Raw genomic sequence first — 286,229 nt, 5'->3', positions numbered from 1 at the left:
GAAGAAGGTAAGGAAGTAAAGTGCCTAGGGTCAGCTCCTGCACATCCTGACTGAGGGCCTCCTTCAGTTTTGTGCCCTGGGCACCTGCTCTGGTCCCAGCCCATTCATCTTCAACAGAAGGCCCGTGTTAATTGCCTTCATGACACAGTCTGAGATTTTTTTGGATCCCAGGGATCTCAGAGGAGCCCATGCAGAGGAGCTGCGAAGGCCACAGAACTGGAGATCCAGTTTGTGCATCAGTACATGCAGGGCCTGGGCTCTCAGGCTGGGAGAGGTGACTACATGACAGAAGCACTGCCGGAAGCAGCACTCTGCCCTCATGGAGCCTGCAGTGTCCTGCGAAGGTGAAGATAAATGTTGGGCCAACACTGTCTAATAGAAGTATGACACAGGTTGCAAATGTGAGCTTCGTGGGGCTGGGGTTGTGGCTTAGTGGCAGAGCGCTTGCCTTGCACACATGAGGCACTGGGTTCGATTCTCAGCACCACATAAAAATAAACAAAATAAAGATATTGTGTCCATGTATAACTAAAAATTAAAAAAAAATGTGAGCTGCGTATTTAGTTTAACGTTTCTAAAAGTCTTATGAAAAAATAAAAGAAAGGGCTAGGGGTATATGGCTCAGTGATAGAACATGTACATAGCATGCATGAGGCCCTGGGTTCAATCCTCAGGAGAGAGAGAGAGAGAGAGAGAGAGAGAGAGAAACGAGGGAGGAAGGGAGGGAAGAGGAGAGGAAGATAATTTTAATAAAATACTAACAAATAAATATTTTCTTTAACCCAATGCATCCAAAATAAGATTGCCTTAATGAGTCAATACAAACATGTGCTACTTTTACATTTATTTTTTTGTTTTTCTTTGAAAAGCCAGGGTGCATTGTGTACATACAACTTATCTCCATCTGTGCCAGCCACACTTCAGATGGTCATTAACCACATGTGGCTAATGGCTAGTGTATTGGAAAGTGCAGGTCGAGACAGTGTGGCTTCATTTCAAGGGAAGACAAAACCAAATGGGATGTACCATGGTGCAGAGGGTTTGGGGGCTGGGGAAGGGGTGAGAGATTCCTTCTCAGAGAGCTTTTCAGTCTGGTTGGACTTCTATTCCCAGCAGGTTGAAGGCAATCTGGATGAGGGGAAGTTTCCCAGGTTGTGGTCCCGGCCTGCAATTCTAGAATCCTTCTGTTTGCAAGGCCTCCCCAGCTGCTGTGTCACTTGAGAGGCAGTGTGATGTCGGGAGGTGACCATGGAACTGGAATCAGGCCATGAGGTTCCAGCTGGGTTTTGCTATCTGTGTGATGTGGGCTGGTCTCCCGGAGCCTCAGTTTTCCTGTGGGCAAATGAGCAGACAGATGGGGGATTCACAGTTCATTGGCTGTCAAGGGCACAGAAGGGAACTACTCAATATTCCCATTCCCAGTGATTCCCATTCTGTTCCTAAAACCCTGAGGACCCATGGAATGGAGGAGATGAATGGGGATGATTCAGGGGGTCAGGCACACTCAAGGAGATCCCTGTGGGGCTGTAGAAGAGCGGACTTCTAGGTCAGCACTCTGGCAGGACCCACAAAGTTGACACCTGCCCCTCCACACTGGTCTGCCACATCAGTACAATGAGCCTCCAATGCACCAGATCCTCAAAGGACCATCACTCAGCTGCCCATGTTCTGGGGCAAAAGGTCCTTTCCTGACACACAAATGGATTGGTTTCTGAGGACATCTCTTAGCCCACTGCCTCTCTAATTGAACAGATTCATTGAAAAATGCAAGTACAACTTTGTCTTCAGGAAGCTTATGATCTAACCTGGAGACTGATAAACAGTCAACACACCCAGAGGGCGGGGGCCAGGGCTCCGAGGTTGATAAAGACAAGAGAGTGGAAAGTCTGCGACAGGCTGCATGGTCAGGAAGGCTGCTTCAAGAGCCAGGATCAGAGCCAGCTAGGAAGAGGGGACAGATCATGTCAGGAGCCAGCAAAAGTCCACAGGTGTGAGGGCACCTAGTGTATTGGACAATCCAAGTGGGATTTGTGACTTGAGCCCATGGTCTGGTGGGGTAGGAGAATAGAAACTTTGCGTTTGGGAGAGAAAGTGAGCTGGTTCATGAAAAATGGAATTCCAAGACAGGAAGCAATAGCAGGCTGACACTGATGGTTCCCAAGCAGGAAACTGGGGACAGGCATATGGTGGGATTTGAGGCAGTGGAATCTGAAAGCAGGTGGACAAAGAAACAAAAACCAGAGGCAAGAAACTGTCAGGATCTCCAGACAATGACTGTGTCAGTAACTAACACCCAAATCATGTGCAGATCCCTTTCATTCCCTCTCTTATTTAATTCTCTTTTTATTCATTGAAATACATAGAGTGGGTATAATTGTCCCTATCTTACAGAAAAAGAAACTGAAGTTTCAAGGAATGAATTGATTTGTGCAAAGGACCCAAGTTGGAGAATTCAACTTGGGCTCTGTGTGTCAACATCCAGGACTCTTTCTACTCCCTCTTAAGTTAACTATCCAGAAAAATGGAGATCCAAAAGGAGGAGACAGAAATGGTGAACACAGGCTCCCTGGAGCAGAGGCGAATTAGGACTCCCTCAGACCAGCAGCCAGAGAGGCCTTCACACTTCAGTGCTGCTCTGCCCAGGCTGTAAGGCCGGGAGACCTGAGTTTCAGGGTCTGTAATTTTGGGTCCTTTACTTAGCCCCTCTAAGGTTCAGTTTTAGCCTCTATACATTAAGATACCTGCACACAAAGGGCTTATGAGGAATGAATGAGATTACTATCCTTTAGAACCTAGAGAGACAATTCTCAGTCAGTCTCTCAAGTCTGAACTAAGCCAACACGTTGACCAGGGGACCACTCGTCCCCTTCATCAGTCTCCAGCCTCACACCACCTCTGCCTCCTCAGACTTCCTCTTTTTCCAAGAACTTCACATGTGTGCCCTGCTCCAGGTGGCTCCAAAGAGCAGGGGGCTCTGAAAGCATTTGTCCCATCTGGGGAGAGTGCTCTAGAAGCTACTGAGCCCCTCAAATGCCTAATGACATGGGAATCGTTTAGCAAGAGAAAAAGCCAGACCTTTGCCCTGGCCCCGCTCACAGGTGATGGGGTTAATTGGGAATTCTCTTCCCTTGCTCAGGGCTGCTGGTAGGGGTCCAGCTTCCCCAATGACCTGGGGACACGCTAGTCAGTGATAAGTGGGGCTTTCCAGCCCCTTTTATGCTGTTTACAATACACTGGCTTTCCTTAGACAACTCAACCCTCCTCCCCCTGCCTTGCTCCCGGCTGTTACAGCTACATGAGACAATTTGCTGATGGACTCTTCACAGAGGGCGGCTTTCTTGGAGACCCTTTCCCACCTCGGCAGCACCTGGGGCAACATCCCCTCCACCTGGTGGGTCCTGGAAGGGGCCACAAGATGCTGTTTCCCAGCTCATTGCAATCTCCGCTTTCAAAACTATCATCCTTTCTGTCGGCTCAGCTTTAATCTAAGGGAGGGAAACCCAACCCTGAGGTGGCAGCAGTGTTTCTCAGGCTTTGGTGGGCGGTGACCAGGGCTGTTGTTGCTGTCCAAAGCAGAAACGATCCAGAGGTGTCCTATTTATCTGTGACAAGGCCCTTTCAGGGTCTGAAAGACAGGATGATAGAACAGCTACCTGGAGGGTAGGATGATACTGCAGCCTGGTGCTTGTCTCCTTCTACCACTAACCAGCTTGGTCAGTCCTGGCAAACAAGTTTATTTCTCTGAAGCTGAGCCGTCCTGTCTAGGTGACCAGCATGGAGATGCTGGTCCTGCCTCCCGCTAGGTGGCTGCAAGCACAGAAGCTTACTGTGAAAGTATTCAAAGAGGAGGCGTTTCGTTAAACATTCTGCACCCATTTCAAGTGATGATTCATCAAGCCAGATTGACTCCACTACTGGGGGCAGTTTTTAAATCACCTAAAACTTTCAAATAATTCTGGGTTCCCAGAATGCCAAGCCCAGAGAGTACCCAGGAGAAGGAATTCATTCCTAAGAGCCCAGAGACACATTTCTGTCAGTCTCTCGGGGTAAACTGGGTCAACCTTTGACCAGGAGACTACCCTCCTCTGCAACTGCCCACCTCGTGCCACCTCTGCCTCCCTCAGACCCCCTCTCCTTCCAAGCGTGTCACATAGAATCCACTTCAGGGCAACAGATATTCATTTCATTCCTACACACCAGGTCCTGAGCTGTGTAGGAATGAAAGACACGTTTCCTGCCCTCAGGAGGGTGGACAGAGTTGGGAGGCCTGTAATGAGTGGCAGGGGCAAGGGGAGACGGGGAGGGGAAAGTTCTACTCAGAATGGGTGTCGAAGGCACTCCCCAAGGAGGGGAATTGAGACTGGAAGAGCTAAGACTTGAAGAACCAATGGGAATTGGTTAGGCCTGAGGCACAGGGAAGGGTGTGTAAAGCACAGGGAACAGTGTATGCAAAAGCCAGAAGATAAGAAGGCCCTGGTGAGTAGATATGCAGCTGCTCTAGTTAGCATGGGTGGGAGGGGAGGATGACCAGGGATGAGGCCAGTCTGCTGAGATAAGGAGGTCTCACTGTACTCTAGAGGCACTAGGGAGCTATGGGAAGGCTTACCATGTATGAGACATCAAATTGTGTTTTAGCCCTGGGCAACTCTGAAGAGGATTCATGGGAAGTGGAGGGAGACCTGAGGAACAATGAGGGCTTCTCAACCAGCTTTATGGTTTAGTAGGGGAAGCAAGAAGTAATTCAGAGGGGCTGGGGATGTGGCTCAAGCGGTAGCGCGCTCGCCTGGCATGCGTGCGGCCCGGGTTTGATCCTCAGCACCACATACAAACAAAGATGTTGTGTCCGCCGAAAACTAACTAAGTAACTAACTAAATAAATAAATATTTTTTAAAAAGTTAAAAAAAAAAGAAGTAATTCAGAGCAGGCACCAATTATGCAAGGTGGCACATGTACACTGGAACAGGCGGGATGTCTCTAGGGGCAATGGCTCAGGAGAAAACAGGATCACTCTGTTTTCTGTATTGGTCAAGCAGGTCACAAATCCAGCTCAGATTTCAAGGGAATGGAACTGAACTCTGTCTCTCAGTGGGAGCAGTAGAAAAGAATATGAAACCATATTTTATAGCACTATTTTTCCTGAGACCTAGACAGGCAAGGTCACTGACCCACATCCTACCCCACTACTCAGGGGACCTCATACTTTGGAGTGCTAATGTTGAAAAATTTCCAAGTCCTTCAGTGGTTGGGAGAATCCTGGTCTGTTTCTCTGGTCTGTTTCTCTTCAAGGTACTCTTTGACCTGCCACAGCATCTATGGGGTTGACCAGATGCCTTGAAGAGCTTCAGGGTTCAAGCCTATCAGGTTGTCCAGGGCAAGCTGACAAGCAGATTGCTTGTGCTGGACAGCACAGTGCTTCTTCTGTGGCACTGCACAATATTAGCCATTAGAAAGGTACTGACTTGTTAAATATGGGTGATTCCCATTCACCTTGGATACAGGAGTTCAGGAATGGGTTGCTACCAGTCTGCCATCGACCCTTGGGGTTGAATCATCTGCCTGGGTCAATGCCATGGTTCTCACCAGTCTGGGTTATGACCACAGTGCTGCCTCTGGTCTAGAGCATGCCAGAAGAGTGAGAGTGGCAGCGTCCTTTAACCTGTGAAGAGCCCCGACCTCCACCCCACCCTCTCTTCGGGCTTTGCAACCGTGTGTCAGGCAGTCTTCCAGGGAATGCCACGCCTTTTTTTTTTCCATTTGAGATTGGAAATCTGTAATGCCTGAAGCTTTTCCAATCAATGTTGTCTCTTTTCTCTGGTCAATGTCGTGACCTCACAAGCTACTGGGTTAATCTCAAGCTGTGTTAGGTGTGGGTCAGACATTCTTTAGCTCCATCCATGGTCTGTAGCCCATCTCCACTCCCACAGACAACTGGATTCAGTGTCAGGAGTGCAGTCAACAGTGGAAAAGATCACATTCTAGGAATACAGTCCTTAGGCCTAAAGAATTCAAGAGAAGACATATTTGGATGATACATTGCTGTACATTTACAGTATACAACAACACAGTGTACACTTACAATGAGTTGTTACTCATGGTTTCCTTCATACTCTAAACAAATCTTGCCATTTAGTGTCATCATTGATGAGGCATGGTAACAAACTTAGAGTCACTGAAAGCCAGTCTCCATGGGCAGAATGAAGGATGATGAAACATCATGAGTCTCAATGTAATTAGCACTGAATAGATGACAAGAGGAAATGGAGGGACAAGAAGAGCTATACAGACAAAATGAGCAGGTTCTGAAGAGCCATGGCACTGTGAATAAAAACAGCATTGTTCGCTTTTTCTCATGGTAGCCAGAACCAGCCAGCAAGAGCATGCTTGACAACATGAATGTGAAGAGAGCGTGCCTTCACCCACACAGGGAGCCAGGGTTCATGAACATTGTAAAGGGATCTTCACATGCACTTATTGGACAATAAACAAATATGGAAGTACCTCTCCTCTGTCAAGTATTCTCAATCTTCATTGATAAATCACTGTTCTTATATGAGTCCATGAATTTTGTAACACAGTTTTAAATCAAATTGCTTATATAGACAGGGTCCATAAACATTTTGCCTGGGGCTTGACAAACCCTAACAATCCTGCTAAGACAGATAGATAGATAGACAGACAGACAGACAGACATTTCCCAGAGGATCCTTTACCAATGAAGTACTAACAAATAATCCTTCAGTCAATCTCCCTCCTCCTGCCCATTAGACTGCAGATGGAGTGATCCGTGTAAAATGCAAATTTGCTCAAGTGACTCTCAAGATTGAAATCCTCCAAAGGCTCCTTGCCACCTACAAAATGAAGTCCAAGCTCCTTAGACTGACTTGATCACAGTCTATCTTTCTGGTCTCATCTTTGCCATTTTGTGCATTATATTAGTAACATCAAACTTACCTGTAGTTTCTCTGTGCACCATGATCTCCTCACTGGGTTTAGCTTTCAAGACTCAGTTCAGGTATCAGTCATCTTTCAAGTCCTCTGAATTCCCAAACTAGGCTAAGTATCCCCTCTCAATCACCCCATAGTTCCCAATTACCCCTGATTCACACTCACCACAGAGCATTCTAATTATCTGTATAGAAATTTCCCTTCTACGATTCCTCAGAAAACTTGGAATGGAACCACCATTTGATCCAGTTATCCTACTCCTCAGTATATACCCAATAAAATCAGCATACTACAGTGATGCAGCCACATCAATGTTTACAACAGTTAATTCACAATAGCTAAGCTATGGAACCAACCTAGGTGCCCTTCAACAGATGAATGGATAAAGAAAATGTGGCATATATACACAATGGAATATTACTCAGCCATAAAACAGAGTACCTTTATGACTTTTGTCAGTAAATGGATGGATCTGGAGATTATCATGCTAAGTGAAATAAGCCACCCCCCCCCACACACAAAAAAAAGGCCAAATGTTCTCTTTGATATGTGGATGCTAACACACAATAAGGTGGGGGGAGAGAAGAATTTAGAAGTTCAGTGGAATGGATAAAAGGGAATAAAGGAAAGGGGGATGGGAATAAGAAAGACAGTAGAACGAGTAAGACATAACTTTCCTATGTTCATATATGAATACGTGACCAATGAAACACCACATCATGTGCAACCACAAGAATGGGATCCTAATTGGAATAATTTATACTCCATATATGTATAATATGTCAAAATACACTCTACTGGCCTGTATAACTAAAAAGAACAAAGAAAAAAAAAAGAAAGTAATTTCCCTTCCAGTATATTAAACTTTTGCAGAAAGATAGTATCTTACATATCTTTGTGTCCCAGCCCTTGCATTATTCCTGATACATAGTATGAGCTCAATTAATATATGATTTATGGGAAAACATCACTAGACTAAGTCAGGTGGGCTCTGGTGAGCCTCAAAAACAGTTCTGGGAGAATAAAGGAGAGGTTGGAGGGCAAGTCATTATAGAGAATGTCAGCATAATAAATCAACTGTCCCAGTGGTTTACCATAAAAGAAAAATAAGAAATGAGACACAAGAATGCAAGATAGAGGGATGGAATTTCCTTCTATTTCTATTTGCATATGCACATGTAAAAGCCTGGGAAGCCATAAGGAGGCTTCTGTTCTTCAATTTTCTTATCTGCCTTATTCACCTCACAGGGATGCTGTGGAGCCCAAAGGAAATAAGAAATGGGCATAAAAGTACTTTGAGAGCTCGGCATAGTGGTACATGCCTGTAATTTCAGCTACTTGGGAGGCTAAGGCATGAGGATGGCAAGTTCAAGGCAAGCCCTGGCAGTTAGCATGACCCTGTCTCAAAAAAAAAAAAATTAGGTGTGAGGGGCAGGGGATGTAGTTCAATGGTAGAGTGCTTGCCTGGCATGCCAGGAGCCCTGTGTTCAATCCCCAGCACTACAAAAATAAATAAAACAAGTCTTTGAGAAATTTAAAACTTCTATCTAACCTCTGATAGCTTCCAGCTATCTATAGTATCAAAATCTACAAATGAAAATCTAAGCCTTACATTTGTGTTCCCCCGTGATCTAGCTCTGAACTTCCTTCTAATACTATTCTTGCTCCAAGCCCCATGAGCCCAGCCACAGGAGGTCCAAATTCTTTCCTCATATGCCTTTACTCAAGTTATTCCTTCACTCTTAAATGCCCTCCCTTTCATCTCTACCAAGGCAATACAAGAAACAGTGGTTAGTAAAGGCAAGACACTGTTGATTCTTGAAGGCCTATTCATATGGCAATTAGTCTATGATCCATGAACTTTTCTTGCTCTTCCCCATGGAAATGGTACTTCAATCAAAAGTAGCATATATTCTACTTGATAATTGATCTGGAGTGTACGTCTAGCCCTCTAAATGGACTTATGAGAGGTATGAGACAGTTGAGGACTGCTGCTTTGTGTTCTTATCCCCAATATCTGTGCAGGGTACATAGTAGATGCTCAGTGAATACAAGTGGAGAAGCTAATGTTAAGCAAATAAACAACAAGGGTGGACAGTCTCTTGGGACACAAAACTGGGAGGGATCCAGGATATGGGAGAATAGAAACATCAACTTGTCAAAGGAAGAGGAACATCTCCTCCTTTGGGAGGATCTGCAGATAAAGCCTGGGAGGATGAAAACGCTATGGGTCTACGTGGAAAGACAGAAATGTACAAGCCCATCCAAGTCTCAACTCCAATGCCAACCTCTTCAAGTCTCCTGAATCTCCCACCGAACACAACCCTAGCTCAGCCAATTTTCTTGGGCTTTCTCCGGATTTTCTACCTTTTAGAATGTTTATTCGTATACATAGCTTATCTCCTTTCCTAGACGGCGACCTCTCTGAGGGCCGGAGGAACTCGGATTTTCCCCGTTACCACCCATGACACCAGATAATGCGGGTTCCATTCAATGCGGGTTTATTGGTTGGAAAAATGGGAAGGGGAGGAGGGAGATGGGCGTGCGACTGAGCGGACAAATTCAATACAGGGGAAGAATTAGCCAGAGAACCCGGTGAAGATCCGCAATCGCAGGGTCAGAGAAGACAAGCCGAAAACCGCAGTCAAGAGCCGCGTCTGCAGCTTTGCTTTGAGGACCTCACACCAGGACCTCACTCCGCGGCTGTCCTTTTCAAAACCTGACTCAATCCTGCAGCTGGACCTTGGCAAAAACCTTCACCCCCTCGGCCCCGACGTGAGGCCGAGCCTCTAGCTACATGTGTTCTTTCCTCCCTTGCGGTTGTTTCTCGTTCTCCTCCATCCCAAAACCTCAGTCAGTAAGGCGCGATCAAGGGCGCCCTAACGAGAGGGGAGAGGCGGGGTGGGTCCTGCGACCGGAAACAGGAAGCCGGAAGCCGGATGGGAAGTTTTGAGGACGTGTTCTGAGAAAGCCAGAGCCCGGGCCGGCGGGGCCGGCGACATGGAGCCACTGTACCAACAAACGCACAAGTGAGGGCAGCGTCGGGGAGCGGGCGGAGGCTAGGCCAGGCGAGGCCGGCCCCTGGGGCTGGGGTCTCGGGCGGACACCCGTGTACAGGCCGAGCCCTTCCGCCGGGAACGCTCGGAAGTTCTCAACCCCTGGCGGGATGCCCGCTCAGTCTGGGGCTCCGGAGACGTTGGGCCGAAGGGCCTCTGGGGTCTGCAAGCTGTGACTGCCTGTCGAGTGGACTGGGCGAAGGGGTAGTGGCACTTGCAGGTCGTAGTACTTCCTCCAGCACCTGGCAACTCGGTGCTTCGGGTTGGTAGAGTTCGGGGGAGAACGGAGCAGACGCGGCTCCTCGCCCCTAGGAGTTCACTAAACCGTGGGGAAGGCGAAGAGTCAGGGGAATAATGAAAAGTTATTTTTATTCTGATTTTGATATCTGCCAAAGATTATGTTTTTTAATACAAAGAAATTACCATACAGGTAGCATTCACAGTGTTTGTCAGTCATATCTGATTACAGCTTACCTTTAAGAAATATAATTGACTTAGTTTCTCATAACTAAAATTCCTCGGTGTGTCCTTTAGTCATATTGCCCTGCATTGTTGGAAGTAGTTGAGTATGGTGATGTGGAACCATACCTATCCTATTTAAAAAAATATATTTTTAGTTTTCTTTTGTAAAATATACATAACAAAATTTCCCATGTTAACTCTTTTTAAGCATATGATTCTGTGATATTAAGTACAGAATTATACCACCACTATACATTTCCAGAACTTTTTCACCAACCTAAACAGAAACTCAGTACCTACTAAGTAGTAACTCCCTATTCCTCCTATCCAGAGCCTCAAGTAAATTTGATTCTATTTTCTGAAGTGAAATCATACAATTTCTCTCTCTCTCTCTCTCTCTCTCTCTGGGGGGGGGGGTGGCCTGGCTTATTTCTGGTGGCATGTTTTCCAAGGTTCAATATTGTAGCATGTATCAGAATTTCATTCCTTTTTGTGACTGAATAATATTTCATTATATGTTAGGGAGGGCATTTTGTTGTCTGTTTATCCATTGATGGACACTCCACCTTTGGCTATTGAGAATGATGCTATTTTTGTCCATTTTCAATTTTTTGAGATGTATACCTATACCTATCCCATTTTAAGAACTTTCAGATTTATGCTATCATTTTGATGTAGTGGAAACACTTAAAATCACACTTGCTAGGCCTGGAAATGAAATAAAATTCACTAAGGAGAATTCACAACAAGCTTAAGCATTAGGAATAAGAGGATGATGATTCTCTTGCTCTTCATGCTTTGTGTGTGTGCTCACTCACTCGCTCTCACTTTTAGTGTACTGGGAATTAAACTCAGGGGTATTCTTTTTTTAATATATATTTTTATTTGTTATACATGACAGTGCATTTTGACACATATATGAATGTAATATGGCTTCTCATTTGTCTGGTTGTACATTACGTAGAGTTACACAGTTTATGTAATCATGTATGCACATAGGGTAATAATGTCTGATTCATTCTACTATCTTTCTGACCCCCATGCCCCCTTCCCTCACTCTTCTCTGTCTAGTCCAAGATATCTCTATCTTTACCCCCCATTATGAATTAGCATCTGCATATCAGAGAAAACATCCGGCCTTTGGTTTTTTGAGATTGGCTTATTTCACTTAGCATAATATTCTTCAGTTCCAACCATTTACCAGCAAGTGCCATAATTTCATTCTTCTTCAAGAGAATTCTTATCACTGAGCCATCAGTCCTTTTTATTTTTTATTTTGTGACAAGTGCTAAGTTGCCCAGGCTGTGCTCAGCTTCCAAGTAGCTGAGATTACAGGAGTGCACCACTGCGCCTGGCTAGCCCTTTATTTTCTAAGTTTATGGGTTTCTTGCACTTTACTTTGGCAATGAAATGTTTGATTTGGGTGGAGGAAAATACAGAAACTACCTTGTAATGACAGAATTTGCATTTGCCCTGGGGAACCTTATTCTTAAATAAAAATTGTAGGAAGGAACTTTAAAAAATTACCCTGTGAGTCATTTAGAAAAGCAATAAAACAGCTGGGCTGAGTGGCAGCACATGCCTATGATCCCAGCAACTCTCGGGGCTGAGGCAGGAGGATTGCAGATTCTAGGCCAGGATATAGTTCAGTGGCAAAGTTCCCCTTGGCTGAATCTCCAGCACCAAAAAAAAAAAAAAAAGGAATGAAACAAAATTATGTTTGTGTTACTAAGAAAGGGCAAATCTTTTACAGTAGCAAGTTTCAGTGGGCTTTACAGTGCTTTAAAGTTAATAATATGCTAGTTGCTGAATTGACACAATAGTAACAAGATTAATTTTTCTGGAACTTTGAACCCCATTTGTGATTTATCTCTTGTCATGTGCATAAAAGTACATTTGAATTAAATCAGCACTTTATCTTGAAAACTGAACTACCTGAACAATGAATGAATGAAAAAAAGAGATTAAAAAACAATAAATATTGTACACTTAAATAATATTTCATAAAGGCTAACTTTATATAGGGCTAGTGGCTGGGTTTTTGAGATTCCAGTGGTTGTAACAGTGCCCATGTTTGTCCCCTGTGTAGTTCAGATCATCCTCCTGTAGGTCTGAGGCATGAGAAGCTCTGATCAAATAAGTTTTCAAAGTGATTTTTAAAAAAAAATCTTTATTTTAGACATTGATGGCCCTTCATTTTATTCATTTATTTTAATACAGTGCTGAGAATGGAACCCAGTGCCTCACGCATATAGGCAAGTGCTCTACCACTGAGTCACAACCCCAGCCCCTTCTAAGTGATTTTGATGAGAACCTGGGTTTAAGAATTTTTACATATCTCAAAAGCATTTTTTTTTCTTTTCAAATTTGCATTCTCATGATGTAAAGACAGTAGATGGAGTTGTGGAATTAAAAATGACTAGGTGGTTCCCATTACTTTAAGTAAAATAAAATAAAAAACGCGTTACGCAAGGCTGTGTATATTGTATAGCATTTTCATATTGCGTTGGGTTCTATAATCCTTTGGATAATCATTACTATTAGTATCCCTACTTTATAGTTGAGACTGAGACACCTAGAAAATAAATGACTTGTGTCCCTGAGCTTGTACATAGTGAAACTAGACCTTTAACCCAGATCCTTTAACTCCGGAACCCTGTTTCCTGCTGGTATTGGTGGGAGGCAGCGTGCTTGCAAAGTGGCTCTGTGTGGTGGATCTTCTTGTGGAAGACTGGTTTCATTTAAAACCCTTCCTACATCCTTTGTAAACCTTTTTATTTTTTTTTTTTTTAAAGCAGCAACAGTGCCCTTTGCTTACTTTCTTCTAGGTCTTTGCTTGGTTATTATTATCACCCAAGCCTGTTGTGGACCCCATGCTAAACAGGGCTAAAACTTCTTTTTTCTCATATCTACCCTCTCGGGTCATACTTAAGTGTCATCTATTCTTTATCAGCTATGCATGTATTATCTGAATTCCCAGTTTAGTTTAAAACAGATTTTCCACTTATCATATTGTAGTTCCCACCATGCCTGTCGGACTTGTGTTATTATTTTGTTGTTGTTGTTTTGCATTTATTTCTTAGCATGGAATGAATCTAGAGATTGGAATCATGTAGGCTGATCTTCTCTAATTCATTCAAAGCAATTAGAAACTAAATGGGAGAAGTAGTAATTTTTTTGCAAATTTTTAAAGTTTATCCTTTTAGCTTACAAAACCAAAGTTAGTAAAAATATGTTTTTGAGGTATTATTAACATCTCTCCTGCTGTCTTATACAATCTAAGACATAAAAGGGATTGGCACAATTTTCCACTCCAACTCTGACTTTGGTCTAAAAGACCTTTGTAAGACAGTCCATGTAATCTATGTTTAAATATGAAGTGACCCACCATGTAATCCCGGTGACTCAGGATGTTAAGGCAGGAGAATTGCAAGTTCAAAGCTAGCAACTCATGAGACCTGTCTCAAGATAAAAATAAAAGGGGCTGGGGGATGTGGTTCATTGGTTAAGTGCCTCCGGGTTTAATCCCTGGTACAAAAATGTGTGTGTGTACACATACATATATATGGAGTGATCTCTCCCTGCCTTTTTTTTTTTTTTTTGGTACCAGGAATTGAACTCAGGGGGACTTGACCATTGAGTCAAATCCCCAGCCCTATTTTGTATTTTTTATTTAGAGACATAGACAGTGTCTCACTGAGTTGCTTAGCACCTCACTGTTGCTGAGGCTGGCTTTGTACTTGCGATCCTCCTGCCTCAGCCTCCTAAGCCACTGGGGTTACAGGGGTGCATCACCACGCCCGGCCCTCTTTTCTTTTCTTGAAGAGAGTTCATAAGTGTTCTGTGTTCTTGGTTTTTTTTTCCTATGAAGCTGAAATCTGTTGTCTTGAAAACATGGGCCTTTTGGTTCTGGGTCTCCCTGAAGAAGCATCAACAGGGAGCAAGCCCATTTCTCCCCTCTTGTGTCAATATTTGAAGAACACCAGCACCCCATTTTAGTGAGTTTTTCTTTCTTTTCCCAGAGACTTGGTATCATGAGCTCTTTGGACCATCCTTTGACTTCTAAACCCTGGTCATCCTCCTCATTGTCTATTGGGGAAAACCTTTAACAGATGACTCCCAGAATTGAATGCCAGTCTATATTTGTTCACTTAAAAAAAAATTAAAGGCAAAGTTGTTTTTTTTTTCCTTGACACATTTTCATTATACTGTTAAGCCTAAATGAAAATGTTAGTATTTTTTTTGTCATAGAACATTCTGTATGTGAACTCATAATCATAAGTTGATTTTTTTTTTTAAATGAACAAAAAAAAAAACCGAAGGCAGGGGCTGGGTTTGTGGCTCAGTGGTAGAGTGCTCACCTAGCATGACGAGGCACTGAGTTCAATCCTCAGCACCACATAAAAATGAAATAAAGATATTGTGTCCACCTAAAACTTAAGAATAAATATTTAAAACAAACAAACAAACTCTAAGGCAGCCCATGATGAACACTAGAAATCTTCCCTAGTATCCCTTGTTCCCTTGTGTGTCATTGTTTGGCCTGTTGTGAATCCCTCAATCTGTAGTATCATCAAGAAATATTTATCGTAAGATATTAGAAACTGCCATTTCCTCTTAAAATCAACACAAATTTGTTGTAGCCTTCTCAATGTATCATTCCTTTCTCACTGTAGACAAATCTGTGGTTTCATTTCCTAATTGCCCATGGACCGTTGTGCATGGTCTGTTTAATGTGTGAATGAATGAATGATCCTCATTAACCATTGACTTAACATTTGAAAAAACTTCTATTTATGAAATATTTCAAACAAAGATAGAGAATAACAAAACTCATATGTCAGGACTCATTAATACCTGTGTTTTGCTGACAATACATGTCTAGCCTCATTCCACCTAGGGATTCTACAGGGAAATGTCAATTGTGTTGCCTTTTGTCTTACCCATATGGGTTTGAGTTTTTTCAAGTGTCAGGTTTTTCTTGCAAATTTAATTCTGATGTATGTTTTTGTAGAATAATTATTGCTTGTTTCTAAAATATATTTTCAAATGCTGTTATTTGTACTTGAGTTTGTCTTAAATCCATTTTCCTTTTTTTAATGGAGTTTAGAAAAAATAAGCCTAATCATTTTGTTTGGGAAAAAAAAAAGGTGCTTTACATTATTGATTTAGAGACAGAAGTTAAATTAAAAGCTCCACACCTGTTGTTCCTCAGCCCTAAAGATAGCCACCCTCTTATCCATTATTTTATTCTTCCTATATTTGTATCCACAAGCAATATTACTGTTTGATGTGTTTTTTAGTTTAATTTTAATTTTTTAAAAAAGATACTGATGTATTAGAGTTTAATATTGTCTTTTCTTAAAGACTTATTGTATGTGTTAATATGCATAGGTCTCTTTTGTTTAAACTGCTTGTATAGTTTAATTAAACTGCCGAATTACTAATTTCCTTTTTTGATGAACACTTGGATTGTAACTCTTTTTTTTTTTTTTTTTTGCTATAAAAGTCCACAGTCTTTTATCTGAAATCCTTAGGAACAAACCACTTTGGAATTCAAGTGTGTTGCAGCTTTTAGGAAAGAAATGTGGTACATGTACCCTATATCATGTAACATCCCAAACATCAGGGCACCACAGGATACATGAAAAACTGCTGTAAAATTTCACACTTTGTGGAATAAACAAAGACCATAGATTCATGTCTGATCATTTTTCACCACTGAATTAATTTGCTACAGACTTATAAAAAATTAGGAATTTGAGAACATTTTGAATTTTAGAATTATTCATGGTGGGTTATGGGCCTGGATGAACAGCTGTTGCAAATGCCTCCTCATTGTATGCCAGATCTCTCTGGCATCGGACATATTGCTAGAGGTGGAATGTGAGGTCATAGAGTAGATGTCTACTGATTCTACTAGATGTTGTCAGAAAGCCATGAAAGTGTTCTACCAGTTCATAATCCTACCAGCCATGTATGAGAGTTCTAGTTCCCCACATCCATGTCAGTAGTATGTTCTCACACTTTAAACTACTTGTCAGTCTGAGGGGAGCATTGTTTTTGACATGTTTTCCTGCGTTACTAGTAATGTCTAGCATCTCTTCATAGAGTTATTGGCCATATGGCTTTCCTTTTCTTTCATTTACCCTTTGTCTATTAAAAAATTTCTTTGTTTGACTTTTCCTGTTAATTTGGAGCAATTCTTTGTATAGTCTGGACATTGATTCTTTGTTATCTTCTGCAGCTATCTTCCAGTCTGCTGTCTTTTAATTTTTTGGGGGGGGGGTACTAAAGAGTGACTGGGATGCCACTGAGCCACATCCCTAGTCCTTTTTGTCCTTTTTATTTTTTAAAATTTTGAAACAGGGTCTCACTAGGTTGTTAGGGTCTCGTTAAATTGCTGAAGCTGGCCTTGAACATATTATCATCCTCTTGCCTTAGCCTCCTGAGCCACTGGGATTATAGGTGTGCACCATCATGCCTGGCCTTTAAATTGTTGTTTGTGGTGCTTTTGGTATAAAGAAGTTGTTTCATTTTAATGTCAAAATTTCCAGTCTTCTCCTTTGAGGTGATTTTTGGGTTTTGTCATAATATTAAAAATCCTTCTTTAACCTGAGGCATTTATATATGCCTGTATTTTCTTCAGAAAGTTTGAAAGCCTTGCTTTTTATATTTAGGTGTTAAGCCACCTTGAGTTTTTGTGTGTGTTTCATAAAGTGTCTTTTTTTCTATATGGATAATAAATTGAGTTTTCAGCATGTACTGTAGTCCATTATTTTTCAACTGATTTATGTCACCAACTTCCCAAATACGTGGGACCATTTCCTCTTAGGGCAAGGTTAGGGTTTGTCTATCTTTGTCCATATGACCCTGCACTGCTACTATATTTTAATTATTATGGCTCTATAATAAGTATCTTTGGGTGAGTACCAGGGATTGAACTCAGGGGCACTTGACCACTGAGCCACATCCCCAGCCCTAGTTTGTATTTTATTTAGAGACAGGGTCTCACTGAGTTGCGTAACGCCTTGCCTTTGAACTCATGATCCTCTTGCCTCAGAGCCCCGAGGATTACAGGTGTTCACCATGTTGCCCGGCTATAATAGGTCTTAATAACAGGAGTGATACTCCACATGTCTTCAGAGTCATCTTGGCTGGTTTTTGCTCCCGCACCAGTTTTTGTATTTTTATGTTGCTGTTCCTGTTGATAATGCTGTCAACTTTCTGATTTGCTTTATTAAATTTACCTGCCTACATCCAGGCCTTCAGTAAAGTCCTAATTCTGCTGTCTTCTGTTGCCGTTCTCTTAGTTACCCTGATCCAGATGTTCCACGTGGTGATTCCACATGGTCAAACTGCATTTCTGTATCAGCCTCCATACCTCCACATCCCCTCATTCCAAAATATCCTGGACTTACCTTACTGAAGCAGCTGTCTGGTTGCAGACTCTAGTAGTGATTTCTAGCTGCAGTCTTGCCTGGGAACACTCTGGAAGTTCTTAGACAGGTGGCCTAGCTTCTGGTGTCCTGAGTTATATTTAGAAGCCACAAGGAGGCCCCAGAAAAACTGGAGGCAAGCTTAAACCAAAGTTGAGCTCCTGGCTGACTGTCATTGGTAAATTTAGGGTAACAGTCAATTGTTCTCACCATGAAGGAAGATTAGTGACCTTTTCCTTCAGGCCTGGGGATGAGGCCCTTTTCACTTGGGCTTCAATATGAAGAGACTGTAAGCTCCAGGAGGTGGCTATGGGGGCTAGCATAAGTAATATTTCAGGGACTGATGATGGGGGACTACTAAGAAGTGTTCTGAGGGTGACCTTGGCCAAGTTCTGAAAAGCCTCCAGAGTGCTCTGGTGCCTGGTATCTGGGATCCTGTTGCATTTCCAAATCAGATGGCAGTCTCTTCCTATTGCCAGGGACGAATGTTTACCAAACAGGAGATTCTGTCTTTCAGGCCTTTCTGCACGGTTTCCTCATCCTTCTCTCCGACCAACTCTCCTTCAAGTAGGCCACCCTGCTAGTGACCCACACAGCATGCCATGTGTGCATTTTGGCATATCATTTTCTTAATATCTCCCTTCACTAAATCATGTCTTTCTTTAAAATGCTGCTCTGAACTCTTTCATTCACAAAAGTTCCCAGCTTACACTTTCTCAGCCTCAGCCCTTCTATTTGCTTTTGCTTTACACCACTGTGCAAAGCTCCTCAACTTTCTGTTTGTTTACATTTATGTGTGTTGGTTTTCTTGTAAATCTTCTCAGAGCTTTTTCATGTCTATCTGGCCTGTCATTCCTAATTACAGTGTTTCTCAAGGACAGGGATTCTATCTCTCTTGCCCTTTGACTCTTGTTAGTACACACCAGCGCTCAGCACATTAGGTCATAGAGCAGATAGTGGGATTGGTTGGATCTCTGAGTTTATCACTTGCTGTGTGACCTCGAACAAGTTACATAACCTTTCTGGTTTCAGTCATCTTATTTATAAAATGAGGACAATGATTGTACTTTCTTCACAGGGTTATTGACTTAGCAGTGTGTCTTGGATACAGTATGCACTCACTAAATGCTGCCTATCAGTATTATTAATATTAGTGTTTGGCTATTAGAAACATGTGGCCCAAAGCATCACATACAAATTTTTCAGTTCAGCAGTGCTGTCAGTTTAAATCAGTTACGTGTTGGCATCAGAAAAATTGTCTTTCCTCACTGAAGTGCTGTTGATTATTCCTGTCTCACTCATTTCCTCCCTCTTCCTTTGATAGGCAGGTCCACGAGATCCAGTCTCACATGGGACGCCTGGAGACGGCAGACAAGCAGTCTCTGCACTGTGAGTAATTAACTACGGAGACCAGAGTCCTTTCTCTGATGACACGGTGCTAATGGGCTGGGTTTCCTGACTGCTTCTGCCTCAGGGCTTAATGATTCAGTGTGGAATGAATTTTGTTGTTAGGGTAGACAAAAAAACCCTATGGCAAAGTCACTGATTTCCTTGATTGTACCCTTTGGAATCCCACAAGTCTTATCCCCCATTACCCCTCCACTCAACCTGACATGGCCCTATGGGAATGGAAGTTCTTTCCCCCCATCTGTCTTAATCTAATTACCTAGTCCTTAGAGGAATGCACTCCTTAAAAATTCAGAGATGTTTAACTGGGATTGGCCATTTCTTCTAAGCTGAGAACTCTGGCTTTTTAGGAGGATTATTCAGAAACGAATAGCAATATTAATTAGTTTAGTTCCCACACCGTGGTTTCCTTTGAGAAACTTGCTGGGTTTTGTTATTTGGCTTTATTCTGTTCCAAGAAAGGGCCCCTTTTCTGGGTCAACATGCAGACACTTCTGCAGAAGCTCCTGTCACCCCACTGCCTGGCTCTTGCCATGCCATTTCTCTGTCTCTGTCCACAGCTCGGAGCACCTTTTCTCTCTGTGCCCCACAGCATCTTAATTTCAACTGTTCGTGTTTGCTGCATTTGCAAAGACCCAGGAAGGGGCAGTCAGTGCCCCTGCTGACGCTTCTTGGTGGGGCAAGGAGCCTGTACTTTTTTTGTGTGTGTGCATAATTCAGTTTCTGTCCACTGGACTTTGTTTGCCTTCCCAGCAATCTCATTGTTACATGATTAGAAATGGAAAAGAGGTCATTTTGACTGTCTTTATCAAAAGGGATAAGGAAAATAACTGTATTTTTCAAATCTTTTTACCTCTGGATTCTTTCCTAGGCCTTTCCTGTTGATATTTGATCTATTTTGGGGGCTTCGGTATAGCTCAGCCCACCCATTCTTACAGAAAGCCTTAAGGGAACTCTTCTCCTTATGTTTCCATACTAATCTTCTCTTTCCTTTGTGCCTTTTTTTAACTTTATTACTGTAAAATTGGCATTCTTTTTACTAGGTATTTTTTATATCTGAGACCTATCTCAAAGGAAAAGAGACCTACATAAGAAAACTTAGCTTAAAATATTTATTTGAACAACCTTTTAATGTTTTATTTTCTAAAAGTATATCTCTATAGATCTACCTTTAGCTTTTAAAAAATTGTCATTGTTATGGCATTAACAGGTGTGTGTGTGTGTGTGTGTGTGTGTGTGTGTGTGTTTGAGTGTGTTTGAAACAACGCTTTTAGCATATCTTGGATTTTCTTTCATTATTCATTTGTGTATACATTCTTCTCCTTTTGAAATACATTATTAGTTTATTGGATATGGGGAAAATATGTTTGGTTTATCATTCTAATTTAAATTCACTATCTTTTCCAGCATTTATTCTTTTTTTTCTCTTTTGTGCAGTAGTAGAAAATGAAATCCAAGCAAGCATAGACCAGATATTCAGCCATCTAGAACGTCTGGAGATTTTGTCCAGCAAGGAACCCCCTAACAAAAGACAGAATGCCAAACTGTAAGTGCTGACCTTTGACACTGCCCTTATCCCCAGGCTACCAGGGAAGGCCTTCCTTCCAGGGAGGTGGTAGAATATTCTGAAAATACATGAACATGTTGAAAAACTAAGTGCAAAGATAAATTCCCCCAACAGGCACAGTTCTTGAGTGTTATCCCCTCATAGTCAAAGCCTGTGAGGTCTCTTGTAAGGTCTCTTGAAATATAGTACCTATTTGGTGGTGTTTTGGAATTTTGCCTCCAGTTCTGTTTTCTGACCAGACCTCTAACCACTTCAAGCCTGATATTGTCAGGGAGTTTGGCTCTGCTCTTTGATTCCCACTGGGTTCTTGTTTGAAATGAAATCATGCTCTTACTTCAATCAGTCTTTTTTATAATGAAATACTGATCTAACGTTTGATACTCCACCATGAAATTAAAATGAAACCACCCTCAACGCCTTCACCCAGCCCCTGCTTGCTCCTTAAACTTTTATGAAACTTCATTGATGCTTTGCCTCAAAGATGCCCTTGGGCTTCTTCCAGGAGAGCGATATAATCCATAGAAGGTCAGGAAGGGGTCATCAAACCTGCTTCCTGTCACCTGTTCCCTATCATGCATCCAGAATCAGAAACCAGCAGATGAATCTTGTGTGTGAGCACCCACTTTAACCTCAAGCCTCTTCTTTACTTTCAACATCATTGGTTCACATCACATTTCAGGGGGTGGTGTAGGGAAAAGTAAGGAAATGTCCTCTGTCCTGAATACAAGGCCTGGCTGCCTCAAATTGTGCTGCACTGGGTTCCTGGAATTTAATCTCTCTCTTCATTGATTCCAGTCGAGTTGACCAGTTAAAGTATGATGTCCAGCACCTGCAGACTGCTCTCCGAAACTTCCAGCACCGACGCTATGCCAGGGAGCAGCAGGAGAGACAGCGAGAGGAGCTTCTGTCTCGTACCTTCACCACTAATGTAAGCCGAGGGGGTCGGCAGGTGCTCAACAGATTGTTGGGGCTGAGCTCAGGTCGCTGAGCTTTATCTTTGTAGGAGGACATCTAAAACAGACTGACATGGAGGAGACCAACTGGAAATGACAGGGGACTTTGTGTATTGCCACTGATACTAAATCTAGACTGGAATTTCTTTTTTTCCAATCAGAAACCTGAAGAGGAAGCAGTTAAATTGAGGGATGGGCAGAGGTGAAAATTACCTGGTTCAGCTGTCCAGTGCACAGAGGTGAAAGTTCACATGGTCTAAATGTTTTTGTCATCAGATAGAGACAGATGATTAGAACTTAGGCCACTGGTAGAAAAGGCAGCATTTCAAAGCTGCCTCCAGGCAGTTGCTGTTATGCTGTGTATGTGTGTGGTTCCAGTGTCAGATGCATTAAAATGTTTTTGCCTGTAGTCGGAACAGCAATTTAGAGGAATTTGTTAACAGATGTTTAGTGTTGGATGGACTGCTTGGCTTGAGTCTGAAAATGGCCTGATGGTTTGCATATTTCATTTCTTAGACACCGTTGTCCCTGTCCTTTAGTCTTGATAGGATCAGTCCCTGCACATGTTTGCAGAACATACTGGCCTTTTCTGTGACCTGCATAACATGTTTCACCAAATGAGGTGGGTCTGGGGTTTTTATATTTTGTTCCTTATTAGAGAGGTTTATTTTCTATAGAGGTGTCAGCTTCCTTAGCCTGTTACTAGAATCCACATCATTTCCCGCTTTTCAGATATTAAACTCTTACTGCTCCATCCATGCATTGCAGGAAATTTCCTTCAGTGCATCAGAATGTGCCTCCACAGGTGTTATTTCTCCAGGATAAGCAGTCAGGTCAGAATGACCAACAGTTCAAAAATGTAGTGCTCTATATAGACACACTAAATGTTGTTGTGTGGGCTTTTGATAGTTATGGTCTTGCATCAGGCATATTTTAGGCTAGGGATATCTCTCAGGGTTATTTTGTTACTTACCAGCCTGATGTGACTGTGCATACAGTAGGCCCTTAGTAAACATTGACTTGCCAAATGAAACTTCTTCTTGGTCACATTGCCATCTGGAGCTATAATACATGTGCCTGGGAGATAATGACCTATCAGTGATACTTTTCTGGTAGGAAGGTAAGAAAGATTTGCACATAAAAGGCATTCAATAAATTCTTATCAAATAAATGAAGAGAAGTCTGTCATTGATTTTTTTTTTTTTTTTTTTTTTTTTTTTTGGTGGGGGCCAGTACTGGGGATTGAACCCTAGTGCACTTTACCACTGAACTATGTCCCCAGCCCTTTGTTTCTTATTTATTTATTTATTTATTTATTTGTTTGTTTATTTTGAGACAGTCTCAGTAAGTTGCTGAGGCTGGCCTCAAACTTGCAATCCTCCTGCCTCAGCGTCTTGACCTGCTGGGATTATAGGTATGTGCCACTGCACCCAGCTTATTGATATTTTTTTCCAAACACTAGAGTCCTTTGACCCAGAGCATTAGCTCTGTGTAGAACACTAAGGTGCTGAGAGCTAACTGTGAGAAAATTAATAAAATGATTCCTTCAGCTGTGCCACTCCTAGAGGAGTTATTGAAAATTTGCATGTGAGAGATGATTCTGAACTTGTGGAGCAGAGAAAAGAAGGCTTAATCTCTGTACCATCAGGAACTGAGGTGTAGATTGTCAAAACAGCATTGCTTGGCAGGAGTTTGGGCAAGTCAGAAGTTGGGAAGGAGAAGAGAACATTGTCACATGGTGATGACTTGCTTCTGTACACAGACCACTTTTAGGGTGAAATGAGAGCCATGAGGATTGATCATGGTCTCTCTTCTGTGTGTGTGGTTGAGAGAGAGCAGGCCTTGCATTTAGTACCAGGATTCCTGTCATACTGGCTTCTTACCAGCTGTATGATCTTGGACGAGTTATTCTTCTTTCTGCAGTTTGTTTCTTCATCTGTGAAATGAGGATAATAATGCACAGAATGAGGATAGAGTGAGTTTACAGTAATGAGTCTGTATAGTAAGAAAGCTCTTGATCAGTACAGGTTGAGCATCCTTAATCTGAAAATCCAAAATTGGAAATGCTGCAAAACCTAAAGAAGCATTTTGGATTTAGGATCACTCACCTGCTACAATACTCAACCTGTATTCTTTTTTTTTTTTCCCCCCGCCTCTCTCCATTTTTTAGCATTTTTCTTGCCTACTTTGGAGTGTATTCCCATCCTGAACACCATTAGCCTTCAATAAAAAGCATAGGCTCTTTGATCCTTAGTCTCAATCTAATTGGAGGGATAAGCTATAGATAAAACAGCTGAAGAACAAAAGCAAACATTTAATGCTGCATTAAGGGGAAGCCAAGTCAGGGACTTTTGGAACACCTTTCTTAGTAGTCATAGAAAGCTTTTACAAGAAATGTAATGAGATCTTGAAGGAATAGGTTTTCCTAAGAAATAATACAGAGGCAGAAATCAGCAATAATTGGGTAACAGAAGAGTGACCTTCACCACTAATGTAAGCTGAGGAAACGAGCTTGTTCTTCTTTGTAAACGGAGGCCTCCCACACTTTGCTTTTTCTTCCCCGTTGGGTTCTCTGATTCTTGCATCATTCCCTCTGGCTGTTCTGGCTTGGCCTTGGCTGCAAGGCAGAACACTCGGAAGCAGTGGGACCCCTGGAGCTGACTAGCAAGCATAGTTAATCAAGTGCCTGCATTTCTTTCACAGGACTCTGCCACCACCATACCAATGGACGAATCACTGCAGTTTAACTCCTCCCTCCACAACATTCACCACGGCATGGATGACCTCATTGGAGGCGGGCACAGTATTCTGGAGGGACTGAGGGCCCAGAGACTGACCTTGAAGGTGGGGTCCCTCCTGGAGAACAGGGAGAAGGCCTTTTGTTTTGGCCTCATCCAACAGTTTGAAACTGTTTACATTTTGATTATGTGTCCCCAAATTGTGATATTGTAACAGCAAGGGTTTTCCTTGAGTTTTTGATTCTTCCTGTTGGAGTTGGATTTCTATAAGCACCAGAGTAACCAAATTCCTGAGCCGTAAAGTGGCCTCTCTTGGTATCCAGGTCTTTCCCCATCTATTGAACCTACATGGAATTGACTGCTACAACAGGGGGACCAGTAATAGGCTGAGAAGATCTGATATAGAATCTGCTCTGCTCAAATGAAGATAAAGCTGCACCCTAGCTGGCTTTCCCTTAGGATCTCAATTGTGCACTGCCTTACTGCAGTCCTGAATTCCCATGGGTGGGTCTTTGGGTTGCATAAAACTGCAGTAGATAGTTTCACAGTAGATCACTTCTAAGCTTCTAGAGCACTTAGTGAGGATTCTCAGTGACTCTTCATTCTCATTAGCTGTAGGGATTCCTAGAAGCCCTGTCCCGTTGGCATTAAGATTCTGACCCCCTGGGAGTGGTTTACAGGAACATGACACAGACTCTGTGTCATGCCCTTTTCCTGTGTCAGCCCTGATGGCTGATGGGGTGTGGGCTTTGCCTGTTATCAGGATGTGGCCCCTGTAATGAAGAACTCCCATCCACTGAGCTGTGAGAAACTGTCACTCAAAAGTATGAGCTTTATCTTAGTTTTTGTTGGACCACATGGAGCCTGTCAGCTCTGCAGGACTCTATACATTTCTGAACAGCCCCCTCCATCCTTACCAGGGAGAGGGTCAGGTGAGCCAGAGACATTCCTCCCCACCCCCCTTGCTGACAGTTGCAGCAATTTCAGTACTAATTTAACCAGGTACTTGTTGGTGAGCCTACTCTTTCTATAAAGAACTGCTGCTCTCTTTTCCATACCTCAGCTGAAGAGTAGAGCCCTTTTAGGACAAGACTCCATGTCACACTAATGGAAGAGTCAGTGGGGGGTAGAGCTTTATTATTAAAGCAAAGGTTAGCTTCCTTGAAGTCTTGTGGCACTGAGGAGCCCACCCACCTTCTGCCACCTGCAGTGATGAAGTGCTGGGGAACCTATCTAGGCGTTGGGGGTTGCACCTCAAAGTTTCTAGCTCACTTTGCTCTGCACACCTAGTCTGTACCTGTCTTTTGCCTCTTGATTCCTTCCACCTGCCTCTGTCAGGGACTTTTCTGCCTAAATCATTTGAAAGCAACGCTGGAAAGAACATGAAGGAATTGGGCTGAAGCACCCTAATGATTAAGGCCAGTTCGTGTTTGAAAATACTTATTTTTTTTTTTGAAAGGTACAGTTACTTTTAGGTGATTTTAGAAATTTGATTCTTGAACCTCACATTGATTAGTCTGCACTTCAGCACTCAGCAGGCTCTTCAGTAAGAAGCTCGTTTTCACTGTCACCTTTCATGTCTTCTCTAGTAGCAAACAAGTTTAACCTGAGTCTGTGCACATTCTCCATCTCTATTTTTTTTGTTTTTTAAATATTTTGCAGTGCTGGGGATGGAATCCTGGACCTTAAACACTAGGCAGGTGCTCTGCCCTGAGCCTCACCCCAGCCCTGGAGATCTCTTCACAAGGCTGGTTAATCCTTGTGTGGGCAGAATGTCGGCTCTGAATTTCTGTCAATGATGCCTCCTGTTCCTCTTTCTTCCTTGGCCTTTTCTCTTAGTCTCTTATGAATGTGTGTTCATTTAAGAAAGTAGATGGCGCAAGCCTGTAATTCTAGCAGCTCAAGAGGCTGAGGCAGGAGGATCACAAGTTCAAAGCCAGCCTCAGCAACTTAGTGAGGCCCTAAGCAACTTAGCGAGATCCTGTCTCAGTATAAAAAAGGGTTGGTGATGTGGCTCAGTGATTGAGCACCCCGGGGTTTAATCCCTGGTACTAAAAAAAAAAAGTGGGAGCCACAATGGCACATACCTGTAATCTCATCTGCTAGTACTAGAGTCTGAGACAGGAGAATTGTTAGTTCAAGGCCAGCCTCTGCAACTTAGACCTTCCTTGTCTCGAAAAATAAAAAGGACTAGGGATGTAGCACAGTGGTAGAGCACTCCTAGGTTTGATCCCTAGTACCAGGAAGGGAAAAAAGAAAAAATGGATGTGGGTAAGTCATATCCATCTGTCCAAGTATAATGAGTGACTTGTGAATATAAGTAACTTGGGGTCTGCCTCTGCATTCATTTATATTTGTTATACCTAGGAGAAATATTTTTAAAAATATTTAAAAAACAAATTCATAAATGTTCTTAAAAATTAGAAAGCAGAAAGAAAGGTAGGCTGGATGGTTTGGGCTGTTGATTTAGGAATAAAATATCCTTTTGTTTTAGTGGCAACATTTATATAAGGGGGTTTTGGTCTTTGTGTTGGTGTCTGCTGCATTTCCATCTTTTCCCACTTCATACCCTCATAAATGTGGACATTGACCCACACATTATACTCAGTAGAATCCCTGAAGATTCTGCTCTACACAGTGGGCAGATTAGTATCAAGGATTATTGGAGGTAGGGAGCCAAGGGAGAGTTTTTCAATGTGGTCTCTAAAATATATATTGAGTTTTAAATTTAAAAATACATATATTTAAATTTGAAAATACTTATATTTTTTGAAAGATATAATAGTTATTGAAGTGTAGTTTATATTGTGAGGCATACAGAGCTTATTTGTATAGTTCAGTGCATTTTGACAAAAGCATCATGCTCGTACTCCTATCAAGTTACAGACTGTTTTTATCACCCCTGAAAGATCCCTTTGCCCCTCCTAGTCAAACTATCCCAGGCAACCACCATTCTGATTTATTTCACCTGTAATTAGTTTTGCCTGTTACTGAATTCATATAACCATTCATACTACTATTTTATGTGTGCTACCCTCTGATATTTTTGAGGTTGGTTCATGTAGTTACATGTTTGGTTATGGGTGGCAACTAGATACCTTTTATTGCTGAACAGTATTCCACTGTGCAGATAAAATGTGATTTGTGTAACCATCCTGTGGGTGATGGGTACTTGAATTGTTTCCAGTTTTTAGATATCTTCCTGTGATATGTATGATGTGTGTGTGTGTATGTTTGTATGTTAGGGAGAGATACATATAAATGACAATTTGTTATGTAGTCAGTTGTCTCATCACCATTTGTGATATAGACGTTTCTTTCCCTTTATGTTGCTTTGGTACCTGGATTAAAAATCATTTGACCTGGGCAACCCCTATAGGGCTCCCTCTTGCCCCTGTGGGAATTCGGTTTTTATTCATACTTAAGGAATTCTACTCCTTTCACTCTGGTAAAAACAAAAACAATTGACTATAGGAGAGTGAGTCTATTTTGGTGGATTTTTTTTTTATAGAGCATGACCAAGAAAACCCATTGGTAAAGCCCCAGCACGTGATAACCATCACCCACCATTGGCACAGTGAATCAGTCTTTGTTTTCTATCTCTTCTTGTCTGCTGCAGGGGACTCAGAAAAAGATCCTTGATATTGCCAACATGCTGGGCTTATCTAACACGGTGATGCGACTCATTGAGAAGAGGGCTTTCCAGGACAAGTACTTCATGATCGGCGGGATGCTGCTCACCTGTGTAGTCATGTTCCTCGTGGTGCAGTACCTGACTTGAGCTGGCCACACCCAGTGGCTGGACATTGTTCCCACTGCGAGACTGTGTGATTGTGAGTGTGTGCACGTAAGAGAGAGAAGGGCCTAGAGGCCACCTTTTGAAATGTATGCCTGACTTAACTGTGAAGACCACTTAGGAGTAATTGTGATCAAACTGCTCTTTTTTCTGTGACATCTTGGGGAGTTAGTGCCACCAAGATGCGTGGTATGTAGAAAGTGAAAGAAGTTCTGATTCTCTCACCCTCATTCTCACTGGGGAAGGGAAGGGATGGCTTTGTCCACATGACTGTGTGCACCTGGAGAAGGCTTCTGCAGTGAGCCTCATGCACAGGACTATTCACACTGTTCACACCTTGTCATCAGCAGCCTTTGAGGCTCCTGATAAATAGGCTGGAGCATGAGCAGAAAGGAGAGGGAAGAGGCCTTTTCCTGCACCTGTTATAGTGGATCCGTTTACAAACTCTTGTTCCTGCCACCCTCCCCCAGCAACTGACATGTAGATGACTAACTGCTAACACTCATCATCCTTTCCTGGAAGCAGCTACCTAGGAGAAGCAGAGACATTAAAGGTATTGCTGATAAGGGTAAGCTTTTCCATACTATGGTTGCTGGGCGTTTGTCCTTCCTGAAGGAAGGCCAGTGTTCCTGGGAGTGTTCAGTCTGGAGACTGAAGACCCGAGTCACCAATTTTTTTTTTCCAAGTATTAGAATGGTTAGCTCTCTTAAAACTCAGAGACTGCAGCTGGGCACCTATGCCCAGGCTTTGATGGGCCTTTGCGTCTTAAGAAGGTGGCAATGAGCAAAGGTTAGTTATTTGTCAGTTACAGTCTCATCTCTAGTTCTAACATCTCTTAATTCTTTGGCTCTCTTCTCTTCCTTGAAATACATTAGCACCTGCCTAGCCAGGGTAGGTCACTCTGGAGATGTCTCTGATTATATGTTCTTGTGAGACTTTCCAGGAACCAGAAACTTTCCCTTCCCAGCCCTGGATTAAGGCTGTAACAATACCTGGAGTATTGTGGAATTCATTATAAAGCCAGTCTGTTTTGAAGTCTATCTAATGTGATAAATTTCTGAAAGTACCAGAAAGACCTGGTGAGTGTAGTTGTTCATCTGTCAGAGAACAACTGTCCTACCAACCCTAAGGCTTAGCCTCATGGCGAGGCAACATAACACTCAGAATTCCCCGGAACTAGAAACCTGGTCAGTATTAACTCCACCCTTGATCATTCTACTTACACTTTGTCTTTGTTCCTTGTAGCTTGAACTGTCTTGTGCCTCTTTTCCCTCCTACTGTGTATGGTCTCTTCCCTCCCTTACTCACCTGTTTCAGTAGCAATACTGGTCTCTTCAGGCATATGTATTTGTGGCGTAACTCCCCCTTTGGTGAATTTTCTTAATTGTCACAGATTTTTAACATGAATTTTCTGGGTACTAATTTCAGACTTCTGATCAGAAGAGACATCCATTACCCCTCCCTACCCCTCTGGGCTAAACAGGGATCCTAGATTTCCAGGAAAGAGGAATCTGACCCCTTCTGAAAAGGATTAACAGCCCTGCAGAGCAAAAACAGTGACCTGAAGCAGGGACAGTGGGGCTGCAGCATCTTCAACCTGCTTTTGGGAGGCATTTTGAAATCTTCACCATGCTCAGAACAGAGCTCTTGAGGGTCCATAAAATGGATTATTAGGCTGCAGAGACCTGTCTTGTCTCCTGGGCACCTGAGGATTCTGCCAGACAGTACACTTTGGAGGAAGGTATGCAAGTTGCAACTGAGCCATTTGGACTTGAACTCTGGGAGACAGACACCTCCAACCCCCGGCCCTGTTGGCTGGTAGGGCATCTTTTTGTAGTGAATACCAGTTTCCACACCTGCCTTTATAGTGATTCCTGGCCTTGATAAACCTTCATGCCTCACCTTTGCAGCAGGTTCTCCCTACTTGGGAATAAAAGTTGTGGAGGTGGTGTGTGAGTCTTTACTGCCTGGGGTTGGGAATGGTGTTCTGTGTCTGGTGATTCGGGGGCACTGAGAGGGCTATTGTCACAGAACTACCATCCTTCCCACTTCGTGTCCAGTGCCCTACTGAGCAAGAAGTGCGTGGCCTGAGTGCAGGAAAGGGTCCCAGTCTAGGGGACCCTAGACTCCTCCCCAGTTTAGGGGAGGAGCGCCCTCTAGTGGGGGTCAGGGTGAATTCTTAGGTGGAGCTAGCTAGAAACTCCAAAAGGCGGCCTTAGCCACCTGGTGCAGCAGTTAGGCTGCCTGCTGGGGTTTGCAGCAGGTGAGTTGCCAGGAGGAACTTTGAATACCCTTATTACATGGATGTTTATTCCAGGTCTGGCCACTTTAAGAAAAGCCAGATTCAAGATCAAATTAATACAGTAGTCCTGGTTTTATAGAAAATTTCATGCTGGATTTTTCACTAAAGCCACTTTCCCTATTGAATGTAAGTGAATTTGATTTGCAAGTTTGAATTTCCACTCTGTTTTTGAAATATCAGCTGAATAAAGTTGAGATTTATTTTATTTAGAAAATCATACTTTGTAAAATAATTTGACATTGTTATCACTAATAACCTTTTTTATGGTTCCAGGACAGTTTCTTAAACACTGTTCCATGGCCTAGGACTGGGCTGGCTGGCTCAGAAGCAGTTGGGGAACTTTTTTTTTTAAAGTACAGATTCCTGGGGCCTATTCCAGACCTGAATTAGAACATTTTTTAAGTCTCTGAGGTCATTCTTACATGTGTATTTTGGAACCACTGTCTTGCAGGAGGCTTTTGTCTTAATCAAAGGTGATAGCATTTGAAAGTGTAAACTCAGAATACATGTGTGAAGGAGCTGTGGGGTGGAGTTTGGTGGTAGTGCACCTGACTAGCATGAGTGAAGCCCAGCACCAAAGAATACATGTGTGAAGAGCAAGACCCATCAAGTCCAAGAATAAAGTTATTTATAGCCTCCTTTATTCCAGAAGAGAGTTGAAACAGGAAATAACTCAGGCTGGGAATGTAGCTTAGTGGAGTAATCCGCAGGACTGCTGGGGCAAATGTTGAACAAGAATACGGAAAAAAAACAGTGGAAAAAAAAAATGTGGATCACAAGTCAAATCAGTGGAATGTCGGTACAGAGAAAACCTCAAATGCAAGTTGAAAATCCTTCAGATGCACTGGGGAATCCCTCTTGGGACTCTGAGCCTTGGCAGAACAGCACAATTCTTTACTGACTGGTGGGATGGGGGTGTCACCTGTTCTCAGGGAAAACCGGGAGCCATACTGCTACTGGCTTCCGCTGAATTCCCCATAGTCCCTACTGGAAGTCAGGCAAAGTTTTTTTCCCCTGCCTCCCCATTAATTTTCACAAACTCTAAGATACGTCCTGCTACTCATATGTGCAAGCAAGAGGGCTGAATTTTAGTGACTTTCTAAGGGCCATGCAGAGTGGTGACTCCTTGTCTGGCTGTCCCACATCTCCCAAGGTCTGCATCAGCTTGCCTACCACACTTCTTGGAGACGCTCAGCTGGGGTGTAGGAATCAACCACAAGTGTGTGGGGACTGAGGTGGCCTGCTGACACTATGTGCAGGTCAAGCATTTGTTGCAGACCATTTAGACTTCACATAGCAAATTCTTTGTTCTAGAACATTTTCCCAGTGGAAGGGGAAAGTGATTTGGGGGAACTTCTGAAGTGGGGGGTGAAAGCTGTACCTGCACTTTGCCACCAGAGGGTGGCATAGCCCTTCTAATGGCTGGTCTGTTGGAGTCCTCAGGTACACTGACGGATTTGGATCCAACTTTTTAGATCCAGCTTTTCTTGCTGAGCAGTGGCTTTGGGCTACTCTTGGAGCTCTCAAGAGAACAGCCAAAAATGGCCTCCAAAACCCCAGCGAGGTTTCATTTCCAGAACTCCCTTTTCAGTCGTTCCTTGGTTTGTGGACACTGCAAATGTGGGAAATGTTTCTCAAGGTGTGGTGGTCATTCCTCCCTGCCTTTCTGTGTCCTTTCATTTTGTGTGGTGCATGGGAAAAGAAGGAAATGGACCTCTGCAACACTTCCTCCCCACCTCATCCTTTTGTCCCTCTACCATCTGGCTGTACATTGGGTTCCCCTCAGGAGCTTTTAGAAATTGCCATGTGAGGGCATTTTACCTTGACCCCTTCTGATTAACTGGCCCAGAGTGGAGCCTGGGCATTGTGTGCTGCCCAAGTGATTGTAATGTGCAGGCATGACCTAGAGCAGAAAAGAATTTCAACCCAAGAGCAGGCCATCCCTGTGAGTTTCCCTCTGTCTACACTGGTGTGGTAGCCTTTTGTCATTGTGACCAAAATACTGACAGGAAAAACTTGGAGGAGGAAAGATTAATTTTGGCTCATGGTTTCAGGGGATTCAGTTCGTGATCTGCCAGCTCCATTGTTTTCAGCCTGAGGTGAGGCAGAACATCATGGCAGAGGGCATGGTGGAGGAAAGCTACTCAGTTTCCGGTACCCAGGAAGCAGAAGATAAGCTTTTCCAGGGCATGGATCCTACTTCCTAGTGGTCCATCCACCTATCAATGGGATAATTCACTGAGGAGGTCAGAGCCCTCAAGATCCAGTTATTGTGTGAATGCCCCACCTCTGAACCTTGCTTCGTGGGGCACTAAGGTTTCAACACATGAGCTTTGTGTGTGTGGTGTGTGTGTGTGGGGGGGGGGTCAGATCCAAAAGATAATGATGGGGAATCACTGTCCAAGGCTAGCTGGAGGGGAGAATGGAGACCTAATTCTCTCAGCTGGTTTGGGGAGAAGCCAAATTTATCTTGGCCAGTGGGTGCCCCTCATTTTCTAAGGCTGCTCTGTCTAAAGCAAAGCACCACAGTGTGACAGGCCAGCCCTTCCTTGCCCTCCAGGGAACCTCCCAGCCTTCCCCACCATATCCTGCCTTACTCCATGCTCCCCAATTGCTTGATCTTGGAACATGTCATGCTTTTCTGCATAGCTGCATTTTTGCACAAGATGTTTCCTTTGTCACATGTCAAGGACACTCCACAACCCCATGTCACCTCCACGAAATCCCTCCCCCAACCTCTAGCCTTGCCATTTCCTGGAGAATGATAGTTGTTTCTCCCGCAGGGACCCTTGTGTATCCCCTACTTTGTGCACATAGTAGGTGGTCAGGAACATGGGGTAAATGGCCTTTGGGAGGGTGCTTGAGTTCAGCCTTTGTGGGTAACAGAAATGGATGCGAAGGTCCAGTGAAGTTGTTGTAATCGGACTCAGAGGAAGCCAGATAATTCAATGCCCCTCGCGTTCAAAGACTCAACAACAGCAATGGCTAAAGTAAAAGGGGGAGACCCCAGGAGGGAAAGTCAACCAGGATTGGAGAGAGGCAGGAGAGAGACCATCTTGTCTGAGATCTAAAGTGGAAAGGCCTGAATCCTGGGAACCCCTCAGTCAGGAGTAAACAGGATGGCTGGATCATGCTAGGTAAGTGTCATAACTAATAAGTCATGATTAATGCAGGGTGCCCAGAGGGAGGGGACTGGCCTCAGAAGCTAACTCCTAACTCAGTCATTCCTTTGGTGTGATCTCACAGCCCCTCCTTACAGGTGCCTGTGACATGAGGCTCCTCCTGGAGAGTTGGTGGAGGCTGAGCAGGCCCAAGTAGGCAGTCCTCCAACCTTGAAAGAGGGCCATAGCACTAGGCAGGGTGTTTGCCTTTGTGTGTTCAATGCTTTCTTGCCCTGCTCCCAGAGCTCTGCATGCCCAACACTGTGTGAGCTGCTCCCTGCAAACCTGCCCTCTGCAGTCTGCAGTGAGCACAGAGTGAGGCAGCACTGCAAGCCCCAAACCCAGAAGACAGCCCTACCAGCTGCAGCCACGTGGCACACATCCCTCTCAGTCTCAGCTTCCTCCTCTTAGAATGGAGCAACCTGTCCCACATCCCTTTCCAGGTGGGCCTGGCTCAAATGACCTAGTGTTTGCAGCAGACTCCAGAGGTCTGAAGAGGTGATTCTCAGCTATGGCTGCTTCCTGGCATTACCTAGAGTTAAAAAAATTGACTTTGGTCTCACCCCAAGAGATGCTGGGCTACTTGGTCTGGGACCTGGGCTTCAAGACTTTTTTTTTTTTTTTTTTAACTTTCCAAGGAATCTCTTGCTCTAAATGCCTTCTAGGTGTGAGGGACTATTTTTCCTGTCCAGCTGGAGAGTTGATCCCTGTTCATATGAAACAAAGTAATGTGCTCCATCTCTACAGTTGAGGGACAATGGCTCAGAGCAACTGTCATGGTAGGAACATTGACTAGGAAGGGCTTTTCCAGTGACAGGCGCTGGCTGTGTTCAAAGGAAAGGAAGAGTGGGAGAAGCTGAGAAGAAGGGGTGAGGTGGAGAAGAAGCTCTTGTCAGCCTCTAGCTGCTGAAGGCGGTGAAATAGGGCTTATGCCATCTGCCCATCATCTCCATGGCTCGCAGCTTCCTGGAACTAGCTCAGAGCCCATGGAAGAAATCGTTGCTGCTCAGAGGCCCAAGAAACCTGAAATGGAGCTAAATGATAACTCATCAGAGTTATAGGCCTGAGTTATGCAGAAGGAAAGAAATTTCTCTCCTTGTTCTCTTTTCTGATCAGGGCAATGGTTGCCACTTGGACAAAGCCCACCCACTGGCTCTGCTTATCTCCTGGCACCTTTCTGCACCCTCTGCTAAGAATTTCCTGTGCCCAGGCTATGTTCAGGGACTCAGGCAAGGGGTCAGGGAAGGGAGACTTCTGTGGGAGGGCAGAGTAATCACCACTCACCAGGGACCTCTGCAGATTATTGAGAATATCAAGATAAAATGCTGGAAATGAAGCCCTGGTTGCTCCCAGGTGCTGTCCAAATTCCTGTTGCTATATGCATGGAGTGAGTGTCAATTCAGTGTCCATGGTGATTCCTTTCAGGAAACCATTTCTTTTTTCCCGCTTGTGGCAGAAGGCAGCCTCTTTTACCTCAGCTTGGGGATCCTGGAAGGTCCTTCACAGGCAGCCCCAGGAGCTGAATTCCAGAATGGGAGATGAATTCCAGAATGGGAGCTGTAGCCATCTCCTTGGATGAAAAGATACTTTGGAATAAATATGTTAAGTTCACCCATTTGGAGGGAACTGCACTTGATTAATGATGAGGGAGGCCTGGAATATTCACTTAAGGAAAAAGTTTACAGCTTTTTTTTTTTTAATTGTAGATGGACACAATACCTTTATATTATCCATTTATTTTTATGTGGTTCTGAGGATCAAACTCTGCCTCATACGTATAGGCAAGCGCTATACCATTGAGCTACAACCCCAATTACAAGCAATTGGGGCAGCAATTAGGTGCCAGGCAAGTGGGATAGATACTGGAGGTTTTAGTTCAGAGGGAAGAAACTCATCCAGGGCGGCAAGAGTGAGCAAGGAGGCTTCCTGGAGGGGAGGCTGGAGCAGGCTAGAGGGCAGAATGGACCCATGTTCCTGGGGAGTTTGGGGAGGGGAGCTGGATTGAGGAGAGGAGTGGGAGCTCAGTTCTTGGTAGGCTGGGTTTGGGATGAACTGTGCAGAGTAGGGAGTATTAGAGGGGAGTTGTAGAAGTGGGAGAAGGAAGGCTGGGAAGCCCTGGGGTAAATGCAGTGGAGGAATCCTTAGGTACCATCCTAGAACCAGAAGGGAAGAATCCTGACTCTTGCCCTGCATTCCTTGGCCCCAGGAGAGCAGCCTCTTCTTTAGTGTAAACTTGCAAGAAAGAGGATGAACTGGGGTTCTACCAGTCTCCCCCAGGAGCACCCACTGACCCAGACTCTCCCCTTCCAGACTGGTGAAGTCCCGCTGGTCAGAGGCATGAGGGGGCAGAGGCTGGCACTGCAGGGTAAGCTGAGAACTCCCCGCAGTTCACTTTCATGATGTTGACATGCTGGTGAGACCTAGTGGAGAAGCTGTCAATCTGGTGTGAAGTGTGGACAAGCTCTGCTCTCCTGGGAAGACCTGACTACCAAGGACCTTGGACATCGTCTTTTGCAATACAGCATAGTGAGATGGGAGTGGTGGGATGGTGTTTGAAATGGGGAGAGCTGATAATGGCTTAGAATCCTGGTGTTAGCAACTCAACCTTGGGCTTCATCACCCAAACCTCAGTGTCCTGCCTATATAATGGGGGATAATAATAACTACTTCATAATGCTGGTTCACGTGTCTGTATTTGAGTCAATGGGAGTGATTTTTGTAAGAGGGAAGAAGAGCTTAAATGATCTTAGTGTGACAATCAGCTCTGCCCCTTCTGTTCATGGAAACTTGAGCAAGTTACATCATATCTTACCTTCTGGGGATCCACAATGACCAGGTCACAAGGTGGCTATGGCCAAGCACTATAAAGTGCTTGCAGCACAGCTTGGGACATGAAAGGTATGGTAACTAAAGTTTGATGGTTGTTGTTAATTAGCATTGCATAAGACCTGGGTCTGATCCTTCTTATTCAGCTGGTATGATTTTTAGTCAAGGATCTGATATCCCCAAAGATACTTTGTACTCAAAGAAAGTATTGCAAGTGTCTGCCAGTTAGGCTTTATTTGTTAAGAGCTTTAAGAATGTTGTTGACATGATATTGACTTGCATTGCAAGCTCACTTTACTACTTGCTAGTATTCACCCACTCTCTTTTTCTCTCAGCCTCAGTGTCCTTGTGTATGAAATGGGGATGCTCAAATGGCCTACTTGGCTGAACTGTTGTGAAGGCAAAAACAATCAAATGTATAAACCAATGAGGATGCTCTGGGCTGCAAGTATCAGAAATCCCAATTCCAACACTTAGGCATTAAGAATTTGTGGAACTGGGGCAGCTTATAGGGTTGCTTGATTCAAGACTCAGTGATGTCATTAAAGGCAGGCCTGGGGCCCACCTAGCTTCCCTGCAATGGTGATTTAGGGGCTGGACTGGAATTGTCATCTCACAAATTTCATTTGTCCTTTCATTTTAGGAATGCCATTGAGCATGCACGAGGTAACAGTCAAAGGGTTGGGCCTTGAGGTACAAACATGATTCAACAAGACCCCATGCACATTAGTGACCTATTGTTGTGTGACAAATCACCCTCTCACACTGACACTTCAAACAATAATAGAGGAGCAGGATTTGGGCTATGATAATGCATTTCTGCTCTTTGACTTCTGGGTCCTCAGCTAGAATATTCTGAGGCTGTTGGAGGAGAATCATCTTAAGGCCATGTCCAGTACTTGATATCTCTGAGCCCTGGAATACCTGCACATGCATGGCTTCTCCACGTGGCCAGGGCTTCTTTACAGCACAGTGGTTGTATCCCAAGGGAAGAACCAGATGGGATTTATATCCTTTTTTTTTTTTTTTAAATTATCAAGCCTTAGAAGTTACAGGGCGCATTCTGCCATATCCCTTGGGTGGTGGCAGTTACAAGCTTCCAGCCACCTTTTTCTCAGTGGGAAATAGAAGAGCAGGTGGGATGGGCTGAACACATAGGTACAGCTGTCTTTGGGCAGTTTAATCTGGCACACTCCCCCAAAGAATCAACACTTCTGCCTGGGAACATGAATATAATTAGCCCAGAACAATAACATGCACAAACTCCATCATCATAGGTACAAGGTGCTTTTGGGAGTGGGACTCAGGCTGAAGCTTGGGGCTGAATCTCAGATGAATCAGACTTGACCAGAGTTGCTAAGGGCTAAGCAGGGGGACTATCTGAGCAGAGGGAAATCACTGGAAAGTGCTGGAGGATTCTGTGGTGGGAGCTCAGGTCCAGCCAGGGCCAGACGTGAGGTGCCTGAGAGTGAGCTCATTACTTTCTGTCCTCCTTTATTTCCAATCCTTCTGCACACAGAAGGCACTTAATAAATATTGATTGAAACTGGAGTGAGCAGCAAGTGTTGAAGAGAGAAAGCCGAATCCCAGAGGGATGCAGGGCAGCCTCCTGAAGGGGGCATGGGATAAAGACAAGCCAGAAATCACTTTCTTATTGTGGGGACTTGAGTCTTTTTTTCTTAGTTTTCTAATATTTTTCAATGCTTCTGAGAGTCCACAGGCGCTGGTGGCAGCCCCTGAGCCACGTCTCTTTCTTTTCCCTGGCCCCCAGCAGGATTCTTGAGTCCTCACCCCTCCCTCTTGGCCCCCAGCCCATGCTCTCTTCTGCCTCTTGTAGGGTGGGGAGGAGGCTGCTGGCTGAGGAGGCACCAGAGGGAGAGCGACAGAGCCTGCCAGAACAGCAAGGAAGGAAAAGAAGAGAGGAGGAGCTGAGAGGGCAGAGTGAATAGAATCATTGAGTACGTGCTGGGCGCCAGAGTAAAGCCCATACTGAAAATTACTTTTCCCCTCATGCTTGTCCCAGGGAAAGAGCCAATTCAAATAGTACCTATTGGAAATGGAAGAGTAATGCCAACAGGCAGCTTCTTGCACCCATCTCTGGGAACAACTGGGGACCTCTGTGTGCTTCAGGAACCTCCATGTATGATCACAGACATCCTGAGCTTGGGGGGCCAGATGTCCCCAAGCAGGATGGGGGCTGCCCCAGCATCTTGCATACTAAGTGGTACAGCCTGAGATGGGCCTGGACTGGTCTCTGAAGGACTCTGTGCTCTGATGGGTACAGTGGGCTGAGCCATGGTACTAACGAGATCAAATGGTCCAGTTCCAAATCCAAGAACAGAGAAGCAACAGGACTTGAAGCAATCTTAGGGACCACTAAGCCTGACTTTTCAGGGAAGGTGACTTGCCAAGGGCCATATAGCTAGTTGAGGATGACAGATCTGGAATCAGAGTGGAGGTCTCCTATGCCCATCCTGGTGCTCCTGCTGCTTTACTCTGCTGCCAGGGATATTTTTGCCTTAGGACATTACACCATCCCAGCCCAAGTCTGGGTCCCCAGCCCAGAGGCAGTCCTACAACCTGATACTGTATCATATTTCTGCCCACACACAGCTAACTCAGGGTGATAGGAGCCACCTGAAAACCAAGGTTTTCCTGGTTTGAGGGCATCACCCCAGATCCCTCAGATATTGACATAAACTGGCAGTCACACTGCCAGGCTGTGATGTCCCTAGGAGGAGGCAGACAGAGGTGGACAGAGCCCACACACTGGCTGGAACAAAGGGTTCCAGAGGTGCCTGCTGGCGGCTCACAGTGAAGCCAGGTGGTGGGTGGCATTCTCCCCACAGTTATCCATTAGGCCATGTCTCATCCACCCATAGTCAGTTTCCATGACAACAGCAAGCTCCTTACCCATCGAGTTCATCCTTATAGATTCCCACCCCAGCTGCCTGAGCCCAGGCTCCTCGCCCAGCTGCTGCATCAGCCCATCAGCTCTGGATTGCAGGTTTAGCAGTGAACTGTCAAGTTGCCAGATAGAGCCTCCCGGGAAGTGCCTGGTAACTGACTAGCCCTTGAAAACAACCACATAATCACTTCTTAATTGGATTAGAAGTGACTCTCTGCTCCCCTTTTAGAGCTCCCTCCCTCCTCTCCTCAGAGCTCAGCATTGGAGAGCCCCTTTCCTTTCTGCCCAACCTCCCAGGCCAAGAAAATGCTACAGGGCTGCTGCTCCAAAGCCAATTACTAATCCCAGGGAAGTCTCTAGTCTGGGGGGACCTGGGGACCCACAGGGAGGAAAAATAGCCCCGCGTGGGAACACTGTCTCTCAGCCAGCCCTGCTCCTGGATCTGCCTGCTGCTTTTCCCTCTGGATTTTGGCCTCCCTGTCCCTCCTCTCTAGACACCACCTCCTTCACAGCCCAGCTCCAAATTCACTCCCACCAGGAAGTCTTCCTTTCTGAACATTCTTCTCTGTATCTTCTCGGAGTGGCTATATTTGGTTCCTAACACAACTTGGTATATGTTGCGTCAGAGAAGGGGGAGATCCCTAAAGCTATTTATTTTCTGAAGCTAATTTTTTTGGGGTATGTTTTCTTTCTTTGCAGGAAAATTCTTGTAGTGAACATATGTTGTTTATCTGCCCAACATCTCCTCTTTGGACTACAAACCCTTCTGCTGGTGACATTATATAATGTCTCTTTCCCATGGAAAACTTATTCCATGGGATTTAGGTGGGGCTGCCTCCTCCAACAGGGGTAAGTACCTAAAGCAGGCCCGGCCAGAGGACTGGTCAATTTGTAGGCCATGGTGGTTGGTTCCTGGATGACCCCATGACCATGCAGAGCCAATCAGAATCTTCCCTGATATTCCTGTACACTCTGCTAGTTCCCTGACCAATATTCATCCTGCCTCCCCACCCCCAGTCCTGATTCTCATGAACAAAGACAGTTGGAGATATTTGCCTTTTCACACTGTCTTACAGCTAGGGGTTGTCATGGCACTTGGTTCTGGTCAATAAGACATGGGAGGAAGTTGCTGGGAGAGATGATGGGAAACGGTTTCAAAAGGAACAGACGCAGCAGCTGCCAGGGCTGCTTTTGACCGAATTCTGACTAATCACTACCTCTAAAATCAAGACATCTTAACGTGGAGGCTGTTATTCCAGCCATATGGAGAGGAAAGCCCACCAAGAGACAGAGCCAGTGAAGCAGAGAAAGAGAGATGACAGTATCAGTAAAGTCCCTGCATTGAGCCATACCTGCAACCTTAGAACATCCCAGTTTGGGGAGTTGATAAATCCTTTTCCGACTAAGTAGGTTTGTATTGGATTTCTGTCTCTCTTCTGTGAAATATCCTTGAAACTGCTCTGTTTCTATTCTCTGCCCTCCTAAGCTGTCCCACATGAGATGCTGCACGCAAAGGTGACACACCATAAATATTAATGCAAATGATTTGGAACTCCCCAAATTCTTATTTCAGTAAGACTCGGATAAAAGCTTGAAAAGACTTAATATCCAAATTAGAATCAATTAGAAACAAACTTATTAATTCTCAATATAGGTCTCAGGCTAAGAACACCTCTGAGGCAATGCCTGGCCTGGAATCCCTTCTTTTCACCCTCTCAAGGAAGCCTTCCAAACCAGGCATCAATACCATCATCCTGGCTACCTTTGTGATCACTCTTTTTTTTTTTAAACAGTAGATCAAATTATAGTTGACTTTATGCATCATTTGAGCATACCAGTGTGTGTTTCATCTCTCCTACCCTGCCTCCAATTCCCACCAGATGACTAATGACCTCTCTAGAACAGGGGCTGGGTCTCTACCATCAGACTAGGAACTCCCTGAAGGTGGAGGTTCTAACTCCCCAATAGGACTGAGGATTCAGATGCTACCTTTCCCCACATCAGACTAGGAACTGAACAATCTAGAATCATCTCCCCATGCCTCATGGAGCCTCATTGGCAATATAAGAAAATATGGAGTCTGAATTACTACTCTGGAGAGATGGAGAATGGGAAGGAGGGTTCATTCTAACCTTCAGGGGAAAACTGATCAAGGGCCCATAAGCTTAGTCCAGGATCACAATCTGTTATTTTAAAAGCTCTTGAAATAGTCTAACTTGGAACCTGCCTCCTCCAGAGTAGCAACATAAACAGAAATCCTCTCATATGGCCAGAATTCTGCCCTACAACTCGTTTTTCTTGTTCTTGGTTACTGTCCTTTGACTAATGAATCCCTTTATTGGGAAGCTTGTTAAATTTGAGTAGACACACATGGAGGGGGTGGCCAGCCATGTGTTCACTGTAGCACGGCTCCCATTGGCTGGGAGTAGCCTGCGTAGCTGACAGGCCAGTGGGAGAGAATGCCACCATTCTGCCCTCCTCAACACTCTGCCCTGGCTGTGGGTCTCCTGCCCCTGTTCAAAAATTAAAACCTTTTTAACAACAGCTGCACCTTGAGCACTCATAGAGAAACAATGCTAATGTAGGGTTTTGAAGAAGGGGATGTATCCCCAAAACAGTCAAGGAAAGCCCCATAGGAAGGATGAAATAGTCTGTGTGGAGGCAGCAGGTGTGAGGAGGCCAGGCTGCCCACCCAGAGCAGAGTTGGGGCCACAGAGTTCACAGAACAAAGGTGAGGCTGGTTTGCTTGTGGGAGAACAGGGAACTGATGGAAGGCTTTGAACGCAGGTTTAATCTGTATTTGGTGGAAAAATCAATGGGGAGACCAGCCAGATCTTGGACAAGAGGGAGACAAGATAAAAATAGTGCTAATGATCCAGACATCTGCACGTGGGAGGATGAGCACCCAGGGAGAAGGAGGCGAGGCGCTCACCCAGGATGCTGCGACAGGGATCAGCGTGCACGGTATGATTTTGCAAGTGGGAGGAATTGGTATTGATTGAGCAACTCCTCAACTCTAGACAAGACTCCATCTCTTAAAGAAAGGCGGCTGGAGCTCTGGCTTAGAAATCCCACCCCAAGAGGCTGAGGGCTCCAGGAGTCCAGCTGCTGCTTTGGGATCCGTTGCTGCCAAATGTCATCACACATAACCCTTGGTTAGCAGGGTCCTCAGCTGTCCAGGACTTTCTTTCCATTGGCAGTGACCAACCAGGGGGCCTTGGAGCAGAAGAGAGTGGGGAGCAGGCTGCCGAGAGGCTTTGTCTCAGGTTAGCCAAGTTGAAAGACAAGGAAGAGAAGTGGAGAATCTTTAGTCTCCACATTTTTCTGGGCATACAGATCCCAGACCAAATAAGGAGAAAGATGGGATGCATTTGCACAATAACTCAAGACAGGGTCTCCATAGCAACAATTACCCAAAAATCCACTCCCGACAGTCGCAACAGCAGGAGCTAGCAAAGAAGACTGGGGGTGGGAGACGTGCGTGGGGGCTCAGAGAATGGCTTCCTTTTATTCTTGAACTGAAGGAAGTGCTGATGGCAGGAACCAAGCATCCCAGAGCCTTCTAAGCCAAGAGCCTTCAGCAGCAGAATCTGAAGAGAGCCTTAAAGATGAGCGACTCAAGGCCTGGGCATGGGACACTGGCATTGTGCTCTCAGGCATATGATTAGGGATCATCAGGGAATCATCCCTCCCACCACCCACCTTGTGGAAAAGACTTCTCCATGGTCTCCAGAGGGTTTGGGGCAGGCTGGGCATGGACCTGGCTTCCAGAGAAGTCAAAGACTTAGGGGCAGTTTGAATCAGCCTGAAGACAGGGCACAGCCCAGAAATGGCTCAAACACAACATGGGATGGGAGACTTGAGTTCCAGCATACTCTTCCCCACCCCCCAAACTTGCTGTAGAACTCCTGTTTCCCCACCACGCAATGTATAACCTAAGCCCAAGAACTGTCACCCGGTGGAGTGAACAGTATGAGATGGGAAATGCTGTTGGCAAAGTCAAGTCCAACACAAGGACAAGAGTTGTTCCTGTGGCCTTGCAGAGAAGCCTGAGAAAGTAAGCCACACCCAAGTCTCTCCTCAACAGGTAGGGACATTCCCTAGGTTGGCAGAGAGCCATTGGAAGGAATGCATTGGGGACCTAGAGTGCCAGAGAGGTATCAAGAGAGGGGGGTTGGTGGGTGGGGGTAACTTAGCAGCGTAAGTGTCTTCTGTTCCTCCCAGCAGACAGATGGAGGGCTGGCAGAGTAAGCTTGAAGCAGGCAGGGAAATGTGTAACTTCCAGTTTTTATTTTATTTTTTTTAAAGAAGTTTGACTTAAAAAGGAAAAAACATTTTGGAGAAACCTAAATCCAACCTGCCCCACCCCCTACACACACTTTTCCATTTTTCTCCTTGTCTGGTGCTTAGGAGTCTCTGGCTATTTTTCAGCTTCTGGAGCTCAGGTTAATGTCTCTAGGGAAAAAAGCAAATTTTTTTTTTCATCTTAATTTTAGGGATGAAGAAAGAAAAGGCAGTTTGACTTTCTCTTTAGAACAGAAAAAAAAAAGGCTCTACTAGGTCTCACCTACACTTGAGAAGCCCAGGTTTTTGGAAGAAAGCAACTCTCAAGAGCTTATGAATATTATGAATATTCTCTAGTCATGTGATTGTCCCCCACTGCATGAGGCAGAGGACACCCAAGACTACCTACCAACTCCCCTAGAGAGTGACACCCTTATTCTGAGTTATGGTGGAAGGCATTAAGCTAGAGCATGTCTTGAGTTATTTTTGCTGTTCCAGGGTCTCTCCTTTGCTCTCCCTTCCTCCACCCCAAAATGTATCCCCCCTTTGGATTTTTTCTCCCTTACCATAGAGAGTCCTCTCATTCCCAAAGGTCCTCAGTGGTCATTCTTTCCACCACTAGAGCTGAATTTCTTTCCCTTCTTACTGGACTGAGCAGGAAAAAACAGATCAAGAAAAAGGCTACCTGAGGAAAGCTGGCTGCGGGCAGGGCCTCCCAGGATGCTCCAGGTCTGGTCCTCAACACTAGAGTCAGCTGGACTAGGACACTTAAACGTGACTCTCAGGACTGACTCCTGCTGACCAAACTAAGTGATGAGCATCCGGAATGCCACTTCCTAAACCATGCACATACCAAAAGATTTGTACCCAAAAAACATACCCAAAGAACTCTCGAAGCTCAATAGCAAGAAAACAAGCAACCCGTGTGTGTGTGTGTGTGTGTGTGTGTGTGTGTGTGTGTGTGTGTACCGGGGATTGAACTCAGAGGCACTGAACCGCTGAGCCACATCCCCAGCCCTATTTTGAATTTTATTTAGAGACAGGGTCTCACTGAGTTGCTTAGTGCCTCACTTTTGCTGAAGCTGAATTTGAACTCGATCCTCCTACCTCAGCCTCCTGAACCGCTGGGATTACAGGCATGTGCCACCATACCTGGCACAACCCGACTTTAAAAATGAGCAAAAAGCACTTCACCAAAGAAAATATAAAGATAGAAAATAAAAGCACAAGAAGATGTTCAACATCATCATTCATTAGGGAAAAAGCATCTTCAGCCCACAACGAGACACCACTACACATATACTAGAAAGTCACACATATAAGACGAACAAATATAATGCAAAATACTGACAATAGCTGGGCCCAGTGGCACATGCCTGTAATCCCAGTGGCTCAGGAGACTGAGACAGGAGGATTGCAAGTTCAAAGCCAGCTTCAGCAACTCAGTGCGGTGGTCCTAAACAACCTAGCGAAACCCTGTCTCAATATAAAAAATTAAAAGGACTGGGGATGTGACTCAGTGGTTAAGTGCCTGTGGGTTCAATCCCCAGTACAAAAACAAAAACAAAACACCAACAATACCAAGTGCTGATGAGGATGCAAAGCAAGCAGAACATTCAGACCTTGCTGGTGGGAGTGCGAAATGGAACAGCCACTAGAGAAAACAGTTTAGCAATTTCTTACACAGTAGGCACATACTTCCTGTATGACCCAGCAATCTCATTTCTAGGTATTTACCCAAGAGAAATGGAAACTTCTGTTCACGCATACATTAAGAGAAACATGCATGAATATTTATGTTGGCTTTATTCACAGTCACGAAAAACTGGATACACCCAAATATCCTCGAACTAGAGATAGATAAAAATGAAAATTTTAATTTAAAAACCCGTGATACAGCTGGGTGAGGTGGCATGCACCTGTAATACCAGTACTTGGGAGGCTGAGGCAAGAGGATCACTTAAGTCCACGAGTTTTGAGACTAGCCTGGGAAATATAACAAGAACCCCCAAACAAAACAAAACATCCATTCAATGGAATATTACTCCTCAGCAATACAAAGGAACTACTGATAAATGAAATGACATTGGATGTGTTAAGCTAAGTCAAGGTGACATTGTATGATTCCATTTATTTGACATTTAGGAAAAGAAATATCATAGAGACAGAGAACAGATCAGTGGTCATCGGGGGTCAAGGGAAAGAGAGAAGGTGTGATCCCAAAGTGGCAGCAGGAGGGTGTCTTTGAAGGTAGAACTGTTCTGTGTCTTGATTGTGTTAGTGGTCTCACAACCCTAAGCATTTGTCAAAACTCATAGTATTGTACTCCCAAAAAGATAATTTTCCTATAAATTTTAAATAAAAATGAAAAAACACAACAAACATATGCCACTTTAGAGGCAGTTTAAAAAAAACAAAGTGGAAATGAAAATATTAGAGAGTCATCAGAATTTAAACATTTACAATCCTAATTTTGGCCAGGATGAAGGAAGAGATATTGATAAATTTTATACTTCTTTTTTTTGTATCAAGGATGCTCTTTAAAATGGAAGGTTAACTGCTAGAAAAAACAGATATAAAATGCTTAGCTTCTAAACCAGTAGAAGCCATAAGATGAAGAAGAAAATAAGCAAATAAGCCTAGCAAGGTGGCACAAACCTGTAATCTCAGCAATTTGGGAGGCTGATGCAGTAGGATCGCAAGTTAGGCCAGCCTCAGTAACTTAGTAAGGCCCTGTTTCAAAACAGAAATAAAAAATAAAAAAGGGGTTTGGGATGTTAGCACAGTGGTAGAACACCCCTAGATTTAATCCCCAGTCTCTCTCTCTCTCTCTCTCTCTCTCTCTCTCTCTCTCTCTCTCTCTCTCTCTCTCTCTGTCTCTTTCTCACACACACATACACACACACACACACACACACACACACACGTGGTTAAAAAGACACTAAACAAGATAGTGGAAATGAATCCAAATATACTTTTAATCACAATAATGAAATAGATGAAACACACCAATAAAGACTATTTTTTGAGAAACTTACAAGGAGAATTGATTGAAGACAACAGACACAAAGAAAATAGTAACACAAATAAAATTGGCATAGAAATATTACTATCCAAAAATGTGCAGTCTTTATTTAATACCTCCTGTTTGCAGAGCCCTGTCATGGGCCTGTGAGGGTGATATGGAACAAACATGACTCTTATCCTAAGGGACTACAGTTAGAATGTTAACTACATGATACTAAATTATTTAGTCAACAAATATTTGTTTGATAACTGTGCAAGCCAGCAAAAGATGGTTTCTAAAAGAGCGAAAAGGAGTGGCTCCTACCTGGAATTCCAACAATAGAAATATTTATTAACCCTTGTAGTAGTTGGTTTCTTTATGAAACATGCCTTCCTGTATTCATGCCCCCATATAGTTTCCTGCTTTGAATCTGGGCTGGACTGGTGACTCATTTAATAAATAGGATTTGGCAGAAGAGAAATTCCAATTCTGGGCCAATTATGAAGGCCCAGAAACTTCTGCTTTTGCAAATTGGTGAATAAATCTGCCATGTATTAAGTACAATTATATACTCCTGGGGATGTCGTGGGACTACAAAGAGAGGAAAGGTATCTGATCTAGCCATCCCAGGTGAGTTCAGCCTTCCAGCAATCCTTGCCAAAGTGCCAGCCTTGGACATTGTACCAGTTGACCCCCAGGCAGTGGCAACTCCAGTGACATCATATGCAGCAGAACTGCCTGCCAAGCCCAGTCAAACCTGCAGAATCATGAGAGATAATAAAACGGTTTTCATTTTAAATGGGAAAGTTTGGAAGGTGTTTGTTATGCAGCTATACAGAATAAAAACAATCATTTTCAATGTCTGTTAGACACTGTGCTTGCTAATTTTTTCCATTAATGCTTGGTTATTTAATGCTTTCAACTTAGAGATATGTGTAACTAACTCCCACCTTACCAATAGGGAAACTGAGACTTGGAAAGATGGTCACACAACTACTAAGGAATAGAAGCAGGGTTTGAATCAAGAGCTTCTTGACCATGTTCTACACACATACAACCACTGCATTATGTGGCCAGGTGAGGGTGTCAAGGGGTGAAAGAATATTTCAGAGCAAATCACATTGCCTGTGTCCCTCCTACCATGACTTCCCTTTACGGTTTCCTCTGTTTCTTTTTTTTTTAAATACTTTTATTTTATTTATTTAATTTTTCATGGGGTGCTGATGATGGAACCCAGTGCCTCACACCTGCCAGGCAAGTGCTCTGCCACTGAGCTACAGCCCCAGCCCCTCCCCTCTTTCTTTTTTTCATCCTGTGCTACTAAGGAGGGAAGTGAATTCTGGAAACGTGATCAGATTAGTAGGTGGATGACATAGTTGGGGATTTTATTATAGTTTTAACACATTTAACAACAAGCACTAATTACTCTCAGTGTTTGGTAGTCGTTTGAGAACATGTAAATGCTACATCTGCTCACTGCCTCTTTTTCCTTCCAGACAAAAGAACACATGTTCCTGACAAGGTGTACTTGTTTCCACCTGAAGTCACCTGAGCTTCGAGATAGATGGGGGAAGAGCTGAATTTTTAGGGCACTCTTCTCCCCCATGGCCCAGGAAAGTCTTCAGGACTTTTCTGGATGCATCAGGTGTTAGAGATCATCTATTCCCCACCTCATTTTCACAGATGAGAAAACAAAGAACCACAGAGAGGTATGGTTTCATCAAAAAACCCAGACAGTTTTGATCAGTCATGTTAGGACATATCTTCAGAAGTCTCCTCTAGTCCTCTCTGAACTCTAAGGCCTGTGGATTCTCCTCTCCAGTTTAAAATAGGTTCCTGGGATTTGGCTTAGAGTGCTGAGAACAACCTGGATTTGTCAAGAGCAGAACATGGCAGAGGGGCTCAACCTTTGGACATTCAGCACCATGGACAGCCCAACAATCCTACTACAGAGGCAGTGGGAGGTGGGAGGCTGGTTGCTCAGCAAATCAGAGTATTGGAATAATCCCAGAGACCATCTAGTCCTGTCTCCTCAGTTTTCATGAGAGGAAGCCCAGGGAAAGAGACACATCTTGGGCAAGGTCACACAGCAAGTAGTGGAGAGCCAAAGATGGGAACTGGGAACCTACGTCTTAGTGGCACAGAGCTTGAGTCAAGTTCTCCAGAATCAAAATCTCCTCCTCTTAGAAATGACAAGGAAGAAAATAGAAGACAAGAAAACAAGAGAAATAAAAGAAACAGAAAGAGCACCTGGCCCTGATGGGAAGGTCTGTGATTTGATCTCTAATTGCCAATTCTTGACAAGATCTTCCTACTTCTCCAAGGTGATGTGGCCTTTCAGCTACAATTTAGTTACCGTGGCAACCTTATTCCAGGTTTCATCTCCATGGCAATTCATTAGAGTTTTTCACCCTCTGGTATGTGCACACGTGGCTGTCCATATGTACATCCCCCAAATTTAATATAAAATCATGTTTTTGAAGTGAAGTATCTCATTATCTAGGTCTGTACCCAGGAGCATAACAAGGCACATTCTAGAATGGACAGGGCCCAGGGCATGGAAAAAGGTTCTGCATTGTTATTGCAAACCTCTCCTAATTATTACAGCTCAACGCATCGTAAGCTTACCATGGGCACAAATAATTTCTCCCTTCCCGTGATCTCCCTAGCTCCCTGTTCCATGGCAAAGGCTCTTTGTTGATTGTGCCAGTGACAGGTGCCAGGGCAAAGAGACAGAAAGCTGGTCCTTCAGACTACAACCTCAGCTGCACCCCAGGGGTGCCCCTCCTGCTTCTCTTATCCACTACATCCCACTTTGGGGCACCCTTGGAGCTGGCAGGCTAGGTGGCAAGGATGTCCATAAAGAAGATAGCCACTGTTCGAATATTGGTTCCACCACCTCCCGTCACGGGCTTCAATTTCCTCTATTTCAAGTAAGCAAGCTACTCGGGGACACCTCTGACCCCAACAGGCCCCATCCCCCAGCAGGGCCACGGATGCTTTCCTGTGCCAGAAATGCTGTCAGAAGTGTCAGCCTCCCCTGCTTTGGGCTATTACCAGGCTCTGTCCTGATGACGAGAAGCTTAGTTTGGCAGTTGTTGATGGCAAACAATTCCATTCTATGAAAAGGAGAGTAAATAATGCCTTAAAATGGAATTGTTTATGGGACAAAAATTAGTTAAAGAGACTTGGTGGCAAATGATTGCGAAAGAGAAAGATGGGCCCTATTCTATGAGGTCTTCCAGGTTTGACCTAAGAACTTGAGCTTGTGGGTATGAGGCCTGGCCTCCTTTCCCAATATAAGAAAGATACTTGTTACCTTTCCTAACCCTTTCGCATGCTCGCTTGGCCAGCTCTTTCTCTAACCCCACCCCTGCCCCAAGCACCCTAGTGATTGCACATAGCAGAAGCAGACACATGGGGAGCAGATTCTAAGCTGCCATCGTCTGGCTGTAACTGACCTCTCTGAGCTTCCATGGTCTCATCTAAGAACCCCGATATACAGGGTTGCTGTGAGAATTAAATAACGAGCAGCTGTAAAGTGTAGGTCTCAAGGTGAAAGTCAGTAAATACTGGTTGCTCCCCACCTTGCCCCCTCCTCATCTCTCCCATCACTTCTGTTAAATGGTTACAGCTTCCATCCTGGAGCATGAAGATGCTTTCTGCAAAAATGATCCCAAGACCACAGGGGCAGAGAAGCTGGGACACGAGGACTCCTGTTACCACGAGTCATAAGCTAAGCTTTTTCATCAGAGTTCATCTGTAAGGCAGGAGCACGTGCTAGAGCCGTTCCACTCACCTGGAGAGAGGCTCAAAGACCTGGAGACAACATAATACCCAATAATAGGGGATCAGTTAGTTAAAGTATGATATGTGCACAAAAGAAAAGTGTACATCCCTTAAAATGATGGTGTATGTGGCTCTTAGTTTCTGACATGAAACTTCATCACCATTTATTATCAAGTGAAAAAATAATCTCACAATATATGTTCAAAACAGAACATATACTATAACATTTTTTGGAGAAAAATAATCTCAATTTTAACTCTTATCAATCCCTAAACATATGAAAAGATAAATGCCACAGGATTCATGGCGATTCTTCCTCAGTTGAAAGATTGTGGCTTTTTGCCTGTTTTTCTTTCTTTGTTACTATAAGGATTAATAATTTTAAAAGCAAAACTACTCTGAGGATGACCTCTGTGGTTTTTGCAGTCTTCTCTGAGCTGGCATTCAATGACCTGGCACATCATGGCTCTCTCTCATGCTGGATTAGGGACTCTGTGATTGAACATCTCATATTTCTCTGGCCTAACGAACTACATCCTTTTCTGACCTTGAAACTCACATGGATAGAGACAGAAATGCATCTATCCTTTAAAACATTTTTTCCACTTAATTCATTGCATTATCAAAAGCTTTTATCAAGCTTTTATAAAAACTGTTCTTGTTCTGCTGCCTGGTTAGGTTTTGGGGGTGGGGGACTCTCAGCAGCCACAGCCATGCACCCTCTGTGTGAACTTGGCTTGGACAAGCCAGTGGGAAAGTAAGCAGCATAGTGATATAAGCCCTCTATCATTCCCGTTCCAGAGCACATCTTGCTGGCGGGGTACATCAGACCCTAGAAGTACACCCCTGACTCAGACGACGTGACATGGAAGACTTAAACTGGTCTCTGAGGGGCTGGGGATGTGGCTCAAGCAGTATCGCGCTTGCCTGGCATGCGTGCGGCCTGGGTTCGCTCCTCAGCCCCACATACAAAGATGTTGTGTCCGCCGAAAACTAAAAAATTAAAAAATAAATATTAAAAAAAAAAAAAACTGGTCTCTGAGATGGATGGAACCAGCTACCCTCAACCCAGCCCTAGTGCCTGGGGCTTCAGCAGCTGCAGGCTGGGATTAGTTTCTTGCTCACCCCACACAGTACCCAGCCCACAACAGAACTGAAGTTGACACTGGATAAACTTGGGCAATTCCATTAAACTGAAACTGCTTCCTCTTCTATAAAAGGAAACTAGGAGAATATCTGCTCCTCTTATTAACTCCCTAACTACATGACCTCAGGCAAACTTTTTGGGCCTCAGTTTCCTTATCTATAAAATGGAGGTAGTAATACAACTCTCTTCATGGGATGGGAGCTCTGTTTGGCATATTGGGTATTCAACACATTATTTCCACTCTGCTTATTAAAGTGCTTTAAAACTACAAAATGCCTTGCAAATATGAATTACTCTTTTTCTATCCAGGGATCCCATTTCAGAGAACCAACTCTATTTTATTGGCTGAGAGTTTGTGTAATACACAAAACTAACAATAATCATAATTATCTTTAGTGGGTGTCTATGAAATGCCAGGCCCTATGCCTATTTTACACATCTATCATGGGAGCTATAGACCTTATTGCTCCCATTTCGTAGATGAGGAAACTGAGGCACAGAGAGGTTGAGCTTTTTCCAAATCATGGAGCTAGGAGGTAGAACAGACAGGATTTAACAGACAAAAGTCCAAGGCTTCTCTCCTGAATCCAGGACCCTCTGAAATTTGGCCCCTGCATTCTGGGCAGGCCTCTTAGGAAGGGCTTTGTTACCTAAAGATTGAGAGTGGGAGGGGGGATTCTTGAGATGAGGCCCCCTCCTCCATTCTTCACAGCACCCAAGTCTCAGGATTCTGATCCAGTGTGGCCCTTCTCTGAAGCTGTGTGCCTTTTGTTTTCCTCTCTTTCATAACTCAGTGTTCCCACCCCTGCCTGAAGTTCAGGTAGGCAGCTCAGCACATGCCGCAGGCCTTTAGGGCTCCGGGAAAACAAAAAAGGACTACTTGTGTGATCCCTCACTCTCCACCCCTCTCCAGGACCTTGCTCCTTCTTGAGGTATGAGCACTGCCCTTGTGTGCCTGCACGCATGAGCACACACCCATGCACATGTCCACTAGTGGACATCACATGATGGGGGGTGTCAAACACACATGGTACTGTACAGATGTCTTCACTGTGTTTTTTAATTTTTCCTGTATAGGAAATTTAACTCTTGAATCACCCCCACTCCTGCCTCCGTCCCCAGCCACATTTACTAGAAGACCATTTTATGAGAGGAAAGATCTGGTAGTGTTCATTCTAACGTGTCAGGCAGAAAAGAGAAGCCCTTATTCCTCATGAAACTCATTTTCCAGTCTTTGGGGCTATACATGACTGCCTGAAGCTGTCTGAGTGGCGTTCTCCAGGTCAGGTCACTGGGTGGCCAGGCTTCAGGCACCTGTACTACTTGGAGCCAGGTGTCCCAGTTGCCTAAATCATCAAGGGTTGCACCCTCCATCAGGTTGGCTACCTGTGAGTCACACCAAATCATCATGGAACATTCTTTTACCGGGAGGATTTGTCTCAGATACTTAACAAGGAGTGTTTGGCCCCTGGCCTCACTGGCCTGCCCTGGCCCACTGAATAAACCTGTAAGCCCGAGATTGGGACAACAGGACAAAGGGGAAAGAAATGCTCCACAATATTGATAATTCTGATGGCAGGAGCCACAAAAATTCCAGGTCCTTTAGTCAATGACTGTCTATGCTTTTGTTGAGATACTTCCCCTACCACCTCCTCCCTTAGGAGGAGACAGGAGAAGGTTCCCTATGCTTCTTGTCCCAAAGCCAGTGAAGGCGTCAGCCATCTTCTTTCTCATTCTTCATTTCCATTCCTGGCAAAAGAGGAGTGTGGAAGAAATCCATCAGAGCCTTCCCTGCCCAAATCTCCCCAAGTACAGGGGTTCTGAGTGGGGCCAGCACTGGGCCAAGGGGATATGCAGAGGCCCCAAAGTCCCTCTAGTCTCCCCAATTTCAGCTGCCCCCCCCCAGACCAAACACTTGCAGATCACAGAACTGTCTGTCCCCTCCTCTTGACCAGTGAACACCAAAGTTCTTACTGCTTAATACAGATCTTAGAGAAGCTGGCATCTCCAGGAGGCACTGGGTTTGGGGGTCAGCTGGGGCATCTCATAATGGGTGGTTCTAAATCCTCCAAAGAGGACTGCAGTTGGAGGCCATTTTCTCATTTTAAATATGATAGGTCCCCTTCCCCCTCCGGGAAGCAACAAGGAGTCTTCTTTGAGGGCAACTCATCTACCCTCCATAAGGGTGTAGGCAAAACAAGACCTTAGATGGGGATTTGGGTCTTACTAAAATTTTAAGTAGCTCTAGTTTCCCCACTCTCTCACCCGCGCAAGTGAATTCTATTTTTTCATTCTCCAAATATCCTGTTTTCCTCTTTTGGGACTCAGTTCACTGATCCCCTCCCCACATCCAGTCTCACGGAAGAGACTCAGATTTCCAAAGATTTAATTAATCGCACCAACTGTCAGGCCCCCCAAAAGGACCCGCCTCCGCTGTCGTTGTAGAAAACAGTTCCTTTATCCTTTCGTGGCTCAGTCTCCGGTGTGGAGCCCTGAATTTGCTCGCACCGCACCCCAGGAAGCCCTCAAAGGAGCTATATTTTTTCTGGACGGGCTTAAAGGGCTCCCCACTAGGGTACAAGCCTCCCTCCACCCCGCACATTCCAACCCCCAACACACACCCACAGGCGCCAGTGGGAAGTCGCAGGATGTACGACGGCTGGGGTTTTATTACAAAAATTTCTTTTCAAATGCAAAATCAGACCAACAAGCTCGGAGACTCCCATTCTTCAACCTTTCTCCTGCGCCGCCCGTGTCATGTCCCCAATTAACACGCACAAAACTCCCACGCGAGCGACCTCAGCCCCACACTGCATCCCACACTCAAGTCCACCCAGCCCCGAACTTCTTAAAAAAAAAAAAAAAAAAAAAAAAAAAAGTCTGTTAAGAAACCTTATCCCCCCGCTGAAGCGCACAGGACCGTGCAGGGCGTGGAAGTCCCTTTCCGCGCCGCCGCCGCGAGTCCCGCGGTGTCCAAGCACTGGTGCCCGGGGGCATGTCGCTGTCCGGGCGCTGCTGCGGCGGCCGAGCGGAGAGGGGGACGGGGGTCCGGGTCTCCCTTTTCGCAGTAGCTCTGTCGAAGGCGGCAGGCGTGGTGCTCAGTACAGCCCCAGGATGGCGGCGCCCACGTCCTTGGAGGGCCGGCGCTCTTGCACCAGAAAGTTGATCATGCTCTCGGACTTGATGAGCAGGTTGCAGCCCAGGAAGAAAACGCCGAAGACCACGGTGAGCGACAGCACGCATACCACAGCGATCTGCGCCACGCGCGACACCCACAGGCTGCGTTCGTCTGGAGCCAGTCCCGCCGGGACCCCGTCGCTGGCGGCCAGCGGCGCGCCCCCGGAGCAGCAGTCTAGCCACGTGCCCAGCCCGTGACTGCGGTTCCCCAGGGCCGCCCCGGCGCCGCTGCCCACTCCGCCCACCTCATCCAAGCTGGTGTGGTTCAGGAAAGTCGCGTTCATCGCGGCGCTGCGCCCGGGGTCTTGGCGCGCGGTCCGGGGTGCACCAGGAGGCTGGCTCTGTTCGCGCTCTCCGGGACGCTCTGGCGCGGGGTGGGGGAGGAAGAGGCTGCCCACGCGATGGCACCCTCTGGGGCTGCCTACCGCTGGGCACCGGGCAGGAAGCGGCACAGGGAGGGAGCAACAGGCGGCGCGGGAGCGGGAGCGGGAGCCGGAGAACCGAGAGCGTAGCGGTGGTCGGTGGAGCTCCCAGCGGCCCGGCCGCCCCTCCCCTCCAACGGCCCCACCCCGCCCCGCCCCGCCGGGCGTCTAGAGGGCGGGAATCCAGGCGAGGGCTCAGCCTCCGGAGTCCCACCACTGCCGGGGGCTGGGGTCCCGCGGCAGTCCCCAGTGCTAGGGCCAGCGAAGGTTGACCGCCTTTGGGCTAGAATATCTCCCCAAGGTGCTTATTCCAGGATTTGGTGCTCTTAGCGGTCAGGTTCTTCTGGAGTCTGCCCTAAATCTCGTCTTATCTTTTTCTTTAAACCAGGGTAGGCCTCCGGCAGTTCCGCATCGCCTCTGCGGGAACCTCCCAGCTTTTCCCGGGACTGAAGACTGAAGGAGTGTTGCATTGAGGAGTGTACCCTGCCTCCTTTCCTACATCTCCCCTACCTGCCCCATTTAATTTTTTTAATTAAAAATAAGCTACTGGAGTTTTTCCTTTTACAAAAACGTAGTCATTGTAGACCGGTCATAAGGCATGGATGAGCAAAATGAAAAAAAAATCTAAAACCTTATAATCTTACCATCCAACAAGGGTTGGTACAAACTCTTCAGGCCTTTTCTATTGTGCGGGTCAGTATACATATATTCGAAGGGTGTGGGGGGGTACAGTATTGGTGCATACTGTTTGGTGCAGCAGGTATCTGGCCTTTTGGCCAGTTGGATTTTTTTCTTAGAGAAATGCTAGGCTATATCCTTTGCCCATCTCACTGCTGAGGACAGATCCTGACCTTTAGGTACCCTGAAGTCTGGCTCCCTGCTGCAAAGAAATGGAGCAGGGAAGGGTGACTAGGGTATGGTAAGGGGACAACCTACTCCAGTGAGTCATGAGGAGCTGAACGTGATGGCTGGTCTTTGTTTTATTAAGTACCTATTATATGGTCAGTACACTAAATACATTACCTCGCTGGATGCTTGAACCAGCATTTGAGTTTCAGCTGGACTGTTCCCTTGACATGAGGAATCAGGGGCTAGGGTTGTTTAGTTGACTTACCCAGGACCACATAGCCAGGTAAACCTCAGCTCTCTCCTGTTCCAAAGCTACACTCTTAATTATTGCTGTTCCCCTTTCTTCCATTGTCCCTGAACTGATTTCTCTAGATACCTGGTGATCGGGGGAAGGGAGAGGTGTTGTCTTTGACCTGGAGCAGGAAGGGAGAGAGAACTTGGGTTTATGGGAGTAATAAGACTAGCCACAGAGAACAAGCCGAGGCAATTTAATCAGAGCTTGCTGAGAGTCTCTTGTAAGAGAGTCAGCCATTGTCACTTGTGTTTTGCAGAGACTCAAAGGCCGGTGGATAAGTGGGAAGCTTTATAATAGGAAAAAAGGGACAGCTTCAGGCATGCCCTGGTTAGGGCCTGTTGGCATGGGGAAGCTGTAGGGGGACTCCCTAGAAGAGGGGCATCCATGACATTGGTTAGGGGAACATACTTGCTTTCTCCAATTTATGCTAATTTTGGAATTAGGGACAAAATTAGGCAAGCTGTCCGTGATTGACCAAGTTCGAGCCATTTGGGACTAGTAGCTGTTTGGCTTCCCAGACTTTTATTGCAGGTTCCTGGTCCATGCTCTGTTTTCACATGTGGTCTGGTCACTGTTTATAGACTTGGTGTCTCATGCTCCTCCACATCAGGAGTGGGCACCCTGCCTGGCTTGAACCCAGCCACCTGCTCCCCGTCCAGTGCTCCCTCCTTCTACTGCTCCCTTCTGCCGTTTCTGGAACCACCGGTCCCAGCAGGTGTGGTTGCAGTTTGACGTATACTAACTCTTCACTCTTACAATTTCCCTGAAAGGCAAGTGTGTGTTAGTTGTTGACTGCTGCGGCTCAGATTTCCCCAAACCAAGCAAACGCTTACCCTCGCTCATAGTTTCTGGGGCCAGGAAGCTGAAAGCAGTTTAGTTGGGGGCTCTGGCTCAGGATCCCTCATGGGGCTGTGGTCAAGGTGTTGACCAGGTCCATAGTCATCTGAAGACTTGGCTGGTGATGAGGATGGGTTTTTGAGATCACTCCCTTGCTGGGTGTTGGCAGTAGGCCTCCGTGACTAGTTGGCCATTGGCAGAGGGAAACCTAGGTCTTTGTCATTGTACTTCTTCATGGTGTTACTTCAGTGTCCCCATCACATGGCAGCTGCCTTGCCTCAGAAACACTCTTTTCACTTTCCTTCTCTTCCTTCTCCTCCTCCTCTTCCTTCTTCTCCTTCCTCCCCTCCCCTCCCCCCTCCCTCTCCCCTTCCCCTCCTTCTTTCTCCTTCTCCTTCTTCTTCTCCAGTACTGGGGACTGAATTCAGAGGCACTCTATCACTGATCCACATCCCCAGCCCTTCCTTTACTTTCTATTTTAATATAGGGTCTCACTAAGTTGCCAAGACTGGCCTTGAACTTGCTATCCTTTTTCCTCAGCAACATCCCCCACCTCCGTATCACTTTTTTTAAACTTTATTTTATTTATTTATTTCAATGTGGTGCTGAGAATCGAACCCAGGGCCTCACACGTGCTAGGCAAGGGCTCTACTGCTGACCTACAACCCCTGCCCTCCCCGACCCCATGTCACTCTTGAAGAATGTGCTAGAATGTGAGGAAAGGAGAGGGACAGAACAATAAGGCTGCAGAATGAAATATGTTAGCTGTAGTTGTTATTTAATCTTTATAGAAAGCCTTGTAAAAAGAAATCCTCAGTCCCATTTGACAGTCAAGAAAAATGGAGACTCAGAAAGGAAAAAATTCTTGCCCGAAGTCACAGAGAGCCAGTAAAGGGCACAGCCAGGATTTAAACCATCAGATATCTTACAACCAAGCCCAAACTCTTCAGTGCTTGGTGTGTGGGGGTAGGTATATGTGTGGGGGGAGTACTTCATGGTTAGGGAAATACTAGAAGCCCCTGAGGCCAGGGGTGGGGGGGGTCTCAGGAACCCAATGAAACGTCTGATAACTGGGTTGCCTCTCCTTCTCTAGAGACAAGAAAACAGGTGCCTCTGGGCTCAGCTGCCACCCACACGGGACTATTTTTACCCTCTACCTTAGTGACAGTCTGCATCCCCAGGCTCTGGAAGGGCCATCTGGGCAGTCTGACTCCCCGGGAGGGCCTGCCACCCAGAGGCTGTACGCCCTGCTGTCTCTGCAGCTGTTTCTAAATGAACCTTTAGCCCTGTGGCATGGCTGGGCCATCAGGGTCAACATGACATCTCCCTGTCCCAGAACCAGAGGTTGGTAAAACCTCCCTAATTAGTACCAATGGCTGGATGGACCTATGGAAACTAAAAAGTCTTCATCCACAGCTTTAAAAAGAAATACTCTTTGTGTGTGTGGTATTAAAGATTGAACTCAGGACTTCACACATGCTAGGTAAATGCTCTATCTCTGAACTACATCCCCAACCCACCTGACTTTTTAAAAATTTGAAACAGAGTCTTGCAAAGTTACCAAGGCTGACCTTGAATTTGTGATCCTCCTCCCTCGGCCCCTGAATAGCTGGGGTTGCAGGTGTGTGCCACTGCACCTGGCTCATTCACAGATATTTGAAATTTTGTTCACATTTTAAACAAGGTTAATAAAGTGCTATTTTCATGAGCCCTTTTAATGAAGAGGTAAGAATGATTTTACTTGCGTGTTCCACAGTAACTCCCTCCACTCATTAGAAAAATGTAAATGGACATTCATCTTATGACAGTGTGCCGCAGGGATGCCCCAGAGCCCTTGAACAGAATTTACTTTGTGAAGTGGTTTCCAACAACTCCCCTTGGTTCCTGTTTATGCTGCTCATTTTTTGGCAAGCTCTTCCTGGAACAGGCAAAGGTTGCCTTCTGCCCAGTTCCTGTCCAAATGGTCTCACGTTTCACATTGGCAGAGGGGGAGTTAATGACATTTTACTGCATCTGGTTACAGAATTAAAATAAACACAAGTTGCCCTGTTCAGCCTTTGCCCCCAGTGAGATTGCCACTGAGGGCTCGGCCAGGCTTTGTGTTCGGAGAGTGAGTGGAAGGCAGAGGGAGGCCGCCAGGCTAATTGTGCCCTTTGACCTTATCCAAATTGGCAGGAGAAATGCGTGTGAGGGGATCTCTTCGGGAGAGGAAAGAGGACAATGCAGGTTAAGTACCACAGAGTGGGAAGCAGAGACAAGTATCACAGGTATAGTGGGACTTCATACCCCAACCTCCTGCCACCTGTCTGATGTGTGTTTTAGAGGATATTTGGATTTCAGTGAGCTGGGATCTATTTCTTCCTCTACCCCTAGTTGGGCCATGTGATCTTGGACAGGTCAACCGTCCATTAATCAAGGGAACTTGATCAGAAAATCTTCAGTAAGACATAATTTCTCCCAAACAGATCAATGGGCCAAATGGGCCATAGTCTGCCTTCCCCAACTCCATGCACAGGAAACCATGAGGCAGAGTCCTCTCCTGGTCTGTCCCTAAAGTTCTACATGGGTCTCATTACCCCAAATGAGGAGGTTGGCCACTCTTTGCGCTCCCCAAGCTGTGCTTCTTGGATCAGAAGTTCTGTGAAGCCCACAATAGAGGAGACAATGGCCTAGATAGGTTTCTTTACTGCAGGACCCTCAGGATGTTTGTATGTGGATATGTCTCATGAAGTCCCTATGGGAGATACAGGATGATACAGGAGATACTCAGGCTTTGATGATGGAACTTTTTCTTTTTTTTTTTTTTTTTTTTTTTTTTTTTTTTAAAGAGAGAGTGAGAAAGGAGAGAGAGAGAGAGAGAGAATGAGAGAGAATTTTTTTTAATATTTATTTTTTAGTTCTCGGCAGACACAACATCTTTGTTGGTATGTGGTGCTGAGGATCGAACCCGGGCCGCACGCATGCCAGGCGAGCGCGCCACCGCTGAGCCACATCTCCAGCCCTGGAACTTTTTCTTTCCCTAACACCAACTGATATTTTGTGCCACTATTCACCACTCAGCACAATTTGGGAAATCTCCTATAGTTTCCCTTAAGCCTCAGTTTCCTTCCCTGTAGAACAGGTACCTGCCTCCTAGAAGTGTTGGAAAGGTTAAATCAGGTAAAGTCTGGAAACAGGCCTGGAGCAGCGCCTGGCACAGAGTAAGTGCTCAATAAATGCTGGTAGCGCTTATTTATAACACGATCCTTTCCTTTCCAGCTCTGACATTCTGGGCTTCCAACTGCAGTGTGTAATTAAACTCCAGAGCATCTGGCTTCCCAAGTTGAAAGAACAAGCTTGGAGGAATGAAAAAGGAAGAGAAAGATCCTTCTGGGTTGCCCATTTGTGCATCAGCCTCATTGCCAGCCGTCACACCAGGGGGATGCAGCAAGATGCAGCCCCTGAGAGCAGGGCTCAGGCCAGCAGGTGCTTCCCAGCAGGGTTCAGACACTGTGGGGAGTATTTGAGACTGTGGAGGGGTGAGAGGTCAAGTCAGTACTGCTTTATGGTTACTGTGATTTGGATATGGTCTGAGTGTCCCTAAAGGTCCACGTTTTAAAGGTTTGATCTCAGTGTGGTGGTGCTGGGAGGTGTTTGAACCTTTAAGAGGTGGGGCCTAGTGGGGGTCCTTGGGCTAGTGGAGGCTTACCCTCAGAAGGTATTAACAGTTCCGTGAGATGGTGGCAGTCCACCTGATCTTGAATTTTAAACCTCCAACACTAGGAGCTAAGTAAATTTATTTACTTGTAAGTTAACCTGCCTCATGTATTTCATTATAGTAACACAAAGCTGACTGATACAATGGTCAAACAATAGATCATGTCCTGGACACAATGATCCTGGCCACTTTCAAGTACATGTGACAGATTGGGGAGCAGTGCCAGGGAGAACTAAATTGGAAAAGGTGAAATCGAACACTGTGTTATGTGAGAAGCAAGACAGTATAGCTCACATATTGTGTGATGCTATTTATATAAAATATCTAGAATAGGTAAATTATATTCAAAGAGACAGACTGCAGATTGGTAGATGCCAGGGGTTGGGGAGAGAGGTATATGCAGCGTACCTCTTCATAGGACATTTCCTTTTGGAGGGATGAGGTGTTTTGGAACTAGCTGAAAGTAGTGGTTGTACAACACTGTGAATATACTAGTTGCCATTAACTTATTCACTTTAAAATAGTTAATTTTATGTTATATGAACTTTTGTGGCTGTAGCACAGTAGCTTGCACACTGAAACCACCTGGGGAGTTTTAAAATCCCAAAACCCAGCCCCACCCTTGATTAATTAAACTTGACTCTGGGAACAATATTTTTAAAGTTTCCCTGGGAGGATCTAATGTAGAGTCACTGTGGTAGATAAATATTCAATGACATAGAAAGATGTCTGCTATATACTACTATAAAGTGAAGAAAAGCAATTATCTAAGTGTGTACTATATCACTTCTTGTGGTAAATTTCTCATGCATGTCATACACAGACTCACACATACGAACAATAAATGCAGAAGCAATGACAGTGGTCAGTTTTGTCAGCTGAGACTATGAGAAATTTGGAATTTATTTCTTTTTGCTTATCTGTATATTCTATTCTTTTTTTTTTTTTTTGGTACTGAGAGTTGAATCCAGTGGTGCTTAACCACTGAGCCACATCTCCAGCCCTTTTTTTATGTTTTGAGACAGGCTCTAAGTTACTTAGGGCCTCTCTAAGTTGCTGAGGCTGGCCTCCAATTTGTGATCCTCCTGTCTTAGCCTCCAAAGCCACTGGGGTTACAGGCATGCGTCCCTTGCAGTGCTATCCTATTATTTATATTTTTGTAATTTTGAGATGGGATCTCACGGTATTGCTCCAGCTGGTCCAACCTCAAGTGATCCTCCCGTTTCAGACTCCCGAGTAGCTGAGACTCCAGGTGGGTGCCACTGTGCTCATCTTAAATTATTTTATAGCAAAGGAAAAAAGGCAGCTGTCACCAGCCACTTCACTGCCTCCTGGGAAAAGACGGTCTTGTCCCTGACTCATCATCCTAGGGATGCTTTCCACAGCGTCAAGTAGCTATTGGCCTCTGAGTCTGTGCCTGTCCTTGACAATGAAGCAGACCAACCCTGCTGACACTTCTTCCTGAGCTGATGCTGTGCTTAGTTAGCTACAGAATGCGCGCTAGGGCTGCAGGAGCGGGTTCTGTGAACAGCTGTGCCCCTGGCTAGGCGGCAGCTCCTCCCTTGCTGCATTTGTTGGGAGTCCCATGGCCTCATCCTGCCCAAGTCCAAGCCCCAGGACCTAGGACAGCAGGGATGGAGAGAGCGGCAGCTTCCCCTGTTGACCTCTGCCTTGACTCATACTTGGAGTCCCTGGAGGTATGTTCTCTGAGCTTCAGTGTCAGACTCTTGATTTGGGGGTAGGTTCATGGTTGTGTGAAATGAAAACATTTCCCATCCTCCCAACTTGCAGTCAAATGTGGCCATGTGACTCAGTTCCAGCCAATAAAATGTAAGTGGAGTAGTTTGTATAATTCTGGAAATTGCCCTAGAGCAAGAAGAGTGTTCTTCTCCTTCTGCGATTCCTTCTTCAACCTGGAATATGTCACAGCAAGGCTGAGTTCCAGCAGCCACATTATACCGTGGAATAGAATCATGTCTGTGCGTGGCCGAGCAACAAGATAGAGTGGCTAATGTTCTCTCTGTTGTTTCCTTTGGTAGCCTGTTGGCTCGAGATTGACTCTTGGGATGAAGAAAGAAATGTGCATTAGCCTGTTTAAGTCAGTGATAACTGGGATTTTCCATTCCTTTCAACCCAGCTCAATTCTAACAAACACACAGGGCTTCTGACTTGATCCTTGGACCTGAGTCCTGCAGTGGTCACCTGCCCAATGTGAGGCTAAGGAGCCTGGCTTCCTCCATTCCGACACTAGGGTCTGAGCCTGCCCCAGCTCAGTGTAGACCTTGCCACCTTCTGGTGTCCTTCACCCCGCTACCTGTCACCTTGCAGGACTTTGTGTTATTGAGCTTGCCCCTTGCCAGGGTGGATCGCAGGCCTGGATCTGGTTCCTGGAGTCCCTGCCCTTCCTACTCATCCCTATACCCTTGGCTCCTGTCCTGGCTCTGGCAGGTTGGCTGATCTTTGGACATCCAGGGCAGGGTTCATGCCTGTGGTATCTTCCCTAGCTCGTGGTGTGGGAGCAGCCTGTTCCTGACGTCCAGAAACATTGACGTCATCATTAATTACTCATTCCAACATGTATTCATCAAGTGTCTATTGTAGTCACTGGGGACATACAGGAAATAAGAACGGGATGAATGGTAGGCTTGGTGCAGAACTTCCAGCACAAGCTGTAGGACAAGAGTGTCAGGCACAGCCACCAAATATGGGAGCTGTTCACGGGGAATTGGGGGGAGTTTCCTTTAAGGATGTGCCCATGATCCTTTTGTGATGTCACCAAAGGAAGCCACTAGCCATATGCCTTCTGGAGAACACACCTACCCTGAACGAGTGTAGCCAAAATTAAAATCTTCATCTGATCAGGCCTCTAGATGCAACTAACAATTGCCAAGAAATGCAAAAGAGAGAAATATGTGAAGCCACACATTTGCAATCCTCAAAATCCATATGGCAGATAATCAACAAGATACGTGATGTGGCTACTTCAATAATACATTGTAGGTGGCACTTACCTGTAATCCCAGCATCTCCAGAGGCTAAGGCAGGAGGATCCTCAGCAATGGCAAGGTACTTAGCAGCTTAGTGAGACCCTGTCTCTATATAAAATGCAAAATAGGGCTGGGGGTGTGGCTCAGTGATTGAGTGCTCCTGAATTGAATCCCCAGTACCCCAAAATAACTAAATAAATAACACATTGTAAGGAAAAAGAGAAAGATGAAAGAGAAATTTGTGGATTAAAAGAGTTTTAAGGTACAATCAACCAATCATAATGTGTGCTTCTTATTTGGATCTTCATTTAATCAATCTATAAAAAAAAAAAAAAAAAAAAAAAAAAAAAAAAAAAAAAAGCTCTTTGGCAAAAAAAAACAAAACAAAAACAAAAAAAAACCACTGACCGAATATGTGATAAAGTTGCCCACGGTGGGGGCCTTTGCCAACTCCCTTCCTTGCCCAGGCCTTGGTCTTCCCATCTATGAAAGGAAGAAAGGGTCTGTGAGGATGTCTTTTTATTCTGGCCTCCTTTTTACTTTGTCTTCCCACTTGAGCCCAGGAGCCTTAATTTGGTGGCTAGTGGGAATAAAATGGGTCCCAATCAGTGTCTAGTGGGAATAAAATGGCCCAGAGAGGGCATGGTGGGCACCAGTCCAGGGCCCTTGGCTTTGGCAGAATCCAGACTAGGAGGGGACACTTTCCTGGGGCACTTGGCCTGGAGCATCAAACTGCATGATCTCAGGGGGACTGTTCCAAAGTTGAGGAAGGAAGGGAGAGAATCTGCTGGAGGACTCACCCACCCATGGACTATGGGCCAGTTAACAGCTCACCAGGATGCTCAAATTTGTTCTTATACCCAAGGGCTTCCAGTGCATTCCCTGGGCCTGCATCCTAGCCTGGTCTGGTCTTATTAGGTTAAGCTGCTTAACAATATCACTACATAACTGCATGTCACCTGTCCCTTAACTCCTTGTTGCTGGCCTCGGCCCACCTGCCCTTCAATTATTATCACTGTTAAAGTATCAACCTTAGCATGGAACCTCACACATTGTAAATGCTCAACACAAACAGGTGCAAGGGGGTGGAAAGGGGAACCTCCTTCCTGGACCATCACAGGCTCTTAACCTTCTCTTGAAGCATTACAGGCTTTATCTTCAGAAGGCTAAACTAGAACATCCACCATCTGCAACCAACACCAACCAGTTTAACACACGAACCAAAGAACTGAGAAGGACCATTCCATTTAAATGTGTACTATATTGTAGTAGCTAAGCTGACAAATCAGTGTAAAACCTGGATTCAAATTCTCCTGAAGCCTCCGCTCTGTTTGAGTGAGTTACTTAACCTCCGTGCAGCTTATTTGACAAGAGCACTGTGAAGGTGAAAAGACTCCCTGTGTCCAGCACTGGTGTTCAGTGTTAGCAAGTGCTTTCATTGGAAGGCTTCCATTGCCGATCTGCCATCATCTCCCCTGCCCCCACTAAATTTTCTCTCCTTTCTCCTTCCCTTCTAAAAATGAATTTTAGATTGCAGCATCTGATCCTGGAAATTGCCCTGCTTCACAGTCGTGGGTTTCAGGTCAACTGAGGAGTCTTGCCAAAGGCACCTGGAGAATCACAACCCCCTGGTGCCATCTCCAACTGCTCCCTGCTGGGCCCTGTGGGTAACAGACCCAGGACTATGACGGCTACCCCACTGGAGCACAGGGAGGTCTCCTGGTGCTGAGGGATCAATATGGTGGAATCAGGACCAAAGAGACGATGGTTCAAATTCCAGCTCTACTAAGAGTAAAGGGGGTATTTAACATCCACCTCCGAAGTTAGGGAGCCCAGAGGAACGAATTTTGAAATTTGAAGCCCTGCAGCCCCTGCTTCCTGTACAAGGACCACTTCTGCCCTCTAGCAGTCTCTCAGTGAATTGCACAGCAGATAGGGCAGGGGGAGGAGCTTGTTCCCACTTCTCAATCTACCTGATGCTGGGTTCTCAACTCTGCCCAACCCTTAACTTCCTTTTCACAAGATTCATTTTGTGTAACAATACTAATTTTTAAATATTTTAAGTACCTTTTCTGAGGTGTTGATATACAGTAAACTGCATAACTTACAGAGTACAATTTGATAACTTGGGACATATAGACATGCCTGGAATTATTATCAAAATCAAGATAGTGAACATATCCATTTCTTCCCAAGTTTCCTTTTGCTCCTTGATGACCCCCTCCTTTCCCTTCCTACTTCCCCAATTCCCAAGTACCTACAGCTCTGCTCTGTATTATAGATCAGTTTACACATTCTAGTTTTGTTCAAATGGAATCATATAGATTGTGTTAGCTTTTTCTGACAAGAACAAGTACCTGAGACATGAATGAAGTATCATTTTCTAATAGTGCTGAGATTATCATTTCTGCATGTTTTTGTGCTCCTATTCATGATTTGAAGGTACTAAAAAAATTAGTATAATTTTGCCTCAGTTGTAAACGTAAGCTGAGGAAAACTTTGTAACATTAAATACATTACACATTATTCTTCTTTTTCCCTTTCCCTTTTTGGTACTGAGGATTGAACCCAGAGGTGCTTTCCCACTGAGCTACATCACCAGCTTTTTTTTCATTTTTTGAGATAGGGTCTCACTAAGTTGCTGAGGCTGGTCTCGAACTCGTGATCCTCCTGCCTCAGCCTTCCGAGTTGCTGGGATTACAGGCATGCCTGCTGTGCCCGGCTTATGGAATAGTTTTAATATTGATGAATTACATATATCTTCATTTTATTGCTTATCCCAACACAGTCAGCTCATAAAAGAGCACTCAGACATGTGCAATAAAAACTAAATCCATGCTGGGGGGTATAGCTCAGTGCAGAGCACTTTCCTAGCACATGTGAAGCACTAGGTTCGATCCTCAGCACTGCATAAAAATAAATAAAATGAAGTTATTAAAAAAAAACCTAAATCCAGTCATCTGACATTTTGCTAACTATGTCATTTGCAAACACAGCTTGATACACAATTACAATTTGTATCCTTTTAAAGATCCCTTCAGAATCCATCAGGGTATGAACACCGAATATATTTTATTTATTGGTCCCTTAGTTTGATGTATAACTTGTAAATATTTAGACAGATGGCCTGGGGCCTGCATTTGTCCTTTTACCCCAGGCTGCACATCCAGAATTGATCTTTGTGTGCCAGCTTGGATTTTCCACTTCTCTGAAGGTATAGGACTCCACCCAGGGCTCATGTATGTCACAGATGCTGGGCCTTGGGGTGGGGTGGGGCCCTCTGGTCCCTCTTCAAGTGCTGACGTCATCACCCCCAAGATTTTAAGCAGCAGAGAGGCCTGACAGCAGGTAGCCTGGGCCCTATGAGTTGTCCCTCTTGATAGGGGATCTAATTTTACAAGGATAAATTTATCTGGGTCATCTGAGGCACCTGCAGAATTCTGACCATAAACAGTACCTCATAAAATGATACCCATCTTCCCCAGGGTTCTGCCTCCGCCTTGCTTCCCCTGACTTCCTACCCCAGGATAAAGGGGCTGCTGCCCTGCTGAGAAGGGAAGTGAGTGTTACAGTCTAGGGGTGCTGAGTCCATTGTCTCCACTCAGCAAAGAACTGAAGAACAGGACACCGAGATAGCAAGCGAGCAGCAGGTTTATTGCAAAAGTGACCATAAGGGACTTCTCCAGAGAAGGGGTCCCGGAACTAGGAGTCTGGTGGGGAAGTTTTGGCCTATTCTTTTTATGGTCTCTGGAATTTCCTCCTTTCCATATCCCTTCCATGTTCATACTCTCCTCACTATTACTGATTGGTGCCGTCTCTGTCCACACATCTATTTTCTTTCTTTTTTTTTTTTTGATCCCCCCCCCCCCTTAGGGACACAAGTACAGAAATATCTGTCTGCTTGGGTCCCCAGCTTGTGTCCACAAGCAGTTAGTTGACCAGGAAGTTTTTGTTTTATTTATTTATTTTTGGTACTGGGGATTGAACCCAGGGTGCTTAACCACCAAGCCACATCCCCAGCCCTTTTTTATATTTTATTTAAAGACAGTGTCTCCCCGAGTTGCTAAGTGCCTCACTAATCTGCTGAGGTCCTTTTGCCTTTTGCCCCAGGCTGCACAACAGAAATGATCTTTTTGGCTTTGAACTCGCCATCCTCCTACCTGAGCCTCCCGAGTTGCTGGGATCACAGGCATGCGGGAAGTTGACCTCATTAGAAGACCCTCTCCATGCTCTTTTGTTTTGGCCCTGACCCTGGCTTCCTCACTCACCATCTTGCCCTGGCTGCCTTTGCCCTTCTCCCTATGGGGAGCACTAGGAAGATGGCCACTGAGAAGCCCACGTTACTCTACATAAATCCTAACATTCTGTCTCTGAGGTTGAGTGGCCATTAGTGACAAAACTCTCTCAGCTTGGGCTGGGGATGTGGCTCAAGCGGTAGCGCGCTCGCCTGGCATGCGTCCCGCCCAGGTTCGATCCTCAGCACCACAAACAAACAAAGATGTTGTGTCCGCCAAATAAATAAATAAATATTAAAAAAAAGAAAAACTCAGCTTTTCTTTCTGAGAGTTTTTTTTTTTTTTGCTACAGTTGGAGAAAATTCTCAGACTTCCTTGGTAACTGACACTGAGAGATGTTGTGACCTTCATGGAGAGGTGATATATTGTTAGTTCACCATCTCATAGATGGTTAACCTGATAACCGGCGGTAATAGGCAGGTCTCCTTTGGTGGCATGTGACAGAAACCCAATTCAAACTTGTTTATGAAAAAAAGAGATATTTATTGAATATTAGAGCTATTTATTGAATCTCAGAGCTGCAGAAAAGGAAGGGTGTGTTTGAATTCTAGAAAGGATGGACTCCGAGTCTGGGCCAGATGCTATTGTCTCTTCATGGAGGCTTAGCCTCTGATGTAGGCTGTATCCACAGGAATTAAAACTACCAGCCTTTATCCCTGCACCCTAAGGCTTCCTTTGAGAAGCTGAGCTGCACGTAGTTTCAATTCAAAATATGTGGATTCACAGACCATTTTTTTCACCCCAAGGAGGCAGGATCCTATGACTGGTAGCTCCCACCAAAAACACCTGTGGCGAAAGGGGTTTCCCCCGTGTGGTCCTATTCCCAGAAAGGATGGGAGGCAGAAGGATGGAGCCCTGTGTGGCCCAGCAGGCTCCCACACACTTGTCACCTCTCCTCCCAGGCCCATCTGCCATTTCCACCTGAAGCTTGGTCAGTTTGCGTGTCTCGAACCAGCGTATTTCCAGGGCAATTATGATGTCACAGAACCTGAGTTCCAGAAGGCTGGAGTTGCCATCGCTCCTGACTTCTTTAGAACAAGGAGGGGCATTAGCCAGGGGGTGCTCGAGTGTGCTTGGTGAGGAAGAGGTTCCTGCTCCAAACCGCCTTGTTCTCTAGATTTCACAGAAAGCCCTGGGCAGAGACTGGGACCCGAGGTCAGAGAGGGGCGGGAAAGAGGTAAGCTTCGAAGGGGTGGGTGGGAACCCGCGTTCTAGGACCACTGTCTTCTCTGAGAGAACCCAGAGGGAACTTCATGGGTAGACCTGGAGCCCCCTTCTTCCCAGGCTCAAAGAGTGGGGTCTCTGAGGGAAGCTTCTGAGTCAGGGTGGGGAGGGTGGCGAGGGACATTCTTAAACTAAGCGACGATTTGTTATTTGCCTGAAATTCTAATTTAACTGGACATTGTGTCATTTTATTGGCTAAATCGGCAACTCTGGGGTGAGGGCTGTGAGAGAAGTAAAAGAATTGTCTCCAGGCTCGGGCGAATCCAGTTTGTCATCAAGCTTCCTGCCTCTCAAACTCAGCACCTGCTGATAATTCTTGCTCAAACCAATCTATGATGGCTACAAAATGTTAATGGGTACAGGGCTTCATTTTGGGTTGATAAAGATGTCCTGAAATTGATTGTGATAATAGTTTCATATGTCTGGAATTGAATTGTATACTTTTGATAAATTATCTATTGAATTGTACACTTTCAATAAATTAATTATCCATTGTGCCTTATAGCTCAATGAAGCTGATATAAAAACACCGTTCAAGGTTTGGCCAGCCAATGGCCCTTTGAGCTAGCCCTTAAGTCTATCTGACATGCCTCAATCCATATTTTGAGCACTTCCTTACTTGTTCAGTTCAAGACATTCCAGAATTATCTCATACCCTTTCCTGCTCTAGCTTAGGAATTGCCATACTCCTAGGAATCCTGGGCTCATTTTGTGGGAAATGTGAAACCAAGACCTGGGCATTTATTATTTTATTTAATCATCATGTCTTCCCTATTAAGTAAGTATTAACATATCTTCATTTTATAAGTGAAATTAACTGTATTGCCAAAGTCACACAGCAACCCAGCCTTTGAGAGCAGGTGGTGTGAATCCAAAGCCCTTTCACCAGTGTGAGTCTGGTTATTTGAACAACCATATCACTCTGACTTGCTTTAAGTTACCACATTGGAGTGGAAACAAAAGGGTCGAACCTTCAACCAGCCCACCCCACATAAGGCAGAGTATGTGTCTAAGGGTGAGGGGTGGGGGAGGAACTCACCATCCAGTGTCCTAACTCTTTTCTTTTTATGGACCCTAATATCTTTATTTTTTAATGTGCTGCTAAGAATTGAACCCAGTGCCTCACACATGCTAGGCAAGCGCTCTACCACTGAGCCACCACCCCAGCCCCAGTGTCCTACCTAACTCTTATTCTGAAAGGACATGCTCAAATAGACATGCACAAATGCCAGTGAAGCATAGTTTTCATCAATCTCCCTCCTGGCCGCAGGACCCAAATGTGGTTGGTACCTAAGTGTCCAGTACAGGATGACCTACAAAGGAAATCAGATTGGCCATGGTTTTTAACTGTCAAAGCTGAGAAATGGGTACATGGAGGATTATTAGAGTCTCTTTTTGTAAATCTTTAAATTAAAATATATTTATAAAACAATAGATGAAAGGAAAGAGACTGGGAATAGAGAGTGAGCAAGGAAATTTATTCTCTCCAGATTCTCCAGGTTCTAAAGTGAAAACCAGCAAGAAGTCTGTGAGACAAGACCTGTGGGCCCTACTGGGCACCCTTTCCCCTCTGAGGATGACCAGGGTGCTGCGCATCACTGTGGCCTGCTGCCTCCTTGTCATAAATCAGGCCACTCGAATGCATCGCTGTGAGTTGGCCAGGGTGCTGTACAAGAATGAATTGGATGGATATGAGGGTTACTCCTTGAATGACTGTAAGTGCCATGCTTTTTAGCCATCTTTCTTTCTTTCCCATTCTTCTTTTCAAAGCCAGGAAGCTTTTCCCAGCATTTCACATTCATGCAAAAATTATTAATTGAACACTTATTATATATCAATAACTGTTTCAGAGTCTAGGGATACAAACAAATCCGCTTCCCTACACACACACACACACACACACACACACACACACTTTTACATCTGGTAGTGATAAATGCATGAAGAAGAATAAAGCAGCAGGGTGTGTGACAGGTGACACTGACTGTTCTGGATGGAGAACTTAAGGAAAGACTCTCTGAGGAAGTGACATTGAGCAGTGCTTAATGAAATGGAAAATCTGATCAACCAAATGCCAGAGGAAGAAAATTCCAGACACAGGAAATGGCTGGTGCAAAGGTTTCATGTCCCTGTGTGGCAGGGACATCTCCCTTTTGGTCTGGGATTTGTGCAACTGTCTTGCAACACTTTCTCTTTTTACATTGCTTTGTGGTTTTTTAGGTACATATTATCATTCTTATACTAAAATTTCCTTGAAAGCAACATCTATAGTTGACCCAGTTAATTTCCCTTGTTAGGCTTTGCATATTTCCTGACACACAGTAGATACTCAAGAAATCAGAAAGCACGGGTGTATGGTAGGGAAAATGAATGGCTGGTTATATTGATGGGTGGCTGGAGGGACCAAAGAATAAGATGAGATGCCCATGATCATTTCCAGCCCTCCAGTTCCATCTAGCCTCCCAGATCTTGTTCCTTTCCTCCAAATCCTTGTCCTCCTTTCTATGCCATCTCTCTCCCACTCAGCTAGGTCCTCCCTAAATCCTGATTCTCTTCTCCCCATCCTAAGGGATTTGCCTGGCTTTTGTGGAAAGCAAGTTCAACGTCTCAAAGATAAATGAAAATGCAGATGGCAGCACTGACTATGGCATCTTCCAGATCAACAGCCACTACTGGTGCAACAATTATCAGAGTCACTCAGAAAACTATTGCCACGTGGACTGTGAAGGTTTGGCCTGGGTCCCAGGGTGGGAGGGACGAGAGAGGAGACCAGGCTGTACTCACAGGACTTCTCTTCCCACCCACAGCCTAGGCACGTCCTTAGAGAGTTCTAAGAGTCAGGAAATCCCTTTACTGAGCAGAGGCTTGGTTTACTGGCCCTGTTACCCATCCAGTCAAAGGATTCTACAGATCCTGAAGCAGCCAAAGTTGGTTGTACTTTACATGCTTACCTCATTCTATCGAAATTTCCATGCCAGTTTTCCATTCAAAACTGTTTGTGATTCCCACTTTACAAATGAGGAAGCTGAGGACCAAAGGGAGAACTGAACCTGAGGTGATGGGATGCTTATTATCCCATCGACTTGTGAAGCTGAGGCAGGAGGATGGCTTGAGCTCAGGAGTTTGAGGCCAGCCTGGAGTGACATAGTGAGACATCATCTTGAGACATCATCTCTGAAAGAAGAATGGCATTGAATGCAACTTGTGGCTTGAAGGCTCAAGTCTAACCCTTCAGTAGTATGCAGGGATACTAGTCTGACCAAAGGCCAAGTGTAAACTCCTCACCTCAGAGGTGATCCAGGAGATGTGACAAGGCCCAGGACTCTGCCCCTTACCTCCTCCTTGTTACTCTAATATTTCTGGAATCTCCACCTAAAGAAATATTAGGTTCTAAGAAATAAGAGTTTCCCTCATTAGACAGGATTTTACCTTGATTCTGGGCTGCCTCTTTTGGTATTTCTTTTCCCTGGAAACCCTGAAAACTTTGGGGGAACCACCATCTACCCTGACTAGGAAGAATGGTAATGGACAGGCCCAAATAGTGGCCCTCCTGCTTCTCCTGCCCACAGCACCAGCTACGCCCAATCTCTAGTAGTCATTATAAGAGCGTCTAAAAGAACCCTGGGAGGGAGTTCTAATCTGGATGAGTTCAAGCCCAGGTGGCAGATCCTGTGCAAGGAAGGCCAGAATCTGCATCCGTCTTTGTGATTGTCCTCTGTACTCTTAACAAATGTTCTCTTTCCCCCTGACAGATCTGCTGGAACCGGACCTTATCTCGAGCATCAACTGTGCAAAAAAGATTATATCTGGACAAAGGGGGATGAGGAACTGGTGAGGAGAGAATAATGGGCAGGACCCCAAGAAGGAGGAGTGGCAGAGAAAGAGGCCATGGGAGAGGCTCCTGGGGGCACTTTCTTGTAGAAGTCTAGAAAAATGTGGGATAGTGATCTGGCTTGGAAATCTGAGAAGACTTGGGTTTGGTCCATTCTCTGATATTATACTAAACAAAACTATTTTGATTGCAGTAACAGAAAACAACTTGAGCTAGCTGAGGGAAATTTATTCTGATAGGAGAAGGTGTCTCACTGAGCCCACTGAAAGGGTGCAAGCTAGACCTCTGAAAGAGAATGCAATTAGGACTGGAAACTGCCAGAAGCTTTCCATGGCAGGTTTCTGTGTCTGTTGGTGCATTCACTTCACTAATCTCTATGTAGACCTGCTTCCTCTGCCCCCATCCACAAGCCTATCAAAGTTCCAAGTTTATGAGCTGAAGTCATAAGCAATTAGGAGGAGTGGCTAGGCTCAGTCCTAGTCCAAGTTCTACGACAGAGAATCTGATTGGTTCAGTTTGGACCATGGATGCTCTTCCTTGGTCCAATCAGCTACAGGCATAGGTAGATTTAAGCAATACAACATAGCTTCCAACAGGTAGGAGCTGCTCAGTTGGGTAGACATCCTGAAAGCTTCCAGCTCCTCAATGGTAGACGTTCACTAACCTTTTCTGTGCTTCAAACTGGGCATGTAAATGGTTGCCCCTGCAAGGTTTCTGAGTTCCTTACAGACTCAAACACCTTAAAAAATGAGACATTGATGAGTATCCAGGCTGATCCTTTCTGAAAGAGTCAATGGTTGCACGTGGGATTTTCTTTTCTTTTTCTTTTCTTTTTTTCTTCCTTTTCAAGTAATTCTTAGTCTTATAAAACAGTACTGTCCATTTTTGGAGGGAGATGAGGATTTGAAAATATAGAAGCATTCTGAATGAGGAAAGAGGGAAAGGACAAGAGAGGAGGGAAATTCAAAGGAAGAATTAAAGAAGCCTGGAAAACAAGCTAGAGAGCAAGTAATGAAGAGAATTCTTGCTGTTGCTCTGCAGGGAGACTCACCAGGAACTGGGACAGGTGAACTGCTGCTAAGTGGGAAGCAGAACCTATTTATTTTTTTTCTCCACAGGTTAGAATGGAGGTTGCACTGTGCAGGCCGGCCTCTCTCCTACTGGATGACAGGATGCCACCTGAGATGAGACAGGGTGCAGGCACTCTGTGGAGTCATTCCAAAATTCCTGTCCTTATTCTGGATTCCTTCACTTCTTCCTCTTTTCTCCACTTTATTTTCTTCCCTTCCCACTCACAAATAAAATGAAGAAACCCAGGGATAAATGATTTTCTTAGACTTCCTCCGTGCACCCACCCAGGCCCAGTATCCTTGCTCCTGACTTTGATTTGCAAATCAAAAGGATGACTTCTAGAGTTTTTAAAATGTACTAAGGTTTTCCCTGGGCAAGAAATATGTTAGTTTATTTATATTCACACACACACACACACACACACACACACACACACACACACATTTGGGTTCTTACTACAGTAGGAGTGTACCAGATTCTGGAAGAAGGTATTGTCCTTTGGGTGTTCATAATTGAGGCAGAGAAGCAGAAATATCCACAAACTTACAATGGACAATGGAGTGGGTAATAAAATCTACAATTATTGGTTTAAAAGAGTACCAAGATTTGTGTAATTCCCCCAAGACAACTATTTTTGAAGTAAAAGAGGAAGCTTAGAGGTAGGTAATGGGTGGGCTAAGGCTGTGGTATTTGAGGTGGAAAAAGTAGTGGCAGACCACAGAAATAGTGCCAGCTACCAATGATTTTTGGTTGCTTTGGCAGAATGAGTTAGAATCTAGATGATTAAAGAAAAAAGTTTTTCTGGATAGGATCCAATTTGCTTGGAGGGGGTTGACATGGAGTTGAGCCTATTTAGGGACAAGGCAAAGACACAGAAGAATGTCCTGCACATAGGCACCATCAGTAGTGTCGGACCAAACTGGAGTGTTATGGGGTCCTAAAGCCTGTACCTCTGATCCCTAACTGCATCATATATAAGACAAAAGAGTTGATTATTCAATGGTTTCCAGACCAGAAAAGTGTTAAAAAAAAAACCTAAAATAAAGGTTTTCAACTTTTAATGTTAATGCTTAAGTATTAAAATAACTATCTTCTCTATTTCAGCATCTCTTCCTTAAATATTTTTAACATCAAAATTGTAGGGAGGTCATACATGTAGGAAAATGAAATATACTTTATTACAAAATTTCAGAATGACATGTTTTCCTTTTCTGATTTTACTGAGGATAGGTGAAAACATCACAGACCAGCACAGATCTGAGAAGTGTTATTTAAAAACCACAGGAGACCTGTTCTATAGAGTCTTATCTGGTAGCATAACTGCAGCCAAGATATCTTCCTTTTCCCTATCTCCACTTTATGAATACTGTTCTTATTCCCAAGAAATAGAAACTTTGCCCAAGATAAAACCTACCAGCCTGGAGACATGCTGGTCTCTCCCTGTTCTCTCATTGAGAGATAGGAGACAACTTACTGGCCCTTGAGATGGGGACATACTGGTTTCCCTGTTCTCTCCTTGAGAAGATAAAGGAACATGCTGGTTTTCCTGTCACCCCTCTGATAGGAAAACTGCCTGTCTCTGTTCCCAAGAAATAAATTTGCCTTCCATAAGATAAGGGGATGCTTAGTATGTAAGTCAAAACTAAACCCTCCCCTAATGTGCAGCCATGATTCCAGCCTATAAAAGGTGAGATTCAAATGGTGCTTGCTGCTCTCCCTTGCTTGCTGCTGCGGTCCCTCTCTCTAGGCTCCTGACAATAAACTCCCTTCTTATCCCAGGTGTGTGTGAGATTAGTCCCATGCCACTTTTCTTTTACTATGACATTGTAGGATTAAAAAGTGCTTTAGGAGCCAAGCATGGTGGCACACGCTTGTAATCCCAATGGCTCAGGAGGCTGAGGCAGGAGGATTGTAAGTTCAAAGCCAGCCTCAGCAAAAGCAAGGCTCTAAGCAACTCAGTAAATAAATAAAATACAAAATAGGACTGGGAATGTAGCTCAGTGGTTGAGTGCCCCTGAATTCAATCCCTGGTACCCAAAAAGAAAAAAATTGCCTTAGGACCAAATTTCTACTACTACAACATGTAGCCAATTTTGACACCTAGAACACCACTTGTCAGGCACAATATGTTCCAGTGTTGGTGCCCTATTTAGACCCACTCTGATTCCAAATTTATTTTTCCTTCTTATTCTGTTACCCAGTTTCTCACATCATTTCAATATCCACAAGTGTACATATGCCACCAGAATCACCAGGGCAACCTGGGAATTTAAGAATTTCACACTAGACTATTAACAGGTTAGTCAGCTTTACTTTGACTTGCATATTTAAAACTCCCCAAAATATTCTTAAAGGATCACATTTCTAGAGGTCATTTCTCACAAGCTCAGTAGGTACTGCTAACTACCTAGTGAGGTAAGACCACAACCCAGATTAAAACCCTAGGATACAACTTGTTTTTTGATTTTGGCCACCTGACTAGAAGGCATTACTCACCCTTGAGCGCCCTACATTTTTGTTGTCCCAGGTTTCCTTGACTAAGGTAACATTAGTCAACCCTGAAGAGTTGTTTTGAACCCATGTTCTTTTGTTTTAAAGAACAAGTACAGGACAAACTCAGGTTAACAAACACATTAAATGATCCCACTATGGGAATAAGAAATTAAAATCGTGAACCTTCAACCGAATCAGAATAAGAGAACAATAAAGACTTTCCAATGAAAGTTTAGTTCCTCATCAGGCCCCTGGTGGTTTATCATGAGCTGATCCAGAGGATGTACACTCGCCTGGAGCCCTTGCTCATGCAGCTGGACTACAGCATGAAGGCGGAAGCTGATGCCCTGCATCACAAACATGACAAGAGGAAGCGGCAAGGGAAGAACGCACCCCCAGGAGGTGATGAGCCACTGGCAGAAACAGAGAGTGAAAGCGAGGCAGAGCTGGCTGGCTTCTCCCCAGTGGTGGATGTAAAGAAAACAGCACTGGCCTTGGCCATTACAGATTCAGAGCTGTCAGATGAGGAGGCCTCTATCTTGGAGAGTGGTGGCTTCTCTGTATCACGGGCCACAACTCCACAGTTGACAGATGTCTCTGAAGACTTGGATCAGCAGAGCCTGCCGAGTGAGCCAGAGGAGGCCCTGAGCCGGGAGCTGGGGGAAGGAGAGGAGGCAGAGCTGGCCCCTCCTGAAGATCTGCTAGGCACCCCACCAGCTCCCTTAAGGCAAGCCCTGGACTTGGAGGAAGGGGAGGAAGATGTAGCAGCCAAGGAAACCTTGCTTCAGCTGTCATCCCCTCTTCACTTTGTGAACACGCACTTCAATGGGGCAGGGTCCCCCCAGGATGAAATGAAGTGCTCCCCTGGAGGACCAGTGGAGACGCTGAGCCCAGAGGCAGTGAGTGGTGACCTCACAGCTCCGCCCAGCACCCTGTCACCCCCACTTTGCCTTGTTGAAAGTGACCCAGTCCCCTTCCCTTCCCCCTCCATGCTCCCTCCTCTTCCCCAGGACTCACCCCAACCCCTGTCTGCCCCTGAGGAAGAGGAGGCACTTGCCACTGAGGACTTTGAATTGCTGGATCAGGGGGAGTTGGAGCAACTGAATGCAGAGCTGGGCTTGGGGCCAGAGATACACCCAGAGCCCCCTGATGCTCCACCCCCTCCTCCCTTGGGGCCAGATACCCATTCTTTGGTACAGTCAGACCAAGAGGCACAGGCCATGGTAGAGCCATGAGCCATGGGGAAAGAGCTGCAGGCACAGTGGGCTTCCTGGCTTGAGGTGTTCCTCTTTTCTCCTTTCCCTACCACTCTAGGGTGGGGCAGTGTGTGGGGAAGCTGGCTATCAGTTGGTAGTCAGCCTACCTTCTGCCTGCCTGCCTGCTGTCCTAGGCTTGGTGCAGCACCTGTGTCTGGGACGGATTTTAAGTCTGTAAATAATTTTTCATTTGGGTTAGTGGATGTGAACAGGGCTAGGGAAGTCCTTCCCACAGCCTGCACTTGCCTCCCTGCCTCATTTCTATTTTCATTCCACTATGTCCCAAGCCCTGGTGGTCTAGCCCTTTTTTCCTCCTATCCTCAGGGACCTGTGCTGCTGTGCCCTCATGTCCTACTTGGTTGTTTAGTTCAGGCACTTTATGATTTTTCTCTCTTGTCCTGCATTCCCCTCAGCTTTGTTTCCTTGCTGTGTCCTGTCCTTAGCAGTGCAATCCTTTGACATCTCCTTCCCACAGGTACTGGCCAAGCTTTAGTGTGGCTCCTAGTCTGGGAGGTAAAGAGTAATCCTGGAGTGATGGGAAAGGCCAGTAGTTCTGCATTTAGGTTGCTGCAGTCTCTAAAAGCTCCACTGTACCCTTGCCCTAGTTCAGCCTTTTCATGATGCAGGAGAGCAGGGTCCCACAGCACGGGTGTCAGTGCTGGGTGGTAAGCATGTGCTCTTGTCTTATTGAGACAAGAGGCTTCCTTGCTGTCCTAGGGAGGAAGAAGGAAACCTGCTCCTCTGGGCCATGGATGGGACCCCATTGGGGTCAGGAGGTAGATAGTAACATCTGTGCAGGTGTCATTTGGAAAAATAAAGTGTTGATTGGCTAGAAAAAAAATAGTATAAAAAATCCCTAGACAGAGACCCTCATCACGTTAGCCAGACCCTGTCTCAAAAAGGGCTGAGGATGTGGCTCAGTTGTTAAGCCGATCTGATTTCGATCCCTGGTACAAAAAAAAAAAAAAAAAAAAAAAAAAAAATCCAACAGTACTCTCTTTAGGACCCTTCCCATGCTGTGGGAGAGCTTTCCTTGCTTGCTTCTAGTAAATTTACTACTGAATTCCCACCCTCTGTCCTCTGCGTACTTCAGGTGCACAAGACAAGAACCTTTCAGCATTCACACAACTCTGTGTTCCAATAAGTACCTTAGTCTGCTCCACAAGTAAAGATGAAACTAGCTGCTATAAAGATGTCCTATACTTGATCTTGTAAGCCCATTCTTAGGGATCTACCCTAAAAATACACTCGAATAGGCTGGGGATGTAGCTCATGATAAAGAGTCTGCTTACTCTGCGTAAGGCTACTTGGTTTCGAACCCCAGCATCTCAAAAACAACAACAAAAAATTATATATATATATATATATATATATATATATATATATATATATATATATTTTTTTTTTTTTTTTTTTTTTTTTTTTTTTTTTTTTTTTTGAAGAGAAGCACTAAAGTCTTCGAAGGGCATCGGGAACGTGAGGCTGGAATCAATCCACTGAGACTGCCCGCGCTGGAAGAGGCTGGGGAGCGGACGACTAGGATCCCGCCCACATCCGGCCACGCCCCCTGCACGCTCCCCCTTTTAAAAATATCGCGGGCATGCCTTGCGCAGGCGCAGAACTGTTTGAGCCTAAGCTGCGCAGGCGCAGTGACAGTAGGATGGCGGAGATGGTTCCTTTCACGGTTCCCACTGAGAGTGACAAAACCCTGTTGGTGTGGGAGCTGAGCTCTGGACCCACGGCCGAGGCCTTGCATGTGAGCTGGGGCCAGGGTAGAGGGAGGAATGGAACAAGCCGTTCACCCGCTGACTGGGAGCTTCAGCCCCTCACCCGCCTCGGAGCCCTGCTGAGGTGCTGTTAGCTCTAGACGGGACCCCAGCCGCCCATTAACCCCAGCAGATTTTACCGCGACCCAGAGAAGTACCTCTTAACAACCATTACCTGTTGCCTTGTATTGCTTCTCAAATAAATGTTGCCTCGTTGGTGAAGGGTGAAGTGTTTTGAGTTGCACAGGTCGTGTAGAAGGGCTTGGAGCACCGGGAGGGGGGCGGGGGGACACGCAGTTTTGTTTTCGGGGCGTGAGAGTTGATGCACTTAACTTGGCGTGGGGCCACCCCACAGTATTCTCTGTTCACAGTATTCTCCCGGTTTGGCCTTCTATATTCAGTCCGGGTCTTCCCAAACGCAGCAGTGGCCCGCCCTGGTTTCTATGCCGTCATTAAGTTTTATTCAGCAAGGGATGCCAAAAGAGCCCAGGTAGCATGCGACAGGAAACTGCTTTTTCAGAAATCTCCATTGAGGGTGAGTTCAAATGTGGAATTCCTAGCTCCAGCAGAATGAAGTGTAGAATTCAATAATAGGGTAGCATTTTTGCAGCATTCTTATCTTTTAGTTCCAGGTTTTGGTTTTGTTTCTGTTTTTTTGTTTGTTTGTTTTTAGATGAAGAAACTCAAATTCAGGACAGTTAAGTGACTTGCTTAAGATTCATGACAATAACCATGCAAGCTGGAGGTCAAACGCAAACTTACTGTTATAAAATTTCATGTCATTTTATGTGTCCCTGTATGAAACTTTTCCATCAGAGAAGGTCTGCTTATATTTACTTTTGGGTGGATTTAAAATGTGTGAGCTTGACAAACTGTTGTCAGTTGTAACATAAAGGGGATGCGTTTTCATCATAACTTTCAAACTACTCATCAGAATTCACTTCATTTCCCAGAAGATGGGCAAAACTTTCTTTAGTGCATTGTAGAAACCTTATTCCATGTTAGTGTGTCAACCATTTTGCTTTTCTAGAGTCTCAGGTCAATATCTCATTATACTTTAATTCAACCACCTTTCCTTTTTCTGGGACCATTTCAGTTCCTGATTGGCTACTTGATCTGACTGCTTGCTACTGACCTTACTGCCTATTCTTGTTCATATTGCTTGTTGATTTAAACTTGATTGAGTCTGAGAAACTCCACTCAGTAGGAACTCTTGGTATCCTTCCTTCACTTCTGTACCCTATTCAACACCCTCTTCAATCCTGAAATTACTTCCTGTGATTGAAATGCTCACCTGTCAGACTTTTAAATTTGGCGGCTGTGATCTTGTCCTTAAATACCTGCTTCTAACTTGTGACCATATTTCATAACTACCCAGTACAGATGGTACTGGAAAGATCATGAAACAGTTACTTGGTATAATTTTGTGAATAATGTGTTTTACTGTTCTTTGGACATTGAGACCATCTCATAAGCTTTGGAGAATTTCACAATGTAAAGCCCATCACTGATGGAATGGTGAAAGAAGTGTTCAATAAGTCAATGTATAGTTGGCAGAAGGCATTCATATTAGATTTATTTATTTACTTAACAGAAAGCCTTAGCACCCCCCCACCCCATTGTTATCTAGTTTAATTACAAATGTTCATTAGTGTTTTGGCAAGTAAACATAGGTACTATTTTTTTTTTTTTGCCTTTTATAAATACAGAAAAGAGAATAATGTTTTAAAATAAAATCAAGGAAAGGCTTAAGGCCATCAAGAGTGGTTTTTCTCAAGTGGCATGAAGGAAAATGATTGCCAGCAAGAACTGTGGCAAGGTTATCCAAGATGTCAGTAGTGTGTTCTATCCAGGAGCTTAGAGCCCTTCAAAGCTTCCTGGTTCAAAAAAAAGCTCCCTTCAGAGCTTTTCCTGTTCAGAAAAGTACCACTGTGACTCTAAATAGAGGCCAGCCTCCCCTGCAGCACTGAAATATAAAAATTAGCCTTCATTTGTCCTTCCCAAAAGGCAGCTTCAGTTGAAGAAAGAAATTTTATTTTTCTTAACTTACTAATTCTTTCATTCAGTTAGTCAGCAGACCAACACTTTTCTATTAAATGCCAATAACTGTTTGGTTTTGGGAATGAGAAAAGAATCAGATCTTGGTCCCTTTGGTACTTAAGGAACTTGTAGACTAGTGATACAATATGCATAAACAAATCAATAAAGAATGATACTTTCAGGCTAGGGTTGTAGTGGCAGAGTGGCAGAGTGCTTGCCTAGCATGTGTGAGGCACTGGGTTCTATCCTTAGCACCACATAAAAAATAATAAATGAATAAATAAAAATAATTTAAAAAGAATAATACTTTCACTTTATTTATATTGTTAAAATTTTATGAATATATTCATATTCTGACTCTCTTCAAAATGAAATAGACATTCAAGAAATGTGAGAATCTAAGAAATGCAATGTAAGAAATCCACAGTTACATATAAAAAATTTAGAGAGCTAACACTTAGGAGGTATTTACATTCTCGGAGAAGATTGTTAATACAGCTGAACCATTAATCATTTTAGTGGCCTGTAACATTCATAGAGGAATGTGTAGTCTCACCTCTAATATGGGTTTGTAACTTGGTGAGCGCAGTTCATCTAAACTGCTTTTTAAGTCATATTCTCAAGCAGGAGCTACATTATAGGTAGACAAATAATTTATTTTTCCATATTTTTATTGGTGCAAAATAAAATTTCTTTGCTCTCTCACAATTCTGTATTTTTTCTCCAGGACTCCCTTAGTTGATTTCATTATCACTTATCACCACCAGAGGTCAGAGGAACCTTCCAATTAATCAGGGGTCCTGAAAATGATGAAGCAAAGTACTGTGGCTTAGAAATAATAAAATAACATTTGTTTAGGGCTTATTAGTAATGCAATACTTAAAATGTTTCTTCTACCCCATTTAATCTTTTTTTAACTCTTTTTTTAATATTTATTTTTTGAGGTATAGATGGACACAACACAGTGCCTTTATTTTTATGTGGTGCTGAGAATCAAACCCAGGTCCTGCCCATGCTAGGCGAGCACTCTATTGCTGAGCCACAATCCCAGCCCTTTTTTTAAACTCTTTTTTCAGTTGTAGATGGACATTTTATTTATTTATTTGTTTGTTTTTGTTTGTTTGTTTATTTATATGTAGTGCTGAGGATCAAACCCAGTGCCTCACACATGCTATGCAAGTGCTCTATCACTGAGTCACAGTTCCAACCCCTCTTTCTATCCCATTTAATTTTAACAATCACTCTATGAATTCAGTATCAATGAATGTCGGGTGTATCCAAGATAAAATCTCTGGCAGGTTATGATATTTGTGCATCTCTTTTATGACTTTAGGTTCGTCTTGGCACCAGACATAAGGTAGTTCAACATCAAGCCTTTGCCCTAAACAGTTCACAATGCCAAAAACTGGCAAATTACTACTTTGGTTTCAATGGATGGTCAAAAAGGATCATTAAGGTAAACTCTGTAGACTTTCTTTGAGTACACTCTTCTTTCAACATTATAATCCTAGACTCTAAAAGAAGGATTGAACTGTATTGTAGAGGGAGATGTGAGAGGCTACCTACCACTGAAGGTGAGTGGATATATTTGAATCGGCCCACAACATAGAATTAATAATAATTTCCAGGCATGGTGGTGCACACCTGTAATCCCAGCAGTTCAGGAAGCTGAGGCAGAAGGATTGCAAGTTCAAAGCTAGTCTCAGACACTAAGCAATTCGGCAAGATCCTGTCTCAAAATAAAAAATCAAATGGTTTGGGGATGTAGCTTAGTAACTAAGTGCCCCAGTTCAATCCCTAGTACCAGATAAACAAATAATAATGATAATCACCTTAATCATCTGAATGGTGTTGTCTGTAGTTTTCTCCAGTGTCTGTGTATTGTTTAATAAAAAATGCTTTCCTATATCTATATCCTATATCTAGTAATTTAGATCCAAATCTTACCTGATTTTGAAGCTGTGGGATATCTCAGTCTGTGATTATTGGAGTTTAGTTTTATTTCTGTATGTTAAAATGGGGAGGGAGTGGGGCTTAGCATGTACCTCAGTGGTAGAGCACTTGCCTAGCATGTGTGAGGCCCAGCGCTGGGAAAAAAAGAAAAGTAAAAAATCCTAGAAAGGCATTTTAATTCAAATCCTAATAGCTTCAGGAGCTTTCTGACCTGGAAGAAAGGGAAAATGATGCTCTGGAGTCACCAATGGAGAAGCGAAGCCTGAAGTTCTTCTGTGCTTTAGAGGTGGTGTTGCCATCCTGTGCATGCAGGAGTCCGGGAGTAGGCATTGTGGAGGAACCTTTGGATCAGCAGGAGGAAGGTCTGTTCTCAGTTGGGGAAGGGAAAGAGAAGGGTCTTTCTTCTTTCTAAAGCTCACTTTTTAGCTACCCATCAAGTCCTTCACTTGCTAAGCTACTAAAAATCCTAGGAAGAATTTTTGTGCCTTACAATACAGTTTTTCACCTTGGGCAATACCTAACAGAACCTTAAAATTTAAAATTTGAGACTGACCTCCTGCCAAGAAGCTTAGGAAGAGGAAAGAGATAATGTTTTTCCAGTTTTGAGTTGAGAACTTGCTTTATGCTAAAATAGTTCTTCAACTATAGATTTCTTGTGGTCTTCACTTACCTCAGCTAATTCTAGATAAGATTTTCATATACTTATATAAATATTCAGTCCTTTTACTACTCATGAAGGGTCTTGAGCAGAAAAAGAATCAAAGATACCTAGAAAGGATACTGCAGTTTACAACTGAGTTTTTCTAGAATCTGTGACACTCAGGCTTAGGGTTTTAACTCAGAGGCAAGGCTGTTAGTGGAGCTGAGTAGGCTGCTGTGGCTGAACACAGGTAGGAACCAGGCCCTGCATTTCCACCAAATCTTTCTCAGGGTGTAATTCCGGTCCTGATGCATTGGAGGCTAGGGTCTTTAGGAGTGTAACTTCCAGTTGTCCATTTAAAATCTGAGTGATGTGAGACTTATGTCAACTTCCTGGCGTGGATATCCCTTCTAGCACATCAAGAACTTCCATATTAGATTGGGGCAGTGAAAATGGACCCTATCAGGATGCACCTACAACAGCCATTCAACAAAACCCATGTGGTATGCTGCTTTTAATTGCAAGGATAATGATCTCAGAATTGTGGATGTATTTTTTTTATATATTTTTTTAGTTGTAGATGGACACAATATCTTTATTGTATTGTTTATTTTTATGTGGTGCCAGGGATCGAACTCAGTGCCTCACACGTGCTAGGCAAATGCTCTACCACAACTCTCTACCACCGTGCCTAACTTGTATCTTAGATTTTTAAAGTAATTTAGGTTTTATAGTCAGATAGATTTTAGGTATTTAATATCTCTAAATTGCAATCTCATTATTGTAAAATAGGGCTAGTAATTCTGCCTACCTTATGGGGGATATTGTAAGAATAAATGAGATTATAAATATCATTCATACACATATTTTAAATCCATTTGTTGGGCTGGGGATGTGGCTCAAGCGGTAGCGCGCTTGCTTGGCATGCGTGCGGCCCAGGTTCGATCCTCAGCACCACATACAAACAAAGTTGTTGTGTCTGCCAAGAATTAAAAAAAAAAAAAAAAGAATTGATTTAAATAAAAAAAAAATAAATCCATTTGTTTTGGTTGGATTTAGGACCATTATCATTCCTTATGAAAAGAAAGAAGGCCCAGAAGCTTGCTGTTCAGAAGGCTTTATCAGATGCATTCCAGAAACTGTTCATTGTAGTTTTAGGTAAGACTTCTTTGTCTTTGAAGTACTTCAGTTTCAATGAGCAAATAAACTCATTTTGAAAGTTAATTGGATGAAAATGTGATATCTAAAACCTTCCATATAATGCTTTCATTCACTAAATTCTTTCATAGCAATGGTCTCAAATTTGTCCTGTGATATTTGTGAGAAAAATGACTGCAAATATTATTGTCCCCAGTTTATGAATGTAGAACAACTTGCCTAAGGTCATGCAGAAAGTATTTGATCCAAGTCTTCCTTCTCATTTGCTTGCCTGTCATACAGAATAGTGACTGTAAGTTTTGGACACCTGGGTTTGAGTCCTAACTTAGGTTTTTTGTTTTGTTTTGTTTTGTTTGGTGGGGGGATACCAGGGATTGAACCCAGGGGCACTCGGCCACTGAGCCACATCCCCAATCCTTTTTGTATTTTATTTAGAGACAGGATCTCACTGAGTTGCTTAGGGCCTTACAAAGTTGCTGAGGCTGGCTTTGGACTTGAGATCCTCCTGCCTCAGCCTCCCTAGCTGCTGGGATTACAGGTGTATACCACCGTGCCTAGCTTGTATCTTAGATTTTTAAAGTAATTTAGGTTTTATAGTCAGACAGATTTTAGGTATTTAATATCTCTAAATTGCAATCTCATTATTGTAAAATAGGGCTAGTAATTCTGCCTACCTAATGGGGGATATTGTAAGAATAAATGAGATTATAAATGTAAAAAGTTCAGAACTATGCTTACATGATAAGCAAACATAATATGTTCACTATCATTGTTATCATTTTCTTTCTGAGTAAACAGATAAATAAACTCTGCTGAATTAAGAATTCAGTTCAGTTTTTACTTATGGCATTGACATATTGGGTAAATATGACTCTTTTTTTTTTTTTGAGAGTGAGAGAGAGAGAGAGAATTTTTAATATTTATTTTTTAGTTCTCGGCGGACACAACATCTTTGTTGGTATGTGGTGCTGAGAATCGAACCCGGGCCACACGCATGCCAGGCGAGTGCGCTACCGCTTGAGCCACATCCCCAGCCCCTAAATATGACTCTTATATAATAATTAGCTGCTTTCATGTGAGCCTTCAAAGAAGCAGGTTTTGAATGACATCACGCTCCCACTCGAGTTCTCCTGTGATGTGTATGTTACAGGCCACATTCAAAAAAAATGGGATGATTAGCAGAATTTCCAAACACAACTGTTCTCCTAGTTCATGGGCTTACAAGCTTAGAAACTGAGAAATCCTAATTAAGTTATTAGATACCCTTATTTGCTTGTAAGAGGTAGCCCTGATTGGTCTCAGCCTTCCAATCTGGGCAGCCCTTCCGGATTCATGAGCTAGAATTTCCAACGGTCAACTCTTGAGTAACAATCTTGAAGAACTAAGGAACTAAGCTTATATGAACTCAAAACTCTTTAGATCAAAAGCTTTATGCTTTGAAGGAAAACTGTATTGTCTATAAGGTAAGTAGACCAGTTTCTGCCAATAAAAGGTGCTAGTACTTTCTCCAAAAATTTGCTCATTGTTTCTGGTGGAATTTTGGTTCTCAGGGAGTAGGAAATTGCTCCTTCTTCTAATATGAAGTGTCTTCTAGGCCAGGGATCTACACTTGGGTTTGAACTTACTTTGACCTCTTCCTTATGCTTACTGAACCATTTGTACATTTTTGTTTACGAATATTTCCTATGTCATTATTTCTTAGTTCCTATCTCTAAGATCACAGCATTCTTTTAACCAAACATTGTTGATACTTCATTATGTATTTTTAAACAAATAGTTATGTTAAGACTGATGCGTAGGTGAGGACATTTCTAAGAAATGCTCTTATTTTCTTTCAGAAATCAAAGGCATGTCTCATTAGGGTGCTACCATTGTGTGCAGTAAGTTTTAGAATAAGAAAAATTCTGAATTAATTCTTGTAACTTTATTTCAGAGAGTGGTAAAATAGCTGTGGTATACAGACCCAGTGAAGAGATCAGAGTTGCCAGAAATGAAGAAGAACTACATGATATAATTCAAGTATGTGAAGATGAAAGCTCAGGGGTTCCATAGTCAGTATAGCCATGATTGAAAACAACCAGTGGGCTGGGTACAGGCTGCTGTAATCCCAGCAGCTTGGGAGGCTGAGGCAGGAGGATCACGATTTCAAAACCAGCCTCAGCAACTTAGCAAGGCCTTAAGCAACTCAGCAAGACCCTGTCTCAAAAGAAAAGAATTAAAAAAAAAAAAAAAAAAAGGGCTAGGTGGCCTGGTGTTATAGCTCAGTGGTAGACCACTTTCCTAGCATGTGTAAGGCACTGGGTTTGTTTCTCAGCACCACATATAAGTAAATAAAATAAAGATTCACTGACAGCTAAAAATATTTTTTTTAAAAAAAGGGCTGAGAATATGGCTCAGTGGTTGAGCGCCCTGGTACCATAAAGAAAAGAAAAGAAACCAGTGTTATTGAAAGACTTCAGCATTTCATCATGTATCATTCTTAGAAAAATGAAACTCTAAAACTGCTTTTGATTGTAGGGGATTTATGGACTTCCTGACCCATTGTTTGAAGTTTAGAGAGTAGAATTGAGACCTTTCAAGGGACTACTGTAGTTATAGACTCAAAAGAGGAGCTAGGCTCCCTTTCCAGAGTTAGAGAAAGTGATCTGCTTGTCTTTTTAGATTTTCCTTCAAGTAGGATCCCAGAGATTTGGCAACAGAGTAACTACAGCCTTAGCTTTGATTGTGTTGTAGCTTTGAGAACTATTTATGCCTCTAAAATGTGTGTTACCTAAATCTCAACATCTCCTTATACTCAAGTAGAATATTTTGCTGAAGAACCTTTCTGTAAATCAATTATATGAAAGCCCTTAACTAGGGAGTAAGTTGCCAAAGTAATTTCTAGATTAGGCATTATTTACTATGTATAAGATATTTGGGGGAGGCACAAAAATATGTTTTATGCGGGGGGCGGGGGGATTAATTTGGAGATTTTCAATTATATGACTCTCTTCAAAAATGTGGGGTGTTTTATTTTGAAAAGGCAGAGGAAGTGGGTTGCATTCTGAAACAGTATTTTAAGTTATTTCCATGTAAAAGTTTTAGTTCAATTTAAATAAAACCAGTTAAGGAAACTTAACTTTAAGAAGTCTCACTTCCTGTGAAATGTGAAAGGAAGTAAGTCCACACTGACTGTAGAAATCCCATTATAAGAGCAGATCCACCCCTTAAGGAGGTGACTTTGAAAACCATTACTATGTGCTCAGCCATATGCAAGGCACTGGGAATAAGAAGATGACACATCTTTATGCACTAGAGTTGTGTCAGGTAATAAGTAATAAAACAGATTACTATAAGGGCTCTGAAAAAAAAGTCATTTGGGTTCTAGTCTTAGTAGTGTTTCAAGAAAACTGTTTAAGTTGCAGGCTTTAACATCCTGCCTTCTCTAGATATGTGCACATGAGTCACCTCTAAAAAAGTGGTGTTGTGACGCCTACGTGAGCCAAGGTGGGAAGGAGATGTTTTCCCATGCCAGTGTAAAGGGCTGTCCACACGGATTCACACCCCCTTTCTCAGACTGAATTGCCCACTGCCTAAAACCCCTCCTACAGAAATTTCGGAGTCATTGTTGATTTCAGTGGTAGCCCCAGCCTAACAGAGTGATGAATTAATTATCAAACATGAAATAGGATATAGAGAGTTTACAGCAAATGGCAACATTTTGGAATAAATAACCTTAATGTGTAGTCTGCCTGTTAACCTAACTGGCCCTCGTTTTACAGGTCACTTGCTTCTCTTGGAAGCAGTATAGCCAAGGGGAGGAAGAATATCTCTCGGATTTCAGCCTGGAAGAGGAAGAATTCAGGCCGCCAGAACTGGACTAGCACTACTGAATATCCCGAGAGGCTCAGTCCTGTGACTTCCTTGGGAATCTCTGCCGCCCCCCACCCAATGGGCTGCTAGAGTCCCGGGGCCACCCACATCTAGGGCCCAGATCCTGCTTCGATGTAGGGGAGGGGCCTGTGGGAGTCGATTGTGGCCCCTGCCGGGGGAAGGGAAGCTTGGGTTGGTTGATTGTGGGAAAAGGCTCCCTGTCTGAGCGAGCCTAATAAAGGTTGAGCCTAATAAAGGTTGCGTAAACAAAGGTGTCGTAAATAAAGGGCGGGGCGGGGCCAAGCGGTTTCCCAGGCGCCAGCGTCAAGAGACTGCCATAACGGTTAGGCTCCCACAGACGCGGCCCCGCGCCCCATTGGCCTGGGTCGCTGTGCCCCGGAACCTCCGCGTGTCATGTCCGTGCTGCGCCTCTGGGCACCACGGCTTCTCCTCACGTGGCAACCATTGTTGCTGCTGGTCCAGGCAGCTCAGCTTCTGGACCCACTGCAGCTGACCTCTGAGCACCCAGGGCCTATCAAGCCCTGGTCTCTGCACTCCTCTGAACTCCCACCCTTATCGCCCCATGCACTTACACCCCCGGCAGACCCGGGAGGCTTTGATGACCTGGGGTCCTCTGCTCGCTCCCAGATGTTGGACTCGCCACAGAAGTTAACTGACAGTTTGCTTCCATTCTTGGGCAGGGATTCACCTGGAGAGCCGCCCCCAGAAGTAGATCAGTTTGCTGTTCCACGTCAGGATCTGCATCAAGACAAACTAATTCGGCAAGAGAGGCTCCCAGAATTGGTTCCAATGCTAGATGGGGATCAGAATCAGGTCCTAGCTCTACCTTCTCTACTCAAAAGTAAGATTCATACTGTCAATCTAGATCAGTCTACAGATCACCAGTCATTTGAAGTACTTGTTCCACCTCTAGATAGCCAGAGTTCAAAAGCAGCAAAGTTTATTGTTTCACCACTGAATCTGAAGAAGGATGTAGCTCAGCATCCGAGATTTGCTAAAGTTGTTGGTGGAACTCCAAAGCAATTTGCAAAACTTCAGCTTCAAAAAAACTTGCAGGATGATTATGTATATCCAAGTACAGATGTAGCTTATTCTGGCAACCTACCTGCGGAATCCCAGGAGAACTCAGATGAGTCTCCAGAAACTCCTGACCAGGTTGAACCTTCTCTGGAGGCCCAAGAGACTCCTGAGGAGCTCCAGTCCTCTTCGTCCCAGCAAGAAGTTCCTGAGGACCAGGAGGCTCTAGGAGGTGAAGCATCAATGCATCATAAACTTTCATCCCTAAGAAGTGACACTCAGCCAGTTGTCACAAGTAAACCTGCAGATCTGGTTACCGTAACTCCGCAGGCAGATAAAGAGATTCACCTTCCTTCAGGCCAGGAGCAGGCCCCAACCCAGCCTTCAGAGGGTCTTGAAGTAGTAGAACCTTCATCAACCCAACAGGAGGCTCCAGCTCAGACTTCAGAGCTCTCTGAACCCTCTTTAGCTGAGCAAGAGACTCCAGTTCAAGCTCCCAAGTCCCCTATGGAGAATATAGCTGAAACTCTACCAACTCTACCTGTAGTTCCATCTCTAGGTCAGGATCAAGTTCATTATTATAACTTGCCCAGTGTTACAGGTAGGCCTGCAGACGTGGAAATTACCATAACTTCGGAACCTACCAAGGAGGCCGAATCTTCTCTAGCCCAGCAGGAGGCCCCAATTCAGCCAGAGGCCTCTGTTCAGGAGGCCCCAGTTCAGCCAGAGGCCCCAGTTCAGCCAGAGGCCCCAGTTCAGGAGGCCCCAGTTCAGCCAGAGGCTCCAGTTCAGGAGGCCCCAGTTCAGGAGGCCCCAGTTCAGCCTCCAGAGTATGCTGAGGAGGTAGAACCTTCTCTAACCCAGCAAGAGACCCCAGCTCAGCCTCCGGGCCCTCCTGTGGAGAATGAACCTTCTCTCAGTGAGCAAGAGACCCCAACTCAGCCTTCTGAGTCTCCTGGGGAGGACCAGTCTTCTGAAAGCCAGCTGGAAGTACCAGTGCAACCTCTAGACTTGCCCAGTGTGACTGGTAAACCTGCAGATGTACTAATTACTATAACACCTGAACCCACTACAGAGGTGGGAACTTCTGTGATCAATGGTGAGGCTATAGTTCCTCCCTCAATTCCAACTAATGAGTTAGGACCTTCTGCATCCCAGCCTGAAGCCCCAACTGTGCCTCCAGAGCTCCCTAACGATGTAGGTCAACCTCCAGAAGGTGAGGATGTGACAGGTTCTTCTCTAGGTTCTGATCAAGCTGAGTCTCCAACTCCAGAATTGAATAATGAGGTTGAAACTTCAGCGCAACAGGAGACCCTAGATGAGTCCTCAGTGTCCCCTGAGCAGTTGGAACCTCAGCCAAGCCCCCCTCTAGAGGAGGAACAACCTCCAATTGATCAAGAGGTCCCCAGTCAGCTTGAAGAGCTGCCTGAGGAATCTTTATCAAGTCAGCAGGAGAGCTCATCTCTGCCCTCAACGCCCCCCGTGAGTGTTGAACTTCCACCAGTCCAGGAAACACTCCCAACTAAACCTCCAGAATCCACATTTGTCTCGACTATTGCTTCATTCAGTGATTCCATGTCATTTTCACCTCAAGATCTAGAAGTAATATTCAGAAGTGGGTCTTCATATTTGCCTAAAACCACAGTTCAACATGTGGCTCTGATGGTTACTGTACCTTCAGAAGCCACTAAAGAAGTTGAGCAAGTTACATTTTATCCAACCCAGTCTAATGCCCCTTCCCAGTCTCCAGGATTCCCTGAAAACTTTGGATTTTCTTCAGCCCAACAAGCAACCACAACTCAGATGGAAACTTCAACTCAGGTCCTAAGTCAGAATAAAGCTCAGGATTTAACATCACCCAGTGTTACATTTCAACCTTTGGACCTGGAACTCACCTCAACTCCAAAACCCACTAAACATTCTACAACTGAGAAGAAGCCTGTAGCTCTTCCATTATTCCCTATGGCTGTTGGAACGTACCATATATCTCTTCCAACGGTCCCTGTATTTGTTTTTCCAACCATGAAGGAAACTTCAACTTTGCTTCCAACGTATCAAGAAGGAATAATTCCAACACAAGAAACTTCAACTCAGCCACAGGTCCTAACTGAGAATCAAGTTCATTTTTCAACAGTACCCAGCTTTACATTTAAACCTGTGGAAGTGGAACTCCCCATAACTCCAGAGCCCAATGTGGTGGCTGAACATCCTCTACAGCCCCACCATGTGGAAATCCACATAACTCCAGGGCCCAATGTGGTGGCTGAACATCCTCTACAGCCCCACCACGTGGAAATCCCTATAACTCCAGAGCCCAATGTGGTGGTTGAACATCCTCTACAGCCCCACCACGTGGAAATCCCCATAACTCCAGAGCCCAATGTGGTGGTTGAACATCCTCTACAGCCCCACCACGTGGAAATCCCCATAACTCCAGAGTCCAATGTGGTGGTTGAACATCCTACAGCTTTTCCTCTACAGCCCCACTACGTGGAAATCCCCATAACTCCAGAGCCCAATGTGGGGGTTGAACAACCTACAGCTCCTCCAAAGCCCCACTATGTGGAACTCCCCATAACTCCAGAGCCTAATGTGGTGGTTGAACATCCTACAGCTCCTCCAAAGCCCCAGGATGTGGAAATCACCATAACTCCAGAGCCCAATGTGGGGGTTGAACAACCTACAACTTTACCTCCAAAGCCCCAGGACGTGGAACTCACTATAACTCCAGAGCCCAATGTGGGGGTTGAAAATCCTACAGCTTTTCCTCCAAAGCCCCACGACGTGGAACTCACCATAACTCCAGAGCCCAATGTGGGGGTTGAACAACCTACAACTTTACCTCCAAAGCTCCAGGACGTGGAACTCACCATAACTCCAGAGCCCAATGTGGGGGTTGAACAACCTACAGCTTTACCTCCAAAGCTCCAGGACGTGGAACTCACCATAACTCCAGAGCCCAATGTGGGGGTTGAACAACCTACAGCTTTTCCTCCAAAGCCCCACGACGTGGAACTCACCATAACTCCAGAGCCCAATGTGGGGATTGAACAACCTACAGCTTTTCCTCCAAAGCTCCAGGACGTGGAACTCACCATAACTCCAGAGCCCAATGTCAAGGTTGAACATCCTACAGCTCCTCCAAAGCCCCACGATGTGGAAATCACCATAACTCCAGAGCCCAATGTGGGAGTTAAACATCCTACAGCTCCTCCAAATCCCCATGATGTGGAACTCACCATAACTCCAGAGCCCAATGTGGGAGTTGAACAACCTACAGCTTTTCCTCCAAAGCCCCATTACGTGGAACTCCCCATAACTCCAGAGCCCAATGTGGGGGTTGAACATCCTACAGCTCCTCCAAAGCCCCACGATGTGGAAATCACCATAACTCCAGAGCCCAATGTGGGGGTTGAAAATCCTACAGCTTTTCCTCCAAAGCCCCACTACGTGGAACTCCCCATAACTCCAAAGCCCAATGTGGGGGTTGAACATCCTACAGCTCCTCCAAAGCCCCACGATGTGGAAATCACCATAACTCCAGAGCCCAATGTGGGGGTTGAAAATCCTACAGCTTTTCCTCCAAAGCCCCACTACGAGGAACTCCCCATAACTCCAGAGCCCAATGTGGAGGTTGAACATCCTACAGCTCCTCCAAAGCCCCACGATGTGGAAATCACCATAACTCCAGAGCCCAATGTGGGGGTTGAACATCCTACAGCTTTTCCTCCAAAGCCCCACGACGTGGAACTCACCATAACTCCAAAGCCCAATGTGGGCGTTGTACATCCTACAGCTTTTCCTCCAAAGCCCCACGACGTGGAAATCACCATAACTCCAGAGCCCAATGTCAAGGTTGAACATCCTACAGCTTTTCCTCCAAAGCCCCACGACGTGGAAATCACCATAACTCCAGAGCCCAATGTCAAGGTTGAACATTCTACAGCTTTTCCTCTAAATCCCCATGAGGTAACACTTCTACGTCCTCACCAGGGGACTACAAATCCTCCTCCAAAACCCCCAGAGACAACATTTCCACATCTAGATCTGGAAACTACAAATCTTCCTCCAGAGCCCCCTGATGTGACATTTCCACATCCATACCAAGAGACTACAAATCCTCAAATCAACCACGAGGAAACTTCGGTCATGCCTCAAAATTTTGAAGTGGAAATTACCATAACTTCAAAACCCAACATTGATGTTGCGTCTTCTCAAACCTTGCCGGGGAAGCCAATTCAGCTTCCAGAGCCATATAAAGAGATTATAGCGAAACCTCCTGTATATTATGAGATTACACTTCCAACAATAAGTACAGCTCTGGTGTCGGAGTCATCTAGTGTTGGAGTTCAACCTCCAGACGTGACAATTACCCTGACTGCACTACCCAGTGTGGCAACTGAAAGTTCTACAACTCCTACAACTCTTTCAACAACTGAAACAACTTCACAGCAAACAAATATGACTGAATTCACAATTCCACAAGTGGAGCCAGACCAAACCACAACTCATTTCCCCGAAATTTATGCCACAGAAAAGGAAGAAAATGTCACCAAGAACACTAATATATGTGAGCTCTGTACCTGCCAAGATGAGACACTGTTGTGTGTTGGTCTCGCCCCAATGCAGAAACTCCACCGAGTGCCTGTGCTAGAGCCCTACAGCTACAATGGCACCTTCACAGTCTTGTAAGAATCACCTTTCCTCATTTGTGCTCTGCATTCTGCCTACCCTTTTCCTTAAGCGTCTCCTGGGCCTTTCTCATCTCCCCAACCCACATTGATTGACTTTTTGCTTTTAGTTTTTGCTTGTCAACTTCTCCATATCCTCTTTTTCCTTCTTACTGTTGTGCCCTTTCTCCAGTCTTTCACTTGTGATCATCCTTTATTTTCTTACCCATTTTTATTTAGCCCCATCATATCATTGCTTAAGCTTTACCATTTTGTTCCATCTGCTTTACAACTCATCTCATTAATGATGATACAACCAAGTGGTTAAGAGTAGATTCTAGAATAAGACTTTGAACCCAGATCTTTCATTTATTAGCGTTGTGACCTTGGGCAAAAAAGCTCTATGTCTCAGTTTCCTTATTTGGAAAATGGGGATTATGATAATTACCGGTTCATAGGATTGTTGTGAAATTTAGATGAGAGAGTGCATGTAATACTCATGTCGGTGCCTATCATATATGAATACTAGCTGTTAATATTATTATTCAGTCCCTCAATTATGTCCAGAATTCATCTTAGCCTTGGCTTTCATATAACATCCATTTTGTGCCCAACTGAGGGCTAAGTACTATGGGAGCCACAGAAATATGACATTGTTTACAGAACACAAAAATGATAGGAAGAAGACTAAAAATGGAGATGATATACAATTAAGTACTAAAAGAGGATGCAGACCACATGTGCTGTAATTCTTCAGAATCTTTCATTACTGAAGTATGGATGTTGGGAAAGCTGTACAGATAGGCTTAAATGTTACCTGGTGCTTGAAAGTGGCTATAATTTTAAAGAAAAAAACGGGAAATATATCTACACAAAGGAATGGCTGCAAGAATGACCAGGATTTGGTAGACTAGTAGGCCTACAAAGTATTGGGTTAGAATCAATGAAAGGTAATATGAAAAATCCTAATATCAACTATAGATGTTTGAAAGTTACACAGTGAGAAATGAAGAGCCACTGAAAGTTTTCAAGCAAGAGATAAAAATAACTAAAACAGGAAGATAATTTTATAATCCATTTTTAGAGTGATCTAGAAGAGAAAGCTTAATTCAATGGGGCCACCTAGAAAACTTTAGCAAAATCTGTGAGTAAAGCAAGAAGGAGCTTAATCAGAGTGGTTGTGATAGAGTAGAAAGAAAATCCTGGGAGCGCAAGGGGAAGTGGGGGAAGGAGGATGGAATGGGAATGGGAAAAACAATAGAATGAATCAGATATAACATTCCTATGTTCATATATGAATACACAGGTAGTGTAACTCCATGTCACGTACAACCACAAGAATGGGAAGTTATACTCCATGTGTGTATGATATGTCAAAATACATTCTACTGCCATAACTAAAAAGGACAAATAAAAGAACAAAAAAATCAAATTCCATCAATTTATTCTGTTTGATAACAAATAAAAATGTCAGGTTTTAAAAGTAAGATATTAAAAATATTTTAGGGTATGACTTTAGTCTGTTAAAAGGAAAAAAAAATCCTGGGAGCTTTAGAAGAATAACAAATGCTTTAATGATTGACTAAAAGATTTAGGGGATGAGGTGTACAGAAAAGAGAAAAATAAAATATGGCTCCACGAGTTTTGTCCTGGATAAAAAATGAGAATGCTGGTGATGTAGCAGGTGGAAAACAACACCAGGAAGGAAAGCCAGTTGGAGAGAAATGAGTTCACTCTTAGCCGTTTCTTAGTGGGGAACATAAAGCCCTCAGAAGGCTTCTGGTTGAGTGGAAATGTCCACTAGGCCTTTGTCCACTAGATGAGCAGGCTTATCCTCCAACCTCAAACGCCAAGAAAAAGTCTAGGTAAAGATGTATAAACAGAAAAGTTATTGCTAAGGGATAAGGACAGAGTTTAAAAAAAAAAGTTGAAGGTATCTGCAGAGTTGAAACTGAACATAATTTAACAGCTTCTTTAAACATGTCATTCATAGATACATTCTCACTTTTTTTAAAAAAAAAAGTCAACAGAAGTATATTGGATCAAAGTGAAAATCTATACCTCTATCCTTTTTCATCCCTTGTCCATGCCCTACCACCCATAAGATGACCCCTGTTACATATTGGTGTGTGTCTTTCTTTCTGCTTTCTCTTTCTATGCATAATTTTCCCCGATGAAGTTTAAAAAAGAAAAAAACACTGTGATTCATGCTTGTTTTCTATGCAACATGTTCAAGAGATCTTTCCACATCAGCACACAATTAGAATCACATCCGTGATTTCTAATTGTCCTTATCCTCCTAATACCTGGAGATATTTCAACAGAGGGCACTTAGGCAAAGCTTTGGTGTCACTTGCAATGTGTTTCTTAATTCATATTTGTTAATATGGTAAATTCTTGCCCATTTTTCTGTTGAAATTCGACAGATAGGAAGTTAAACTTCTGCTTTATCATTTGTGCCAGTGGCTCACATTATTATCTTATTGGGAAACCGGGAAGCTGATAGTTCTGAAAATTAGAAAGCTGGGTTTTTGTTTCGTTTGTTTTTTCTATATTTGAATGTTCTCCATGAGTTTTCCATGATTGTTTTACTTTTTCTGTTCATTTTTTCCCTACTTATTCAAAAGTATAAACTGTTTCTTCACAGGAATTTCCAAGGAAACGTTATTTCTTACATTGAAGAAAACATATGGAAATCCTACCGTTGGGTAGAGAAACTGTGAGTATATTCTCTCCAAACATGAATACAAAAAAAAAAATGCATTGTAAGATCCTTCTTAGTCTAGAATGTTGAGGTCAATACTGTTAGAAAAAGGTTTTTCCCTCCATAAATCAATTCAGCCTGTATTGAGTGAAATTTGGTAGTTATTTTAAAAATTAAATTTCATGGGGACTGGGTTTGTAGCTTAGTAGTAAGTAGAGTAATTGCCTAGCATGAGCGAGGACCTGGATTCCATCCCCAGGACCACAGCAAAAAAATAAATAAATAAATAAAAATTCAATTTCGTGGACCCTCTTTGAAGTAAGTAAAAAACAATTTAAATTTATTTTCCATTTTGTAAGTAATACATAATTACATTCTTAATGAGTAAATATGAAATAACAGGTAGTGAGACCATCCCTGTGCTCTAACCCTCCACCCCTGAGGAAACCACTACTCTTGAGTTTGGTATATATACCCTTCTGGATCTTTCCCCATGCATTTGCCTACACACATATTTACATATAGCAAAATAGGTTTGTTGCATGGTTTTATTATCTTTTTTTTTTACATAAATGGTAACATTCATGCAACTTGACTCTTTCACTTCATCATATGTCAGGTTTCTTTTTAGTACACAGAACCTACCCTATTCATTTGAATTCATGCATAATATTCCATAGTATGAACATATCATGATTTATTTAAAAATAATTCCCTTACTGATGGATGTTTAGAGTGTATATGGTTTTCCTGTTTACATGCATAATGTCAATAAACATACTTCTTTGTGAACATGGGCATATAATTCTATAGAATAGAAATGAGATTTTGGGGGGTGAAGACTATTGTAGATACGAAATTTTAGCTACCCGCAAAAAGGCTATGCCACCTTATACTCCTGGCAAGAGAATATGACAACATTCATTTTCTCATACTTTTTTACCACTGGATATTCTCCATCTTTGTGCTGAATTTTGGTCCAGAAATAACCTTTTCATCTTTCAGAATTCTCAGTGAAAATTCCCTGACTGAATTACACAAAGATTCCTTTGAAGGCCTGCTATCCCTCCAGTATTTGTAAGTTAGTTAATCATATTTATCTGTGAATTATGGGTTATCTAATGAATAAGGGGTTCATATTAGATATCTGTAAAATCTCTTCCAGCAATTAAATTCTGTGATTGTGTAAGTTTGTATAGATTTTAACCCATCTCCAGAATTAAATACCTTCTAAGCATTTTTAGTTTTAAAAATTATATAGACAAGATACGGATGGGAAAAAAAACTCCACTTACAGTAGAAAAGTGGTAATAAGATCAGAGCAATTACTAACACTCATATGAACTTTGTTTTGTAAGTGTTTACATGTATTTATATCTAGTTTACAGCCCATGGATCAAAACCAATCCACAGTCAATTTTTATACAGCTCATTAACTAAGAATTATTTTTACATTTTTAAAATGCTGTAAAATAAATAGGAAAGAATATGTAGCAGAGATCGTATGTCGCCTGCAAAATCTAAAATATTTACTATCTGGCCTTTGCAAATAAGGTTTTAAAAAGTTGGATTAGTAGAACAGCGGGAATTAAAGTTAACCTCAGTTTGGTGCCTACAGGAGAGAAAAAAAATAGGCCACCTATATTCATTTGAATGCCATTAATTAGAATGTTTTAACAATTAAACTGAATTAAATTAATGCGTAAAGACTAAATAACTAGCCAGCATGATGGCCAGTATGATGGCGCACACCTGTAATCCCAGTGGCTCAGGAGGATGAGACAGGAGGATTGCAAGTTCAAAGCCAACGTCATCAAGGGCAAGGTGCTAAGCAACTCAGTGAGACCTTGTCTCTAAATAAAATACAAAATAGGGCTGGGGGTGTGGCTTAGTGGTTGAGTGCCCCTGAGTTCAATCCCTGGAACAACAAAAAAAGACTAAATAACTAAGTAAGTAAATTGCATAATAATATTTTGAAGACTACTAAGCTACTGAAGAACATACCAGTATTAAGGATTTCAATGCAGGAATTGACATACCTTCATTAAAAATAGATATTTGCCAAACACAGAAGTATAAAGAAGGTCAAGTGTCATATGTTTTCTCTCATGTGGGGACACTAGAGAGGAAAAAAGAAAAGAAAGATGGGGGTGAGGCTCATGAAAATCAAAAGGAGATCAGTAGAAAAAAGGAAAAGGAACCAAGGGGTGAGAAGAAGGGAGAGAAGGGGGAAGTGCTGGGGAATGATATTGACCAAAGTTTATTGTTACATTGTGTGCATGTATGAATATGTAGCAACAAATCCCAGCATTATGTACAACTATAATACACCAATAAAAAATGTGAAAAAGTTGGGCATGGTGGTACATGCCTGTAATTCCAGCAGTTCAGGAGCCCGAGGCAGGAGGATTGCAAGTTCAAGGACAGCCTCAGTAATTTAGCAAGGCTCTAATCAACTTAGTGAGACCCAATCTCAAAATAAAAAATTAAAAGGGCTGGGGATATGGCTCAGTTTTAAAGTGTCCCTGGGTTCAATCTCAGTATCCCCCTCCAGAAAATAGATATTTGAAATGATGGTTAAATGGTGTAGTTTGAAACGTTTACACTAAGTAAGCAGATCAGAAATGCCTATAACTTTTCATTAATCACAAAATTAAAATCTCTCTATTATTATTGTCAAGGAGGGAACACTTACATAGTATTTTTATCTGGTTAAAGATAATTTAGGTTCTTTGCTGTGATAGCTTGATTTTTATCCTTTGTCTGTGGTATCTAGATATGTGTGGGTCATTAACCCTATTAAGCTAACTAATGATGTTTTTAGTAAATATATTCTTTTTTCAGATGTAGAAGGCTTAAAAGAAGTGAGTATAAAGAGCTTCACATGATACTAAAAGTAGTCCTTTGAATTATCAAACCTCCTAGGCCCTCAGGAACAACTGCTTTTGTATTGGTGGTTTTAGTCACTTTTGCCTCAAACAAACGTGGTTTGGAGAAAACAAATGAGATAACTGCTTAATGGAGTAGACTTTTCATTATTTCTACTATGTAAGACTTTGTTAGCTAATTATTTCATGTTAGCATATATATTTGCATTTATTTCAAAAAAAACACTAATCAATAAAAAAGAGCTCAAAAGAATATGCCAAATACTGTTCCCTAGTATTGGAAGGACAAAGATGAGTAAGACAGGTTCCTCTTCTTTAGGAACTTAGGGGCTCACAGAGGAGACAAGGCTAAGCTCAAACCATGATTCAGCAAGTACCCAGTGGATGACAAAGTGCTAAAGAGGTGCAGCAGAAGGGCCAGCTGTGAAGTCACAAACTGCATTCCTTTTTAACTAGTCATTTTTGTCCCCCTCCTCACTCCCTAGATATTCATTTATTTTATAAATATTTTAGTTTCTCAAATACTTGTGTCAGTTTTAAACCTGGAGGGCAACACAGATGAGCAAGACCCAGTGCAGGCTTTCAAAGAGTTTGTATCAGAAGAAATGGGATACAAAAACAATTGAATTGAAAACAAATAGATATGGGCACTAAGAGGTATAAATTGTGTCTACAGCACAAAAGAGGAGAAAAGATTTCCAATTGGTTTAAGGAAAATGTTCCCACGGCAGTGCTGTTTCAACAGGACCTCGAAGGGCCTCACTGGGAATCATCAGATAGGCATCTTAGGGAAAATATACAAAGCTTACAAAGGGAGAATGGGAGAAAGGCAAAACCCAGAAATGTGTTTGAGGAGTGCCATGGGCACCTGTAGGGCACAAGAGGGAGAATGGAACCCAACCTTCTAGGACTTTGAGTGCCAAGCAAAGGAGCCGTGGTGGGGAACCATCTGCAGTGCTCTAAAACAACCTTGAGTCTCAGATTCACCTGGAGGACTTTGTAGAACTTGGTTCTGGATACCACCCTCATAGTTACTGATTCAGTCATTCTGGAGTAGGGCTGAGAATTTTGCATTCTTCAAAAGTTCCCAGGTAATACTGGTCTTTAAGAACCAATTCTAGACAGCCTAACTGGTGACTGAGTTCAGGATTGATTAGAAAGGGAGAGCCTAGAGTTGGAGACACCAGACATGACAGTTCTACCCATCCAGGTGAAAAGTGAGGAACAAGCTGAAATCTGTGGAAGTAAGAGAGTCAACTCTAATCAGAATGGTGTTTTCAAATAAAAATCCAGTTCCATGTTGTTTTTCATTGTCCCAGCACTATACAACTGAAGCAGGTACTTCATGGAGTATTAAGATATGAAACCAAAATGAGTTTCCATTAGTATGATAGAAAGTACAACTCTGAATTAGTTCAAATACATGTATTAATTAGAGGAGTAACTGTCTTTCAAATGATTTGAAAGGTATCTTTTTCTTCTAGTATTAAACTGGGTTAGAAAAATAGAATAAAGGACTAGGGGTATAGCTCAGTGTTAAAGTGCTTGTTTAGCATGCACAAGGCCCTGGGTTCAATCCCCTGTACCACACACACACACACACACACACACACACACGCACGTGTGAAAGAAAAACCAAATTAAGCCAGGAACATGAGAATATTCCCTTTAATTTTAAAAATTACATGCAGAAATTAATACTTATAGCTCATAATCTTGAACTTGATAAAACTGTAAAAGGTCACATAATAATTATCCTACTGTCAGGAAAGACTATCTCAAAACCTGTCAAGATATAAAGTTGTATATTTTACTTATGAAAGTGAGACTCAAGAGAAGAGTGGGCAGGGTTAAAAACTCTAAAAAATTAAAATATAAGTCCAAAGGTTTAGAATTTAAACAAAAACTAGGTATCCAATATTATCAATTCTAGATTCTATTTATTCATACTAATTAGATAGCTAATATCTAATCAAGGCAATATTTTCCTTTTACTTTTCCTAGAGATTTATCCTGCAATAAAATACAATCTATCGAAAGACGTACATTTGAACCACTACCTTTTTTGCAATTTATGTAAGTTAACTTGATGATATTTGAAATTTTATAAACCCCCTTGATACTCATTTGAAATTATGATTAAAAATTTATTAGTAAAAAGTTACTAAAGTTATATAGCAAATCTTTTTAGTATCTAGCAAAGATAAGTATGAGAATTATTATACATGGATTGAAATGAGTCATTACAGAGCAGTGGTTCAATTAGTGTGATTTTATACCCAGGTGACATTTTGGCATCTAATGGCCAGACACCAGGGATGCTGCTAAACATCTACAATATACAGGACAAAACTCCACAACAAGAATTTTCCAGCCCAAAATGTCAATAGCATTGAAGTTCTGAAGCCCTGTGTTAGAGAAGTATTTTTTGAGCATTCACTGTTTTATAGCTAAGGCTCTGCATGTATAAACGCAGAAATATAAGTCATAAGTCGGGATCTTCCACAGCAAGATTTCTTTAGTGTGTGGAAAAAGTATTGAGGTTACATTTCATCATATATAAGTTAGAATCACTGCCAAATGATAAATGTTCTGAAAGAATATCTTTTTTCTTCTCCTTCTTCTTTGGCTTTCTTTTTTGTAGAAACCTTGGTTGCAATTTACTCACAGAACTGGGCTTTGGAACATTTCAGGCATGGCATGGACTGCAGTTTTTACACAAGTTGTAAGTGAAATAGAAGATACACGCATGTACAAAAAAATCCCCCAAAACTATGTGTTAAAAACGTTATACAGTTATTGGTTAGCTTGATGTAAGCCCTGTCTTATTCTGAGAAGTATGTCTTTAAGATCCATTCATTCTTTTCAAATGAGGAAACTAAGGCACAGAGAAGCCAAGAGACTTGTAATTTATATAGGACATGCTCTGCTTTCCCTAGCACTGATCTCTGGCATAGATAATAGAAAGCATCATGCAAGCAACACCCAAATTAGCATTGCCATGGTAGTCTCAGTGATGATGCTCTGACATGTGAATTGTCCTTGAATTTCATTTTTGAGTTTAACTCTGATTCAATCTCACATTTAGAGTCCCTAACTGCTTAAATATATGCAACAGGGCTACAAAGAATGAAGTTTAGCATAAAGCCCTCCAGGGAGCACAGATGCAGGTGCTTTCTCAATGGAAAGCACAAACGAATTGGCTCAGGGGACCTCTCTCCCCAATCACCCAGAGCATTATTTTTCTAAAAATACCTGCCTCTGAAGTCATGAATTGTATGTAGGCAGTAAGAATCTTTGAGGTGTGAGAAAGATGATGTTTATGATATAGTGTAAAAAACATTTGTAAAGAAAATACATTGCTCTGACCTAATTACATATACTATCTTTCCTGACTACCCTTAACAAGAAGTATGGGTTTTATTTCCTTTCAGCTCAAAAGGAAATTTTGTTTTTACTTATTTATTTGATTTGTTTTGGTTTTCAGTGCTGGGGATGGAACCCAGGGCCTTGGGCATTCTAGCCAAGCACTCTGGCACTGAGCAACATATACCCCTAACCCCTGAAAGGGATTTAAGACTCAAGGTGAAAGTTCTCCCCTCAACTCAATTTTGGAAAAAATTGTTCACCTGTCTCGTGGGTCAGAAATCCAGGTTCACATGGTTCATTTTGGGTTCCATGAAGGGATGGTTATGGTATGCCTGGAGCTGGATTAACTTTTCCTTCAGATGCTCATTTATTGCAGCCACCTCCTCCCCCTCATCAATTTGCTGAAGCCTAAATTGTGGAAAGAATATGGAGAGTCTACTTTTCAAACAAAGCAGGGATGGATGGTGGGTCAGAAAAGACTCATAATGGAGGAGGCACCAACTTATCTCTAGTTTCTGTGTTCATCAGAACAGAAAAAGGCATTTGCTTCATGATGAGAACTCAGAGCCAACTGGCAATGGACGTTAACACTCATATCATGCAATGCGAATGGAGCTCTGCCTCTCAGACTAATTCATAGTTGCTTTCATAGATTGGCACATTGAGCCAGACAAGGTGCACAGCTGTGGTCCCAGCCATTTGGGAGGCTAAGACAGGAGTTCAAGGCCAATCTGGGCAACATAGTAAGACCTGTCTCTTAAAAAAGAAGAAAAGAGCTGGGCACAGTGACACACGCCTATAATCCCAGCAGCTAGGAGGCTGAGGCAGGTGGATTATGCATTTAAAGCCAGCCTCAGCAAGTTAGCAAAGTCCCTAAGTAACTCAGTGAGACCTTGTCTCTAAATAAAATACAAAAAAGAGCTGGGGGGTGTGGCTCAGTGGTTAAGTGCCCCTGAGTTCAATCCCCAGTACCAAAAAGAGAGAGAGGGGGAAAAAAAAAAGATTGGCGCAATGGTCACGATCCACCAAGTGTGTATTGGGAGCTGAGCACTTTTGTTTTGGGTAAAATTTTTCTAATAGATAAAGCCATTTTGCTTCAGGAAACACTTGCCATAGTGAGAGATAAGCCTCTTAAATTTCTTTCCAAAGGCAACTTGCCAAGGGAAGATGCCGGTAATTTTATGATCAATATGAATGTACTGGGGTGTTTATAAGTTAAAAGACCAATTTTCCCTGAACTATAAAAGTTTGTTCAGAGGTCTCAGCTGATGTAGATATATCATGAATTGAATGGAACCTAAGCTCTGGGTCTCCTCCCTTGCACAGGTCTCTTCTAAGGTTCTGATTGGGGCCCTCGCAATTTCTTTTTCTTTTTCCTTTCCTTTTTTGTTTTTTTTTGTTGGTCCTGGGGATTGAACTCAGGGGCCCTCAACTACTGAGCCACATCCCCAGCCCTATTTTGTAGTTTATTTAGAGACAGGGTCTCACTGAGTTGTGTAGTGCCTCTCCATTGCCAAGGCTGGCTTTGAACCTGCGATCTTCCTCGTTCAGCCTCTCAAGCCACTGAGATTACAGGAGTGTGACACCATGCCCGGCCCTCCCAATTTCTATATACCTAAATTTTGCATGTTTTTATCAGAGGTAATTTCCCAAATTAGATAAGTTTCAGGCCCCACAAAGTCTGGATTCACCTCTGGGTTCCATGTAATACAACCTGGTAAATCTCTCGAATAAGGCCTTTCTATTATTGACAAACACTGATGCAACAACTTAGCAGTATGTTAGACTATTTTGAACCTGAAAAAAGATGTGCCAAGAGCTTATTAGTAAAGTACCACTGTTTAAATGGTAGTAATAATCATATCTATTCCAGATGAAATCAGAAATGAAACATATTATATGGAAAAGTAGTACTGGTTGATAATCCTAAATGTTAAGTTTACTTTTTTCCCCCCTGACTTTAAAGTGCTTCTCCTTCATTCACCTACACAGGTCCAGACTGATGGCTTATTTTTTAAAAATTCTTTTAGTTACTTCATTGGTTCTAACAATACAAGCTCCATGAGTTTAGAAACTGAAGGATTCTACAAGGTAGAAAGGCAGGCTCTATTCAGATAGAGCATATTCACATGCTGACTTATCTATGACACATCAATATTGTGCCAAGAACATAAGCACAAAGAACGAATAAGAGGGAAATCCAAGATTTATCCCTGTTATTTATTCCACTACTGAGAATATCCATGAAGTAGGTGTGCCACACTATAAAGGCAAATTGAGCTGCGGTCCCAGAAATGCCCTATTGCTCCCCCATAGTCCACTAGCACCAGTTTCCTAAGGACAGCTGTAGAGACACAAAAGTTTGCATGCTTCAGGGTACGGTCATCACTTTTTGGTTTATACTGGAATCCTGGCAGCTTCTTTCAGATTCAGAGAGGCATAAAGATTAAAGATGAAAAAAGAGCTCAGTTCTGTCCTTTGGGGTGAGTTAGATTGGTTTAATTTGTAATGGTTCAAAAGTTTTGAGAGTCTCATATCCAGTAACTATTATACCTTTCTTCTCCCAGTTGCATCTTATTCTTCCCACCTGGGAAACAGGCATCTTCTCTTCTCTCCTCTTGGAACCTTAGTAATTCTTCCTCTGCCCATTACATTTATTTAATGCCTAATTTACTAGTTGTTTATTATGTTCCAGGCTATATTAAGTATTTATGCAAATGAGATGACATACCGAAAAGCCTTAGAATAGTGCTTGGCACATGATAAGTATTCAAAACATGTTATCTTATTTTCCCAAGAGCTCTTGCAATGTTGATGTTATTATTCCCCATTTTTCAGATGAAAAAGTTGAAATTCAGAAATCTTGCCTAGGTTCACACTGTTAGTAAGTGGCAAAATCACAAACTTTACAAATAATTTTCCATGCAGCATTTGTTTCCTCGTAATAAAAGCTGACTGATAACAATTTGGCTGTTTGTGCATTGTATCTTGAAGTTGGCTTCTGACTTGCGTAGGACTTTTGGAGCAGAGAGCTCTGTTTCCCTTTGAGAATTCTGTACTTCTAGAGCTATGGCCATACCACCTCTGGGCATCCCCAGGGTTCCTGTTCATTGGCCAGTGCATATTTGACATCATCACAGCCTTCTCTGGGCCCAGCCCATCCTAGATGCCTTAACATGTTCTTTCATTTAATCCTCAGACTGCCTGGTGTGAGGAAAATGCTACTAATAAGGCTCACAGATGTTTGTGACTCAAGTCACTTCAGTAGAAAGTGACAGAGTCAGAATTCAAACCCAGGTCTGCCTGATTCCAGGGTCCTTGCCGCTTCTTCTGTTCCTCACTGCCAGGGAGTCTTCTTCAAGGCTCTTCTCAGCACTTTCAGATACAGGCTTGCCATTTCAGATTCCTTTAGACTTTGCCTTTAGAAAGGACTGACATGGTGCAGTCGGAGGTCTTGTATTGAGGAGCTTCATGTGGGGAGTCATTTTCTTATGGCTCATGGACCTATGTAGATGAATAAAGGAAAGGGGTTACTCCATCCCCAAGTACTTCAAACATGCTGGAACAGGGTGAGGGCTACTCTGCTTATTTCTTTGACTACCTTCCTCAAAGGAACCAGTTTCCCTGCCTGCCTTGTGATTCTAGCATAGATAGATAGTGTTGGAGTTTGTCCTATTTTAAGTTTGTTTTGACTGCCTGCTTTGGACATATTTTCAGCTAAAGCTGTTAGGATTTCAGTACATTCAAGACAGTGATGACGCTTCAGTCCTCAATTCTTCTCTGTCTCCTCAGTTAATAGAAAGGAAACGTAGCCCATCTGTCTGGACCTGTATAGAAGAATTTGGAGAAAAAAAAAATAACAGGTAAGAAATATTCCCTTATTTTGTGAGCTTACCTTTATTCTGTCCCATTGTTCCTACAGCAAAAGGCTTGAGCAAACATATTTGAGTTCTCCTTTTCCAATAAGGTATATTTTTAAAATCACTTAAAAATGTACTTCTCAAGCTGGGCATAGTGATGCACATCTGTAATACCAGTTACTTGGGAGGAGCCTACAGCAGGAGAATCACAAGTTCAAGGCCAGCCTTAGCAACTTAGTGAGACCCTATCTCAAAATAAAATTAAAAGGGCTAGAAGCCGAGTGCAGGGGTGCATGCCTGTAATCCTAACAGCCCAGGAGGCTGAGGCAGGAGGATTGCAAGTTCAAAGCCAGCCTCAACAATTTAGTGAGGCTGTAAGCAACTGAGCAAGATCCTGTCTCAAAAATTAAAAGGGCTGGATGTGTAGTTTAGTGGTTAAGCACCCCTGGGTTCAATTCCTGGTTCCAAAAAAAAAAAAAAAAAAAAAAGTGGTGGCAGGGACAGGATGGAGATGTGGCTTAGTGGTAGAACACTCCTGGGTTCGATCCCCGGTAACACAAAACAAACATACAAACAGGCAATGCATCTCAAACTTTGCCTCTGAGACAGTCTTTAAGGCAAAAAAAAAAAAAAAAAATTAGCTACTGGTACTCCCACAAAGGTATCAAAAAGGCAATGGATGAGGAGTCAGTGCACTTTAGTTTATCTATAAAATCAGGGAATTGAGGGAGAAATGGAAATGATCTCTAGTGAAGTGTCCACTCTGAATCTACAAATGTTCATATGTTTGGTTCATGAAAAAGAGTCACTATAGCGTGTTCCAGCTTCCCCCTCACTCTCTCCATTGCACAGGCACAACCTTAATGAAGAAAATGATGCTCTAATACAGGAGGAAAAAAATAGGATAATCTAGACTGTGGCCTCATGTTTTAATTTCACTAGGGACAAATGCAAAGACCCCAGTATTAGTCGTAGAAGGGCTGCCTGTTGAGAGGAAATGCTGAGATGAAGGGCACAAAGCCATGTGTGAACTGCTAAAAAAGAGAAGCACTGAAGAACTGAGATCATTTTAAAGGAAAGATAATAACAAACTTTGCTACATTCTTCTGGCTACATATTGCTTTACAGTCATTCTTAAAGGCTAGTGGAAAGGGAGCTTACTTTTACAGAACACACCAGCCACCTTACAGGTTTTAATGCCCCAACTCATGGCAGAGAATGTTTAAAGCCCAAGTTTGGGAACAAAACTGTGTCATTCAAATTTTTTTGTCTTCATAACATCACAACTAGTGTTATAAATTGGGCAAGTTAATGAGACTGAAAAATATCTGGAAAAATGCACTAGGCAAGAATAAGCTATGTGGCTGCTGGCTTCACCAGTTAGTCACTTTGACCTTAGTCATGGAAGAGTATGAAATGTCACTCCTCTTTATTCCATCTACTGACATGATTAGGCTTATAGCAGTTGGTGTTCTATACATTAAAATATGGTTCTTTTCCCTCCTCTTGCTTACTACAGGCTGTGTTCTTACATTAACTGTACAGAAAGAGGGAGCAGAATAAACCGACCCCATGTACATTTCAATCCAGGCCCTGTGCCTGCTCTGTCTTGTGAATGGGGAAACATGGAAATAAGAAAATTGATATAACACACATACCACAAAAAAGCAACATTACAAAGCACAATTCAGGATATTCAGTGCATTCATAAGGTTGTGCAACAATCGCCATTATCTGCCTGAACGTTTCCATCACTCCAAAAGGAAACATGGTTCCAGTTAGTTATCACTTTCTCTTTCTTTCTCCCCACAGTCCCTGGCATTCACTACTTTCTGTCCTTCTGGATTTGCCTATACTGGACATTTCACATAGACAAGTTATATTGTAATGGCCTTTTATATCTGGCTTTCACATGGTTTATTGTTTCCTAGGTTCACCCTTGAAACAGTTATCAGTACTTTCTTTTTTTTTTTTTGAGAGAGAGAGAGAGAGAGAGAGAATTTTTTAATATTTATTTTTTAGTTCTTGGCAGACACAACATCTTTGTTTGTATGTGGTGCTAAGGATCGAACCCGGGTCGCATGCATGCCAGGCGAGCGCACCACAGCTTGAGCCACATCCCCAGCCCAGTTATCAGTACTTTCTACAGCTGAATAATATCCCATTGTATAGATGTACCATTATATCAATTCATCTAAACATTAATTGGGATGATTCTACTTTGAGGCTATTATGAATAATGCCAGTTTTTGTGTAGACACATGTTTTTAATTCTAGGGTGCATACCTAGGAAGGGAATTCTGGGTGCATACCTAGGAAGGGAATTGGTGGGTCATGTGGTAACTATAGTTAACTTTTTTGAGGAATTCCCAGACCGTTTTCCACAGTGGCTTCACCATTTTACATTCCCAGCTACAAAGTATGAGGGTTCAAGTTTCTCTGTATTTTTGTCAACACTTGTTATTATCTTATTTTTATTTAAAGCCTTAGATTAAGGAACAATGCTTAACCAGTCTTTCTCTTCATAACATTATGAGTATAAAGTAGTATCTTGTGGTTTTAATTTGCATTTTCCTAATAACTTGAGAAACTGAGCATTCTCTTCATGAGCATGTTGGCCTTTACATATCTTATTTGAAGAGATGTTTATTCATGACTTTCCCCATTTTAAAATTGAGTTGTTTTTTTTTCGGAGTTATAAGAGTTCTTTATACATTTTGGGTATTCTGTGTATTATCAGCTATATGATCTATAAATATTTTATCCCCTTCTATAAGTTGTCATTTCACCTTCTTAATAGTGTCCTTCAAAGCATAAAAGTTTTAAATTTTGATACAATCTAATTTACCTAATTTTTCCATTGGTTATTTATACTTTTGGTGTCATACCTGAGAAACTTTTACCTAAAACAAGGTCGTGAGCATTTACTCCTATATTTTATCTTAAGAGCTTTTTGTTGTTATTGTTGTTGTTTTGGGGTACTGGGGATTGAGCTCAGGGGCACTCAACCACCTATCACCCCCCAGCCCTATTTTGAATTTTTTTTTAGAGACAGGGTCTCACTGAATTGCTTAGCACCCCGCTTTTGCTGAGGCTGGCTTTGAACTCATGATCCTCCTGCTTCAGCCTCCTGAGCCATTGGGATTACAGGGTGCACCACCGCACCCAGCTGGGCTATTTTTCAAAGCTATCACTGAGCTAGAGAGTGAGGAATGGAAGAACAACACAAATCTCACTGTTCTTATAGAAATTCAGCTGTTTTTCTGGAATAAATGCTTCTTAATTTGCCGTAAGCCTTTGATTAAATTTCCAGAACACTGGAAAAAGTGATTTTGACCATTTTGCCATTTTGTTGTTGTTGTTGCCTTTGTGGAGGGATGTATTTTCAGATATCCTTACTCCACCAATTTTCACTGATGTCACCTATAAAAAGGTTTTAAATCTCTACAGTCTCAGTTCTGTGGGCTAATTATTTAATCATGGAAAATAATTAGGGAAAAGAAGTAAAAGTATAATTCTCATAAACTTTTCCAGATGAGCAGATGAAGTTTACCAAGGCATTTCTGAATTTAGTTCTCTCAAAGCTAAGGTTAAAGTAACATCTGTCTTCTGTCTTAACCGCCCCCCCTTTTTTTTTTCTTTATATGGGCTTTGGGGTCAGAAATGAGTTCAAATTCCAGCTTTGCTTCTTACTAAGTTTGGTGGCCCTAGGACAAGTTATATAACCTCTCTGTGCCTCAGTTTCTTCATTTGTAAAATGGGGTAATGATAACATTTACCACATAAGCTTATTATGAGGATTAAATATGAAATGCTGATCATAGATGCCTGGCAGCCTAATAGATGTTAGCTGCAATAATTATTCTTAAAAACTATAAGTAAATAGCAGAAAGATCAATAGAGTAGAAGGGAGAAAACAGGGGGAAGGAGAAGAGGGGGAACAGGGAGTACTAGGGACCGAATTAGAGCAAATTATATTACATGCTTTTATAATTATGTTAAACTGATTCCTAAAATGTTATGAATAATTATAAAGAAACAACTAAAAAAATGTTCTAGCCAGGTTCAGTAAGACATTCCTAGAAACTCCAGTAGCTCAGGAGTCTGAGGCAAGAGGATCACAAGTTCAAAGCCAGCCTTAGCAACTTAGTGAGGCTGTATCTCAAAACATAAAAAGGGCTAGAGATATGGCTCAGTGGTTAAGTTCCCCTGGGTACTATTTCTGGTGACCCCCTAAAAAAGTGTTCTGTAGGAATACACTAATGATTCTTGAGTAGAGTTAAGCTAAAGTCAGTTTTTCTTTTTCTTTTTTCCTATTTCTTTTGTCTTTTTGTTTTCTGTTTGCTTGCTTTAATGAATTGAAGAAATATCTTTCAGTATTTTAAAGTAAACATTTGCATAAAAAATAAATTTACACTGGGAAGCTGAGGCAAGAGGATTGCAAGTTTGAGGCAAGCTTCAGCAGTTTCAAGGCCAGCCTGGGCAACTTATCAAGACCCTGTCTCAAAATAAAAAATAAGAAGAGCTGGGTATATAGCTCACTAGTAGAGTACCCCTAGTTCAATCCTGCATACAAAAAAAAAAAGTTTATTTCTGGTATTGTGGCACATTCCTATAGTCCCAGCTACTCCAGAGGCTATGGCAGGAGAATCACTTGAGCCCAGGAGTTCAAGGCCATCCTGAGCAACATAGTGAGATCCCATCTCAAAAAGAGGGAATTTTGGGCTGGAGATGTGGCTCAGCGGTAGCGCGCTCGCCTGGCATGCGTGCGGCCCAGGTTCGATCCTCAGCACCACATACCAACAAAGATGTTGTGTCCGCCGAGAACTAAAAAATAAATATTAAAAAATTCTCTCTCTCTCTCTCTCTCCTCTCTCACTCTCTCTTAAAAAAAAAAGAGAGAGAGAATTTATTCATTTTATTTACATGTAAACATAATGTTATTTATTTATTCAACAAACATTTATTAATACCTAGAAAATTTGCGGCACTATACCCGGCACAGGAATGACAATGATAGTAACATGAGATCCCTGCCCTCTCCCTGCCAGGAGACTGACAAGTCAGCAGGTGATTACATGCTATGGGAAAAGGCTCTGAAGTGATAGAAAAATACCAGTGACAGTAGGTGCTGGGAGCATGACTTCTACCAGTTCCATTGCTTAAAACTTTATCCTCTTTCCTTTGACTTCCAAGCCAAGGAATTGGTTCTATATTTTTTCTTAACTAAGTGAATTAGACCACGAAATGTTTTAAATTTCTAAAAATGAAAGACAAACACCTTGAACTATGGAAGGCACTAAAAATACTGTTTCCTATAGGGCAAGGGCTTCCTACTAGTATAGTTACTTCTAGGGTTTTTGACCTGAAAATTCTTTGCCATATTTTTTTCTTTGTGTTCACTTTTTTCCCCTCCTTTTTTCTTTTTCTTTCTCTTTTCCACTTTATCTTCTAGAGAGCTGGACAATTCCCAAATAAAAAAGTGCCTTATAAAATTCTAAGGGTGATTTATATATAAAGACAAAATATTTTTTAAACATATAAGTTCTTTATTAAAAAGTAGTCTCATGCATGTTGAAAATATAATTTTAATTCCATTGCATGTTTCAGAATTCTCAGTCGTAATCCTCTGACAACTGTTGAAGATTCATATCTTTTTAAATTGCCAGCATTAAAATATCTGTAAGTATTACAACAATTTTAAACTCAAGATATGATTTCTGCTCTTCTTGTTTACTTCATCAAAGGGTTAAGTATTTTGTATTAATACTAAAAAGTCATCATTTTAATTTTAATTAGTTACTGGAGAAAAATGTTATGGTAAAGAAGAGTTAAGGAAGGATATATCATGGGGCAAGACAGCCATCAGAAGAAGGCAGCCATATTAAAGAACACTTACAGATATGGAACATGTAAACACATGTAAGAATATATTATTTATCCCAGAAAGCAAATAGGAATACATGTATATTATTTTTAAAAAAGAAAAAAAGAGGGGCTTGGGTTGTAGCTCAGTGGTAGAGCGCTTGCCTTGCATGCGTGAGGCACTGGGTTCAATCCTCGACACAACATAAAAATATATAAATTAAGATATTGTGTCCATCTATATCTAAAAAAAAGAAAGAAATGATGCAATATGAAAATAAGAAGTAAGATGATGGTTTAAAAAAGAAGTAAGTTCTATTTTTCAATGCCAAGATCATTATTTGATGGTGCAAATAGTAAACTTACGTATCTTCAATAAGAGCTTTATGGAATTATCTTCTATGTGAAATAAACTCTTAAAGCAGCTTGTTTTATGAGAAGCCAAAATAGAAGTTATCACATGTCCTTGAAATATTTTTTCAAGTATAGAATATTTATTGGGGTTCATCATGAATATCTTGGCTTTCTCTTTTAGAGACATGGGAACAACTCAAGTATCGCTTTCAACAATTGAGAATATCCTCCTGATGACTCTTGAATTGGAAAAACTGTAAGTTATTTTTTTTCTTAGATTTATTTTACTTGATTATTTTAGGTCTCTTTTCATATCTTGAATTTAAAATTATTTTAATACATTATTTTTCTTAACTTTATGAGGTATAATTTTCATGTAATAAAATTCACACTGTAAGCGTACAGTTTGATGTATAGTAATATAGTTACCACCACCTGATGATATAGAACATTTGTCATCCCCAAAATAGCCCCTTACATCGCTTTGCATTCATCCACTCCTCCCACCACCAGCCCCTACAAACCACCAAATCTTTTATCTTTCCCTATAGTTTAAAATTTTCCAGAATGTCTTATAAATAAAATCACCTAGTAGTAGATTTTTAGCTTCTTTCACTTAGCATAATTCTTAGCATATCTACTATCAGAATAGAAGAGTTGCAGTTTCTCCATGTCTTCATCTAATCCTTGTTTCAAATTATTCCTTGTTTCAAGGAATAATATTTTTTTAGCCTTTCTACTAGTAGGAATGTAGTGGTATCTCATTGTGGTTTTAATTTGCATTTCTTTAATAGCTGATGATATTTAATATCTATTTTTATGCACATTTCTTCTCTTTATGCTTTTACATGTCAAAGTGTCCAGATTTGGCCAATGTGATCTCTATTGTTGTTTAACCACACAATGTGAGTTAAACTAAGCTATTGTTTATGCCCAGAATAATGTCTACCATTTACCACTCTCAAACGGAATTGAGATATGGACTCCAGTAGTTGGAGACTTATTCAGATCCTTCTTAGAATTCTATCTTTCTGTGCACTCCTAACCCAGAGCAAGATTTTAAGTTGAAAGGAGATGTTTTTACTGTCACCCAATTCTAATTTCTTTTTTATTTAGGCCTTCTATACCCACTGCCATGCTTTCCTTTCTGGTTGGCATCTCCCTCCTCCTTCCTATATATTTACAGTATTCAAGAGCCACATGCCAGGCACCATGGCACATGCCTATAATCCTGTCTGCTCAGGAGGCTGAGGCAAGAGGATCATGTGTTCAAAGCCAGCCTCAGCAACTTAGCAAGGTCCTAAGCAATTTAGTAAGACCCTGTCTCAAAAAATAAAAAGGGCTGAGAACACGGCTCAGTGGTTAAGCACTTTTGGATCCAATCCCTGGTACAAAAATAATAATTAAAAAAACAGTTTACCATTGGTTTCTATCCAACTTGTCCAGGCTATATGTATCAAGAACTCCTTTCTACACTGTCCTGTGGTAGCCTTGGACTGTTCTTCTACTACTCAAGTATCTCCTTTTCCATTAACTTAATCCTCTGTGTTTCTATTTATAGGATCTTACCTAGCCATTTGGCCTGCTGCCTCTGCCAGTTTAAAAATAATATTGAAGTTGTCTGCAAGACAGTGAAGCTGCGATGTGACAGTGCATGTCGGACAAACAATACACGTTGCCGTGAGTCTGAATTGCCTGATGAGAAATGTCTTAACTTTTATTTGTTTTGTTATTCAACTTTTAACTGGTGATCATAGGTTTTTCAAACTAATGATGAAACTGCTTTATTTTTATTTATTTATCTAGAATTCAACTCCCTAAATTTCTGGATTGCTCTCTTGCTCAAAGTGAGGTTTTCAGCTATAATTTAATAATATAGCTATTCCATATGCCTAAGGATGGAAGAGAAAGGAATAGAAGGGAGAAGGAATAATATTAATGGCCACACATGGTGTCCTGTGCTTTCTGCTTGGTACTTTGTCTTCCAGTGATAACTTATTCATATAGTACAATGCAGTTAGTAAACTGTTTTTTTATACACTAGGTCTCAAGTGTCCTCTGCCTTATAGGGCAGGCATCAATCTATTTTGATCTGTTTGTGCAACTTTATAAAAGAGAATAAATATTTTATTTGAAGTCTAGGAGTTTCTGATTCTATAATAAGAAATTGCACCTAGACCATCCAACTCTGAACTTCTCTTAATCTCAACTTTTCTATCCTCAGGTAATTCATGTGTTTTCAAATGTTTTTCTGTGTATTAGGTTTATTAGCACTAATCTCATGACTTTCAAAATGTGGTTGCTTTCATATCCAAATAGCTCAAATATAGGTCTCTACCAGTGATCTTGGGCAAATTATAACTAATAGTACTTTGCTACTTAATACATGCATATAACTTATTTTTCAAAATGATTTTTCACTAGTTACATTATTTCCTTTTTCCCCAGAGGTGAGCAGAACAAGTATTTTTCATCTCCATTTACAGATAAGGATAACAAGATGGGAGGTGTCAAGTGCTATATCCTTGAACCCAGGTCTTCTGTACCCAATTCTAACCCACATTCCTCTTTTGTCTCCAGCCTTACCTCCTCTTTGACTCTCACCACACAAAAAATACTTTTAGTTCTCCTGGGAAAGAAACCAGCTATTGCTGGGTATGGTGGACTGCAATCCCAGTGGCTTGGGAGGCTGAGGCAGGAGGATTGTAAGTTCAAAGCCAGCCTCAGTAACTTAGTGAGGCCCTAAGCAATTTTGTGAGACCATGTCTCAAAATAAAAAAATAAAAAAGACCTGGGGGTGTGGCTCAATGGTTAAGTGCCCCTGGGTTCAAATCCCAGGTACCAAAAAAAGGAAAAATGAAAAATCCAGCTACACATTGGTACACTTGACCTCATGTAGTTAGAAGCTTTGGATGATTCCCAGAGCTAGAATTGCTAGTTTTCACATCTAATATGAAAATAGGGAAGGCTTCTGACAAAAATAGCTTTTCCATTACTGTACTTCAGAACCTCAAGTATTGTTTATCCAGAAAATGCTGTTATTCTGTAGATTTATTGCACATTCAGCATAGGCATAGAACCAGGCAAATTAAAAAATCTTTTAACTCACATCCCAGATCCCTGCCTTAATTTAGGGAAAGAACCAGTATGGATATGGTGGGGTGTGTTTTTTTTTGTTTTTTTTTTGTTTGTTTGTTTGGTTTTTTTTTCTGTGTAGAGGCATCTGTTATGGAGCCTAAGATGTATGGGGAACAGGGGCCAGGTGAAGGAACTGGGTGAGTAGGTGTAAAGGACATGTTCAGATGAGGGGAGGATGTGTTAACAGAAAGAGCGGAGCCTGTGCTTTAGCATCTTGGTTCTTATTCTCCTTGGAAGAATGTCCTTTGTCATGATCATCTGTGATGGTGGCAGGAACATGACACACTGAAGAGGTGGATAGAGGAAGCCTTCTGCCCCCTCTGTATCTGAGCGGGGACAGCATGGGGTATGTAAATGTAAGGAGACACAGCTGATCTGTAGAGAATCTCTCAGAGCCCATGAATATTTCTCTTCTAGTCTTGGGCTTTTATTGAGTATTGGGCAATTGGCTGTCCTAAACAGAGTTCTTATATACAGTGTGGAATATTCTGAGTTAAGTAGCACTTTGTCAAAAAAGATGTCTTTTTTTCCTTTGTGTTGTTGCCATTTCATAGGTTTAATTATGAAACTATTTTTCTTTCTTCCAAATGACACTTAAATGTTTGGCTGGAATGTATGGCTGTGGACTGACAAAAAGCTGTCCATCAGTCTTCTGTTATCAAAAGTAGTCTCTTCTTTTTTGACAGTTCAAGATGCATCTGTAGGGAATGCAGAAGGATCATTCATGAAGGTGTTACAGGCCCGGAAGAAGAACACTAGCACTGAGCTTTCTATTGAGCCTGAAAAGCCAGCTTCAGATAAAAATGGTGTCACCTTTTCGGGATTCTTAAATGAACAGCTAGACTTCAATGATGAAAGTGATGTTATAAGTGCATTAAATTACATATTGCCATATTTCTCAGAGGGAAATCTAGAAGATGTAGAGTCAACATTATTACCATTCATTAAACTACTTTTTTCAAACGTACAAGATGGAGGTAATGCCATGGAATATTTGAAGAACAATACAAATAACTCCTCTCTTTCAACTGCATCCAACAATTCAACTTATAAAAACAAATTAAAGAAGCTTTATTTTCTGGAAAATTTGTTAGATGCAGAAATTCAGGAAAAAATTGATGAGGTGAAAAAAAAAGAAAAAACTGCCATGCTTATGCAATCTAGGCTTTTAGGTCCCAAATTTAAACGCCAAATCTTTCAAAAGAAATTGGAAACTGCCCAACCACAGGAAAACAGCCTAGCAGAGATTGAGAGTAGAAAGAAAAGGCTGCGGAGTGTGAACAGAGTCATCAAGGGGCCAAAGGGCATACGGAAAAGACACTTCAAAGAAATAAGAAAACAGAGTATGGGAAGGAAACAGAGTTCCCAGGCACTTGCGGAGAATGTTGCCCAAGAAGGCAGGCTCAGGAGACCAATCCCAAGGGAACTAGAGCAGCTTCACAAGGTGCGGAGGCCCAGGAAGTTAGTGGGAAACTCCCTCCTGGACGCTTCATTTACAAATGAACATAAGGCAGCAGTCTCTTCTTTTTTGAAACAATACTCCTTGGGCAAATCTCCCACCTCCGCCATTTCAAAATTACAGCCTAAGATTAGAAAGAAAACAAAAGATTTAACCTACCCCCTTTTTGTTTTAGAAGATGCAAATGCTCGAGTTAAAAGCATGAAGGCTGATAAACCAGTCATACATTCCAAAAAAACTCACAGCTTTCATAAAACTTACCCTCTTGCAGCCCACAGAATACCCAAGGCCAAAGTGAGTCGAAAGTTCAGAAAGGATAATTTGCACAATAGACTGATGCTTGCAAAGAGGCCCCCATTCTCTGCAATAAGGAGCCTCATAAATTCCCCCCCACGAGGGGCCTTTTCATCTTTAGGAGACCTGAATTCTCAGGAGAATCCTTCCTCAGGATTATATGCTCTTTCAGAACCTATAGAAAGTGTTCCTGCAGAAAACAATACTGCAAAAATTCCTTCTGAAAAAACTATTTTTGAAGCAAACATTACTGTGTTGGATGAACCCACCTCTGAAAATGCAACCTATGAAAACGCTGCTGCAGAGGCTGTAGATTCTGCTGTGACTCCTTTCAACATAATGCCAACTGTTCAACAAACCAATGAGACACAATGGGAATACCTCAACGCGAACACTGACTCACAACCCAAGCCTGAAGACTTATCCAACCCATTGACGGCATCCCCAGGTGATCAGTTTGAAATTCAGCTAAACCAGCAACTTCGGTCTCTCATCCCCAACAATGATGTGAGAAGGCTCATTTCTCATGTTATTCGGACTTTGAAATTGGACTGCTCTGAGCCCTATGTGCAACTGGCCTGTGCCAAGCTCATCTCCAGAACAGGCCTCCTGATGAAGCTTCTCAGTGAGCAGCAAGAAATCAAGGTGTCCAAGGCCGAATGGGATACGGACCAGTGGAAAACTGAGAACTATATCAATGAGAGCACAGAAGCCCAGGGTGATAACAAAGAGCATGAGGAGACAAGTGAGGTGAGGGCAACTATTGAACAAGAAGCCCAGACTTTTTCATCATTTAGGTTATACAATTGAAGCATTCGCAGGAAGACCAGGGGCTTCTAGTCCACATCTTGTCTTGGCCACATAACTTTGCCCAAGACAGTGATCCCTGTTTTGTTCCATTAGAGAATAAAGTGGACTTAACACACAAGATAAACAAATAATAGGAAAAAAATGTGTGATAATAAGATGTAACATATTAAATTTGGTGTGTTCTTTAAGAAACTGCAAGCTATTCACCTGGAAGAATGGAAATTTTGAATAGTTAACTTTCATCCTTTCCAGTCTCTTTTTTACTTAATAAAAATTATTCTTTTTCTTTCTTTTAGCTCACAAAAGGAGTCCCGGGATATGGTTATAACAACAAACTCATCTTGGCAATATCTGTGACTGTAGTGGTGATGATTTTGATTATAATTTTCTGTCTGATTGAGGTAAGGACAACAATCAATTCAGGTTTCCAGAATACATCTTATCATTGTAATAGATTTAGAACATATACCCTGAAAATCAAAGCTCCTTCCCCACCTACTACTTGACATTTCTCTTCAGTCACTAACACTGAGTTATGCTTTGTTCTTTTATTGAAAAATATATTCTAGGGATTTTTATTTATTTTACTTTTTGGTACCAGGGATTGAACCCAGGGGTGTTTGAACATTGAGCCACATCTCCAGCCCTTTTTTGTATTTTACTTAGAGACAGGGTCTCACTGAGTTGCTAAGTACCTCGATAAATTGATGAGGCTGGCTTTGAACTCGCAATCCTTTTGCCTCAGCCTCCCAAGCAGCTGGGATTATAAGTGTGCTTCACAGTGCCCAGCCCCAGAGACTTTTAAAGGAACTTCATTTCCAGGGAATCTTTGAGAAATTGAAACCAAGAGAACAAGCTATAATTTCTTAAGAAATTAAGACTAATGTGGCCAGAGATGTCATCGTAGCAAAATTTGTCCAACCCAAAACCATGTCCACAATTTGTTACTCTCATTTTTGTAAAGTTTTGATGTACTCTCATTCTACCACTGATTTCTTTCCTTATTACTGAAATGACAAGAGATGACTTCACTCTCAAGCAGCAGTCATTACCCTGGGGTAAAAGGAGAGGGCTAAAAGATAAAAGCACTATATGTAGACTCAGTGTTTGCTTACATGATGGTTTATTACTTTTCTCAATAGGCAGATTTAGAATATTAAGAGTCATTTAATAAGCTGACAATCTTGATTCTACCCTCCCAATTCAACCACCCAACTTAGCTAGTTTGCCTTTTCTACTATAATAGCAGTCCTCCATTCCAGCCAGAGCAGCCTCTCCATATACCCGTCACACCATGCTCATTCCTTGCCTATCTAAAATTCCCTTACTTTGCCATGTCTGTGGAAGTTTTATGAATCTGTCAAAAACCAACTCAAGTTCATCTTTCTTCACAAAGCCTTCTCTGAATACCCCAGTTCTCCTGGACCTATGCCAACTATGAGATTTGTCTCCATTTCTTGAGGTGATTGTGAAGCTTTGTCCCTCCCTTCAGAATTTAAATTTTTGGTAAACAATTTTTTAAAAGATGGCTATAGGAGAGAGAAACACCAACATCTCTGTTCCATTAATGGAGTGGAACAGAGATATATAAGGATCAGATGGCTCAGACTTGAATAGAAACCTGACTGAGTATATTACATATCTACAGAAAAATAGGTCCAGGCCAGGAGTGATGGCACACACCTATACTGCCAGTGACTTAGGAGTCTGAAGCAGGGAAATTGAGGCCAGTCTGGGCAACTTAGCAAGACCCTTTCTCAAAATAAAAAAATGAAAGGGCTGAATAGCTAGAGTAGGCTGGGTTCAATCCCCAGTACCAAAAAAGGAAGAAAAATATGTCTACAGGAGAGCTGGTCAGTAGTAAAAGCACAGAAAAGACAAGAAAGAAACTGGTTTGAGGGCTGGGGTTGTGGCTCAGTGGTAGTGTCTTCACCTAGCATGCGTGAGGCACTGGGTTCGAACCTCAGCACCACATAAAAATAAAGACAATAAAGTCCATCAATAATAAAAAATATTAAAAAAAAAAAAAGAAACTGGTTTGAGTAGTGCCCATCCTAACATTTTGCGAGAGTAGCAATGGATCCCTGGGCAGGTGTGGAGTCAGTTTCACTGGCCGGACAACCCCTGGCCAGGAGAGGAGATGAATGGATCTATCCACCTTAGCCCTTTTGTTCTAATTCTATTCTCACCAAGTAGCTTTCCAGTTGGGCTTAAGTATGCCTCAGAGGCCTCTCTACAGAGAAGCAATTCCCTTGTGGTGTAGACAGATGTTCTGTTTGTGGAGCAGAAGTATTTCTTACTATCAGGTCATTTTCTGGCAATCTGTGTTGGGGTCAGTCCTGTAGCATCTATAAGGTGAGACTTCTCGGAAGAAAAGAAGTAAGTTCTCTCTCAGTGAAGACAAAGTCAAATTTCTGAGCCTAAGGGGTGCTTACACATGGGGTCAGTTTGCAAAAAGCCTCTGGGAAGATTATCACTGGCCATTGCACAGATGGTATGATCTGCATCTCTGGGTGGCATGTGACCTTTCTTGGAATTTCTGTAAAATTTTATACTGATTTAAATGTGTTTATACAGCTGGGTATCGTGGGGCATGGCTATAATCCAGTGACTCAGGAGGCCAAGGCAGGAGGATCACAAGTTCAAAGCTTGCCTCAGTTAATTTAGTGAGGCCCTAAGCAACTTAGTGAGACTATGTCTCAAAATAAAACATAAAAAGGGCTTGGAGTATGGCCAGTGATTAAATGCACCTGGGGTCTATCCCTGTCCCAAAACAAATTTGTATGTACAATTCAATCTTATATTCGTGTTTATTTATATTTTTATTATTTCCTCTCCCCACTTAGATGATGAGCTCTAGGAAGACAAGGGAGGATGTAGTAGTAGATACTACTATAGTGGACAATATGGTGTTCAAAAGAAAAGAGATGAGATATTATGTCAATTCCACAATGAGGAATCATGTAATCCAGTATCTGAAGTAGCATACAGAGTCTAAGCAATAGACTCAAGTGATCCTAATACGTTTGCATATATTTATATGCATGCATGTTATGTGTTAAGAATCAAACCCAGGGCCTTGGGTATGCTTTGCCACTAAGCTACACTCTCAGCCCCTGAGACTTTTTAAATGTCATTTTTAATATTCAAATCACTGGGGGGCTGGGATTGTGGCTCAGCGGTAGAGCGCGATAGCAGGGCTAGCACAGACAGGACCAGTTCGATCCTCAGCACCACATAAAAATAAAGGCATTGTGTTTTGTTCATCTACACCTTAAAAATAAATATAAAAAAATTCAAATCACTGGGGAAAAATGAATTAATAGTAATAGAAGCCTAATGAAGGAGCAAGTAATAAAAGATGCCTACTTTTCTCCTTAAACATATTTCAGTAAATGTTAAAAAAAAGAAAGAAATCATGATAGTAGTAGAAGAAAATAGAAGCAATATATATATTTTTTATAACCTGATGGAAAAGAGCTTTCTAAGTCTGATAGCACAGGCAGAAACCTTTAGCAGTCTTTAGCAGATGTGACCATCCTATCTCTGATGCCCATTAGCAAATAGTATGTATGGATGTGAAGCATATAGAACAAACAGTTTCCACATGTTATTTTATTTAATCCTCACAAAAATCCTGTAGGAGAATATTATAAACCCTCTTTTACAAATGAAGGAGATCAACTGACCTCGGTGGCTAACCAAGAGCAAAATTCCAATTCCTATTACAAAGCCTGTTCCCCTCCTTAAGAGACAAAAATACTGGGAAATATTTGAAATGTTGAAATACAAAGAAAACCATTGCAAACCATTGTAAGGACTAACATGGATTTATAAAACTTTTTTTATACTAAATATGTTAGTCCTTAAGAAAATAAATCCATAAGAAAAAAAGACAAGGGGGAGGGCTGTGAAGAGTAGGTGTGTTTCTAGTCAAGCCACCCACCTCTGTCACCAGCACTGCCTTGTGGCCATGGATGAGCTATTGTTATACCGAGAGGTCTCTGTTACCTCATGGAATAAAGGTGATTTCAGATACTTTCTTCTAGTGCTTTTCTAACATTGCATTTTTATTTATATTTTTAATCCTTCTGGAATTTGTGTTTTGTTTTAGTATGGTTGGAATAGGGAATTTTCCCCCCTACATGAATACCCAGTTGTTTCAAAACTATTTTATTTTATTCTTAATATTTTTTTGGTTGTCAATGGACCTTTATTTATTTATTTGTTTATATGTGTTGCTGAGAATCTAACACAGTGCCTCACACATGCCAGGCAAGTGCTCTACCACTGAGCCATCACCCCAGCCCTTAAAACTATTTTAATTAATGGTTGATTCTTTCTTCACTTATGTAAAATACCATCTTTATCTGGACTCTTTTTTCCCATTGATCCAGGTGTCTTTTTCTATACCAGTACTAGCATCACACCACTTAATTCCAGTTGCTTTATAACATATTTCAAGCTATATATTTGGTAGGGCAAGCTCCTGCTCTCCCGATCATTTCGTACATTTCATTACTATTCTTATATATTTTCTCTGCCAAAAGAAAAACAAAACAAAAACAAAAACAAACAAAAAAACTGTCTTTGAATTTGAATAGGACTAAATTGAATTTGAAAATGAATTTGCGAATTAACATCTTTACAACATTCTGGGAACATGTAATCTCATGCCACATATTCATTTCTTCTTAATGTGCCTCAAAAGAATTCTAGGGCATTTATTTATTTATTTATTTATTTATTTATTTATTTATTGTGGTGCTAGGGATTGAACGCAGGGGCACTCCACCACTGAGCTGCACTCCCAGTCTTTTTTTATTTTTATTTTTTAAAAGGAAGCATTTCCTTCCATATTTTATTTTTACGCGGTAAACCAAGTGCCTCACGCATGGTAGGCAAGTGCTCTACCACTGAGCTACAATAAAAAAAAAAATTTAAAAATATTTTTCATTTATTTTAAGACAGGGTATTTCAAAGTTACCCAGGCTGGCCTTAAACTTGATCTTCTTGCCTTAATATCTTGGACTGCTGGGAATATAAGTGTGTGCCACCACACCCAGATGAATTTTAGTATTTTCACTACATAGATTTTTTTAATTGGATCTTTTTAGTTATACATGACAGTAGAATCCATTTTGATATATAGTTTCTGTTCCTTTCCCCATTTATGCCCCCATTTATTTTTCATACTACATTGATTAAGACCTCCTCAATGAGGTTGAACAGCAGCAATAACAGGCATCCTACTCTTATTCTTGATTTTAAAACGACACTGTTGTTTAAAGTTCTGGCAGACATGTTTATCAAGTTAAGTAGTTCTTTCTTTTTCTACTGTTAAGTGTTTTTATTAGGAATTATCTGTTGAATTTTATCTAAAACAGTCAATAAAATATATTAAGTGCCAGCTGCATGCAAGACCCTAAGCCTAGGTACTATGGAAGAGTCAGAGAACCATTAAAAGGATAGAATTCCTGCCCTCAGAAAAGTTATTATCTCACTGGGTAGATAAGACAAAATAAATAAAAGGAATGAATAGAGACTTGGAGATTAGTGGTCATTGTGATACTTATGACTGTATTTTCTTCCAAAACAGATTTATTCCCATAAAACAGCATCACAAGATGATGAAGAAAAGTCCTCAAGGTAAATATGAACCCGGCAGTATTTAAATGAGAATTTTATTTTATTTTTAATATTTATTTTTTAGTTGGACACAGTATCTCTATTTTTATGTGGTGCTGAGGATCGAACCCAGGGCCTCGCACATGCTAGGCGAGCGCTCTACCGCTGAGCCACAACCCCAGCCCCTAAATGAGAATTTTAGAACTCATCTATTTCAATCTTAACAGTGAGGAAACTGCTAAAGGCAGGAAGAATACTTCCTCTCATGTCTCCCCTGGCTCCAGGAAAACTAGTTCCCCGGCCTGCTGAGGTCAAAGGCACTAGCAGGGATGCATCTGCTGTTACCAGTCCTTAAGGAAAGAAGAGTGGAGGGCAAGAGGTTTGGGCTGTGCCTGCTCCCACTGTTCACGTGCATCACACTCAGCTGGAGCCCTTCTTTGAGGCTTTCAGGGACAGGGAAGGCATTGGGTCATTAGTGTGCTGTGCTATTCCCCTTCCAGGCTGGCAGAAGTAGAAGTGGAATGTATGAGTCCTTTCTCCAGGTGGTAGGAAAACTTTACCTTCTTGCCTTACTGGTCACCTTCTCACCCCCACTCTCTATTCCTTTTACCTAGATTTCATAGAATTTTAACAGGGAGCTTAGAAAGAGTAGTTTGTCTCTTCTTTTTATAATAAGAAATGGAGAATAAGAAAGGGAAAATATCTTACCCTGTGGTCACAGTGTCAGAAAATGGTTCCTTTCCAGCTAGGTACTTCTCCATTAATTATACCCACACTTGGGCTGTGAGCAACATTTGATATTGTGAATTAGTAGACACATTTCAATGTAAACATCAGCAGTGTTTGAAACAATGCACAGGTTTTTTTTTTCCTATTGTTTTTTGTTATGTATATGTCTAAACTGATTTTACAACTCAATCATAAGTGACAGCCTGCAATATGGAAATCAGTGAGCTAGACAACTTTACTAATTGGACTTTGATGTAATTCAACTTGTAGGATAAAGCAGCTAGGAAATAGAATCACCTTCTCCCTCAAGAGCCACCCTGCTCCCCACCCCAAAATGATGATACATGTGAGATTTAAGTCCAAAGAGGACTGATGTGAAAGGCTCTGGAGAGAGTAAAACACTTCAGCCCAGTATGGTTGTGTACTGTACAAGGTACTTAGCCAAGAGGGTAAGCAGAGTTGCTAATCCTGCCTATGCTCATGTGGCTCTTTGGGAACATACATAGAGAGTTCTGGTAGCCCAGCATGCAGGGAATTGTTTTTAGGATCCCAGGTCTAGCATGATTTTGCTCATTGTGCTTATGAACTAAGGTACTGGCTTTGTCCTAAAAAGACCAAAGGTGCACATTACAAAAAGACATGAAAAATGGCATCCATCACTAATTGTCTTGTGCATGTGTTTCCCCCCAGGAGCTTTTTCGGGTTTCTGTGTAGGAGAAGCTCAACGGAAAGTGAAAATCAGGTAAATTTGAAGAGGACCCAGTGCTGTGGCCAGGGAAGGCAGCGGGAAGCAGAATTAATGTTCCCCTTTCTGTTTTCCAGGAGGGCTTTTTCTGGTTAAGGCGGCCACTTTGGCTTAGGGATATGTACAGACCTCTCAATGCCACACGTAAGAAAAACATGGCACAGAAGCTACATGACAAGGACTCCTCTGATGAGGATGAGATTTTCAATAAGGATGCTGGGTAAGTGACTGGGGGTGATATAAAATTCTCAAATGAAGAGGTAAGGAAAAGCTTAATTGCTCCTTTCAAGAGTAACAACCTTGGCTTTGTTCTTCTCCCAGGGATGAAGCCCCATCACAGACCTCTGCTCCTCCTGAGGGTGGTGAAGAGGGCGGAGTGTAAATCTGTCTTGCCTCAAGCGACTGGCAAATTTTATTTTCTAATATTGGCTTCTCATCAGTGCTTGTAAAATACTTATTTTTCTCATATTAAAAGGTACAAAATTCACAACCAATCCTAGCCATGTGGTAAAAAGTACCATGTAAGTAGTTAAATATGTGTGTATAAACAACAAGGGCAACAAGGGCATAGGCAAGAAGAGCTGTTCTAGAGCTAGAATCCTCTATGGCAGCCATGCTTCTGTAAGAGGCAGTGTGTGTGCAGAGTTGGAAAGAGCTTCTAGGCCTCATGCCCCAGTGTAAATAATCATCTTCAGAGGGCAGAAAACACATCATCTTCAAGGAGTGTGGATTTCTAAATAAAATACCAGTTGTTCTGGTGCACTCTTTCTGGTTCAAGAACCAATCGTTTGAAACATAGTTGACCTCATGCCCATGAAGATCTTCCACCTTCCGGCCACTCTCATCAGGTATTGGGGTTGCCAGAATATTTGAATCATTGAACTTGCTGCACTGTGGGGCCAAGCTGTGCTTTTCATCCCAAGCCTTCAAATCATGTGCAAATATATACCCTGTCTTCGTAGGGGATTCTCCACCCTTTAAAAGCTGGTAGAAAATTAATATTGGTTTATTGGTTTTTCATTTTTAAAATGTTGACCCTTGGACATCTAGCAGGATGGGATAAAGAACATGCGAGAGCAGTAATTTCCCTAGATTTTCCTCCTTGAGCTTTTATTTTGGAAAACATGTATAGAGCTACTTCTCCATTCATATGGACTGCATCAGCCTCTCCTGACCCCACTTAGGGTCACATGTGTACTCAGCTCCCTTCAACTCCATCCAACCCCAAACCTACCCACTTCCTGCCTCATCCAGCACCATCCACAACTACAGGATTACAAGTGATAATTTGCAAAAGATGCAAGCATTCCTCCACTCCCATCTGTAACAACAAAGTTGGTAATAAATCACATTTAGTGATACCTGTGTTGAGAATCAAGTTTGAATCCTGTTCCCCCAGTGTTGAAGATTGAACACCCAAGAAACTCCAAGGCAAGCACAAAAAGTTTTATTTAAAGGATAGAACAGAGAGAGAGGGACAGGGGCTTCTCTGCAGAGGTGGGGGTCCAAGTTGGTGCCTGTTAGCACAAAAAGACCAGGCCGGAAGCAAACTTAAGGGATCATCTCAGCCTTTTATTCAAGAACAAAGTTTCATGCAGGAATAGGCTATGTAGGAATGGGCAACAGGGTCTCTGAGGGACCCACTTTCCTGGTGGAAAAATGAGCCACTGACCAAAGGAGGAGTTTGGGCTTATATAGGCTTATAGAGGTGATTTAATGAGAGTGTCAGTTTGGGCACTCAAGAATTTGGGTTTTTGCAATGGGGATTGGGTCAGTGGCCAGCACCTGGAGAGGATTTATCTTGGAAGAGATTCAAGCTATAAATGTATGGCTTTTTTTTCCACTCCCCTTTCCCAGGCCACACAATCTTCGGGTTTTGATTTTCCATATCTAACAGTGTCCAAGAGAGTGGCAGTGTGCTGCCCTTTTACACATTCCAGGTTTCCTTCTCATACCCCCCTTCCTCCCCTTATCTTGCCTATATGGCCAGAATTTGGGAAAGGAGCCTTCCAGGGGTACAGGCAGGAAGCGGGATGTCGCAGGGTGGGGAGCATTCATTGACAGCTCTTTGCAGGGAGGATCCTTGGCAATAGGTTGGAGGAAAGGTAGGTATTAGTATTTTATTTCCTCTTGAATGAGCCCCCATTTTCCCAACCCAATCATTTATCACCTGCACTGCCTGTTCTTTTGCTTCCCCCCTTCAACCAATCCCCCCTCTGAGAATGGAGCCCTTTCTGCAATAAGGGGAAATGGTTGATGACTGCTCTGACTGCTGCAGGCTGAGAGGGGTGACGGGGGTTTCGGAAGCAACAGATTTTATTTATTTATTTATTTGAATTTTAAAATATTTATTTTGTAGTTTTCGGCGGACACAACATCTTTGTATGTGGTGCTGAGGATCGAACCCGGGCTGCACGCATGCCAGGCGGGCGCGCTACCGCTTGAGCCACATCCCCAGCCCGAAGCAACAGATTTTAAAGTCATGGAGAGGTAGATGCTTCTGTGAGAAAAAGATGAGTACTGGAATAAGATTAATACGAAAAAAATGTCACAGCCTCTGGAAGATGTCAATGAATATCATAATGCTGATAGAAATCAGTAATCTCTCACCAGGAGGTGTAAGATCTAAGAAGTTGATCTTATAACAAGGCCAGTGAGGGACATGACCTCTATTTGGGAATGTAAATCTTTAAGGATATTAGTTACATTGCCAGAGTTAAAGAATGGAAACTCAACACTTAGTTTTTATAATGTCATGGATGCCCCATAAGATGTAGTTTTCTAATTATGTAGTTTTCTGATTTTTATGTTTAGTAGAGATCCAGTTATTTCTGTCACTTAAGGCTAGATAATCATACTAGCAAACAGATCAGGCTTACTTGTGTAGAAAGTTAGAAAGATTTGTAGCCTTAAATTGACTAATTTTTTAAAAAATATTTTTAGTTGTAGATGGACACAATGCCTTTATGTTGTTTGTTTTTTTTTTAATGTGGTGCTGAGAATCAAACCAAGTGCTTCACACATGCTAGGCAAGTGCCCTACCATTGACTCACAACCCCTGCCCTTAAATTGACTATTGACTAAAAAACTTCCGACTCTGATAATCTCTTTTGATAATTATTAGGTACTCCTGTCTAAGAATCCCTCTTTTGTAGCCTCCAGTCTTACTTACTCTTGGTGGGGCTAACACAAATGTACATCTTAGGTTAAAATAACTATTGTCTTTCCTTTTAAATGCCTGGATATGGCTGTGCTTTTGTTATAACTGTTTTAGCTGGTCAAATTGACTTTGTTCTTATCTATTGTTATGAGTCAGCTGAAGGCTGGGGTTGTAGCTCAGTGATAGAACGCTTGCCTAGCTGGGTTTGATCCTAAGCACCACATAAAGATAAATGAATAAAGTTTTTTTTTCTTTTTTTTTTTTTCTAAATATTTATTTATTTTAGTTCTCGGCAGACACAACATCTTTGTTGGTGTGTGGTGCTGAGGCTCGAACCCAGGCCGCACGCATGTCAGGCGAGCGCGCTACCGCCTGAGCCACATCCCCAGCCACCTAAAGTTTTTTTTTCTTTAAAAAAAAAAAAAAAAGAGTTAGCTGAGTTCCCTCAGGGGGTGTTGCTCTTGGGGACTTGACAGCAGCCTCTTAGTTCCTTTAGTGCTATCTACCACAATGGGTGAGGGTCTTGTTGACCATAGGGCTTCCCTTGGAAGCATCATGGATATCTCCTCTACAATGACCCTTCTCTTTGCAGCATGTGCATTGGTTGGCTTTCTGTTCTCCAGGGTCTCATTAATCCCTCTGATCAGGATGTCATGTGACCCAAAGTCTCAAAAGCCCTTAGAGAAGTCCCCTTATTCCCTGTGTTCAAGCTGACCTCACAGGGCAAGAGCCAAATATCAGCTCTTTTCTTTCCTGGCCCTTTTACTTCCTTAACTTTAGTCTCTAAGCTTTGATCTTAAACATCCCAGCAAGCTAGTTTCACTAGTCTTAAAGTAAAAGTACTGGGTTTTAACTTGAATATCTATACCTTTACAATTATTTACCCCTTATATTTAATTGGGATCAGTATTAGTACTGGAAGTTAGCCTTATATCCTGTCTATCCTGTAGGTGATGGCCTATTCTCTCAAATTAACTCAGGTTGTTATATTAGAAATTATACTTTTGTAAGGCACTAGCAGATAACAATTATAAAGTTTGTATTTTCCTTAAAATACAAAATGAAATTAGCAAGAGTAAAAACATATTTAGTTTGTATAATAGCTATGAACTAAGAAACATAGTTTTTGTAAAACATAATTTTTATAATCCCAAACCTTTTCTTTAAACTTTAGTTTGAAGAATACCAGTTTGGTAAAATGTTCTTCTAAACCTTATATCTAAAAGATTTGTATACTTGGAAGATTTGAATACATTTAGTATACAAAGAGGCCAGTAACAGCACCACAATTACATTGATGTTCTTATATTAACTAAGTTTAGCTTTTAAAGAAAAATTCAGAATCTGTAATGTAGTATAATACTCTAAAATAACAGTTGTTGTTTAACCAGAGTTGTATAAACCCTAATTCCTTTAAGACTAATTCCTCTAAATAATAAAACTTAACAGACATAAGAAATTATCTTGATAAGAACAGATTAATGTTTTAATATTTGACCTTAGGGGAAAACCTTGAATAACTTTAACTGATTGTGCTGCTTATATATATAACTAAGTTTTACACTAACTTTCTGAAATTTGCCCTCTATAAACCTTTTGCAACTTACTTAGACATTTTACAACTTTTTACTTTACTATCCAGAACCATTTCTTTTTCCTTCAAATTTCATATTAAAACATATATCTATTTCCTAGTTGTTGACCCCTTCTTAAAATTCATTCTGAAACAACCCTTATAAAAATTTTTTAATTTAGATAAATTATTTTAATAAGATGAAATACTTTTATGTTCTTATAGTGCTTTAATTGAAACCCAACTGAAACCTCTTATACTGTTTGTGTACAAATTAACACTTGCTAGAACCTTAACTCTTAGTAACCTTGTTTTTAGTGAAGACACAGAAACAAAGCAATCCATTTTCCATTTACCAATTTATGAAAACACATTTAATGTTTAAATATATTACCTTATAGAATTTAAGAAGTCAAGAGTACTTGATTTTGATTTTGATTTTTTTTTTTTTTTTTTTTTGGTACCAGGGATTGAACTCAGGGGTACTGAGCCACATCCCCAGCCCTATTTTGTATTATATTTAGAAACAGGGTCTCAACTAAGTTGCTTAGTGCCTCAATTTTGCTGAGGCTGGCCTTGAACTCAAAATTTTCCTGCCTCAGCCTTCTGAGTTGCTGGAATTACAGGCATATGCCAATGTACCTAGCTTAATTTTATATTTAGCCGTTGTTGTTTTAGCACTTTAACTTTGTAAATTTATCAGATGTCTCTAACAAACACATTTATAAAGATTAATCCCATTGATGTTAAATCTAATTTACTCATTTCTAACTGTAAAAACCAATATTAGACAAGTATAGTGAATGTACTATCCATCTCTTCCTTGTTGAAGAAAAATCCTAAAAGCAATGGACGTTACGTTGTAGACAGAAACTAACACTCTGTTAATTATCTGACCTCCTAGAAAAACTTGTGAGTTAGCAATTTTACTGGTAGTGCTGGGAACTGAACCCACAGCCTTGTATATGCAATGCAAATGCTCTACCAACTAAGCTATATCCCAAGCCCCATGAGTTAGCAATTTTAAAGACATCTTTATTCTCATCCATTTTTAAATTGAGCCCTTTTTTTTAAGTCACATGAACTAAAAAGATATTTGGATCCAATTTTCTTCTAAATGTTGATTTAGTGCTCATTTATCTATATGCCAATGTACATGATATGTATGATATGTACATGGACATAAGCACACATATTGTAGGCACAATACAATACACAGGTGTGCACACATACATAAAACAGACAGGAAACAAAGATCTTATAGCTGTTTGGAGGTAGATCTCCACAGGTAGGAGGCAACGCAGCAGATATTTATTAAAAACTCTATTAGATTTGACCTGTTAGAAATTAAAATAGAGCCTGTCAGACTTTTACATTATGATTTAAACATAGGGTAGGCCTAGACACTTGAAAATATTATGTGTGAAATCTGGCAGCCATGGTGGACACTGAAATCAAAGGTTCAGGTAGCCACTTGTCCTTGATGACTATTAGATTTATTCCCAACACCTCCATATATAAATCCTTTTTAGGATTTTGTGAAGGAGATTTTCCCAATGCATTTGAGAGCTAACCCTTGAAAATCGGCCTCTAAACAAAAACAGATTGTAAAAAAAAAAAAAAAAAAAAAAACTCAATAGTTAAATAAAATAAGATTGATCCGAGGGCCAGGATTATGGCTCAGTGGCAGAGTGCTTTCTTAGCGTGCATAAAGCACTGGGTTCGATCCCCAGCACCACATAAAAGTACAAATAAAATTAAAGGCATTGTGTCCATCTACAGCTAAAAAAGATATTTTTTAAAAAGACTGATCAGAAAAATATATTAATTTAAGCACACAGGATCAAAGGTAAAAACAGGAATTCTATTAAAAAAAAAAAAAGACACGGCCATAATTACTCTAGTAAAAGAGAAAGCAGAACATCTTTATCAGATCAGTGTGCCCTTCTGGCTCAGATTAGAGTCAGTTCAGATAAAATCCTGAAATCCTTAGTAATGATTTTCGAGGTAAAGAGGTCTTATATATGTATGAGATCCCTGTGCTGTAGTGTTTAGGGAGGAACTTGTTAAGAAAGCAACATGGCAGACTGCAAGAGGAGATAAGATTGCCAGCCATTTAGGTCCCACAAGCAACTTGAGTTTAAAAGTAATACTTTCCCCTCCCCCTCCCCCTTTGGTCTCAACCATTTCTCTGCAAGCCTTGTGAATCTTGCAAACTCTGCAGACCTCCACAATTTACATTTCAGATGCAAGTCTTGGAGAGATCAAGATCTGACAGAAGTAAGGGAAGATGCTGTTTTGAGCTTCATGCATAGGGCATTTTAACTGCTTTTCTTCTGGAGTCCCTTTTTTCATTCCCCCTGTAATCAGGCCAGGTTTGGATGTGGAAAATTATGAGACATTATCTCCCATCAATATTCGAGGACAAGGCTCTCCTCTGAACAACAAAATGAACCAATAAAAGAGCAGAACCCATAGGTGCCTGCACCAAAGAACTGTCCCCCCCAGTGCTGGAGCCTCCTTCCATGCATGACCTCTGGATTTAACTGCTGCCTTACCAGTGTGGTCATAACCCACAAGCTTTTTCATGGGTGGCCATGAAAAAAAATGCAAGCCTCTGGATTATCTACCCTTACCATGTGACTTACCCTGGGAGAACATGGAACCCCTTTTTGTGGTGAATCTTGATCTGTCTCTGTTGAGCCTCCCATTAGTTAATGAACTTTGAAGGAGGGGAGATTTGGCCTCACTTAGCATGGAGGATTGGTGCAATTTGGGCTTTTTAAATAAGGTCTGAGAAGTCCTTAGGCCTGCACATAGGAACCTCAGATTATTTTCTTCCTTTTTACGGAATAGGTTGAGCTGTAAAATGGTATTAAAATTTATATTTCCTGCCTGGGCATGATGGTGTACACCTGTAATACCAGTAGCTCTGTTGTAGGGACAAACGAGGCAGGACACCGAAGACAGCAGGAAAGTTTTATTTGGCTGCATACAGTTTCAGAGGGCACAGCTTTTGCTGTAATCAATTAATCCCCTGAACCCCAAGTTCAGGGAGTTTCAGAGTTTTATACCCAGCATGTAAGTGGAGGGGCTCAGAAGTTCACAGTCTGCAAAAGTTCATATAAAAGCAGCTTTTTCTTTTTCACTGTTCTGGGCAAGTTAACTCTTCAAGGACAACACCTGAAAAGGGGAGAGCTTCTTCTCCCTCTTCTTTCCTCCCCCTGCCAGCTGTTACCATGGAGCCCATTTGTAACTTATCTTAAAAATATAGACATCCCTGTGAAACCCCAGCTCAAAGCCAGAGGCCTTGTTTGCACATTTCTACAAAGTACTATACTGGATATGTTTGTGAAAAACTAGTAAGGGGGGGGGTGGTGTCCAGCACCTGGAGTGCTGGTATCTTCCTCGCCAGTGGCCAAGTAAAACAGAGCAACATGAAAATAGGAAGTTTATCTACATTGGACTCTTTCGCAGAGACTCTTTTGCTGACAGTCCTAAAATTAGCCATGGGGAAGAGGGCTTTTCTGTGGAGAAAGGGGATGCCACTTTAGCTCAAGAATTCAAAGCCAGCCTTAGCTACGGCAAGTTGCTAAGCAACTTAGTGAGACCCTGATTCTAAATAAAATATAATAGGGCTGAGGATGTGACTCAGTGGTTGAGTGCCCCTGGGTTCAATCCCCAGTACAAAAAAAAAAAAAAAAAAGAAAAAGAAAAGAAAATTTCTATTTCCTTCTGATGACCATGGTTCTCTATTTGATAAAGACCAGGTTTTTGAGACCAGGTTTGGCAGCAGAAGAACATTGGGATAAAGACTAGAATAAAGAATTTATACTGATTGTAGGCCAAAGGAATCTTCAGAGGGCTGTGTGTATAAATCTCCCTTTTTGCAGTCAAAGAAGCTCAAAGAGCACACAGGAGCACAGAAACAACGGAAATTCCTAGAGGCTTGTAAAGGCTGTGAACAAAGGGAACCTAGACATTTCCTTATAAATCATTCCATGTTCCTCTCTCAACCCTGGAGTCTGAACAGCTAGAAGTTACTATTTTGCATATTTGTTACTTCAAATTTGACATACACAGGCTTAGAGAATGCTTTTTAGTATCACTATCTCAAGTGTGTACAATTCTTATTAATCTCAAATGCTACTCTAATTATCTTTCTAAAGTAAAACTCCCAAGAGAGAGTGTCTGCCTTTCCTAGCTCATCCTAAATGGGGCTGAGTTTGTGCCAGTGTCCAGAATCTCTGCCTGTCCAGTCTGTGGATGAGCTATGTGTCATTGGACCAAGTATGCACCCCCCACTGAAAGGGTACATACAAGAGGAGGAGTGTCCAGGACCAGGTGGTACAAAACATGGCTGCCTCCATTTTACCAAGGACTAAATAACAGCTCAGAAGACCAGATCTTAACTGAATCCTGAATAATAGTGTAATACCAGATTCGTGGGACCCCAGTAGACCTCCAGGAGCTGAATCCGATGCAATCACACAAGAGTCTTTATTGCAAGCTCGAGCCTGGACTCACAACTGTTTCCGATGCAGTGGTCCCAGGGAGTGAGTCCTGGTCCTTTGTCCAGTGAGATTTTATAGGTTTTGGGAGGATACTCTATGCATCACAACATCACACAGCAAATCATTCCATACCGCAGGAAAGTAAACAACTCTTAACATTGATTAGCACATTCCCTGGCGGGAACAAGTTGGGTAGGGGTGATTGGTTAGTACAAGAGGGGGATTCCTTTCAACTGATTGGTTTAGGCCACGAGGGGTGTACATGCTGAACTACATGGTTTCCCAACACGTTATCAACCACCATAAACTACTGGGGGGGTCATCTGACATCCCAGGTATTTTCCCTGTCTCATGCTGATTGGTGGTTTCTAGGAGATTGCTATGGGTCTTCACCTAGCCTAATAAGTCAGGGACACCTGGCAGATCTCTCCTGTTATTTACAAACAATTCAGCAGGGTTGGTATGTGCTTAGGAGTGCTCTGTGGGTTTTTCCAAGGACAAGGGTCGTCACATCCCCTTCCTTAGGACAGGCCTTGAGGTAGAAGCTGCTGTTATTTTTCTTTTTTCTTTTCTTTTTTTTTTTTTTTTTAAAGAGAGAGGAGAGAGAGAGAGAGAGAGAGAGAGAGAGAGAGAGAGAGAATTTTCAACATTTATTTTCTAGTTCTCGGCAGACACAACATTCTTGTTGGTATGTGGCGCTGAGGATCGAACCTGGGCCGCACGCATGCCAGGCGAGCGCGCTACCGCTTGAGCCACATCCCCAGCCCTGCTGTTATTTTTCAAAAATGGAGTCACAACAGTTTCTCAGTAGAAGAAGATACAAGGCCAGTGGCTAACGCATTTAATGAAAACTGTAATTCCAGTAAAATATGTCAGACAAATGAGACATTTTTTTCAAAGAAGATAAATCAGTCACAGTGGCACACAGGAGGATCACAAGTTTGAAGTCAGCCTCAGCAACTTAGTAAGACCCTGTCTCAAAATGAAAAATGAAAAGGGTTGGGGATAGAGCTCAGTGGTTGTCGCAATGGGCAAAAAGTGCGACTTATGCAGTTGAGGGGGAGAAATAAAGAATGTCCACGAGCTTCTGCCCTTTTCAATGTTTTATTCACTCAATAATTTCACTCTAGGGCTGGGATTGTCTCTCAGTGGTAGAGTGCTCGCCTAGCATGTGCAAGGCCCTGGTTCAATCTTCACACCACATAAAAATAAAAAAAGATATTAAAAAAAAATTTCACCCTATAGGTTCTTAATCAAGAAAACAATCCTTAATGCTTAAGGCACTGCAACAGACATAATCAATTCACAGCAAACAATTCTAGATCAATTAATTCTAAGCACTGCAAACACACTTAATCATGACAGGCTAATGGCAGACATTCCCTCTGCATGCTAAGTTCAAGTGTCAGATCAAAAGTCTTAAGCCTTAGACTTTAAGTCCAGCAGATGCACACTCACTCAGACCATGGTGATCAGATCAGGAACCAAGGCAGGCTTCTGGGGTGGAGCTGACCGCTAGTTGAGGTTGAGGAGAGGGTTGTAGGGAGAAGTTCGATCCTCAGCCCTACATGGAAATAGATAAAGATACTGTGTCCAACTACAAATAAAACATAAATATTTAAAAACAAAACATCTGGTGGATCTTTTCGCTTTTCCCAATTATAGGGCACCTTTCCCTCTTCTGCCAGAGGCTTTACTCTGAGTTTATTGAGGTGGGGGCGTGACTTGCTTGCGCCTGAGGGCCATCCTGGAAGACTCCATTAGGCTGTCTGATGAGACTGCAGGTTTCAAACTGGAGTTTTTAAAATGGAGTTGCTTAGGCTCAGGCCTAAGGCCATCCTCACAGAGTTCTCTAGAGTACTCCTGAGTTTGATCCTCAGCCTGGGGAATAAAACATACAAGAAGAAGGTGATGGAGCTGGGCGAGGTGGCATTCACCTGTAACCCCAGCAGCTCTAGAGGCTGAAGCAGGAGGATCGTGAATTCACAGCCAGCCTCAATAATTTTGCAAGGCCCTGAGCAACTCAGCAAGACCTTGTCTCTAAATTTAAAAATAAAAAATATAAAAAGGGCTAGGGATGTGGCTCAGTGGTTAAGCACCCCTGGGTTTAATCCCTGGTACCAAAAAAAAAAAAAAAAAGATGAAATGGGCCAATGTACTATTGGACAAAAACTATATAGAAAGGAGGTGTTGGTTCAGGGAGGGAAAGGTCATCTAAGGAGAACCCATGAAAAAGATGCAGCTTGAGCTAAGTCTGGGTTATAAGTCAGACACCGTTTCTGGTATTGGGGTTAAGAGCTGACTAGGACAGAGTCTCTTTCCTCAAGGGGCTTCATGCAGATGAGGGCCATAGGAAGGTGGAGCAAGATAGATAGATAGAGCCTGGGTCTCTGACATATGAACCACCAGACTTTTTATTATTATTATTTGTATTTATTCTTTTTAGATATACATGACAGTGTGGTGTGTCTTTTGACATATTATACATACATGCAGTATAGCTTACTCTCATTAGGATCCCATTCTTTTTTTAAAAATATTTTTTAGCTTTCAATGGACCTTTAATTATTTATATGTGGTGCTGAGAATCGAACCCAGTGACTCACACATGCTAGGCAAGTGCTCTACCACTGAGCCACAACCCCAGCCCTAGGATCCCATTCTTGATGTGGAGTACATGATATAGAGTTACATTAGTCATATGTCACATATGAGCATAGAAAAGTTATGTCCAATTCATTCTGCTGTTTTTTCTACATGATGGTGTGTGTAGGAAACACCAGACTTCTTTATTGGCTTTATTACATGACAACTCAGAGAACATTCTTAACCCACTATTGGGCTGGGTATCACTTGTAGCAGCTGGACCTACAACCTAATAAAGGAATGGATTAGCGGTTGCTACCGAAACTCCACATTGGAATAAGGATTGCTACCGAAACGCCATATTGGAATAAGGATCCCTGCAGCAGAATCCTGTAGCTGTCTAATGTAGATACTTCTCTAATGCTGTGCTAACCACTGAGCAAGCAGTATCTCTCCCTGCATCTCTGTTCCAAGTGTGCTCATTCTGCAGTCCAGGCTGGAGATGCAGTAGCTGCCTGAGAGATGTACTTCTCCTGGTGAATGCAAAAACACACAAGGGCTAGCAAAACCTCAGCAGGTCTTTTGTACTTTATTTGAAGGGTAAATTCAAGCCCAAAGCCAGAGGACAGGAAAGGACATTCCACTACATGGAGACCATGGATGCCAGGAGGGGAGAGAAATTGGGGCCAGTAATTCTCTCATAGTATGTGATGATCCCTGGTTTGGAGGTTACACAATTTGGACCCACTCTTCTAGTGATCACCTGGAATTGCAGCCTACTGAAAGGAAATGCCACCCACTGTGGTGATTCAGCCACCTTCTCAATTAGATCAAGAGTCCTGACAAGGAAGGAATCATGTCTCCTTCCTCTCCACCCTGCTTCTGCTCCCTTTCTCCCAGTGCCTAGCACCATGCCCTGCCCTTAGGGATGACTAAGAAATATTACTGAGTGAATTTTAAACCATTCCTTCATTCTCACCATGTGATTTGTTACAAAAGAGAGACATGTGCTAAGTATTTGCCCCATAAAATGTAAAGAGATTGTGCCATCTGAAGCTGAGATCTGTGCCCAGATCTGACTCATGCCAGTTTTGAATCTGCTACCTCCCGTAGGGACCTCCAGAAGACAGGACTAAACACCAAAACAGGTTAGTGAAATTTCTTTCTCTAGAGGCCATTTGAAACTGGAAAGAGTCTCATCACCTGAAATATCCTAAGAGGAAGGCTGTCTGAAGGCACCAAGCTAGTCAAGGATCCACATGGCTTAAGGACAATTTCAAGATAGTGAGATTTACCATTAAAGCCTATGCTGCACCAGGCAGTGGTGCACACCTATAATCCCAGGGAGTCAGGAGGCTGAGGCAGGAAGATCACAAGTTCAAAGCCAGCCTCAGCAACTCAGTGAGATCCTGTCTCAAAATGAAAGATAAAAAGGACTCGGGATGTAGCTTAGTGGTAAAGGGCCCTGGGTTCAATCTCTAGTATTAAAAAAAGTATGTAATATTTATGTATAATATGTGTTGCAAATATAAATTCATGCAAATTAAAAATTTATAGTCAACTTCTAAGTCACACTAGCCACACATCAAGGGCTCGATAGTCACATGGCTAATGGCCACCATATCAGATAGCATGGTAGACTATTTTCATCTCTACAATTCTGATGGACATGCTATGTAAGGGTGTTTCAGAGAGGGCAACTGGGAGGCTGTAGTATCATTGGGTATTTAACAATGAATTTTAAAAAATACAAATTGGGAATTAGGTCACTATATTGGGACAGTGGTTCCCAGGAAATTACCTAAATTTGCCTAAAACAAGCTTATAGACATTATTTTACTTTTACTTTTTTTTTTTTTTTTTTAAAAAACAGCTTAAACTTTTTAGCTCCTGCCAGTCTCTCTCTCCTCTTAGGAGCTCACAGGCAACAAAGTGAATTAATAAGTACCAGGGGAACATTAAAGGAAAAATTCAACCAGCTGCCATGCACTGGTTGACATTTTTTCCTCCAAGAAATGTGTGTGTGTCATTGTGATTTTATTCCACGTGAATAATCAGCAGCCATAGTTCCTCTTGGTAGGGGTGTTTCCAGTTTTGTAACAGAAATAAGTGTTCATGTACAACTTCCAAACACCATGCCTCCTAAGCAAGTTTGATTATTAGCAAAATAAGGGATGGGGAATCTGCTTTGAAGTAACCTGAATCTAGGCCAATTAGATGGGAACATGGTGGAGAAAACTATAACACCAAACTATCTCTTAAAGGAAGAATATACATAGACTGGAAGGGGACCGGAAAATAAAGGTTGCCCTACTCAAAAGGTAACCTCTGGAACAGTGATTTCCAATTAATAACTGCAGATCTTTGGAGAGCCGATCACAGCAGGAAGCCTCTGAATGCATGTGTGCACCATGCACTATTTGCAGAGCAAATAAATCCTGTCTGTGTCTCCCAAAAATATAATCACTATATCACTAATAGTAATCATATATTGAATGTGTATGCATGTTATCTCATTTAAATCTTACAGCTACTTAGAATGGAGATCTTATTCTCCCCAATTTAATAGTTGAAGAATCTGAAGCTGGAGGATAAATAACTTGCCCAAGTTCGCTGGAGGATAAATAACTTGCCCAAGTTCAAAAAGATAATACATTAGGGCTTTTTTTCCCATATGAAAGAAATTCAACTAAAATATGCTTAAATAAAAACATGACATATCAGCTTATATAACAGGAACCCCTAAGGGCTTAAGGCTGGCTGCATCCATCACTCATTGCATCCACTCCCTGTCTGCATCTCAGGTCCACTTTCCTCTGTGATAGCTTCAGCCTTGAGAGGACTCCTCTTTTTTTTTTTTTTTTTTTTTAATTATTAGTTGTTCAAAACATTACATAGGAGAGGACTCCTCTTATCTGCAAGAATGGTCCAATTCTCCATTGCTGTGGAGGAAATGGCTCAGAGAAAGACCTTCCTCAAAAGGTCTCTGATTGGCCTGTTGGGTCACAGTTCAGGGTAGAGGAGACTCTGACTGGCTGGCCATTGTCTTGCACATATCCTGGGGTGGGGGACTTAAACCTAACAGAATCACAGTGAGTGAAGGAGGCTCATCCCTAAAGTAAAATAAGAGTGGTACCAAAAGATTGGTCCTTGTCCCCAATGCCACTCCAGTAATGAGGACACAGTTTTAAGAAAAAAGGGAAAAAACAAAGGGGACTCTTGTCTGCTGAGGGCCATTGCCAAGTAGGTATGACGCATCGAAATCCTTGCCAGCGTACCCCATGTTAAATGGACTTGCCTTGGAAATTTGCTGCGACCTTGCTTGTGTGTTTGAGAAAGGTGACCCTGCTCAATCACCAGGGTGGATCCAGGATTAGGGTGTATCTTGCAGGAAGTATCCCGGTCCATGGGTTTAGGGCGTGACAATAGGAGTTTTAGAGAAGTTGGAGGTTGAAGATTATTCCTGCTGGGAGTAGGGCGTGCCTGCTGCCTGAGTTCCAGCTGAGTTCTCGTGGAAAGAAAGTTTTTAGGACTTGAATTGTGCGGGAGATAGGATTTGCCCCTGGACCTGGGTGGAGGCAGTGTGAGTTCGGAATAAAGAATTGCTGTTTGAATCTACAAGGAGTGTGGTGGCTCGTGATTCTGTGCCAAGCCGAGACATTGGCACTTGGCTTCTGGCACTTGTCCCAGAGGCTACATTCCAGGTATGTCTGATGGTGTGTGTGTGTGTGTGTGTGTGTGTGTGTGTGTGTGTGTGTGAGAGAGAGAGAGAGAGAGAGAGAGAGAGAGAGAGAGAGAGAGAGAGAGAATTCACTTGTTAATTTGGGAGATTTCTTAGATCTTCTTGAGCCATCCCCCAAGTCTGAATTACTTTATTCTTATGATTGGAGGTGTGCTCAAAGACAGATAACTGGGCCTAGGATAGAGAAGAAGAGTAATCCTGTTTTCCCTGAGATCAGGGAAGGGAAAACTAGGGAAGGGGAGAGAAAAAAACACATGTCTATTTTAAAAATAAGTCTGTGTGTGGCTGTGGTAGTACACACCCGTAATCCCAACAGCTCAGGAAGCTGAGGCAGGAGGATCATGTATTTGAAGTAAGCCTCAGCAATTTAACAAGGCCCTAAGCAATTTAACAAGACCCTATCTCCAAAAAAAAAAAAAAAAAAAAAAACAGAAAAAGAAAAAAAAAAAAGAGGAGGAGGAGGAGGAAGAGGATGGCTGGGGATGTGGCTCAGTGGTTGACGCCCTGAGTTTAATCCCTGGTACCAAAATATAAAAAAAAAAATAATAATAAGTCTTGTGGCAGAGCAGCAAGGGCTATATCAAAGCATGAAGTGTTACCGGAGGCTCTATTACCAAAAGACAAGGGAATGAGATGAATAATGGAGGATCAAAGACTGAAGTTAGATTGAACTAACCTTTAAAGCACTAACTCAACAGTTCTTCACAAGTTCATAGATACTATGCATCTGGAAACCTCTCAAATTCTTTTCTCTGGTTCGGTAGTATTTTGCAGGCGCCTTTATTATTGTTCCAGTCACAGGGTAACATTTTTTTTCCCCATCTGGAGTCTACCTGGTGCGCTCATGGTCCGTTGTGAAATGTTTTGTGGAAATGTGCAATATTTATGTGCATTTGTGCATTGCCCTCTCCTGCCACTTCCTCCATCCTCCCCCATCTTAACTCCAGGCCTTTATATAGCTTCACCTTGTATAGAGCAAGATGAGAAGAGGTAGTCAAGCATGGAAACTTTTCAGATATCAGGAGCCTGGAAAATAGGGGACCAGGAAAGAGACAAGAGATTATTTTGAGGAATTCCACACAGTTATCCTTTCAACAGCTGAACAAAAATGCAAGGGAATAACTGAGGGACTTGAAGTGCTTGATTTAGGGGCAGGACATGCTTCTTCTAAACCACCAATATCTGTCTGTGATGATTATGACCAGAAACAGCTATCCTTTTGCCAAGGTAGGTAAGTTTCCCTAGAAAACACCTTACCTTCTTTCTTGTTTAAAATGAGTTTGACACAAAAGAATAGTTTGTACGCGTGTACTTGTCATCTTCCTGCTCAATATCAACTGTATTGAATGAACACTGTGACCCATCTAGCCTGAAACTGAGGGGAGGAGAATTACTGAGCAGGCAGCCCACTAACAAGGTGGGGGACCACCCCCAACAGCTGGTTTTATAAATGGAAACAGGAACTGGGTCCTCTAGATTTGTGGAGATATGAGGGCCACCTTCCTTGCCTAGAGGCCAAGGGAGCATAAAACCTCCAACCAAAGTCAGTGTAGCTTCTTTCCAAGAATTGGCCTGTCCCTGGTCACCCTTGTGCTACACTCTTAGGACGTGCAAGTACCTCTCCTGACCCTAATAATTCACAGTCCATGCTCAGGCCCTAGGCTCCCATTGATCGAAGTTTGCAAGTGTGAAGTGCCCAAAGAACTGTCCCTGGCTCCAAGGGTTCCAGGCGCAGTCGCTGCTCTTGATATTTTTCTTCTAAGTTCATTTGAAAGAGCGATGTCACTTCTACAAGGAAAGAAAACAAACAACTACAAGGCTGGAAGAGGAAAAGCGAACCCCTGGGCTTCAGGTCTTCAGGATTGTGTTGAACACATGAGACTGCCCAGAGAAACCTCAAGGTGATCACGTGGTATTAGGTGCCTTCAAAAAAGGTGTGTATTCCCGGCTCTTAAAAGCCAGGAGAAAGGCTCCAATTTGAGCCCAGGCTCTACCCACTGGGTTGGACTGATGCCTTCGGGAGGCAAAGGAAGGGTAGGTATTAAGAGAGGGTATTATTGGTACTACTCAAGTGGACTGTCGTCTGCTTTGTGAGGCTAAGTCACTACTCAGTTGATGCCGACCGAGCGGAGTCAGAGACCCAGAAGCCTGGATCTACCAGCGCGGGTCCGACTCAGGCCAGTGCACAGAGATCTAGAGCCACTCACCTGCGTATGGGGCTCCGCACCCTCAGGCTTTTAAGAACTCCTGGCCCCGCCCCTCTCATCCTCCGAGCCTCACTGTTGGCTCCTCGGGCTGGAGGCGGGGCCGGAGCGCCGAATCAACGTGATGGCGTCAGGCGCTGGGGCGCCGCTTCCTGTTGTCAGTGGCCAGGAGGCCGCAGCGTCGGTTCGGAGGCTGAGGGGCTGCCGCGGCCAGGAGCGCCCCCAGCCCCGCTCCCAGCTCCTTTTGGTGAGTTAGGGGTCAGGGGGTGAAGAGGGCAGCGCAGGGGCGGCGGGGCCGTAACGCCAACGGGCAGTAGGTTCTCCAGCCCTCGCGGTGATCCCAGAGATCTTGGTTGCCTCGAGACAGTCCGGCTTCGGAGCCCTCTGCCCTCCCAGCCCGCACCGGGCTCCCACCGTAGCCTTGGGCCCGCGCTGCCACCGCTGGCCTGTTCCGTCCATTTTCTCCTACCCGTGACCCAACCTCAGCTCTTGCTCCCATCTTCTTACCACCGATCTTGCATAAATGCAGCCTCACTCGTGACCTCTCTTTAACCTAGTTGCAACTCCCATCTGGATATATCCCTTATCTCCTTTTTATCTAATCCTCACCCCACAACCCCCCTGGCAATCCTAATACTCCGCACAAACCTCCCCTAAATCCACCATTCATGTTTCCCCTTTTCTGGCTCAGCTCTCTCATCCCCAGCTCCCAATGTCTACCCAGCCCCCTAAGGTCTGTTTATCCCAAACGTCTACCTCTCCCCTCCTCTCATTGAAGACCTACCGCTAAAATAGATGCCCTGTTGAGCTCACCCGCTTCGTGTTAACTCCTCTATCAGCCTTCTCCCAAATTTTATGTGTAGCTTCTTCACAGACTTTGCCCTTAACTTCCTAGCTCATTATATATTTCTTTTCCCTCCTCTACCATCGCGAGGAAACCCCATTCCTAAGTCTTTATCTGTCCCCATCTCTAGTTGCCTCAGTTCCTATCACCCTCTTCCTTTTTATTAACAGAGATCCTCCATGTCCTTTCACCTTTTGTCCCCGTAGCAACTCTTCACATCAACTCTGCCCATTCTTCCCTTGACAGCTCCCATTCAGCCTGAAATTGTAGTGCAGAGCTCCCTGCCAACCCCACCAGCTACCCCTGAACAGTCAAGTCTAGGTGCTTGCTCAGAGGTGAGCAGCTTGATAGACCATGCACCTTGTTTGGTTAATGAGTGCAGGGGAGTAGAGTTCCCCTACTCTTGGGTCAGAGATTTTTTCCTGGTGTCTGGTCCTTTTATTATTATTTTTTTTTATTTTTTAGTGGTACACAATACCTTTATTTTGTTTATTTATTTTTATGTGGTGCTGAGGATCGAACCCAGGGCCTTGCACCTGCTAGGCGCGCGCTCTACCACTGAGCCACAACCCCAGCCCTGGTGTCTGGTCCTTATACCTGTCCCCAGGGATTGTTTTTTCACCTTTCATATTATATTACTTGTGTTGACTGTTGGAATGGTAGGTGTCATTGAAATTCCTGCAAGGTGAGAGATGGTCCCTCACCCAGCTCACTCATCCTGGGGCAGTTGAAATCCTTGCTTCCTTTTGACTGGTATTCTGGCTCTGGAGAACCTCAGGGAATGCCAGTGGGGTTGGCTCTAATTACAGAGCCATGGCCATGTGTCTTGTCCTGGCACTTGTGGAGGATCCTGTCCCAGTGTTCCTTGCCAGAGCTGATGACAGATCAGTTCCAGCACTAAACACAGGGATCACATGGTGTCAGAGGCATGTTACATGTGAACAGTAGAGGTGGTGGGTCCTGAGGAAGCTGAAGCGTAGGTGGGTGCAGAAGCTGTTGAATTGCTTCCTCTTTTCTGTGCTGGGTCATTGAATTTTAGCTATTTGGGTTTCATGAACACAGGAAGTCACATTATCTCACAGTAACTGAGGCAGAGGGTTGTTTCTGATGCACCTAGGGCTCATGCTCAGTGGTTATAGTTTCCTGGGGACTTTTTGATGTACATTTCCTCTGAATTCTGATGACCTGGTTTCAGAAGTGTTGGCCATTTGATGGCAATTTGTTTATTTTTTTTTGGTGCTGAGATCTAATCCAGGGCCTTGTACATGCTTACACTGAGCTACACCCCAAGCCCTGGCAGGATTTATAGGGCCCCCAAGAGGACCCATTGTCTTTGCTTGTCACTATGGTCTTTTCTTTTGAAAACTGAATGCACTGCTACCTTCAATATCCTGCCATTAAGATGTGACTTACATGAATGGCTTTTACCCTTATTGACAGCTTTGTTTAATGGCGGGAGTTCCACAATACCCCTACCACTTCAGAATGGTGTACCTCAGGTTTCCACAGTCTTAAAAATGAACCTACCTGCACTATGCCCTGTTTTAATTTTATTCACCAAGTCATTCAACAAGCATTTTCCAAGTATACTGTGTGGCTAAGCACAGTTCTAGGTATAGAAATGCAATGTGAATGACTCAGGCAAAGTTACTACTTTTTTTCATTCAGAGTTTGTTCCTTGCCAGGCATGGTGGTACACACCAGTGACTTGGGAGGCTGAGGCAGGTGTATTGCAAGTTTGAGGCCAGCCTAGGCAACTTGGTGAGACTGTGTCATAAAAATCAAAAGGTCTGGGGATGCACCTCAGTGGTAAAGTGCTCTTGGATTCAAGCTCCAGTAAACAAACAACAAAACCAGAATTTACACTTTGTTAGAATTCTACAGCACATGGGACAAGAATATGGGGAAATAGTTGTTATTGGATGGAAAGAAGGAGGGAGGAAAGAAAGATATTCAGTGTTTACCATTTTCATAATTCTGCCTTTGCTCACTAATCCTTAGTCCGGGAATCACAAGCTAGAAATTTCTCACCTTCCAGTGAATTTTTTTTCTTTTTCTTTCTTTCTTTCTTTCTTTTTTTTTTTTTTTTTACTGGAAATTGAACCTTGGGGCACTTAACCACTGAGTCACACTCCCAGCCCTTTTTATTGTTAGTTTGAGACAGGGTCTCACCTAGTTGCTTAGGGCCTCGCCAAATTGCTGAGTCTGGCCTCAAATTTGTGATCCTCCTGCCTCAGCCCGGGATTACAGTGGTGTACCACCACACACTGCCTCATCCTCCAGCAAATTTCATTTGAAATTATTGTTCTGAAGGATTTATCCTCTCCTCCCACCCCACCCCATCCAGGAAGGACACTGGTCCAGAAATCTACCTTGCTTCATATAGAAGGAGATGCTGTTTACTCATTCAGCACTCACATGTCTGAAAGATCAGCTGCCTTTCCGAATCAGAAGATAACTTTGTCATTCTTTTCCCAGTGAAATAACATGACTCATCAGTTAGTACAGCAGTTAGATGGCATAAACACCAGTCTGTTGTTCTGAACAACCAGGGTAAGATTCAGACAGTAGACAGAAGGCTGTTAGGAGAGGCTGAGAATTCTCTGAAGAGAATAGGTTGCTGTTTACTGATGGGTTGAATGTTTGGAGAGTGGTAACGTCAGCTTATCCATTTCTTCATTTAATGTAAGTCTTGTCTAAGCTGTTCTTCTCTTTTTATTTCTTCCTTGATCTCTGGAGGAAATGAAATTGGACATACTGTATATAGAAGGACAAGCAGTATAATGAAGAAAAACAACTAGGACGGTTCTTTCCTGGTGTTGAAACATTTAGAAAAGACATCTGTGAAACTCAGGTACCCTGAGAAGGACTTGGGCTTAGCTGTTTGGGACTATGAATCTGATCACCAGGATTGTGTCTTGTTGCTTACAGGCCTTATTCAGTAAAGCAGAGCTTCTGACCACAGCTCTGAAGAGTCTGGAAATAGTAGTTTCCTTAAAAACTTTCAAGCCAAAGACCTAGGATAGTTTGATCTGATGAAAAGACAAGGAGACCAGAGAATTCTGTCCCTTAGCTGAACCCTGTTTCTATTTAACTTCTATTTTCTCCTCTGTAAAATAGGGATGATCATCTTTATGGAATTACTCTAAGAATTAAATGAGATTGGAAAATGAGATCAGAGAAACTTGCTTTGTTTGCTCTGGAAAGCAGCAGAAGGTTGGATTAATGTCTGCTTAGGGGTGAAGATAGACTTATTGTGATTTGAGGTTTCCTAAATGGTGGGAGTCACCTTTCCCCTGCCATTCTTTCCCTAGTAGTGTTGCCCATCTTTCCCCTTCAATGAAGCCATGGTTCTTTCCAGTTTGTTTTTTGGTGTCAATAAGGGATATTCTGAGGACAGGAAATGACACCAGCTGGTCTAGTGGCAGATTTAGGGTCTGAGCCACCAAATGGATAATGGAACAGTGACTCAGCAGTCAAGAGATCCAAAGCCTCCATTAGTTTCCACCAGAAAGTTCTTACGTCATCGATGGTCATGTTCCTGCCTCGTTGAAGTACTGTGGAAGAGCTGTGAATAAGTAGGCTGCTTGGGCTTCCTACAAAGAAAGGTAGAGGTATCCTGAATTGTGGCCTGAGCCTCAAAGTCTTGGTTCTGTTTTGTAAATTGTGAAATGGCTGTTCTGAATTCCTCTTAGCTGTTAGTAATTTTGTGGCTTTCTAACCCTTAATTTTAGGCAAGTTATTTGTCTCTTATCAAGTTATTTGTCTCCCTTCCCCCCATCTCTCTCTTTTTTCCTGAACCCAGGAGCACTCTACCAGTGAACTATGTTCTAACCCTTTTAATTTTGAGACAGGTTCTCCCCAAGTTGCTGAGGCTGGTCTTAAACTTGGGATCCTTCTGTCTCAGCTTCCCAAGTTGCTGGGATTGCTGGTGTATACGCCCAGCTGACCTCTCTTAGCTTCAGTTTATTTTGTTTGTTTTAGCAGACTGGTCCTTGGCCAGAGCACTTAATTATTGATAGCTTCTCCTAATGAGTGCTGTGTTTACTCTCAGCTAATTAGTTAATGAGGTATTAATGGATCCAAGCTACTATACAGATTATTGAAGTCTATGCCCTTAGGGTCCTTATAACTGGTTGAGGAAAGGGAAACTTTGAAGCTTAAGGGCTCTGTCTATAAGGCTTGAGGGAGTGGTTTAGGCCACTGAAATTGTGGATTAGGTTTGCAACCTAGGTTCTTGAGCCAGGGGCCGGATTTTACCTGTTGGACAACATGAGGTTTTTGAAGGAACCCAGCTTCCAGGATCAGGCATGTTGCCAGGCATGACTGACTACAGTATGTATCCCTTTTCCTCTTCCTCTGATGCCCAGTGTGTAGAGCAGGTCTCAGGAAGCTCTGAGAATCCACTGGTACATGGAGCAGCAGAATGTGGCAAAGGGTGAGGTGATCAACCAGGAGCTGTAGCCAGGGCCAAGGGCTCTTCCAGGCAGTCTGCCAGGGCGACCGTCCACACACACCTGCCTCCCTTTGTGGCCTAGCTTAGAAGGTCTGCTCCAGGCCCTAATTCTCTGTGTCGTGTTTATTCTTGGCCCACCGCAGAGGCCAGAGATTGAAGCAGCAGTTTCATTGAAGGCCACCCTGCTTTCTCCTTTTCAGACCTCAAACTCTTCCACTCTCCTGTAATCCTTGCTTCCAGGCTGGCCACAGCCTGGGCCCCCAGGTGAAGTGTCTTTCTTCCAGCCCACCTTGGAGTCCTGGCTCTAAGGATGGCACTCACTCAGGAATTCCCTTGAGCTGGGGTTGGCATTACCCTGGGGGCTGTAGAGCCAGGCCACTGTGAGCCATGGCACCTATGATAGTTGCTTGACCTTATCAGCTTCCATGTCCTTATCTGTCAGGTGGAAATAATAAAATGGGACTGCTGTGACTAGGAGGAGCTTAAATGAGGCAGTCTATGTCACATTCCTTGGTTCTGTTAACTTCTTTGGGTCACAATTACTTGAGAGCAGAGACACCCATATATATATTTTAATTCCCCTGAAGCTCAGCAGAGTAGTCACTGGAGATTTGTTTAGATGTGAGGGCCCTCCCAACCTAAGCTGCTGGGGGCCAGGCCTTCCAACAGCACCTTCATGCTTGCTCAGGTCCAAGGAGGGAGCCAGCTGCCCTGAGGGAGTTAATGTTGTACTGACTTCCAACTATTTTAGGCAGTGGCATTCTTTGCTTATAGATTTGGGTGGCCACACCATTAGATTATAGATGCTATTTGTACCAGTAAGAATTTTACACGTTCTTATTCTCCACTGGAGAAGTCTGATACTGCGCCCTCTGTGCCTTGTTGGTTAGAGGTAAATTGCAAACAGACTCCTGTTGGTCTGTTTAGACACATCCCTGGCCCCCCACCCCAGGAGAAGCAGAAGTGTGGGAAGAGAGCTCTCTCTATTTTGGTGCTGCTCCACTTAGGTTTTCCACTGCTGACCTGGTAGACCCTGGAGGGGACAAGAATTGGGAAGCTGCTACAGGACCCCTGGCTTTCAGTGTTAATTGTGAGCTCTGTGTCCTGATCCCCCTGGTTCTTGGCACCTTCAGCTGAAGCCTCCCCTTTGTGTCCTAGATCAGTGTTTGGTTCCTTATCCCTGCCCCCATCCCACAGGCACTGGCTTTGGGGGCAGCTTTTGGTGTGAAGAACCCTTAACCACCCACTCATGGCACTCGGGGCTCCTCCCTTCCCAAGTATTGAGCCTCTGACTTGTTTCCCTTCCGTTTCCTTCCTTAAAATCCACTTTCAGTTTTTACTTCAGTGTTGCTCAGAGGCCTCTCAGTGGCTGTTTGGGTGAGCTGGGCCTACCACCTGCTGCCTGCTGGGAGGGGACTCAGGCTGCAGGGGTGAGTTGGGAGCCTGCTCACCTGGCCGCCATCTCTCCCTGCAGGTGTCATGTGAGTCTCCTCAGGAGCTGCTGCCTGAGTGGAAATGCTCTCAGTGGTGGAGAATGGACTGGACCCCCGGGCTGCCATCCCGGTAGGTGGGCAAGGGTCGGGAGGGCTGCAGAGGACTGCCATTTTATCGGCTTTTCTAATTGAAATGAATGGGCAGTGCCTAGAAAGAGGCCTCAGGTTGAGAAAAGGTGATAGTAGAGGCAGACCCTGAGAATATCCTGCCCCTTCTGGATTTTCTTATGGGCCATAAAATGGGGATTTATTTTTAAAACACTGGGAGAGCTGAGGGTAAAGCTCAATGGCTGAGTTTGCCTAGCATGTATGAGGCCCTGGATTTGATCCCCAGCACTCCAAAAATAAAAAATAAAAAAATAAAAACAGGGAGTTAAGTTATCTGAAGACAAAGGATTTCCAATCAGCCCTTCAGCCCTCTGCCATGAGGCCTGAGGCCATGACCAGGTCAATTTGGTCAAGATACTGATTTGGTGAGAAACAGACTCAGGCACTGGTTTGTTGTTTCAAGAATGGAAGCAAATGGGAAGCTTACCTATGTCTGAACATGGACATCTTCTAAGATTTTTCAAACATAGTTGCTTGTTACCAATTCATCAGAGACCCCTCAGATCCCCTTTCTTGGGGAGTCCTTTGCCCTGTGCCGGTCCCAGAGCTGTCTTGGGCCTGTAGACTGGCTCTGTCACTTCCCTTGGAGACACAGAAGGTCGGAGAGCTTTTGGACTGGTCTCTCAGCAGAATCCTGAGGTGGCTTCTTGGGAGAAGCCAGTATTGCCCTTTCTTCTCTGCTGTTTCTCCCAGTTCAGAGAACTTTCTGCTTGAAAAGAACTTCTACCCTCAGAGATATATCTTCCCCTCCTGGCCACTGGTTCAGCTTCACCTGGTTTTTTGTTGTTTATTTTGGTACCCAGGATTGAACCCAGGGGCATTTACCACTGAGCCATATCCCCAGCCCTTTTTATTTTATTTTATTTTATTTTATTTTATTTTTGGTACTAGAGATTGAATCCAGAGGCACTTAATCACTGTGCCACAACCCAAGCCCTTTGTTATATTTAGAGACAAGGTCTCACTGAATAGCTTAGGGCCTCACTAAGTTGCTGAGGCTGGGCTTAAATTTGTAATCCTCCGTCCTCAGCCTCCTGAGTCTGGGATTGTAAATGTGTGGCATGGCACCCAGCTCCCAGCCAGTCTTTGTATAGAGGCTCTTCCCCTTCCACATCCCCACCCCACCCCATCCCTAATGGTCTTCCATCACACCCAGGGCCCTCTCTGGAGCAGAGCAGGGTCCAGCTCAGCCTTCTAGCATGGCTGACTCCTTGAGGTTATAGGTTTCTTGAGGGTATATGCCTACTCTGTCCCTGCATACCTTACCTTAATACCTTATGGACACTCAAAAGTGTTTTTAGTTTTTATATAATCTACTAATATCTTGCATTTATTTTTTGAGATGGTATTTCACTATCTTGCACATTTTCTAATATTTTCATTTAACAAACATTTATTGAATTCTTGTGTGTGCCAGGCACAGTGTCACATGTTGAGGACACAAGGATGAATACAAAACTAGTCCTGCCCTCAAGGGACGATGCTCCAATACTTTTTTTTTTTTTTTTAAAGAGAGAGTGAGAGAGGAGAGAGAGAGAGAGAATTTTTTTTTAATATTTATTTTTTAGTTCTCGGCAGACACAACATCTTTGTTGGTATGTGGTGCTGAGGATCGAACCCGGGCCGCACGCATGCCAGGCGAGCGCGCTACTGCTGAGCCATATCTCCAGCCCGCTCCAATACTTTTTGATCAGGAGAAATTATTTCCATTTAACACATGTAGGAATTGAAGCTTAGAGGTTAAGTGAAATGTTTGAGGTGATCCAGGTGGTTACTGACGAGCTGGAACTAAATGTGTGTCTTTGGTTCCCAAACCTAGAATCTTTCTTAATGTAGCCATACTCTTATTGTCTTGGTGTGTGTGTGTGTGTGTGTGTGTGTGTGTGTGTGTGTGTGTCGGTGGGGTTTGAATCTAGAGCCTTGTGTATGCTGAGCACGCATGCACTGAGCTTTACCCCCAGCCCTTTCTCTATGTTTTTATTGTTCCAAAGCAGCACTTTTTGCCCCTTAGCTTGTTGATTCTCTGCAGAATGCTAGTTGTATAACCTATCTGGGAAGCCTCACCCCATCCATTGCTCTCATAGCTGTATCTATGATGGAGCAAGTATTTAAACACAATAGTATATGGCTAGCCTATAATCCCAGCAACTCAGGAAGCTGGGTCAGGAGAATCACAAGTTGGAGGTTAGCCTCAGCAATTTAGCAATTTAGCAATACCCTTTCTCAAAATTAAAAATAAAAAATGTTGGGGACTTAGCTCAGTGGTAAAGCATGCCTGGGTTTGATCCCCAGTACCAAAAAAAAAAAAAAAAAAGAAAAAAAATTATATGGCTATAGAGTCACTGGAATTTGATTTCGAAAGCAAAAAGTATCCACAGCAAATGATGTTCAAAACAATCCAGTCATGTTACCTTGGGCAACAATACTTCTGGGTAGGGTTGTGTGATTTTCCTTTCCTTCACTATGCTTTATCTCTATTTGCTATAATGAACGTGTGTTAATTTTGCTGAAGGAATCTACAGATGCTTACACAGGTGTGTCTGCTTGTGTCTGCACATATATTTGGCAAGTGGCTGAGGGTTATATTCCAGGGGCACTCCACAGGATTCTCTTCTAATGGCTTATCTTCTGTTTGGCACTACCTAGGTCATCAAGAAGAAGCTGGTGGGTTCTGTGAAGGCATTGCAGAAGCAGTATGTGTCCCTGGACACAGTGGTCACTAGTGAAGATGGAGATGCCAACACCATGTGCAGTGCCTTGGAGGCTGTGTTTATCCATGGCCTTCATGCCAAGCACATCCGCGCGGAGGCTGGAGGGAAAAGGAAGAAAAGTGCCCACCAGAAGCCTCTGCCTCAGCCTGTCTTCTGGCCCCTCCTGAAAGCTGTCACCCACAAGTGAGATCAGCTGGAGAGGTTTTCTTAGGGGAGGAGCTTCAGAGTGTGGGATGCTAGTTTTATCCTCTCCCTGTCTTCTAGAGTAGAGATGGGGTGAGAGAAGCCTGGAGAGTGTCTAGAGAAGGTTTATCACCAGACCTAGCTTCCCAGACAGACCCTAGACCTGAGACTCTGAGAGTCTCAGCCCTTGGCAAGAGTCAGTGGTCCTGGCACCCCAGGGCCAATGACATTTTGACCATGTATGGCAGAGTCAGGCAGTTAAAACTAAGATATTATTCTGTGGCCCTTTATAGAAAAAGTTGCTCTATCTTCAAATATTTTAACATCTGTGTTCTAAATATTATACTCATAATGAGGTATGGGTTTTTATTGTTTGTTTTATCAAGAACTAGAATGCAAGTAGAACATCTGAATGTTCACTTGAGTCATGTGTCTCTGACCTTGTCTCTAATTGCTGGGACTTTTGAGCAAGTGGCTGGCATAGTGCCTCTAAAAGCTGTTCAATGCCACCTTTAGCCCAAGGTGCCTTATTAGTCTCTGAGCTTCCTTTCCCCGCCTACTGACACTGTCCTATCTCAGGTTTTTAACCTCTCTCCTGGGCAGCAATGGCTTTAATTGTCCCTATTATCTCATTGTGTCTTTCCTTAAGTCATCAGCTGCTTAACACTTACTGAGCTTAAACTAGCTACAACTCAGCCACCAAGTCCAGTGGTCTGCACTCCCCCACGGGAGACACACACAGGCATTGTAGTCTCACAGAGGGGCATTTATGTCAGACCAATGGATTTGGGAGCTGAGTTTCTCATATCAGTTTCTGATCTCCTTATCCAGAGCAATCTATCCTAAAGCAGTCCTCATAGGTGTGGGCAGGTCACTTTCCTATACAGAAACCTGTAGCTCCCAAATGCTGCCCTAGAGTCTAGTTCACTAAATTGGGGCCCCTGAATCTACCTACATCCTGGTAAGCTCCCCAAGGGCTTCTGTGCAGCTAGTTGTGGGAAACTTTGCTTTACGTGGCCTTATCAGTTTTTACTCAAGACCTTCCATTGCCTGATTTCATAACCAAATCAATCCCTCTCCCTCCACTTGTTGTAATTAGAGTGCTCACATGCCTGTTACAGGTCTGTTGTTTTCCTACCACTTGTGCCCTTTTTCTGTGCATCCATTTTGCCTAGAAGTTTCTCTATCTCTGCTTCTTGAAAGTCCTTGGTTCTAGCTTAGATACTTTCTTTTCTGTGGCATTTTTCTTACAACAACCCAGAAACTATGGTCTGACCTCCCACGACAACTTCTTCAACTAAAGGGCTCATGTCCATGTGCCTGTGAACAGCAGTTACTTAGGGCTAGGAGAGTAACTCAATGGTAGAGTGCTTGCCTGACACACACAAGGCCCTGGGTTTGTTCCCGAGCACCACAAAAACATAAAGGCAGTTACTTCACCCTGTTTCTTTTCAGTTCCAAAAACTTGAGGGCTTAGCACACATGCTTGGATAAGCAGATGATTTTATAGATTCTAGGGATGGTTATATTGAACATGGCAATTATCTTTCATGACACCAACAAGAAGTCAGGAGTTATAGCTTAGTGTTTCTATATTCCCTTTAAAACATATTATCCAAGTATTTTTTATTCCTATAATATTTGCAGTAGTTATGATGGATTCTTGCTAACCAGTGGGTAAAATGACATCTCAATGGTTTGAGAAAATTTCTTGAAATAAGTAATCCTCTTCCCCATGCCAGACACATCATCTCAGAATTGGAGCACCTGGTCTTCGTCAACACAGATGTGGGCCGCTGCCGGGCCTGGCTGCGGCTGGCCCTCAACGACGGCCTGATGGAGTGCTACCTGAAACTGCTGCTACAGGAGCAGGCCCGACTGTGCGAGTACTATCAGCCCACAGCCCTGCTTCGAGACGCTGAGGAGGGCGAGTTCCTCCTTAGTTTCCTGCAGGGACTAACATCCTTGTCCTTTGAACTGTCCTATAAATCTGCCATCTTAAATGAATGGACACTCACCCCATTGGCCCTCTCTGGGCTTTGCCCACTCTCTGAGCTTGACCCTCACACTACCTCTGGTGCAGAACTACAGCGGAAGGAGTCTCTGGATTCAATTTCCCATTCCTCAGGCTCAGAGGACATCGAAGTCCAGCACTCGGGTCATAAGATCCGGCGGAATAGGAAGCTCACTGCCTCCTCCCTCAGCCTGGATACAGCCAGTTCATCCCAGCTGTCCTGCAGCCTAAACTCCGATAGCTGCCTACTTCAAGAGAATGGCTTCAAGAGTCCAGACCGTTCTGAGGAACCCATGTCCTACGATTCAGACTTGGGCACAGCAAATGCTGATGATTCCGACCCGTCTCTACAAGAGTGAGTGCCCTTCCCATAGCCCTGCCCTCTCCACCTCCCACTTTTCTCTCTTCTTTCTGATCACATGTGATTTTCTGTCACTGAACTCTGTCAAGGTATAAAGGCATGGCTCTTAGATATAGAAAGGCTCAGAGCTGGTACAAAACTCCAGCTTTGCTTCTGGGCCACCTTTAACAAGTCACTTAGTATCTCTGAGGTTTAGTGTAAAATATGTTTAATGGTTTAGAGAATATGTGCAATTTCTAGCAAATACAATGAAGCATAATGCATAGGAATGTAACTTCATAGAGACTTCCTAGAGGACACAAAACCCAGGACAACAGGGATAAGCAAGGAAGTGTGTGGAAAAGTGTCTGATTCACTTGACCTTAGAGGGAGCCGGGGCACAACCTTCTTCAGCCACCTTTTTTCTTCTTCTCTCTTTTAGCTCAGACCAGGGGTGGTCTGAGCTACATCCCAACCCTTTTTTATTTTTTATTTTTTTAGACAAGTTCTCACTAAATTGCTGAGGCGGGCCTTGAACTCGCCATCCTTACCTCAGCTTCCCAAGTCACTGGGATTACAGGTGTGCACCACCATGTCAACCTTTTTTTTTTTTTGGTACAGGAGATTGAATCCAGAGATGCTCTACCACTGAGCCACCTCCTAGTCTTTTTTATTTTTTTATTTTGAGACAGGGTCTCATTAAGTTGCATAGGGATTCGCTGAGTTGCTGAGGCCAGCTCAAGTGATACTGGTGCCCCAGCCTCCTGAGCCACTGAGACTACTGGCGTGTGCCACCACGCCCAGCTAAAGTTTTTTTTTTTTTTTAATTATTTTATGGCAAAAGAAATCTAAACCATATACAGTGAAAATTATTTTCCTTCTCCGTCCTGCATCTATCCTGTTCTTCTTCCTCATTTATTAATAAATTGTTGATTTGTTGCATATTCTTCCAAAGTTTCTAAATGCATCTGTAACAAATAATAGTATGCAAATTTTTAAAATATCTTCCTTATTTCTTATCCCCTTTTCCACAAAAGGAAGTATGTTTTTCTATCCTTGTTTTAGAGATCTTTTCCTATCAGATTGTGTTCATTCTTTTTTCTATCATATGTTTTTCCATTGCTTGAATATATATTAGTTTATTTTATCAGCCCTATATTTAATGGACATTGGAGTTTAGTATTTCCATAAATAATCTTGTATTTGTGGTCTTTTAGTTTTATGTAAATATCTCAGTTCAGTAAACTCCTAGAGGCAAAATTGCTGAGCCAAAGGATGAATTAATATGTGCTTTTCAGGCACTGCCTATTTATACTCTACCAGAGGTATAGCCTTATCCTCTTACCTTGCCACAAGTTATTATCAAACTTGTGGATATCTGCTCATTTAATAGATGAAAATGTAGACCTTATATTGAGTCTCCCTTAGGTAAGCCTGTGTTCCATCTGCCTGATCTAGGACCTTTTCTCACTCCTGCTGCCCACCCTGACCTTGATTCAGGTCCTTCCAGGGTTCCCACCCAGTGCGGAAATAGCACTGGAGTTAGGTGGTGTGTGGACTAGTTTGCAGTCCTGTTCTGCCACTTACAAGTCCAGTAATGTCAGGCACGCTGCTGACTCTTGCTGAAGCTCTGTTTCTTCATCTTTAAGATGGAGATTCTCTTACACATGGCTGTTTGAGAATCAAGTCAGATGCCTGTTGGTGAGCAACACAGGTGAGACTGTATGGTTGGTTCCAGAGACAGCTTCTGAGCACTGAGCCTGTGAGATGGAGCTTCCTGATGTCAAATGGATAGGGAATGTTGGGGAGGAACAGTCTCTACCACATGATGTAGGTCTGCTCACCTGTCTCAGCTCTTTTTGTGTCTCTGCCTTCTCCACAGACCATCCTGCTTTGCTATGTCATATACCTGGTCTTTATCTTTCATGAATCTTATGATTGGAAAATTCCAACTTGAGGTCATTGAATCAGTAACCATCCACCCTGTGTGAGACTCATTGTCTTGGGTTTTATGGGGAAACTCAAGGGACAAGGGTCAGAATGTATAGACAAACACTGGACAGTGAGGTGAACCCCTGACAAACATTAAACACACAGATGCACAAATGCATGTCTAACACCATCATTCTTAGAGCTTGGCCTTGAAGTAAGTATTTGAACATCCACAGAGATCAGCACTTCTTAGATATAAGTGTCTCACCAGCACTTAAGGGTTTACTTATGCCGGATTTAATGGCACAAGCCTGTAATCCCAGCGGCTTGGGAGGCTGAGGCAAGAGAATCCCAAGTGCAAAGGCAGCCTCAACAATGGTGAGGTGCTAAGCAACTTAGTGATTACCTGTCCTAAAATTAAAAATAAAAAGGGCTAAAGATGTGGCTTAGTGGTAAAATGCCCCTGGGTTCAGTTCCCAGTACCAAAAATCAAAACAACCACCACCAAAATAAATAAATAAATTTAAAAACTGCTGCAAAAGCTTTGTTAATATTTGTCAGATGTTATTGTCGTGAATCTTTCCCTTGGGGGAAATGGTTCTCAGTATATGCAGCCCACCTCTGTGCTTATTTCAGTGGCCCTTGCCTGTCAAAACAGTACCATGTTCCACCAACACAAGACATTTGGCAGTACTGCTTTGTAAGGTGGTTCTCCAGGCCATGTTTTTTAATTACTGCACACATGTATAAGCATATGTATATGCACACGTGCGTACACACACACACACACACACACACACACACAAATCACATACTCTTTTTTTTTAAACCAGGAGTACTTAACAACTGAGACACATCCCTCCTCTTTTTTTTTTTAATTGTATAACTCTATTTATTTATTTTTATGTGGTGCTGAGGATTAAACCCAGTGCTTCACATATGCTAGACAAGCACCCTACCACTGAGCCACAACCCCTTTTTATATTTTATTTTGAGACAGGCTAAGTTGCTTAGGACCTCACTAAATTGTTGAGGCTGCCTTTGAACTTGAGATCCTTCTGCTTCAGCCTCTCAAGAAGCTGGGATTACAGATGTGTACCTCTATGCCCAGCTGACACATAGTCTATAAAAAATTGCTTTCTAAAATAAAGCACATTTAAATTAAAAAAAATTTTTTTTTTAGTTATAGATGGACATGATGCCTTTATTTTGTTGTTTTTTTAATGTGATGCTGAAGGTCTAACCCAGTGTCTCACACATACTAGGCAAGTGCTCTACCACTGAGCCATAACCCCAGCCTTAAAAATTTTTTTTAATTAAAAGTTTCTGGAAATTGGTGCCCAGAGCCAAATAGAAATGGAAGGACTGTAGCCATTTTGGTTGCAATTTTTTCACAATTCTTCAAAAATTTCTTTTCTTTTACTTTTCATTCAAAATCTCATCTCTAGGTAGCAGTTTTTTTCCGCTTGATGCACGTGTCTCTCTTATATTCTCTGGCCCTGAAGATTGGTGAAACTGAACTTGCTTTCATCTTGACCATGGTTTTGATTCAGTGGAAACTGATTTATCATACAAGTTTCCTGCTATCTTTAGGCATTTCACTCATTTATTCTAATACCCCTAGTCTACTTTGTCATTAAAATTTTTCTTACATTAGGATTCATTAATTGATAATCATTTTATAGTGCTAACAAGTATTTTCATAATTTGACTTTTTTTCTCTAAATGTTTATATTTGTGTACATGGAGGCTAAGCAATCTTATCAGTGATAAAAGTAACTACGAAAAAATTGAGGTTAACATTTATTTAGTACTTACTTTGTGCCAGACACTCTGCTAAGCATTTTGCCTACATTATCTCTTTAGTCTTTGTCACAGTCATAAAAAGTGGGTGCTATTATCAGTCCTGCTATGCAGATAAACGAATTAAAGTTGAGGAGCTGAAAGAACAGCAGTGTACTAAGTGAGACCACATAGACTCAGGAGCCTGCTCTTAATCATTCACTACACCATCTTCCAGGTGCCCGTGGGCAACTGGGACCTTACAAGGCGGATTTGCCAAAACCCTGCCTCCCTGCCTCATTGCAGAAGTGGCTCCATTCTGTCCCAGTGGTATGGACACGTACAGTTGTTAGCAAATTTACTTTCCTTCTCTGCCTGTAGAAGCCCTTTGTTTCCAGAACTCAGCACTCCCCACTCCTGCAAGATGCACTCTTGAATTTTCATTGATCTGTTTTTAGAATGAGACCTTAGAGCAAGAAACAGCACCTGCCCACTTTCCCTTCACCCCCAACCATTCCTCAAACACCTTTCCACCTCTCTCTGATTGGTTATCCATTTTTCTTATTGCGATAGACTTCACATACCACAAGATTCACCTTTTAAAGAGAATATAGTTCAGTGGTATTTTGTATGTTCACCAGGTTGTGCACCATCATTACCATCTAATTCAAGACCAATATCACCACCCCAAAGGGAAGCCCCTGACAAGTACCATGGATTGCCAATTCTGGACATTTCATATAAATGGAATCATATAATATGTGGCTTTTTTTTTCAACTTAGTATAATGTTTTCAGAATCCATCCATTTTATAACACATATCATGCCTAAATAATACTCCAGTATATGTATCTGTTCATCCATTCATCAGCTAATGGACATTTTCCCCCACACATTTTGGCTATTTTGGGTAATGTTTCTTTGAACATTCATATCCAAGTTTTTGTGTGAACATATTTTTATGCCTATTAGACATATACCCAGGGATAGAATTGCTGGGTCACATGTAACTCTATGATTAACCTTTTGAGGAACTACCAAACTCTTTCTACAGTAGCTGCACTGTTTTACATTCTCACAACTAATATGAGTTAATTTCATCACGTCTTTACTAGTCTTATTATTCTCTTTGAATATAACCATCATAATGGGTATAAAGTAGTATCTCATTATGGTTTTGATTTGCTTTTCCCTGAAAGCCAATGATATCGAATACCTTTCATGTACTTATTGTCATTTGTTATCTTTCTTGGAGAAAAGTCCATTCGTATCCTTTTTCCATTTTAAAATTTGATTGTCTTTTATTATTGAGTTGTAAGAATTGCTTATATATTTGGATATTAGACTTTTATGTATGATCTGCAAATATTTTCTCTCATTCTGTGTGTTGTCATTATGCTTTATTTTTTTTATTTTTTATCAGTGCTAGGGATGGAATCCAGACCTTGTACATGGTAGGCAAGGGCTCTACCAAGCTATATATCCAAGCCCCTCACTTTTTTGATAGATCATTAGGAACACAAAAGTTTTTAATTTTGAGGTAATCCAATTTATCTATATTAATCACTGAGGCTTAGATGTCACATCTGAGAAACCATTACCTAATCCAAAGACACAAAATTTATGCCTTATTTATTTGTTTAATTAATTTATTTGTTGAGACAGGATCTCACCATGTTGCTCAGACTGGCCTCAAACTCAAAATCCTCCTGTTTCAGCCTCCCAAGTAACTAGGATTACAGGCATACATCATTGCACCCAACTATACCTATATCTTCTTCTAAGCTTTAGCTTTCTTTTATAGCTTTAGCTCTTACATTTAGGTCTTTGATTCATTGTGAGTTAATTTGTGAGATCACATTCAAACTTTATTCTTTTTGCATGTGTCTGTTCACTGATTTCCAGCACCATTTGTTGAAAATACTGTTCTTTCCCCCATTGAAATGTCTTGGTGTCCATGTTGAAAGTCAGTTGCTCGTAAGTATATGGGTTGGTCTCCTAATTCTGACTATCTGTCTTGGAATGTTTTGAGTTAGGATGGCATAGGAAAGAGCACAGCTCAGTGGGAAGACAAGCAGGTAAGCAACCTGGGTGCTAAAATCCTCATGTCTGTCAGGCCCAATTAAGGGGCGTTTAACATCTTCTGAACCCAGTTTAAGTAGATGTGTGCAGATTTTGGACTGCAAACAACCTTGTTACCATCTAAGGCAAACTCTGCTGATTTTATAAGCCGAAGAGAAAACAGCAAATAGGTTTATTTTAGAAAACAAACTTGGATTCTCAGAAACCACAGGCGAGGGAGGAGCAGTCACTAGCCAGGGCACATTCCAGAAGGCTCAGAAATATGTTTTGTGCAGTATACATGGATACTGTGACAGTAACATTGACTCCCTGTGGCCCCAGAAAGCGCCTCAGAGACAAGGAGTGGCAGTCCCACAGGAGCATGAAGAGATACACCCTGTGTACACTTGTACACACCCTTCTACTCTTGGTGTACACTGGGCTCAACTTCTGGGGACATGAGGTTTCTGTGATCCCACACCCAGTCCAGCTCTGAGGGGAATTAACCCTTGCACCTCATTCCCTCCCTGCTGCCCTGGTGACTATCACAAGACAAAGTATAACCTCATCTCACCCAGTCCCTGTCCCAGCAGTCTTGGTGTCTCTTCTGCTTTGCTGATGGGGATCCCCACTGTAGACACCATCTGTCCTGGAGTCTCTGTCACAGACAGTGTTGGGGAAACAATTGCCCACACAACCATTTGTTTGAGCAGACTCTCAGAAAGGCAGTTCGTTCCATGTGCAAGTGTTCATTTGTACCCTGTGAACATTTTGCCTGAGATCCTGACTACACAGCTCACCTGACCATCTGGTATGACTAAGCCCTGACCAGGGACAACCTTTGTGGGGTATGTCTAGAGGGCTGTGTGGGGCTGGGGGCTGGGGAGTGCAATGGGTATTGAAGAGAGTGTTGTTTTATTTGGTTGTTTAAATCACAGAACAGCATTTTTCCATTCTTACCACTGTCCCAGTAGCCTTAGGCCTTCTATCCATCATCTTATACACAGATTTCTTTGTTTAAAAACTTCTAGGGTATTGTCAGAATTCAGCAAAGCCCAGGTAAACTCTGTGCCAACCAATGGACTAAGCCAAAAGACGGAGATCCCCACGCCACAGGCCTCACTCTCCCTGGCCACGCGTACACACCTAGACTTTGATGTGCCTGCAGAATCCCTTGCTGCCCAAGCATCTTCTGGGAGCCCAGATGGTGGTCACAAGCAGGAATCACTTTCCCAGGCATCTGACATCCCAGATGTGCAGCAACCAGATGTTGCCCAAGCTGAACATATGGGGAGCACTTCAGACCAGCAGCCCTCTAGTGCTACGAAAGAGACAGACGCAGCAGTCAGCCACAGGAGTGCCCAGCAGAAGGCCCTGGAGGATGGTACAGTTGGACTGAAGCTTGTGGTTTCCTCCCCCACCAGCCCGGTGAGTGGTGCAGGATTTGGGGAAGTCCTGGGGAAATGATTCAGAGCAGAAGCAGGGTTTCCCCAGCTAATGACCCTGAGTCTCTGCCTTCTCCCCATTAACCTCCCTCTCCTGCCTGCAGTAGTGTTAATAGCATGGAAATGATGAGCTAGTGTTTCTTGGGCTGTGAGGAGTGGAGATGAGCCAGGTGCTGTGCCAATCACTTCCCATGTATGTACCTCTTGTAGCTTCACATCAACTCTGTGAAGAAGGTAATCCCTACCTGGTCACAGTCTCTCCTCTTAACCACTACCACTCACCAGCTTAAGGCCTTAGGCAGGTGACTTTGCATCTCTGAGCCTTAGTTTCCTCCTTAGTATTTATTATCATTAAATTAATATTTTTATAAAATACCAGGCTTTGAAAAATACACATTTTTCCTTGACCCAGGTTTTAGAACTACATGGTCCAATGTGGCAGTCCATGTGGCTGTTGGGCACTTGAAATATGACCAGTCCAAACTGAGATATGCTATATAAAATAAGCACTGTATTTTGACAACTTAGTGTGAAAAAGATAAAAGAATAAAAACCTTTCAATATTTTTTGTGATGCTAGGGATTGGAGGCAAGCACCAACTGAGCTATCTCCCCAGCCCTCAGTAATTTTTATTTTTATGAGTTTTTTTATTGATTCCATGTTAAAATGAAAAGATTTTGGGCATATTGGACTAAATAAGATAGATTAAAATTCACCTGTTTCTTTTTACCTTTTAAATTTTTTTTTTTTTTTTTTTTTTTTTTTTTTAGTGTTAAATGAACCTTTATCTTATTTTAATGTGGAGCTAAGGATCAAACCCAGTGCCTTCCACATGCGAGGCAAGCACTCTACCACTGAGCTATGCCCCTAACTCTCTTTTTGCCTTTTTTTATATGCCTACTAGAACATTTAACATTATACATGTGGCCCACACTGTTTTTCTAGTAGATAGCACTGGCCAGTAAGATTTGTTAGGAACCTTAGGAGAGACAGCCCTAAAGCCTCTCCTTGAGAGTGCTGTAGGCCGAGAGGCTTTAGGACTGCTGGCCCAATGAAGCACCTGTCAATCTGTGCACTAGAGCTCCTTAGCCTTTTACACTTGTTCCTGTGGCCTTTGACATTTCCCAAAGTTATTGACTTTTATTGAGTGTTTGCAGGAAGGTATGTGCGTGGTATCTGCCCTTTCTATGACTCAAGTCCCAGCTACCTAACAGGGCAGGGTGAGCGAAGGCAGCTGCTCTGGAATGCCTCTGGAGACCTATAGAGGAAGAGGGAGAGAGGCCACAGTGAAAGAGAGAAAATGAACCCCTTTGTAGGTGTGAGTTTCTCTGATGACTCTCTCTGGCCTTTACAGTTGAACTATACCATGGAGGGCAAAAGAGAGTCGTGAGAAACAGAGGCAGAAATTAGAAAACCCCAAGTTTATCCCAGCTGCCATCTGGGGCTCAGGTTGGGATGTGGTCTTGCTTTTTCAGCTCTATCCGTGCTTATTTCTCCCTGGGTATTAGCTTCTAGATCATATGACTCAGGTTGGGGTCAGGGCCATGAAGCCTAGAGAGGCACTTCTCCCGCTTCCTAACAGCCTTATTTGAAATACAATTAATCAAAGTATAATTCAGTGGGTTTTAGTGTATTCATAAGATTGTGTATATTCATGATGGAGGGGTTACTGGCAGTTGAACCTGGGGCACTTTACCACTGAGCTAAACCCCAGTCCTTTCTATCTTTTATTTTGAGACAGGGTCTCGCTAAGCTGCTAGGGGGTCTCACTACATATTCACACATTATTGAATATGACTATATAAATCATATAACTATAAATGTGAGCTAGATTCTCTGTATTTACTATCCTGAAAATGGCTTTGGATGTACTTCTGGAAGATGAATGTTATGGGCCCCTAAAGGTTGTGCAAGGTGACTGCCAAGCCATGCTGAAGGTTATGCTGAGCCGTGCCCTGCATGCCTGTTCCTGAGTTCCTTATCTTTCTGTGCTTCCATGCTTATTATTTGAGCAAAAATGTTTCGAGGAATGTTGGGGGTCAATGTCAAGTTTTATAGCCCTCAGAGCCATTCAGCTTTTCTTTTAAAAATGTTTAGTTTTTCATTAATTCAACAGAAAGCATCTACTATGAGCCAAGCACCATGGTGGATGCTAGGGATACAGAGATGAAACAGGACAGACAAGATCCCTACCCTTTGGGGACAGACACTAGATTAGACAAATGATGATCCACATCACAGTTACACTTGTGCTAAGTGCTGGGTAGGAAGGTGCAGAAAACTGGAAGCTACCCAGAGTGACTGTCTATGAGTTGGTCAAATCAATCCCCCATGGACCACCCACCTATGGCACAGTCATGGGTACAAAGTCCCTTTGCCTGTCATAATGAGGACAGCCTAGACAGAATGTCCAATCCTTTTGAAGGTGATCCAGAGACCCAGCATTGCATTCCTTAGCTAGATCTCTCTCTCTCTGGAACTTATCTATTGTGTACAGTGTCATCATGGTACCTGAGTAACTCAAGGTGGCATTCCTCTGTCTTGGGTCCCTGGTGGCAGGTGGTACTCTAATATAGTTATTGGGTCAGTAGTGATTCCCCTCACTATTAAAGGGGCAGGGAGCTGGCCAAATGTGAGCCCCTGAACCAACAGGCATAGTAAAGGAGAGAGAAAAGGGAACCCCTGTGTGATGGTTTTGCAGGCACATTTTCTCCCTCCCCACAGCACCTGCCAGGTGTGTTCTTTGATAGGGTTTTGCAGGACACATACTCTCAGTGCTTTTTCCAAGGAATCTGCTTCCCAAAGCTTTTCCCTGTTGTTTGAGAGAGCCAAAGGTTTTCTCTAGAGAACCTTTTCCTGGAGGCTGCTCTGTGGTCAGTGAACTAGGGTCTGCATATTTCCTAGTAGTCTCCCTCTCCTCAGTGGAGAGAGAAGCCCTCCCTATCCATGGTCATAACATTCACATTTGTTTCCATCCTTCCAGTTCCTTCAAACCACCTTTCTTATATTATACTAAAAACATTGGGACAGTCAAGATTTATTCCCCATCTTTTATGACCCTGTGCCATGTCCTTTAGTGGGAGATATCAAGAAAAATAGGACTGTTCAAACAAGGTGGGGTTAAGCATAGAATATCACTGGATTCATTAGGGGACCCTGGCCCATCTGGGACTGTGGGAGGAAGTGTGGGTTGAGAATCAATAAAGAAGCTTAAGGAGGAGGTGATGGATGATGTCTCCCATCAGGGCTATGAGCAGGGGCTACAGATGGTGGGAAGGATGTCACAAGTGTGTGAGAGGCTGCCAGGATAGCATCATGGTTTCAGGGAGCTGCTTCGGCCTGTTTTCCTCAGGGTCTTGATGTCAGAGGCAGTCTTTGTTAAGAATGCAGCATTGTACATGTTCCCCAGTAGCCATTGACAGATCTTCCCATCCCTGGCAGAGGACGCACCTGCCAATTCTGAGGGTCTGTGGAGGAGGCCTTGGGGGCCCAGTTCTGGGAGGTTCCCCAAGTGCCTGAATCAGATTTGCAGCTCTTGACTTAGGAGTCTTAGAGCATCTGAATGGATTAAACTGTGAAAACGTACCCTTCTGGGGCAGCCAGCCCCAGCCCAGCTCCTCTTCCCTGTCTACATAAGCAAGGAGGATGTCTTGATTTAGGGGTTGGAAATAGCAACATCAGGGTGAGGCTGATGGCACTTAACAAAACAGCTGGGCTGGTCCCACCCCTCGAGTGACTCATATCCTCTGTGTAGACAGCCACACAGGACAGCCCAGTCAGCTTCCTTGCCTCTGCTTTTGCATTTTTGGGCACAGAAGCAGGGAGGGCTTGAAATAGTGAAATAAAGGAACTGGAATTCATTCCCACTAGCCCACAGACCCCACACTTCTCTGACTTCCTCTGTTAGGTGAGCTTCAGACAGAGAGGGCACGCAGAGAGCACCGCAAAAGGGGCGGGGAAGGACCTGCCTGTGGTGGCATTCTAGGGCGGCCAAGGCAGAGGCAGGCACAGAACTGAGTCCTGTTCCCCACACCTCCCTCATCTCCAGCCCCATAAGCAGGGCAGAAAAACCAACATGCTCATGGGCAGCTGGCATCCACCTGCAAAGGGATCAAATTGCACTCCTTCCTTAGACCTAGCACAAAAATTAACACTGAGCATAGACCTAAATGTAAGAGCTAAAATTGTAAAGCTTTTAGTAGAAAGCGTAGGAGTAGATCTTCATGATGCTGGCTTTGGCGATGGTTTCTTAGTTACAACACCAGGAGCAGAGACAAAAGAAAAAAATAGGTAAATTGGACTTCATCAAAATTAAAAACTTTTGTGCTTCCAGAGGCACCATTAAGAAAGTGAAAAGAAAGCTGGGGTTGTGGCTCAGTGGCAGAGCACTTGTCTAGCACGGGTGAGGCTCTGGGTTCGATCCACAGCACCACATAAAAAATAAATAGATTAAAAAAAATAAAGATTAAATTAAAAAAAAAAGAAAGCGAAAGATTAGAATAAGTTATACTCAATGTATACATGATGTGTCAAAATACACTCTTTTGTCTACTGTCGTGTATACCTAAAAAGAACAAATTAAAGAAAGAAAGTGAAAAGACAGACAAAGAATGGGAGAGATCACTGGCGAATCATATAACTGGGTCAAGGTCTAGTTCCTAGAATGTTAAAGAACCCTTGCAGCCATGATAGGGTGCCATAAACCAGACAGCTTACAATAACAGAAATGTGTTCTTTGATAGCTCTGGAGGCTAGAAGTTTAAAATCCAGATGTCAGCAGGGTTGATTCCTTCTGGAGATTACAGTGAGGAATCTGTGCCATTCCTTTCTCTTCACTTCCAGTGTAGCCAGCAAACCTTGGTGTCGCTGAACTTGTAGACTCACCCTCCACCTTCCCCCGCATTCCCCCTCTGTGCTCTGTCTTCACTGGTGTTCTCCTCTGTGTGTGTCTTGCCTTCTCTTTGTATAAGGACATAACTCGTTTTGGATGAAGGGTCTACCCTACTCTAGTATGACTTCATCTTAACTAATTACATCTACATCTAAATAAAGATCACATTCTGAGGTGCTGGGGTTAAGAGCTCAACAAGTCTTTGCGGGGGAGGGGGGCCACAACTCAGCACTTAACAACAAAGATAAATTACTCAATTAAAAATGGCCAAAGGATTCAAATTGTTTTTTTTTCCCAAAGAAGATATATTAATACCACCCAACACATGAAAAGATGTTCAGTATCATTAGACATTAGGGAGGTGCAGATCAAAACAGCAATGAGAGAAAAAAAGAAAACTGCAATGAGATAGCCCTTCACACCCATCAGGATGGCTGTAATCAAGAAATAACAAACATTGGAGAGTTTATAGAGAAATTAGTTCCCTCATAAATTGTTGGTGGGAATGTAAAATTGTGTAGTCACTTTGGGAAATGGTTTAACAGGTCCTCAATATGTTAAACTTAGAGTTACATACAACCCCACAAATCCACTCCTAAGTATGTAGCCAAGAAGAGAGAAACCTGAATCCACACAAAAACATGTACATGGATTTTCATAGCAGTATTAATCACAATAGCCAAAAGTGGAAACATCCCAAATACCCATCAACTCATGAATGGATAAATAAAATGTGGTTCATCTATACAATTATTTGGCCATAAAAAAGAATTTGAATTTTCACATATACTTGGTGAAAACATTATGCTAAGAGAAAAAAGTCAGTCACAAAAGATCACACATTATATGATTCCTTTTCTATGAAATAGCCAGATTGTGTAAATCTATAAAACCAGAAAATAGATGAGTGGTTTCCCAGAGCCGGAATGGTCATGGGGAAATGAGGGTGCCTGCCAGTAGGTATGGGTTTCTTTTTGGTGTGATGAAAATGTTCTGAACTTAGATTAAGGGGATGGTTGCACAACTCTGGGAATATACCAAAATTATTGAATTATATACCCTTAAAAGTGGGTTCATTTTGGGCTGGGGATAGAGCTCAGTTAGTAGAGTGCTTGCCTCGCATGCACAAGGCCCTGGGTTCAATCCCCAGCACCACAAAAAAAAGTGGGGGGGCGTCATTTTATGGTATATAATTTTTTAAACCTTAAACATCAGACAATCTCTATCTTTACTTCTTTCTCAACAGAAAAGCAGAAACTGGATCTCTGAAGATGACTTCTACCGGCCTACCCAGGAGCAAGCCCCTGAGAGCACCGCAGATGGCTCCGGAGCTGGTGCTCGAGGGACTCCAGAGTCAAGGCCTGCTCTCCACAGGCATTTTTCTCAAGGACCAAGAAAGAGCTGCTCCCTGGGGGCATTAGACAAAGCATGTGTGCCTTCCCCAGGAAGCAGGAAAGCCAGGGCAGCACCAGCTCCGGAGCATAAGAACTTCCGGGTGGTGCACCGCAGGCAGATGGGTAGGTGGCTCGGCAGGGACCGTGCAGTTGTAAAGTCTTGTTTGCCATTATCCAATGGGTGGCGTGTTCTCCTAGAGAAACTTCATATCAGAATGTAATAAGAGGCATACTCGTGCTTAGTAATTCAGGAGAGCATTTTAGGAAAAGTACTGTCTTCTCTTATAAAATCTTATTGAGATAGTGTTAAAACCTATCTACAGAGAATTAAAATACTATTTCATATATTGAAACAGAAATACGCTCCCTGAAATTGCACTATAAAATTGAGAATTACAGAGGATTCTTGATTCCCTCTGTGCTCAGAGCACCCTGCACCTTGGAGGCCGAGGTGTTCTAACAGCTCCTTCTAAAAGCCTTATTTTAGATGGTTCATTTAACAAAGCTGGTGGGCTTTATCAGGTCTTGTATTTGTTTCTGTCCTCCATGTGCTATTTATTGTGAAGGTCCCACCCTATGAAATTCCAAAAAGCACTAAATAACCATAACCTAATTTTTCTGTAACCCTCAAAATGAGTTCCTTTTATAACAAACAAAATAATGGGGTCCTGGCATCAGTTTCTTCTCAGCTGAGAATTCTGTCAGGTCCATGGGGCTCTGGGTGGGAAGAGCCCTGGTCTCCATGTTGGCTTCTTTTGGGTTTGTCCCACCTGCTTTTGGCTGTGGTCTCTAATCATGTCTGAGAAGGTGTGCTTTTTTCTTTGTCTTTCTTTCTTTTTTTTTCTTTCTTTCTTTTTTTTTTCTTTTTCTTTCTTTCTTTCTTTTTTTTTTTTTTAGTGGTAGATGGACACAATATTTTTTTTATTTATTTTTATGTGGTACTGAGCATCAAACCCAGTTCCTCACACATACTAGGCAAGCGCTCTACCACTGAGCCACAACCCTTACCCCCAGTGGTATGCTTCTTACATAGGATATCCATGGGGTCAGGAAATCCTATGCAGTACAAATCTCCAGGCTGGGGGATATTGGACCCCTCCTTATAATGTAGCAGACTCCAGAGGAGCAAGGAGCATTGAGCAGTGTGGGTCACAGGCCTTCATTCCTTTGTTCATTGAGCAGGTATTCGTTGGTGTCTCTAATGTGCCAGGCAGTATTCTAGATGTGTAGGACACAGGGGGAAGCATATGGGACTTGGATTCTGGCAGAGGGATCCAGGAAATAAAAAAAAAAACTGTCAAGTAATCATAGAGAGTGGTTAGGTGGTGATTAGAGCCCTAGAAAATAAGGAGTCAAGGAGTGCCAGGCTAGAGGGTAGCCAGAGCACCCTCACAAATAGGGTGACATGTGAGGTCATGGGAAGGGAGAAGGGAAGGAGGCATGAGGTCATCCGTGTGTTTCAAACTGTGAGAAAAATGCAAATCCTGTGCCAAGAACATGCTTAACATGTTCAGGGGACAGTGGTGACCAGAGCAACTGGCGCAGAGTGGGGAGGGGTGGTGAGAGATGAGGTCAGTGGCATGGAGGCCTATGGACCATGAAAGGTAGGTAGGCATTTGTTCTGGGGACAGAATGGCAGAGGGACATGTTCTAGCTTATCTTTTAAACTAATCATTCCAGCTCCTATACTGAAGGACAGCAGGGGATGCCAAACCAGTCAGGGGACTGTCGTCATAATCCAAGAAAGAGATGACAGTGGCCTGAGCTGTGAGGTAGTAGAGGTGGGGGAGAAGCAGGGGACTATTAGATATGTAATGAAGCTCAGAGGATTTGCTGAAGAGGATTTGCTGAAGGTTTGGATATAAGGTGAAAAAGAAAAATCTGGGATAACTCTATGGTTTTTAGCCTAGGAAACTAGAAGGATGAAGTTCTCCATTTTATGAGATAAAGAACATTAGGGAAGAAGCAGTTTTGCAGCAAGAAAATTAGGAATTCATTTTTGGCATGTCAGCTTTAAGACATCTATTAGACATATGTGGAGCAGGTGGATGTATTAAAGTTCATGGGTGAAGTCCAGGCTAGAGGAAAAAAGGGGGCAGGGTCTGCTGGCATAAAGCCCTGAGAGCAGGTAAGCTCAGCTAGGGAGTGGGTATCCACAGAGCAGACAGGGACCCAGGGCTGAGCCCCAGAGTGCTCCAGCCCTGAGAGGTCCGGGAGCTGAGGAGATAAAGGGTCAGGTACGGCCTCCAGGGAGGCCTTAGGTTTGGCCACAAGGAGGGTATTGGTGGCCTTCCCAGGAGTAGTTTCAGTAAAGTGAGAAGTCAGAAGTCTAACTGGAGCAGGTTCAAGAAGGAATGGGAGCAGCAATAGAGCCAGAGATGCCTGTACTTCTTAAGCAGGTTTTCTGTAAAAAGGACTAAGAAACAAAGTGGTAATTAGAGATGTGAGTTGGGGCGAGAGATTTTAAAGATGGGAGAAATTACAGCATTCTGTGTGCCAGAGGGCCTGATCAAGTAGAGAAGGGAGGAAAGAGCGACACAGGAGAAAGGGAATTGCTGGAAAGGTGTCCTTGGCCTTGTGTGGGTGTGGGGAGGAGTTGGCCTCACTTAGAAGCACAACCTAATGACAGGAGGCAAGGTCCAATGAAGGCCCAGATGCCAGAGTGTATATGAGCACATTCATCTTCTCACCAAAGTGCAGGAAATGAGGTCAGTGCTGAGGAGGATTGGCCAAGGTGCTCAAAAATATTCCCATCCAGCTTTCAGAATCCCATCTGACAGTGGCCCACGACCCGCTGTGTTCTGGGGATTTCCACTGTGGCTCATACTCTAAAGTGCCTCTTTCTGCTTCTAGGGCTGTCCAACCCATTCCGGGGCCTCATGAAGCTGGGCACAGTGGCTCGGCGAGGGGCCATGGGCATCTGGAAGGAGTTCTTCTGCGAGCTCTCCCCGCTGGAGCTCCGCCTCTACCTGAGTGATGAGGAGCGCACCTGTGTGGAAAGCTGCTCTCTGCTGCGCTGTGAGGCAGTGGGGCCGGCCCACAGCGATGGGCGCTTTGAGCTAGTCTTCTCTGGCAAGAAGCTGGCCCTGCGTGCCTCCTCTCAGGATGAGGCCGAGGACTGGCTTGACCGGGTGCGGGAGGCCCTGCAGAAGGTCCGGCCTCAGCAGGAGGACGAGTGGGTGAACATCCAGTATCCAGACCAACCTGAGGACCCCGCTGAGGTTCCCCTAGGTGGACACCTCTCTTACTCAGCCTTGCTTCCGGAGCCCACAGTCCCCCAGGGCACACAGTTTGACTGGACATCTGCCCAAGTTCCGGAGCCAGATGCTATCAAAGAATCCCTTCTGTACCTGTATGCAGACAGGACCTGGATACCCTATATTTTTTCCCTGTCTTTGGAGTCTCTTAAATGCTTTCGAGTGAAAAACAATGAGAAGATGCTAAGTGACAGCCATGGAGTAGAGACCATCCGAGACATCCTGCCGGACACAAGCCTAGGGGGCCCGGCCTTTTTCAAAATCATCACAGCCAAGGCCGTGCTGAAGCTGCAGGCAGGGACTGCCGAGGAGGCTGCCCTGTGGAGGGACCTGGTCCGCAAGGTCTTGGCATCATACCTGGAGACAGCCGAGGAGGCCGTGACACTTGGCGGGAGTCTGGATGAAAACTGTCAGGAGGTGCTGAAGTTCGCCACCCGGGAGAATGGCTTCCTGTTGCAGTACCTGGTGGCCATCCCCACGGAGAAAGGCCTGGACTCCCAGGGCTGCTTCTGTGCAGGTGCTGACTCCCACCACCCACTGCCTGCCAGCCTTGCTCTACTTCCTGATTTGGGGCCCTCCCTGTGCCTTCATCCTTCCCCTGAGTTGACGTATCAGTGGGCTTCCAGGAAGCCTCTGCACCTCCCCAGCACCCAGTGGGGCCAGCTGCCTGCTCTTGGGCAGCCCCCTGTCTCTCCCCTCTCCTGCTGCTGGGTGGGACCTGTGGGTGACAACCATGCTTCCTGTTGCTGTCTCCTTTCTGCATTATCTTCTTGCTACACTGTCATATTCTTTTACAAAAGGGGCCTGGGATTCTCCCAAAGCAAATATTTGTGCATGTTTTTGCAAGTCATGCTATTCCATGCTATCCAGTAGAACTTCCTGTGTTAATGAAAAGTTCTAGATCTGTGCTGTCTGCTGTGGTAGCTGTGAGCCACGTGTGGTCACTGGGTGCTTAACACGTGGCTAGTGTGCATAAGGAACTGTTTTTCATTTAAATTCACTTAAGGGCTGGGGTGGTGACTCAGTGGTAAAGCACTTGCCTAGCATGTGTGAGACCCTGGGCTCGATCCTCAGCACCACATAAAAATAAATAAAATAAAGGTATTGTATTCTTCTACAACTAAAAAAATTTTTTTTTTTAATTTGCTAAATTCACTTAAAAGGGACACCTATGGTGCATGGCACTGTCTCGGGCAGCACAGCTCTATGTGTTATTCTGCAATTTGTTTTTTTCTCCTTAGTAATACATTATGGGTATTATTTCATGTCACTGCATCTGCCTTGTTATTATCACCATTGAATCTAATACCTTTGTGTGGGGCACTGAGCCAGATGCTTTATTTGGATTATCTCATTTAGTAGAGACTGGGGCTGTTACTCTGTTTATAGGTGAGGAAGCTGAGGCCCAGAGCTGGTAAGTGCCTTGGCTCAGGCTCATACAGCTAGTAAATGTTAGAGACAGAACTGGACCTTGATGGTTGCTCTCTCAGAGCCTGTGCTAGTGGAGAGGACCCCAGAGGCTCTCTGCCCTTGAATTGTCCAAGCCTATGTGATATACCACTCACTCCCCTGTGCAGGGGGACATGCCAGCTGCACTGCTGCAGAAGGCCACAATAAGTTGAGTTCCAATTTCAGGGATGACTTGGGGGAAGGGAGGAGCCTGCAGGACCAGAGGGGAAAGCCTCCTTAAATGTCTGGAAGGAAGTGGCCTGCAGTGGCCCCCTGGAAGATGGGAGAAACAGGCTGAGCAGAGCTTCCTACAGAAAACACCTGCAAGCAGCACTGCTGCCCCAGAACTCACCCTTCTCTCTTCAGCCCAAGGGGCAGGACTTTAGCACTTGTGAGGGGACACTTCCCACCTGTGAAGTAAGTGCTGTCACAGAGAACAGGTCTCCCCATGGCTGTCACCTGACAGCCTGACAGCCAGGACTGTGAAACCCCGACTTCCTGCTTCCTCTCCACCCTGTAGCACAGCCCCGTGGCTGGGCAGACATTGGTGCACACTGGGTTGTATTTCAGTTTGCAGGTCACTTTCAGAATATGGTCTCATTATTACTTTGTAATATCCCCACAAAAATAGCAAGTAGCAGCTGAGTTTTATAGACACTGAAATGAAACCTTGAGAAAATTAGGTGAAGGTCAGGGTGAGCCAGCTGTTAAGCAAGAGATCCTGCACTTTGGTCCCAAGGACAAAGTGGCTCAGTGGTAGGGGGACCCTTTCCCCTGCCCCTGTGGGAGGCAGAACATGTGTTCAGGATTTGAGCCAGCCTTAGATTTTTGCCTCAGCCACATCCCACTCCCAGTGCCCCCTGAGACCTTCAACCAAGCGGCTGAAACTGGCCCTATCCCACTCCCCTGAGATAACAGGCTGCTCAGGGTTCAAGCTGGTCTCAGGAAATGTCCAGGCCACCCTGGCTTCTGCTGGCTTCCCCATCCACTACCGTGGCCCCTTCCTCAGCTCCTTCACTGCTGGCCCTGACTTGGTTGCTTCCATTACTGGGCCCCGGTAGGGGGTGGATGGAGAGGAGGTGGCATTGGGGAGCAAGCAGAACCACTGGATGAAGGACGCTGAGTATCATGGAAGAGATCTCAGGCTTGGGACCAACCCAGCCCAAATTTGATTTCCACTGTGTAAACTAGTTGTTGTGTAACCAGACAGATTTCTTCACCTCTGAGCATCAATTTCTTTAGCTGTAAGATGGGGACAGTAATTTTTGTTTTAAAGAGCAAGAGAGAGAGAATTTCAATATTTATTATTTTTTAGTTTTTGGCAGACACAACATCTTTGTTTGTACGTGGTCCTGAGGATTGAACCCGGGCCGCACGCATGCCAGGCGAGCGAGCTACTGCTTGAGCCACATCCTCAGCCGTGTGATAGTAATTCTAATAGTGTATTGTTACATTAATAGTGTTGATCATTAGTGGTGGAAATATAAGTGAGTCATTTTTACCCTTGTGCTCTTCTTTTAAAAAATATAACATATATATACATTAGTTATGTTAGTTATATTTATATATATATATATATATATATATATATATATATATATATATATATATAAAACTAGCAGGCTCCTCCCACCATAGTAGCTCTGTGATACCTGGAGCTGACTCTGCCCCTCTCTGCTCACTGCCTATCTCCCCAGGCTGCTCCCGGCAGATTGGCTTCTCCTTTGTACGACCCAAACTCTGTGCCTTCTCTGGCCTCTATTACTGTGACATCTGCCACCAAGATGATACTTCAGTGATTCCGGCCAGAATTATCCACAACTGGGACCTCACCAAGCGCCCGGTAAGTCTCAGGCCCAGCGAGTCATGGTCCTACATGGCTGCTGAATGACAGAGGAATATCCTCCCCTTTTTGCTGCTGCTGTTTGTATGTTTGAAGTGGTTTGGCTCTAGGGAGCAAGATCACTGGTTCAAGACCAAGAGAAAAGCTTGGTGCCTATCTGCAGTTCCCAAACAGAGCTCTGAAAACACCTGCCTGAGTCCCCAGTAGACCTCTGAAGATGATTCTCTGCAGCTTCCAAGAAACAGACAGAACTGTGTAAGGCACCAGCAACTAGGTAGATAGGCAGGCAGATAGGAAGGAGGGACAGGATAAGATAGATCAGATACGTCAATGGATGTGTGGCTGGATAGTTGAGTGGGTGGGTGGATAGATGGATAGATGGATGGAGTTAGGTAGATGGCTGGGTGGGTGGATTGCTGGATAAGTAAATGTACAGTCCAGCCAGCTGGCCACACCCCAAAGAGCAATTCAACCTTACTTTTGCCAACCCTGAGGGCCCCAGGTGACTGCAAGCCCTGTGTGGGCTACTTATTTCATGTTTTCCAAAGTGTGCTTTTAGCCAGGTGTGGTGGTCCATACCTGTAATCCCAGCGACTTGAGAGGCTGAGGCAGGAAGATTGCAAGTTCAAAGCCAGGGGCTGGGGATGTGGCTCAAGCGGTAGCGTGCTCGCCTGGAATGCGTGCGGCCCGGGTTCGATCCTCAGCACCACATACCAACAAGGATGTTGTGTCCGCCGAGAACTAAAAAATAAATATTAAAAATTCTCTCTCTTTCTCCTCTCTCACTCTCTCTTAAAAAAAAAAAAAAAAAAAAGTTCAAAGCCAGCCACAGCAAGTGAGGCCCTAAGCAACTTGGCAAAACCCTGTCTCTAAATTTTAAAAATAATAATAATTATTATTATATATATATATATGGCTGGGGGGAAAAAAGTGCACTTTTTCTGGGCCTCTACCCGTTATAAAGATAATATATGGTTATTTTTTTTAAAAGCTTTCCCTATGCAGAAAACTAGGACTTTTTTTTTTTTTTTTAAGATGTCGATGGATCTTTATTTTGTTCATTTATTTATATGCGGTGCTGAGAATCGAACCCGGTGCCTTGCACATGCTAGGCAAGCACTCTACCACTGATCCACAACCCCAGTCCAATACAGGATTATTGTTCAACATTAAAACTTACAGAAAAGCCCAAAGACAAATCAGTCAAAATTATGTGTCATCACCCAGAGGTAATCACTACTAATATTCTGGGGGGCAGCCTTTTCTGTGCATTAATTTACATATGCATCTATTTTTTATAAATCGAACCCAGTGCCTCACATGTGCTGGGATCATATTGGACTCATCCTGCTTTGTTCACTTAATTTTTTTTCTTTTTTTTTAGATTTGTTTTAATTAGTTACACATGACAGTACAATGATCTTGACGTATTATACATTTGAATCAGATGGGGTATAATTTCTCATTTTTCTGAGTGTACAGGTTGCAGAATCACATTGGTCATGCAGTCATATATATACATACAGAAATAATAATGTCTATTTTATTCTGCTGTCCTTCCTTTCCCTACTTCCCTTCCCTTCCTCTCTCCCATCTTGTTCACTTAATATTATATCGTTGTTTTTTTTAGAGAGAGAGAGAGAGAGAGAGAATTTTAATATTTATTTTTAGTTTTCGGCAGACACACATCTTTGTTTTTTGTATGTGGTACTGAGGATTGAACCCGGGCCGCACTCATGCCAGGCGAGCGTGCTACCGCTTGAGCCACATCCCTAGCCCCTAATATTATATCTTGGGTACTCTTGTATGTCCACCAGATGCTTCTGAACAAGATATTTTTTTTCTTTGAATAAGATATATTCTAAGATCTTTCAGATTGTCCTCTTCTCTAGGTGGGCTTAGCCACCTTCCTTCCTTCCTCCTTCTTTCCTTTCTGTCTGTCTCATTCTCCTTCCTTCCCTCCTTCCTTCCTTCCTTCCTTCCTTCCTTCCTTCCTTCCTTCCTTCCTTCCTTCCTTCCTTCCTTCCTTCCCTCCTTCCCTCCCTCCCTCCCTCCCTCCCTCCCTCCTTCCTTCCTTCCTTCCTTTCCTGGGGATTGAACCCAAGAGCATTTAACAACTGAGCACATCCTCAGTCCTTTTGGGTTTTTAAAATTCTTAATTCTTTAAAATATTTTTTTAGTTGTAGATGGTCGTAATACCTTTATTTGATTTGATTTGATTTTTATGTGGTGCTGGGAATCAAACCCAGTGCCTCACATGTGATAGGCAAATGTTCTACCACTGAACTATAACCCCAGCCCTAATTTTTTTTTTTTTTTTTTTATTGTTGGTCGTTCAAAACATTACATAGTTCCTCATACATCATATTTCACAGTTTGATTCAAATGAGTTATGAACTCCCAATTTTATCCCGTATACAGATTGCTGTATCACATCAGTTACCCTTCCATTGATTGACATATTGCCTTTCTAGTGTCTGATGTATTCTGCTGTCTGTATTATTCTCTACTATCCCCCCTCCCCTCCCCTCCCCTCCCCTCCCCTTTTCTCTCTCTACCCCTTCTACTGTAAATCACTTCTTCCATTTGAATTATCTTGTCTTACCCCTCCTTTCCTCTTATATGTCATTTTGTATAACCCTGAGGATCGCCTTCCATTTCCATGAGATTCCCCTTCTTTTCCTTTCCCTCCCACCTCTCAACCCTGTTAATGAAAATCTTCGTCTCAAGCTCTTCGTCCCTACCCTGTCCTTGTTTTCTCCCCTTATATCAGAGGAGTCATTTGGTATTTGTTTTTTAAAGATTGACTAGCTTCACTTAGCATAATCTGCTCTAATGCCATCCATTTCCCTCCAAATTCTATGATTTTGTCATTTTTAAATGCAGAGTAATACTCCATTGTGTATAAATGCCACATTTTTTTAATCCATTCATCTATTGAAGGGCATCTAGGCTGATTCCACAATCTTGCTATCGTGAATTGTGCTGCTATGAACATCGATGTAGCAGTGTCCCTGTAGCATGCTCTTATTAGGTCTTTAGGGAATAGACCGAGAAGGGGAATAGCTGGGTCAAATGGTGGTTCCATTCCCAGCTTTCCAAGAAATCTCCATACTGCTTTCCAAATTGGCTGCACCAATTTGCAGTCCCACCAGCAATGAACAAGAGTGCCCTTTTCCCCACATCCTCTCCAGCACTTATTGTTGTTTGACTTCCTAATGGCTGCCAATCTTACTGGAGTGAGATGGTATCTTAGGGTAGTTTTGATTTGCATTTCTCTGACTGCTAGCGATGGTGAGCATTTTTTCATGTACTTATTGATTGATTGTATGTCCTCTTCTGAGAAGTGTCTGTTCAGGTCCTTTGCCCATTTATTGATTGGGTTACTTGTTGTCTTATTGTCTAATTTTTTGAGTTCTTTATATATTCTGGTTATTAGGGCTCTATCTGAAGTGTGTGGAGTAAAGATTTGTTCCCAGGATGTAGGCTCCCTGTTTATCTCTCTTATTGTTTCTTTTGCTGAGAAAAAACTTTTTAGTTTGAGTAAGTCCCATTTGTTGATTCTAGTTGTTAACTCTTGCGCTATGGGTGTCCTATTGAGGAATTTGGAGCCTGCTCCCACAGTATGTAGATCATAACCAACTTTTTCTTCTATCAGATGCCGTGTCTCTGATTTAATATCAAGCTCTTTGATCCATTTTGAGTTAACTTTTGTGCAAGGCGAGAGATAGGGATTCAGATTCATTTTGATGCAAATGGATTTCCAGTTTTCCCAGCACCATTTGTTGAAGATGCTATCCTTCCTCCATTGCATGCTTTTAGCCCCTTTATCAAATATAAGATAGTTGTAGTTTTGTGGATTGGTTACTGTGTCCTCTATTCTGTACCACCAGCCCTAATTTTTTATTTTGAGACAATTTCTCACTAAGTTGCTTAGGGTCTTGCTAATGCTGAGGCTGGCTTCAGACTTGCAATCCTTCTGCCTTAGCCTCCTAAGCCATTAGGATTATAGCCACTTTTCTAGTTGTGTTGTCATGAGCAAGTTAGCTTCAGATCCCTAATCTCTTAAGGTTTTTAGTTTGTTTTTCTTTTCATAAAGGGGTTTAATAATAGTGTATGTCTCAGGCCGAGCATATTGGTACACACCTGTAATCCCCGTAGCTAGGAAGGCTGAGGCAGGAGAATCAAGAAATCAGAGCCAGCCTCAGCAACTTAGTGAGGCCCTAAGCAACTCAGCAAGACCCTGTCTCTAAATAAAATATAAAAAAGCCATCTCAGTAGTTATGTGCCCTGAGTTCAATCCCTAGGATCCCTCAAAATGAAAAAAAAATAGTGTATGTCGTGGGTCTATTGTGAAGACTGTGGTAGTACTGCCTATCACTTAGAACAGTGCCTTCTAACAGTGCCCTTTCCCTCCCCTGAGGCCAGTCCTATCTCTTATCCCTAATTCACTTGTTCAGTCCCTAATTCAAGACCACCCATCTGTCTACCTATTCATCCATTCATCTGTTCAACCATAAATCCATTAATAAATCTTTCCTGTCCTGTCTTGTCCTATTCCATCCTATTCTATCCTATCTCAAATGCTACCCTCTCCTTTCAAATCTGCCTTCTTTCCAAAGCAGACACAAGACAAACACAGAAACACAAGGAAGCAGTTGTTTTCTTCTCTCGAGGCCCAGGACCTGCACACTACACAGTCTTGCCTCATGGATGTGTCCTCAGAATTCAGGGAAGGTGACTCCAAGTAAATTCCACTCCTCTAGGGAGGAAAAACCCCAAAGTTGGCTTTGCTTTGGCCATTCTGTTGTTCACCCATCACCACCCCTGCCCTCAGTAGTATTTAACTAACTATGCACAGAAAACTAACCCTCAGAGTCACCAGGAATGCACCTTTGACCGTGAGCACATTCCCTCTTCCCCAGACCCCGATACTTTGGTCGGGCCACCTCCTTACTCAGTGCTGGAATCCTGTGTTCTTCCTTCCTTCTCCCTAGGAAACTGCAAAACTTTTCTAGGCTTATCTGAGATCAGGAAATATCCAGCTCTCTATCAAAGATCAATGACCTGAGAGAGACAAGAAAGTTCAAAACAGAAAGTGGCTGGCCAGGGCTTTGGGGCCTTATTGTTTGCTGTTGCAGCTCTGGCTGACCCACTTGTTTTGAAGCCCAGCTGGCACTTGGCAGGATGTCAGCCCCAGAGTGTGGTTTTTGCTTTTGTCTTTCTCTTCCACGCCCACAGGATAGGGACAGCCCCTGGGGAGCACAAAGTCCCTGCCAGTCTCTAGCACTGGGCAGTGTTTGGCACTCATTCCTGTGTGTATTTCATCTGAGCCTCACTCAAGGCCAGACAGAGGCTGTTACAGGAGAGCTGAGCCATGGCTGGAGGGCAGCAGTTTGACCCAAGTCACCAGGGGTTTGCCATTGGGCTGCCCTCGGGCTGGGGGACTGCTACCTCAGGGCTCTAGGATATGGGAAAAGGAGTTGTCCATGGCAGGGGGAGAAGAGTGTTGCTGGTGGAGCTGGGAGACAGGAGGCCAGAGGTCTCCCCAGCTCCCAGATATAGGGACAATTCTGAGAGCCCCATTACATTCTCTGACCCTCAAAGGGACAGACAGGCTCTTAAACAGTCGCTGACAGAAGTTCACATTTACTGAAGATGAACTCTGTGCCAGGCCCTTTGCCAAATACTTGCATGGAATATCTTTTAATATAAACTCAAAATAATCTGCCAGGCATGGTAGCACACACCTGTAATACCAACCACTTGGGAGGTTGGGGCAGGGGGATCCCAAGTTCAAGGCCAGCTTGGCAACTTAGCAAGATCCTGTCTCAAAATAAAAGAAAGGGGGTGGAGAAGCTGGGATGTAGCTCAGTGGTAGAGCACTTGCCTAGCAAGGACCTGGGTTCAATTCCCAGCACTGCTAAATAGTCTCCTGGCATAGATCCTTTGATTTTCCTCCAGTTAGCCCCAGCTCCTTAGCATGCCACAAGGAGTTCTTTTAGTCAGAGTGGCTGCCTGGTGTTCAGAAACAACACTGCAGCTCAGACCTGGGCTCCACTTTCCACAGGCAGGTCAGATACTTCAGCTTCTCAGAGCCTCAGTTTCCTCATCTATAGAATAGAAATGATGCCACCTCTCCCCATGGCTTGTTCTGTGGATGAAAAGAGGATGTGATCAAGGTCCCTCCCTATGTCTGGCAAACTGTATTAGGGCCAGGATCTTGGGTAGAACCTTCAACCCTCTTTCAATCTGTTGAGAGAAGCTGAGATTGATCACTCAGCTCCACAGAGTCACAGGGGAGTCCTGGTGGTTGTTGGCAAGAGCCCAGTGCACTTGGGGAACCTTGTTAAGCTGTGTCTGCTCTGTGGTTTCCTGTAGCTAGAGCCGCAACACCAGTCACCTGGTTCCTGAGTCAGGGCCCAGAGGGGAGCACCTGTTTCCTATAGGCAGGAAAAGGAAGTTGGGCTTACAGGAAAGAGTGGGAAAGATCTGTGAGGCCCGGAGGAGGGGGCCTTATCCAGAGTGACCTCCCATATCTTGTCATGGTTGGGAGGGGGCCTCCTTTTATTTTACTCATTAGAGGAAAAGCTGGTTTGGGAATCGGACTGTACCATTTCTGAGCTGTGTGCTCTTGGCTAAGTAGCATCATCGCTCTGAACCTCAGTTTCCTAGTCTATAAGATGAAGCTAGTGCTACATCCCTTGGAGAGGGCTACAGGGCAGGTGAGAGCTGGGCAGTGTAGGCGTCTCTAACAGCCAGCCTTTCCGTGGTGCCCCCAGGTCTGTCGGCAGGCCCTGAAGTTTCTGGCGCAGATCCGGGCCCAGCCCCTGGTCAACCTGCAGCTGGTGAATGCCTCTCTGTACGAGCATGTGGAGCAGATGCGCCTCATTGGCAGGAACCGGGAACAACTGAAGCTTCTGGGGGATTACTTGGGCCTATGTCGAAGTGGTGCCCTGAAGGAGCTGAGCAAGAGGTGAGTACCTTCTACATGCACAGGCCACACACACTCAAGGCGGCTCCTTGAGCAATGCCAGGGCTGGGCAGAGAACTTCCCATTGGGCTTGCAAAATCACCACATCCTTCAGGGGTGTTTTGTTTTTTGAGTTTTTTTTTTTTAATTTTTAAATTTTTTTTTTTAGTTTTAGATGATCAACATACCTTTATTTTACTTGTTTAATTTTGTATGGTGCTGAGGATCGAATCCAGTGCCTCACACATGCTAGGCAAGTGCTTTACCACTGAGCCACAACTCCAGCCCCTCAGGGGTAGATTTTGTTCATATATTTATTTATTTATTCAACAAATTGACTGCTTGGGAGGCTGAGTAATAAGGATTATAAATTCAAGGCCAGCCTGTGCAATTTAATGAGACCTTGTCTCGTAAAATAAAAAGGACCGGGGATGTAGCTCAGTGGTGGTGCATCCCTGGGTTTAATCCCCAGTACCACCAAAAATGTGTGGGTGTGAGGGTGGGGAGTGTGTGTGTGGGGGGGGTGTGATTTATTTGTTGAGAACATACCCAAGCACCTGGCAAAGTGTACGGGGTGCAATGCTGAGTAAAGTATACCAGAGTCCACCCCTCTGAAAGCCTCTGGTCTAGGAGGGAAGGCAATGAGCTAACCAGCAACTCCAATCAGGGGGCGGTGGGGAGAGGAGAAGGATACCCAGAAGCTCAAGTAAGATCTCTAACCAGATCAGGGGAGGTCCCAGTGGGGAAGACTTCCTGGAGGAAGTGACGCGTAAGGTGAGACCTGAAAACTGATTAGGAGGTAGAAGAGGAAAGAGGAGGGGAAGAGTGTTCCAGAGAGAGGAATAGCAGGTACAGGCCCCAAAGGAAGGCACTGTACACAGAAAGCACAGGGAGAGCATTGTCTGGAGTGGAAAGGGAGGTAGGAAGCGTGAGTAGAGGCAGGCGAGACACAGCTAGCCAGGTGATGACGGCTGTGCTCCAGGTCTCCTTCCTGCCAGCCCAGCCTCCGTGCCTCGACTGTTAGATGCTGCTGTCCATGGCAGCATCCTTCCTGAAACCCTCCAGGAGTGTGTGATCAGTGCACACCCTCAGGAGCCCTTCCAAGAAGCTCCCGGGTACCCAGGGCTGGAGGCCTTTTTTTCCCAGGGATGGAAGGTGACTGCAAGCTTCAGGATGGACTCAGATAGTCTCCCTGCCGTCACAAACCTCTCCTAGCCCAGCATGGGCTTTGTGTTCACCTTTTCTGGGTCTTTGAAACCAGAGTAATTTATAAGCACCTCCACCTTCTCCAGAGCCTCACCTCCTCAGGGGCTGCCAGGGAGCACTGTCTGAGGGTGTCTTCTTGGCCCTGAGTGCAGTTGTTTTTCCCAGAGTCATGCCTGCTTTGCTCCTCCGGGCAAGGGTATGCCCATACAGGTCCCCTGGGGCTGTCCAGTGCTGCAGGGAGCTCTCTGGTGGGTACTCGGAGAACTGGTGCCTCACAGGCCCGCAGAGCCCCCAGGGCTTTCTCTTCTGCAGGGCCTGGAAGAACAGAAAGCCCCTAAAGGCTCTGCCACCCCACACCAGCTGGTACCTGGGCCCGCCCTTTTCAGTGAGGCTGACTCTCTCCTCTCTTTTCTGAGGTTCTGTGACCCAGGACTCCAGACTCTCCAGAGGTCTGCCTTCCTGCCCCTAACCAGGTGATAAAAACCTGGGGTCATGTCTAGCATGTGTGAGGCCCTGAGTTCAATCCCCAGCACACACCCCCACATACACACACACACCAAAAAAAAACCAAAAACAGGTGACAAGTGGTACCTCTGTCACCCTTCCTGACACCTGCAGGGTTTGCTGGCACTGACCTCACCCCATACTCTGCCTGCTGAACCTTCTCTGAGCCAACCTATGATTGGTGCCATGGGCAGCCTGCCTCTGACTCTCTGGCCCTGCTGTCCCATCCCTGTGTAACTGGCCTGCTAGAGGACGAGGCCACACTTATGGAAGTCCCCTTTTAGAGGAATTAACAAGACAGGGGAAAGAGCATAGGAATAGCTCCTGCCCAGCTCCAGACCCACATGACTCAGGGAAGTCACGTCTCTGAACTCCAGCTTTCTTGCCTGTAAAATGGGTCAGTAATCCCTATATTCATGTGGCCTTCCACGTCATGGTGAGGGGCTCAGTGTCTGAGCTACACATAAGCAGGCAGATGGCCTGGGTCAGCTTGGTATGTGCCTGAGGGGGCACCTGACTCAACTGGGCAGGGGCCAGGGGGTTCCAAGAGATGGCATCAGGGTTAAGGGTTTGCAGCATTCTTTTATTTTAAGAAAATACTTATTTTCCTTACAAAGTTAGTCAATTTGAAAGGGGTGTTTATAATAAAAGGGAATGAAACAGAACGTGAGTGTCAGCTCTTGTCAGATTCCACCACCACCTGCACCCAGGCCTCACTGTCAGCACACTGGAGCAGAGCTGCTCAGTACCAGGGGCAGCTTGTGTTTGTTGAACTGGGGTTTAGAAGAACCGCTAGAGAAGAAAGGGCCAGGGAAAGGCCTGGCTTTCCTGGCTGAGGGGCCTTAAGTGGGCAGCGGATGGAGCACAGTTCACAAGGGCCCAAACAGGTTCAAGACAGCTGGATGCAGGGCCAGGGACCAGAACTCGGAGGCCCTGTGGCCCCCACTGAAGTCCTTTGCACTTCATCTGCCACCAGCATGGAGCCACTGAAGGGTCTGAGCCCAGACTGTCATGGTTCAGTCTGTGGTTAAGAGACCGTTCTAGCAACAGAGGGTGCAAGAGCTAAGGAGAGAGTCCTGGCAAGGTGGCTGGTGTCGTTATTGACTCCAGGGGCTAGGGAGACCTGACCGAGCTAGCCAGAGGGGAGGCTGGGAGGATGAGAAAGGAGAGGACACTATCAGGTTCTGGATGTAGGAGGTAAAGTCAAGAGGAGCTGCCCCTTGCCAGTGGCAACAGACTTGTGGGTCCCCTGAGATAAAGGGGTCCTCTTTCAGGTCTGGGACATGTTTCTAAAAGCATTCTTTTGGGCCTTTGGGAAGGAACCATCACAGAAATGCCTCACAGGGATGTTCCCACCAGACCTGGTGGCTCCTACCAACAGCTGAGTAGGGGTAGATAGAGGAGGAAGAGGGGCTCAGAAAGAGGTAGCACCAGGCTGCCCACTTGAGACCTGCAGATCATTTGGCCTTGCCAGGGTCAGTAATCCCTATGTTCATGTGGCCTTCTGTCCCATCACCCTGTAAGTTATAGGAGTTAAAAAGCAACCTTCTCCAACTTCCACTGTCTCCCAGAGACCCCTGAAATTCTCTCCGGTCCCTTCTCCAGACAATCAGCCTCACACCAGAGGACTAAGAGGGGTCTTTCTATTTTATGGGTGAGAAACTGAGGCCCAGAGTAGCCCAGGGTTTTCTCCTGTGCCCAGGTGTTTCTCTTCTGGAGGACAGCATGAGTGGTACTGCTTTCCTTCTGGCCTTGACACAGCATCAGTTATAGAGCCCCACTGAGAGTGTGACAGGCCCAGGGCACAGTGACTCTCAGATCAGACTATAGGCCTGACTGGCTGCCAGGACTGTAGACAGAGGTAGAAGACAGGGACCTCTCCATCCAACTCAGCCCCACCCTTCCTGCCAGCTTGGAGCCAGCCTGTGTGCCTGTCTCCCACCATGTTTTCCTGGTGATAAATGGCAGCTTCCTGTTCCCAGAAAGCTGGAAGTTTACTAAGGAAACCAGCATGGTAAACTGAGAGGCAAGTTGGCAGTGTCCTCACCCCACATGGCACAGTGTGGCCTGCCTGGCTGTTTGTGGGACCATCCCACACTGGGCTCCCCCTGAACCACACTAAAGCCATTGGATGGGGTATGGCCAAGCCCCCATTCCTGATGCCAGACACCATCTGCTCCAGGTGTCCAGGGCATCCTGTGCAGGTTCTCAAGCTTCCTCTGACTTTGAGTATCCACCCCCCACCCCAGGACCTGCACAGGCACATGAGCAAGGCTGGATAGGGTTCTGTGCCAGGGATTTTCTGCAGGCACTTCCTCTCCATCCCTCAGGATGTGACCTGGAGTCTTGGCTGTTGGTGTAGTGGGAACCAAAACAGAGCTGGCGGCAGCCCTTGTCCTCCACTCCATTCCCCTCTGAAACGGGATCTGCTGTGCTTAGAACACATCTCAGTTCCTTTCATGTAGCACTGAAACCAGATACTGGAATGTCTTTTCTTCAGCTAGACCAGGGGCTGCCATAGGGCAGCAGCTATATCTCCTGCATTTCTGTCCTCAGCAGGGTCCCTGGTATGTAATGGTGGTAGAGTTTCAGTGGAGTAGAGAAGGATGCTGGCTCTAGAACCAGACACCTGCATGCAAGTTCCTGCTCTGACTCTTACTGTGTGACCCCAGGCAAATTATTTAAACTCTCCACATTTGCCCATTTTCTCAAAGTGGGAGTTGCAACAGGCTCAGCCTCAGAGCATTGTTGCAAGGACAGATGAGTGACTGAGGGTAAAATCTCAGCCAGTTCCTGGTACTGGCTGTCAGTTTTCATCATCCTCATCCTCATTTTATTTTTAAAAAAATTTTTTTAGTCGCTGATGGGTCTTTGTTTTGTTCATTTATTTATATGCAGAGCTGAGAATCGAACCCAGTGCCTCACACATGCTAGGCAAGCGCTGTACCACTGAGCCACAGCCCCAGCTCCACCCTCTTCATTATTAGTTATGTGCTCACAACCTGCCGGGCACTGTACCGAATGCTCTAAATAGATTATTTAATCATCAAAAACAATTCCACTTCTTAGAGGAAGATACCTGAGGTTCAGAGATTAAGCAACTTGCCCAAGAACCCACCAGCTGGTTAGTTTACCTGGGAGGCCAGGGCAAGTCTGGTCCAGCTGACTTGTGCTCTTAGCCCTGCCTGGCGAGGCAGGAGGGTTTTGGTTGGCTAGCATTGCTGAGGGAAGGAAAACAGACAATGCAGGGTGGCCCAGCCTCCAAAGCCCTTCTGAGGAAGCTCTTGTGTTTTCTTTGCAGGCTCAACCATAGGAATTATCTCTTGGAGTCTCCCCACAAGTTCAGTGTCGCTGACCTCCAGCAGGTAAACGTGTCCAACTCTCCCCAAATCTCTATAGAGAGGCCTCATTCCTGGAGAAATCAGAAAAAGAGATGGAAGAGGGGTGTTTCCGAATATTGAGACCAGATAGCAGTGTTCAACTTTTTCACATCTCAGAATGGGCCTTCCTGCTGCCCCAGTACATCCTGGGCAGTGACAGACTCCCCTGGTTCCCTGGCAGGCAGCAGACTCTAGAATCCTGGGTTGAAAGTGTAGGACACTGCTTTGCTCAAGAGAATGGAGTAGATTTGGATCTCATCTGTAAATCCAGTAACTCCCCGTGACAGATACAGCCCAATTTGGGGAAGTCTCCTTGCTCATATAAGAGCTGGAGGCAGTTCCTCTCAGTGGGGAGTCTGGTGCCACAGTGCAGCTGCCTGAGGCCAGGCTTGTGCTTATCCCTACAGATTGCAGATGGGGTGTATGAAGGGTTCCTCAAGGCCCTGATCGAGTTCGCCTCCCAGCATGTCTACCACTGTGACCTGTGCACGCAGCGGGGCTTTATTTGCCAGATCTGCCACCACCATGACATCATCTTCCCCTTTGAGTTTGACACCACAATCAGGTATGCACGACACCCACAGCTCTGCACAGCACTATAGGGAGTAACCCTAGCTTTGCCACTCAGGAACAGTGAACATCCACTCTGTGCCAGAGCCCAGCTGGCAAAGTTGTCTGGAGCAGCCCCTGCCTGGGGCTCCCATGGCTCCCTCCTGTACTGAGCATCCATCACCCTGGAGAAGAGGTGGCTGCCGGTACTGAGAGGGACCCCCACCTCAGTCTGCAAACAAGCTGAGGAGGGACTGAACAAGCTATGGCCCTGGCCCTAAACCCCTGGCACAGAATGGGCACCTATGGGTGATGCTTGCCACAGCTTCTGCCACTGTAACGATTGTTCTTATCCCCAGTCATTACTCATTATCAGAAGCCTCTGAATTGAAAAATTCACCCAGACATGGGGAATAAAAAGCTGCCCCAGGGAGCACATTCCTCCACTTCCAGTGGGTACACCCGCCAGGGTTCAACCCTGCATGGGCCTGGAGCTGTTTTTCAAACTGTGTTTTTAAAAATCACTTAGGGACACTCAGGCAGCACTTGTGAGAAATGAAGTGGATGGAGAATCTCCATGCTTGGCATGGCTGTGATCTCATCATCTAAGGGTAGGGTAGGGGCTGCCAAGAAGAACACAGCCTCACTATGGGATCTGACCAGACCCCTGGCCAGCCCCAACCCCAGGATGGCCTCTAGTCAATTGGCACAAACTGTGCACGCTGCTCTCTCCCCAGGTGTGCTGAGTGCAAGACCGTCTTCCACCAGAGCTGCCAGGCTGTGGTGAAGAAGGGCTGCCCCCGCTGTGCCCGCCGGCGCAAATACCAGGAACAGAACACTCTAACCTAGGCCGATCTCCTCACCCACCCCAAGCCGTCCCAGCCGGGTTTGCCATCACCCCAGGCTCCACTTGGTGTCACAGTGTCTCCCCTTTTCAGTAAGACCCTCAGGTGTGACTAGAGAGCATGGGCCTCCCAGAGAAAGCCAGGAAGCCCAATGACATCCCATGGCCTCCCACCTCCCTCTGTCTCAGGAGCAAGGACACCACCAGATGTCCTCTGCTCAAGGCTCAGTGGGGCCTTTCATCAGGCTGGGCTCACCTCACTGTCACACCTCCATTAGGTCTGTTCAAACACTGTGGAAATGAGACTTGGGGGACATTTTCAATTCCACATTCCTGATTAAAAGGTCTAGTTTTTTAAGGTGGGTTTTTTTCCCTTCATATTGCAACAGAAAATATTTTTTTATTCCTGACCCTACACAAGTCACCCAAGAAACCCGGGCCTTCTCACCCTGGTGGATGTGCACACTTAGGCCTGGCCCGAAGGCAGGCAGCCAGCCTGTCAGCGGACAGTGCCTTTCCTTCATCCTTGCTGGCACTTGCTGCTGACAACTCCAGTGCCACCTGCCAAACTGCTTCCAGCAGGACGAGGTCAGTCCTGATGACCGCCTCCTTTCTCTCCCATCTCATCTTGACTTCCTATCCCCTCCCTTCTCACCTGGAAAGTCCTCCCTTTCTCAGAGTCAGAGCCCCCTCACTCTTCTCTAGTCTGGAGTCATTGTGCAGAAGGGGAAATGACTCAAAACCAGCACTGTCAGCACTTTGAACCTTCCTCGGTTGGGGGAAGGACTTCATCTTGCCCATTCTCCTCCCCCCACCCACCTTACTCCTGCAAAGATGGGCAGGACCTGCCTCAGACTGACTCTTGAGGTCACACCCCTGCCTGACTGACTCCTGAGTAGGCTGGACCCCAGAGAGAGCAGTGAGCCAAGGGCAGGGGCTGCCTCAGATGTCGTGACTGCCGAGCCCTACCCTGTGGAGAAGTGACCCTGTCCTTCTGCTGCTGAACTGTGCAGGGACATGCAGAGAAGCTATCCTGTGGGTGCTTCTGCAGCCTCAGTCTTACAAAGCCATGAATTCACAAAGCTGCCCTGGACTTGCCCAGCAAGGGTCTGCCAGGACTTGGAGAATTTCCTTGGAGCAGAATTGGTTTTTGAAGGGGTCCTGGGGGCTGGATGGGAGCCTGGAGTTCCCCTCTAGGCATGTCTAGATCCTTGAAGTTTGGGGAGGGTGGGTGGTCTCTGCAGCCTTCCCCTCCTCTCCTGGATCCAGCAGGCTCCTCTCACTGTCTCACCTGCCCTCAGCTTGGAGTCAGAGGCCTCAGGTGGAGATGTACCTGTCACTGTCAAGAGGTGAGCCTTCCCCCATCCTCCCTGGAGTGATGGAGCTGCTGAGTCACCCACCCAGCCCCACAGGGTTGGATGAATTGTGCAATAGAACAAAGGAGACAGTAGGCAGGCAGCGGAGGCTGCCACATAGCTCCTGTGTCCCCATTGTGGAAGGTGGTGAACACCTGTGCCCAGAACACCAAAACTTCTTGAGCCAGGAAGTGTGACCATATCTCTACCCCACCCACCTCCCATAGCCAGCATTAACTCTCCCCTGTAAACACGGCCTGATCAGAGCTATCACTGCCCCAGGTCCCTGAGTGGACAGGAGTCTGGCCTGCTGTGGGCCTTGGTCCTGGGTGTACATTCCATATAGTGCCCTGGGAGGCAGCAGGAGTGAGGCCCTGATTGATGGGACCTCCTCACCCCTGGGATTATGTGCATTAGAGCTGCCCTCTCCTCCAGTACCAAAAAGCTGCTAATGCTGTTGGATGAGTTGACTCTTACCCTCCGCCTCCAGTGGAAAGCCGAGGTGAACCTCAGCAGTACCCACACTATTCTTAAAATGTTATTTTATGCAATAAACTTTCTAGAAAGTAGGGCTCTGGCCCTGAGATTTTGCAATGTATTGAAGGAACTACAGCTGTGTGATATTTGAGTGATTTTGCAGTAAAGACCTGATCTTTCTAATCACCGTCTGACTTCTGAATCCTAACTCATGGGAGGTGGGGAAACCAGCCATCATAACCATTGGATGAGCCCCCCACTTACCCATTAGCCCCTGGGCACAGGGAGGTCTCCAGGTCACTGAAGAACACTTGGAGGCAGCAGCTATGTACCAGGAGTGGCCATCAAGAAAAGAGCCCATAAATGAGAGTGTACAGTCCCATCCTTCACGCCCAGGAGTCGAGATCCTCCCTGGGATGGGATTTCAGGGACTTTGGGGAGGTTCACTCATACATTCATCTGTGACAACTGAAGCTGACTCCCCCATGGCTTCTTTTCCTGCGCCTTAAATGTCAACACAGCCCCTTGACACTGATCACGGACACGGCAGGAATTCTTGGAGAAATAAAGCAGTGTGGAAGGGATGGGTGGGAGGGGAGCAGGTGACTTGAGCAGAGCCCCAGAATCATGAATCTTGGATTTAGGGCTCAAAGTGGCTTTTATTTGGTTGCCAGCCTTTCTCACAAGTTCCACAAGCCCCTGGGGTGGGGGGTGGGGGGGACTCTAGGGGGAAGCCCCCCACTGTCCATGTAAGAACAAAAGAAGGAAACAGACTTAATTCCCAGAAAGTCAGTTTGCAGGAAAATGGAGCAGAAAAGAATAACATTCAGGTCTGCAGTTTCCTGCCATTGAAGATCCCTTTCAACCCATCATGGAAACCCTCTGCCCATCCATGAGCCCCAGCTTCCTCCAAGGGTCTTCCCTCTTCCAGGGGCAGTAGATGGTAGGCCCAATGATGCAAAGAGGAACTGGGTTTGAGGGCTGGGGGAGGCAGGCCCAGGGGAGGACCATGGGCATGTGAGCTCATGCTGCCCTGCCCTTGGACTCAACCCAAAGTACCTTTAAGGCCACATGTTTACCCTTCCTCCCTTTCTACCTAGAGAACGGGAGGTTTGGAGATCACAATTCAACCCCAAAGAGCTCATCTCAGTAAAAGTAGTAATAATAATGAAGTGTGTTTACTTGCCACTGTTCTTAGTGCATCTCATTTTAATCTTCTCAGCAAGCCTATAGTAGGTAGGTGTTACTATCCCCAGTTTATTGGAAAGAAAGCTGAGATGCAGACACAAGTCAGTACTCACAATGTCTAAAGGCCAACACAGGACAGAGCTGGACATCAGCCTGCTAGACCCCAAACAAGGAGTACAACCACTACCAGCCACTGCCATCCTGCCTAGCCAGGACAGATGGGGAGACCTAAGAGGTGGGGTGGAGGGAGGGTCCAATCCAGTCACTATTTTCTAAGTATGCAGGGCAATGCTGAGTTTTGCTGTGACTGCCTCGGGGATCTTAAGATGCCATCAGAATTCAGATGCACTGACATTCTACTAGCACAAGGAGAACTCACTGGTGGGCAACCCCTCACAGGGTCAAAGATGTGGAGGAAATGGGGTTCAAGAAAGAGCATGGCCAGATTCAGTTTCCAATCAAACGCTCAACTCACCTGAAGTACCCAGCACTCAGCACAAGCATCTAAGGGAGAGGGCACAACTGTTCCTGCCACCCTGAGAGCTGGGACCCACTGGGGCTGGCTTGCCCAAATCTGGAGTGAGTGCAAGGTCAAGTCACAGGAGCAAGCTTGCTTTTCCCAGAGGCAGCAGATTCCAAAAGATAAGACCTCCAAGTGGAGGGCCCTGGAACTGGACTCAAGATGCTGGCCTTCAGGAGACTGTTCTAAGCTTACCCTACCCACAGATCAGATCTGAGGGTGTCCCTCCTCCCCTACAATATTGGGGGAAGGGGCGTGAAGGGAGGGAAATCTGGCCAGGAGAATTTAGTGGGAGGCTGCCACCCTCCTCATCCCACCATCCTGGCCCAGCTGCCTCCTTCTCCTCTCTGGAGACAGCCAGGTGTGGCCCAGGAGGTGTAGGGGGGAAGGGGTGGCGTCTCTGCTCCAGAGGCACTGGCCCGGCCCAGAGGGGACAGGAAGCTAGGACACCGGGGATTGTCTCTCCCAACCGCAGCCCAGCCCCAGCCCGGGAGGAAGTTCTGCCGAGTGCTCTCCGTCGGTGCCTCCCTTGTTATATTGTTGAACAGGAAACAGGGCAGCACGGGAGCCGGGTGGTGGAAGAGGGAGCACCGGACACCGAACCCTCGCGCGTCTGTCTGGGCAAGTGGAAGCGAGGCCAGCGGACCGACGCCCTGAGGTGCCAGGACCGGCAGGGCTGGGCGGCGGGGGGGGGGGGTTGAGGAGGGGGAGGGCGGGAAGGGTGCCCCAGGTGGCCTGTCCTCACCCAAGCGCTCCGCGCGCCGCCTCCCCTTCGCACAGAGCTGCGGCGGGAGCTGAGCGAGCCCAGAGGAGGGCCCGGCGGACCGGATCCCCCTGAAGAGGAGTAGGCTAGGGGCTGCTCTCCGTTCGGGGGTGGGAGGGGACCAGACCCGGGCCCACAGGGCCGACTCGGGCGTTGGCCCCTTGGTGGCTCCTGTCCCCCGGACAGTACAGGCAGGGCAGGCACCTCCTGATGACCAGTGTGTTCCTGCGCTCGGGGGATCTTCCCCGCTCTCCCCTTCCCTCCCTTTCTCTCCGCTCCCACCAGGATCCGGGAAGAAGCTGAGGCGCAGGTCCCCTTCCCACACAGCCCGAGACACTGCTCTTTGGTGGGCGTCTCTGCCCGTGGGAATCTCCCTCCGAGTTTTTCCAGGCTCGGTTGGGTTGCGCCCAGAAAGGTCCTCCGGAGGGCGGAGGTGGGCCCGGAACGGGTAGTACCGGCCATCCGGCTGGAAAGGGCACGAATCTGGTGATTCAGGGTGCAAATGGCCTTACTCGGAATGGGGACACCCGGAGGAGACAACCTGCCCCAGGAGGGCATTCCCAGAGCCGCTCACCCGCGGGACTCAGGGGCTCGCGGACATCAAATCCCGCGGCTGGTGGAGGCGGGACAGGAGCGGGTTCCTGAGTCCCCTCACTACCCCCCGTGCCCCTTCAGACCCAGCCCTCCCTGCTCCAGCCCCTCCCGCATGCCTTCGCTTGTTCTGGGCCCTGTCCTCGATGCACTCCCAAAGGCCCTGGGACAGGCATTATGGATCCTCCTTGTCCTCCCAGGCACAGCTGCATTGGAAATTGAGGACAGCCCTCCTGAGTGTCCCTTTTCTCCTTCCCTCCCCTTGCCAGCTCCAGCTTCGCGCAGTCTCTCCAGCCGTGCCATTGGAAGCCCCGCCCAAGGAGATGACAGAAGCCTAACCTGCAGCCCTTCGCCGACTCCGCCCATCCAGCCCATGGGCTCCCAGAGGCCCGCCCAGCTAACGTGAGTGCGCAACTGGGATTCAAGGGAAGGGAACGTGGGTGGCGGGGGGGAGTCCTCCTCCCCGGAATTTGTTGGTTTGGCTCTGAACTGCTCACGGACCGTGCTTCCCGGGCCCAGTTTGTCCAGTGACTCCCTTTACAAGACTTCCCAGGAGAGGAACTTTTGAGACAGCAGAGTAGGAGCGCTACGGGAACCCCGTCGGACCTTGTTCCTGGGGTCTTCCAGCCTCAGCAAGAGACCGGACTCGAGGCTGCTGCTCCCGGCACACCTTTGCGGGGCAGAAGGTGTGGTCGGTCAGTGTAGGAATTTGGAGGGATCCGGCAGTTCCGGAGGAGGCCACCGGCTCTTAGCTTTGATAAAGCACACAAGTGGATTTACAGTTAGTCTCTGAACCCTTCCTTGACACACCGGTAGCCAGGCGGCATCCTGGGAACACCATATGAATAGTCACTGTCACAAAGTGCATTCTTTAGGTGCTACTCGAGGCTCTCTGGGGAGGCTACCTGGGAGCTGGAGAGCAGGGAGCGGTGTGGGCCGGTCTGGGCGGGCCGGTCTCCGGGTTCACTTCTGTGAGGAAGCCACTGGGGAAGGAAAGAGAAACCGAGAAAACCGGTTCTCCAGCCTTCGCAGTCGAAGCCCCTACGTCAAGGTCATTGCCCTAAGAGCAGGAACAATTCCAGGGTAGAGCAGCTCAGGGCCGCCCCAAAACCCGCACTTCAACACGACTCCGCGGGCCCTGGGGTGCAGACTCCTGGAGGACGGGGAGCCGCGGAGCTTCTCCCGAATTCTTTGTAGGCTGAAGACGTGTGGGCAGGACCAGGCGGGGAGGGACTGGGGGTGGCGTAAAATGAGCCGCTCTTCCCACTTAAATGACAGGGAAATTGAGCTAAGTCAACGTTTAGGCAGATGTGGTGTCGACCTTATTGCAGGCAATCACCCGGCGTAAGGCAAGGCTTCCAGGCAGCAGAACTAGACCCATATAACTCCCAGTTTCCTCAACATGGGACTGAAGCGAGGCTCAAATTTTATGATCAACCCCACAGAAAGAAGGAAGCTGTCGTAATTCCATTACGGACTATAAGAGAGCCTCAGAGATTATTTTATACAAGTCCCCATTATAAAGATGGAGAGACTAAAGCCCGAACGCAAAGGGCGAGTGCAGGATCCAGACCCAGGTCTTTGTTCCCCTAGTATGGTGACTTCAATGGCCCCCTCTCCCGACTGCCCGTAGGAAAACGCGGTGGCCGCGATGGCGGCGGACGTCGAAGGGGACGTGTATGTGCTGGTGGAACACCCTTTCGAGTACACTGGCAAGGACGGGCGCCTCGTAGCCATACAGCCCAACGAGCGCTACAGACTGCTGCGCCGTAGCACTGAACACTGGTGGCACGTGCGGCGCGAGCCTGGTGGCCGACCCTTCTACCTGCCCGCACAGTATGTGCGCGAGCTGCCGGCTCTCGGCGACCCTGCCGCTGCCCCGCAGTTACCCGCGCCCCACACAAGCCCCGCAGTTCCCGAACCGCTGACCTACGACTACCGGTTCGTGAACTTGTCCGCGCCCACGGGCTCGGATCATACACCCGGGGAACCCCGGGGCCGCGCCAGCTCCCTATGCGGTCCTGTGCGTCGCAGCGGCGCGGCTCAGCGCAGCAGCCTGGCGCCAGGCGGGCCCACCAGCCTGTACGCGCGACCCTCGACGCCAGTGCGCCCAGCGCAGTCCCTGGACGACCTGGCGCGCGCCGCCGCGCCCCCTGCCGGCCTCCTAGGAAGCGCAGGCCGCTTCAAGGCCTGCAGCGTGGCGGGATCCTGGGTGTGCCCACGGCCCCTGGCGCGCAGCGACTCGGAGAACATCTACGAGGCCATCCCGGATGTGCGCAGCCCTCAACGAGAAGAGATCCCGGAGCAGGTAAGGCGCTGTGAGCCGGGTGGCGGGAGCCGGGCGGCACCCTCCTGATGCCCACCGCAGTGTCCACGGGCTTTGGTGGAGCTCTCTTTCCTCGACTATGAAACAAGTGGTCAGGCTCAAAACGCCTTATCTGCAATTCCTAAATGGCAAAGTTCCTTGGAAGCCCAAATGTTTCTATAATTCAACTGGTGGCAAAAATTGGTCTTGGAGCTGATTTGGAGTCTTTACTAACCCCACTAGTGTGACTATTCATGTTTTGCTGCAGAAATGAAAATGAGATTGATTACAGGGTATTGCCCCAAGCTGTGCCAGGAGGTTACACATCCTATGGCATTTGCATGCCCAGTATTACCATACTAAAACCCCCACCAATCTGTATTCCGCAATGCATCTGCTATGGGTCCATAGATCTCTGCTGCTCTACACGCCTCGCCTTTCTCCGGAGAGTTTGAGCGGGAGAGAGGTCAGATGAGTTGGATGTGAAAGTCACGCACCGCTTCCCTTTTGGGCTGCTTCCAACGTTTCAGTTCCTTAAAAAAAAAAAAAAAAAAAAAAAAAAAAAAAACTCTTGATGGGTTTGTTTCAGAGAAAAGTCCAGTTATTTCGAGGGTGCCCCCCCTCGCTTCAGAATCCGATTGTGTTAGTTTGAGAAATCGAAAATACCATACGTTTTAAAAATACTCTTACATCCTCACAATACTCCGACGGCCCTCACATCTTGAACTTTAGGAACTTTTCGGGCACAGGGGCGGGGTGGGGGAAGGTGCTCCGAACCCGTTCTGACATCTGCCACCAGCTGGGGAATAATGTGGCCGACTTACTTCCTCTCTCAGGGTCTCAGTTTGTTCTTTGGCGCAAAGGTAGGGGGCGAATGGAAACCCTCCGAGGCCCGGGAGCCTCCGGTTTCTTTGTATTTGGTTGTAATCTCAATAAACACGGACGCTTGCAAGTGCCAGTACTGAGTTTGGGGTGCCCAGACCTAGGCGGCAGTCAGGGTTGGCCGGCTGCGGGGTCAACCCGCTTCCGGGTCAGCCCTCCGCCCAGTCTCGTGACCATGCAGAGTTCAGGTTTGAAACTACAGACTCGAATTTGACTCTGCTGGGTTACCAGCCAGCCGCTGACGAGCCACTTAGCTCCCTCAGGCTCCGTGTCTTTGTGTGTAAACGCATTAGGTTGTTGCGAGCCTTAAACGAGGTGAGGTGTGGAAGGTCTTGGCACGCAAAGCAGAAGGTCCACCAAGGCCCCCTGGGCGCCCGGGTCCGAAGTTCTTCCCCTGAGATCCGCGTGGCTTTGCTCAGGGTTCTACAGGGCATCCCGCTCCCTTGTGGCTAGAGCAGGCAACAGCACCTGGCAGGAGCCCACGGGGACTGCAGCGGGTCTGGTGCTCTTTGCCAGCAGGCCAGGTGGCCTCTCTAGGACAGGTGACTGGAGGCCAGCTCTCTATCCCCTGGGTCCCCTCCATTCCTGGGCAGGCTCCTGGTGGCGGCATACTTTCAAGCCTCTGACATTCTCTGTCCTAGCGATGGTGGGAGTGTGCCCGCCATTGAGAGGTACATGTCTGGAAGTGGGGGAAGGGTCTTGCCCTCTGAACCCTCTCGCCTGACCCAGAGATTGAGCACTGAGTGTAGTGAGGAGCAGGGAGTGATTGACCCCATATCCCCGATGCGGGACTCTGCACGTCTGCTCAAGAGCCATTAATCCAGGGCTTCAGACCAAAGGAAGGTCCCCAGATCCCAGCATTTGCTGAGAAATCACCCAGCACCAGGATCACTTCCCAGTTTTACCTTTGCCCCTCCTTCTTCCTGCTCCCAGCAAATTCCCAGTTGCAGTGATTTGGGACGCCCAAATGGTGGGGGTGGTACTTACACAGAGAGAAACTGGGACATCTTCCAGACACTTCAGTTTGGGGCAGAGAGCTGCTGCCTGGCTCCTAATTCACTGTGTGACCTCAAAAATTTGCTTAGTGTCTCTGGTCTTCTTTCCTCCTCTGTGGGACGAATATAACAATAACACAGCCCCTGTGACTGTGCTTTACCCAAGGTCAGCAGTGGCTCTCCCTGACACCTTGTTCCCAACAAACTCCGGGGGTGGGGAGTTAGTTGTCCCCTGGGAAGGAAACCCCACCCCAGCCCTTCCTTGTTCCAAACAGCATTTCAGGAAGGAATTTCCTGAAAGGTGAGCCTGCCTGTTTCCCCCTGGAAGAATGCAGGAGGAGGAGTCCCCGCCTCCCTGATCCCCCAGGTCCAATGGATCCTCCTTCATTAAGCATGAATTGATTGAACACCTGCCAAGATACAAGTGGGCCATGGGATATAGGCACAGCAGCAGGGATCTAGGCACAGGGGCAGCCCTGGGGAACTCCTTCTTTGGGACAGGAAGCTGGTAGGAGAGGACCGATGCTGTTTGTTTTTAAATATTTATTTTTTAAGTTGTAATTGGACATATCTATCTATCTCTCTCTCTATATATATATCTTTATATAATATATATCTTTAATCAATTAATTAATTAATTTTTATGTGGTGCTGAGGTTCGAACCCAGGTCCTTGCCCATGATAGTTGAGCGCTCTACCGCTGAGCCACAACTCCCCACCCCTCAGATGCTGTTTTAGTCAGCTTTTTCTGCTGCTGTGAACAAAAGACCTGACAAGAACAATTTTAGAGAACAAACACTTTATTTGGTGCCCACAGTTTCAGAGGTCTCAGTCCAAAGATGGCCAGCTCCACTGCTCTGGGCCCAAGGTGACGCAGAGCGTCATGGTGGAAGAGTGTGGAGGAAGAAAGCAGGACAGGGCCACCAGGAAGCAGAAAGGAGCTTGCTCACCAGGAACAAAATATAAACCCCAAAGGCATATCCCCAGTGACCCACCTCCTCCAGCCACACCCTACCTGCCTACAGCTACCACCCAGTTAATCCATTCAAGTGGATTAACACGCTGATTGAGTTAACGCTTTCATAACACAATCTTTCACCTCCAAACTTTCTTGCATTGTCTCTCACCTGAGCTTCTGCGGGACACCTCTCATCTAGACCGTAGCAGATGCCTGCATCCAACACAGCCCAGCCTATCTGTGAGGGGACTGCAGTGCAGCCTGGGCAGAAGAGGTGTGGACATGAGTGCACATTTGGTCCCTTGCAGCCCCACACACTCCACGTGGTGGGTGCTGGGAGTGGAGCTTGGGGCTGGGTGGGTGGTGCCTGTTGAGGAGGGAAGACTTTGCCAGGAATTTGGACTTTATCCTGCAGCTGTTGGAAGGCTCTTAGCAGAGAAGGGAGTGGGATTGAGAAAAGACCTCTGTATCCACAGCTGCAAGAGTGGCCTAGGCACAGAGTGGTGACAGGAGGATCTGGAGGCAGTGGGCTGGGGGTTGTGGTCAGGCTGAACCCTAGCACAGCAGCTCACACCAGGAGGCTGACAGCAGTGCTGCTGCTTCTCCAGGGGATCTGACTGGGGAGGAGCCAGGTGGAGAGAAGATGGGGGACTTCCTTAATTCCTTGGCAAAGGGAGGGAAAGAAAGGCAGAGAGAATTAGAGCGAATTACATTCCATGCGTTTATAATTATGTCAAAATGAATCCTAATGTTATGTATAACTAAAAAAGAATCAATAAAAAATAAATAAAGAGGAGCAGAGGGGAGACAGAGTCAGGGGACAAGAAGGAAAAGCAGGAGAGTGCTGACCCGGAAGCCGAGGAAGAGTCCAGAAGAAAGGGGGCAATGGGAAGGTCAAGTTAGATAAAGGACACAGGGTATTTATTGGAAGTGGGCACCAGCAGGCCAGTGGTCAAAGGGAGGATGAAGGGAGGGACCATGGGTCAGAGTCCAGGCCAGGATGTGGGCTGACCACTGGGGAAGGGGAGACCCTGCATGGACAGAGGTGGAGGGTGGAGACCTCCCTGGGTTTAAGTGGATGGACAGGACATGGGAGACGGGAGGCTGGGGATGGGGAAGAGGAAGAGATGAAGACGGGATCCTTGGAAGAAAGGAGTGGCTCAGAACAGAGGGGCAAGGATGTGCAGATGGAAGTCACAGAGTCACCAGGGAGTGTGAAGGGACATCCATCTCTCAAGCTTAGTCTGTCAACTCAGAGCTGTCACTTGGCAGGGCCAGAGACCCCACAGAAGAGCCGAGCCACTCCTACAGATGGCATTTTATAGCCTTCTCAGTCACCACTTACCCAAGTAGCTCAGATGAGTGCCTGGTGTGGGCTGGTTGCCAGGCTGGACATGCAGAGCACAAAACGTGTAAGACATCTCCACAGGGCTTCAGTCCTGTGGGCTCAAAGGCCAGGACACAGGGCCAACCTCCTGACGACAGGGAAGGCAGTGCAGGTGCACCCATTTGCCCAGAGAGGAAACAGGTTCAGAGAGGTTTAGTGACTGGCCAAAGGTTCCACAGCCCATCGCTGGCTGTTTCATGTCAGTTCCAGGCCTCCCCCAAACCCCACCCTGGTCATTTGGCCCAGTCTCAGCCAGGTACCCTTCGGGATTGGCTGCCTTATTCCCCTGAGCAAAACAGTTCAAATCTAAGACAAGCAAATGTACATTTTTCTGAGCACCCTGTCTGCAAACCTCTGTGGAGGGAGGGGAGAAGCTGCAGGAAAGGAGGACCTGAATTCCAGCCTTCTCCTGGCTGTCTGCAGCTGGGGAAGCAGTGAGAGAATGAATGCTCCCCAGGAGAGGGGAAGGGATGCCGGGAGGACTCCCTTCACCCACCCAGGGAGGCCTCCCAGGGAGCCAGGCCACAGCCAGTGTGACCAGAAACCTCAGAGGCCCCTCCCCTAGAGCCACGCGGACCCGATTGGGGATTTCAAGGTGTGGTCACCATCCCTGCCCAGGCCTCGGGCCTCGAGGTGGGAAGGCTCAGGGCAGCAGATCTGGACTGGAGCCCGTCCCTGCTGGCAGGGCAGAGTTACAGCCCGGGCTGCAACTTCTTATGCAAGCAGCCCCGAGGCGCAGGCGCCATACCTGAGCTGGCAGCCCTGACTGGAAGGAGCCCCAGGGCCTTCGTTCCTTCCTCCGCCAACTCCAGGAATTGTGAGTGACCTCTGCCTGCTGCTGGGGGTCCTGGGGGAGAAGGGGACGGGTGCTGCAATTTCTTCACTCTTTCCCCTCCTTCCCTGACTCTCCCTCTTCTCTGCACAGTCTCCTGGGACAAACTCCAAGGGTGGCCCCAGGTGGCAGTGATTGAGGTAAAGGCACTGGCCTCAGGACAGACCCCCTGGTCCTACTTCCCGGCCAGTTGGGGAGCTCCTGGAAAGGGAGTGGGAAGAGCAGAAAGAGGAGGCCAAGTTGAGGGGACCCAGTGAATCCCCGACAACCCTCCCTCCCAGCGAGGGCAGCAGCCCTGGGTGACTCAGCCGGTTATTTCACTAGTTGGCCCAACTCTCCCACCCCACCCAGGCCTCACCTGTAGCCCCAGGCAGACCCAGAATCCCCAACCCTGCTGCCCCCCTGTGACCTGGCTCATGAGAGAGCAGGTTCTCAGGGGCTCCCTCTCACCTCCCCGCACATTCTTGGTCCCTAAGAACTCCCTTCCCGCAGGCTGGAAGGTGGCCTGCACTCAGTCGTTGAGTCTCTTCAACTCCTAGGCTTTGAGATGGGCCCCAGGACTGGCCACTTACCTGGCCCTTCCTCCTGAGGCCAGCGTTGGACCCATTTTCTCTGCTTTTCCTACAGCTATGTTCAGTAGTGGGAGGAGAGGGGCCCAGTGCTGACAGCCAGCCCCAGTCAGTGCCAGGCCCTGGGGCCCAACAAGGCCCATGATCATGACCAGAGGTAGCTAGGGGTCGGGAACATGGTCAGGGCTCCATGCCAGAGTGTTGGGGAGATTCTGAGCTGAGTCTGGGCTGAAGGGAACATGGTGTTGGTTGGTGTCTAGGGGAAATGGGGCTGTTAGGCCCTGGGGCCCAGGGGCATAAGAGAACTTGGTTCAATTTGGGAAGCTGTGTGTCCAAATTGAGGAAGGATTCTGGTGTGGGGGGATTTCCAGAGCTGCTGCCTAGACAAGGGGGTGCCTGCAGGACCTCTGTCAGGCTGTGGGCTCTTTGGCTATAGACCCTGCACAGATGGATGGATCAAATCAGGAGGGGAGGTCCTCCTGGCCAGAGGTCCCCTGGGAGTCATGCAGGTAAATGGGGCAGGGGTCCCTGTCCAGTCTTGGGACGCAGAGAGACCAGCAGAGGCTGCCTCCACATCTTTCAGCCTCTTTCCTTCTTTATCATACAACCGGAGCACTCCTGGCTGGCAGGGTCTGTCTGAATGTGGAAATTACTATATCCCCCTATAAATGGTTGAACCTCATTATTAATGTTTAGATAACAGGGAAGTTTCTATCTATTTCCTGATAGCACTTGAGTTTCTTTCCCTTGGCCGGCTTTCTGAGGCTCCGTGTGAGGGGCATCTCTGGGTGCCGACATCAGTGCTTCCTGCTGTTTCACCCCCATGTGCAGAAATCGAGTAACTGGCAGGTGCTGCACTGGGCACTGGGAAGACAATGGAAAGTAAGACCCTGCCCTCAAGTAGCTTGCTGTCCAGGAGGAGAGACTGACCATCCAGTCTACAGTTATGATAGGGTGTGGCCGACACCTCTGCAAGGAGCTGTGATGGGGGACATTGGAGAAGGTCTCCTCCAGGATCTTGTTGGCAGAAAAAATCTAGAAATGCTTCCTGGAGGAGGAAGGTGATGTCAGAGATGAATCTTAGAGGCTTCTACAATTCTCTCCATGAACCCCTCTGGACCTGTGCGGCTTTTCTGTGGCAGACTTCTTTCTCTTTCTCTTTGGTGGTGATTAATCTAGTCAAGTTTTCTACTAATTCTCTAGTTAATTTGGAGATATATATTAGGAAAGCATTCATTTTCTTTAGATTTGTGAAATCTCCACTTTAGAAAGTTATCACGCATTATTTTGTGGCCAAGTAAATGACTTCTGTTTTTCATAGACATATAGGAAAATTGCATATTAAGGGATATAAATTTGGTTCCATGTGGATCAAATCAAGTTTGTTGATTGTATTATTCAAACATTAATTTCCTTGCTGTTTTGTTTTGTTTTGGACTTTGTTTCTTATAGAGGTTTGTTAAAGTTCCCGTTCAAATTGACTCTATGAAGTGCTTGTGCTTTTCATAGTCTTGCTTTTTATATTGAACTTCAGTACTATTGGGAGTGCAGACTTGGGCTCTTTTTTTTTTTTTTGGTACCAGGGATTGAACTCAGGGGCACTTGACCACTGAGTCACATCCCCAGCGCTATTTTGTATTTTATTTAGAGACAGGTGTTAGACCAGGACACAAGAAAAGACCACTGACTCCAATTAAAATCAAATTAAAGCAAGCTTATGATTTCAACCGGCGCCGGGCTGCCTCTCCCACCCAAAACTGCGGGAACAAGACAGCAGCCGCAGCTTTCCTGTAGCCCAGCTTTATAGCCCAGAAAGTTACACAAAGGGGGGTTACAGATAACAGAACTCTGACGAGAATAACACTAATGGTAATTTACATTTTTGCTGCCCCCGGCATCAGAATTTATGAAGGTCATTAGAGCCTCAGAGAGGGTTGTTATCTGGCCAGGGAAGGCCAAGATCTGTGAGGCCTCACTAAAGTTTCAGAGAGGGCTGCTATCTGGTCAGAGAGCCAGGCATGGGTGAGTTCAAGGCACGGGCAGGCATTCCAAGCAGGTTCAGAATTTGCAGTAATTTATAGTAAAGCCAAAATTATCTTTTCATGGCTTTGTGGCGAGATGGCTCCCAATTTTAAGAAAAAATCAGGTTGGATCTATCAACAGAGTCTCCCTGAGTTGCTTAGCACCTCGCTTTTGCTGAGGATGGCTTTGAACTTGCGATTCTCCCACCTTAGCCTCCTGAGCAGCTGGAATTACAGGCCAGTGCCACCAAGTGCTGAGATTTTGACTCTTCTGGCCATCACACTTGCCTTTGTACCATCTCGCAGTGTCTTCTTCATCTTGTTTCAGAACTTGGCCTTATATTTCACGTTCCCAGGATCAATGTGGCCACTCTTTATTTTAATCAATTTTATTTTGTATTTTTTAGAACCTGCCTAGTATCTTTTGGTATCCTTTTATTTTCAATCCTATCACTTTGTTTTTAAGTGGTTTTTTTTTTTTTTTTCTTTTTTGGCCAGATGAGGTAGTGCACTCTTTAACTTGAGAGGCTGAGGCAGGATGATCAGAAGTTCGAGGCCAGCCTTGGCCTGTTATTGTGATCTGTCTCAAAAAAAAGGGCTGGGGACGTGGCTCAGTGGTAGAGCGCTTGCCTACCCTGCAATAGCCTCTGGGTTGAACCCCCAGATCTCCAGCCCCATGGGGAGGGAGGCAGTGTGTTTCTTGTTTATATCATCTCACTGTATCTTTAAACCCAAGCTAACTGTCTTTCAGTGGGAGAGTTCCCTCTGCCCACATTTCATTCAACAACTGATTTCCTGCTCTTGCTTTTATTGCTTCTGGCTTATTTTGCGTGTGTCAGTTGACCTTGTGGGTTCTTTCCCCTTCAATCAGGCTGCTGGTGGTTTCGATTTTCTTCCTGCTATGCTTTCCAGTTTATTGACGGCTTCTGCCCCCTTCCCTGGGGTTCCTAATCAAACATACGTTTTATAGGATGTGCCAGATGGGATTCTTCTTGGCACTCCCATCTGGAACTCACAGAACCTGTCCGTCTGTAGACTACGGTCTTCTGCAGCTTAGGAGGATCTGTTTATTGCACAATTATTGTTTTTTTTTCATCTGTAGGTTAGCTCTGGGCGCTCCTTACCTTCCTCTTTATTTCTATCTCTATGTATTTCTGCTCTGACTTTTGAGATATTTTTTCAACTTGATTTTCCAAGCCACAAATTTTGAATCTCAAGAGTGAATATCTTTTTTTTTAAATTTTTTTTTGTAGTTGTAGATGGACAGCATGGCTTTATTTTATTTGTTTATTTATTTATTTTTATGTAATGCTGAGGATGGAACTCAGTGCCTCACGCACGGTAGGCAAGTGCTCTGCCATTGAGCTATGACCCCAGCCCAAGAGTGAATATCTTTAAAAAAAAAAAAAAAAGTGAATATGTGCTCCTTCGATGAGTACAATGACATAAGGCCTAAAACAATCCTTTTTAAAACTTTGTGCTTAGCCAGGCACAGTGGCGCACATCTGTAATCCATGAGACTTGGGAGGCTGAGACGGGAGCATCTCCAGTGCAAAGCCAGCCTCAGCTAGCTTAGCAAGACCCTGTCTTTAAAAAAAAAAAAAAAAAAATTAAAGGACTGGGGATGTATCTCAACTCAATGGTAAAGTTCCTGTGGGTTCAATCTCCAGTACCAAAAACAAAAACAAAAAACTTTGTTTGACTTGAATCCCCTTACAAGTTCTTGTTTTTTTTATTCTGATTGTAATTATATTTTCTAGTCCCTCTATCTGCCAATAGACTTGGATAGTTTTAACTGGTAACATATTTACAGTTTTTTTTTTTTTTTAAAGAGAGAGAGAGAGAGGAGAGAGAGAGAGAGAGAACTTTTAATATTTATTTTTTAGTTCTCGTAGGACACAACATCTTTGTTGGTATGTGGTGCTGAGGATCGAACCCGGGCCGCACGCATGCCAGGCGAGCGCGCTACCGCTTGAGCCACATCCCCAGCCCCAATATTTACAGTTTTTTAAATCAAAGCCATAAAAGTGGCCCACACCTATAATCCCAGTGTCTCAGGAGGCTGAGGCAGGAGGATCATGAGTTCACAGCCAGCCTCAGCAAGAGCAAAGTACTAAGCAACTCAGTGAGACCCTGTTTCTAAATAAAATACAAAATAGGGCTAGGGATGTGGCTCAGTGGTCAAAAGTGTCCCTGGGTTCAATCTCCAGTACTCAAAAAATATACTTTTATTTTTACTATATATATAGTAAAAATCCCACCTGCACTACTGCTCCCTCTCTATCAGCTCCAAGCTTACCACTCTCCTTCATTCTTTCTCTATTTCTTCCAGAGTTCCTTTATACAAATACGAACAAGTACAAATAGATAACTGATGACTTGGTTTTCTGTGCCTCCTACATGCAGGTAGTGTGCTGCACACACTTTCCCACACCTTGTTTTCTTTACACCTTTTTATAAAACTGTGTACCTTGGAGATTGTATATACAGAGGATCCTTCCTCCTTTTTATAGCTACTTGGTTTTTCATTGCAGGGATGTATCATAATTCATTTAACCAATCTTCTATTGATAAATGCTTGCATAGTTTACCATTTTTTCTTATTACAGACAAGGCTATAAGGAACAATCTTTTATACATGTGCATGTACATGTAAGGAAAATTCCAGAAGGGTTTCTGGGTTAAAGGTTAAATGATAAATCATTGCCAGATTACCATCCATGAGGCTTGTGCCTCTATGTGGATAGACACAAATGAAAGTGTCTGTCCACATCCTTACCAACTGGATGTGGTCAAACTTTTATTTTCTGCCAACCTGATAGTAAAATATGCAGTATTATCCTAAGGTGGCTTGAATTTGCATTTTTCTTTCCAATTATTTAAAGGTTATTGGTTTGTCTTTTTCTGTGAATGTTCTACTCATATTTTTTTCTACCCATGTTCTATTGGGTCAATGGTCTTTTTCTTATTGATTTCTAGGAGCTTTTTCTATATTAGGAAAATACCCCTCTGGCTACATAAGTTGTAATTACCCACCTCCAGGTTTGACTTCTTCTTTTCCTCCTCCTCCTCCTCTTTCTTCTTCATCCTCCTCTTCTTCATAGCTCTTTCTCCTCCTCCTCCTCTTTTTCTTATTCTTTTGCCCCAGGGTCTCACTCTATTGCCCAGACTAGACTTCAATTCTTGGACTCAACTTGATACTCCAACCCTCAGCCTCTCAATTATCTGGGAGCACACACCACGTCTGGCCAAGTTTTGTCTTTTTTACTTTGATAATAATTATAATTTTGCCACAAAAATTATTTAAATTTTTAATTGACACAGTAATTGAACCTATTTATGGGGTGCAGTGTGTCATTTTAATACACTCTACAATGTGTGATGACCAGGGTAACTGGAATATCTGTCATCTGAGACATCTAGCCAAGTCCTCTCTTCCAGCTCTTTTTAAATATTCAATTAATTGCCATCACCCATAGTTTTCCTGTGCTAGAGAATGCTAGAAATCATTCCTCCTGGACAATTGCACCCCATATCTATCTACCACCCTCTCTCATCAACCCTCCCCCCACACCCTTCCCAGGCTCTGGTACCCACTGTTCTATTCTCTGCTTCAAGATCATCATTTCAGCTTCTACATATAAGTGAGTGGGAGCGGTATTTGTCATTCTGTACCCATTTACTTTATTCACCTATGATGGGATTTCATTCTTTTTGTGGCTCATCAGATTCCATTGACTATATACAACGTTTTTATTCATCAGTGAGAGGACATTTAGGTTGGTTCCATTTCTTGGCTATTGCAGTTAATGTGCAAGTACGGATGGCTCTTCACCACATTGATTTCAATTCCTTTGGATATATACTCAGTAGGGGAACTGCTGGAGCATATGGTTGTTCTATTTCCAGGGTGGTTCCCCCCCACACAGAGTACTAGAGATTTAACCCAGGGGTGCTTTACATCCCCAGCCCTTTTTATTTTCTGAGACAGGGTCTCACTAAGTTGCTTAGAGCCTTGTTAAGTGTCTGAGGCTGGCCTCAAACTTGCCATCCTCCTACTTCAGCCTCCCAAGTCACTGAACTTACAGGCATGTCCACCACCACACCCAGCTATTTCTAGGTTTTTGAGGAACCTTCATACTGGTTTGCATAGTGGCTGTGCTAATTTACACATCTGCTGACCGACTGTGCATGGAAGTTTCTCTGCATCTTCACCAGCACTTTTTTTTTTTCTTATAAATTTTCTTGCTGTGCACCGTGGCACATATCTGTAGTTCCAGTTACTTGGGAGGCTGAAGTGGGAGGATCCCTTGAGCCCAGGAGTTTGAGACCAGAATGGGCAACATAGCAAGACTATAAGGAAAAAAAAACATTTTCTTCGAAGATATTTGCATAATCAAGGGTACCGATTATTTATTTTATGGCTTTTAGAGTGTGAGTCTTTGTTATAGATTCTTTTGAATTGTTATAGGTCAACTAAGACTTTGTCTCTCTCTTTCTCTCTCTCTCTCTCTGTGTGTGTGTGTGTGTGTGTGTGTGTGGAGAGAGAGAGAGAGAGAGAGAGAGAGAGAGAGAGAGAGAGAGAGAGACTGACTCAAGTCACTTAACAATGGCAGCATATTCTGAGAAAGGCGTAGTTAGGTGACCTTATGGCCAAGTAAACACCTAGATTACACTTCACATACCTAGATCTCTCAATCACTCCAGTGACCTGCTGATGAGGTCAAGAGCTGTGGTAAAACCTAGATGAATGGGGCCACTATAGTATACTGCGGGGGAACTATTTCCCAGAAAACTTTTTTTTTTTTTTAATAACTAGAAGGCAAACATAGACTTTTTTTTTTATAAGTAGAAGGCAAAAGCATAGGGTAGTAAATAGATAACCAGTAACATAGTGGTCAGTTACCATTACCCAGTATGATGCATTGCACATAATTGTATGTGCTACTTTTATACAACTGGCAACACAGTAACTTGTTTACTGCAATGCGACAGGTCACCATGGACCCAGGAGTCAGGCATCACCTGTGACATTAAAATGGCTATGATGTCACTAGGCCGTAGAAATATTTTACCTGTGGTATAACCTCTGTGTTCTGTCATTAACCAAGATGTCATTATGTGTCATATAACTGTGTGTGTGTAAAAGTATTTATTTGTTTTTCTTCAAATATTATATGGCTTCATTTTTTGCATTTAAATATTTGATCCCTAAGGGTCTATCTGGGTAGATGGAGTAAGAGGTAGACTCACCTTTATTTATGTTATGTCTTGATGACAGTCCCTTGTCCCATCACCTTTAACTGACAATTATCTTTCCGCCATGATTTGTAAGGGTATCTTGGGCATGGCCTGGTTCCTGGCCGAGTCGGGGTTTTTTGTTCTGCCTCTTTCTAGTTGCTGACTGCCAGAGGGGTAGAGTTTCTATCTTTGCTCACCAGGGCTCAGGTGCAGCTGTTGGAGTAGCTCACTTGGGGGCGTGGCCAGAGTGCAGAAGGAGGGTGGTTTCTACCCAGGGCCCTGTAGGACTATGTATGAGGGGCTCCTGTCAAAAGGCCAGAAGTTCTACCTACTCTCAGCCTCAAGGATAGATAGTACCTAGCTTCCCTGGGCTCGTGGGGACAAGGGGTTTGGTACAGGGCCATCTGGCTTTATCCCTGGGCCTCCCGGATTCCAGCCCCACCCTTGGGCACAGCCTCTCACCTGGACCAGGTCCTACCCACCCACCTGCCCTGCCCTGCTTGACTCATGCAGTAGAAGTTTACTGCTGGGAGGAGAGGGGAAGCAGGACCCCCACCTGGGGGCTGCATCCTAAAGGGAGGGAAATTACTTTGTCTGTGAGAGATTGAGGGTTGAGTTCTGGAAGGGCAAGTCAGCTTCCAGGTAAGAAGTAATGAGCAATTTGTAGGGTGGTAACATGGAGGATGAGGAAAGTTTGAGGAAGATTTTCTTTTTTTTTTAATTTTTCATTAGGAAATTCTTTAAATATACAGATAAGGGAAAATAATTTTTGGAGGGGCTGCTAGGATTGAACCTGAGGCCTCTTGCATGCTAAGCACATGCTCTATCACTGAGCTACCCCCAGCCCAATAAAAAATAATATTTTTAAAAAATGAATACTATTGCACCTATTACCTGGCTTGAATAACAATGGCCGTATTTGTTTGCCTGTTTTACTAAGGAATGATCAGTTTCAGACATCACTGTGGTCCATACCTGAAAACTTCAGAATGTGTCTCTAGAAATAAATGTGCTGTATCCATAATCACCTTACCATTAATATTCCTAGCAAAATTAGTGTGAACTTAATATCATGCAAGAGGCAGACCATGGTCAGATTTCCCCATTTCTTAAAACACCATTGAGCCGCTGGCTAGCAGGCTTGACCCAGGATGCCACCAAAGGTTATGCATGACATTAAGTCTCTTCAGGCCCTCTTGAACATCCCTGCCCTTTCCTCTGCTGGAAGCTGCTCAAAAGACAGGAGCAGGTGTCTGCCAGAAGATCCACCTGTTTACGACCTGGGAGTGGTGTTCCCATGACCTCTAACCCCTGTGCTACCTGTGAACTGACTTAGGCAGGTCAGATCATCAGGCTCAACAACAGCTGATACAAAGGAAGCAGGAACAGGAGGACCCTAGGCCTCTGCTTAAGCTGGACAGGTGACCCTGGCTGGGGAAGGAGGAGAGAGAAGATGAACTTCATGTTGGAGATGCAGCTATCCCAGCATACTACAGAGGATGCCCAAGGCAGTTGGATACAGGAGCTTGGAGATGGAGCTGTGTTGCTCACCCACAGCTGGCTGCGCTGTCCTAGGGTGGTAGGGCAAGAAGCAAGGTGCCACCGGAAATCCCTGAAGCCAGGGCAAAAGAGGCAGAGCCTGCATCCAAATGACTGAGAAAGAGGAGGGCAGCCTGGAGGCGTGGTCTGAAGAAGCCTGGGGAGGAGAGGATTTTAAGAATTTTCATCAGAGAGAGGCCAGGCTCCAGGGGACCCACTTTTTAAGGGAGGTCTTCTGAGCATGTGCCAGGTATCTGAGCAAGGAGGCTGAGGAGGAGGCCTGAAGGAAGAAGGGGTCTGGACGAGGCATTAAAGGAGATGCGGGGATGCAGCCAGGGGTATGCTTATGCTTTTTAAGATGGAGAGACCTCAAGTTTGTAGAAGCGTCAAAGGGATGAAAGTAAGCAGGAAAGGGGAATAGGGGTTAGTGGTGAGTCCTCTCCCAAGCACCGGAGGCTATGGGGGCCCAGGTGGGAAGGTTAGCCTGGAGAGGAGGCCTGTTCCCTCTGTTGAGGAGAGGCAGAGGCAGAAGTAGTGGGTGTAGGTGCAAATTAAGTTTGGGTGGGCAGAAGGTGACAACCCCCCTGGTCACACTGTCCTGCCTCCTTAGCTTGGCTCTTAACCACCGGCCAGGAGATTCCTTGAAAGGCCACCTCCCCTCCCTGCTGGTGCCTTACTCAGAGCCCAAGCAGCAGGAGCTAGGAGGAGCCGCACCCCAGATCCCGAACACCCAGAGGAGCAGGCCCAGCAGGCAGCCCTGTGAGGTCACCCAGTGGCTGGGGCAGAGTCCAGTGCCCAGGGCACCCCGTCGAAACCTATACTCAGAAAAGCAGAAGTGTCTCAGTCTGTCCCGTGTGGGAACTCAGTGGCCTCCAGGGAGGGGGGGGTGGCAGGGAGGACAGCCCCATTCTACAGCTAAGGAAACTCAGGCCCAGACAGTCCAGCGGCTGCTCGGAGGAAAGCTGAGGCGCAGGCTCCCCGAGAATCCGCGCCTCTGGACTCCTGCACCCTTCTGTTTTCCTTGTCATCCGGAGGCTTCAGCCCCAAACCCATTATGTTCAGAATGTCAGAGCACGTCCCTGTCTAGGTCCTCACCCTGTGGAGGGGCCAGTCGCCCCGCCACCCAAACCAGTCCCATCGGAACCTCAGGGTGCTGAGGCAGGCACAGCTCCTCCAAGTATTCTGAGGCAGGAGGACCAGGACCTTGTGGTGGGACCCCCTGTCCCCGCCCCTTCATATTGCTGCTCCTATAGCTCTGGGCTAGGCCCTGGGGTACGCCAAGTGAGACCCAGTCCCGGCCCTGGAGAAGCTGTGGCCGGGAGAGGAAGAGAGGGCTCCACCTGCTGTCCCTTCACTCAGCCTGGGTGGCACAGAGCAGCTCTGTGAGTGCACAAAGGAAGGGTGTCCCTCACCAGTCCCAGAGCCAGTGCCTGGGTGGAGTGGCTGGTTTGGGGATCTTCTGCCTCTTACCCAGAGGACAGGATTTCCCTATTGCACCTGCTCCTGCCCCTTCCCGGGAGGGTCTGGGAGAGAAAGATGAGGACTGAGGGGGGCAGGAGTGGGTGCCACGCAGCTGGTTTGTTCTGGCGCCCCCTCTGCCCCGCCCCCCACCCCCAGTGTGCCTCTTGGAGGTGTGAAGAGGTACTTGAGGGAGGAGGAACCGCTGGGGAGCCTCTGTGGTCATCACCTCCTCTTGCTGGGTCTGAGAGCCAACCTCTGTGCCCTGCAGCAAACAGAGCTTGTGGGTCTGCTGTGCCTTAGAATGTGGGGTGCCTGAGCCTGCTGGGACATTCCCAGGCATGGAACCAGGCCACCACTGGGAAACAGGGGCAGGTGAGTACTGCCTGCCAGCTCCTAGGTCCCTGACGTCACATCATCACTCCCGGTCCCTGTTACAAGGAGACCCTGTCCCCCCTGCTATCTGTAGGGCAGGGCTGAGGGCCTGGCTTCCCACACCCATCCTCCCCTCTTGTTCCTATCCAATTCCTCCCAGGTGACTCAGAGCAGGGCACAAGTGTGTATGTCTGGTCCCTGGTCTCAAGTGGGAACAATGAGATGTACCGTGTGTGGCAAGCATGAAGCCTCCTGCCCTCCACCTCCAGACAGGGAGCACTCCCCCAACCCCCGCATGGGCTTCCGAGGGGGGCCCGGGCATGGGTTCAGGAAGACACCTGAGCCTTTGTTTGAGGGCAGAGGCCAGTGGAGGCCCAGCCTTGCTGTGCTCTCACCAAGGGCCCCACACTCAGAGTCTGAGCCCACAGCGGGTGCAGGGGGGAGAGAGAGGCCAGAGCCGGAGCTGGGAGGGAGCTGGGTGGCCATTGTAGTCAGGGCCTGGCCTTGGGGCTGGGGAGGAAGTAGCTCTGAAAGGAGAGGGGAGCAAGATGGTCCCCAAGGGAGCAGCCACAGAAGCTTCTCACTCAGGTGTGCTGTGCCTACTACACATGGCTGGGGTCTGGATCCCACCTGCAGGAGGAGTAACGGGAGGAGAGTGGGCCTGGGGTTGGTGAGGAGGGGAGCTGGCACCCCCCACACTTCTCTGAGTCCTTAGAGTAGGGGTGGGGAAGGACTGGGCACTCTTGTCCACAATGTGGACACACAGATGGGGGTGGGTGCACATGGGCACAAAGACGAGAGGGGGTAGGTGCCTCTTGGGGACCAAATCTGTGATCAGGTAGTAGTGTGGCCAGCACCACTTCTGTTCTGTCGGTGGTGTGCAGGGTCCAGACACCAGTGCCCTAATACCATATCTGCCCGGAGCCCCTTCCTCTTTAGGAGTCCTTCCCATCCTCCACAGGCTTCCTCTTTCCCTTTACATCCTCCCTGGGCCTTGGGGGAGTTGACAGCCATTTATTGTCCCTGTTTCCAGCCCAGGCGCTACTACTGCAGACCAGCCCAGGCCAGAGCCCTCAGCTGTCCCTTTTGCTTGGTCCTCAAATGTGCAGCATCCCCCTCACCCCCACTCAAATGTGACTGGCTCTGTGTGTTGTCTGGGCCTGGGATTTAGAACTCCTCCTGGGACTCGCAGCTCAGAGCAGCAGCCAGTAGTAAAAATACCCACAACCTGCAGGCCCCCACCTCTGCCTCCCGCAGCCTCTGTCTCAGGCAGCAGCACTTCCGCAACCCTGACAGGAAATGGGCTGCGCTCTCTGCCTACCGCCATCTCAAGGCAACTTCTTGTTTCCCTGTTGCCCTGTGCCAGCCCTGAGGTTGTGTCCCTTGGCTGCATCCCCAAAGTCTTCCCAGGGCTCAGAGGGGACAGGATGGTGGACATGATTGCCAAACTGACCAGGAGGCAGAGTCGAGCCCTACGGGCACAGGTAGGGATGGTGGCCCTGGGGGGCAATCTCAGCCTCCATAGGCAGCAGAGGGCCTTCTGGGGTTGAGGGGCACGCTGTGAACCTCTATTACTCACGGCTGTGAGGAGCTGGATGAGTGGGACTCAGGACAGGGAGTCTCAGGAACTCAAAGACTCTTCCTTTCTCGCCTCTTTTCTTCTCTCTGAGGTCCTCAGCTTGGGGCAAGAGAGCCAGTGCTGCTACCTGCTTGTGGCCACGGGGAGGGAACTGGAGACAGGGGAGAACCAACATAAGGAAGAGTGTGGGGCTGGGCAGCTGGTGTGGCGAGAGCCAGGGTCCCTCTTGGCTCTGTTCTGTGGCCTGAGGTGGGAGGTGACTTCTTTTTTCCCACTTGGTGTCCTCTATATCTCTAGGATACAACCCAAGAGCCCTTGGTGCTGTCCTCAGACTCCTGTGGATGGGCTGTGGCTGTGTCTGGGCCTCCAGGAGTGGAGGCCAATAGGAGCCCTTGGAGGCCAACAGGAGGGCCTGGCCCCATCTGGTCCCTAGGATCCAGCCAGAACCAGCTAAGACCCTGCCAGGACAGGAAAGCAGCTCTATCTTGGCACCACAGGGGCTCTTGAAGAGTCTGTGGGGCCTCAAGGTGCTGCATGCTTGCCCTCTCAGAGGTGTCACAGTCAACAGAGGCACTTTTGTGATTTTAACGAAGTTTTATTGTACAGAATTCTGAGGCTACAAAATGTTTAAAGAAAAAAAAAAAAAACAGAGATGGTATCAGTGGAAGAACAGCCCCTCCCAGGGGCTGCAGCATCTGAAACAGGTGTGGCCCCTGCCTGCTGGTCCCCAGAGAGGGCCCCTGGGCCTGTAACTTGGGGGCAGCCTAGTCCTCCCAACGCTTCCTTCCAAGTGTTCTACCCTGCCCCCACAGTGTGATTCTGCATATTCTCTTCTTGGTGACAGCTCTGTCCCACTGGAGACCTATACTTTCCCCTCTGAAATCTAGTCTGTACCTGCTAGGGTGTGGAAATCCCTGATGCAAAGTGGCTTCCATGCCCCTCTCCATGGGTCCTCCCAGCCCCTGCCTGGTCCAGAGATAGGCAAGGCCACTGCCGCCGTGGCTCCAGCTGGGTGGGCAGGAGTGCCTTGGTTCATTCCCCTTCCTCTCCTTGGCCTCCATCCTCTCCTCCTTCTGGGTTCTATGGCTCAAACTGTCATTCTCAGGAAGCTCTTGCTCCAAGTTGTCTTTTATTGTGGTGTGTGTGTGTGTGTGTGTGTGTGTGTGTGTGTGTAATGTTTGGCCTAGGATTGACTGGTGTATTAAAGCAGTAAGTGTTTTTGGCAGATCTGCTGTGTTGTTTGGGGGCATTGGCCTACCTGCTGGGGGCAAATGGAATCCCTGGCATTATCCTGCATCTTGCTCTGAGAAACTCCCGCCTTGAGGCGGGTGGAGGGAGCAGGCAGACCAGTAGGCAGCTAATTGATCACCAAGGTGGAATGCCAGTGGGCCCTGACAGAGCAAGGAGAAAAAGGCAGGCAGGTTAGACCTCTCCTGAGTCTTGTGAACTCAGGCCAGTGGAGGGGCGGGATCTGGGTGCTCAGGGAGTGAGGGGAGAGAATCCAGGCTGAGAGAACACCCGGAGCAAAGCATGGAGGTAGGAAGGTGCCTTCCGTGTTGGAGGTGGGCGAAGGCCTGGTGTGGCTGGAATACAGGGTGCCACATGAGGCCTGTGGGAAGGGAGAAGGAAAGAGAAGTGGGGTGGAGGGTCCTATGTCAGCCACAAAGGAGCCTGGAGGGGTGAAGGGGAGGGGCAAGGAACTGGTAGACTGGTGTCCGAGCTCTCCCTAGCCCATGTGCCTCGGGACAGCCACCCTGTCGAAAACTGCAATGCGCCTTCTCTGACAGTGTCTCGCTCTCTTGTTTAGCGGGATTCATCACTGATGTACTGTACATTTCACTGTCAACCCCCCACCACCGTTTGCACACACTTGCATTGGAGGGTCAGCCCTGCCCCACGGGGTTTTGTGGCCATTTGTTCACTGCTACATTCCTGGTGCCTGGAATAGCACCTGGCACCGAACACAGCAGGCAAATCTTTGTTGAACAAATGAAGGTTTTTGAGGTGCCTGTCTATGGCCCAGAGAGAGCCCATTGTAAGAAGGACATGCTTGCCCTCTCAGAGGTGTCACAGTCAACAGAGACACTGTTGTGATTTTAACGAAATTTTATTATACAGAATTCTGAGGCTACACAATGTTTAAAGAAAAAAAAAAAGAAAACCAGAGATGTGGCTCAGTGGAAGAACAGTCACAGACATGCGAGAGGCCCTGAGTTCAGTCCCAGCACCACTGAAAACACGAAACAAAATGAAAACAAATATAACCCCTCTGACCACCCTGCTCAGCTAAGACCATTGTTAACATTTTGGATGATTTCCAAATACAAAATTGGAATTATATTAGGCCTACCGTTTTGCCCTGGAGCATTACGTATCCTTAGAAAGCAGTATTCATCCCCACATGCTTTTTCGCTGCTTGAGGTTTAATGATATAGTTATATACCCTCTGGGAGGTGCTGAGGTTGCTGGCTGGGTGCGGTGGGCACACCAGAGGAATCTCAGAATAGATCTTGGACTTGGCACCTGAACAGAGTCCTGATGCAGGAGGAGAAGGGTGAGAAGGGTGGAGGTTGGGCTGCTGTGAATGAGCTACTGCCCGCAGGACACCTCGGGAGGGTGGGGAACTGCTGGGTGCTACTAGAGCTCAAAGTTCAAGGCCAGGGGCAAGGAATGGCAGGAAATAAGGCTTAAGCATTGGCAGGGATAGGCGGCCTCTGGTGCCTGCACAAGGCTGTGACTTTGCCCTGCAGCCAGCAGGGAGCCAGGAGGTGTGAGTCAGGTAAGCTTCTGTTCCTTAAGGGTGCTCATGCCTGGCCAGGCTTGTATTCCACGTGACAGACCCCACCTGCCCCCTCTTCCTTTGAAGGGAGACAGGGACTCACCTTTGTTTGTCCCCTTTCTAGCCCATCTGACTGTCATCTCCCTCTTTGCCACTCCAAACACCACATTAGAAAGTTCCAGGCCTAAATCCAGAGGCGGGGCAGCAGGCAATCCCAGCTCTTTCTGGTCTGGAGTGGGAGTGGTGGGCTCTTTGGGGGCTGTGGAATGCAACAAGTCCAAGAAAGGAAACCACAGAAGGGACAGGTCCTGGGCCATTTCTCTGTTCCTGCCCAACTTCTCACTGGCCTCTGGGAGTACAGTTGTGAGAACTGGGGTATCATTGTTTCATTATTGTTAATTTAAAAATTGGTGTAAATCGTCCTACCCATCTGTGGCACTAAACTACTTCACAAAGCACTTTCAAGAACATTTCCTTATTCTATGTTGGCACTACAATTTCTGGAATGGGCAGAGCAGACATTTGACACCCAGAAAAACTGAGGCAGGGGTTGGGAGGACCCATGGAGAGGGGCATGGAAGCCACTTTGGATCAGGGATTTCCACACCCTAGCAGGTATAGACTAGATTTCAGAGGGGAAAGATTAGGTCTCCAGTGGGACAGAGCTGTCACCAAGAAGAGAATATGTAGAATCACACTGTGGGGGCAGGGTAGAACACTTGGAAGGAAGCATTAGGAGGACTAGGCTGCCCTCTCTGGGGACCAGCAGGCAGGGGCCACACCTGTTTCAGATGCTGCAGCCCCTGGGAGGGGACAGATCTGCAGCACCTTGAGGCCCCACAGACTCTTCAAGAGCCCCTATGGTGCTAAGATAGAGCTGCTTTCCTGTCCTGGAAGGGTCTTAGCTGGTTCTGGCTGGATCTTAGGGACCAGATGGGGCCAGGCCCTCCTGTTGGCCTCCAAGGGCTTATAGCAGGGCCTGCCACACTGGCCCCCCACTCCTGGAGCCCCAGACACAGACACAGCCCATCCACAGGGGTCTGAGGACAGCACCAAGGGCTCTTGGATTGTACCCTAGAGATACAGAAGACACCAAGTGGGAAAAAGGAAGTCATCTCCCCACCTCAGGCCAGAGAACAGAGCCAAGAGGGACCCTGGCTCTCACCACATCAGCTGCCCAGCCCCACACTCTTCCTTATGTTGGTTCTCCCCTGTCTCCAGTTCCCTCCCCGTGGCCAGTAGCAGGTAGCAGCACTTGCCCCAAGCTGAGGACCTTAGTATCTCTCTACCATCCAAGAGAGAATGGAACTTGCTGAAGGTCGCCCTGGTGGCAAGTGGCCAAGTGAGCACTATGTGATCTTGGAGCTTCCCTGAAAGTCACCTTTCCTCCTTCTTGGCACAGGCGGACGACCCCCAGGAGCCGGTGTACGCGAACGTAGAGCGGCAACCTCGCGCCACCTCGCCGCGCGCTGTCGCAGCCCCCGGCCCCAGCCCGGTGTGGGAGACGCACACGGACGCGGGCACCGGACGCCTCTACTACTACAACCCCGACACGGGCGTGACCACTTGGGAGTCGCCCTTCGAGGCTTCGGAGGGCCCCGCCAGCCCGGCCACCTCTCCGGCTTCAGTGGGCAGCCCCGAGAGCCTCGAGGGCGAGTGGGGCCAGTACTGGGACGAGGAGAGCCGCAGGGTGTTCTTCTACAACGCGCTGACGGGCGAGACCGCCTGGGAGGACGACCCCGAAGACCAGCTGGAGATGCAGCCCGGCCTGAGCCCCGGCAGCCCCATGGACCAGAGAGTGAGGGGCGGGGCCCGGTGGGCGGGGCCGCCTCCCGGTCTCTGACCCCGCCTCCTTCTGGGGCCGGTCTGCTATGGGGGGCGGGGGCAGGACTGGCACTGAGACCCCTGACTCCGTCTTCTGCTCCCCCAGCCCCCGACCCCTGAGACGGACTACCCCGAATTGCTGACTAGTTACCCTGAAGAGGACTATTCCCCCGTGGGTTCCTTCAGTGAGCCCAGCCCCACCTGTCCTTTGGCCGCACCCCCAGGCTGGTCCTGTCACATCAGACCGGACAAGCAGATGATCTACACCAACCACTTCACCCAAGAGCAGGTAGGGGCTGCAGATGGATGGACCCAGACAGCCATAGGATCGCTCCCAGCAGCTTTTCTAAGAGCTCCCACGCAGACCCCAAGACAGTCCCAGGCACCGGGTGGCTTGCACCTGGCCCTAGGACTGTCTTGGACTCTGTTGGAGGGAATTTCTTCCCCCTCCCTCTTGAGCTGGGCCCAGGGCCCTGACCATCCCTGTCCCCTCAGTGGATGAAGCTGGAGGACCAGCAGGGGAAGCCATACTTCTACAACCCAGAGGACTCCTCTGTTCGGTGGGAGCTGCCCCAGGTAACCAACTGGTGAATGGAGCGCACTGGGGAGAGTGGAGGGGATTATATACGACAGCCTGTCTCTCTCCCCCAGGTCCCCATCCCTGCCCCTCGAAACATCTGCAAATCCAGCCAAGACAGTGACACCCCAGCCCAGCCCAGCCCTCCAGAGGAAAAAGTAAGGGAAGGGACATGTAGGCCCTGGCAGGACCACTGCAAAAGAGAAGAGGGCTGGTTTCTGGAGGTCCTGGGGCAGGGACAGAGTGGGATATACTTGTCTTCTCCATAGGCCCAGCACCGGGCCCAGCTGGGGGAGCTGCCAGCTGAGGAGGAGACTAGCCTCCTGTCATGGCTTACCCTTTCTTTCCCCTTGTCTGTCTTAGATCAAGACTCTGGACAAAGCAGGAGTACTCTATCGCACCAAAACAGTGGACAAGGGGAAGCGGCTCCGGTGAGAGCCCAGAGCCCATCTGCACCCAGACCAGGGCAGGATGGGCTTTAATGGTGAAGCTCCCTGAGCACTTCCCCGATGCCAGGCTCTTCCTAGTCCTCATAGCAACTTCACGTGCAGTACTAGGGGGAACCCAGGCACTGAGAGATAAAGTGACTGATCCAAGGTCCTTTGGTTACCAGCTGTTAGAGGCAGGAGTTCAGCCCTCCCAAGTAGGGGCCCCAGGCTCTGTTCTTAAGCTCTAAGTCCTCCTCTTGGAGGTGGAAGGGGGCCTCAGCTCAGGAGCAAATTAAAGCCCTGCCCTCCCCATTCCCCACCCCACCCAGGAAGAAGCACTGGAGTGCCTCCTGGACAGTGCTGGAGGGTGGCGTCCTCACCTTCTTCAAGGACTCAAAGACCTCAGCTGCTGGCGGCCTGGTGAGACCTGGGCCCCCGATAGGAGCTGTCCCATCTGCTCTTTGTCTATCTGGTTTGGGAAAGGCCAGGTCTGAGAGAGTGGTGCCCAGGTGTCAGACGAGGTGTGCGTTGGCAGGGAAGGGAACCTGGCTGCAGATTGACCCCAGGATAAGCAGTTCCAGCCACCTTGGGGATGGAAGCAGTCCTTAAGGGTGGACAGCTCCAGCCAGAGGACAGCCTCCCACACCTGCTCATAGGGGCTCCTGTGCCCCTTTCTCCTTTCCCCTTTCCTCCCTGGGTGGGCAGGGAGTACACAAGCCAGGCTGCAGGCTCCAGGGCCCAAAACACCAGGATCTTGGGTCCCAGAAACCCCCAGGCCCTTTCCTCAGAACTGTTGCTTGGCCACACTAGTGACCAGAGCCTGTCCCTAAAGGAAGAGCGCATGGGGGTCTGAGCCCAGGCTGTAGCACACCCGTCTGAGCTGAGGGCTCCCCCTAACCTTGCTCCCACCCTTTCTCCTACAGAGGCAGCCTTACAAGCTCTCCACTCCTGAGTATACCGTGGAGCTAAAGGGGGCCACGCTCTCCTGGGCCCCCAAAGACAAATCCAGCAAGAAGAATGTGCTGGAGGTGAGTGATGGGGTGAGGAGGAAGAAAGACAGGGCTTACTGAGAGCCTGGGAGCCTCATTGCAGATAGGCTCCAGGAAGGAAGAAGGGAGACACGGGGAGAATTGGGGCTGGAATTCTCAGGGCTCAAAGTCAAAGCTGCCCCCACTTCAGAGATCTGTCCATGTTTGGGGCATCACATGTTATTTATTTATTTATTTATTTTTGGTGGTGGTGCTGGGGACTGAAGCCAGAGCCTCATGCATGTCAGGCAAGAGCTCTACCACTGAGCCACACCCCCAGCCCTGGCATCGTGATTCTGTAGCTCCCTCTCCAACTGAGTCAGTAGTCCTTGCCTCAGAGGGTGGTGAGAACCAGGATGGCCACAGCCCTCCTAGCTACTCCAGGTTGACAGGCAGGAAACTGACAGGCTAGGCCAGGAAACCTGTTCTCACCAGCCAGATCCTTGCTTCCGGTCTGACTGGGTCCCCAGGGAATAACCCAGGGCAGTGGGGAGGCTTGTCAGGCTCCCTCTGCAGGAATAGCAAGGAGATCAGGGAGATCTTCCGTGTCTGGCCCTTTGCTGTTCCCCTGTTATCTTATTTTGATATTAGTCATGCTCCCACCTCAGTCCCTGAAAGTTGTGAGGCAGATCACAACAAAACCCAGGAGGTAAGCGGCAAAATCCACCGAAAAGCCAGGACCAGGCAAAACACGTTAGAGATGGCGTCAAGATGGAGAGGAACTGGAGGCCGATAATGAAGAGGTGCTAAGGTGGTTGCTGGGACTCAAACATGCTAGGCAGCACCCCACCACTGAGCCACATCCCCAGCGCCCCCCCCCAACATTTTTTTCATTTTAAAAAGCAGATTAAATAATATGCCAAGAGAGTCCTGTCTGATCCGAGAAGTTGTTCCCTGCCACCTGAGACAGGTTCTGCTGTGTCGGCTGCTCACAGGCCCTAAAGGGCAGGGTTGGTGTGCACTGCCACAGCCAGACATTCTAATTAACCTGCAGCGCCTGGTCCTCAGAACTGGAGGCCAGTGAGCAATCCGTCCAAGTTGTCATCCGAGTCCGAAAGGCTGCGAGCCGCCAGTCCTGCGGCAGAAAGTTGCCCTCTGGTGTTTTAATTTATGCTTCTTGATGAAGAGGGCTGTGAATGGACGTGTTACCCCAGCTGGAGTGTGGGACAGGGGTGGGAATTTCTGGCCACACAGCTGGGGCAACACTTTGAGGGCCTCCGTATGAGGAGGAGGCCGTGTTCTCCAGGCTCGGCCGTGGTCTGCTTTCACTTCCTCTCTCTGCACACTGCCTCCGTTACTGGAGTCCAGCTGCCAGGGTCTCCCACAGGAGTTTCTTTCACTTGCTTTTTTGCTGGCCAGTGCTCTGGGTGAGGCCTGCCATGTCCTGTGGCTCATGGGGAGACAGGCTGGGGTATGAGGAAGTGCACCAGACAACTGAGCCCTGTAGAACTGGACTCCACCACTCGTTAGCTGTGTGCCCATGAGGAAGTTACTAAACCTCGCTGAGCCTCGATTTGCTCATCTGTAACAGAGGTGCTGTCACTCACAGCTTTCAATGAGAAGGAAGACTTGGGCTTGGGGTGAGTGAGGCCTTTGGGCCATGAGGCTCTGAGTCCCTGAGGCCAGGAACAGTTTAACTCCCTCTCCGTACCCCCACCTCCCCATCCCAGGGAACCAGAGATGATGGAGTAATTTGTGTCCCCCCATACAGCTGCAGAGCCGTGATGGCTCCGAGTACCTGATCCAGCATGACTCAGAGGCCATCATCAGCACCTGGCAAAAAGCCATTGCCCAGGGCATCCAGGAGCTGGTAGGGACAGCCTGGGGTCTCCAGGGCTGGTGGGGAGTGGGTGTTGGCATTATGCATTGCAGCTGTGCCCTCTGTGAGAGGGACCTTCTGCTCACACACAGGGAGCTTCATGGCACCAGTGAGCGAGTGCCCCTCTCTGCAAATGCAGTCCCTGCTTACAGCCAGGATGGCAGGTGGGCTGCTGGAGAAAGGGCCTTCCCTGAGCCTGTGAACCGGGCCCTAGGGTTGTCCTCGAAGGAGGACTCTGCAGGAGGGGTCAGAACATCCAGAGGAGTTTTCCTATTTCAAAGGAAGCAGAAGGAGAAGTAGATGCTTTGAGAATTAGCCTCAGGCCAGAACGACAGACGGACTAAAATTAGAAGATAAGACTTAAAAGGATTGATTCAAGAGTCTACCATTTTTTAGGTTCAAAGTATCAATTACATACATAGAGATGGGGACTGCCCCTCTGACAACCTTCACCTGGCAATGACCTGAGGCTTTTTGACTCTTCATTCCCTACACGCCAACATTTTGTGCAGGTTTTGGCAGGACTAATAAAACTAGGAATCAGAGGCAGGCAGTTATTGACAGTGCTCCAGCCCCAGCTGAAATTGTAAGTTCATGACTAGGAGCCATTCTAGGGAACTATATCTAGAGGTGCTGAGGACAACGTGGGAAGAGGGGCCCGGAGCTGGGAGGTGGGTATAAGGGTGGCCAGGATAAGAAAGGGTGAGAGAGAACAATATGATTCTCCAACACCTTAAGGGCTCTCTGCAGTCAAGTAAGTCAATTCTGAGATTCCCTGGAGGAGGTGAGGAAAGTTAACCTCATTAGGGAAGAGAGAACTCTGGCGGTCTGTCTCCAGGGCAGACCTGAGGGCTGGCTTTCCCATCCTGGAGAGAACCTCAGCTGGCCCCAGGCCCTGCCTCTCTGAGGCTGCGTAATTCCAGTCTGCAGACCTGCCGGCTGAGGAGGAAAGTGAGACCGGCAGCGCAGATTTCGGGTCCAGTGAGCGCCTGGGAAGCTGGCGGGAGAGAGAGGATGACACTCGGTCCAGTGCAGGTGTGTGGAGGCCTGTTGGGGAGTATCCACGAAGTGTCACCCTGGCTGGGGCCACTTGGGTCAACCCTGACACCACGGATTGACGGGGTTCTGTGTTTCCCTGCAGCGGCCGGACCTGTCCTGAGCCTTGGAGGCCAGGAGAGCGACTTGAGCAAGGTCCGGCACAAGCTCCGCAGGTTCCTACAGCGGCGGCCCACGCTACAATCGCTGCGGGAGAAGGGCTACATCAGAGGTATGGCGGCACGACCGGGTGGGCTGCGGGGCACCTTCGGGGCGACGCTGACAAGCCTCTCCCCCAGATCAGGTGTTCGGCTGCGCGCTGGCGGTGCTGTGTGAGCGCGAAAGGAGCTCGGTGCCGCGCTTCGTGCAGCAGTGTATCCGGACCGTCGAGGCCCGGGGTAGGAACCGTTGCAGGCTGGGTCAGACCCTCGGGTGCCTGATGGCCTCCTTCCAAGACAAAGGATGGAGATCCCTGGGTGGGAGCAGGGTAGGGGGGAAAGGATGGAAGGCCCTGAGTAGGAAACACCAGTGGCTCTAGCCCCACCTGGGATCAGCGCCTCCCTCTCACCCAGGGCTGGACATCGACGGGCTGTACCGCATCAGCGGAAACCTGGCCACCATCCAGAAGCTGCGCTATAGGGTGGACCACGGTGAGGCTTATCCCCAGTTCTTGCCCCAGGGTCTCAAGGTGCAAAGGGGTGTTAGCCTCCCCTTCATCCTCTGTCTCCTCCTGCGCCGCAGATGAGCGTCTGGACCTGGACGATGGGCGCTGGGAGGACGTTCATGTCATCACTGGCGCTCTGAAGCTCTTCTTCCGGGAGCTGCCCGAGCCCCTATTCCCCTTCTCGCATTTCAGCCAGTTCATCGCAGCCATCAGTGAGAGTTGGGGGCAGCGGAAGGGGAGGGCAGGGGAACTGATCAACCTCTGAGACCTAGCTGGCTGTGCCCATTGCCGTGGCAGCCCAGCCAACCCTCCCATCCTCTGACCCTCCCTTGCCAGAGCTGCAGGACCAGGCACAGCGCAGCCGCTGTGTGCGTGACCTGGTGCGCTCACTGCCAACCCCCAACCATGACACACTGCGGCTACTCTTCCAGCACCTGTGCAGGTGAGCCAAGTGAGCGGGGGCAGGTCCTGGCCAGGGCCCCCATTGCCTGCTCAGGTCTAGGCCCCGACCCCACCCCATCTCTCCTCAGGGTGATCCAGCACGGCGAGCAGAACCGCATGTCGGTGCAGAGCGTGGCCATAGTGTTCGGGCCTACGCTGCTGCGGCCCGAGACAGAGGAGAATACCATGACCATGAATATGGTGTTCCAGAACCAGGTGGTGGAGCTCATCCTGCAGCAGTGCTCAGATATCTTCCCGCCCCACTGACCGCGGCGGACCTGGGACTAGGGGCAAATGACTTGTGGTCCTAGGGAGACTGGAATTGCTCTCCGAGGTCCTTGGCCTTCTTTGGGTCTGCAGGCACTGTGACGTCTATACCCCTCGTTTCTGAGGGTATAGTGACCCCTGGTGGGCAGTTCGTGAAATGTGATTCCCCCCCCCCCCCTGGCGGGTCGTGTTTAGGGTTAATTAGGTTCTGTTCTTTATTACAGCGCCACCTACTGGGCGGGTGGGAGAATGTGTAGGGGTGAGAGTTTTGTTTTCTGGGACTCCCACGAGGAGGAGGAATTTGGAGAGGGCCTTCCTGGCTTCTTCAGGCCTTCACCTGGTCAAGGCCTTCACGGAAACTCTGGTGGCGCCCCTGTCCAGGCCCTGTGCCCATCAAGCAGCTACTGACAGCTTCCTTCCAGCCGCATAGCTGAACCTGTCTCCCCCAGGCCTCAAGGATGAGCTCTTGGGCTTCTTGCAGAGGTCAGGGTGGTCAGCTAGGTGAGGTCAGGGTTCCTGTTTGGGATTAGGCACCTTTGCCCTCCCTGATCCACTGTGTCCTGTGCAAGTTCTTTATGCCCACTGGATGTGGACCCTGCACCTGCACTTGATGTGCACCTTTCCACACTCAATCCCATTTTACAGATGAGGAAACTGAGGCTTACAGAGACAGAGTGACTTGTTCAGGGTCAGGTGGGTGATCTGACTCCCCAACAGAGGTTCCTCCCATACCACTCCAGAGAGGGCTGTTGATCCTTTGAGCCACCTACACCCCACCGCAGCATGGGACCATGGGCAAAGCAAAGAAACTCAGCTGGGTCTGTCCTGTATGTGCCTGGGCTGGGGAGTTTCCTGAACTCACGGAGTGAAACTGCCCTAGCTGTTCTTCTTGGGGGAAGAGGAAAGGTCAGGTGTGCCTGCCTGGTGCCCACCGTGCCATGGAGGCCTGGGAAAGGCCTGCAAGGGATGGAGGACAACCTCAGGAAAGGAGAGGTGAAACTTGGAGTCAGCAGACCCCTTCCCTCTTCATGCACAAACCACCTTGGTTTCTGGATCTCGATCCCCAGCCCCGCCCATCCACTCATTGACTTGACCAACAATAATCAGTAATATTTATTAAGCTTTCGCCAAGCATTTTATTTGGACCATCCCTGCTTGTTTCTCTCAGTCAATATTTATTATTTGTTCTTGTGTGCCCGGCACTGTGCTCTGGGGCAAGGATGCTGACTCCTGTCCTGGTGGAGCTTAGGGTTCACTGGGTGAGGTGGACCCATGCCAGTGGGGGCAGGTTAGGAGTTCAAATGGAGGCCTCGTACCCAAGGTCTAAATATTTAAAAGTGATCAATCAAGCTAACAACTGTTAAATAAAATATGTTCTATTCTCCTACTTTGGCAAATCTTCTCTGATGCGGACTTGGGAGGCCAGTTCTAATTTAACCTTCTGTGACTCTCACAAGATCCATACCCAAACATGGTGGCACAGGAAGAGTTGGTCATGGCCTTCCACTTGCTGCCCGTATCTTCCCACGCTCAGAGCCATCCTCCCCCAAGGAGAGGTTCACATGCAGAAAGCTTGATGCTCCAGGCCATGAGCACAGATGGCCAGTACCCCCTACAATCATCTGTCACTTGGTCACTCCACTGGTGACCCAGGAGGAAGTGGGCCTGGGCCGCTGGGGCAGGGCATTCTGGGGTTCTGTATAGAGGGAGCCTGGTCCAAAGGAAGGCTCCATCTCTCAGAGGGCCCCATAGATTCCTCATCCTGTGAGAAGAGCCTTAAGCAGAGAGGGTTCAGACTTCTAGAGCACAGACTCCCCCGCAGGGACTCCACCATCCAAGTCTAAGGCAGAAACGGGCAGGCGTTTGGCAACTGAGGACTTGTTCAAATATATTTTTAAAGGGTTAGGAAGAAGCCCAGGGGGCAGGGGTGGGGTATGACTGTTTCCTGTAGGAGATGCCTCTGCAGAAGCCACTTTGAGGCAAGCAGTAATAAGGAGGAATCAACCAGGCCAGGAATTAAGGGAAGTGGGACTAGTCTGAGAGAACAGATGTGCAAAGGCTCAGAGGCAGGAATGTTTGTGGAGAGAATAAAATCTGATAGACCACTGTGAGTGGGCCCAGAAAGCCAGTGGGTATGGGTGTGAGTGACACTGGAGAGGCTGGCAAGGGACAAGGCCTGCAGGGCTCCATGGACCTCCCTGATGTTGGCAAGGACGTTGGGTCACCAAGATAAGGAGCTGGAGGATTCTTGATCAGAGAGATCTTAGGGAGTGTCACCTCCTTACCCCACCCCAGGCTCTGACTGCAGCAGGTTCTCTGGGACTAACGATGCAGCAGCAGGCAGAGACCCCCAAGAACCCTCCCATCGTCATGAGGAGGATCGGCAAAAACCATCCACCACCCTGAGGAGGTGACATGTATCTCAGCTGAGGCCATGGCAGGTTGGTGTCAGAGCCTGGCCCAGAGCTCCATTTGCATAGTCTGAGGACCTACTGTGCACATCACCGAATGTTTGAGGCTCAGCCACATGTCCCAGCACTGAGCCTGGTGCATGGTGAACCTTGCAGGAGCCATTGAGTATATTTTGAAGGAACTGGAATTTATCCAAACACACAGTAATGCATAGAAACAGAACCTGCCCTCTCTCAGATCTATCTGGTTGGGGAGAGTCATAAGAAGGAGTGATAGGGCTGGTGTGGTGGCACACGCCTGTAATCCCAGCAACTCAGGAGGCTGAGGCAGGAGGATTATGAGTTCAAAGCCAGCCTCAGCAAAAGTGAGGCGCTAAGGAATTCAGTGAGACCCTGTCTCTAAATAAAATACAAAATAGGGCTGGGGATGTGGCTCAGGGTTGAGTGCCCCTGAGTTCAATCTCTGGTACCCCTCCAAAAAAAAAAAAGGTTCCCCCACAACCTCACTGATGCCCTAAGTCCTCCTTGGCCTGGCCTCTGCCCCTGAGCTACTCTAGAAAGGGCCACGGAGCCCCCAGGCTTGTTCGGTCTGGTGGACACATCCGTGCAAGTGGACACGTGAGCTGCCTGTGTCCTCCCTGAGGCACATGTTCCTTGATCTGCAGCAACATGGGTCCTCTCCATCCCTCCACCCCTCCCTTCCTTAGCTCCTCGTCTGCCCAGAGGAATGTGAACAAGTGCCTCATGTTTCAGTTCTCTGAGGGACCTAGCTAGGACTGGAACTGCAGGATCCCAGGTGAGTCCAACCTTTGGAGGACCCTCAGACTTTTCTCTAGTAGCTGCACCATTTCACATCCCAGCAGCCATGTGGGAGGGTTTCTGTTCTCTACTTTCTGCAACAACCATTCAGGTTTTCATGCTCCTCTGACTCCGGGACTCCTCCCTCCCTCCCTCCCTCCCTCTTGGCAATGGCGGCCTCTACCTCCCCAAAGCGGTGGGCACATTTCATGTTCTACCAGAAAGCTCAGCCCTTCCTCACCACAGCCTGCCTTTCCTCCTTTCCCCCGTACCTCAGAGCACTCATCTCTCCAGGGTACAGTGGATCTCCTTTTTTTTCCAGGAAACATCCACTGTCATTGGACATGTTTCTCTTTTACACGTTGAATAGCCGTCTTGGGCCGAATTCCCCCAGGAAACGGAAACAAGAAGGAGGCAGACTGGATGCACTCAGGGCCAGCACCTGTGCAGATGAAGACAGGTCCACTGGGCCTCAGGCCCATCACAGACCTCAAGCAAAGGGTCAGGCTTTCAAACCACCGTATTGGATGCCAGTCGTCTCACTGAGTGGTGTGGATTTGGGCAAAGCAGTTCTCTTTTCAGCCCAGGGGTCATCCTGGAGAGAGGCTCAGATGGGAACTGTCAGCAGCCAATCTTCCCAGCAACTGGAGAAATTCATGCTTCAGTCCGGGAGAAGGGGGACTCACTGTGGGCCCACAGCATCCTCCATGACCCCCAAATGACTCTTCCTGCACCGTGGCCCTCCTTCCCTCCCTCCCTCACCCCACATCTCTCTGCATCTTGCGCCATTCTTCCACTCTTCACAGCCAAACTTCTCAAAAGATGTCCACGTTCATTGTCCTCGTCCACTGCCCTTGCTTACTCCTCAACCCCCACACACTTCAGACCACAGAAGTCCCCCAGTCTCAACAATGATTCCACATTGAAAGCGGCTGGACATTTTGGGGTCTCCAAACTCACTGTCCTCCTGGGGTACACCAGCCTCTGTGGGCCACTCCCTCCTAGAAATAGCCTCTTCCTCTTGGCCCGATCCCCTGCCTCCTCATTTTCCTCCCACCTCTAGCCAAGCATCTCTCTGCTGCTCGGCCATGAAAGGTGGAATTCTCCAGGCCAGCCCTCCTCTGCCATCCTCCTTTCCCGAGTGACACTGCTAACAGCCATGGTATCATCAGTGACTACTCCCCTGCACCAGGCCTGCCTGCTCCTTGAAGCTCTCAACCCCTAAGTCCCTCTGACATCTGCTCTGGGACACTTCTCAGTCCAAGACTGGATTCATGATTTTTCCCAAACTGGGGACTTCCTTACACTTTCACCTGTCCCAGGAAGTACCTCTGTTAACCCCCGGCTGGGCCAGCTGACACCTGGGAACGAGACCTCCACCCTCCCCAGCTGTGAATCCTGGTCAGTTCCTCCCCTCTGATCCACTCCTCTTCATCACAGGGCCCCACCCTGGTCTAAGGGGCTGACATCTCCTGCCTGGATCAAGCTCTCTCTCCATCCCCAACCTCAGCGTCCCCACTAATGCAGCCTTGTTTAAACACACCTGATTTCCGCTTCGCTTAAAACCCTTTCCCCTCATCTTGGGATACCACCACAAACTTTCGCATGGGCTCCACATGCACCTGCTCAAGGATTGGGGGCAACTGATTCACTCCTCTGCACCCCAGTTCCTCCATCCAGGTGATGGGAACGCAGTAGCAGTACCACTCTCCAGGGCAGTCACGGAGATGGCATGAGGTGATATTTGCACGGTGCCGAGAGCGACACACAGTAAATACTTGCTGGACCTCATGTCTTACTTGTTCTCTTGGTTTCTGCACTGCAGCTGCGATGGCTAGCCCTAACCCTAACCCCAACCCTAACCCTAACCCTAGCCCTAACCCATCAGTTTCCTAAATATTTTATGCTCCCTCCTGCTCCTGTTGCATGTGCTGTACTTTCTTTGCAGTTCACTGTTCTCTTGGCTTAGTCACCCTTTGGCATTGTGCCAGGTGACCAGTCCCCAGGGTCACCTGAGTGCCCAGTGAGGTCAATTCCTCAGTTATACACCTTCAGAGACCCAACCACCTCTTATCTCTCTCTCTCTCTCTCTCTCTCTCTCTCTCTCTCTCTCTCTCTCCTTTCTGTGGGGAGGGAAGGTACCAGGGATTGAACTCAGGGATATTTGACCACTGAGCCACATCCCCAGCCCTATTTTGTATTTTATTGAGATTTTATTTGTATTTTATTTAGCCCTATTTATTTTATTTTACTTAGGGTCTCACAGAGTTCCTTAGTGCCTTGCTTTTGCTAAGCTTGGCCTTGAACCCACGATCCTCCTGCCTCAGCTTCCCAAGCCAATAGGATCACAGGTGTGCACCACCACACCTGGCTCCTTTCTTCTCTTGATTTGTCATTTTACATTCATATGTCGTGATTATTCATTGCTGTCTCCACGATACCAGGAGCCCATGACACCAAGCCCCAGGGGAGGGGATTCTGTTGTTGTTCACCATCTTATGCCCAGCACCAAGCACTCTGCCTGGCACACAACAGATATTCGGTAAATACCTGTTGGGCTGGGGTTATAGCTCAGCAACAGAGCACTTGCCTTGCATGTGTAAAGCACTGGGTTTAATCCTCAGCATCACATAAAAATAAATAAAATAAAGGTATTATGTCCATCTACAACTATAAATAAATAAATATTTGTTGAATAATTAATACAAGAAAGGCAGACAGACAGAGTTCAAATCCCTGTCCTGCCATTTCCTATTGAGAAATCTGGGGTGAATGGTTCACTTCATGCTCATCTGTAAAATTAGGACATTCACACCTACCTCAGAAACTTCCTATGATTAGAAAATGAGACTTGTGTAGCTTGCATGGCCGGACCTGATGCAGGAACATTGCAAAGCCCCGATAGGGGCCAGACACAGGAGTGTGATGGACGAGACCCCAGAGGTAGCTGCATGGCCTGGTGGGCAGGACTGTGCATTAGACTGGCGGACCCTTTGTTCAGGGAGCTCTGGAACAGCTTCTTCCCAAAATTCCAGCACTGACAGGGAAGGGAACTTTGTCACTCTTGGGGCTAGAACACCAAGAGTGGCCCTGTTTCCCCATCAGGCTAGAACAGGAGGGATCCCACTGGATTAACAATGGGAGCCCTGCTGGGGCTGGGACCTCCAAGACTGAATACTCTTCTTTTGCTGCCAGCCTCAGAGGAGGGCTTGGTGCGCTAAAGTAGTTGGCAAATTCCCTCTCAAGAAGAGGCCGGGCCCTGACTGTCTTGGTGGTCTTCTGGGAGAATGGACTTCATCTTGTTCTGGCCACGGAGCACCACTAGGTGGAGATGGCAGGTGGACAATATGGCCAGATCTGCTTTTTTTCTTTTTATAAAATTTTAAATTTGAAAGCTTACCAACTGTGGCTGGGATTGTGGCTCAGCGGTAGAGCACTCACCTAGCATGTGCTGGAGGAACTGGGTTCAATCCTTAGCACCTCATAAAAATAAATAAATAAATAAAGATATTGTGTCCAACTACAACTAAAAAAATTAACAAAAAATAAATAAATAAAGCTTACTAACTCATAAGAAGTTGCATATATAGTAGAGAGTTCCCAAGTTGGTACCCATCTCCCAGCTTCCTCCCATGGTGACTTTTTTTTTTTTTTGTATTGAGGAGTTAACCCAGGGGTGCTTAACTGCTGAGCTGCATTTCCAGCCCTTAATTTTATTTATTTCATCTTTCTTTATTTTTTGAGACAGGGTCTCACTAAGTTACTTAAGTCCTCACTAAATTGCTAAGGCTGGCCTTGAACTTTTGATCCTCCTACCTCAGTCTCCAAAAGCTCTGGGATTATAGGCATGGCCACCACACCGGTCCCTCCGAGGTGACATCTTAAATAGCTGTAGGGCACTATCAAAAACCAACTGGACTCTAAAGCTTATCTCAGCTCACCATTTTTTGATATGTACTCTTATTTGTTTGCCATTTTATCACAGATACAGATTTACATAACCACCAGCACAATCAATATAGAGAACAGAGCCAGGTGCGGTGGCACACACCTGCAATCCCAGCTACTCAGGAGGCTGAGGCAGAAGGATGATAAGTTCAAGGTCAGCCTGGGCAACTTAGCAAAATAAAAATTAAAAAGGACTGGGAATGTATCTCAGTGGTAAAGTGTCCCTGAATTCAATCCCCAGTAGGAGGAGGAGGAGGAGGAGGAGGAGGAGGAGGAGGAGGGGGAAGAGGAGAGGAAGAAATTCCCTCTGCTGTTCATATGCATTCACATCCCCCATTCTCTTCCCAAACCCCTGCTGACTTAAGTCTTTCTCCATCTCTATATTTTTCATTTTGAGAGTATTGCGTAGAAGGAATTATACAGTGTGTGACCTTTCTAGATGGGTTTTCCGCACCCAGCATATTGCCCTTAAGAGCCATTCAAGTCACGTGGGTATCAGTAGTTCATATTGGTGATGCCAAGGAGTATTCTACTGATAGGCTTTTAAAGAGTCACTCCCAGCTGTGGGTGAAGGATGGAGGGAAGTAGATCAATTAGGAAGCCTCTGGTGTCCAGGTAAATATCCGAAGCCAGACTTCTGCCCTAGCAGGACTCCATACCACCTCTGCAGCCTGGTTCTGGTCCTAGATGTTTTCAGGACATGCAGATGGGTGTCTGCCTCAGGAGGGACTGCGACGCTTGGCGCCGAGATGCCAGCAGGGGGCGCCCGATGACTTTTGCCCAAAGGGTTATTGGACCGGCAAACCAGGAGGTGCCCGAGGTTTGGGCCAAGATATTCATGAAGTTTTGCACAGACGAGGCCCTCAGTCAGCCTGGGGCTCTCTGCTCAGAGGGTGACTCTGAGCTCATGCTGCAGGGCTGGGCCTTGGCGCCCCTGCCTACTCACCCTTCCCTGCCCCTAGCCACTGTCCCCAACTCCCTGCCTGCTTCTCCCAAGATCCCAGAGTTGGTGTTCATTGCCGGGTCCTTCCTCTGTCCTACCTGTAGGACACCTTCCTCTGATTAACTCCCTTTGCTCAAGGCCCCATCCAGCATGCTTTTAGTGGTGTGGACCCCACAGTTGTGAAGGGCGCCCTGTGGAGTTGGGAGGGGAAACCTTGCCCATAGCAATCCCAGTGATCAGCACCTCATATCCCCTTGGTGGCATGTTGCTGATTAACAAGCATTGTCCTCAAAACCTGCACTGACCCCATTGCCTGCAGAATCCACCTGCCCTCTGCAGGACCTTCACCCCAAGCCCAGCTCCGGGGCCTCTGGCTTGCGGTACCTGCACGTGGGTGCCGGTGCCCCGCCTCACCGCACGCTCTACGTCCAGCACGCGCCAAGCACCACGCAGGCTTCCAGCTCACACCGTCCATTCTCCGCCTCCGTGCCCCTGCTCCACGAAGCCTTCCCCTGTGCCCGGCACAGCGCAGCTTCAGGGAATGGGAGCCATTGTCCTCATTGTATGCTGCCTGGGCTTCATTGTGGAATCTTGCTCAGGCAGCTTTGCTTAACGATTTGCGACTCCCACACCTATCTCCCCCAGAGACTTCTTGTTCATCTCCGATTGCCCAGAACCCGGCACAAAAGGAGCTAAAGGAAAGGAGCTAAAGTTTGATTGAATACATGGGTGAAGGTGTCAGCTGTCATACATATCTCTGAACCCTTTTTCCTGTGACCTGCTTCCTCCCTTCTCTGCCCTGATTGATTATTCTTGGTGGCTTTCTTGGCACACCCTCCTCCCCTGCTGTCCCTAGACGCTGGTGTACTGCCGCCCTCTGCTCACTCTGCCCTCTCCCTGGCGGCTCACCCATCCACACAAATTCAACGGCTGCTCTTATGCCATCAGTCTCCAAAGCCATCCTCAGCCCAGAGCCCTGAGCATGAGAACAGCCCCCACTTCCTCCGTGCTTGTCTTTGCTCGTCTTTGTCCTTCCCACAAGCATTAAGCTCCATCAGGGCAGGAATCCTGCCTGCTGCACCATGGTGCCCTGCTTGGTTAATATTTGTGGAGTGAATAAATGACTCTCCCTCTGAGGTCCGTCTGAGGCCCCGTGAACACTCCAAATTCAACATTACCCAAGTTGATTTCATTGTCTTCTCCCTCGCCTTCATTTCCCTCTCCTGTCTTTGCTATCTCTCTCCACTCAATGTCCCAATATAGAAATCCCAGTCACTCCTTCCCTCCTTAGCACATCCATCCATCATCGAGTCACAAGTACCTCTTGGTTTTTCAGTCACCGCTTTGCCCCAGTCCCCAGATGCTGCCTAGTTTAAACCTTCCATCCTCACTACCTGGGCCTGCTGAGCTATGCCTAACTTGGTTTCCCCATCTCCAATTTGCTTCTGTCCTGATTGCCACTGGAACAGTGATTCTAATTGTAAATCTTATTACATCAACTGCTCCTTAAAATCCTTTTGGCATCTACGTCCCACACAGCTGTGTGTCCCAAAGACTTATGAAGTGGGAGGCTCATAACATAATTTGTGGGAGAGTCAAGGATCTCCTATATATTGTGCAAAAGGTACCAATGATATGACAATAAGCACGGAGATAAACATGACAAGATAAAGAAGTTGTTTCTTTACTAACTCTGTTCAGCCTCTGATTACGTCAAGGAGAATGTTCCCAGGTATTCCTTACCACCTCTTTTTTGCTTGCTCATCTCTGTCTTAGCTTAGATCAGGGCTCCAGCCCCAGTTGCCAGTTTAGCAAGGTAGCTGGCTAGCATGCAGACATATGATCCTAGCTGGGCTTGCTGGTACACATCTAATCCCAGTGATTCGAAGGGTTGAGGCAGGAGGATTGCAAGTTCAAGGCCAACCTTGGCAACTTAGTGAGACCCTGTCTCAAAATGAAAAATAAAAAAGGCTGAAGATATAGCTCTTTGAGAGAGTGCCCCTGGTTTTAAAGTACACACACACACACACACACACATTTTATTTTATTTTTTTTTAAAGAGAGAGTGAGAGAAGGAGAGAGAGAGAATTTTCTAATATTTTATTTTTTAGTTCTCGGTGGACACATTTGTATGTGGTGCTGAGGATCGAACCCGGGCCACACGCATGCCAGGCGAGCGCGCTACCGCTTGAGCCACATCCCCAGTCCACATTTTATTCTTATTCTGTTTATTTTACAATTACCCACTATCTGTGACATGTGCTATTGGGTTTCTAGTTACAGTAATAATGTTCCACAAAGTAAAATTTATTTGAGAGGAGATATTGTAAATCGTTTATCCATCAAAGGACTAACCTAATATCCAGAATACATAAAAGAGTCTTACTTATCAATAAGAAAAATCAATTGAAGTAAAAAAAAAAACTACAATAGAAAAATAGGCAATAGACTCAATACTTCACAACAGAGGTTCTATAAATGGCCAATAAACATAGCTGCTCAGTTTCATAAGTCATCAGATAAATGCAAATTAAAACCACAGTATGATATCACTGTACGCCCACCAGGGCTAAAGTGAAAGACTTTCAGTGTTAAATGTTGGCAAAGATACAGGGCTTCTAGAAGTCGCATTCACTGGTAGTGAGGACATACATTTTAACACTACTTTGGGAAACTGGCCCTATCTCCTGAAGCTAAGCACACCTACAACCCAGGAATTCAGCCCTTAGATGTCATTCCAGCAGTGAGTTCACCAAAAGTCATGCACAGGGAGATTCTTAGCAGGGGCTACTATAGCGCAATCAGTTAGCCAGTGGCATTTGTAAGAATGTTCATAGCTTTGTTCTTTTTAAAATATTTTTTTTTTAGTTGTTGATGGGCCTTTATTTATTTAATTATTTTATTTATATGTGGTGCTGAGAATCGAACCCAGTGCATCACACATGCTAGGCAAGCGCTCTGCCACTGAGCCACCAACCCAGCCCACAGTTTTGTTCTTAAGAGCCCCAAACTGAAAGCAATCTGTGTGTCCATCAGCAGTAGAATGGACAAATCCATTATGACATATGCACACGAGGAGAAACAGCACAAAAGTGAGAGTGAATGAATTGAAGTAGACACATGCTGAGCAAAAGAGAGGAGAGGGCTGGGGATGTGTGTAAAAAAATTACAAGCAGTAGCGCGCTCGCCTGGCATGCGTGCGGCCCGGGTTCAATCCTCAGCATCACATACAAACAAAGATGTTGTGTCCGCCAAAAACTAAAAAATAAATATTAAAATTCTCTCTCTCTCCCACTCTCTTTTTAAAGAAAATAATAAGTGTCACCACTTATTTAAAAAAAAAAAAAAAGGAGGCAGAGAAAAGGACCCAAAGGCGCCGTGCGGTGGGGCACACCTATAATCTCAGCTACTCAGGAGGCTGAGGCAGGAGGATTCCAAGTTGGAGACCAGCCTGGACAACTTATTGAGACCCTGTCTCAAAATAAAATTCCTTAAAAGGGTTGGGAATGTAGCTCAGTAGTGGAGCAATTCAATTCCCAGTACCACAACCCACACACAAAGAGAGAGGGGAAAAAAGAATGTCTTTATGGGTCCATTTATATGAAGTTCAAATGAAGTTAAGTGCTGTTAAAACGTGGAAAGAGATTACCTTATTGCCTAGAAGAGGCTGCTGAAAGGCTTATAGTATTCTGTCTTTGACCTGGGTGAAAAATTACTGTTTTTTTTAAATTACAGTTATTAACACATATAATCATACAGGGCTGGGAGCTGCACATGATGGTGCACACCCGTAATCCCAGTGACTAGGGAGGCTGAGGCAGGAGGATGGCCAATCTGAGGCCAGTCTCTTCAAATCAGTGGGACCCTGTCTCAAAATTTAAAAAAAAAAAAATCAATAAAAAGGGCTGGGGATGTAGTTCAGTGGAGAATGTTTACCTAGAATGTGTGAAACCCTGGGTCCAATCCCTAGTACTACAAAAAAAAAAAAAAGGAAAAAGGAAAAAGGAAAAATTAATGGGTTTCACTGTAAAATGTCCATACAAAATTCCTATTTTTTTACACAAATAAAAAGTCATTGATTTGTTTACTTCTGTATTAAACACCAAGAAAAATGACCTGGAACTGGGGATGTAGCCCAGCGGTAAAGCAAGTACTGAGTGTCCTCAAGGCCTGGGGGTTAAGCTCCAGCTCATCAAAAGAAAAAAAAGAACAGAAAAAGAAATTACTTCTATTTAGGTTTTTAAAATGTAAAATATGGGGGCTGGGGGTGTAGCTCGTGGTAGAGCACTTGCCTAGCACGGGTGAGGTCCTGAATTCAATCCCCACCACCATCAAAAAACGAACAAACAAACAACAGGAAAAAAGAAAAACAAAAGTAAGACTATGTGAAGACAAACACTAAGAAAGTGAAAGTTGGAAGCTCTGAGGCACCGAGCCCACAGCAGATATTTGGGGAGCCCTACTCCCCAGGATCAAGGCCAAATTGCCATGCCTTGCTCTTTAGGGCCTGCCTCGGGTTGTGGTGGAAGAACAGATTTGGGACACTGATAAACCTGAGTTTGCATGTGAGCTCTGGCTGTGGGACTTACACAGTCACCTGCCTCTCTGAGCACTAGCTGCCTCACCTGTAAATCACCTTGCAGGACGGTGGCTTGGCCAGCAGGATGGAGTGTCCAGCCCTGGTCACACTGGGTGACTAGGATAAATGAAGACACAGCCTGCCTGCTGCCCCCTGCGCGAGCCTTGCCGTTTCACACTCAGTATTGACTGATTGATTGATTGATTGATTGATTGATTGATTTAGAGACAGGTCTCACTATGTTGCCCAGGCTGGCCTCAAACTTGGCAATCCTTCTGCTGAAGCCTCCTGAGTAGTTGGGATTACAGGTGCACATCACGGCGCTGGATGGATACTCATCTTTTTGTACCTCCACATGTCTACATGCTGTCCTCTGAAATGCCCTTCCTCCTGGTGACCCCCCTGCCCAGTCTTTAGTGGCCAGCCCAGGCACCTTTTCCTGCCTGTTGCCATGACCCAGGTGAGGTCAGCTTCACCCCTGCACCATCCCAACCAAGAACACCCGGGTCCAGTGCTCATTAGATATTATTTGGGGTATTAGTTTGCTGTTCCTTTGGTGGCTGGCATGTACCTGGCTCACAGCAGCAGATCTCAATACCTACTGACTCGCTGAACAGAAGCACCCACAGCTCTAGCCTCTCTGCTGTGTCCTGGGTGGGCCTGGTCCCTTCTGCACGCTCATGAGAACCTCAGACATGGGGCCCTGTGTTAGGGACTTCGTCCATCTCTACAGAGAACTGGCACCACGAGGAGATGCATTGTGGGTGAGTGGTTATTGCCCTGACGTCAGCCTCAAAGGTTAGGGATGTCCCCAAGTCATCCCAGTTCCCTTTACCACCCTGTATGGATAGGTCACGCATAAGGGAGCCTCAGACTTCTACTTTACCCCTCAGTAGAGTAGCAGGTTCCTGAAACCAGGCATTTTCTGTGTGACATTTCACAGTGGTCAGGGGAGGGGGAGGGGGGCCACTTGTTCTGATGTGACTTCACGTGTGACTGAACCCACGGTTCTCATTGTGGTCGGGTAAATCAAGTCATCTTCCCTTAGCAAGAGAAGTGCTCCAGAAGTCCTTTCAAACCTGTGCTGCCTTCCAAGATCTGGAGCGGCAATGAGTGTGTCATTTCAAGTTTATCAGTGTCCCAAATCTGTTCTTCCTGACCACCCAAGGTGGTCCCCAAATCTGCAGGCACTTTACGTAGCACCCCGCCTTTGCTCACGTGGTCCCTCAGCCTCACCTTTTCCTTCTACGGCATTCAACCCACAGATATGGGAACCACTGGTGCTGCTTCGCTGGCCAGAGTAAGATGGAAAAGACAGGAGCCCAGTCCTGCTCTCTCCCACATGGAGACAGACATGGAAATTCAAAATACAAGGTGGTTGTGTATATTGAAGGATGGGGCCCAGGGACTTAGGAGGCCAGGGGTGGTGGGAAGGGAAGGTGTTTTGGAGGAGGTTAGTTCTGGTTGCTGACCAGTTTGTGCTGTCCCGCTAGAACATAAGCTCCCTGCAGGCAGGGGCTTTTCCTCAGCTGTTCTCCCAACACTCAGTGCCTGGGGCAGTGTCAGGCATGGGGTGGGTAACATGTTTGGAGGAACTGGGTAATGGCTGAGCTAAACTGGGAGTGCCAACTGGAAGCATTCTAGGGCATTCTAGAGGGGAGGCGCTTCCCCATCCACACTAACCCTGGCACTTTGTCTGCATTTCCTTCACACTCTGAATCCTGCCTCATGTAGCATGCATCCACTCATCAGCACTTACTGAGCACCTACTATATGCCAGAGCAAAACATCTACCATGCATAATAGCATGGACCAGTTTCCAGACAGATTTTCCAACCAGTGTCACACCTTGTCCTTACAGCAACCCAAGAAAAAGCAACGCATCCATCTGTCTGTCCATCTATTGATTCATTTGTTCATATATTTAACATGTATATATTGAGTGCCTAATATATGCCAAGTGCCAGGAAGGTAATTATGATAAGCAAGAGCCCACGCCATGGATCAGCACCTGCCTAAGTTGCAAAACTCTCGTTGCTGGAGGCTTGGTTTCTCTTCTAACCCTGTTTCTCCCCATTTTTCCAGAAAATGGCAATACCACCTACCCTACTGCTCCAGCCAGACATTTCTAAGTCCTTCCTGTGTCCTTTCATCCTTTCACTCCCTGCTTCTGATTAGCTCTTTGGGTGTCACCCCAGGAAAATGGAAGTGTCCTTCAACAGCACTGGGTGTACATTCGAGGTTGAGGTGCACAGGGCCGCCTGGCTGTCGGTGGTCTCCACACCTTCCTGCTTCCCTAGGGCAATCAGGGAGAGAGTCACCAAGAGGTTCTGTCAGGCATGGACGACAGAAGAAACAGGGAACATGGGCGGGTTGTTGCAAGAGAATAATCAAAATGGTAGACCCTGGGTTGAGAGGACTGGAAGGAGGAAGAGTCCCAATGAAGCAGGAAGGGTGAGAAGTTGACTAGCTTTTAGCCCAGGTTAGCCAGCTTTTCTAGAAGTGTCTAAACTGTCCCACCTGAGGCTGTTTGACCAACTCCTTTTGTGCGAGGTGCTGCTCTCTCCAGCCCACTCCCTCCTCCTCTTGCTCTGGGAGAGGGAAGCCCCAGGCAGGGCAGACCCAGCTGTGAATCGTTGAAGGGCTCTGGGGACAGGGCCCCTTCCCCTCACCCTGTTCCTTTGCAGATAATCTCCGTGGGTATGAGGAAGGCACCACCCAACAGCTCAGGAACTTCTGTTCAACCGTTAGGAGGGCTGGGGGGAGCCCAGGCACTGGGGCTACCAGGCCCCTCGCGGTCGCTACTGTGCCTGCTGTGGGGAAAGCAGGTGCCTCTCAGATGGCCGCCACCACCTATCCCTGTAAGCAGGCAGGGTCCATGCAGCGCTGCTATATCCTTTGTCCTGATCGGCTGTGGAGGGGACTCCTTCCCCTGGGAGGGAGGGAAGGAAAGGAAACTAGCCAGTGTGGTCCCCTTCATGGCTGCTGCAGAAGAGTAGCGCTTATCGTGTGATGGAGGGAGGCTACAGTGCTTCCAGACGAAGTCTAAGGGACTGGAGAATATCAGGTGACCTCAGGGGAAGACCTGGCCCCTCATCATCCATTCTCCAGCCCTGAGCAGCGGTGGGAATACAAAGGGGTGAAGCCCAGTCCTGAGACCCTCAGATTTCACAAAAGATCAATGAGCCAGCTCTGAGAGTGAGCACATGGTGGGAGGGTATGGGAGCCCCAGGGAAGAGCCTTATCTGCCTGGAAGGCGACAGTGCTCACAGGTTGGGAGTCTTCAGGGCCTGGGTCAAGAAGCATCAAGAAGCTTGAATTGCCAGGTGCAGTGCTGCAAGCCTGTAATCCCAGCAGCTCAGGAGGCTGAGGCGGGAAGATTGCAAATTCAAAGTCAGCCTCAGCAAAAGCGAGGCACTAAACAACTCAGTGAGACCCTATCTCTAAATAAAATATAAAAAAGGGCTGGGGATGTGGCTCAGTGGTTAAGTGTCCCGGGTGGTCCAATCCCCAGTACCAAAAAAAAAAAAAAAAAAAAAAAGCCTGAATTTATCTTTCTGGTGAGAGGATACTCTCTTGTGGTCCAATGACAATCCCCATAGAGACAATAATCCCAGCAATCCACACTTGAGCTAAAGAGGTGGAACCCATCCTCATAAGCCACCCTCAGCACACTCCTGGTGGGTAGGCAGTGTCACAGAGAAAGAAGCAGTCCCCAGTTGGAAGCTGACCCGGCATCACAGTTGTGGGCATGCAATGCACCCATTCATTCATTCATTTATTCAGTGGATGTTTACTGAGCAACTAATACGAGGAGGTGCTCTGACTGCAGCCATAAACATCCTTGCTTCACCTCAGGCTTGCACTCCCTTGGGGAATGAGCTAAATAAACAAAGGATCAAAGGAAATGTAATTGGATTACACAGCCTGCAGGGTTTAACAGCTCAGACCACTGGCCCCTTCCAACTCACTGCCTGCTAGAGTGCGCTACCTGGGCTGGGCCCCAGAGGGAGGGAAGAGGCTGGCTCAAGAGCTGGGGGCAGCTCCCAGGGCCAGGGTCTGTCATACTGTGGACCCAGGTCAGGTGGGGTGAGGGGGTCTGGCCCCTGAGCCCAGCCATCTCTGGAGGCCCTGACAACATTGAGTTTCTTGGCCTGAAAGCCAGACTGGGTCAAACTGAGGTCCCACTCCTTAGTGGGTCCTGACTGGGAAATGCCCAGCTTTGCTGGCAGGCACCCCCGGTTATTTCTCTGTAAGGGCAGCCTCCTCACAGTCTGCAGTTGAAGCTGGCCATGGCAGGGTCCCAGGCTGAGACTGTCAGCTAGTGACAGGGGCTTTCTTACAGCATGGTGGCCTTGCACTAGTTACATGGCAGCTCAGGGCTCCAATAGCAAGTGTCCCTGGACACGCTGAATTATCCATCTGAATTATCCTTAAGACTCAGCCTCAGCAGTCATATACTACTGCTGAGGCCATACCCTATTTCCACCATCAGCTTCAAGGAGAGAAGACATAGATGCTACCTCTCCATGGAAGAATTGTGGCAATGGAAGAATCTGCAGGCAGGGTTCAGAACCGCCAAACAGTGGCGGCATCCGAAGATGAACCTCAGATGTCTGACGGCAGAGTCTACACCTGTGCTCTACGACCACACAGGACACCAGGCTGCAGGAAAGAGAGGGGCGGTCTTCACTGAGACGGTAGATGTGGGCACAGAGACGAGACAGTGGGGTACGAGTCTCACTAGAGGTAAAGTGCTGTCCTTTTCACCAATGGACTCTCCAGCTAGGGCATAGAGCAGTCCGCAACCCCTGAGCAGGATGGGTGGTTCTGGAGTCTGGGGGTGCCCCTCCCCCCAGGTTGGGGCAGCAAGAAGGGAGAAAGAGGGTCCTGCACAGAGGGTTTTTTGATAGGAGCAGGTGCCGGAGCCTGAGGGACAACAGGCCCCACTGCCCAGATTAGAGCCAGCGCAGCCCTTGGGAAGTGAAACTTTTTCGGGTCCAACTTTCTCATTTGTTGTTTGAGGTTGGCTTTCAGTGAGTCCCTGCTCTGAAAAGCAGATAGAGCCTGAAACACACCGAAACTCCTCTGGGGGATGTGGGAGAGAGGGGGCGTGGCTTCCAAGGGACCCCTCTGTGGGGATTCCCACTCTGCGGGAAGGGCCATGATCTCACATGCCCTTCTCCTTTAGCAGAAGGCCCTCTCCTGCAGGAGAGGTGGGGGTGGGGCAGGACTGTGGCCAGCGAGTCAGTGCGAGCTCTGGTGGCAGCACCACCAGGAAAGATCTGCATGACCTTCAGAAGTCACTTCCCTCTCGAGTGCTCAATTTACTCATCTATGAAATGTCAGGTCAGCTGATCTTTAAGTGCCCCCCAACATGACCACAGAGACTGTTCATCCCAAGCTCCTTCTTGTAGTGTCCCCCCCCCCAATGACCGGAGAACACCCAGATGTTCTTTTCTTTTTAAATATTTTTATTAGTGTTAAAGGATTTATTTTATTTTTTGTAGTTGTGGATGGACAGAATGCCTTTGTTTTATTTATTTATTTATATGCGGTACTGAGGATCGAACCCAGGGCCTCACACATGCTATACAAGTGCTCCACCACTGAGCCACCACCCCAGACCAACACCCAGGTGTTCTTAAAGACAAGGGTGTGGATTCAGTCCAGACCCACCAGGATCTCAGGCGCATTTCTCCTCAGCTCAACCTTGGCTCTCACAACTGGCAGTGTTCCCAGAGGAGAGTGAGGATGGGCTTGGGGTGGCCCAGCACCACGGCTGAGGACACCCCTGTGCATATCAACCCTCCCCGCCACCAGGGTCAGTGCACCCTTGGCAAGCCCTTCTCTCTCAGTCCCCTGTTCAGGCACCTGCAGGGTGGAGGCCACTGAGCGTAGGAGGAAGATGAGGGAGGAGATGGAAAAGTATGAGCCTGGCACCCCCAAACTAGTTTGGACCTCATCAGAGATCATCGCAGTAGCCGAGACTTTCAGAGCTTGTCACAATGGTTAATAATCATGGTGGATATTTAATATTCATCTTACTTGCCAGGCTGGAAGCTCCATGAAGCTCCATAACCAGGACTGGTTCGGTGCTGTATCCGCAAAGCTTGGAACTGTGACTTGCATATGGGAGGTACCCAATAAATAAGTATTAAGTGAATGAATGAATGTTCTTGAAGCACTTTTAATCTAATGGGGAAGATTAGACACAGATACTATAATTAAAAGTCTTCTATGTCATTCAAAGTTTACTATTATTTTTTTATTTTATTTTTTGGTGCTATGGACTGAACCCAGGGCTTCATGCATGCTAACTAAGCACAGACTCTCCCACTGAGCCACCCGGCAGTCCATGTATACTGGGGTTTAACTCCATGCCAAGCTAAAGCTGTTGAACTTAGCAAATAAAACACAGGTTCACAGTTAAATTTAAATGTCAGATAAGCAATAACTATTTTGTAACATAAATATGTCCCATTGCAGTAGCAGTGCCCTATATTGTACCTGGCAGCCTTACTGCAGACCTGTTCTCTAGCTCACACCAACCCTGAGTCACGGGTGGTGTCATTAGGCCCCTTTACAGATGAGAGAACTGAGGCATAGAAGAGATAAACAGCCTACCTAAGGTCACACAGCTGAAAAGTCACCAAACCAAAGTTAGGTCCTGGATAGTCAGAGATCAACTTAAGTCACCAAAATCTCTAGTCCCCCAACAAGTGCCCACAGTAGGAGCATCAGGCTGGACTCTGGGACTCAAACAGGGAAATGTCATTTGCCAAGGAGGACAATAGCTTTGGCTGAGATGGACAAGAAAAGAGGAGAAAGAGAGGGTGGGTAAAGCCTTGCAGCAGGCAGCGGGGTAGGGAGAAAGAGCAGTGGCTCATTCCCTGCTGTGACTTCACCTCTCTAAGCTTCAATGCTCTGTAGAATGGGCTTGGACAGTTTTCCCATCTCTTATTTAAAATGCTGGGGACCAGATGTGTTTTGGAACTCAGAACTTCTCAGATTTTAGAAAGAAAATGTGGTGCGTGCTGTATGTTATGGCGCACCCTCTGGGACCTGGCCTTCGCCCTATAATTATATATATATATATATATATATATATATATATATATATATATATATATATATATATATAGACACACACACACACACACACACACTCTCTGCTGCAAACAGGAGCTCTAGCATCGGGTGGGGACGAATACACTTGAATTAAGTCCAATGTTAGCTCGAGTCAAGATTTGCCATACTGTAAATTCGGGGTTTGGGCCCTTGTGGATCGTGGAACTGGGGAGGAGGAAGGCTGGATACGTTCCCTTTGAAGGCCCACGGGTCCCCCCCCCCCCGCCCGCCCCGCGGGCGCTTGGTCCCCAGGTTTCTGGGCCTTCCCCGGTCTGCTGGGGGCCTGGGAGGAGACCGGCTCTGATGGAAGCGGAGGCGTCTAAAGACTTTGCAAATAGGAAAACCAGCGGCGGCGGGCCGGGACGTGGCCGGGCGAGCCGCAGCCTTATCCAGAGAGCGGGCGTCCTGAGCTGCCTGCGCCCTGAGTCACCAGCGCAGCAGCGACGCGCAGGAACGCAGCTGCCAACAGGCTGTCCGGGTGGGCGGCGGGCAGGCGAGGGCACGACCTGCGGTGACTCAGCGAGACCCCCTGCGGCCCCTGCCACTCCCGGTCTGAGGGGGCGGGGAGGGGGGAAGCACCCGCCTTGTCCCTTGTTCACCCGAAGGCCACCTTGGAAACCTAAGCGTTGCGCAGGGGCCTCCAAAGACGATGTGGGAGTAAAACGATACAATTCCGTTCCTATTTATTTGTAGTTCATTCTTGTAATTTTTCACTTATTTTTTAAAACAGTACATTCATGCTTGAAAAATACAAAGGTATCAAGGGATCTCTAAAGAGATGTTTGTACGTCCATGTTCACAGGCGGAAGCCAACCCAGGACCCAGGGAGACACGAATGGTAAACACGGTGTGGTACCTACACACCACGGAACATTATTTAGCCTCAAAAAGAAAGGCAATTTCCCAATGTTCTCTCTGACATATGGATGCTGACACCCAATAAGGGAGGGGAGGGGGAATAAAAGACCATTGGATTAGGCAAAGGGAAGGGAGGGGGAATGGAATAGGAAAGAATGATGGGACCTAACCTTCCTATGTTCACATATGAATAAAACGACCAATGTAACTCCACATCATGTCAACCACAAGAACGGGATCCTGATAAGTTATACTCCATGCATGTATAATGGGTCAAAATATACTCGAATGTCATGTATATCTATCAGAACAAATTTTTTTAAAAAGGCAATTTTGACACATGGTACTACATGAATGAACCTTGAGAACACTTCTCTAAATAAGACAGTCAGGAAAAGATAAACACTGTGTCATTCCACCTATGTGAGGTACTCAGAGTAGCCTCATTCATGGAGAAGGAAAGTTAGAATAGTGGTTGCCAAGGGCAGGGGCCGAGGGGAACAGGGAACCACTGTTTAATGGGTCTAGAGTTTCAGTTTTGCAAGATGAAAAGAGCTCTGGAGATGGAGGTGGGGGTGTGTCGGGGGGTGATGGTTGTGTGGAAATCTGAATGCACTAATTAATACCGTTGAAGTGTGGGCTAGAGATGGCTAAGGTGAGTGGGGTACTTGGAGTGCACCTGTTCTCCCAGCTACCTGGGAGGATGTGGCTGGAGTGATGCTGGAGACAGGACCTTCTGACCTGGTGACAACAGAAAAGAAGCTGAACCAAGGAGCTGAACACACAGGCAAATGGGGAGAGAAGGGGGGGGGGCGGAGACAGGGCTAATAGACCAGGCTGCTCCCGGAACAAAGAAAAGGACTGGCTTTTCTTTCTTTCTTTCTTTCTTTCTTTCTTTCTTTCTTTCTTTCTTTCTTTCTTTCTTTCTTTCTTATTTTTAGTTGTTGATGAAACTTTATTTATTTCTATGCGGTGCTGAGAATCTAACCTAGTACCTCACACAGGCTAGACAAATGCTCTACCATTGAGCCACAACCCCAGCTGGGGACCAGCTTTCTAATGGAGCTGTTGGGAGTGGGCTGGGCCTCATGGATGCAGTATTTTTCCAAGGGATTTCTTCCTTGTGAAAGATATGAATCAGTAGTTATTAGTTTATTCTTGGAGATATATGGCACCAGTATTTTAGCTGTTGTGGTGACCTGGCTCTTGTGGTAAGATTGATGGAAAACATGAGAGAGCAGGAGGAAAGAAAAAGAAGAAAATGATGCATGCCAATTTTAAGAAATGACCCCTAAGGGGCTTAAGGGCTCCTGTAGTGTTTTTCTGCATTCCATTCTTTTAATGGATAACAGGTCAGGGCTGAGACCTTGGTTTTTTTTTTTTTTTTTTTTTTTTAAATCATCTGGCCCTGTGGAGTCCCCAACTGTAGGAAGAGGATCTCTTGAGTCTAGGAGTTCTAGGACCAGCCTGGGAAATGTAGTGAGACACTCTCTCAACAATAATAACAATAAAATATATATAAAATTGGTAAATTTTTAATGTTATGTGCATTTTATCACAATTAAAAAGAAAAAAATGTAAAGATACAAAAACTCCTGTCCCACTCCTGTCCTCCAAGCCATCTAATTCCTTCACCCAACACAATTAGTGTCAGTTTTATGTATCCTTCCAGAGAGATCTATGCACAACAAGCAACCATACATAAGTGTAAACCATATGAATGTGTATAAAGGAAATGTGTGCACACTTGTCCTTTTTAAAAGAGCAAAGGGTAACATACTTTGCATCTTGCTGTTTCCGTTTAACAATTCATCTTGGAGACCTTTCTAAACTGGTGGCTTTACAAACTGCTTCATTGTGTGTTTTCAAAAGCAGTTTTATCAAACTCTAATCCATCCTCTCTAAATGTACTGTTCGACAATTTTTAGCACATTTATAGAGTTGGGCAACTGTCACCATAATATAATTTATTTGTGTTTTCAGTACTGGGGATGAACTTAGAGGCACTCTATCACTGAGCTACGTTCCCAGCCACCACCACCCCCCTTTTTTTGAGTTTCTCTAAATTGACGAGGCTGGCTTTGAACTCAGTCTTCTTGCTTCAGCACCTCCTCCCAGGGATTTCAGGCATGCACCATCATGCCTGGCCATAAGACAGTTTTATACTATTTCCATTGACCCCCCCAAAGTTCCTTTGGTTCCATTCCCAGTTAATCTTCTCTCCTACCCCAGCCCTAGCTGACCACCGATCTGCTCTCTATGGATTTTCCTTCTCTGCAAATTTCATATAAATGGGATCATACAATATTCCGTCTTTTGTGTCTGACTTCCTTCACTAAGCATAATGTTTCTGAGGTTCATCTGTGTCATAGCATGTTTTTATTATCCAGCAGTATTTCATTGTGTGACTAGTGCACATTTGTTTATCCATTCATCAGTTGATGGGCATTTGGATGCTTCCTGTTTTTTTAATATTGTTAAGAATAATGCTACTGTGAACATTCATTACAAGTCCTCCTGTGGTCATGTTTGTATTTCTCTTGAGTAGACACCTAGGAGCCAAATTACCATGCTACATGTTAAGTTTTATGTTTAGATTTTTATTTTTGGTGCATATAATTTATACAGAATGGTGGTTTTCATTGTGACATATTCATATATACATAAAACAGAATTTGATCATTTCACTCTCCTCTACTTTCCTTCCCATGTTTAACTATTTTTTTTTGAGACAGGCTCACTAAGTTGCTGATGGGATTACAGGTGTGCTCTATTACACCCAGCTCCATGTTTAATTTTTTAAGAAACTGCCAAACTGCTTTCAAGAGTAGCTGCTGCATTCTACATCCCCCTCAGCAAAGTAGGAGGGTTCCAATTTCTCCACATTCTCGACCACACATATTATTGTTTGTCTTTTTTATTATAGTCATTCTAAGTGGATATGAAGTGGTTTTTCCTCGTGGTTTTAATTGTAATTCCATAACAACAAATGACAATGAGCATTTCCGTGTGATCATTAGCCATTCATATATCTCCTTTGATAAAATGTCTGTTGGCATCTTTTGTCCATTTTTTAAATGTAGTTGTTTTTCTTCTTCTTTTTTGAGTTATAACAGCTCGTTCTTTTTTACAGCTCAGTAATAGTCCTTTGTATGAACGGGCTTTAATTTGTTCAATTGGTTTACTATTGATACCTCTTTGGAAATTTGTGTTCCCTGTATATTTCATAATGGCATAATATATTAGTGTAATGGTATATGTTCCTGAAATGAATAAATAAATAAGTAAGTAAATAAGTGCATGTACTGGGTTACATCTTCTAATTATTTTGCTGAAAGAGGATCAATTAAGCTTGGTGACCTCTGGCTTTAGCCTTCCATCCCTCCTCACTAATCCACCCCACCCATCAGCCTATTCCAGCCTCCTAAGCCTTCAGATAACCTATTAGAAGTTTGTTCCCCTGACATCCCCTGATCCCCCAAAGAGCCTGATAAGGATCCCCTGACTGATGGGGGAAACTGAGGCATAGAGGATATCTACCTAGGACAGTATTGGCACAGTCTGACCTTCTGAGGGTTTCTGGCATGACCCAGAACCTACCCGTCTCTTGATTTGAAGAGCTCTAAGATGGGTGACATGATAATGTGTTCATGCCAGGATTCCCTGAGTCCTGCAGGGCCAGATCTGAGAGCCCAGGACTGTGGCTTCTGTGATGTGTCCTGGTCTTCCTTCAGCTGCATCTGCCTGATCTAGCAAAAATATCCCCTTTGATGCTTGTTGGATAAATCGAAGCATGGACTTAGAGTACGAATTAGCTTAGGAGACCAACAGAAAGAAGGAAGAGAGAGTTAGAGACAGACACAGAGACAGAGAGACCTGCCCAGATCTAATTCGTACTCTTCATTTTGTCGTACTCTCAGACACACACACACACTCATTTAAAATAGTAACTCTGGGACCTGAATGACCTTTAGAAGCGAGAAGGACACCATCTTTTCTTTCTATAGATTTTACTCTGGCTCCAGGTTCCTATGTAAAAAAATCCTGACCCATTGGGCTCTGTGATATTTATGTGGCTAATGGCCTACTTGAGTTTATAAGACGGAAGCTTCTGGAAGGCAATGCCATGACCCCTCCCCTTTGTGGTCCCACAGCACCGTGTTCTGGGGCCAGGGTTTACAGAATTGCCAGGATGGAGAGTGACTCCTCACCGTCCTGCCTGCCCCCTCGCCCATCCTCTACCTCCTCCCCATCCCTTGCCTGGCGCTGGGCAGGCTTCCTGTCTGACACATGCAGCCAGTGGCCCCGCCATCTGCAAGGGTCAGAAAGGGGTGATTGCCCTGATTGCAAGAGCTCTGTGTCCCCAGAGATGCATGTGGAAGACAATGTGAGGCGTGGAGAGACTTCCAGGCACTTTGGCCAGCATCAGGGGAGGGGCCCATGGCGTCTGGGCTTTTCTTCTGGAAGTTGTCCACTGCGAGTGGAGACAGAGACTGTGCCAAAGGGAAACAGCTTTGGAAACCAGCAGTGGGGACCAGCTTGTAGCAGGGCAGAGGGGGAACTGGATCAGAAGGCCAGGCCTAGGGTCTCTGTCTCTGGCTGGGGAAGAACCTCAGTATTCTCCCATCTGCTCCTGGCAGTTTGTGCTTTAGAAATTCCTCAGTCCCATTTTTACCCTGGAGCACTCTACAGTTCACAAAACACAAGGTCCAAGGGACACCACGCTGTCAACATCCAGCAGGGTGGTCCCCTGTGGTGTCTGGCGACCTGCTCTGGGTATGGTCAGGAAAGGCTGAGGAACAAAGTGACCTCAGCGGCTTCTTGACACAACAAAAGGTATATTTCTCCTTCAAGGGAAGCTGCTGCTGATTGGGCAACCTCTAGGTCAGCTGTCCCTTTTATCATGACCCGTGATCCAGGCTGCTTCCTTGTAGTGATTCCTCCCTTTCAAGCCATAGCTTCTGTGGCTGCCTCTGAAGGCAAAGAAAGAACGGGAGAGTTGGACACCTTCTCTTGAATGCTTTGGTCCAGAAATGACACAAGTCACCTCTACTCGCAGTGCACAGGTCAGAGTTCATCACCTGACCCCAGCCCAAGCTTCAAGGAAGTGTAGACAATGAGCACTGCGTGCCTCGACCATGCGGACGTCCAGGGAAAGGGAGTCCGAGACACAGAGGAGACAGCAGACTTCGAGTCTGGATCCCTAGACCAAACCCAAGTCCTTCCATTTATTAACTGTATGACCTTGGGAACATTCCTGAATCTCTCTGAGTTTCCTCCTCTGAAACTGGGGAGAAATGCCCAGCGTGGTAGTGCATGCAAGTAATCCCAGCTACTCAGGAGGCTGAGGAAGGAGGACCACAAGTTCAAGGTCAGTTTGGGCAACTTAACAAGCAAGAAAGAAAAGGGCTGGGGATGTAGCTCAGTGATGGGGCATCCCTGGATTCAATGAAGAAAGAAGGAAAAAGAAAGAAAGGGAGGAAGGTAGGAAGATGGGTGGAAGAAGGGGGAGGGTGGGAGGAGGGAGGAAAAGAAAGTGGGAATAAAGGGAGATTCCCTACCTCATTAAGTTGCTGGGAAGACAAGTCAGCTAAGGTGTCTTAGTGACGTCCCCCACATGGTAAGCATAATGGACACTGGTTAGTCCTTAGTTTGTTTAGAAAAAGCTGTTGATGCTCAACATATGATTGAAAAATACAGCTGAGACGTCAGCAAACCTGCCTTAGGTGCTGTCTCCGTGTGGCTAGTCAACCCCATTCCCCTCCCCTCCCTTTTAGAAGGAGCCCTGTCATCCACTCTCCTGTGGGAGAGCATATCTGCCACCCCCCAGGACACATGCATCTGAAACCTCAGTGTGATGAGGAGGGATTTGGTCCCCAACTGAAGGAATCCCAACATAAGTGAGCAGATAAGGGAGTGGCAAATCGGCCCTCAAACACTGCCCCTGCTCATGTTTATGGCCAGCAGGGAACCCAGAAGGATTCAGTGTGGAGACTGAGGTCACTGAAAAGCTGGAAGGAGCTCAGATTTTGGCAAGCACCTAGGAAAGGCACCTGGATGTCTGGAGGTGGGGAGGACCAGGGCAGCTTCAGAGGTGGAAGACACAGGGAGAACCACAGTGGCGACAATGGGGGAGATGACCCCTCACAACCACATGGCCCTCTACAGTTTACAAAGCCAACCATGAGGGCTGGAGATGTGGCCCAGTGGTACAGCACTTACATAGTGCCTTGGGTTCAATCCCCAGCAACACACACACACACACACACACACACACACACACATATATATATAACTGGAGTGAAAACTTGATAGACCTCGGTGGCAGGGACTGCAAAATCTGAGCTCACATTTCCAGTGTTGAGTTGTCACCAAGAAGCAGCTGCCAAGCTGGGACATTTCCCAGGCCCCCTTGGCCCCATGACAGGTCCTTACTAGTGGAATGTGAGCAGAAATAATGTGTGTTCCTTCTGGACCAGGGTTTTGAGAAGTGGTCACGATTTTCATGGAGATCTCTTTCCCCTCTTACCAGCTGGGTGCAGAAGAGAACAGTTAGATGGAGGGACAGTAGACCCTCAAGATGGAAAAGGTTGGTCTCAAAGTCACTGAGTGGAGGAAAGCCACCTGCAAACCAGGAACCCCTGCTATGCACTGGTCTATGCATGAGGCACAAATGAACGGTAGGTTGGGGGTTGACGTGTTCTAGCAATTAGCATAGTATTAAAGCATGGAGAGTACACCTATCTTTGAAGGGTTTGGGGAGTCATGTGAGGGTACGGAGGGGTGGGAACCCCATTTGGCACTGCTACCGGCAAAACAGTCCTGCCTAACCATGGGCAAGTTCTCTTGTGTCCTTCCCCTCCCCACCCACGCTCTTCCCAGTGAGAGGGGCAGAACCCAGGATGTGTGGAGCTTGGGCTTGTCCAATTTTCTGCTTCTTGAGAATCTTTCCTCAGAGCATGAGCTGGAATTTGGCCCTTCTGAGAGTTGTGTGCAGCTGACTCTGAATCTGGGTGGGGCAACATGAGGAGATGGGGCTGGTGGCAGGCAGACAGTGGGGGAGAGCTGAAAGCCAGCCCAGGAGTGGGGCAGTGATGTTTTGAGTAGAGGAAAGTCCAGGTGTTTCAGCCTCCATCTGCCCTCAGCGGGTTGAGCCAACTAAGGACAGAAGCCATGGTGGCTTCTCCCAGAGAGGGCAGAATGTGGCAGCTGAATCTCTGAGGCTGGCTCTCCTCTCTGTAGAGGGCCACGCTCATGCCAAGCCTCGGTGGCAGCAACCTCCGCCCAGAGGGCTGGTTGAATGATGCAGCTCAGAAGTTCTGAGGAACAGGACCCTTTCCCAAGGCCCCTTGGCATTGCCCTGCCTCCCCCCCACCCAGGAGAATGTTGAAGAAGGGCATCCCATCATAAGACCAGGACAGAGAAAGGAAGTTGGTCTCCCACAGGGTTGTGCCTCTACCCTCCCTCCCATCACGTAGCCACTTTCTTTTTGACCCTCTTGGACCTTCTTCCACTACCTGCAGTTGTCACTTCCCCCATCCCTGCTTCCCCACACTCAGTGTGTCCTGACGGACTGTCTTTCTGCCACTGTCCTGGCACTCGGTTCTGCCACCAACAATAGCAAACACATTTTTAAAAATTTCCATTTACAAGAGCACTTTTGAAAAACCATGAAATAGGAATAAATTTCATAAGAGATGGGTAAGACTCTCCACTGAGGACCGCAAAGCATTATGAGAGACGTTCAAGACCTACACCAGTGCAGAGGTGTGTTCATGATTGGGAGACCCAATCTTGTGGTGATGATATTCCTTTCCAAAATGATCTCTAGATTCAATTCAATATATATATATATATATATATATATATATATATATATATATATGTGTGTGTGTGTGTGTGTGTGTGTGTGTGTGTGTGTGTTCAACCACTGAGCCACACCCCACCTCAGCCCCCACCTTTTCTTAAAATTTTGAGATAGGGTCTCACTAAGTTTCTATGACTGACCATGAATTTGTGGTCCTCCTGTGTCACTGGGAGTCAAGCATGTACCACTGCACCAGCTATGTTTTAGTTTTAATTGCACATATTGTATACACATTTTGGCATTTCAATACATGTATATGATGTATAATGATCATATCAAGGTAGTTGACATATCTATCACCTCAGATATCTATCATTTCTTTGCATCAGGAACATTCAAAAACATCTCTTCTAGATATTTTGAGATATTCATTAATTGTTGTTATTTGATTGTTCTACAGAACATTAGAAGTTATTTTAACTCAATTTCAGTCATAATCCCAATAGACTATTTTGTATGAGCTGATGTGCTGATTCTAAAATTTTGATGGTGATGTGAAGATTCTAGGATATCCAAAACATCTTGAAATAGAAGAACAGAATTGGAGGACTTTCCCCTATCTGACTTCGTTATGACTTATTATTAAGCTAAAGCAACCAAGATATTGTGGCACTAATACAAGAATAACTAAATGGATCAATGGGGTAGAACAGAAAACTCAGAAGCAGACCCACAATTCTATAGTTGTTTAATTTTTTAAAAAGTCACCAAGGCAATCCAATGGGAAAAGGAAAGTCTTTCCAACAAATAATGTCAGAACAATTTAATAGTAAATGGAAAAAATATAAACACCCCTCTTTCTTCACAGCATTCATAAAAATTGATTTTAAATGCATCATAGAAATCCACTAAAAGCTAAAATCACAAAATTTCTAGAAGAAAACATAGAAGAGTATCTTTGGGATTTAGGATAAGCAAAGGTATTAGAAAATAGACCACAGAAAGCAGTAACTATTTGTTTTATGATTGCTATATTAGAGTTCATCAAAATAAGATAGTTTTGTTCATCCAAAGATACCTTTAAGACATCTATAGACAAGCTAGACTGGGAGAAAACATTTGCAAAACATATCTGAAAAGGGACTTGTATGCAGAATATATAAAGAACCCCTATTACAACTTAATAATAAAAAGATGATTCAAATTTCAAAATAGGCAAAACATTTGAATAGAAATTTCACAAAGGAAGATATTCAGATGACCTAGAATCACATGAGAAAGTGCTCAACAGCATCTGTCATCACAAAAATATAAAATAAAACCGCAATGAGGCACCAACATACCACCCCAAGAATAGCTAAAAATAAAGACTGACAACATCAAATGTTGGCAAAGATTTGTGGAACAAGTGGAATGCTCATCCATTGTTGGTAAGAATATAAAATAGTACAACCACTGGGTAAAGATCTGGTAGTTTCTTGTACCCAGCAATCTCACTTCTCGATATTTACCTAAGAGAAATGAAAGCATATATTCACAGGAAGACTCAAAAGAATGTACGTAGCTGGTTTATTCATAATCACTAAAAACTAGGAACAGCTCTAGTGACTATCAACAGAAGAATGAAAAACTCTTCTGATGTATAATAGAATATCACTCAGCAAGAAAAAGAGGTTAACTGCTGGGTGCAGTGGTACACACCTGTAATCCCAGCAATTTTGTAGGCTAAAGCAGGATAATCCCAAATTCAAGGCCAGCATCAGCAATTTTGTTTTGGTATCAGGGAGTGCTTAACCACTGAGCCTAATCCCAGCCCCTTTTTTAAAAAAGTTATATTTAGAGACTGGGTCTTACTAAGTTGCTGAGGCTGTCCTCAAACTTGCAATCATCCTGCCTCAGCGTCCAGAGCCACTGGGATCACAGGTGTGCACCACCGTGTCTGACTTCATAATGGAATATTTTAGATAAAAAGCAAAACACACAAATCTTCAGCAGCACAATCTGGACCAATTTTTCTCCTTAAGAGACCATCAGGCCCCATCCTTAGTCAATGAAGGAAGTCACCATTGTTCCACTGTCACCCAGTTGCTGGTCCCAAGATATCCAATCCCTCTTCTCTTTCCAAACCCTCCCTCTGGATTCTCTGGAACTCCCATTCTGCTGTACTCTCATCCTTTTCTAGAAATTTCCTTCCAACCTCCTGGCCCTAATGGAAACCAAGCCTCCATGGAGACAATACCTTCTGCTCAACAGGAAATTATTCTCTCTGTCATATTCCAAGTGCCTCTGAGCCAGGAGGTGGGAGTGGAAAAGTATTTTCCTTATTCCCTATTGTTTCGTCCAAGTCATTTCTCTGCCTCCCCCTTCCCAAGAACTCTTGTTCCTTTGAAGTATACACCAACTAAATCTCTCCCCACCTCTCCCAAGGCATCCACCTACCTCCAGACCAACCTCCCTGTCATTGTGGACTTTGATTCCAGGGACAGTCTCTACTCTGCCTCCACACTCTGTCAACATTCTTGTGACCTCAACATTGTTTGACCTCTCCTGTGGACAAACTTCAGTACTTTGGCTTCTCAGTTACCTGAACTCCTCACCTCCAAACGTCTTTTCCTCCACTGCCACCCAGCCGCCCACTCACACAGCGCTCTCCAGCCCTCCTCCCATCTCTGACACACTGACCTCAGGCATCCCACCCTGGGCGCCAACCCCCTTCCCTCCAGCTCTCTGATTTTTCTTCTCCATCTGCACCAGGGCTGAGCATGTGAACAGCTCCCATCTGGTCACCCACTTCCCCACAGTCCCCCCTCTTATTCCCTTCTTTCCTCTCCCTGACAATGCCCTCTCCTCTTGCCTGCTTTGATTTTCTCTGTAGCACTAACATTGATGACCTTTTATTAGTTGACTCTCTCCATCCCACAGCATGTGTGCTCCACCACGTGTCTGCTTTTGTCATGCTATAACTCGACCCCTAGAGTCATGGCATGCAGCAGGTGATCTGTAAATGGTTGTGGAAGGAAGAAAGGAAGGAGGGAGGGAAGGTGACAAGTTCAATTAGAAAATACAAGCCATCCCTCAAGAATGCCCTCACCCTTCTACTGCCCCATCTGTACCATTTCTCCACCTCCTGTGACATTCGGAAGAGTGCCCCTAAGCCTCTCTGAGATCATGAGCTCCACTCGTGCTGTGGAAGCCATCTCCTCCCGCCCCTTTAAGAATGGTTGGACTCCTAAGATGACCTGCCTCTCCTCTGCTACCATCATGGGTTTCCCTTCTCTCTGGATTAATTGCACTTGCTTCTACTCTCATTTTTCAGTGTCCTTCTCTTGACCCCATGATCCAACTAATACATCATTTCTTTGTTCCCTCAACCTCGATTCCTCTTCATTCTTCAACCCACTTCTGCAGTCATCTGAGCTGGAAAGTGACCCTTAGGATGGGACATCATGTGCTAGAACAATAGAAAGACCCAAAGAACCTGGGTTCCCAGTGGCTCCAAGCAACCACAAGTCCAGCCCAGTGCAACTGCCCTTTAGTCTTCTATGTTGCTTAAGAAATGGTTTGAGCCATTGTTCTGTCGGGTTTTTCTCTTATATCTGTAAGATTAACTTTCTCTTTTCTGTCCAAGTTAAACCTGAGCTCCCTGTATCCACAACCTTTCCCTTTGCCCGCCACAATTTTTAAATTATCCAATCACATACTGTAACCCTGAGCTCCCATCAGGGCAAGGGGCCGTGCTGCAGGAGGGATAAACGGAGGAGGACTGCCCACCCAAGTATGCTTGTTTGCTAGTCTTTGTTCCATAGCACACCCTTCTGCAGAAGTAAATGAAGACTTGTCTTGCAGAACTACTTCTAAATAGTGTCTGATTTCTCATTCCGCACCCCCCCCCAGCTATTTCTAACATATCAACCTAAATAATAGATTGTATCTGTCCTTATAGATTGCAAGAAACTTGACGCCAATAGCTATGTTTGTTTTATTCAAAGTGCTTTGCAACCTCCAGGCACGGTGGCACACGCTTGTAATCCTATTGGCTTGGAAGGCTGAGGCAGGAGGATCACAGGTTCAAAGTCAGCTTCAGCAATTTAGCAAGACCCTAAGCTATTTAGTCTCTAAATAAAATATTAAAAAGCGCTGGGGATGTGGCTCAGTGGTTAGGCACCCCTAGGTCCAATTATAGGTACCAGAAAACAAAATGCTTTGCAGAACATAAATTTTAAATAAGTGCTTATTGAGGCAAATGCAATCTTGAAAATTAACCAGAGGTATCTGCATAGAAAACAGAGCAACCAGCCTAAGCACCAGCCTAGGGTTAGCAGCCAATATTCTTTGCTAGGTGGGTCAGGACGGTGATGGTGGGATGAGCCAGGCAAGGGAGAACACAAGGAAGAAGAAAGAGGAAGAGCCAGGTTACAGGGAACGCCGGTTCGTGTTTGGTTTGATTGTTTGGGGTGGACTGACTGGCTTTATTGGTCAGCTGGAGTTCTATCTCTAGTCTTCTTTTCTTTTTGTTTCAATGAGATGTAATTCACATGCCGTGCAGTTCATGCATTTCAAGCATTCCATTTAGTGGTTTCCATTATATTCACAGAGTTATGCAGCCATCACTACAGTCAATTTGAGGACATTTTTAGCACCTCCTAAAGAAACCCCACATTCTTCAGCAGTTGTCCCCACAGCCCCACCCTCATCCCAGCCCTGAGCATCCGCCAATCTACTTTTCATCTCCGTGGAATTACCTATCTGGACCCTTCACATAAATGGGGATTATCCAATGGTTGGCCTTTTTTTGTCTGATTTCTTTCACTTAGCATAATGTGTTCAAGGTTCGCCCAGGACTCCATTCCTTTTTATGGATGAATAATATTCCATTGTACAGATATACAACTTTTATTTATCTGCTCATCTGTGAAAGACATTTGTATCATTCCCACTTTTTTGGATATTATGAATAATACTGTTATGGACATTCATATGCAAGTGTTTGCATGCATGTATGTTTTAATTCTCTTGAGAACTTTCCTAGGGGTAGAATTGCTGAATCATACAGTAACTCTGTGTTGAAACTTTTGAGGAATTGCTTTGTTTCCCAAAGCAAGTGCACCATGTTTTATTCCCATCATCAGTTTTATGTCTCCACATCCTCACCAATGGTTGTCATTGTCTATCTGGGGTTTTTTTATTACAGTCATCCAGGTGGGTGGGAAGTGATATCTCATTCTGCTTTTGATTTGCCTTTTCTTGAGAGCTAATGTTGTTGAGCATCTTTTCTTCTAGTATTGGTCATTTGTACATATTCTTTGGGATAATGTCTATTCAGATGCTCTACTTGTTTTTAAATTGGGTTGTTTGCCTTTTTCTTGAATTGTCAGAGTTCTTTCTATTTTCTGGACACTAGGCCCCTCCCACATACATGATTTGTATTTGATCTCATCTGTGCATTTTTTGATGGTGTCCTTTTTTAAAAAAAAAATTATTTTAGTTATGCATGGACACAACATGCATGGGGGCTCTCTCGTCCAGCGAGGAGGTCCACGGAACAGGGTAGAGGAGAGTGTGCCTGCGGAGTCACTAATCAAGACCTCCAGAGACCAAGCAGGAAGCAGGTCTGATTTCATTGCGCAGTTACCATGTATATATACTCAAGCAGTAGCTAGGCAGATTACAGGCAGCCACCAATGCAATTTCTGCTAACTGTCCTTGCAGTGACCAATTGAGGAGTGGGCTGTGGAGCAAGGACAGGGACTGCAACACATGGCCTCACGCCCATAGGCTGTGCGGGCTAAGTGGACTGCTGCTCACGCACCTAGCCCGAGGGGAGTGGCCTGCCAGTCAGACGCCCTTAACGTCTGCCATGTATGCAGTACTCCATGCACTTGTCCCCATAACAATACCTTTATTTTGTTTATTTTTATGTGGCTCTGAGGATTGAACCCAGTGCCTCACATGTGTGAGGCAAGCCCTCTGCCACTGAGCCACAACCCCAGTCCTGATGGTGTCCTTTGAAGTATAAAAGTCTTTAATTTTTTCAATGAAGTCCAATTTGTCTATTTTTTCTTTTACTGCTTATATAATTTTGGGTATCCTAAGAAACCATTCCCTAATCCAAAGACATAAAGCTTTACCTCTTGGGGCTGGGGATGTGGCTCAAGCGGTAGCGCGCTCGTCTGGCATGCGTGCGGCCCGGGTTCGATCCTCAGCACCACATACCAACAAAGATGTTGTGTCCGCCGATAACTAAAAAATAAATATTAAAAAAAAAAAATTCTTTCTCTCTCTCTCTCTCTCTCTCTCTCTCTCTCTCTCTCTCTCTCTCTCTCCTCTCTCACTCTCTCTTTAAAAAAAAAAAAAAAAAAAAAAAAAAAAGCTTTACCTCTGTATTCTCTTCTGAAAGCTTTACAGTTTTACCTAAACTTAGGTCTTTGGTCCAATTTTTTTTTTTTTTCAAAGAGAGAGTGAGAGAGGAGAGAGAGAGAGAGAGAGAGAGAGAGAGAGAGAGAGAATTTTTATTATTTATTTTTAGTTTTCGGTGGACACAACATCTTTGTTGGTATGTGGTGCTGAGGATCGAACCCGGGCCGCACGCATGCCAGGCGAGCGCGCTACCGCTTGAGCCACATCCCCAGCCCTCTTTGGTCCAATTTTAATGAATGCTTGTGTTTAGTGTGAGGTAGGGATCTAGGTTCTTCTTCTTTTGTATATGGCTATTCTGTTGTCACAGCGGCATTTGTTGAAATTCTTTTCCCATCAAATTGCCAAAACCCAACTGATCATAAATGTGAGAGTTGTTCTGGACCCTCAGTTCTAGTCCATGGAATCAATGTGTTTATCCCTATGCCAACCTCACTGCCCAGATTACTGTAGCTTTGCAGTGAGTTTTGAAATTTGGAAGTGTGAGTCTTCCAACTTAGTTCTTTTGGGGGGTGGGGATTGCTTTGGATATTCTGGATCCCTTGAATTTGCATATTAATTTCATCATTAGTTTATTAATTTGTGGAAATAAGCCAGCTAAGATTTTGATAGCAACTGCGTGGAATCTGTAAATAAATTTGGAGAGTATTGTCATTTTAACAATATTAGGTCTTCCAAATCAAAAAGTATAGAACATCTTTCTGTTTACTTAGATCTTCTTCAATATCTTTCAATAATGTCTTACAGTTTTCAAAATAATAAAATGTGCATCTTTTCTGTTAAATTGATTCCTAAGTATTTTATTACTTTCAATACTATTGTAGATGGAATCATTTTCTTAATTTTATCTTCAGAAAAAAATATAAATTTTCATGGAAAGCATATAGAAATACAACTGATTTTCTTATCCTACAACCATGCTGAACTTGTTTATCTTTCTAAAAGTTTTTAAATGGATTCCTTAGTACTTTCTACACAAACCATCATGCCACATGAGAATATAGTATTACATCTTCCTTTCCTATCTGAATACCCTGCCTTTCATTTTCTAAGAAAATGAAATATTGTACTAGAACTTCCTGTATAATATTAAATAGAAGTAGTAAGAATGGACAACCTCATTTGCCTCCTTCAACTAGGGGGAAAGCATTCAGTCTCTCACCATCAAATATGGTGTTAGCAGTGGGGTTTTTTGTTTGGTTTGGAACTGGGGATTGAACCCAGGGGTGCTTTACCACTGTGCTACATTCCCTGTTTTTTTTTTTAATTTTTAATTTTTTTAGACAGGGTTTTGCCAAGTTGCCTAGGGCCTTGCTAAATTGCTGAGGCTGGCTTTTAATTTGTGATCCTCCTGTCTCAGTCTCCTGAGCCACTGAGATTACAGGCCTGTGCCACTGTGCCCTGTTTAGTGGTACAGTTTTTATAGATACACTTTTCATTCTGACGAAGTTCTTTACTATTCTTGGTTTGTTGAGGTGTTTTTTTTTTTTTTAATATAATCACAAAGGGATACTGGATTTTGTCAAATGCTGTTTCAGTATGTATTGAGATAATCAGGCAGTGTTTGTCTTTTATTTTCTTGATGTAATATTTGTTGATGTGGGGATATTAAACCAACCTTACATTCACTTGGTGATGGTATGTTAACCTTTTCATATGCTGCTGGATTTAATGGCTAGTATTTTGTAGAGGATTCTGTATCTGTATTCATAATATTTCTTGGTCCATAGGTTTCTCTTTTTGTGATGTCTTTGTCTGAGTTTAGTATCAGAGTAATACCCTTCATAGAATGAGCTGGGAAGTGTCTAAGTTTCTTTTTTACTAACCTCTTGGTCAATCTTGACTTTCACAACACATCAAGAAAAAGCCAAAGCCATAGAGGTGTATCTGTAGTTCTGAACTTGAGTGTGCGTGACAGTCCACTGGGTACTATTCCAAGAAGATTCTTGGTTCCAGGGCTTCAGAGGCTGACTCAGAAAGTCTGCATCAGGGCTTGGAACTCTACTGCTAACAAGCCCGTCTGAGAGATTCTGCAATGAGTGCCCTTCATTTCCTTGCAAGAAACACTGGTGGGCTGGGCATGGTGGCACACACCTGTTATCCCACCAGCTCAGGAGACTGAGGCAGGAGGATCACAAGTTCAAAGCCAGTCTTACCAATTTATCAAGGCCCTAAGCAACTCAGTGAGACCCTGTATCAAGATTAAAAAAAAAAAAAATTAAAAGGGCTGGGGATGTGGCTCAATGCTTATGTGCCCCTGGGTTCCATCCCTAATACCAAGAAAGAAAAAGAAGAAAAACATTGATGGACTTACATAAGCTGAACCCAGCTGAGAAGCCAAAGAGAATGAGCTAGAAAAGTAATGTTTTGTCACAGAGGAACCTCAGAACCTTTGGTGTGTGCATGTTCATTGTGAAGATACAATTGGAGTGTTAGAGTATGCCTTGTTTCACAACTTCTTTAGCCACAAAATCTGTTAGTTTTGGAAGGGTACCTCACAAATTTGATGTTCCATGGCACACAATTTGGGAAACACTGCCCCAGAATTACTCCACTCTCTCTCCAGTCTTTTTTCTAAGCGCTCAACCCTCAGTCCTGCAGCTGCTTCTCCATGTGTCACCATCAGTCAGAGGTCTGTTGGGGCCTCCATTAGAGTTAATTGAGGTGTTCACCTCCAGAGCCAAATGTCAGGAGATGCCCAAAACTCAGTAATCAAGATTAATTATTATTTGGAGGCTGGGTTGACTAGATAGACCATACGCCAGCCAGTAGGATGAGGGTGGGGTACAATTGTTTAGGGGTACTTAGTGATCATTGTGAGTGGGTCCATGTGCCATGGTCTGTCTCGATGAGACTGCAGGATTTCAGGGGAGACTTGCTGTCTGTCTCCCCTAGTCGCTGAGAAACCCTCCAGGGGAGGGCCAAGGCCTTTCACCTCTGAACTCTGAGTCCCTGGCACAGTGCTCGGAACACAGGATTGTCCAACTCCACTTAGAGAAGTTGGGTGATGCCAAGTTTATTTTCCTCCCAACTCCCTCTGGAGCATCTAACCCAGAGCTAGGCACAAGGAGGCTTAGTCAAGGCAAATTTAGGGGTGATTGAGTGGATTTCATTCAGAAAGTTTCTCTGGGGCCTAAGGGCAGTCTTCCTGTAGGTGCCTTGCTTTGGATGTGCTCCCAAATCTGAAATGGGGGGAGGAGGGACCTAGTGCCAAAGGATTTCTGGAAAAACTTTGTCCTTTCCCGAATACCCTTTCTCTCCTTGTCCAACTGAGCGTGACCTCAAATGTGCAAGTTCTAACATTCAAAAAAAGTTGGGTTTGCGCCTGATTAGGCTGGTGCTAGATGTTTGTAATTTGTGCAATCATCGTGACCTGATTAGGCTCCACATCTGGGAGGCCCTCAGCCATGACTTTGGGAAAAAAATCCAAAAGCCAAGAATAGTTCAGCGGGGACAGTTTCCTGGACCCACCCTTCAGGCCAGTTCCAGGACACTCCACTACCGCCATCCCGCTCACTCCTGTATCTCATTAAAAGTACTTTATAAGTCTCCTTGTCTCTTCCTTGGAATTTCCATTTCTTCTCTGTTCCAGGAACTATGAAACCTCACCAATTCATCGTCAACCATAGGAATAAGAGTGGGGTTCCCTTTAAATAACTTGTGTAAAAAAAGTTATTACAGTGGCTCCACATTAAACTGCTCAAGAAAGGAAATGAGTTTACTCTCACAGGCGACATTTAGCCTCAGATAAGCCTCTTACAGAAGACTCTTCTTTGTAATAAAACACAGGTCCCCATGGCCTCTACTTGTCAACGCCTCATAAATTTATTTTGAGTTGCTTCATAACCTCATAAGTACAGTGAGGTCCTCTGGGAATTCAGCTTTGTAATAACTCGATTGTGTTAAACAAATAAACTTCAGAAAGCAGGGCAAGCTAGACCCTGGGGAAGCTCCGCGGATGTGCAGGCTTTAGAGGGTGAGAAAGAAGGGTGATTCGCCCCCATTAACACAGCTGCAAAGCTGAGGTTAGGACGTGACCCTCCAGGCACCAGATTCTACCTCCCTTTCCCTTCCTGCTGGAAGGACCAACCCCTTGGTTTTCATCCAGATCCTGCTAGGAAGGCAGAAGAGAACCAGAGAACTGTGTGTCTAGGAATGAGAGTCGGCCATTTTCTCAACAGGCCTCTGCATTTTAAATCTTGTACATTTACTTGTGCAAGGGAAATCTTTGTGCTCTGTCAAATGAATTTCAGGCAGGTGGGAAGAAAGCCTGTGAGACCTTAAGGAGGCTCCTGAAGTCAGACCTGGAGTAAAACAACAGTTCTTGCCCTGGGCTGCCAGTTAGAATCACCTAGGGTTATTTAAAAAGTTCCCAAGTACAGGCCACACCCCAGACCGATTGCATCAGACTCTCTCTCTCTCAGGATGGAGGGAGGCTTTAGGCATTCTTAAACCTCCCCAGCGATTGCAACATACAGGCAGGCTTAGGAACCATGGAGTAAAACCATTATAAACCAAAGGAAGTCAACAAAAGGCTGGAGTAGCTGTGGTTGTAGTGATGAGTGTCTGCTATTTATGTAGACAAAGGTGTGGCTCCGGACCAGTCCCTTGATCTTTTGGGCCCTGTTTCCTCATCTGAAAAGTGAAGATAATTTTATTACCTACCACATAGGGTTATTATAAGGGTTGAATGAGACAATGCCTCATTCATGAGCTCAGTGGTTGGCACAGAGAAAATAATAACTTTCAGCTATTGCCACCATTCTATACTTCAATGATATGAATTGACAATGATATTTTCTACTATACTTTGAAATAAATCAAATTGTACTTCCTCATTTGAGGTTTTTTTGTTTTTGTTTTTCATTTTAGCATCTTTAGAAGCGAGATGTATCTCATCACTAATGGTGCCTGACATTCGGTAACAGTCATAAAGTTCTCACCAGGGCCAAGTACCATAAGGACTTTATGTTTCTTACTTTCTTTAATTCTCACAATATCCCTATGAGAGGAGTTTTGCTACACACATGCTCATTTAGCAGCCTGGTAAACTGAGGCCTGGAGTTTAAGTGCCTTATCCAAATGCCTATAGTCAATGGAAATGGGAATTTGAGCCTTGGATCCAGCTCTGGAATCTCTGCCCCTAATCTCAGCCCCTAACCTCACTGCTCTATATCAGCTTTGGGACACCAAGTGAGCTGATTGGAGTCTCCCAGTGGATTTGAATCCATGACACCAAAACCACGACGCTCATTCCTCAGCCTGCTTCTGACCAGAGGTGGGATTCTAGCTGCAGCTGGAGAAGCACATATGTAGCTGTTGGTGTGTCTTCAGGAGCAGGGCCTGGCCACTTCATCTGAACTGCCTGGCTGGTGCCACCTGGTTTTCTCTCCCCCCTGCTATGACCCCTCCTTCAGTGACCTCCACAGGCTACCACTGGAGGATATTCTCCACCATTTGACATGATTTGGGCCAGTGTAACCGCAGAGATCAATCCTTTTCTGCCATCCCTCAGGCCTCCTGCCTCATTTCTTCTCTGTTCCCCCTGCATCGGCCTATCCAGTGGTCCTGCGCCACCCTCAACCAGTCCATCCATCACTAGAGGAACTCTTCTACTCCCATTGGCTGAGGGCATCCTCTGGCCCCCCAGCTGTTCTGCTGAGGGCTCTGTGTGCACTGCCTCATTTCCCCATGGGTGGTGAGCCAGGTGGAATTATCGACCCCATTTTGAAGATAATGAACCTGGGACTCAGGTTATGTGGCTTTCTGAGATAGAACATCAACCCAGGACTGTATGACCACCAGGCCCCTGTTTTAGTCAGCTTTTGCATCGCTGTGACCAAACTATTGACAAAAACAGCCTAGAGGGGAGAGTTTATTTGGGGACTGTGGTTACAGAGGGCTCAGCCCGTAGACAGCCAACTCCATTATTCTGGGCCCAAGATGAAAGAGCACATCATGGGGAAAGGGGCCAGAGGAGGAAAGCTGCTCAGCTCATGGCAGGGCAGAGAAGCAGAGACGGAGAAGGAGCGGGGGAAGGAACCAAGGATAAGATGCACCCTTCCAGGGCGCATTCCCAGTGACCCATCACCTCTAACCACAGCCCACCTGCCCACATCTGCCACCTCGTCCTTCAAACTAGGATGGACTGATTAGGTTACAGCTCTCACAATCCAATCATTTTATCTCTGACTATTTCTGCAGAAACACAGACGCTTTGGGGAGATACCTCATGTCCAAACCATAACAGCTCCTCTTCCAATCAATTTCTATTGAATCCACTGACTGAGTGCCTCTTGGGGAGCAGCACTGGCCATGGAGGTGAGAAGGCAGGACAAGACTCGTCCTCGGTGAGCTCACAATTCAGTGGGGCAGAGAGGCTCTGTTTACCCTCACACATGGAAATAAATGGTCACCTTCAGCTGCTGATGGATATAAAGGAGGCTGACGGGAGGATGGAACAGGGAGTAACTCAGGACCTGCTTTCCCAGAGCAACGGGAAGCAAGGGTATGAGGCCAGAAGAGGGAGACGACGGCCTGTTTCCAGCAAGCAGGGTGAAAGGGCTGCCTTGTCACTGTCCCTTGGACAGAAGCATCAGATACCTATAAGGGTTCAGGCAGAACAATGACAAGATGGGATTTGAGTCCTTAAAGGTCACGTACTGGCCAGCAATGGATCCAACCTCTGTTTTAGCACCTGCCAGCTGGCCAAGGAGGTAGCCGGCCCCCAGTAACAAGGGTTGACAGACCAAGAACCACATGTGCCACCCAGCCTCAGCCCAGATTCTTAGGAAATAAGGAAATAGACACAAAGCAGCCAAACACAGCTAAGGCAACTGGAAGGTTTTAATCAGAAATGTTGCAGGAATTAAAACCATAACCCAACCCACCCCTGCCAGATGGAAATCGGTCTCAACTTTGAACACGCCCCGCGGTCGTCAGCCTTGGCGCTTGAACAATCTCAACACTCACAGGCTGCGAATGCTTCAGCCTCGTGGAAATTTGCTGAACCCTAATGCAGACTCCAGTTTCTCACCATATTTCTATCTGTGAAATTAGGTATATTTGAAGTCTATAAACCACTTTCCAATAAAAAGTTAAAAATCACTGATGGTCCCAGAGCTGTGCCACAAAATAGCAGTCATTCTCTTATCCCACTATCCTCCCTGGTTCTGCACCTGGTAGGTGCCTAAGCTATGGTGCCAATAGGTGGCAGCTAGAGAGAGGAGCGGGCCACAGAAGCAGGGAGGGAGTGAAGGCAGGGTAGCTCAGTCCAAGGAGCCAGGAGCAGGTTCAGCCCCCAGTCCTGAGCAGGATGAAGGTGATATCCTGATGCCCAGATGCCCAGGGACCTTGGTTAGAGAACAAGATCTGTTACACCTACTAACCACCTATCAGCAAGTCCCAGCTAGATTCTAAGCCCTTCTCAGGTTTATTCCAATCCTTGTCACCGATCTTGTCACAAGAGTCAACATGCAGGCATTCAGATATACACACACGTGCACACACACTCCTTGAGGGGTGTCAGAGCCAGCCAAGGGCAGAACTGACATATCTAAACTCTTGTCCCAGCTCTGTCCCTTCCAGATGTGACCTTGGACAGGGTACCCAACATCTGTGGCAAAAGGGGTGAATAATCAGACAAGACACTCCTCATGGGTTGCTGTGGAGGAGCTGAAGTGGTTTAGGAACTGGACAATTCATTAGATTCATGACTTGGGCCTGACTCTAAGGCAGGGGTCCAAGAGGGATATACAGGAGAGAAGGGAGAGGTAAAAGTCACAGGAACCCTAGGGATGTCTCCAAACCCCATAGCCAGGCACCTTGCAGCTGCTGGGTCCCCCAGGATCTAGGACTCACACACTGTGGAAACATTGGGGCTCATTTGGGTCAGGCCTGGTTAAGCACTGTGCATGGGTCATCTCATAACTGCATCCAGAGGCAGGAATTCTCATCCCCGCTCTGTGAAAGTGGAAACTGGGGCTTAGTGAGGTTCTGTTTCCAGGAGAGCTAGCATTCTCTGTAGGGGTCAAGTGGGGCAGCACAGCTTCTCGGGAACCAGAAAGCATTGGGAACCTCCCCCAGTGGGGCTGACTTCTCTGTTAGGCACAGGAGGCGTGGTGCCTAGGACCAGCAATACTTTTAAGGGTCCATGAGGCCATAGTGGCACATTCCTGTAATCCCAGCTATTCAGGAGGCTGAGGCAGGAGGATCACAAGTTCAAAGCCAGCCTCAGCAACTTAGCGAGACCCTGAGCAATTTATCAAAAGCCTGTCTCAAAATAAAAAATTAAAGAGCTGAGGATTGTGGCTTGGTGGTTAAGCCTTCGTGACTGGATACAATCCCCAGTACAATAAATGTCTTTTTCAGAAGAAAAATTGAACAAAATAATAATGATCACTATTCATTATTATTAATTATGAATCCAGCTTGGGTTATATTCATCTTTATACCAACATATTAATATATATATATATATATATATATATATATATATTTTTTTTTTTTTTTTTTTTTTTCTTCTGGAGAAAGGGAACTATGAAAGCAAAAGCCAGATGCAGCCTGGTGCTCCAGGCTCTGTCTCCACACGAGAACAGAAGGACAGGGGCAAGTTACACTCCCTACCTCGTCACCTCCTCTCAGCCTGTAGTAGCTTAGCAAGGCCAGGCCAGAGCAAGTCCAGCTGATTGAGCTAAACCACTCAGCGAGGACCAGACTACCCTTGCTTAGCCTAAGGAGCCCCCAGCCTACATCCTACCTCAAATCCTTCCCCCAGAGCCCCCCACCATGCCAGCCTCCTGGGAGCCCAGAGCTGAGGAAGGGCAGACTCCAATTCCTGGCAGAGCCTACTTCCTGTTTTTCTCCAAGTGGACAAGGTCAGCTGCTGCTGGAAAGGGACATGGGAACCAGTTATGGGCCAATGGATACCAGCCACATGAGGAGGAGGAGATATAGGCCACACTGGGCTCCTGGGCCCCTGAGCTCCTCTTCCTCCACCCAGAGCCCTCTTTTTCTAACACATATGCAAACTCCACAGTCCTCGCAGCCCCGGGCAAGGCCTCCTCATCCTCCCTGACCTCCTGGGCTTCAATTTGCTCATCTGTAAAACAGAGAGGGTGGTTTTACAGAAACTGCCCTCCTGCTAAGAGGACCCAAGTCAAATCACAAGGGAGCAGGGAGGACTTTGTCAACCTTAAAGACCCTGGTGGCCATTCGTGCAGTGGGCCTTGTGAGCAGGGGCTGCACTCATAAGCACGGCACAGGTTCATTGTGTCCCTGCCTGTGCTGGGCCACCTCTCTGCCCTCCCATCTTCACAATGACCTTAGGAGGAGAGACTTTTCGTTCCTGTTTTGTAACATGGAAGGTGAGGCTGCGTGCACAGGAGTAGCACCTGATCAATGCAGTCCTGTGCCCACATCACAGCCACCTTCTTCCCCCGGCTGGTGTGGGCAACACCAGCCCAGAACCTAGGGAATCCAGGTGTCCTTCTGGCTGGTGGATTGTGGAACCCTGACCTAAGCAGCTAAGGAGTTACTGCACAGGGAAGATAAGCTGCTTCTCTAGTTGGGGCCAACAGACACCAGAGGTTTATGCAAAAAGCCAGCTCGTAACCGTCAACCCAAACCCCTACGGCACTGTGCAACATGATTGTGTGCCCGCTATCTGCCAGGTGCATGTCCTCTTCAGGTTGCTGTTTGGGGACTTCTGCACCCCTCCCCTTGGAGGGCATGGAGCCAGACTATCTAAGTTTAAATTCCAGTACTACGGGTTATGAGCGGTAAGGCTTGGGGCAAATTTTGTAACTCACTGTGCCTCAGTTTCTTCTGTAGAACAGGGACAGCAATAGTCCTGACTTTACAGGGTTAAGACATTCATGAGTTAATTCACATCAGATGTCAGCAGCAGCATCCTCTCCCCCCTCTTCCCTCCCCAGGTCCTCTTTCTAGCTCACCCTCACTCCTTTCTGCCATCAGCTCTGCCTCCGACTCTCTCCTTTTTACTTCTCCCTCTTCCTTTCCAGGGCCTTTCCCGAGATTGGGAGCTGACCCACATAGAAAGCAGACACTATCCACTTGAATCAATGGTGTGAAATATGATATGTCAAGAGCTTTGTAATGTTTTGAACAACTAATTAAAAAAAGAAAAGGAAAGAAAGCAGACACTGGCCAATAATACCAGGTCGTGGCCACGGTAGTACCCACAAGGAGAACGAGCCCACGTGAGAAACAGGGTTCCATGCTGCAAAGGGCCCAAGGAAAACCCTCAGCCTCTTGGGCCTAAGAGAGTCTATGAATCATTCATGATGCTCACTCTTAGCCCAGACACAGATTCAGAGGCCAAAGATTCAAAAGGGAGGACGAGAGGCAGCTGGGCCACACAGAAGCTGGCTTTTCACCTCGATGATCTTGAGAGTGAACAAGAAATGGTAGACAATGGATGTATCTCCAGCAAAAGCAAGTGCAGAGCCCCCTACCCACGAATCCAGGAACCTGTGGGAGATAGAAAACAACAAGGGTTTAGTGCTTGCTGCAGGATGAATGAAGAAACCACTTTGTCTGAAAATTGAGAGACCAGAGCAGCTCTAGGGAGGGGGTGGGTGATGAGGAGAACAAGGAGGAGGAGGAAGAAAGGAGAGAGTGTTCCTTTGAGCAGCTGAAACACAAAAAGTAGCCATAAGGCAGATGCATCCATGCTCCACCCCAACCAACTGACTTTGCTTTTCACTCCCCCCCCCCCCCCCCGCACTGCCTTGTCTCCTCCCAATGACATCCCACCCTGACGGTGTTCCTCATGTGTGTGGCTTCACTCACTCATTGGCTTATTCATGTAACGTGGCCTGAGCCCTCCCGGCACTCAGGTCATTGGTACACAGAGGTGAGCACTATCCAGGCCCCTGTCCTCCAGGAGCTACAGGTTAGAGGGGGAAACAGATGTGAGCCCGACTACTGTGACATAATATGAAGTCGGTAGTACACCAAGGCTTTATTTTTATTTTAGCAAGATTTCACATGCAATAAGTTGGGTGTGGGGAGGAAAAGGGATCCCTAGGTTTGCCTGCAACCTCAGGAACATCTCTGATCCCAGTTGTATCTAATCCCTAAGGACCCACTCCTGCCAATGTTCCCTGACCCTTGCTGCTCCTGACCCTTTTTTCCACTCCTACTGAAATCCATTCATCCTGTGGCCTAAGCCACACTCATGGTGCCTACTAGGTGGCAACTACCTAATCATAAAAATGATCATGAGGTCATGTGTTCCTCCTTCAGTAAAGACCGTGTTTAAAGATGGCCTTTGAGAAGCAACCACCTGGGTTTGGCTGCCTACTTTAGACCAGGTGGGCAGAGAGCCGGATACTGGATGGGAAAGAACTGGCCTGGTAGGCTTGCTCAGCCTTGGCACAGCAGGCAGGCAGCCACCCACCCAAGTGGGTGAGGCTCCCAGGAAACTCAGCTCAGCTCCTGGAGGAAACCTGGAGCCAGTCTGGGGAGCTGGCAGAGCCCAGGGGAGCTGGCAGGCCAAGCCACCTCTCCGCCAGTCCTCCTCGCTTCCCATTCCCATCTCCTGTTAGTCAGCTGGGGCCTTGGCTGCCATAGGAAGCTCACCCACAAAGCGGAATTCCAGGAACTCCTGGCTGGGCAGACTTCTGGCTGCCATCTCAGTTCCTTTTTGCTTCTTAAAGGTCTCTGGTGCCGGAGCTGAGCCCCATGACCTTCCAGGCAGAATCCTGGCTGATCTCTCTGCTCTGCCCACCCCCCCCCCCGGCCCATAATTACACTTCTCCCTTCTCGGGCCTTCTGAGAATCCTAGAAGGTCACTGCTGGAAAGGACCTTATTGATAGCAAAAGAGGAAGCCCAGCGGCCCTGGCCCATCTAATTGTTCCCACCTGCTAGTCACCAGCCTCTAGAAGTACAGTCATTCATTGGCACCAACTGATTTGGGACACTGTTTTATCCCTTGACTCTTTCTATAGGTAATGAAATAAAAAGGCTTCACTGTTCTAGAAAACAGGTAGCCCAGGATAGGAAGAGAAAAAGCAGAGCACACCCATCCCACCTTCAGGGGCCCAGGAGATGCAGAATTTTCTACAAGGATGAAGGACCATCTGCAGTGGCTGCTAAACTGAGTGTCTGAGTGCCAAGTGGGAGCAGAGCTGACTCCAGGCAAAAAGGGGGTGATGTCTTGGGCTGGGGCTGGGGCTCAGTGGTAGAACGCTTGCCTCACACAGGCGAGAAACTGGGTTCGATCCTCAGCACCACACAAAAATAAAAAAAAAAAAAGATATTGTGTCCATTTACAACTAAAAAAAAAAAATTAAAAGGCTGGTGGGGGGGGCTCTCTTCAGGGAATCTGGGAGGAAGCTTTTCTTAGAATGTGATTTGACCTGCAACAACAACGATGCAACAGGCTTGCACAGGAGTATTTATAAGTGCAGTTTGGGAACAGGATCACTGTTAACCCCCTTTCTCTTCTTCATCCACGGAGCCTCACAGAAGAACTCTAGGCAGGACAGACTGTGTCTTGCCTTCTTGCAAAATATCTATCCACTAATCGATTAATTTCTTTCTTCAGCAGAGATCTTTGAGCACCTATTTCAGACCCCAAAGGTACAACTATAATCAAGGTAGATGAGACACCTGTTCCAATGGGGACCATTAAAGACAGCCATGAGGGGCTGGGGTTGTGGCTCAGTGGTAGAGCACTTGCCTCACATGTGTGGAGCACTGGGTTCAATCCTCAGCACCACATAAATAAATAAAATACAGGTATTGTGTCCATCTACAACTTAAAAAAAAAAAGGACAGCCATGATAGAGTGGGATAATGCACTATGTGAGCAGAGAAAATACTAAGGGAACAGATGATAGCCCATCAGCAAGACCTGAGTGCCATGGCCAACCTGACCTCAAAGGATACTATCTCAGCTCAGAGGGGTTAATTTTCCCCAGGATCACACATCAGGTAAGTGATAGATGCCAAATCAACTCACCTGTGCAGTCTGAATCTTGCCTTTGCCACTTTTTAGCTAAGCGTCCATGGGCAAGTTACTTACGTATTCTGTGCCTCAGTTTCCTCATCTGTAAAAGGAGGATATAAGAAGTCTGCGGGGCTGTATGGGAAATTTTAATGCATCGGTATAGCAGTTCTCTCAAAGCATAAAGAATCCCCAGAACTCTTTCAGGACGTCCATGACATCAAAACAATTTGCACAGTAATACTAAGACATTATTTACCTAGATTGCTCTACAGTGAAGTTTTCCAGAGACCGGATGATGTGTGACATCATAACAGATGAAATGTAGATATAGATTGGCTGGGGATGTAGCTCAGTTGGTTGAGTGCTTGCCTCACATGCACAAGGCCCTGGGTTCAATCCCCAGCACCATACACACACAAAAAAAGAATGACTCAGATGAAATGTAGATATAGGAACCCAATTTTCTTTGATTAAGCTAGATGTTAAAGAGATTTGCGAAATAATGTCATTTCACTACTTTTTTGTTTTGGACAATATAGTTTTTTTCATAAAGAATGTTATTTATATGGGCTGAGGTTGTGGTTCAGAGGTAGAGTGCTCCCCTAGCATGCATGAGGTACTGGGTTCGATCCTCAGCACCACATAAAAATTAAAAATAAAGATATGTGTCCACCTGTAACTAAAAACTAAATATCTTTTTTTAAAATGTCATTTATATTAATATGTAGTAAATTCTTTTCCTCAGGATTGAGCCCAGGGGCACTCTACCACCAAGCTATATCCCAGCCCCTTTTATTCTTTTTTTGAGAGGTATCCTGGGGATTGAACTTGGGGACACTCAATCACTGAGCCACATCCCAAGCCCTATTTTGTATTTTATTTATAGACAGGGTTCTCACTGAGTTGCTTAGCATCTCATTGTTGTTGCTGAGGCTGGCTTTGAACCTGCGATCCTCCTGCCTCAGCCTCCAAGCTGCTGGGATTACAGGCATGTGCCACATCCTCGGCTTGTTATTAGTACTTTTGATGAATTTATATTTTTAAATTTCTAATATAAATATCACTAAATATTTCAGTAGCATGCTAGAGTCAGCTTGCCCTGGCTTGGGGAAGTGATGGGAGGTTGTTATCTTGATCTTGGCCTCAGTAAAAGTATTTACACCATAGAAATTGACAAGTGCTACAAACCAGGACTTTCCCTCAAAGAACCAATTGTTAGACATTTAACAGCATAACACCAGATATAATCTACATAAATAAAAGCTCTTTAGGGTCCTCAAAAAATGTTATGAGCTAGTCAAAAAGTTTGAGAGCCACTGAATTAGCACTTATGAAATTCTTCCATCAGTGCCTGGTCCATGGCTGGTTCTCAGTAATTAATTGTGAGCTATTAATCACCAGATTTCAAAGCTTAAAGACTTGACCTTTAATGGATGACCTTTTTTTTTTTTTTTTAAGCTGATGCTGCTGGGAATTGAACCCAGGGCCTCGTGAACTTTAGTCATGCACTCAACCACTGAGTTCTACACCCCTAAGCTCTGCCCTTATTTTTTGGTTGTTTTTGTTGGTTGGTTGGTTTTGTGGTACTGGGGAGTAAACCAGGGACACTTTACCACTGATCTACATATCCAGTCCTTTTCATTTATTTTTAAATTTTGAGATGGTCTTGGTAAGTTGCATAGGGACTCGATAAATTGCCCAGACTGACCTCAAACTTGTGATCCTCCTGCCTCGGTCTCCCAAATTGCTCGCATGTGCCACCACACCCAACCTGGCCTTCCATATATATATATATTTTTTTCGTGGTTGATGGACCTTTATTTTATTCATTTATTTATATGCAGTGCTGAGAATTGAACCCAGTGCCTTACACATGTGAGGCAAGTGCTCTACCACTGAGCCACAACCCCAGCCCCTGACCTTACCTTTTTGGGGGTATTTTCTAAGCTCCAAGATGCTCCTCTCATTGCCTCCTCGCTCCCGACCCCTCCTTCAACCCTGGCTCCTCTTATCTCGCACCACAAAGTTTGTCTGCCTCTGGGTTTTCAGGTGCCACTCATGCTCTGTACTGTGTCCCAGAGAACAACCACTGGGAGAGACTTATTGCCACCCACTTGGCATAAGCAACACACATGTGAAATGCTCCATTTTACATTTGTTTGCATTTCCAACCACAGAGCTAATTGTTTGTGTCTTTAGCTAACAAGCTGTGGGTGATAACAGGTCCACTGTTGGTTGTGGGTGTTGCTCAGAGGCTCTGGCTTTGAGATCCTTGAAGGCTTGGTTGGGTTTGGTTGTTTCATCATATTATATTTTAAGAGAATTACTGGGCAAGCCTCAGCTAGATTATGCAAATCTGACTAAGTGTACTGTATAAAGGGCTCTGGCAGAAGCATCTCCAAACATCTCCAGAGCCAGGAATGACGATGAGGCTGGGCATTTGGAGATTCCAGTGAAAGAGATTTTTCTAAAAGGATGTAAATGTTTACTAAATAAGACAAAAAACTTTCCTGACCAGAAGCCCAGTGATATCTAAGCCTAAGAATTATTAAACAAATGCCAAATTAAACAAAGGATAAGAAAATGAACTGCCTAGCCGGACACGGTGGGAAATGCCTATAATCCTAGCAGCTCAGGAGGTTGAGGCAAGAGGATCCCGAGTTCAAAGCCAGTCTCAGCGATTTAGCAAGGACCTAAGCAACTGAGAAAGAGACTCTGTGTCAAAATAAAACATAAAAAGGGCTGGGGATGTAGCTCTGTAGTTAAGCACTCCTGGGTTCAATCCCTGGGAGAGAGAGAGAGAGAGAGAAGAAAAAGAAAACTTGCAAGGTGAAAATATGGAGGTGAGACCATTCCAACCCCAAAGTTGAGGGAGGATATAAAAATAAACATCCATTCAGGATAAAGAGCTTATCCTTTCTCCTTGCTTTGTTTAATTCAGTGGTTTTCTAACCTCAGTCATTTGAATATCACATCTGAGCTCCACCTGTATGGTTATTTAACTTTTTTCCTAAATTGTCTCATCTTTTTTTTAAAAAAAAATTATTTAAATAAATTAATTTATTTATTTAACCTTCATATTTCAAATGGACCCTTCATATTTTGAAAGGAAACTTCATACCCTATGGAGGGAACATCACTGTCATTTCCTACGTAAAATAAATCCAGTAACAACCAAGTATTGTTATGAACACTGGCTAGGCTCTTTTTCCGGCAAACATTCCAGCCCTGAGGCTAACACACTCTGTCCGAAAGAGATTAGCAAGATATGAATACATCACCAGTGAAACCCACATCATGTACAACCTCCAGAATGAAGTCCTTATTAGAATAAGTTATACTCCATGAATGCATGATATGTCAAAATACACTCTACTGTCATGTATATCTAAAAAGAACAAGTTTTAATTTTTTTTTTAATAAAAGAGAGATTGGCAAGAGTCAGAGAGAGGTATTAAGGACACATTGGCACTAAAGTGAAACTTTCTCACTTTTAAAGTGAGGCTTTCTTTTTGACTTAATTAGGATTAAAAGAAAGTGTGACCCACTTCTAGGAATTTAGTCCATGGCTATTCTCCACTGTGAATCAGCTACATGATCGTAGTCACTGTAGTCACTGCCAGACCCTCTGAGCCTAGAGCCAGTCTGGTGCTCAGTAGGTACTTAGTAAATATCTGTTGACTGCATAGATTAATTAATATGCAAAATGAAACAGGCACAAGGATATTGACTCCAACAATTCTTACAGTAGGAAATAGCTGAAAACAGGTAAGTCCATTAGAAGGGGACCCGTAAATTATATTTCAACCTTACAGTGGAATAGTATACAGTGTTATAAAGAATGCGGCAGCCCTACATACAGCATGAGGAACTCACCGATGTGCTAAATGAAATAAGCACAGTATAGAGCAGTTATGTGTAATATGCTTGCATTTTTGAATATCTTTATTTTGTTTATTTATTTTTATGTGGTACTGAGGACTGAATCCAGTGCCTCACGTGTGCAAGGCAAGCGCTCTACCACTAAGCCACAACTCCAGGCCCCTTGCATTATTTTTTTAAGAGGCTATATGAACATATGAGTTTGTAGACACATAAAATATATCTGGGAAAACACAAAAACAGGTACGAATAGTTGCTTCAAATGAGGGGAACCAGGGTCAGGAAGTGAGAGAAGCATGCCCTTCTGAAGTATTTACAGAGCACACTCATCAACTACTCAAGAAATGGACACATGAAAACAAGAATTGGAAAAGAACTGGCTCAGCATGCGTTCCTATGTGACTTACAGTGTGGCCTGCTGCATGCTGTCTAGCGCACACTGGAGGACCCTGTGCCCCACTCTAGGGAGCCATGGTTTATGGGAAGGCTCTGTCAGCATGGCGAGATTGTTGGAAGCACTCTCGCCTCCAGACAGGCTTCGCTAATCTCCACATCTTAACACCCCAGTTTCCCTCCCCCCTAATTTAAGCATCCTTTATCTTAATTGGGTGAAACATATCTTGCTCCCGGATAGGCCCATTAGCAGGAGTCACGCAATCCTTGACTGACATTCCTGGCATCCATTCACCCATTATGTCATTCATCCCCTTCCACAGCTTTCCCAGGCCAGGTCCTTTTCTCAGAAAATGGGAGTGGTGCTCCCGCACACCCAGCGGCAGACCTGCCTCTTTCCTGTCTCCATGTGTTACCCAACCCTAATGAGCCTACCACTTGAGACATTTTGAGGCTTTTGTCACTGTGGGATTTCATCCTATGGCTACTTTTGACTGTTGGGCATCCTCAAGTTGGCTAAATCCTTCAAATCACTGTACAACCAGTCTCGCATGTCACAGACCCAGCTCCAGGGGCTTAACTATGTAGCCAGAAGCTGAAGGCGGACATCCCTGGTCATTTGATGGTTCCAGGAGGCTACCAGGGACCCAGAGCCTGTAGAGCTTTCTATCTCAGAAGGAGGTTTTCATTCTTATGCTGAGACACTGGCTGCTACACTTCCAGGCATCTGGTCCACATTTCAGACAGAAGAAAGGGCATAGGGCCAAAGGCAAAAATTCAATGTTAGGTTAAAACACTGTCTTTTGTCTGGTGTAGTGGCACATGCCTATAATCCCAGCAGCTCTGGAGACTGAGGCAGGAGGATCTCGAGTTCAAAGCCAGCCTCAGCAACTTAGTGAGGCTCTAAGGAACTGAACGAGACCCTGTCTCTAAATAAAAATTTTAAAAGGGCTGGGGATGTGGTTCAGTGGTTAAGCACCCCTGGGTTCAATCCCCAATACCAAAACACACCAATACACACAATAAGGAGCCACAGCAAGTTCTTGATTTGAGGAATGGTTTTCAAATCAATTCCATTGAACACACATTTACTGAATACCAACTCGCCATATGGTAATTATAAGCTGCCATCAAGGTGTATACTACTTACTGTGTGTTAAGAAAGATAAGGCAGGCAAATAAATAACTGGAAAATGTGATCCCTGGAGAGGAGGCATTTCGCTGGGGACTGCATGATCAGGTATGATTTGACAGGCAGAGGCAGGGGACTGGGAGGCGGGGTACACTTGGTTTGCAGCCTTGGGTATGGATGAACCAAGAGGTATTACAGAAGCTTATCTCCAGGGAAGCTGCGAAATTTTTTCCCCAAAAAAGGGCTATACTGGGAGGACATTGAGAGCCAGATAGTAAGCTTGAACTTCATACCTAGGCAATGGGGAGCCATTGAAAGTTTTGAGCAAAGGAGTGATAGACAATGTGGGAAAGATTGGCAAGGAAATTAAAGGAAGAAAGAGGGAAAGGTGAGCTCTCATGAGGGCATTGGCAGGAAGGGGAGATGAAGGTAGAGCAAAGACAAAGGGATGATGGAGATCAAGTCAACGAGGCTTGGGGTCAGACAGCAAGAAGGGTCTGGGGCTGGAGGTGACAACATTCACATAGAGAGGGCAAGGAAGAGTTTGGGGAACAAGGTAGAGTTGAAGGTGCCAGGTGAGTAGAGGGCCGAAGACGGGCCCATGGAAATTCTGGTTTGGAGCTCAAGTTGAGCTCAGAAGTGAGGTGTTGGTTTGGAGGTCAATCACTGAGAGAGGACAACGAAGGGACAGAGGAAGCTAGGATACACGAGGTCCAAAGCCAGCGCTCCTGCTCTGCATCCCAGAATCCTCTCTCCTCCTATGGCTCATGACCTCAGGAGCAGCAGCGAGGCCCACCCCTCCCTCCCCACCCACACCCTGTCTTTCTACTTACTCACTCAATACTGAACCTCTCTTTCCCGTCTCTGTCTCAGCTCTGCTCCTTGCCTCACTTGCCTCGGCCGCCTTGTCCCCATGCCTTTGCCTTGTTACTTCTCCTACTCGGATGTCCTTTCCACCTCATTCACCTGGCTTACCGCTAGTGCATCTGGTAGCAATCAATTCAAGCATCACCTCCTCCCTGAAGCCTTCTTTGATCTCTTCTCTGTGTTCCCTCCACATTGTATCCTAGACATGCCCCGTCTCCCCTGTTGAGACCCATTCATGACTCATTCATCTCTCTGTGTCATCAGGGCCTAGTCAAATGCCTGGCACATAGTAGGTGCTCCATTAATGTTTATTGAATGATTCTATGAAGCCAGGAGTGGGTGAGAACTCCAATAGAGAGAGTGTAGAGAAGAAGGGGCTGAGGACTGAAAGTTGAAGACTTCTTCATTTTTTAAAATATTTTTTAGTTGCCAATGGGCCTTTATCTTGTTTATTTATATGCAGTGCTGAGAATTGCCTCACACATGCTAGGCAAGGCTCTACCACTGAGCCCCAGCCCCAGCCCCTAAGCTGTCTGAATTTTAAGAATGGGAGAAGGAAACAGAAAGAGAAAGCACAATCTGCTCAGAAGCCTTGGGAAAAGGATTGGCTCAAAATGCCAGGGATTGCTGGGAATACTTTCGCCTCTTTAACGTCCCTCTTCTTTCAGGTGGCAGGTCCTGGATTCCCTCTCTGAGCACCCCCCCCCCACTAGCTTAGTGGAACAATATGACCTTTATCCTTTCCCACCCTGTATCTGTGCTGATCCTGAGCTGTGTGCCCTCTGCACTGCAGGTGACTGACCCCTGCAGTCTCCTGGCCCAGTGAGAGGCTTTGGCCAGAAACTAGAAGGCCAAAGGAAAGGAGAATCTGGGTTTTCTCCCCATCCCTCCTGGTCTTGAGAGAAGCTATGGAAGTGGGTGTGTCTGCCCTGTGGTTTCAGCTCCTTCCAGGTGACCCTGGCCCCCAAAGGGGACTAAAGGGCCCAGCCCCTCCCACCAGGGGGCAGTAGTGGATTCCTGGTTCCTTTGGCATCTTCTGGCCTTCTCCACTTTTCTATCCCCTGTGACTTGTTCCCTACATTAAATTCTGTTCCCCTGGTTGGATCCTGCCTGACACAGTACTGTCTATCCCTCCTGGGACTATCCTTGCCACCCTGAGGATGACTTAAGTTTTCATCTGCAGGTACTTGTTCAAGGTCTGCCCACCCACTAGGCTGGAGGCTCCCTAAGGGCAGGGACTGATCCAGAGGTTCTTTGCTCCCTCCCCAGAGCCTGACACAGGGATGCTCAGGGTGTCCCATTTTCAGCTGCAGATAAGAACTGAGACGAGGCCATCTGCTAGGGGCAGAGAGTGGGTATCCACGGAAAGAAGGGATAATGGGCAGAGACCAGACTGCAAGGGGTACACTCAATTGGGAGACCAAGCAGACACCTGGAAACAGCATAAGGAAGCCAAGACAGGGGAGGTTTTATGCACTTCTTATTTCTAGGCTGGGGAGCTTGGTTGTATTTTCAGGTTAGAAGGACAGGGCAAAGGAAGGAAGACGAAGGGCACCAAGGGCACCCATGTTGTAGGACTTGAGATGCTGGGGCTTTGGGTGGAACAATTTGACCAAAGTGTCTCTTAGGAGGATTAAATCACCAGAAGGGTTGAGGATGACATGGAAAGGAAACAATTGGTGGGGAGGTAAGTTAGGAAGAGAAAACCAGTCAGGAAACAAGAAGAATTTGAATCAGGCCAGCTCCCTAAGAAGGCTCCAAAATCTAGAGGAGGAAGGTCTCAGAGAGCTAGGTCCAGGACCCAATCTTGGTAAGGTCATCTTTGCCCAGTGCCCCACAAAGTATCCCACCTAAGCAGCTCCACCCTTGGCCAAAATTGGCACCTCTCCTCCCTGCCACCTATATCCCATGGCTCCTTCTCTCTTCCACTAGCTGAATGGTTCATCTCTCTGTGTGGGGTGAGTTTGGTGGGCAATAGGCAGGGGCTAGAATCAGCATGCAGTGGTGTGCTGGTGAGTGTTTTACAACCAGGTTAGGGAGCGAGCAGCCCTGCTTGCACTGTTTGCCAATTTCCATGGTGTAAATACCCACCAAGTCCACTATTGAGTTACCAACCTGAGGTCACAGATTGCACAATAGGAAGAAAGCTGCATAATACCCCCGCCTGCCTCCCTGACCACCCTGTTTCTAGACTACCATCATCCCAGACCTCTGGAATGATGGCAGTAACAGGATGGGTCCAAACTGGGGATGGCAGCAATGGCACCACAATGGTAGACTTGGGTGGGCCCCTGATGGAGAAGGTAAAATTATTTCTCCTCCAGAAACATCCATCTCCATCTCATATCTCAGCCTCACATCTGAATTCTTCTAGAGTGAAACTCAGGATCTCACAGGAATGTGGGGCCCAAGATCCCAAGGCCCTCGGATGACTCACCAGCCACTTTCTCACTGGACACGGCTGGACACCATAAACTGTGCTGACTAAGGCAGTAAAAAAAACAGAGTATAATTTCCTTTCTCCAAGGCAAACAGAAAAGGAAAAAATGGTCCAAGGGACCGAATTCTCTCATGAATGCATCAGGCTTACACACTCTTCCACAGAACTGATGGACAAGTTGGCTTCTTGAAGCCCAAAGTCTCTTTGTGGAGTTCTGCAGGCAGGAGGGCAGGGGCTCTGGAGTCACACCAGGTATGAATATTGGATCTTCTATAATGGCAAAGTGACCTTGGGACATTTACTTCTTTCTTAGCTATAGCTTGCTCACCTATAAAATGAGAAAGATGGTAATAGTACCTACTCTATGAATTCAGACTGTAGGAGTTTTCGACTGGATGCAAACTTGCTCCCTTAGGGACATTTGACAATGCCTGAAGACATTTTTTGTTGTTCCACAGTATGGATAGAGGAATGCTACTGTATCTATCTAGTGGAAAGAGTCCAGGAAAGCTCTGAAACATCCTATAACACCCAGGATAGACCTCTTCTAACAATGAGTTATCCAACCTAAAACATCAATAGTGCCAGGTTGAGAAAGCCTGGCGTAGAGAGAATATTCAGTGAGGTTAAATGTAGGAAGCACTAAGCATCTGGCTCAATTTACTTTTTTATCACTACCTGAAGGAATATATATATAACTCAGGTTGAGTTACCAACCTGAGGTCATAGATTGCAGAATAGGAAGACAGCTGCATAATACTACCGCCTAATATATACACCAACATATATATATATATATATATATATATATATATATATATATATATATATATATATATATAGTAGATGGACACAATACCTTTATTTTATTTTTATGTGGTACAGAGGATCAAGCCCAGGGCCCCACACAGGCCAAGCAAGCACTGAGCCCCAACCCCAGCTCCCTGGCTTAATTTCTCAAGCTCTCAAAAAAAAACCCGAAGAGGCCATTCTTTTGGAGCAGCACAGCCTCAGCCTTCTATTTTCAGACCTGAAATAGATGGGATGTGAAACCCCCTGAGTACAGAGAACCTAGTTCACTGCTTAGTTCACTGCTCAAGGCGTGAGTCACCTTGTAAATGCCAATTATTTTATTTAAAGCAGGACCAAGGCTGCACAAGTGACTCAAGGCTAGAAGCCTTCCCAGGTTGTTGTGACTTAGGCCAGGAGGAAATCATTTTGCCCTGAAGCTCTCCTTCTAGAGGGTGTGTAAGCATTTCAAGACTCAAACACCCCAGTGCTCCCTCGCAAGGGCTGTCAGATTGTTTTATCTCACCCCACAAGCAGTGAGGCTTGAAAAGACCTGAGAAAAGCAGTCAAAAAGAAGTCCCATTTGTCCCAAATACTTTCTTTACTAGTATGTGGTGGTTGTTTCTCCCCTGACACCTGACCTGAAACTCTTTCTCTGGAATTGCAACTTCTGGTTAAGAGTCAGGCTCTCTCATTAACATGCATTAGTATTCATGCATAGGTTTAAAAAGAGGAAAATCCAGATGGGAGAGGTGGGGCATGCAGGGGAGCCAGAACCAGAGAAGGGTCATGGGAAGCTGGGTAAGGCACTGGTGTTACCACTGTTGACCAGTGACGAGACCTTGCTTCCCCAATGTTGAAGAATAACACCAGAGAAGCACGCCGAGGCAAGGTCAGAGTGGAAAATTAGAAGTTTATTAAAGGACAGAAGAAAAGACTTCTTCCGGAGGAAGACGGGGACCCAAGAGGTAGAATCCGTTGAAGGGCGAATGTGTTCCCCTTTTTATAGATTTTGGTGATGGAATGTAGGTGGGAAGGCCCAAGGGGTGGGACACAGGTGGGCCAAAGAAGTAATCTGGGCAGGAAGGACTTCTGAGGCAGCATCTTCAAGTTTGCTGTTCTTTAACACTTCTTTGGATGGGCTATCTTCAAATCTGCTGGGGCTGTTCATTAACATTTCTTTGGGATGGGCTATCTTTAAATCTGCTGGGGGCTGTTTTCTGGACTTCATTAACATTTCAAGAGTTGCTCAACTTTTCCGGGGATTCATTCTCATCTCCATATTAGACTGGATTTACCTAACTACACTGACTACCTAATTTTAAATCTGGCTTCACTGGGACACTGGGTGTCCTAAAGAAGGGTGAAAAAGGGAGAAGGCAAAAGCAAGCCAGGAAGTGCCTGCACAATCTGGGCCTGTGCCCACATCTTTCCAGAGAAGTGCTGCACCCAGAGGCCAACAGGTGATGGGAGGGACCATACAGGCACCTAAGACCTGATACCAACCTGAACATCTGACCCAGCTCCGCCCTCTCCTTGAGTCACTGAAATGAAAAAGCCTGGGAATGGAAGGAGTTGTAGGGGCCCCCAAGTCCAGCTTCCTTCTTGCCCACCATCTCCCAGCAGGTCACAGGCAGAGCCAGAATATGCCCCAAGACTGTTTGGCTCCAGAGCAGAGGCTCAATGTGACCCCCAACCTGAAATGTTTCGGGGGGGCCAGTCATGATATAAGGTTGAGTGGGTTGGGAATAAGATAACCATCTGGGGACTATAGGAGACTGTAGGCTCTAGTCTAAGGCATTCAAATACACACACACAAAAGGGCCAGCCAAATAAAGCATATTTCTGACCTAGGTGAGTGGGTGAGGCCCTCAGGTTGTGAGTTTTCAACAACTACCTGAAGGAATGTGTAGCCCCCTAAATCAGATGTCTGCTGAGTACAAATCTCCAGATAGAGGCTTTAGGACTGTCTGCAAAGTGGTGTCAAGCAAATGGTGGCGTGGCCTTGGCTCAAACCCTTCCAGAGATGGAGTGCTCATTACTTCTCAAGCCAGCCCCCACACCTGCAGGAGACCCCTGATGAAGTCAGGAAGCCTAGGGTAGGAATCCCTCATTATGACAACGTAAAATCTGAAATGTTTATGGAAATCAACTCAAGACCACTGCGAAACATTAGCAAATACTGGAAAAGTAAAGCTATCTATACGTTCCGTACTTCCCCCTCCTTCCAGCCCCACTCTGAAAGTGGCACTGTTGATACCTCAGTGTATACTCAAACTCTATCTTCTCATTTATGTAAAAATCTCTTCTCTCTGGCCTGTAAATTCAAGAGGTGATGCTTC

At 45.4% G+C, this 286,229-nt stretch overlaps 7 protein-coding genes, 1 non-coding gene and 1 pseudogene across 12 annotated transcripts; 8 read left to right on the top strand and 1 right to left on the bottom strand.

Annotated features, from left to right (window-relative positions):
- Positions 1-9,886: 9,886 nt before the first annotated feature.
- Gosr2 (golgi SNAP receptor complex member 2) lies at positions 9,887-30,840 on the top strand. Of its 4 annotated transcripts, none has more exons than XM_077800518.1 (6): positions 9,887-9,975; positions 19,228-19,292; positions 20,751-20,856; positions 21,673-21,805; positions 24,534-24,674; positions 28,188-30,840. In XM_077800518.1, the coding sequence occupies exons 1-6, from the start codon at positions 9,947-9,949 to the stop codon at positions 28,347-28,349; spliced, it is 636 nt and encodes a 211-aa protein (XP_077656644.1). In that variant the 5' UTR covers positions 9,887-9,946; the 3' UTR covers positions 28,350-30,840. The 4 variants fall into 4 exon arrangements, with proteins under 4 accessions (XP_077656644.1, XP_026264045.1, XP_077656645.1 ...); XM_026408260.2 differs by having other exon boundaries at positions 20,748-20,856; XM_077800519.1 differs by lacking the exon at positions 24,534-24,674.
- Positions 30,841-54,655: 23,815 nt separating this feature from the next.
- Rprml (reprimo like) lies at positions 54,656-55,497 on the bottom strand. The gene has a single exon (XM_026408271.2). The coding sequence runs from the start codon at positions 55,247-55,249 to the stop codon at positions 54,887-54,889; it is 363 nt and encodes a 120-aa protein (XP_026264056.1). The 5' UTR covers positions 55,250-55,497; the 3' UTR covers positions 54,656-54,886.
- Positions 55,498-71,147: 15,650 nt separating this feature from the next.
- Positions 71,148-74,591, top strand: Lyzl6 (lysozyme like 6). The gene is made up of 4 exons (XM_026408284.2): positions 71,148-71,286; positions 72,141-72,299; positions 73,324-73,402; positions 74,522-74,591. Exons 1-4 carry the CDS (start codon positions 71,148-71,150, stop codon positions 74,589-74,591), a joined length of 447 nt encoding a protein of 148 aa, XP_026264069.1.
- A 2,630-nt stretch (positions 74,592-77,221) lies between these two features.
- LOC144255887 (reticulophagy regulator 2 pseudogene) lies at positions 77,222-78,560 on the top strand (annotated as a pseudogene).
- Positions 78,561-79,876: 1,316 nt separating this feature from the next.
- Rdm1 (RAD52 motif containing 1) lies at positions 79,877-89,873 on the top strand. Its single transcript, XM_026408251.2, has 7 exons — positions 79,877-79,979; positions 80,345-80,524; positions 83,363-83,485; positions 84,176-84,344; positions 85,682-85,780; positions 87,714-87,799; positions 89,542-89,873. The coding sequence occupies exons 1-7, from the start codon at positions 79,884-79,886 to the stop codon at positions 89,641-89,643; spliced, it is 855 nt and encodes a 284-aa protein (XP_026264036.2). The 5' UTR covers positions 79,877-79,883; the 3' UTR covers positions 89,644-89,873.
- A 5,258-nt stretch (positions 89,874-95,131) lies between these two features.
- Positions 95,132-127,673, top strand: LOC113196372 (leucine-rich repeat-containing protein 37B-like). The gene is made up of 15 exons (XM_077801282.1): positions 95,132-95,358; positions 97,988-98,059; positions 99,050-99,121; positions 102,937-103,008; positions 103,577-103,657; positions 113,772-113,843; positions 114,562-114,636; positions 115,942-116,060; positions 118,205-118,375; positions 119,720-120,021; positions 120,378-120,482; positions 125,681-125,730; positions 127,129-127,180; positions 127,261-127,403; positions 127,505-127,673. The coding sequence occupies exons 1-15, from the start codon at positions 95,132-95,134 to the stop codon at positions 127,563-127,565; spliced, it is 1,674 nt and encodes a 557-aa protein (XP_077657408.1). The 3' UTR covers positions 127,566-127,673.
- LOC113196394 (small nucleolar RNA SNORA51) lies at positions 109,659-109,790 on the top strand. The gene has a single exon (XR_003302544.1). It is a non-coding gene; the product is annotated as a small nucleolar RNA SNORA51 (small nucleolar RNA).
- A 17,453-nt stretch (positions 127,674-145,126) lies between the features above and the next one.
- On the top strand, positions 145,127-192,579 carry Plekhm1 (pleckstrin homology and RUN domain containing M1). The gene is made up of 12 exons (XM_026408225.2): positions 145,127-145,209; positions 151,737-151,825; positions 154,510-154,757; positions 156,500-157,126; positions 163,918-164,314; positions 170,469-170,739; positions 173,470-174,390; positions 177,020-177,165; positions 183,948-184,141; positions 189,150-189,213; positions 189,636-189,793; positions 190,515-192,579. Exons 2-12 carry the CDS (start codon positions 151,778-151,780, stop codon positions 190,624-190,626), a joined length of 3,186 nt encoding a protein of 1,061 aa, XP_026264010.2. The 5' UTR covers positions 145,127-145,209; positions 151,737-151,777; the 3' UTR covers positions 190,627-192,579.
- Positions 192,580-194,729: 2,150 nt separating this feature from the next.
- Positions 194,730-227,862, top strand: Arhgap27 (Rho GTPase activating protein 27). 2 transcript variants are annotated; one of them, XM_026408281.2, is made up of 18 exons: positions 194,730-194,819; positions 195,785-195,917; positions 197,149-197,823; positions 219,838-220,233; positions 220,366-220,548; positions 220,755-220,835; positions 220,911-220,994; positions 221,200-221,267; positions 221,594-221,684; positions 222,188-222,292; positions 224,004-224,102; positions 225,035-225,146; positions 225,253-225,378; positions 225,446-225,544; positions 225,719-225,796; positions 225,888-226,022; positions 226,147-226,252; positions 226,341-227,862. In XM_026408281.2, exons 3-18 carry the CDS (start codon positions 197,167-197,169, stop codon positions 226,516-226,518), a joined length of 2,598 nt encoding a protein of 865 aa, XP_026264066.2. In that variant the 5' UTR covers positions 194,730-194,819; positions 195,785-195,917; positions 197,149-197,166; the 3' UTR covers positions 226,519-227,862. The 2 variants fall into 2 exon arrangements, with proteins under 2 accessions (XP_026264066.2, XP_026264067.2); XM_026408282.2 differs by lacking the exons at positions 194,730-194,819; positions 195,785-195,917; positions 197,149-197,823 and adding an exon at positions 215,491-215,561.
- The last annotated feature ends 58,367 nt before the right edge of the window (positions 227,863-286,229 follow it).

Source organism: Urocitellus parryii, chromosome 7 (genome assembly GCF_045843805.1).
Source record: "Urocitellus parryii isolate mUroPar1 chromosome 7, mUroPar1.hap1, whole genome shotgun sequence".
Classification (NCBI taxonomy): domain Eukaryota; kingdom Metazoa; phylum Chordata; class Mammalia; order Rodentia; family Sciuridae; genus Urocitellus; species Urocitellus parryii.
This window is presented reverse-complemented; position numbering and strand designations above follow the sequence as displayed.

Excerpts from the sequence above, each read along its gene's own strand:
- Rprml (XM_026408271.2), bottom strand. The coding sequence starts at position 55,249 with ATGAACGCGACTTTCCTGAACCACACCAGCTTGGATGAGGTGGGCGGA.
- LOC113196372 (XM_077801282.1), top strand. The coding sequence starts at position 95,132 with ATGACTGAATTCACAATTCCACAAGTGGAGCCAGACCAAACCACAACT. Across the intron at positions 98,060-99,049 it reads TACCGTTGGGTAGAGAAACT|AATTCTCAGTGAAAATTCCC; the intron begins GTGAGTATATTC and ends TTCATCTTTCAG. Across the intron at positions 118,376-119,719 it reads GCTAGACTTCAATGATGAAA|GTGATCAGTTTGAAATTCAG; the intron begins GTGATGTTATAA and ends CGGCATCCCCAG.
- Gosr2 (XM_026408260.2), top strand. The coding sequence starts at position 9,947 with ATGGAGCCACTGTACCAACAAACGCACAA. Across the intron at positions 20,857-21,672 it reads AAAAGACAGAATGCCAAACT|TCGAGTTGACCAGTTAAAGT; the intron begins GTAAGTGCTGAC and ends CATTGATTCCAG. Across the intron at positions 24,675-28,187 it reads CCCAGAGACTGACCTTGAAG|GGGACTCAGAAAAAGATCCT; the intron begins GTGGGGTCCCTC and ends TGTCTGCTGCAG.
- Lyzl6 (XM_026408284.2), top strand. The coding sequence starts at position 71,148 with ATGACCAGGGTGCTGCGCATCACTGTGGCCTGCTGCCTCCTTGTCATA. Across the intron at positions 71,287-72,140 it reads GGGTTACTCCTTGAATGACT|GGATTTGCCTGGCTTTTGTG; the intron begins GTAAGTGCCATG and ends CCCCATCCTAAG. Across the intron at positions 73,403-74,521 it reads CAAAGGGGGATGAGGAACTG|GTTAGAATGGAGGTTGCACT; the intron begins GTGAGGAGAGAA and ends TTTTCTCCACAG.
- Plekhm1 (XM_026408225.2), top strand. The coding sequence starts at position 151,778 with ATGCTCTCAGTGGTGGAGAATGGACTGGACCCCCGGGCTGCCATCCCG. Across the intron at positions 164,315-170,468 it reads TTTCCTCCCCCACCAGCCCG|AAAAGCAGAAACTGGATCTC; the intron begins GTGAGTGGTGCA and ends CTTTCTCAACAG. Across the intron at positions 174,391-177,019 it reads CCAGGGCTGCTTCTGTGCAG|GCTGCTCCCGGCAGATTGGC; the intron begins GTGCTGACTCCC and ends CTATCTCCCCAG.
- Arhgap27 (XM_026408281.2), top strand. The coding sequence starts at position 197,167 with ATGGCGGCGGACGTCGAAGGGGACGTGTATGTGCTGGTGGAACACCCT. Across the intron at positions 197,824-219,837 it reads GAGAAGAGATCCCGGAGCAG|GCGGACGACCCCCAGGAGCC; the intron begins GTAAGGCGCTGT and ends TTCTTGGCACAG. Across the intron at positions 221,268-221,593 it reads GACAAGGGGAAGCGGCTCCG|GAAGAAGCACTGGAGTGCCT; the intron begins GTGAGAGCCCAG and ends CACCCCACCCAG.
- Rdm1 (XM_026408251.2), top strand. The coding sequence starts at position 79,884 with ATGGCGGAGATGGTTCCTTTCACGGTTCCCACTGAGAGTGACAAAACC. Across the intron at positions 79,980-80,344 it reads CCACGGCCGAGGCCTTGCAT|TATTCTCTGTTCACAGTATT; the intron begins GTGAGCTGGGGC and ends GCCACCCCACAG. Across the intron at positions 85,781-87,713 it reads ACTGTTCATTGTAGTTTTAG|AGAGTGGTAAAATAGCTGTG; the intron begins GTAAGACTTCTT and ends ACTTTATTTCAG.